Here is a 288,358-nt window from a genome sequence, read left to right on the forward strand (position 1 = left end):
CCGACCACCTTACGGCCACAGCACCGATCGGCCGCTTCAACAATGGAGGCACGAAACATAGTCCACTCGGACTCAATGTCCCCTGCCTCCCCCGGTACATGGTCGAAGTTCTCCCGGAGGTGGGAGTTAAAACTCCTTCTGATAGGAGATTCTGCCAGACGTTCCCAACAGACCCTCACAATACGTTTGGGCCTGCCAGGTCTGTCCGGCATCCTCCCCCACCATCGGAGTTGGCTCACCACCAGGTGATGGTCGGTTGACAGCTCCGCCCCTCTCTTCACCCGAGTGTCCAAGACATGCGGCCGCAAGTCCGGTGAGACGACTACAAAGTCGATCATCGAACTGCGGCCTAGGGTGTCCTGGTGCCAAGTGCACATATGGACACCCTTATGCTTGAACATGGTGTTTGTTATGGACAATCTGTGACGAGCACAGAAGTCCAATAACAAAACACCACTCGGATTCCGATCAGGGGGGCCATTCCTCCCAATCACACCCCTCCAGGTCTCACTTTCATTGCCAACATGGGCGTTGAAGTCCCCCAATAGAACGAGGGAATCCCCAGAAGGAGCACTCTCCAGTACCCCCTCCAGGGACTCCAAAAAGGGTGGATACTCTGAACTGCTGTTTGGACCATAGGCACAAACAACAGTCAGGTTCCGTCCCCCCACCCGAAGGCGGAGGGAAGCTACCCTCTCATTTATTGGAGTAAACTCCAACATACAGGCACTGAGCCGGGGGGCAATAAGTATTGCCACCCCCGCCCGGCGCCTCTCACCAGTGGCAACTCCAGAGTGGAAGAGAGTCCAACCCCTCTCAAGAAGGGTGGTTCCGGAGCCCTTGCTGTGTGTCGAGGTGAGGCCAACTATATCCAGTCGGAACTTCTCAACCTCGCACACCAGCTCAGGCTCCTTCCCCGCCAGAGAGGTGACATTCCACGTCCCTAGAGCTAGTTTCTGGAGCCGAGGGTCGGACCGCCAAGGTCCCCGCCTTCGGCTGCCGCCCAGCTCACATTGCACCCGACCCCTCTGGTCCCTCCTATGGGTGGTGAGCCCAAGGGAGCCTCTATCTTACCACCAAATTTCATCCAGATGGACTAAATCTGGTACGCTTATTTTATCTTCTTATGATTGTGTGTATTTTCTAATAATTTTTATCTGTTAATCTTTTTTATTTTAATACACACTTCAGAAAGACAATGTTGCAGGATTATGTTTTGGCACTATTTAGGAATTCTCAGGTTCTTATTTATATTCGGATTTTACGTGTATTTTTACCTTTATGAACCCTCCCTGCATCAACCCAGCCTCTGCTATACAGCCATTTATAAGAAAAAAATATTGATAATATCAGAAAAACAGATCTGATCTGGATGAAATTTGGTGGTAAGATAGAGGCTGCCACCTTACATGATTAAGCTTAATTTACTGCAATATTAACAAAAACTTTCAAAATGATCCAGAATCCAGGATCTGTTCCTCATAACAGTCCCAACATTTTCTGAAAATTCCATCAAGATCCATCAGTAACCTTTTGAGTTATGTTGCTAACAGACATAAAAACACCGGCAAAATCATACCCTCCTTGGCGGAGGTAATAATCATTGCTGCCATTGTAGACTTCCATTTTTTTTCTCTTAGATTTTTTTCATCAATCCTTTCTATTTGTCAGTGCTATTTTTAGAAAGGTTATAATCTAGAACAACAGAAAATATCATTAATTGGTACGACATCGTGGGAATACCAAAACCTTCCAAGCGTATTGCTTTCTTCTCTCATCTGGCATCTTAAACCGTGGGCAGTGATGCAGTCACAGCCTTCATTACTCTGGGACGATCCTGCCCAGCATCTTAAAATCTGGCTGCAGGGGTTTGCTCCCATCATATGAGATTTAAGTATATTTGCAGTTAAGTCATGATTCACTCCAGGCTTGCCTGCATGGTTCTAATAATGCATTGCATCATTTATTTTCTTCAGACTGTGGCATTGTATTTGCAGTGCCTGTATAGCATTATTGTATCCTGGGGTAAAATGTACTGAAGGAGGCCAACAAGTCGAACGCCCAAAGTTAGGTGAAGTAGCTTTGCTTGTTATCCAGAGTGATAAGTATTGACTGAGAGTGGAAAACAGATAATAAAAAACCACCTCGGATGAGTTGTGTGATGAGGGAACAAAAAAGTCAAAAAAATTACAAAACCTTGATTAGCACCTTAATTAAAATGATATTTGTTTTTATAAACAGGCGTAAACTTCATGGGATTAAATTGCGCTCATTACAGTTACTTCTACTGTGATATGATTATTCATTTTGGAGAAGGTTTCAGATATGGAATACTTTACTACACCTACCTCAATTGACAGAAATGCAGTGCTAAACTCACATTGTTAGGGAGTCCAGTCCACAGAGTATTTTTTTTTTTATCCCTCATGATTTAGGACGTGCTTTTAGACCAGGCTTCACTGTCGACTTAGCCACATCAATTCTTACATGAGGTCTGTATCCTCTGGCGCTTCTCGCTCTGCTCATCTCTTATTCATGTATTCAAGGTGAGAGGAGCAGGTAGAAGCGAGAGCCCAGTTGGTCAAGATAAAAGGTAACAGGAGGCTCTGGTTGAGAGACGGAAGGAGCAAGGAGGAAGAAAACGGAAGGACAAAAGATTCGTCTCCCCTCTGATCCTTGGATGAACCTTCTATGGAGGAGGAGACAGGTTCAGGTTCCTGAGCGCCACACAGACCAGGATCCAAGGGAATCCCCATCTGACCCAAATGTATTTTGAATGTTCTATGTCTCCAAGTCATGCTATTTATACTTCAGTAAACTGATGTGAATTTGTTGTATTTGAGTCGTCAAGCACTTTCAATAGCATTGCCTCTTTAAATAACATAGGTTCTAACAGTTCCTTCTCGAGTGCACTTTTATTTAAATGGATCATAAAATACACATGAACCATTTTTTCATCTCGAGTCATTTTATTTATAAATAACTTACACGTGTTAAGAAATAAATAAGAGAATACATTTTCCAAATTCATGGGAACTGACAAAAAACTCTTAAAATGCATTATTGAGCTCGCCTCCAGCATTGGGATTATGTACCATGATGAAACACGCAGGTGCACCAGTGCAACCAGGCTAAAATGCTCTAGATCTCGTGTTGCATGATCAGGTCTTCAAAGCGGCGAGCTATCGCTGCTGAATTCTTCGACAGCTGCAGACGCTGCGCCAGTGATTTACATCCACAGAGAAGACAGCAAGCATTGAGTTGTGATGCATTCACACGCGTACACACACATACACACGGCTTGAGTGCACAGGGGGCAATTCATTTGGGACACTCCATGGTTGATTTATTTTTTATTTTTTATTCCAATTCATCGAGCATCATCCACATTCCTCAATCATTATTATTTGTCTCATTATTATTTAATTTATGTCTGTGTTCTCAGTCATCCAGGTTATAATAAATTACGAAGAGTAATATAAAAAAGAAATTTAAACACAGGGAGACACACAGTCACACAGGTCATGAAGAAAAAAAATGGTCATGTTTGTGAGTTCATTTTTTTTTATCTTTAAAGAGCTTTAGTAACTGTGGCATGTGAGCTATCATGATTGGAGTACACTTAGATTAAATGGAAAGCAATTTATTTTAGTATTGTAGTATTCATAACTGGAGAAATAATGGATGACTGTCTTCTCCATCTCCACGATGGAAGGGGATTTCTTTGTTTTTTTGTGGTTTTTCCAGTGACAGATCAGATTTGTTCTTCACTAAGACTTTGATCTGAAGGCTTTCTGACAGGCTTTAATCTGGGCAGGCCACACACTGACAGGCGTCTTTTCATTGAAGCCACAATACATGAAATGGACGTCATTTAATTTCAGCTGCCTGTTTGTGGCTTAGACAAAAGTCAGTGCAGTGAAAATGCTGAAGTGAACTCTTCCAGAGGACACAGTTTTATAAAAAAAAATAAAAAAAAGAGAGAGAGAGGACATTTATTTAAAGGGGGAAATAGAAAGTGAAAACCATTCTAAGCTCATCCGTTCTCCTACAATTTATGGTGAGTCATACTGCACTGCAACACTGGGACTCGCTGGACTCGCTGCTAGACCCATTGAATCTATTGTTACAAAGGTTGCTTTTATGGATGTGGCTGCTGCCGGTTATTATTCCCAAGGTTTATCTCCTCCAAAGAAACTATTGGTGAGGTGCAGAATGTGGAAAGAGAGGCATGTGAGCAACAAAGCAAAATGATAAAACATTGAAAGGAAGCTAATTTTATATCCTTGGTTGCATGATTTCAGCATGACAAAGACAAAAATGGCAGGAAAACAGCCTCGACTGAGAAGCAACTGATGAAAGTTCTTCAAGGAGCTGCAGACCTGCCAGGCAAGAATATATTCCATTCATTTCATCAATTATGAAATGGGAACAAATGAAGTTGTCATTTTACCCTTTGGAGACCAATAATTGTTCATCAGTCATTTAAAGTAAAGTAAAATACTACTACATGGTATACTGTATACTGAGGGCAGAAGGTGTCAAGTCATGCGGTATATGTGTATTTATATTGTGTTCGCTTGCTACAACAACGAAACCCTGTCAAGATTAAAAAGGATTGTTGGCTGGGAAGAGAGGTTATTTACCTTACATGGCTGGTAGCACTCGCCAGTGAAAAGGAAATAAATAGAGATGCTTTATGTGCAGGTTCACCCCAGACACTCCGCCGTATCTTTACCTCTGGGAATTAAATATATAACAACAAAGAACGCACAAATATTGTCTCGGATGCGGCTGCCCTGCAAGTACTGACATCGGTTAATAAGGTGCCACTGTGTATCTGTGACACGTAGTAAGTCCACACCAATTAGTGTCACACCAATACACGAGAACGCGGAGCAACACCGTTCTGTCTTAACGGCGCTCTTCTTTCAACTGCTCATAATGCAATTAATTATGAAGGCCTTCTTTAATTAGACAGCACACTGTGCCCTGATTAGAATTAGGGTGAGTCTGTCACATGACACGCACTCGCAGGCTGGGCCTGCATTCGTGTGAACACAACTCTATTGCAACAGCGTACCTAAAAGAGCAGAAGGCCTGTTTGATTGACAGGACTTTTTGAAAAGGTGAAAGTCAGGCGGATGTGAAATCTCTGCAGTGCGGCTTTCTGGTTTTAGCCGTGCGACCTCCAAACATTTTAGACAAGCATAGCCGCAGGCTACAGCAAGCTAATCAAAAAACAGCAAAGACCCAACAAGAATACCTCTCTCAGACTCTCCCAAAATAAAAGGATTGGAGTTTATCTCTGACTAGCAGTTACTCGATGCTGGTAGACTATAAATTACATTCCACGTGGAAACATACAACCAAACACAGAAAGAATTGTAATCCCAGGTCGGGTTTATGAAGCAGTAATATGCATTATTGCTACGGCATCATTGCCGAACAAGGGACGAGTATTTCCTTCTTCTGGGTCATAATGGTGAGACAGTACCAGGAGGCAGAGCGTTTCCCTTCCCTTCCCTCGCCTTGCCTTTTTAGCTGTGTTTTCCAGGGAAGCCTGCTCAGTCAACCGTCTAAGTAAATTGATTGGAGGTTGGGTGTTGTTTTAAAGAGCACACCAGCGACCCCTAAAAATTCCAGCATGAACCAAGTTACACGAGACAACACAGCATGGCGATCCATACCAAATGTTGTCTTCAGAATTGTCATTCACCTTTTTGCCATGATCACTGCGGAAAGATTTGACAGAGCTGTTGGGTCAATCTTATCAAATATCAGCAAATATTCGTCTGTCATAGCCTGAGTTTCACACACACTCGTGTTTATGTAGCAACGATCTAGTCACTGATGCAATGAAACAATGCAAATGGATTGAACTCAATCGAGCGTTCGATGTCTCCCAAACTCTCTGCAGAAAACCTTCCAGAATAACTCAATGCTGAATCATTCAATCAAGTCTAAATCACACATGGTAGAAAACACACACACAGACTCTGGGATTTATGGAGTTTTATTTGCAAGTAAAGTTGACAACATTTACCGTACTTGTCCTTGAACCATAGATGTCAATTCATTCATGAATATCTGTTCAATCTGGAAGAGTAGCACGTTCATAAATTGGGTTCATGCACCACATGTACTGTGGTGTTAAAACGTAGAGAAGGCATGCTTATTTATTTTTGTTTGCTTCAGATGCCATGTTTGAACTCTTCATTCCTTTTCACCCTCTTTGCTGTAACTAATGCAGATCAGGATGCACAGATGTTTGCCAGCAGCTGCTGACATGACATTGACTTCATGCATTTATGGATGTGGCCCAACCTCTAAATCACTGTTGTGTCTCATTCTGTATATTGGACATTGCCAGGCCTGTAACGTGTTTACCAGAAATCTTATGTCTTGCTGCACAAAATTTTCAACAGTTTGCTTTAGTCTTGACCAGTATTTATGTGGTTTCTCTCTTATCCAATTGTAGCTTGGGTTCTGCCTACCTTTCTGCCTCAGTGTGTCAGTCTGGGCTCCACTTCTAAATGCAGGAAAAATTATCAACACTTCTTTTGTGGTGCCGACTGACTGAAGTCACCGTTTTGTGCTAATAATGTAATAATAACTTTAAAAGGAATACAAATTATCCTTCAATTAGCAAATCAAGGTACGATGAAGATTACTTAGTTTCTTTCTCCTTTGTTTGAGACCCGCAGTGCTGTAACGTATTTTGTGAAGAAGAAAAAAAAAGAAACATGTTTACCTTTCATCTCCTCTGTAAACATCTTTCTTCAAATTATTCAGTGGTTTCCTTTTTTCGGAAAACAGTCCTTATCAACCCCCGCGACAGTAAGTGTGAATACTAATGCAAACACATTTGAGCTTGCAGCTGTGTTTCACCCCAAAATGTTGTCTTTGTCCTCCTTTCTCGCTGTCGGTGTCTGGGGTTGCATCACACCCACACACACCTATGCGGAGACTTTCACGACCCACATCAATCTGTCTTCCCTGAGACGTCTGCAGCCCATCATCGTTCATGTGTCTGGGACTTTTCTCCCTCTCTGATGCCCAATGACAGATGGAACAAAGTGCCGGTTGATCTCCCTGCTGCCGATTTGATATTAATGCTGTCTCTCTGTCCCATCAGCGACAAAAACCAGTTTGTCTGCATTGTTCATTAATGGTGTGTCCGTCATGGCTGTGAGTAATGCAGCCCTAAAATGTGTAATTCACTGTTTTCATGTGGATTCTTTTTTCGGCACCTTGCTTTTTTATTCCTGATACTTTTGTTGAAAGATCTGGACAATTTATGGAAAAGGAAGGGTTGATTTTACGAGGGTAAAACGCTGTTATCAATAAGGTAACTGCTCATTTATTGATTGATTTTCCAGTCAAAGCAGGACTGTATTTTGCAAAAATGCTATCACCTATATCGTTCTGCATGCAAGAATAAGCAGACCCAGATTTACATGAGGGATGCATACTCAATTTACAGCCAAACTCAATAGGCCCCATCCTTCAGTTAACGCGAACCTTAAAGGTAAAACAACAACTACTCCAGCTCTTGAAATATTTGGGGCAAAATAAATTACTAACTATCCTGCTAAAAAAATCAATCAATCAATCAATGTGACCTATAACGTCCTATAAGAGAGTCATGTCTATGTTAACGTTCTTCCAGTCTGATGTAGGCAGCCCAGATATCATTCTCTCTCGGCATCAACTCCTGGGGGACCCTTAAGAATTTCCAAGGCCAGATGGGATAAGTAATCCCCCCCTGCATGCCCTCGGGTCTGCCTCAGGGCCTCGGCCCCTGCTGGACAGACCTCTAAAGAAACTTTGTCATGTTTCGTCAGTGTCCCATGTAGACTTCTGCCTGTATTATATTTTGGTGTTCTCTTCAATTACCTGTACCTGTTTTTGATTTTTCTGCCTGTTTTTTTTTAGAATATTTACTAAATTGCTGCTTTTGAGTCTCATACTCACCAAAACTCAAGTTACTGGAACTGCCTCATTTGGATGAAACTCATTTGGTCCAGGAGTTTATGCCAGTGTCATGCATCAGACATTAATGCATGGATGGTCCTCTGGATTTCACCCCAGCTGCCATCCCGTTGATGGCTTTACAGAGGTCAATGGATTCAGTCATCCGCAAAACGTAGAGATCTTATCATGAATGTTTCAGCTTCGCCTCATGGCTGGGCACTTTTATACATTCAAGCATTCAGCAAAAATGTAAAATTAGAAGAAAAGAAAATGGTAACAGATCTTTGATCGGTGTTGATCCATCCACGATACAAAAACAATGACTGATACTGACAATAATAAATAGTTGCAGTCATTGTAATGAGGGTGTAAAGATGATATCCTGGATGTCCGTCTGAACTGATTTGACATCATATAAAATCAAACAAGTCAATGCATGAATTTTTCATTGCCCTGATGGATAATCTGGGACACAGTATCCCACTGCTCTCATTTCAGGAACTTTCTTGTATGGAGCGGTTTATTCCACGCTGTCGTCTTTCCAAAACTGGGAACTGAGTCCTGGTGTCTGGGCACCAAATCAATCAAGGCAGCACTGAATCTTGTTGAGGAAACTGAGCCAGTTCACACCATTCGCCATTCACACCTCCTCCTTGATGAATTCAATGAGAATTCTTTCTTGTGTGTAATTTGTGTATACTACTGTACAATCCTTTCATAAAAATCAGTTTCATGGGAAATCGGTGGTTCGGGTTACCTGTTTGAGGGGTGTATGTTTCTGTTTTTTGCTCGCCACACAGCTGCGGAAGAGCTGATTGAACGGAGCGAGGCACACCTGAATCCAATTCCTCCAATCACCTGCTCGCTACTTATACCCTGTTCACCTGCCAGATTACGCTTTCAAGGTTACCAAGGAGTTTCATGTGCAAAACCTTTCAGCACTTAAACATGCATTTTTTAAGGAATCAATTGTGACTCAGTTTCTTTCAATATCTTCAAACACAGAAATGCATATTTGCCTTTCAGAAAGGGGCATAATAATTGGACAATACCATTGGAATCGTTAACCAATGGGGCATAACACTATTTCCATCCAAGATTAGAAAAAGGATAATAAACACTTTTCACTTCACATCATCTTTAATCATTAAATTGTCTGATGTCTACAATGTGCAGTAAGTTCCTCTGAGGGGGTTACAACCTTGCAGAGAGAGACTGAAATTAAACTCAGCCATCTATGACCTTTCTGTCATCAGCTGAATTAGCTTATTCCTGCCTGCTGAGCAAAGCCATCCGGGGCAGAGGGTGACAGAGCCAATGGCAGTAAAGCTGTCACAGAGGCTGCAAGTAACACTCTGTCACAACTGAGGGTTCATAATGCAGTGAAGACCCCTCACATCGATATAATAGCTGATAACCCGTTTCCACATCCTGCACTGTGATAGCTCCAACATTAGTTTACCGACAAAAACGTTTTTTTTCCTATATCTGCAGATTTGCCCATGATGGTCAGAGTTTTCTTTTCTTTTATTTAATTTCTCAAAGGGTTGTTAATCTGGCCTTTCATTTAGTCCTTCAAAATGTTTTAAGCTGAAAAGGGTTAAATTTATGAAGTCGTGAACAAAGCAAATAAAAAACAAACACCATCTCATTATCTCAAATCACATTCCTAACAACTGCGGTTCAGAAAACAGCATGGGCTTCTTCTTTAATTACTAACAGAAGAAAGTCCCTGGAGGCTTTCAGTTGTGGTATATCTAAAAAAATCTGCGATTAATCTCTTTGGGCTCCAGATATATAAACGCCGCCAGATGGACAGCCTTCATGCAGGTGATCTCAGCGCAGCGGGCTGCTTTCTGCATCCAGCGACCAATGAAATGTGAAAAAAAATATTTATCAATACTTTCTCAGTCTGCCCACTCAACATCTGCCTCTGGCGAAGACACAAACGGCCCACACAGTCAGCAAACGCAGACGTGCACTAAATGGTAGAAGCGGTAACAGCTGTGCACTACAAAGAAGAATGTAAAAGTTAGAAAGTCAGCGATAAAACTGTGGTTCCTTTTTTTGCCTTTCTGTGGCGCAGTTCTCAGTTATTCCCTGAGGAAAGTGTCTCTAGATTCATTTTGTCAAATATATTGGGGTTGCTGCACTAAAAAAAAAAAACATTTGCATTGACAAGGAAATAAATGATAATATGATAGTCGAAGATGTGGAAGGAGTTCATAATGATGAACTCACAGATAATGATTGGACAACTGATTGGTTTTATAGGCTCCATTTTGGTTCAATTTCCCTGCTCCCATCTCAGTTGTCCACCAAAAAATAGCTGACAAACTGCTCTGGATTTTGGAGCAACACTAAAAATGGATGGATGTTGTTGGACAACATCTAGAAAGAGAGTTAACGTTGGTGTTGATTTAGGCAAAAGGCGATGAGAGACAGTCATTAAAACCAAAACCCAGACAATATTTCCCATATTGGCTAATTCCAATAATGCAGTCACACAAACACCAAACCAACAGGTAGGCCTCAACCAGACACAGCCTTCCGTTGTTATACCGCCCTCTGAGTCGCCGTGCTTATTTGGCTCTTCTCGATAAACAAAGAGAGAGCCAGAGATATGTGGGTCTAAGAATCGCAAATATGCAGGATTAGGCTCCAAACATCACGGCTGAAGCAGCAGCACTCTGCAGGACCTAAAAGACGGGCTTTAAGCCTTGGCATGGTGCTCAGAGCCGCTGTGTTCACTGTTCATATGGACCGAAAAGAGATGCTTGAGGACACATCCAGTCAGTTTAGCTCTTAATATCATGATGACCAAACCGGCTCTGTTTTCATTTTAAAGAGAGGATCTGAGGAGGTTAATTTAGCCATGGTGAGTGTGTATCCAGTTTTGGGAGTTGGTTCATTACACAGGTTAATATACCATAAAATTGTAAAACATATATTTGCTAAATCTAAAAAAAAACTTTTTAAAATGAATGGAAAATTAAGTTGGATATCCATTCCCTGCATTAAAGGAAGAAAACGGGTCTCTCCCCAATGGTTAAAATCTATTTATAGCACCTCCTCCTTTTTGCACCACCCCTTCTCATAAATAACAAACAGTCCCTGACGTAACATTAATATTTCTGTTTGTTGCCAACACTGAATGTGTTCTGTCTGTAAAAGCTACAGACCAACTGAATGCTATGTCCCATTGATTTAGTTACCGTCCTCCAGTCCAGACTATCTATGTGTGAGATTCTAAGTGACAGTTTGATTCATATTCTATCCAAACCACGGGGGCGGCATCCTGGATTCCAGACCACCGGGGGCTTTGGTTTGTTCTGCATTGATTATTGCATTTCAAGAACACGTATTGATACTCTTTCAAACACATTAAGTTTCGCTTACAACGGTACTAGGATGAAAAGACAGTGATGAAAGCCAGATAAGTTGACTACGGAGACTGGTGTATCCATGGTGACACTGTATCCCATGGTGACAGGTATTTGTTAAAATTGTTGTTGAGGCGCTTTTCGGCCATTTCCATAGAAATATGAAAAACAGCAAATCAGATGTCTGTCAACTCTTTGTCGCACACACCCACGCACGCCACACACACACACACACACACACACACACACACTTTCATAAGTTTCATAAGAGATGCACAGATGTTCTCATGCACAGATGTACACGCAAAAAGATGCAAACACACACAAGTTGACACAGACAGTGTGACACAGCTGGTATTGCATGCAACAGTGAACCAGCTACATTTTCCACTGCATCAAATCAACAGTATAACCGAGACAGTGGAACCACTCAGCCTGCTGTGAGAACCGTTTGATAGCATTCTTGTACAAAGAGGCCTGTACCAGATTTTATGGCATCAATGCATTTATTGAGACAGCAGAAGCTGTGTGAATGAGATTGCTGGTGTGAGACTGCCTCATTTGCACAGCTTTAGTGGAGGTAAAGAGTGGCGAGGGATCTATAAAACATTGAAAAGGCTTCTGATCTCATTGTTATTATGGCAGAGAGCCTATACCCACTATGGTATGCAATGGAGATATCGAACCCCCCCCCAAAAACAGGGTAAAAACTCCAAACCTAAAACAAACAGAAACGAGACATTACATTGCCTATGAATGATGCAAACTGAAAATAGATGTTTAATGTTTTACGATCCAAAACCACAAATGGAATTGTCATGAATGTTTTATGAGCTAATGAAGAAAATGCAGACTGCTAAAAAAAAAAAGGTTTCAGGATTGGGAAAAGAGGGTGGCATTTAAATACGCTTTGAAAGAAAATATTGCTGTGTCCTTTTTAGAGCAAATAATTTAAACTTTTGGCATTACGTAAGTAAGCAAAAAAAATAAAAATCAAACAAGTCGTAGCCTATCCCCGCTGACATTTATCTCTATCTCTGTTATATTCACCATGACCACATGCAGTTTCTCCACATCGTTGACATCATTCTTTTGCTCTGGACTCACTGCATTCATGATTCATCCTCGAGAGCAATCTCATGATTTTTAATTGCAGCATAAATAGATCCTGAAAAGGTTAGATTGGCTTTTCTATGAAAAATAAAAAGAATATGTAGGCAACCATGACTGCATATGATTAAATCTGATTGATATCGCTAACATGCTACGTTTTCATAAATATATCAAGACAAGATCAATGCATCCGAGCCAGAATCATGTCATCAGTGTGCATTGCAAAGGGGACAAGGAGACCATTCTGTTCCAGCTCCTTTTAACATACCCAGAGACCTCAGAGAATCTACTAAAGGTTGATTTATTTAAATCTTCCATCCATTTAACCGTCCTAATAAATCTTTAGTTTGCCCTGTAATCTGTTTTCTACTGTCAAAGCCCCCCCCCCCCCCCCCCCCACCTCCCCTCTTCAGCTGTGTTTTTCATGCATGTTTGTAAGTGTGCACGCCAAGCTAACACAGCAACAGATGAGGTCATAAGCAGATGTCTTGTTTGTGTGTGAGCTTACACATACATGTTCAACTGCACGGATATCTTACCTTTAAACGTTGCAAAAAATATGGCTTAATAGTGGGTCCAATAAAAGCAAGGGCCGTCTTAGAAGCCCGCGTTGCCCCGGAGTCCTAAAGGTCCTGTTAAGTTTAAACCTGCACAAACTTTTACTTCTGTCATCTCATGTTTTATTCCATAATAAAGAATCTGGCCATACCTCTCTGGTCATGATAGCATCCATTAGTCTGAGGTACAAGGGGAGCCTTGGCTGTATGGACAGGCACTGTATCATTATTACGGCTTGTCATGTCACCATTACACAGATGTCGTTAGGATAATGGACGTTAAAGGGCTCAGCTGTTGGGTTAGCAGAGGGTTAGTTGCATTATGTTTGAAAGGACAGCCCAGTTCTGTTATTGCGTTTTTGTTTTTGCATTTAAACGCTTTTTGCTATCTCCCAAGGATCACGGCACCATGAAAGAAGGTCATTTAATTCCACTGATACACAATTGGTGGTGGAAATGTGGCAAAAAAAATGAAGCAATCCGTCAATGCTTCCAATGTATTTTCAGACTGCAGTATTTCAAATTTTACACGAGTGTAGCGTACTGCATGAGTGACAAGCCATGCCTGAATCTCCACAACATGTACCTGCATTTTATCTGAACTGGACTCATCTGGAAATGCTGCTGCTGGGATAATGGTTCTCCACTGTTTGTTTTGGATCAGTCAGCTGTCGAAGCCACTTTCTCAGAGCAGCAATATAAAGTGGAGACAGATGTCGGAATCACTTCATGATGGGGATCTTAAATGAACCACAGGTGTCCTAATGAATTAGCAGAAAATGGACCTCCAAGTGCTGCGTATATACAGTTCTTTTAAGCTTTTTAAATAAATATTGTTATTTTTTTAATACAAAGTACTAATCCTCTTCTCTGGCATCAGCTTTCCTTCCCTGGACCCTTCATGGGATTCCTCGTCAATCAAGCAGGACGCGGAAAATTGTCTTAGGTTCTTTTTTCCATAGGAGCGTGATGAATACGTGTGATGCAATCTGAATCGGAATGAATTGAAACCCTTGAGTGATGACACAAGGGAGAGCTTTATTGCCAAAAGCCTGCTTTCAAAAGAAGAGGGTTTCTTCTTTAAAGCTCTTCCAGCACGGAGTTAGAGGAAAGGCCTGGAGAGAAGGATCGCCATATGTCGACTATCATTCCCTGAGTCGATTAGCTTTCAGATGTGCAAAGCTATCGTATTTCAAAATCCAAGGGTTTATTTTACTGCCCTGCTAGACATTACACTTTGACAACTCATCATATCGTGACTTTGAGTGGTGTTTCAAAAAACATGTCCCATCCATCACGCAATACCTTCGGGGCCCCAAGCAGAATTTGATTTGGACGCACTCCACCACTATGATCATTGACACACTGTAGATCTAACACAGCCATTGTGTATTTCAGTTATGTCTGTGTTGCTTACGTCAGCCAGGCATTTCATCACAGCTTCATGGCACTAAATGGATTTAGTCAGTGAGTCATCTCATGAAAAGAAGAGCAGAAGGCAGATGGAATCATTAGTAAAGTAGGGAAATAAACCGTGGCATTTCCTAGAGCGCCTCTTGTTTTATTTGTCGGTGCGAGACAGACAGATGGCTGCCTTCCTGAACTTTGGCATCAGATTTTTAACATTCATCTTCGTAACCGGTTTGTCCGTTACCGGGTCGCGGGTCGTGCTGGAGCCTATCCCAGCAGTCAACAGGCGAGAGGCGGGGTACACCCCGGACAAGCTGCCAGTTCATCACAGGGCAACACACACAGACAGACAATCTTTCACACTCACACCTGTGTGCAATTTAGAGTAACCGCTTTGCCTAAGATGCATGTTTTTAGAGGTGGCAGGAAGCTGGAGAACCCACTCAGACATGGGGACAACTTGCAAACTCCTCACAGACAGGCCACAAATAGGATTCCTGCAGCCTTCTTGCTGTGAGGCAACAGCGCTAACCACTGCGCTCACATAAAAACAGATGATGATTTTTGATTTTTGACTCCCATTAGCTTCATTTCACAATCTTCTCCTTCAGAGTGAAGTGGATGCATCATCTGCTCTCCCTCATTTCCTCCGCTTGACATTTTGACCTGTTGGAAGAAAGGTATGGCACACATGCTGTATGGTTGTTCCAAAAAAGCACCTGTTGAGACCACTTTAATCTGGAATTTTAAACTGTCGGCTGAATGTCTTTCTTGTTGTGAATGAAGATGAAGGAGTGCAAGTGGAAAGATTAAAAAAAGATCTCGCTGTTGAAAGGTATTACAATTTCACCCCAAGCCAGACAAATGGCATTTTAATTGTTGCCACATCGGCGGGATGATACGAAGAGTATCGGCTGTTCCAAACACAGTAATACCGCTGGAGGAAAACCTGCATTACCATAGATTACAATTTAACTGCTGACGAATAATCAATGAAGGCACATATTATGAAGAAAACACTGCAAATGCCCAGCAGCGATCACTATTCTGAACCTTTAACACCACATATATAAAGTCATGGCTCAGGAGTTTAATCTTCATGTTATGTCCCCAATGTGGTGAGGGATTTCCTGTGCAAACATTAGACAGCACGTAAACAATTAACCAATGCTCCAAATAGCAACGATGCCGCAATGCTGGGACGATGCGCATCAGTGCAACGCAACTAATTTGTGAGGGCATTGCAGAGAGATTAGCAAGAACCTTTCATCACGAGGAACTGACCCTCCTGACACGCAGACATGTTCTGCTTTCTAAATGCGGTACCCCACAGCCCTCCTTCTAAACAGCAGCTGGCAAATACCCTGGGCTATTTCTGTGGGCTGACCTGCAGGAGACCCTTCACCCCACATCGCAAGTCCAACCGCCTCGATGCTGTTGCTGATTCAGCAATATTAGAAATATTGGGACTGAAAATGCTCACCGTGGAATTATAGTCAATTGTAACAGACGAGAGACAAAGAGATGCAGTGACCTTAAGTACTAAATAGAATAGTCCATAGAAACATTCACCAGTACCAGAAACTGCAAGAAGTAAAGGATTGGACTCTTTCTCTGGAATAAAGTTATTCAAACAGGGAGGGGGAGTTTAGTTTATTAATTAATGTGAAGATGTTTCAAGTGCAAACAAATGAGAAAAAAAAACATTTCAGAGGCTTTCAAAGGGTGCTTGTGCATTACAATGCATTTGGTCTGTATATCAGGGCCAGATAAACACATGCACTGAAAGGAAATTAAGCAGAGAACGGCTGCGATATTAATGGGAGAGCAAGGAATAGCCTTCATTACTCAGGATGCCTGCTGAGTATGGAAAATGCATGTTATTATGTTGTTGTTGTTGAAAAATGGTTCATGGGCCGCCAATAAGCAGAACAGAAAAATGAAAGAACAAGAACTGTTGATACATACATGATAACAAAGCGCGTCCTGAGTAGAGAGCAGACACGTGATTGCAATGTGCATCGTGTGTTCTGCTCAGAGAGGAAGATGAAAGTGTTGCAGTTCAAACACCATGCATCCTGTCATATCATCTCCCACAAAAATGGGCCTCCCTTTGTGTGCATGAGCCAACGTTTTAAGCGTAAAAATGTCCAATCCTCAGTTATCTTATTGGTAAATCCAGTTAATCATCATTACTGTTATTATAATTAGTGATCCACGTGTGGAATAACATGAGGCCAGTGGCTGCAGCAGCACTAAAACCAAAAGTACAGCAGCAACAACAAGAAGAATGACTTTAATAGAGGTGATATTGACAGAGACTGAATCCATCTTGTAATAACTGAATACTCCACCTGTGATATTGTCACGCATTCAATTGACAGGTTTAATAAAATAAAAAAAACAACAACAACAGCTCAAACCCAATAAAGACAACCAGAGATATTGTTGTTTTTTATATAGAATGCATTCATCTTTGCTGACAAAAGTCGATGCCATCAATACCCACAACTTGAATTCTGACGTCAACTGCTAGTAGTGGCTAATATAGCCCTGAAATTATTATTATTATTATGTTTTTTTTTATTTTAAGCACTATTATTATTTATTTTCACTCATGTACATTTCTACAGCTCTCTTGTCACATGCAGTATTATTACCTCAAGTCTGGACACCGACTACCATGCGTAAATCACATTCCCTTTTAATCAGTTAATATCAGCACTTTGAAAAACTAGTGTAGCTATATTTTTATCATGATTAATCCTTTGAATGCCCCTGAATTAGAAGGGATATTCACTGGACTAAACGAAAGCATTCCAAAAATCTTTGGATCTAATCCTCACGATGCAGACAGAGGCATTTCTTGCTATGAATACAATTTGGCATTTGTACAGGATTCAGAGGGAAAATACTGCACTTGGCTTCATGAAAGTCACACTACTTCGACACAGGAATCTGAGCTGTGCAGTTTTAATTATTCTCGGGATTACTCCAGGCCTGCATCTTATCCAAACTATAATAACAGTGTTGATATAAAAAGACGGATTAAGCAGCTTAACCTCTTTCACTCAGGAAAGATCACCCAGGGACATGTGAATCATGAAAGCTGATTATTTGAGAAAGAACTGAATTAAAAGTCTGAATATTTTTTGGCTTACAGAAAAAAAATGACAACACGGTTTTAAAAAAAAAGTGTATTTCAAGAAAAGCCAGAGCCACACATTTATATTCCTGGAGGGTTCTTCAGCAGGGAATCGATCCCATTGACTGTAACATAAAAACCTCTTCCAGCTCATTCCCCGTAGCAAAGCTTGGAAATGGCCCGGTAAGGTCAATGCAAATGAAAGTAGCGGTGATTCATGGGAAAGCCCTCCATTGGTGCCCTCTGTGCCATTTTATGGCTGTTATAAACTATACCTTCATCCAATTTCAAGCCGTACACCTTTATAAGACAGAACTCGATGTAGACTAGAGAAATACCAATGAGCCAAAAAAAACGGGGTAGTAAAATAAATGTGTCGGGAAGAGCCGGACAGTCCAGCAGTCGTAAAGCTACATAGGATTTTGCTGATTACCCCTCTGCTACCCGATCAGCACCATCACACCCCTGTATAGAGGACAGCACCACTTTCTTTTCAGTCATAGGAGAAGTGAATGTTCCACTGTTGTTTTTCTGCACTGATTTTCTGCCACTAATCTGACGTAGGTGGCAAAAAAGCAATAAAAAATGCTGGAAGCGAAACCAAATGTTTTCATGTACTTAATGTTTTCAATATAAAAGCAAACAGTGAAACATAGACGCATAGGAGCTCTGCCAAAAGGCATGGCGAAGAGCCGGTAGGAAACCTTCCACGCTGACACAGCAAGTGTTGTGAAATGTATTGTACCAATGAGGAAAAAAAAAAGTGTTTGCTTAATATTGGATTAAGAGATCTTGTTGTTTCAGTGTCTTGAAGGCAGGCATTGTGCATTGACCTGTTTTTCTCTTAAATGTGTTCCTCTGAGTAACTATGATGGAGGAGAAACGGTTATGGGCCCTGCAGGCAAAAAGTAGAATCACAGCAGTTGGCATCAAACCGCCGCTTCTCTATTTTTTGCAGTATTGCTGCCAAAAAATAACACGATTACCAATTATTATCTAAATCGGGGCGAGATGTAGGATGTATGACACCCCCCCGCCCCCTTCGTAAGGTATCGCCGTGAGTAAACGCTAGGATTGCCTGAGGATTGGTAAGAGTGCGCTGCAAGGCACAGGCCACAGCAAGACAGGAAATTCAGTGTCTATATTTATCAGTTGGTTGAAAATCTGAATTCCACTTGACATGTCAAAGGAAATAATAGCCTGCAGCAGAAAACCCAGGAAGCTCTTTAAGAGGCTACAAAAGTTTTTACATTTTGCTTCTTACAGATTTTGTACTGAAATATGTCCAGATTCTTCTACTTTGCAAAGTTTGTCAAAAACTAATAGTCATCGAGACAAGAGAAGTTTTCCTCTATATGTTTTTAACCATCTGATCTGCAAAGACCAGCTGGACAATACATCCTACATGATGGATATTCCTGACAGGTCGATCTTCAAAACTAGTTGAATACACGGAGATAATACTTGACGCACAAATTCAAAATTTACACATGAGTAGAGGGATCACTAGAGAAGAAACGAGACCTGAACACAAAAGTATTTTCTCTTTTTTTTTCATGGATGGAGATTTGCCAAAATAATATCATCACTTTGATCAAAATAGGAATTTGCCATTTAACATCTATTAAACCAAATATGAATGCCAGACCTGAGAGCATCTAAATACTTTTCCATTTGCACAATTAACCAAGATATTTCTATTTTCTGTACCAGTTGCTCATTTTCCATGCTGCTAGCTTCTGTACAACTCACATTGCATTATTTACAAACCGACGAAGTGCGACTCATTTCTTGGATCCCCGGCTGGGAACAGTCTAATTGGGCAAATGCATTTTGTAGAAGGGAATGAGATGGCGTCTGGCATTTTGTAATGTATTTTAAGAGCTGGTGGTGAAAAATATGGAGGGCACTTTACATTTTCTCCTTGTTTTTTGTCTCTTTATTGCTTGGTCCTGAAGCACGATGTGAGTGAATTTCAGATGGTTGAACAAATTTGCCCTTTTGCCTTTTGGTACAGACAACACTGAATCGCAAAAAACCCTGGCAGACATTTGGGGTTTTCAAACAGCTGATTTCTTTTTATTTTATGTTTTCATAAAGTGCATAAGATTAAATTGTAATAGAAAGTAAAATTTTAAATCACTAATGAAATTGTATAAAAATCCATTTCACCCAGCATCACCATGCACTTTCCCTGCCAAAACTTGCATTGTGTTTGATCGGGGATCAGCGCTTTGCAGAGGACCAGGATGAACAAAGAAGCATTGATTTAAAAGAGAAAGACGCATCAGAGGAGAAAGCTGGGGAGGACACAACCTGCTGCATCATGAAAAGAATTCCTCCAAGCGATGAAAGCAAGTTTTTTTCAGCATATGTAACCTCCTCGCCATATGACAACCCATGCAGGACGGCAGCACAAAATGTCATAGAAACCCCCCAGGGCCTACAATGTATCCAGTTTCCCATGCACATGACATCACCTCAGCATGTTCTGTACATTGACAATAAAAAAGAAGACAAATGATGGCAAATTCGGGTGCATTTTCATAAATATGAAAGTAATTGAGAATTGATGGATGAGGCTGACCTTTGTGCTGCATGTGGCTGCTGATCCTACTGGGAGCCATCTACACAATGAGAGAAGAGATTGTCCTCGCCACAAAGACACTGAATGTGTGTTGCATTACTTTGTCTTGTACTATTCTTGTACTATGTTTTGTCTTTGTACTATTTTTATGGGGTCAACGACCATTCATGCATCGTGCATATATTTTTTGTTCACCATGGTAAACAATAGTCCATCTGCACCATGCCAATTATGGACAAATTAAATGCCTCAAAAATGCTTCTGCCATTGCTCTACAATATCTGGCCAATACAGTGCAGCCCAGCTGCATTCATTTATACTTCAGGATAATTATTCCTCTCCAGGGACCCTTTCGTTATCTACAATCGCTCCTGATTGATGCCACAGTCTCAAATGTGTGATAACCATGGCGATGGCCTTGTACACATCCTCATTAAGAAAATGCGAGACAAGGAGCAAGTTTGGTAAACAAGCTGAATCCATGCCATGTCCGTAAGCCCTCCTCCCACCAGCGATAATTATCTCGTCTTACAGAGAGATTAGATGCGAGAAAACAAGAAGCCGTGTGCCGCATGCACTGCCGTGAGGTCTCCTGGCTTTTAGTTAGGCATTCCTCAGGATGCTGCGTCATGACGACGCTCCAGTGCAGTGACGGACGCAGCGACTTGCACAATGTGGTGACCAAACAACCGCCCCACAAACGTATGGCTCAACACAGGAGAGACAACTCAGGACAAGACTCAGCCATCCACCTGCAACTGAAAGACACAGGACAGTCCTTTGAGGACAGTGATGTCCAGGTTTTAGCCAGCGAAGACAGGAGTTCAGGAAGCCATTTTCATTCAACTGGAGAAACCATCCCTGAACAGGGGAGGAGGATTCAATTCAAATTTCAAAATGGTGGTTAATCCGTCAACAAAGGCTGAAAATGGTTTAAAGTTTCAAATTCCAAGTTTTCAGACATTACATTATAAGTATTCCACTGTTATTAAATGCATACATAACAAAACGTTATTGTTTATATGGTTGTAAAACACAAGAACAAAGGACTGAAAAGTCAGACGTCAGCAATAAAAAAAATGAAGTGCAGAGATGAATCTGGGTAAAGTGTACACAAGCGTAAATGGAAAGGGTTGCTGCTGCCTTTCAGGCATACTACCACAGCGTTTAGTCACCATAGGCACTTTCTATTAATACATTAGAGTGTGATCACGTCCAGGCTGTGAAAAGATCTACAGAGCCATCTCATCTCTCCTCAGGCCAGTGAGGACTCGCTGCGGCACCTTGAGTTGCATCAATCGCTGTCAGAAATGATATGAAATACTCTCAGCACATTTAATGAAGCAGAAATTACGCTTCATTGTTGACAATTCTAATAAATATAAGCTGCATCATATTTGTTATGAGTGAGCAAATCACACAAAAACTCGGAAAGCATGTTTTCATATATACTGTAAATGCGAAATATATATATACTGCATAGTATATGCAGTAATTTGTCTGGAAAAAAAAGCTTATTTCCACGCATTCATATTTTCCAAAGAACGGGGTTGACTTTAGGCTCGAATGCTCATTTTGAATACTAATAATTTTGTGCCTAAAAGGAAATGCGAGGTCAGCCAGGTCCTCACTACTGTAGGAATGAATGTTGAATGCTGGGTGTAATGCTGCTAATTTTAGCACAGAACGCTCAAACAGCCCATCCTGGGGCATAGTTAGGAAGGGCACTGATGTATTTCAAGTATGTTTTCTCCTAAATCCAGTTTTAGTTTCCAGACAATTGCTTGTCTTTATGAGCATCAGCAAAAAATGAACATGAGAGAGAGAGAGAGAGAGAGCAGTCTAATGGGAATGCAACAATTTGCTGCTACATGGAGGTTTGACATATTAGGAAATAAATGTAATTGATTTTTGCTGATGTGAAAACACTGATCCGGGTGTATTAAATATGATATTTAATAATAAAACAAATTATGTTTGCACAATAACTACAGAGTCTCATTGAAACCAGCTACTATCCAAATTGCTATTTTGTTTTTTAATATAACCAGTTTGACTTTAAACAAATAGTTTGGTCTCTCGTCTTAAAGCAGATGGACCATCGTTTTCTCACATACAACTAGTGATGCGTGTTTTAAGAGAAGCTCCCGATATACAATGCAATCACCAATCTAATTGGCTGTAGCAAGCAGCCAGTGCCAATGTCTGGAATTCTATCTTGCATTAGTACAGAGCCGTAACCAAGCCTTTCCTGCAAAATCAAATTATCCTTCAATAAATGGCTTCTGCTTATGTGGCGTCCTATTACACTCATTTATCGTCTGGTTCTCTGTGGAGGCTGCCGCTGCTGGAAAGAATAATTTCAAATGAACAACAGTCATCTTTTCTGAGCTGCGGTCTCCAAACACCGGAGCCGGTTGGTGTTTATCAAACACAGTCCATCATTTGCATTTCACTCTCCCTTGTCCTGCAGTAGGTCAAAGGCGGAGCAGCAGAGCAACAGAGCTGTTACACAAAGTTAGAGACCATCGATCATTTTCTATTATGGGAAGAATTCAAACTAATTAGAGTTTGGCAGTAGATGTGCTTCATCGGAAACAGTGCCAAGGCTGTGTGACCTCAGTAAAGCACACACTTGTCTCGCACAGCCAGACTTATTTCCACAGCTGATTTTATTGCTGGACAAAGAAGCATGCTGGAGTTCATTTTTCCAGCCAGCGCTATTTCAGTTGCCACTAAAAAAATAGAAGTGAGCCACAGAAAGTAGATTTATCTAATAATCGTCATTCATTCATCACCATTCAGTATTTCACAGATTTATTTTTTTGGTGATGAAGCGCCCAGAAACGGTTATAGGTTGAACTAGAAAAGCACTCAGAGAGCGCGGACCTCCGCCGAGTAGCTCATTCCCCTCCTAATTGGATTTACACCATCCCCATGGTGATCTGGATCATCATCACAAGGTTCGAAATTGTTCTTCATACACCAACCATGAAAAGTAAAAGTGAGTCAAACTTGAAGTGTATTTTTAACAGATTTTTGAATCCGTAAATTTGGCTTTCTGCATCTGTACACAGGATCTCTTCTGTATTATCACCATATTTTTACTTGAGTACAAATCCTCCGGAGGCAGGCATTTGTTTACTGTATCCTGCTGGATTTGCATCAGCATCGCCCAATCAGACCATCCTGTGTGCACCTACAGTGACATCACCCGCTCCATATCTGCCAGTGGCAAAGGCAGATATTATTTTCCACCCGATCAGTTGCAAAGTCCAGAATTCACATTCTGTTCTGTCTTTCATAAATCAACCAGGAAAAACGCATATATTCCTGTGGCCCCCCCAGAAAGGGAATTTATCATTCAGCTGTTGACTGAATTTGGCACAGCTGGAGAGGTTACACCTACACTGTTGATTTATTGACATTATATACAAGGCAAAGTAAAATAAAATATGCTCCATGGGATGTGAGCCATTTATCTTTGAGCCGTCAAACAAAGCAATCGTCACCACAAGGACAAGCAGAAACTGTAACAAAAAAAAAAGAAAAAAAGGAAACGCAGTTGACCGAGTAAGCAAAGTGTCGTTAAAGCTCAGCTACATTCAAGCTGAAATTGTATCTCTTCATTCAATGCATCTGAAATGTCACAATGAGACACCAGTAGTCTAATGTCTTGAAGATGAACAATGTGCAGCGTCTTCCAAAGAGGTTATGAGATTGGTTTGGCCTTTTTATTTAATAAAGGCAAAATTACCCTAAAAATAGTGCTTAAAAGTATTCTCGTCATTGTTACCTTATAACTTTAGAACTATTCAAAGCGCTGACAGATGGCGCTGGTACAGCCGGAATAACAATTATGTGGAGGATTATTGAGCCTTGGTGGAGGTTTGCGCTCCCTGAGCCCTCATGTCTGGAGCACTGAAGGTTCCATTAAACAAAGTGGGTAGCAGAAATTCTGGGTTTGGATGCTTGTTCTGTTTGGAGGCCAGTCACAGTCTCCTGCTGTGGAACTCTTTTTCTGCTCACAGTACAGGCCAACATGCTGAAACCAGTGTGTCAGGACAAAAGGGATACATTTCTCTCAGAATAAGGATTCTCGGTGGGGGCTCAATAAAACAGACCGCTGGTATTTTCCTCTGTATCATAAAAAAACAGAAGAAAAAGACTTAATCCTCACTCCCTCTGGCCTCGGTGGATCTGGCTCGGACCCATGCCAGCAGAACAAAGAGAGGAACGTATGAGACAAATCTGAAAAGATGCAGGAAACCCCTGATACTCATATCATGGAATGCATTTCTTCTGAGGAACATGAGAAGCAGTACCGGCCGCAGCTTTTATCAAATAAAAAACTAGTTTTAAAGGCGCCAAAGAGGATTATCTTTCAACTCCCCAACTCAAACCGTGCCGGCTACGGAAACGCGTTACAAGAAAAGATTGATCATCTGTAACACAGTTATCAATTGTTTTAATTCATGTTTTTAGAAAGCATTAATTCCACAGAAATGGTTTTCATTTATGACAAGAAGTCGAAGGTTTAACCGCTTTGAAAGGCATGTGTCATTCCTGCCAACAATGCAGAACACAGTTCTTCAGGGTTGAGCGGCAACAAAGCGACTCGTCTCTCATGGGTGATTTCTGCTCAGTAAAAGTGCCACAGAATGGAAGACATGAATGCTGATGATCCCATGGGGCCCTCTTTCTTTCGCCAGTTCCTCATTACCTACAAACTACCTCTGCCAAACAGCATCTGACGTATTACCAACGCACCCCAGTGCTGCTGTAAAACCAAAGCTGCCAGCTGATTTATGAATCCAATTAGCCTCCACTCTGTAATTGGTGATGTTCAGTGACACGATGTTAGTCCGATGCCATCGGCGTCTCTCAGCAAAGAATTCCAGACTCACACTCCTGTGGATTTGCATTGGATTTCTTACTTACTGCACTTTTATGAAAGCTATGTGTGCAAACAGCACCTGGCAAATCGCCTCATCTATGAACTCTTCTGTTGCAGAACACATCCATTCAATTACGAGGTCTTTAAAGACACATCCCGCATTCCGGCGTTCACGGCCGTGACATTGTGATGCAGCAAACTTTGCTAAAAATCTCAGGGGAGAAATAATGGTGAGAGGAGCCTCTGCTGACAGTACTCTGGGTGTAGAAAGGGTACACAACAGTTGGCATCCGTTGACATCTGGGAAACACACAGGCTTGCTGATGGGAGATTATCACAGCTGGAGCTGCTGCACAGTTGGAGCTGTCCACTGGAGCTGCAATGCTCCTTAGGGAGCAAGAACTCCGAGGTCTGCTCGGAGAGGCTTTCACAGAAATGCTGAAAGCCAAGCAGCAAACGGTATTTTTGTATGCCACTGAATCGCACTTGAAGCCATGGAAAGCTCGATGCCACATCCACCAAAGGACTGTTAAAAATGTTCAGAAATGCATGAGTCAGATCCCGTGGGGATCTTTCTACTGCAGGAGGCTGTGGTCAGAGCCGGTTTGATGTGTGCTGAAATAAAAGAAGAAGAAACAGGCAACGAGTCATCTTTATTCCTTTCATCCAATAGCAAGGTCCAACAAGCTGTGTGTTTTATTGGTTTGTTGGCTTAATAAAAGCAGCACATTGGTGACTTGACTTCAGGACTTTGGTGTCACTGTTTTCTCCATCCTACTTCCTGCTGGGCTGGTGAAGGTTTCCTCCTAAAGGCCAAGTGCATCAAGAAAGATGTTGACACATTTATCCACATACAGTAAAATAGTAATCCCCCCCCCCCCCCCCCCACTGGTTATCTCACTGTTTATATTTCCTCAGGCTCAGAAAATAATCAGAGGGGCCGACTGAACTGTTTGCGACCTGCAGCCTTTAGAGGGACTCAGATTGGACTAACCTAGGTGGAGGTCTAATCAGCTCGCAGACAAGACCCAATCAATGAGGGATATAGAGAAATGCAGACAGCAGACTCCATCGGAAAGGTGGTTGATGCAGAACCGCAGGCGGAGGAGAGGCGCGAAGGTTGATGAGAATTCACAAGACGAGTGCAAGGACACGAATAAGCATAAAAGTTGCACAAATGAGGCCAGGCAGGAACCATAGCAGCTGATACCAACACTGGACTTTCGTTGCTTGCTATTTTATTTAGTATACTATAATTTAAAAAATATGAAGCTAGAATGTAGTTAATAATTAAAATGCTAGTGTTTATGTTTATGATGAAGCACAATGGAGGCACCCAGCCACACCAGAAATAAAAGGCACGTCTATTATTATTATTATTATTATTGTTTCTATATCATTGGTATAATGGTATTATATTTTATACCATTTAAAGTGCACTGTTAGGATTATTGAGCAATGGAGAAAATGTGCATCGTGATTTTCTTTTTCTGAGGTCGGCAGTATGATTACATACCTCTGTAGTCCACTTTGCCTTGAGAAGCCTTGTAGTACTAGACATGTGGATGGCATATCGAAGGAAAGTGCTCATTGTGTGTTATATATCGATATTCTTTATGTTATATATTCAAAGAGAAAAAATAGAAATAGAATAAATATGCGACCTCCAGGAAAGCAGGCAACTGAAGAGGTCCTTATGTCAGCGCCTTTGATAGATCACAAAATACTATTGAGTGTAAGAAATAGTGTCAAGTGAAAATTCTTACATAAAGAAGAAAAGCCTTGTGATGAAAGGGAACGCCTGTGCCACTGAAGTACGGACATACCAGTGGGTCGAATGAATGTTGCTTTGCTTTCCTCTTGGAATCTTGAACCAATGATGTGTCACTTCTTTGTACATGTTGGCCATAATCCTTTCCACAAGAAGACCCGAAAAAGAAAACCAAACAGCTGTTGGTCAGTGAGATGTGCTGAGTACACTAAATCCACAAAGTTATCCAAACAGTTGGAGTCTGACTCCGGCCGGCGGTAAACACTCAGGTACAGGGCTCCTCTTTGAGCTCACACAGTGAATCCTTCATTGCAGCTCCATATGACACATTAGATCGAGCTTTTTCTGTAACTTATGAGGGAGTCTGCACAGTGGGGGTCTTTCAGAGTGAGAATGTTTACAGCAAACAGCAAGAAATTCCCCAAAAAAAGCCCCTCAGGTAAAAGGAAAGTTACCGAGCTGACATGAGGTTCCTCCGCTTCTATCTGGAATAGCGATAGTTCCACCAGCAATCCTCGCTAAAGCATATAAGCATGCTGTGTGTATCCTCTTCAGCTTTCCTTTTGTGGTCAAGCTGCCTTCAACCATTTAGGACTCCTACGTGTGTTATGCTGGACACATGGCTGCCTAGCAGACGAGCAATCTCAGTGGATGCAGCTTTTTCCTGGGTCGAACTAGTGAACCGCAACTTCAGTATGTCACCTGAAGTGAAGTGTCCGTGTGGAAAACGCACCGATTTCCTTAGAAATAGAATTCCAAGAAATTTCCATCTGTTGTAAAATTGTAAATATGATGTTCTTCTTTTGTATTTTGTTTTGATTGGACTGATTTACTTTATAGTGTCGCTGTTGGACTCAAGAAATGCCCCAAATTATTCGCACTGCATTCAGATGTCAATAAAAAAAGCTTTGCCTTACAGATTTAACGAACAGAATTTGGTTTGCATAGATGCTTATGTCTAACGGCCAGACTGCAGCACTGTGAACACACTGCCGCAGCCTTAGCGCTGAGTGTTTTTGTGTGTGTTCTGCCATGCCCCTGCAGGCTACGCTTCCTCTGCTCTCCACAGGTCTGCTGCAGAGCACCCGCAGCTGAAGCCAGTTAGCCAGCAGTGCCTGGCCTTGTAAAGCCCTGTCTGCCAGTGGTGTGGTGCCAGTGGGCCAGTGGGCCAGTGGGAAGCTTTTGTGTGGAGTGGACTCTGGCAGTCAGTGACAGCTGTACATTTTGCAGAAGAAGGTATATTAGCAGTGTTTGTTTTGAGGTCTACTTTTTTTTTCTTACCTTGTGCTGCTGACCATCCTTAGAAGGAATCACCTTCAGTATGTCCTTGGTGATTTATATCATTTGTGCTTGTTAAAAGAGAAGCACACTCAAAATACAGATGAATGCATTTTGTCAGTATCATTTTAGGTATTTTCTTGGCGTACGCATTACGAAAGGTCACGGTTGCACCTGTGAGACACAGATGGATGCGACTGAAGTCTTTATATAAATCACAAGTGACCCACAGGTGTTTGGATCTCCCTCTCCACTTGCATGAATAAATGAACACATGTGTGTGAGCCAATGTTGATAAGACAGCAACACAGTGGCACAGTGGTTAGTGCTGTTGCCTCACACAAAACCCACCGTGGCTCATTTAGAACCTCAGCTGAGGAAATACAAAAACTAGCAGTAGGTACGGGGTACCAGGCGACCCTGTGATGAGCTGCGGCATGTCCAGGGTCCACCCAACTCCCATCCAAAACTCAGCTGGGATAGGCTCCTTGAATATAAAGTGAAATGAAATAAAATAAGCAACATAAAAACAAGACACATTCTGGAATAGTGTGATCCATAATCCTGCATTGTCCTATTTCCAATTGCTTATGTGAGAAAGAGAGAAATGCCTGAGTCACTGACCAATCTCAACATCACCTTGTTGTCTGGCTTCTGTAGTGCAGGTAGCTGTCAGAATAATGGTGCCTCAAGTGTCTCCTTTTGATTTTGTCTTTTGTCCGGCGGGAACAAGGTAACGAGGGTGTCGTTCTTTTTACTTTCGGTTGCCAAATTCGAATAGCGATGGAAGTTGGGACGCAGCTCCTGTATATTCTTTATCCATCTCCTATCATCCTTTGTGGGCTTGGCGCCAATCCCAGATGGCATTGATTGTCAGTTCATCGCAAAGCAGGCACTAAAGAGGGATGCTCCATTCATCAGGGACGAACTATTCCCATCCACAATTATTGGTATTTATAAGCCCGTGCAGCTGGGGCAGAACTCATGCAAACCTGGGGAGAACATGAAAGCATGCGAATGTTCCCCAGATTAAAACCTACAACAACAATTTCTACTTTTCTGTTCCATCTTTCTCAGTGTTTCCAGTCTGATGCTTTGAATTATCCGCATGCACATCACTGCATACACAATCCTTCCTTATATTGGTTCACTAAAAGGGTTCTAAATAATCTAGCTGCTGAATTATAGACGTTAACCAAATATATTAATACTTAAAATCTGGTGTGGCTCCTGTCTTCAGAGTTTAGACCAACTTGCAATGTTCAGTGAATTGCACTTTATCTCTGAGGAGATGAGGAGCAAACAGTGCTCTCTCTCTCTCTCTCTCTCTCTCTCTGTCGCTCAGGTGGCAGAGACCCACAGAGTGCCGAAGCTGATCCAGAAACGCTTTGAAGCTGTTGAGTTGTTGCTGATTCTGCTCATAGTCAGAGTCTACCGCAAAAAAACATTTTTTTTGCAGCACTTTTGTATTTAACTGATTCTGACACAAACATTCTGCTTACCTGCCAAAGTACCACCTCGATGACAATGATGGCAAACAAGAAATGTAAGGGCTAAAAATAGACTAGAGAAAGAAGAGAAGAAAAAACGACAACCACAACCAGGAGATAGCAAGGAAGGCTTGCAAGCCTGACTGTGAGAGTCTGGGTTCAAGACTGTCAGCAACTAACTAACTAGAGTACTAGACTGAAGAGAAAAATCACCTCATGTTTAAAATCAATCAAAGTTGGAAGGATTCCAGACTGCAGTGGGAGTATTATAATAGGGTTTTAACTGAAATATCAACCTTTGGCTTGGAAACATAACAGCTCAATTTGACGTGCTTTGAAGTAATGAAAAATTAAGTTGTGGGGTAGAGCTGAAGAAAGAGGTAATGCTTCAGCAACATCTAATGTTCCCATCAAGTTTGGGCTTTCTAATTAAGAACAAAGAGCTTAACGGGTTTTGGAAATTAAACTGGGAAGAAGAAAAGTTTTTGACTTTGTCACAAAAACTAAAAATTAGGTTATACTTACATTTATATTATGTAAATCCTAATGTTAGGAAAGGGGCAAAGGTTCCTTTTAATTTGGGAAAAGGTTGGTTGTAGCATGGAATGAAGCCTGGTGTTAACTGGAAAGCTGAATCAGTGCCTCAAAGACATTGTGGATCGAATGTTATTGGAATACTACCGTTACTTGAATTACGGAATGGATATATAATGGATATTTTAAAATATATATATAGGGAATATAGCATAACATTGGGATCTACAATGAAAGTGTATTTATATGTTTGAAATTCATGTTTCATTGTCTCTTCTTATATGAGAGACAATAAACTGGTATAGAAATGACTGACCCCTCGGCTATTCTAATAAATGAGGTTTTTATTACTTCTGTCATAATTAAAAAACAACAACTATATTGTTCACTTGTTTCTTGAAGTTGCCAGACTATAAAAGAGGACATGTAAAATGTCTGGGGAGCTGAACAATTCCCAGTTTGTCCAAATAAAATATATTCTAACATTTATTAAGGTTTCACAAGACTGCAGCACAATGTAGGACCCCTTAATTTACATATCGGCCTAATTTCCACCGAGAGCGTGACAATTGGCTAAACATAATTGTGTTATTGATATAAATAATGCGATTATAGCCTACTTACTAGACTTAGGTGGCTCAGGCGGCGTCTAATAAAGCTACAGCAGGAGCTTCCCCGAGGAATTGAATCTCGTTAAAACATATTCTGTCTTTGGCCCAGATTCTCTCTCGGGTACTGAAATGTGACAATTTGATATAACATGAAATGACACTTGGTAGGACCGCTATAATTCATTTGGAACCCTTAATAAAACCCTTTTGTTCAAGCTCAGTGAAAAAAGGATGAAACACACTTCAAGGTGCTGGCTGATCCAGAACCAGCTAAGCATTGGATTCTTTTAGTAATGCATCCCACCTGCATCTCTCTAGTCGCAGACAGTGATGAAGCTCCTCACATTGCTGGAACTTCCTCAAACTCTGAGTCATATTTTTAGGTGTTTAGTATGCTGCCTGTATTCCCCTTAGCATTTGTTGCAAGACTCTTATTGTAAGTCCAACTGAGTAGCTGTTTCTTACTTTTAAATTGGAGTTTGTTTTTTTTGTTTTTGTTTTTCAAACCTTCACACTCCACAGCATCTCACTCTTCATTCTGCTGGGCTCTAATTTGGCTAAACCAGTTATTTAGAAGTCGCTGTAAACTCACAAGACACCCAGTAATTTGTTACTATCGCTCTCTCTCTCTCTCCTCTCAATCTTTGTCTCTCTGTATTTCTGTCAACCCTCTGTGACAGCCTCTCCCTCCTGAAGGCAATCCAACAATGTCCCAGCTCATTGATCAGAGAGAGGATCGGTGCAATGTGGAGGTAAATGGCTGTCACAGGGAATGATAGACCTTAACTCAACCATGGCTACGCCACAGGCCACTCGACTTCCACTTACAGTGATGGATGCAATGATGGCACCCATCACATTCTGAAATTGAGAAAGTGAAATATTAATATAAGGCAGCATTTTTTTTAAATAACATTTTCTTTTTTGAAAATATAATGAATTGAATAGACATAAATAAGGAAGAAGACTTCAGGTACCTCGGGTCAACAGTGCAGAGTGATGGAGAATGTGGAAAGGAAGTGAAGAATCGTGTGCAGGCAGGCTGGAACAGGTGGAGGAAAGTATCAGGTGTGCTCTGTGATAGGAGAGTGTCAGTGAGGATGAAGGGAAAGGTCTACAAGACAGTGGTGAGGACAGCCATGATGGACGGCTTAGAGACGGTGTCTCTGAGGAAAAGACAGGAGGATAGAAGTGGAGGAGATGAAGATACTGAGGTTCTCCTTGGGAGTGACCAGGTTGGATAGGATTAGAAATGAGGCAATAAAAGGGACAATGAAGGTCAGACGTTTTGGAGACAAGGTCAGAGAGACCAGACTTTGATGGTTTGGACATGTCCAGAGGAGAGACAGGGACTATATTGGTAGAAAGATGCTGAGGATGGAACTGCCAGGGAACAGGACTAGAGGTCGACCCAGGATAAGATACATGGATGTAGTGAGGGAGGACAATAATGGAACCAGTAACTTCTTTATCACCTCAAAACTCCATAACCTCAATTTACAGGGTTTAGGATTAGTATTTTTTAAAACTTCAAGGTCAGATGACCCTGATCAAAAGTTGCAATAATCACTGCATTAATTCCTGAATTAATTTTATCCATTCATTCCTCTTATCACTCAAAAATAAATGAAATGGGTTCATTTTATCGCTGCCTCCAAGATGATGGACAAAAAATATTTAGATGTCTTTCTTTGTTTTTTAAAAAAAAGTTTAGTGCCCATTTCTGCAGTGTAAAACTATACAAGGCATCCTTCAATATTGTTTTCTATGGTGTTCACGCCCGCAGCAATGCAAACCCATTAGATCTCTCAGAGACTCTAATAAAGGTTATTTTGTTTGTCCCTATTCATTTCAACTCTTTTTCAACTCCACTCCCCAGGTTCCCCATCGCTCACAGGATGAGAAAAGAGATAAACGTCATTATAAAGACAAATGACAAAGATGAATTTAATTACAAGCAGATGAACACTAATCCTCTAATAAAGTTTTAGAGGGATATAAAGTTTTACATGTTGAGTAAATTTAAACACAACTTTAACTAGAGAGGAAACAAACAAGGCAAATTATTATAGAAGAGTAAAGCTGTCCTTATATAAATTATGGATTATTGTTATTTTCATGAATGAGTAGTATCGATTTATAACACACGGTCCACGCTCTTTTGAAATGTGACTGGGGTATTTTAGCGCACATAAAATGACATTACAGAGTACTGAGTTTAAATAATATACATGTAAACATCAAAGCAAGCAAAGCAAGGTTTCCCAGAAGAGCACAAAAACGAGATCCTGTAAAAAACATTTAAGACACTGTAAAGTCTGCATTAATATTAATTAATTCCATGAATATTTGTTATTTCTCTAAACTCTCCAGGGCAAATATTTCTTATTCTAGGATGAAGCAGTCCAACCAAAGACAAAAGCTCAGTCTGAAATAAATCCCTGAGGATAATTCCATCTCAGTGAAGCTAATCATCGTAGCAACAAATCGCCAAGCTGTCTTGATTTCTCCTTTACAGCAGTAAAGAGGAACACATCTGCATGTCACTCATTCCACCGGTGCAATGTGAGGCGACATGCGTAATGATAAGTATATTATTCATCAGCTGTTTCCGTCAATAAATCACACAGCTGGCATAAAAACAATAATACATTTTATTTATGTAGCGCTTTTCTGGAAACTCAGTCGCTTTATTCCTGTCATCGTTATGCATGTGGTGTCCCCACAGTCTAAAGAGAAACTGAAGAAATGCGTTCGAGTCATTGTTGTGTTCGTGTACTATTACTGGTTAACATAGTTCTATATTATTGCTGTGCTTTAAATTGTTTTAAAACTATCATGTCTATAGAATCAGAATCAGAAAAAGATTTGATTGCCATTATCAGTGAAAAGGTTCCACAAATTACGGATGTTTTTCAGGGCCAACGTGCAACATGAAACATTGAATCAATGTTGTATTTTTCAACTGACAGAGAGATATTGCTATTTTGAGGTTTGAAAGTATTTTCCATTAAGCCTTCAACATTTCATTAGATTAATATCCGAAGAATCTGATTTCAAAATTAAATGTCCAAACGTGAATAGAAATTACATAAACAGTTCTGAACAGATTTCAATGCGTTTTTTAGCAAGAATTCCAACAGAAAAATAAAACATTTGTATTTTACATGATGAATATCCGCTGTGCCCTTCCACCGAAAATGGCCCTGTGCCTCAGCGACGACGGCTGGCTGGCTGTTTGCCGAATATCGCTGGACCGTTCTCGACACTGGCAAGCTCTTCGTCTCTCAGCACCTGAGCAACACATGTTAACCAAATGTTTTATCTCCCGCAGTGAGTTTCACCTCGTCTGCCCTCAGCAGCTCGTTATTATTCTCCTAGGCTATTCTTGCACGTCTGCAGAGACGCTAACATTAAACAAACATCTCAGAACAAATGCCAGTCCATCGAATGTATCACAAATAACAAGCACAGCCGTGATTAAATCTAATTAGCGTCACATTTTTGGCAGTAAGTTTAGTTTTGGCTTGGTATGCATTTTCATACACTGAAAAAAATGATAAGGTAACTTTCCACATTGGAGATTTGAAATGGTTAGTCAGGTATATTGTCATGTTACGTGGACTATGTCAGTCAAAGCGACCATTATCTGACTGAGTGCAGCTAATTGGAAGCTAACAGGAGACGGAACAGCTACAACATGGTAATGGCTCTAGTACTTCCAGAAGACCAAATGCCTATTTCAAGAGTGAACGATAGACGTGCAGTTCACTGAGTAAATTTCTCAGAAACTGTCACGGTGTCATGTTTCTGGTCCTGTTTATGTTTTGCTTGTAGTGTGGGCGTGACTGTGATCTGGTTGGCAGAACACAACGATGCACACCCGTCTCTCATTCACCTTCATTACTGCCCTCCTACTTAAGTCCTGCCCTGCTGATGCCCCAGCACCAGATTGTGCATTTTATTGGTTGCTTGTATTCCTGACTACTGTGTTATTAACTTCAAGAAGTAAATTGTTGAAACCTTTTCCCCGAGTCTCAGTCGCTGCTTCCACACTCGGCTCGTGCGGCGCGACACTTAGCAAGTGCAAAAAGACAGAATGCTTTCATTAAAATGCGAGTGTGCTGCAACACGATGCTGCAGAAGAAGAAAAATGTCAGGCCAATTGTCCACTCTCGAGGATATCTGTCTAGATTTGTTTTTGTTTTTTTTATCAGAATTCTGGTTGCATATTTGTGAAGCTGTTGCATCACCTGTCATTAAGCATTCCCTGAACCTGCATGTGTCCATTATTTATTTTTCTTATTATTATTTTGCCATCTGGGATGTTCCTTGGCATCAGCGTTTGCATACTGGGTTTCTCACCCCGATGAGCGGTCAGGATAGCTAAGGAGACTGACAGCAAGGCATTGCTGTCAGTTGTTTTGACGTAACTTACGGGGTGCAGGAGATCTTCTAAGGCTTCTGTAGATAGCGCTGCGCATTAACAGCAGTTCTCATTGGCAACGTGAACAGAAGGCCTGGAAAGTGAAGGTGCAATGAATCAAGATGATTCCTGCAAGAACATTTCTACTTCCTTTATTTATGAATGAAGCGATCATTCCTGGAAGCACCATAGAGCCACATTTGAACTGTTTCCATAGAAACACCCTTGCGGTCCAGCCCAGGGTCTTATACATTGTAACTTAAAAAGCTTCCTAGTGTGCTCCCAGCTTTGTTAAAACCCTCCAGCATGAAAACTACCCTGATGTTGAAAATGGAAATGTGCACATAATAAAATAGTTGAAAATCTTTGATTCCGAGTTATTCTCTGAATGTTGTGTAGATCAAATACTCCCAACTGAGTTAACTGCTTTAACTCACAGTTGGGTTCAAATTCTTGCATAAAGTCTCCATATCCATTTCAGATCACCCTCGTAGGAGAAAGTTCTCCGTATTTGTCTCCTGTTTTCATTCTGTGCTTCTGCATTTAGCAGGAAATGTGTGACGCCCCACATACAGCTGCATCTAGCGGATTATGTTCTTTATAATCAAATTAGAGGCTTCAATACGGCCCACAGAAGCTGTGGTATTCTCAACATTGCCATGTTTTCTTAAATATGAGCAGTTTTATTATGCTTAAAATACTTAATTTAAAAGAAAAAACATCTTTATTATATATTTTCAGCCTAAATAGTCCCATTGCAATGCATAGCACATTGCCTTCTATCACGATGTGTTTTATGTAATGAATACTCCAATTTTATTTAAGAAGTTCCCCTAACTTTACATTTAATTAAAGAATAAACACATAATGCATATAATTGCAGCAATATATGGTCTTTCTATTTACTGTTGAAATAAAGCATTTCATTTAATGTGACCCTTTGCGGTTAACTTAACCAAATGTTTCCAGGCTAAGCTAAATGTCTCAGCCTCCATTTTTAAGTCAGGGAATGCTTCTTAGTAGCTTAGACACGATTTAGAAATGTCACCAGCGTTAGTTGCTCATATTTCAGTCGTGCCGCTGGTCTGAGTTGAACAGGGAGCATATGCTTGTGACAGCTACGCACTTATCATTCTGGTTTTCACCCCCCTCTCATGTCACTCTGGGGTCTTTGTGATTACCATTTCTCACCCCTTTTTCTCTCACTCACTATCTATCCCATGTGTACTCTTCATCCTATATAGTCATTAATTGTCGTCGTCTGTTACATGACTCTTCCCGCAGCTGCTCATTCATTAGTGTCACCATCCACACTGCGATATGATGGCATTCATCACTTTGAGTGATGCAACATAAATAAAGTATGGCTGAGGTGTTTCATGCTACAAGAACCTGGCCTTGAGGTCACTTATATTCTCGGGGGAGAGGAAGGAGAATGGCATTCTGTCATTGGTAGCTTTCAGTAAATTAGATTAAATTCACGGAGGCCAACCAGTGTCTACAGGGTCACCAGGTAGCATGAATATTGATGCAGGATTTAATGGTGGGCAATGAGAGCTCTCAACCTCTCTAATGCCACATCCCTTTCATCAGCAAGGCCTCAGACCATTCTCTTGAGTCTGCCGGCCTTTTGGAAATAAAACATCATCAATGCAGGAAAGAGAATAGGCCAAATTATTTATTTACATTTCAAGAGAGTCCAAAATTCCCATTAAAATGCCACAAGGCTAAAGTTGCACAACAAAACAGGTCTGTGACAGTGAATGGGCACTCGGATGCATTTGGGCAGCTGTGTTGTGCTGATAGCTAGTCATGAAATCTGGCACCAAATGTGCTGTCTGTGCAGATAAGCATCACACACAGAGGCTGTTGGACGACATTAAAACGAGCCTGACAGATATGGTGTCTATAACACTGCGAAAAAGAATGAGATGAAGCACGATGTTAGCAGACAAAATCAGGTTTTAAAATGTAATTCTGAAGCAAAAGAATTATGAAAGCATTTTAACACATCCAAGTTTAGCCACAAGGACACAGATAAGAGGTTTCCTTTCCCAAAGGTTCACATAGTAGGTCATAAAGCCCAACTTTGTGATTTAAGAATTTTAAGGTGGGTTTTTTTTCCCCACATTTGGCTAATATGTTGTCATCTCGAGCATTTCCAATTATAGCTTTGTATTAAATCAAACTTAAATTAAAAAAAAACAGGTAGAATCAAATTTAATTGGCTCGCAACATTATGGAACCAGCCCTGTCATTGTATTCTAATACAATTCTTGCCCAAGCACATTTCATATAACTTTGATAGAACAAAATTACAATTAAGAGCCTGTCATTAAAAAAATATATATTTTTGTGCTTGATTTTCTCAGCCCTGTTTCTAGCTCCATTTTCTACCACAGTAAAACTGTCAGAGTGAGAATGGAGCACTCACTAATTGCACTCTCAGAGGATAAAGATATAAAAGCTAAAGCTGAGACATCACATTGAAAAATTGAAAATGCACATCCCTTTCAACATAAAAAAAAACACACACGTATATCAGCAGTGGATGTTCTCTTTCTCCCTGCTGCTAATCTGATGTTCACTCTCCCTTCTGCTCCCTCCCTGATATATTCAGGTGTACCTGGGTGAATATAGAGTTTGGATGATCATGTCCAGAAGGTGAGATCCGCCTTTCTTCACACGTTTGAGAGTGGACATAGCTACCACAAAAAAGGTCTGCCATTATTATACCATTATAGATTTTGGACCCATCCGTGAGAATTTTGCTTTAAAAGGCGATGCTTTCCAGTCGAGGAGCAATAAAGGAGCAACATTCCTGCCTTGTCTCCATACGAGAGAGACGTGGAGGCTAAAGAATTTAAATAAAGCACAAGTTTTTATTCTTCATAGTTGCACAATTATCCCTGGATGATATATGTTATTTAAACCCACATCACCTCTTTACTTATGGCTCAGCATGCACGTTCTCAGGTAATTATGCATCGCCCACACTCCAGGTTCATTACCATCACTTTCTGATGAAGAAAAGCACCAACACTTCCGACTATGACCGAACCTTACGCCATGCCCTCCACCTCTAGCTATCACCAATTAAGAGGGTGTGGTTAGCAGTCCTGAACACGACACGTCCTGTGTCTATCCTTTAATTATGTCTGAGTCTTTGAAAGCCACAGGAAAAAGGCAGGATCCAATTAGCCGGTGGAGGCAGAGGGCTACTGGTGACATCACGCACAGTCGGGAATAGTTCAGCTGTGAATGCGAAGGAAGAATTTAATCTCAAATAAGATGATGATGAGCGGGGTGGAGGATTGAGGAGATCAGAGCTGATGAAGAGGAGATGGGCTAAAAGTAGTAGAAAAAAATGAATAAAGATACTCATCATCGGGTATGTGCTCTAATCACGCCCATGAATTCTCCCTTAATCTACACATGTTTTTATCACCACTTCACATTTGGTCTGTATTACAACCGCCTCTTTCACATCCTCAGTCTCATCCTTTCCATCCTCGTCAGCCTCTCTCTGCCTCTCATCATCTTCCCCTCTCATCTTCTCTCTAAATCTATGCTGCGCCCACGCGTGTGAGTCTGATATTGTTCTGGAACACGCCATATGTTTTCAGCCTGAATGAAAAACATCCAGTCAGTTTCCATATACTTTGGTACCCCTGTAGTTGCAGGGCCGTAAAATAAAGGCAGTACCAGCTTGGGCTCCCTCCGTTTTATCACGGCCCTACTTGCCTCAAAGGTCTATATTGTTTGTATTTGTATCGACGGCGTCTTTAGCAAAATGACAGTGCTCACACATTCGTGCGATTGGTGCCACGGAAGAGAGGCGCATGTGATTTTATTGTTTATTTATCTGGCGCCACAGTCTGGTGAATTTCAATAAACCCACAGCAGCAGCTTGTTTAGGGTGAAAACAGCAGGCGGTGGCTTCAGAAGAACTGATTAAAGCCCTCAGTGATGCTGTCAAGGAAGTGCAGGGATACTGATAAAAGATGGAGCTTCTGGGGAACTCTTCACAGATCTAAGAGAAGACCTCGTCAATGGGGGTGAAGAGACCGCTATCAGGTGTGAAGCAGAAATCACTTTTGCTGAGGATTGTTGGGTCTCTGTAAAATAAGTACCGCCTAAGCCTGCTCTTCTCGGAGAACGCTTTGATGTAAGTTCCGTTGCGCATTGGTGCTGTATAGATAACACTGACTTGACTCGTGCTGCAAAATCTGATCAATCAACATGTCTTCGTTGAACTCACCTCTTGCGAGGTGAAACCAGACGTCCCAAGCCGTGTATTTCTCAGGCTGTCTCTTGAACCCCATCCACATCCAGCATGAACTCCCCGAAACTCCAATTTATCCACATGTCAACAGTTCAAGGACACTGAGACAACTGTTAACAAGGGTTACGGTTTTGTCTTTGCAAAAAAGAAAAAAAAAGAGGCTTTTTTTCTTCAATTTCATCTGCTGCAACCAACAACCTTCTTACTGATTGTTGCAGAACCAGGACAGGTATGCACCAGAGAAAGCTCCGAGGCTTTGGAGGGACGCTGCAAATTTATAATTTGCAATCAATCTGGAAAAATAGCAGAGAAGAAATGCTAATGGGGGGAAAAAAAGCAAAGACAGAAAGAAAACCGCAACAAGCCGAGAAAGATTTTTTTTTAAATGGAGTATGATGAGCAAATGGAGCCTGCGGGTTTTGTGATGACCAGAATTAATAGATTTCTACAGGTAGAATCTGCAGCATTAATTTGCCGCTAAAGTATTCTGTCAGCACTCAAGGTATGATCATAGGCTCCACAAAGCTTCCTCCACTAAATCCCAACATAGATCATTTTCTACTGTTTGAATGAAAGCTGCCTCTGTGAATTCAACAGCCCAAGAAGATTGCTGTCTCATTAAAAGTGCTTTTTGGTGCTCAGTAAAGTTTAGTGTATAGAGAGTTGTTGCCGTCAATCATGCGCCTCTGAAAGACAATGCCGAATTTTGGGATTGATAAATAACATTTAGTTTGTTTTCCGTCTCCTACTGTAAATCTGTTAAGTTTCTTGCCTGTACATGAAGGCATAATACAAAAGAAATGACATAGATCTCCTTCGTTTAAAGGAGCAATATGCATCTGAGCCTTACTCAAAGACATCCAGAGACGTCAATGCCAGCTAGTTCATTCCATGAGATTAGTCCTTACTAAAATATCCCAACTATTAGATGGATTACCGTAGATTTCATGATTCCAATTCCAAGCGGGTCAAGTTTATATTTAGTATTTCAGTTTATAAAGAAATGCCTACCAAACTAGGGTCCGTCCGATTATTCTCGGTTGGATTTTGGATTGAGGAATAATTAAATTAAACATAAATGAATATGGTGAACGAGGAAAAACTCATTTATACATTTCAGGTGATGGGCATTTTTGAGGAGATGCTTTATCATACTTTAAACAGTATTTAAGCGTTAATAATTTACCGTCATTATTATCTATAATTACACACATAGTTCTATTTAACAGATACTTTTGAGTGGATCTTTGAGCCCGCCAACAGATTGCCTCTCTCACCTCCTCACAGATCTCCAGTCCATGCAAACATTAAATTCACCTCCTAACTGCACTGCTTGTTTCTGAATTTATTCCAGGGTTGAAACCAAAGAGCTTGATGTTAAAAGGTTTTAAGTAGAAAAATAAAATATGTTAGGAATTCAGCAGTGAAACTTTTACCAGATCTGCAGGAGCTCTGAGGTTTGTTTTTTTCCAGATAATAAAAGCTCAAAACTGTTTATTATAATTTTTAGTTCAGAGACAGGAAGCTGTCCTTTCCCAGATGGCCTGAAGGCTCTGGGTGGTTCTACAGATACAAACTAACAGATTTTTATTAAAAATAAGTTTTAAAGTGAAATTCAAGTTTTCTGTGCCAGAAGGTTCAATCCAGTTTTCTCAATTGATTTTTAGTGGGCACAGCAACAACATATGGCCTGGAGGGGCGGGTGCTTGATTTTTACAGGGAAGAAGACAGATTCTTTGCAGGCCTTTGTTTGGTAGCGTTTCCGAGGCTGCTGACGCAGGATGGTTTGTCAGCCTTGCTTTTCTCAGTTCCAATTTGCGCAGTAGATGTGAGGACTCACTTTATAGGTTTCATAATGAGCCTGGAGTGATATTTTCCTCCCTGAGCACACATTTATTTCATTGAATTCTGTCTGGAGAATGAACCGCAACCCTTTCTATAATGTTGATTTGGAACACAACCATCTTAACTATGTGAATGCTTCACTTCTCACTTCTGCTGACCAGCACACCTGTCCTATTTATCCACATCCTTCTTGTTCCCTCTGCTTTGCAACAGATGTGACTGATTTGTTTTCAACCTATTTGTTGCATAGAAATCCAGAAATCCAGGCAGAGAGCTAATGGTCGAGGACTGCTGATCAATAACCTTTATCTCACATTAGGACAGGCCTGTTGCTTCAGCTCCAGCGCGAGGCCAAGTTGTTCATTGCATGTTGCGTAGTTGTCAGACTGAATAATGGCCAACAGGACAGGAACACAAGCAGCATTGTCAAGGTCCCGACTCCAAACCAGTTGATTGTAAATACATGGACAAAAGTAAAATTCCTGTGGGTCCTGAAAAACATATTTATTAATGAAATAAAAGAAAAAAGCATTAAGGAAAAAATTAGATCATCATGGGAGAAGTGAGTTACTCTCAGTTAAGTGGAGGACAGAGCTTTTAATTATAATTGAAAAACATGTAAATCACTTCTCTTGAATCAAATTATTTCTTGTATAATCATTTGATTAAAAAAAAAAAAAAAGAAACACAGGGCTCTTAGAAAGGTGGATTTTCAGGCAGCTGCATAATCACTTCAGAAAGATAAAACCATGACTCCCCCGTTTGATAGCTGCTGCTTAGAATATCTATTAGTTTTGTAATTTTAATTCTAAATATCACCTTTCGGGACCTTTGACATGCACAGATGCTTGCTGAAGAAACAAATCCAAATTAGGCAGAGCGCAGTTGCTAACTGGGCTCATAAATGCTAATAAAGGCCAGAGATCGGACCAGAATGCACATCAGCCAATAATGGCTCATTACTGGGAAGCCTTGCAATATAATACAAATATTTTGCCTCCTCTGAACTCCTTTTGGCAGCTTCTACAAGGTAGTCTGTGATATCGGTCCAAAAGCATTTGACTATCTACATCTGTGATTCGTTTGTATGAATGCTATATCTACAAAACCTTATTTCTATGGACCGAAAGTGAAGATCTCCCTTATAGCAGAAGAAAGATGACCCCTTCTAGGTTAATTACCGTCAATCAAATAATCATGGGTTGTGGGGGAAACAAATTCTAATAGGCAGGACTTGGCAGGCACACAAAGATTATTCATCATAATAATTGCATAGCCGTAGATTTAATAGTCTCACTGAAAAGGCCATGGGGAGAAAAATAATGACATTTATAAGTTAGTGGACTTCATCTCAACTCAACCATCAATGAGGATGGTTCTTCTTCAAAGGGCCAGATGCCGTTGGAAGTCGAGTGTTTTGACAAAGTGCAGTCAGGTCAAGCAGATGAGCTTTCCGAAGTGTAGAAACCCTTTTGGTTGTGCAACCCAACAAATGAGTCTGCTGCACATTCAGGCGGTTGGTCACAGGCGATCGTGCAGATGAAGAAGCCGGACGTGACCATCCTGGGCTACATGGCTGTCTTGGATCGGATCAGTTGGAGATTCAGCCACATTCTCTGACATTATATTGGAGGCGGTAGTGGAGTGCATTCGGTTCTAATGCGACAGTGGGTATCCCTGAAGTAAACATGTCAGCTGTATTCCCTCTAAACAATGGCATGATTAAACTTTACATATTAGTGTGGCCTTTATTTGTGACCAATCAAAAGCATACCTGTGTAATATTTATGAATTTAATCTGCACTGTAATTCCCCAGAACTGTTAGGTGGATGGTTTATCCTGTGCACGCCAACAGATGTGAACATCTTTGTGTGTAAAATGCGTATAATTTATCCTTGTATGTGCCGGAGGTACGGTTCCTGTATTGGTCTATTCACAAATCAGACTCTTCAAAGTGCAGTGGTTTCTATTTAAAGGCGTATTATCTTCACACACACCTGTTTGGAGCTCTTTCAACTATTCGGGGAAGGATTAGGGAACAACGTCATGTCATGCAGTAAAGAAAATCCTCTGAGAATCACAGGATTCCACATTTCATTTCAAATCTAGCAAATGTATAGTCATTATTCACGGCATGGGATATACGAAGACAACGTTCCGGCATGGTTATGTGTGGCTGTAATCTGTCGCTGACTGGAGAGAACATGCTTAGATTAAGGTGTATATGAAAGTGGGGCAAATGAGCAGTGCAGCTCGTGATGTTACTTTCTTCTCCAAATGTTGAGATATTACATTTACCCTATACTTTGAAACTGGAACCCCATTTAAGACTAGCAGGATATGGGCAAATTGGCAGCTTGTGTATTCGTAACATCTCATTCCATGTCTTAACGCTGCAGAGCATGCCGACACATGAGTTGAGTTTTACAGCATATATATATATACTGATGGAAAGTTTGTGTTCAGAACAAAACGCACCGTCGCACTTTTAAGTTAAAGTTGTAAGAGGTACCACATGCACAAATCAAGAAAAAATAAAACGAGAGGAAGAGCTGCATATTATTAAACTATCCTCCGTGACTCTTTAATCGTTTCATATAATGAGCAATCAGAAGGTGTCAGATCAGAACTGAATATTAGGTGCAGAGGCCATGAAATCCGCTTCAGGCACTGATCGACCCCCCTCCATGTACACAAAATTAGAGGTGAAAGCCAATGTGCACACGCTGTAATGGAAGCGGTAGATTCAACACCACGACGTGACTGAGTCCATCCATCTCGCCGGGGCACACAGCAGCCCGGCGAGACACGGAGCAGATGACGCCCCACCATCTCCACAGCCTTGGATTAATCAAACTAACTTTACCAGAAATAATCCACACCTCACAAGCTCGACTCAGGTTCTTCTTTCCCTCCCGTACCAGAGCTCAGTCTGCATTCTTATCTATGTGATGAAATACCTCATTCCTTTCCCCTCGGAGGTGAGAAGGAACTTCTTGTTTACTCCCTATTGCGAGTAGAAGATGAATTTTGCGAGTCTAAATACATGCGAGGACACAGCGTTCATCTCTGGGTCTTCTCTCCTCAACGTATTGTCTTGTATATGGAGTAGAACCAAAAGTTCAACAAGAGAAAACCAGCAGAAAACCTGCTCTAGGACGGATACCTGCTTATGCATGACCTTTTTAGGTTTGGCATACTAATGCCCAAACAATGTAAAACAGTTTCTGTCTACTCTCAGTTCTTAGTTTTGTGTTTCCATTATGAGCTGGGCCCGTCTCATGAAAAATAGAAGTTGTGCGATGATTGATGGCAGCAGGGAAAGGCTTTCTGACTCTAATCTGTTTTCAGTTCTCAAACTTTTATCTTTGTTTCTTTTCTTTTGTAAAATACAGAATAATTGAAACAGCAATTTAAATGAAACCATGAGTCTGGAAATATTTTGTATCCTAAACATCTTTAACAATGTAGTTGTTCTTGATTTTCTTCTTTTTTTAAAATGTAGGCTTAATGATTAGTCGGATGAATTCATTCATTTAGAAAGGAACCAAACAATACGTTGCTGTTATTCTTTGCGGACTCACAAATGTCCTGTTTCAGGTTTATTTAACTGGCTTGTAAGACCAGTCGGCCATTTGTTTGCTATTCCTCCCCGTCACTGAGGCTGGAACTCGGCGGCCTGCAGGGTGATGGCACAGATTTGTTTAGTTAATGAGTCCCCACTGACACATTTAAGACATGACAGGCACTGTCAGCCTTTCATTCGATCAAGGAACCAACAAACCAGTGCCAGAAGCAGGCATCTGCCTGAAAGCTGGCAGGGGCTCCACCGTGCAAAGCAGATGCCCAGACATAACAAATGGATCCCATCAAAAGGGAAAATAACAAAGGCTGAAATGGTCTGAGGTACAAAATCTGGATCTGAAAACAAGTCAAGCGATTCCGGTACTTAATAGACAGAAGTCTAATTGTTTGTGACCAGACGACCATTGAAAATTAAAGAATGGCTCCTCATTTCTGTGCTAAAGAAAATAAAATAAATACAGAATCTCAACAGAAATGTGTGAAGTGTTGGGTTAACTTTGCAAGATGAATGAATCTCAAACTGAAAATCATTTTAATGTCAGCTCTGGAACAGGATGTTTCTCTATATTTGGTTATTTATGTGAGTGTTTGTGAACCTTGTTTAACAGCCTATAGTCACATATTTTCTTTGCATCCATCCATTTAGCACGATGTGGAAATCATTGCAAGACCTTTGCCTTTTTTTACACACGTGCACATAAACACATCAGACGGTGAGGAAGAAGGGATGCAATACGGCAGCGCCTGCCTGCATTTCGATGCAAAGAGAAATATCACCAACTTAGAAAGAAAAGGAAACTTTAGAAAATCTATAAATCCTTCCCAAAAACAAAGTTGACGTTATAAGGGAGAATGACAGAAGAGTATAACAAGGGGTACTGAAAATGAAAAGTACCTTAAAGCTTTATTTCCAGATGTATCCAAGGTGCTGGATTCCTCTGAGACAATGAGACATTGACATTTATTGTATTTAGATTTCAGATGCTTCCCTGCAAACATCTTTTGCACATGACTGAGAAAAGAAAAGAGATAATTAATTTCAGATCCTTGACATGGAATCCCTGGATGTGTATGATCATTAGTAACAATTTATTGTCAGCACTTTTAATCAGGCAGCGACACCATCTTCTCATTTACCTGGGCCACAAAGAGATTACAACAAAAGAGAACATCCATGCTTCTTTCAACGTGGGCAACATGTCAGTTATTTTAAATGCATTGAATATATGTTTGCCATTTAACCTCATTTGGATTGGCTTTTGCATTCTTTAAATGTGTTTTTTCATGCACAGAGAGCCGTCAAAGGAGATCCTGGGAAATTCAGAAAATGGTTCAAGCCAGTTCGACCATAAAAAGACGACATCTAAAGAGTCAAGTGTTAATGAGAATAACCGATTTTGTTCCATGCTTAAGTTGCACCCGTTGCTTCCAGCAGAGCTACAGTATATGTTTAGATACTAAAGTGAGAAGGAAGAGAGGTTAGGTTTAGCAAATCAAGCTCCTTTTCGACCTCCTGGGGTTTTCAGACAAAGCGTGATTTGTTCTACAGTCAAAGCTGAAAATGGCGAGGGAGCCACTGAAGGATTACAAGGAAGACATACGCCAGTTTGTCTATTTCTAAGATTGAATAAGAAGCCCCAAAGGAGGGCTTGTTAGAAGTGAGGTTTGTGGAAGTTATTGTATGTTTCCAGAGGCTTAATTGTCTCAGTGTAGAAAATAAAAAATAAAAATAAATTGATTTTACAGATTATCTATTTTTCATCTCCTTAATCTTGTCATGTACGAGGCCCCGGGTTCAATCCCTGGCATCTGCACATTAGACTTGGAGCAACAGTAGCTCAGTCTGGAAGGCCTTGGCTCGGCGACCGGAGGGAGGCCAGCTCAAGACGACGACACACCATTTGTAAACAGTGGCCGAGCTGAAGGGCTACATGTATGTAACGTGTGTACGTGAGTGAAAAAAGATATGTCCCCAAGAAGGATTAATAAAGGAATATTTCTTCTTACGTATATTTAGGTTGTGCACCAAGGTTTTCCTCTTCAAGGCCTGTGCTCTTACAAAGTTCTATCTAATCCTGCTGTTAATGTATTATGAAATCCTGACTTTTCTATTTTCTGTGAAAAAAAAGGGTCAACAGTTTCTTAAATCACCTGGTTCAGTCTGCAGCATTGATTTTCTAGATATTGAGCATCATCATTTCTCAGGTCAAGAATAACTGGCTTTCTTGCATATTAATAAAAATAATAAATGCATAGATATTACATAATAAAGAGTTGAGTTGGGTGAGATCTGATGTAAATTTGCTACGATCAAAAAAATAAAAAAAGAATTTGATGAGAGTCCGGAGTCATTGAGCACTACTTAAACTCAATAACAACATAAATATAATTATATGGTAGCTTTAATACATGAACATTAATTATAATAAGAGGGTCACATGATTTTGAAATTACAGCTGTGATTCCCTTTATTGAAAAAGTGTATATAGTAAAAACGAGTAAATCAGACAAGAAGCAAGAATTGAAATGTAAGTATCGTGTACATTTCTACTTGCCAGTGGTGATGTAGTTTTAGATTCAGAGTCCCTGTGCATGTTTCCACTCTGACCTGGCCAACATCTGTGATCAGTAATAGAGACGACCCATCGCCATGAAAGGCTGCGCAGGTGTTTCACCATCACCATAAAAACTACATTACAAGCCTCTCATTCACCTTTTACATGCTTGTGTTTCTCTTCTTTCCCATCTACATTCCTTCGTCTTCACTAAACAGACCAGCAGCAGCTTCGATTATTCACCGATTGAAATGGACACAATGAATACCAATCCTCTTATACTGTCCGGTAGCCTCATCGAGGCGGGTTGTTCAACCTATAAGGTCATTAACATTATTGTCGAAAAGATGACACCAATTATAAGCAGTCAATTTGCCGTTGATACCCACGTTAGCCAGAAAGCACCTCTTACTGCAGAACACTGGCGCAGTTGTGGGTTACATGATGAATCAATCATTGCAGACTTGATTTTTTTCTGTCTGCCTGCCTGCTGACTGGCAAGCCAAACATATGACTCTAGCATAGTAAGAAAGTATTTGCTGATGTTTACATTTTTAAACTGCAGCCTTGCAGCCAGAAGTGAATATGAGATCAGTGACAAGCTTGGCCTCAAACAAGCACAAGCGTTGACTTCCCTTTGTGCAAGGACAGCCATATGCGCTCAATCATTGTGTGTGGTTTCCACTGGAAAACCCAAAGAATGTATTTCCAATATTCTCTCTCATATGAGCTCTGCTTTGGATTTCCACTAACTCCAAAGGGAAATATGTGGCTCTTCAGCAGCGCCATTATGTTCACAAACCACAAGCAAGTCACTGGATACAGCTGTGGGGGGGAAAACCTCATAAAAAAGCCAATTGTACGGCTTTTAAAGGGATCAAACACAGTTAATGAGCTGCTAGAGGTGGTTTGTGTTATCTGGCGTGAAAACAATATTCATAAGTTTGTGGAATATTTATTTCCATTTTTTTATGGAACATTTCACAGGTAACCAGGTTCATTAATTACAGGTAACAGAATCATGACCGGGAATTAATTAATTAATCAGTCACAAGCAAGTAATACTTGTAGTGATGCTGTATTTCACAGCCATGTTGACTCCACTGTAACAGTATTCTGCATTGACTTTTACATTCTATCGCATTTAATTTGGAGTTTCATTGAAAACTGCACAGAAGAAGAAGCTCTTCATGACTGGGAGCAGATAGAATAGCATTTCATTCCTTATTCACAAACAGAAAAAAGAAAAAGAAAACATCTAAATGCATGCAAGTAGATTGGCAGGTTACAAGACACAGCATGAATTATAACTGATTCCTGTCAACTGAAAGAGGAAAAGCCAAACGTCAGATGCTTTCAAGACTGAGCCCGAATTGTGACTGCTTCCTGCTGGTTTGCTGCTGATGACATTTGCAAAATGCCTCAGAGTGGAATAGTAATGGACTATTTTGTTTTTAATTTACTCTGTAAATATGTGCGTCTTCCAGTTTCTGCTGTCGAGCTGATTTTCTTCAGTATGGTTTAGAGGACGCATTTCTAATCATAATTAGAGAAACCCTACTGCAGCAAGTCGTGGAAGACAATAATTGCTTTATATTCCTGACGGATTTTGGTTTCCCAGTTTTTCTTGTCTGCTGTATCCTGACATGATGATAGCCTATATTTGTAACTGGTTGACATAACAGGGTGCTCAGACATTATTCAATACAAGCAGGATACAACACATCTTGCTCTCCTGACTGCAATATGAACTACTTCTTGCATCAGCCCAAAAATAAAACTCAGAAGCAGACAGGAAGAGACACACAAACACACAATATGCAGCAGTTCTTTCAGCAAAGAGGACAACAGTTGCCATTGAGCCGGTGCTGCATTGATTTTAGTGCGCCTGGGGGTTTATGTAGCAGGTCAGAGCATCATGTGACTTTTTAAGGTATTGCAAAATCTATAAATATAAATTTCCCCTGATGGAGATTTCAGGACCCAGTTTGAGTTCAACCAAGAATTTCCAAATGTCCTAAAATAACAAATGCTGAATGTGCACATAAGGCATGGGGAGGCCTATCCCTGAGCTGGTCCTTGTGTTGCGTCCTCACATCACGGCTACCCTCCAACTTGATTTCCAGATGAGTTGCAGCATTCGCTGTCTTCAACGTCTCTTCCTCCACTGCATTCCACCGTCATCTCCTCCTTTCCTCCACCGGATGCTACCCATGTCATAGAGGTTGTCTCCAAGGCTGATGTCTTCACCTGTCCTCTGGGTTCCATTATCCAAAGCTTGGCCTTCTAAGTTTGACTTGGTACCCTCCTGTCTCAGTCCCTCCAATAACAGTATAAACTATGCCTATTGTAAAAACTCTACTGCAGCCGGTTGTTGTTTCTTCTGCATTTTACAGAGCGGTCTTTATACTTAATGATCTGAGCCCATGATGAGGACCGGTGCATTATTTCCTCGCCCATTGGCTGTTTAGCCTAACGGTCCTTTATCTCAGTCTGGCCAAGTTGACTGATGGTTTTCTAAGCTCAGCAGCGTCCAAAGCTATTGAGTGGCTTGCTGGAGCCAAATGGCTTTGCCGTTGCTCAGGTGCTTCAGTTGAGTCAGGAATGCCTCCTATTGTATTAGTGACTAAGTTACTTTCTTGCCAGACAAGCACAAACAGGTATATGCTGACACACACAACAAATACCAATGAAGAGTAATACAGCGTATTACGTTTCCCCTCATTATCGCCACACAAATGGAAACGGATGACACCAAACGAATGAATTATCTTCAGACAACCTTTTTCTCGTTGGCTCCGTTTCACGTCCTGTAGAACTTCTTTTTAATTATGAATCTGTTGCAGGCCTCATCCATCACTTGTTTGAAATCTCCAAGCTCATGATGGTTTTCTTGATTTTTGCTTATTGTTTTCCACTCTCAATTTGAGATAGCATTAAATAAGATGTGATTATTCACTGGCATTGTGTCACGGACTTAATTTCAGAAGAGGAGTGGAAAATATAACACGCCTCTGATCTGTCTTCAACACTTGCTCTACCTGCTTTTACATTATTCATGGACACGTTTAAGTCTCGGGAGATATAGAAGCCCAGTCTAAGCACTGACGGCCCTCTGGGATTTAGTGCCTGACATGGTTGTCCAAACAGGACTGGATTTCCAAGTACAAAAAGCAACAGAAAGTATATATTTCCCATAAGGCCATTCACAGATGCAAGGGACCTCTACCAACAGTCATGAGACAAATGAAAAGGAAAGAGACATTTTCTTTTTTTGTCTTTGAAATGCAGCATGTTTAGCAATGACCCTTTGAAAGAATGCGTGTTGAAGGATGCTCTACACGCCGCTACAGGATTTCCTTCAAACAAGCAGCTGGAGGCAACGTACAAAAAGGTACTGCAGTTTATCCAAAACAATGAGCTGAAAGACAATAAATGCTTCACACGATTGAGAAACAGTCAATTCTTGTATGTAATTCTAATCTACAACTTTACTGTTACACCAAAAAACGCCTGTCACATTATATGCAGTTATTTTGTAATTGTTGACATAAAAATATTCATCTCTGCTGCTTCTAAATGTCTTCACACGTATTCATATTTCATTTACAGGATGGCACATCAAGTTTAATGTTCTCTCCCTCTTGACCGTTATGTGCTGAACAGGTAAACACATTAGGTAATGTTCACATTGCCCGGTGGGATCATCTGGCGGCAAAAAAACAAGTTTATGTCTTTGTTATTTAGAAAAATAAGAAATATCATTTGCATCTGTATTTGCTGGCTTCCGTGTTTCATCTTGATCTCTAGAACCGTGTGACATCACATGTGACAGAGGGAGGGAGAGATTTCCAAACTGGTCTGTCCCATCAATTGAGTGGGGTCACATTGCATTGCAATGCTGTTCTGTCTGTGGGTCTTATCTGGCTGTGGAGCACTGTGTGCACTGCTGCTGCCTTTATTGCCATGGTGATAGGAGGAAGGCTTGCCTTCCTAGATAAACCCTCCCTCTGTTCTCCCGGTAGCCCATCAGGCATCCTGTACGCTGGAAGCATTGTAAAAAAATAATAATAATCCGACAACACACATAAACCTGTCTGCTGGGGACAAGTGAGAACACCTTAATTGGGAAAGTTAAATGATGGAGTGGGAGGAGAATGGGGGGGTAGCTGGTAAACAGGTATACAGAAGGCAGGGCAACAAGGGAAATTGGAATTGATTGAGGCATAAGAGATATTGGCATTTTGCCATGTAATTAAGTTTGGCATTGGCTGTAAAAAATATTTTTGTCAAACATCAGCTATCTGTTATGGACCGATGCGAGAGGACCCCAAGGAACAGAGGACAGAGACGGTGCGAAGGTGACTTGATATTAAACTTTCTAAAAACGTTTCAGCACATACATCCGATTATGGTGTTATGTAACGTGTTCTTCTAAATAAGCAACCAAAATGCGTAATTAAGGAATGATTAATAATTCATGCATAATTAATGACTTGATATATTAAGTCCATTTCATTTTTTGTGCGTACATTGGAATGTTTGTCTCACTGACCAAGAAAACAACACAAATCCATTTGCAACCGTTATCAAAAAAACAACTTTATAAACCCTAAAAATATTAATATCCCCGTTTGCATGCTTGAATACGTTTTTTTCCCAGTCATTTTAATGAAAGTTCTTCCTGTTGTTCTTGGCAAAGTTGCTGCAGCCTTTAATTACATGGGAAAATAAGATTTGCACTGTATTCACATTTATTCATTTCAAATCATAGAAATAGATCTAGCAACATTCTGTGCCCTGTTTCAACAGATAACACTCCACTACACACACACACTCTCTCACACACACACACACACACAAACAAAAACACACAAACAACTGTATCAAACTTATGTTTATGTGAAAAGCAAAAATAATTGGACTGAAGTCGATGATTCTGTGGACTAAAATAGAAAGAACCAGATGGCGGGAGCTCATGTGCGGCTTACCATTAAATGAGCATTGGTGGTTCAATTCCCATCTTCCTCAGTCTTCTTGTCAAGTATACATGAGAATACATGAGTCAGTGAACCACACATTTATATGTGGGGAATAATGACTCATCTTCCATGGAAACGCTCCCAAATGAATGTAACACAGGAAGAATTGTGAAAACAAGCACATTACAAACGAGTGAATCCATCCTCACTGCTTTTTGTCTCTCACGAATGGGTTTCAAAAGCTCATCCTGATAAATATGTTACCAGATATTCCTATAATTGCCAAGAGAATTTGTATCTCCTCTGATATACGATTCAGAATAAAACATCAACAAGAAGCCGCCTTTTTTTAATTATTATTAAAAATGGCCCAACAGTTATAATTGCCTATAAACAAGCTAATCATTTAAAATCTCACAAGCAAATTTAATGTTCGATATTACATTATCTACAGATTGTAAATGCTAACATAGAGTTTCTCACACCGGTGTGTTTATTCTCTCAGAAACACATTTCTGAGAGCAAAGTAATTAGCTCAGAAGTCATCCATTCATCAAAAGAGCTGCGTCGTGACAGTTTGCCAGGGAACTGTACCATCTGTGGACAGTCTGTGGTCACTGTGAATGTTGGGGGGGGACACACACATTCAATTCAGTTCCACAGCCTGGCGCCAGATAGCCAGGACACCGAGCGGGCAGATCAAACAAACCGACTCTGCCAGGCTGTCAGCTTACTCATATCAGGGCAATAATTTGCACCCGGGCTGTTCGGATCCACTGATGAGGAGATCCAACGGGGGCAGACGGTGTAAAGTTACCCTCGTAAAAAAAAAGAACGTTGTAATATAGATTCAAATGACCTGCAGTGTTTTCCCAGAGGAGCCAGCTAGTCACAGCATTTTTCTCATGGGCTTGCTGTCACCTTCCTACCAGAGCCATAGAGGACGCATTAATGATATCGACACAGGACTCCTCACCAAGGTTACTGCTGGTGTGTTTGTCTGAATTTTATTCATGTAATTTGATTACCATTTTTGGAGACCCTATCAAAATGTTTGATGACAATCCGCAAAGTCTTTATTGAAATGTTGCTCCAAATTCTATGGTCAAAGAATCGTATTATAAAGGTCAAATTATTTTTGACATAAAAGGGAACCTGAGCTGCCTTGGCACAGGTTTGCTTTCGCTGAGTGCTCTCTATTTTTTGTAATTTGATAGATAGATCTGATCTGATTTAAAGAAACATGTAGAGACCTACAAATGTGCACACATATTCAGTGACATATTAGTGAATACACATACCTGACAGTTTTTCTTGTGATATAATGATCCACTTTACAGATTATATCATGTACTGGAAATGTTTCATGCTCGGCCACAAGAATGTTGTGAATTTAAACATCTCTGATCAATGATAGCATCAGAGTAGAATCTGGAAAAATCTCTGCAGGTAAGGGACAAGGTTTAGAACCAAAGTTTAAACCTCAGGCATCACTGTGTTGAGAACAGACGTGATTCTACCAAACACATGTGCGATGGAACACTTTGCCCTCAAGAATGAAAAAGTCTGGTGTGACCACATTTCCAATTTTCTTTTGAAAATCATGACTGTCCTGTCCGCAAGGCTGGCAGGGAAGAGAAGGAAAGACATCATCTGCCTTCCAGATGATGTCTTTACCAGGGATGTCCTTCCTTAACAATGCCAAGCTGCATTAACAAGGTCACAACACATCAACATTTCCTGTTGGTTTCAGAGAACACATTGGATAAAAAAAACTTGTGTTTTTTTGACCAGTCAACCCTTTCAGCCTCCGCCGTGTGCACCTAAAACAACACGACAAAGACTTCACATGGACAACTTATGAGATACGGTGCGTGGAAAAGCAACAGCATTTAAGTCACCGGCTTGTGATTGATCAAGTCGTCTCCTAAGATCAGCCTGCAGTTACGCATTGCTGCATGTAGGTTTGATGTTTCGATTCATTTCAGTTCCTTATCGTGTCACAATGAGAGAGTGTAGACGAGAGTATTTGCTAGAAATACAATAAGTTAGACTTTTTAATTAACAGGTGTCCTGTCCTCGGGGTCTTATTTGAAAAGAGGAGCGTCTGGAGGTAAAGAGGAGGCAGGCTAAATACATTGTAATTAGTTATTGAGTGGGGTTGACTGGACAATGTCAGCGAATGGAACGTGGGAGATCCACTGGGTGACTGACATCAGTCTATTTGCTTTCTGTCACCTCTGGACACACGTTTGAGATAGTGCCTGATTGTCTGGATCGAACCGTCTATCAGCAACGATATCAGGTCAACTGCTCAAACTTGGGATCAATAACACACAGAACATTTGTGATAGCATTTCAATAGTTTCCTTCTGCTGTAAAAATATTTTTTTGTTTTCACAGACCTGACAAGGAGGCAATAATTTCAATGTTTAGCATGCAGAGCCTCGACAAATAAAATGTCCATTTAAAGTTCTTTAAAAGGCTACAAAAAAGTGTTGTAATGACTGTAGATCCAGCAAAACAGCAGCATAAAACTAAAATAAAGCAAATACCATGAACATTGCATATAGTAAGATGTGAATGTTCTCATATGCCGGTGGGACTGTATATGTAGTCACATCTCTGGTGCAGAAATAGGGAAAGGAGTTGAGTATTACTGAGCGGTGAGAGGAGATGGAAGGCCTGTGCATTTGCATGCATATGAACATGTGCACAAGTGCAGCATAAAGATATGTGTTCAGGTTTTGTATGCTTGTGTATGTAGATTCATTTGTCTAAAGGTGTTCGTGGAACAAATGCTGAAATATCCCAATGCCAGCAGAATGAACGTGGCTAATGCCTGATGCTGGGACCGTTTCTGGCTCGGTGCTGGACGGGGATCACAGGAAGGAACAATGGCTTTTAAAAATGGTGAAAAGTAAGATTTCTGGGGTGAAACAGCATCAGGTCCTGTGACTGCCTGGAGTCGGATAAGGCAGTCCTGTCACATCCCTCGACGTCTCATCCGGGGCACAGAAGGTATCCTTTAGCGTCTGCAAGAAACACATCAGGCTTTAGGCTGGCTCCTTTGTAATCCCGTCTGTGTCACTATGAGACGATTAGGCTGCACAACGTGACCCGAGTCCTGTGGTGAAAAGTCGCCTATCTTTTCCAAAGCTTAACCGAGTGCTACCCGAACTACCTGAATCACAGATCCAATCTCCTTATCGGGTTCCAACGGCTCCATCTTTGGCATATGTGCCACTCTTCCACGCAATGTCATGGCAATTTGTCAAGTAGTTAATGTGTCGTTGCAAAATCGGAGTGTAAAAGAGAAGAGGATAAAAATGGAAGGATGAATGGTTCTCTCTCTTTCTTGCCAAACCCTCCCACCGACTTTCGGGAAAATCCATCAGAAAGTTTTTCTTTAATCCTCCTAACAGATGAGCAAACAAACACACAAAACAGCACTGGCGAAAGCATTCCTTCTTTGGAGGAGGTAATAAAATTCCCGTGACTGTCATAGTTCCTCAGACGCTCCATTACTCACTTGTCTGCGGTTTATCCATAAATTACATCATTACCACTGTCTGTCTCGCTGCTGTTGAGCTTCAGGAAAGACACAGTGGGGCTGAAATGCTGCTGGACATGTGACAGTTTATTTTGCTTTCATACATTATACATACATCATTACTCTTAAAGGAAATTCAACCTCGTAGATTTAACAAGGAAGAGATTGTTTGCAGAACCCATCATGAGATCTGTCAGTTGCTTTTACGGAAAGAGGGATTTTGAGGAAAGAATACAGAAAATCCTGAGCAAGTAAGGAGATAATATTATTAAGCAAGGCACTCCTGTTTATTAACTTATTAAGATAAATGCTCAGATTATTGTGTAATCTTTTTTCTTTCTACAATATCAGACATGTGTCTAACCTTCTGACTGTGTGGTACTTCCACGCGAGAGCGTGACACAGCAGAGGTTACCATTAATCTCGGTCGGCAAACCCTCACCCACGATGAAAGGCATGTTGGCTCGGACTCGCGGCAAGAAATCAAATCCAAGATCAAACCGAGGAACTCTAATTGAAACAGACTGGGCAGGAGAGAAGTGTCATGTTATTAACTGATCTGTAGATAGACTTATTGTGTTGTAAATTGAGAGGGAAAGGAGCAGACCTGATGCTAGATAATCCATTGTTCCCTTTTGGTCACCTCTTTGGCTTCATCTGTGGCTTGAACACAGCCAGCAGGCCTGGTATCACCAATCTGAATCAGATAAGAGGTGGAAATAAGAGCTGAGAAATTCTCCCAGAGACAGCTCAAAGTATTCACCAATAAATAATCTGACAGCTTTAACAGCTAAAAGATGGGCAGTGGCTCTTTCAGGGTCCTAAGGAAGAAAACCCCACTGATAATTTAACAATAAATAATATTAACTCTGTTGCTCTGCATGCAGTGTGTGTGCGTGCATTAGACAGACTGCATCGACTTGTGATGATACATGAGAAAAAGAGGCAGACCGGGAGGGAGTGTTGAGCTGAGGTCGGCACAGATGGGACTCCAGTTCATTTGACGGAAGGCCTTTTTCACCATGAAATGTTTCCCGGCAGAAGAAAACCAGGAAATCGCTGCAAGAAAACGCGCACAGGGAAATCGTGTGTTATATTTTAGCAAGAATGTTAATTTCGTTCCTTGTGAAGCGACGCATTTCAGGGCATCGCAGTTACGTCAGGATAATATTGAAATGTATCCAGGTTGAAATTAGAGTGCAAAATTAATCAGTAACAAGCCAATCGCCAAGCACCTCATTCTATTTTCCATATAACATAAATCATTGCGATTTTCATTAAAGGCCCAGCAAGCTCAAAGTAATTTCCCCCGGAAGGTTTCATGGCACAAATCTACCAAATCCACATGACTGCCTCGGGTCTCGGCAGGACCTGACAACGCACAGAGCAAGAGCGATGGACAGAATCAGATGTAAAGGAGGGCGCGATGCTTTAATGTGCCTTGAATGATGAGCTCTCTTCTGACTTACTTTAACCACTGATAGCGGCTGAGGGGAGCGGCGGGGCCTGCCGTGATCACGCCCTGCTCCCGACACATCCTTTATAATGAGCACTTCCTGTTTTCACGCTGTCATCAGAGGGCTTTAGTCTACTTTGGAACACAGATCATAGTCTTAAAGCAAATGGATGGGTGTAACAGGTTATCAAAACAAGGCTATTTCTTTGATTGTGGTGAGAAATGTATTTGCACCTGCCAAAGGGATTCTCTGTCATATTAGTAGTACCATATGGTCAAGCTGGGTCATGAATGTCACCCGAAAGAGAGCAAATAGGAAAAAGGGGAGGAGCCTGAGAAAGGCAAGAATTTCTTGGTGCCATCTTGTTCGATATGATCACCAGGACCACAAGTAATCATTTGTGAGAAAGGCTTCCTGGGAAAAAAGTAAACGAGAAAAGAATTGTACTCAAACAAGAATAAAAAAGTACGCATTCATTGATTAGGCGATAGCGAGAATTAAGATATCTACACAGTTTCACAAGATAGAGACTGTGCTGTTATTGACTTTGACGTGCCAAAAGCTTTGGAATAAATCTATAATCCTGATTTTCATCATGGTGCAAATCTTGATTTGTGCTGCACTGTTTTTAATCTTAAATTATTATTATTTTCATTCCTAAATCCTCTTCCCCTCCTCTACTGCTTCAAAGTGGAATGTGTGTTTTTTGCTCCGGGCTATGCCTGAATGACACGCATTCAGTAATAAAACAAGTTTTCCAGGGTTTTGTTTTTTCACTTAAAATAATCCTTTTGTTCCACAGTTTACAACCTGTGGTGAATATATCACCAGAGGATACAGCAGCGGCTGCAAAATGGCATCATCCTTTCAGTTTGTCGCAAAAATTGCCGTTAAAAGGAATTCAAAGAAAAGACTGGTTGTTTACAGTTTACAGCACAATATGAAATAGCCTTTGGAAATCATATGAATGGATGTTTCCATGTCGTAATCACTCAAGCAAGACCCCCATTCTGTTTCTTTAACCTGCAGCCTCTGTGATTCATCATTAAACTCCTGGCAGCCCACTCTCACTGGAGACACGGGTCAGCCTTCACCCACGGAGAGACAGAGAGTTCACTGCTTCCTGCTTTCACTTATGCAGATTTGTTTTTACTACTTGCAAGTAGTTCAACTCTTGTGTCGCACGTCCTTTCTTTCCGTGCCGTTTATTCCAATGCATTTCTAGTCCATAAAGGCATTACCGGCATTTAGTCTTAAGATGAATACCAGCGCTTCACATGCACAATTAATACATCAAAACTGTTTTAACCGAGCCATACAAGTAGACGGCAATAATACATCACCGAATGCTGAGACCATTACAAATTCATCATGGCCTCGTCAAAAGAAGATTCGCAGCCAGGCTCATTCAATATCTCATTCCTTGACTAATATGGCACAAGGTTAGTCCATGACCCTTGGTGTGTGTGTGTGTGTGTGTGTGTGTGTGTGTGTGAAATATAAAGTATGTGATGTAATATGAATGGGCTTCATGCACCTTAGATTCAATCCCCTTGTCCGTTCTAGTTTCCTCATGTAATCCAAGACTGTACAGTAAACAAGTATATTTTATAAAATGTTGATCTTCTCATTTCATTTGTCATCTTTACAGTCCATTATTAATTTTCTGGATGTAATTTAGCTCCTCTACAATCAAGAGGATGCCACAAATGACAGTCTTGAAAAAGGTAGATTTTAGCATGATCGTGTACAAATTAGAAACTTCAGGGTATAAGCGCAAGACTTTTTTTGGGGCGAAGCATCTGCCAGTTAAGTCTCTTTTGAGTCTCATGCATAATTAATTATTTTATAGATCCAGGTGTAACTTTCAAGTTCTTTGTTTTTGTATATCTGAGGCAAATCAACTCTAAATTGTTTTGTTGTGACCAACCACAGAGGAATAACTCGGCCCTGCTGGCTGCACTGAGATTGAATCCCAAATGCTCACAGCATGTCCGCCCAGAGCTGTTGCAGCATTTTGCACCCTGCTGAGACTAGAACTGGCCTTTCTATATCCTCTCATCCCAGAGCGGTCCTCTCATCTGTGCCACCTCAGTAGAAGCATCAGATAGCTGGGACAGAGGAGGAATGGATGAGGAAGCTGCAAGGGTCGGCTTTTGGGAACAGTCTCCAAACAACAACCACCCCATAAAGTTCTGATTTCTGACTCAGATCTTTCTTCCCATCTCTGATTGAGAATAGAGCCTCATTAATGCGTTGCATGCCTCTACATAACTTTAATGATTTTGGCATGTAAGCTAAACATTAAATCATGGGCTCACGCATTCACTGTTCTTTCTAGTGACCACTGATCATTTGAATGTCGGCACAATATTTTTCACCGAAACCATAATTGAATCAGGATAACTCTGGAGAGGACTCTCTGGATGAATACATCGATGGTTCCAGAGTGAGAGAAACAAACATAAATATAGAATCAATTTCATTACAACTTTAATACGAGACACCTGATCTTATCCAGGAGTTACAGGATGGCCTCAAGACTAATCAGAACAAGCAAAACAGACCATTTATAAGCCATGTAAAATACTCTGATATTTACATCATGCAACCATTCTCAAATATTAAGATTAAACAGCAAATATTTTTGAACTGAATGATAACTGGTCCTAATTAAGGTTGTATATATATATTCCACTCTGGTTACAGTTACAATAATGAACACTGCACTGATTTCCAATAGGTTAAAGGTGAGTAAAAGTGATTAATAAAGACATCAGCACTTATCAAGGACAAAGATTGAATTAACTTATTGATGATGGTTCAGTGTAATGAGCACAGGTCATTGTGGGAGACTGAGTACCCAAACACTGCAATGCGATAGGGTGGCAATATGAAAGAGACATAGGATTAAAAGCCCCAATATGTGAGGGCATCAAATGCTAATTGTTACAGGAGTACAGTTAGCATAACATCTATTAACATTAGGGAGATGGGAAATAAATATATAAACATGTTTTTAGTGAAAGGAAGAAAGGTAATGCAGATTTTAATAACGCTATCCAGCATTGCCGGCATCAGTCGCAGTGTGGTTCACGAGCACAGGGGAAATTAGAGGGGATAGTGCTGCCAGAGCTTCCACCTGTTTCAAGGGGAAAACACTTTCCAGTTGCACTGGCCTGAGAGGTAATCGCATTAACTTGATGATATCCTGCCGGGCTTGCAGCAGTAGAATTTGGGATGTTGCCTAGATCCACAGCGAAGCGCACAGCGAAGCTTGAATTTGACCTCAGTAAAACGCTGTGACATTTTAATCTATACCGTTCAGGTCTCTCATCTTTGTTTGTTGCTGCTCTTTCAGCTTTGAATGTACAATAAATAGACTATAAAGAAAGCACAAGACGTATACATTCGGTGGCTCAAGGGGCAGGCAAGGCCAGACTGAACTTGTCTCTATAAATTGCTGTATATCTTGCAACAAGGTTTAGATTCTTTGCACAAATACTGTCTGGATCTAATAAGTTTCCCATGAAACATCTTCTGTTAGACATTTCTGATAAATGCCAACATTCTTCAAACCCATTGCCCTCATTTATAGCAGATTAAGCTAAATAGTTGTAGTCTGTGGAACCTGATGGCCTCATAAAGATCGCTTTCTCTCAGTTTAGACAGCTCCCAACAGAGCGACCACACTAATTTGGCAATAGTGGTGATGACAAGTTAATACTGGAAAAAGCATTTTGTGCTGCTCCCTCTGGTTTAATGATGACAGCAGCAGTTTGCTCTTTGTTGGCAGTTTATTGTTCAGGGGGTTTCTTTCTTCACAGTGCATTTATGCTATGAGAGGGAAAATAAGATATACAGTATAACAACATTAATTCAGGCACAATTCAAATGGCATGCATCAGAAAAATAATAATACAATATCTATACTGGCCTTAATGGAAGCTGTGGCAGTGGGTTAGAACTCAGTGACAGGAAGGTGAAGAGTGGAGGCGGTTCGGGCAACGGTGTCAGGGAGAGCGAAATAATTACTCCAGGTGTGTTGAGCCGATCTCGACCTCATGCTGCAGTGTGCTGGACGTGGACAGGAGGCTGCAGAGGGGCCCGCTGTTTGAAGGGGTTGCACAAGTCAAAGGAAGCTGCAGAGCTTTGATTTCGTGTGTAATAAAACGCGTGTTAGCCGTAGTCAGTGGTGTCCTCATTAAGGAACCCAACCCCAGTGGTAGCAGAGAGCCTTCCTATCGCACTGGAACCCATCATCCGACATGGGCCTTATTGCTGATTATAGGTTGTGAGTGGCCAGCAGTGGAATGAGATATACAGTACCCCCCCTGCCTCTTTGCGTCGCCCTCGCTTCCCAGCTCAACTCTCAGCTCTTCCCCACATAAATCCCCCCCCTCGGTTTAAACCATGAGTGCTGGAGGTGCAAACAGCCCAGACACTTGTACTGACAGCATCGGATGATTGAGGATGGCCTTTTTGCTGCTCGCCATCCAGTGCCTTTCCCCAATTACAGTGAGACACACAGCATTGTGGTAAATGTCCAAAGGAGTGTATACCAGGCTTTGGTGCTCCCAGCAAAAATCACCGTCTCAGTTCCATTTGGTTTAGACCATGCTGGTTGGGTTTGCTGATGCAAAATAACAATAAATTAAAAGACACATAACATGTACAACGTAGGTGGACAAAAAACGGGGGGGGGGGGGGGGGGATTGATCCGGAGAGAGTCGTGATGCCAATCTCTGTTTCTGCCCCCCTGCTGTTGGTTGTTCTGTTTCACTCTTGGGAGTGGCAGGAATCCTTTCAAGGAATTAGGTGGTATTCCTTACTATGGCAACAACACCACCATAGTGGGTGTTATGACAACAACCTGGGTGTGTGGCAGGCCTACCTGCGTTATGCAACAGCAGCATTTCATACACATGCTATCGTGCAAAAGGGCAGCGGTGCATCCCGATTCCTGGAACTGCAATAGAAGGGAAACGCATAATGCTTTCCATCACACGTCGCCAGGCTGTTATAAAAGAAAGAGCAGCACCCTGTCAGCAAATACATTAGTATATTGCATTGAGGCCTCACTGAACAACACTGCCTTGACCATTAATTATGCATGTGAGCAGAGAACAAAGAAGCGAAGCCTTGTAATGATACAGCCGACTGTGAATTATGCTTCCTAAAAACAGCGGCGGAAGAACAATATGCCCCCAAACAACTGTGTTCTACTCTCAGCTAGTCACTAATTACAACCAAAGGGGAGAATTTAACACTCAGTTCCACTCAGCCCAGTGGAATAGCCACAACTATTTATTACAGTAGGAGAGAGGCAGAACAACTGTTTATTACAAATCACTGTAGGGGAGAATACTTTCAATGGAGCGTAAATGAGGGTGGCGCTCATATTCGCATGGTGAGGGATTTGTTTGGATAATCCTACAAATATGCACAAATCCAGGCTGCGTCTTCATTATGTCAGCATGATATCTGCTGGCACATGCTTGGCTTATTTTCTCAAGGCTCCTAGGAGAATGGCCTTCTGAATTACGTTACATAAAGGCCAACAGATGAGCGGGTTTAACAGGTCAGATGTGCGGGTTTAACAGGTCAGCCCCTCTCCAAACCTCAGTTTGAAGCCCTCCGACAAATCTCAGCTGCGCAAAACCAGTAGGTTAAACCAAACTCCTGAAGCGGCGAGAAGAATTATTGTGGGCGTGAGAGTTGTCGTACGTAGTACAGCCCAGACGCACGCCCCCCCCCCCCCCCCCCCCCCCTGTTCCCGTGAACGGAGCACAACGCTTGGCAGCGCATTGATCAGAAGGTCAGACCAGGCTGGAGTTTTCCTCTCATTTATATGCACAGTGTCACTCCATGTTTTATCTCTAGCGTGTGTCAATTGTGCTGCTGGAATGCCACTCGGAACCAAAGAACAATCAAGAGCATTGATTGCAGTTCACTGGTGATTCAAGAAGGACACGGAGAGAATGGCCAGACGTGGAAAGCACTGCTGATATTTAAAAAGAGAAATGTATAAAGTAATAATGAATGAATCTGAATATACAGCAAGTTGTACAGTTATACTACATTTATGAAGGAATAATACAATTTGAAATTTCTTTAAATGGTCACATTTCTACCTGATGACTCCGACCTGGGATTCTGGGATACGTACCAACATGCTGAAGCTAAAGCTACATAAGCTAAAGCTTGAGACCAAAAACATAAGGTAAATAATCATCTTTTTTAAATACATTAAAATTATAAACATTTGCATCCATTCACTTTGTAAACATCCCGTCTCTGAGCTCCACTTTGAAAGGACAGAAGTGTTATTACACTTGGATGTATAGTTTTAGGAACTATGACTGGCTCTAATTACCACCCAACCATAATTTACCCTACACATTAAAGCCTCAGCCATTTTACATATCTATTTTTTATTACAGAAAGAGAAATGTATCTCATTTCTATTCAATTTATAAATCAAAATGTGCCTTTTTGGTACATAAAAGCTGATTCTTAAAAAGCCGAAACAGATTATACTGATTATGCTGTCTTGAAAATATAACGAATACTACATCCTCTTAAATGATACACGTAAAAATGTCGACTTCATCAATATAAGCAAACACACATAAAGGAGATCTATATCGTCGTAGCATATGCAACCATATCCTGTCATTTTAAAGCAGGCCTCAACATCTGACTAGATTTCAGACAAGCGGGGCTTCTTGCACGGAACCATTATACACTCCCCGGGCCCGGTGACAGATGCCAGCCGTGGGTGATGATGCAAGAAGGCGAGCAGAAATAAACTTCCTTATCTTTGGCAGCATGAAACATCTGAAGTGATTCAGCTGAAACAACGCTGACTTCCCCCATGCCCCGGTGATTGCAGCCAGTCAAACACATTACAATAATAGATGTCAAAATGAAAGGCTTATTGTTGATCTTCCACCTGCACTACCGGCAACAGTGCCGACATTCTTCGCTGACAGCAAACCCTTTGCCTTTACTCATAGATAGCTAGACGCTGATTTGCATGGCTGTTTGGTCGGAGGTAAGCACTCAAGAGGCATGAAAACACAGTAGTGACGCTGTTCAGGGGTTTAATCAAAAATACACAAGGGTCAAATCAGGAGAGCAGTTAATGCGAGACGCAAATACCACACCAGAGGATGAACAGGAAGAGTGAGGAAACAGGGTTAGGGTTCAGTAAACGAGTAGACAGCTCAAGCAAACAATGGAAATCAGTGGGGCAGAGGCAAAATCCAAGAATGAGGCAGAGTAGGAGGATTTGATACGACAATACTAAATATGTACACCCCAGTAATAATATACGAAAGCTGTGTCTCCATTCAGGAATGTTGAATGGAGACACATTTTCTTTAGAAAGTCATTTTATGGCTTTTATCTCAGTGGTTTGATCAGATTGCTGGTGCAAATAAAGATAAAAAAAGAAAGTTCAATGACATGACGCACAAGGGCTTTCTTTTTCCTAGTAATCTATGACAAATAGTTAATTCAGCCAGCAACTCTTCAGATAAAGCATTAAAACTGTCTGTTCATGGAACTCAGTTAATGTTTGCCACCAACAAACGTCTCTAATGTACCTGTCAATGTGACCCCAAGGCAGTAATCTCCTCTTCTCATTAAAGCGCAATGCAGATGATGTGTAATTAAAACATACTCACCAGGACCGAGACAATTTGAGTGGTCATGCCTCCAGGTGCGGGAAGCGAAATATGCAGTCCTGCAAAATGAAAATGAGTGGAGTGGTGTTGTTCACAACAGCTGCAAGACTCGTATGAAAACTGTCTCTAATGGGTGGGTGGGGAGAGGGGGGGGGGGGGATTTGTGTTATCTTTCTGTTTGAACCCATCAGACAGTTTAACAGGTAGGGCTGTGAAAAGTGCAACATCAATTTCTACCTTGCTGTCTTGCTTTAATAGAACAGCATGCTAACGTGCAATATTTTTCTTTTGGTTTTATTTTGTACACTTTAAAACGAAAAAACAGCAGAAAGCACACTTGAGATCAATAGAGTTGATCTTGATCGACTTTTGTATTGCACGGGTCTGCTACGAACAAATAACTTTGTTTGTCATTACTAGCTTTATAGTGGGTTGATAGCTCCCCTAATTAAGCCCATTCTCTGTTTATTGAATCCATTGGTTATGTTTCCTGTGAGAGGACATCTCACTGCTGATTCTGATCTGCTCAGTTCATGCAGATCTTCTGGAGAGAACTCGAAAGCATCTCACTGGGGCATTTTGAACATGCAAATTTGTAGATTGTAGCCATTTAAAGTTTTAGAAATATGTTTTGTTTAAAAAAAAAACGGTGCTATCAATATATATGACAGAGAAAGCTGCAGTGCGACGCCCTAATGGAAGAGTTTACAAAGAAGTTGGCTGGGAGAGATGAACAACACCTGCTTGAACCTTCCCCGAGACGAAAGAGCTCAAAGAAGCAACTATCCGATCTAGCAGCGAGCATGATGAAGGAGCTGATGAAGACGAACATAAGCTTTGAAGAATTGCTTTCTGACAGAAAGCAGGTGTCTGAGTGTCGGGTGAAATGGGAGGCAAAAGTAGAGGAGCAGGGAAACTAAAAAGCTGGAGGACGTTTACAAGAGAGCAGAGATCGTCTGGAACGCCACGGAAGATGCAGGTGATAGATGAGGTCCAATGAGGACAAAAGCCTGCTGCAGGTGAAACCGTTATAAATATAGTAAAGTATATAGTAAATATAGTAAAAGAGAAAATATAATGTCAGTTTAAAAAATATCTTCAAGCTTTTCCTTACAAGCCCAGTTAAGTTTTTTCAACGCAGAGATCTCGCACGAACGAGTTCCTATTCAAAGCAGAACCATGAGCTGGGAACCAGAAGTACCATGCAGCATTTAAACATCAAGACAGGCCATTAAAAGAGTTTGTCTACATCACTACCCGACAGAAGGGGAATGGAATTCCCGGTCGACCAAACAACAGTGAAAATGACTATAGATAGAAAATAATACTTAGATAAGTGACCTCTGAGGAACGTCAGTACCAATGCCGCCTATTGTGCGAGCAACACAATCAGCAGTCTGCAGTAGATCATGTGTAATGCTGTCTAGAGCTGTTTCAGCGCTGTGATGGAAACAAAAGAGTAAATGTTTAATATTTCTAACATTTTAGATAGTAAAAGAAGCTTAGAATTGGAGCACCACGTGAATTCTTTTTCAGGAAAGGTCAAACTGCTGCAATTTTAAAGCTTGACGGGGGCAGATCCGGCTGAAAATGAGGATTTAATAATAGAGAGGATTTTAGGGCCAACTGCAGGAAACACGTCTTTCATAAATCTAGTGGGGATAATGTCTAATTGACAGGGGGAGGGATTTAAGAGGGGGAGGAGTTTGTCCAACTTGAGCACTGAGATCTCCTTGAAGTAAGAATTCAGATAGCGGGTTATGTACAGATGAGATTTCTTGCCATAGGCATGACATGGAGTGTAATGTAATCTATGAATTTATAAATTCATTGGGTTGCCAGGAAAATGACCAAGCATTGATCTGATTGCCTGAAATAAGATCCTGCAATTATAGTTGCTACTTGCAGTTAAGTTTGAAAAGTAGGAATAATTTTGCTTCATTAAAAGGTGAGCCGATTAGGCAGCGTCAAGCTTTTTAGGAAATCTGGAGAGACCTTACGTTTGTCTTTTATTTCATTTACGCTGTGCTCATCCAAATTTTCTGGAGCCTGTTCTATCAAAATGATTTAGCAGCCACTTGTCCGCTGCATAGTACCACCTCTCGTCAGCGCTGACTCTTGGTATTGGGTCATCTTCTGCGGGTTCAGATGCAAAAAGTAGAGATTAATACGATCAAGAAGTGGGAGCAACTATAGAAAATAACAGCTTTGCCTACAGAGACAGTGAAAAATCAGGCAATTCAAGCGTTAAACCTTTGCATTTAGTTGATAATGCAACTAAATTTATTAATATACACTTAAGTTAAAGAAGGTGTCGAACCATTGGGGCTAGACGGAAATTAACTGCATCAACCTACCTAAAAGTGCTCAAGGAACCTAAATCTAATTTAATGATGACATAATAAAACTGTCGTCTGTGACAATTCCTTTACTGTGCTAAAAGTGACAATCTAATCTTGTTTGAAGAATGCACAACCTTTCGTATCTCGCATATATATCTAACTCCCATTAGCCTGAACTGAAAAGATGTCCTTCAGGTTATTTATGACTGCCTGAGATTTACCAGAGTAAGAACCAGCAATATAACAAATATCACATGCTTCATCACCACCATCGCTGGTGGCTCAATTCCTGCAGCAAAAATACAATCAGTGCCACCATTGACCAGCTGTGTGAAAAATGTGGTGTTTGTGAGGGTGAGGCCAGTAAATTCCAGGAATAGACTGAGTAGTGACAGTTAATGAACTCGCAGCATGTAGGTCAACCACTGATGATTGGCAAAAGGGGGGGGGGGGGGGGCACAATGTCTCAATTCATGAGCATCCCTGTTCAGTGAATTCCGGCATGTATGGGTGTGCGTAAAGCCACGCTGTGCCTTTTTTTGCTCTGCGGGATTAGCATGGAGCATTTACCCACGTCAACCTCAATCAGGGCGACTGCTCGGTCACAACTGAGTTTTCAGGCTTACTGGTGTATGAAATTCATTTACTTCACACCTCTTCTCCGACTTCCTTTTAAATCAGAGCCCATTCAGCTCTGATGGGAGGACTCGTGGCATGTGGCTGCCTGCATCAATTTCATCAGTAAACTTTGCACCCCAGAAGGAAATATCGACAGAACTATTTGTAAGGTTGATAGAATCGGAACAGTGTCATCTTAGGAAGAGCAAAGAATGATGCCACTGGTGTGAGTGCCATGTTGATGCAGCAGGGAGCAGGGGATTAAAATTAAACTCTGACATTAGGCTTGTATTTGCATAGAAAAGCATTTATTTATATATAAATATATATATATAATTTAATTTCAATGTTCATTACCCTGTGTGGTCTGAAAGAGGTTAAAATATGACTAACAGTAGTATTGACGACAACATCAGAGTCCATCATAAGTCCTATTTCACTACCACCAGTCACTTCTGAGTTCTTGTAACCGTGACTACAATCATTCCCATGTGGGAAACGTTGCCATCTCTGTACCAGTTAAAGAAATACAATTATAATTTTTGTCTAAGTACAAGACAATTTTTAAGAAACTACTGAACACATTGGTTTGGGTTGCTTGACTGACTTTTGTCAGTATCTTCACATCTGACGCTATTTCTTGAGAAACAGCCACAATGCTTTGTCAAACTCATCCCAAAAGATCAGTCCCTCGTTAAATAAACAAACCCGTCTGACAAATGTGAAGATTGGGCCAAAAATGAAGAATGTCACAGCTGATATGATACAATAAGGATCATAATGATGGCAGCTCTAGAGAAGTGGAATGTCTGGGGATGATCCCTGAACTTAAGCCCGGAATGGACAGAGATGATCCCTGACCTTAAGCCCATTGAAAACCTTTGGGTTTTGGTTAAATGACTCAGACTGGTTTTTTTTTTCCTGTGAACAGCTGTTCTCTCTTAGTTGCTGCTACTGCTCCGCAAGGCACTGAGACAACTAACAGAAAACATCAATCAAACAAGTGTAACAGCTATGCATGCATCATTGATTGCCCTTAATTGTGGCACTTTTCCATTCTTTGAACACCGTGACTCACATCCCTCCTCTAAATTGTACCATTGAGTCACAACATGGCCCAAGCTTTGTTAGATGATTGTGAGGCAAGAACAGAAGAAGCTGCTGCCATTAGAAGCTAAGCTATATATATCTTAGCATTTTCTTAGATGTGATCTCCAGCATTGTCCTTTAGGTGACATAAGTGTGCTTTATCTTTTTGTTATCATCACATATATTAACCTTATTACAATATCAGACTCAAGTTAAATCTTATGTGATATATCCTGAAACTATTTTGAGACGCAGTGGGTTCATTTGTCCTTTTTAAAGAGTTATTTTCCTCTTTTCGGAGGTGTTGTTTACTGGATTGCAGGGATCTAGGTGTTTCCCGCTGTCGCTTTATTAATGTGACCTGTAATCTGTTGGTTTTGGGGCTGATATTATCACCTCTAAAGCCCTGCTAAGAATGTCTGCAGGGCTGATTGCAGACATGGTAATCCCTTATGAGATGGTGCACAATCATTTTTCCTCAGGCAGTGTCCCTCTGGTTCCTGCAGAGGCTGTTACTATTGACAAAGGCTTTTCAATCATTCAGGTGTGGAACATTTTGGAATGAGGACCCTGGGCAGTCTTCTTCATTTTAAAAATATGTTCTATTTTATCAACTTGCTTTAAATAGGGTGTGATTCTCATTGCCTCTTTTTGAGTTTGTTTGGCCTATTTAGGTTTTCATTAACAAAGACTGAAGTAGCGTCATTATCTAATATTAATAGTTCATTTTATTTGCTGTGATTAGAAATGAGGCAATACAAGGGACGATGAAGGTTAGATGTTAAATATAAAGTCAGAGAGGCCAGAATTTGATGGTATTTGATGCCACAAATCTTTTAATGTCATCCAATCACACAAGCATCTATCACCATGCTTTAGACCAATTCCTTCAATGCAATTACTTTGTCAATGCGCCCTCGGCCAATTAGAAGACATCCATAGAAACCAGTGGGATACCAATTAGATTGAGGTTGCTCATATGTGAAACAGGTTTCCATTACACAAAGAGAGGTCTATAAATACAGTTGAGGCACTGTTACACACCAGTATCAAGGACTTTCAATGATCTACTACAGACAAGACTGTTAATCCTCATACAATCCTTGTGTGAAGTTCAAAATCAAGTATGTGGTCGTCTTCATAGTGCACACATGGAAAACAGACTTATAAGACAGCATGTGCGCTTATAGGTGTAAATATGCAGTGCATGTAATTTCAGCATCCTGTGGTTTGCTGCCGTGGAGTGCAACAACTTGATCTTTCAACGGAAACAAGACCGCAAGGGCTTTTTTGAAATGCTCCTCTTAGACAGGATGTTTGACTTTATTTGTACTGTAATACATGCTACTGTGTGACTGTACTTGTACTCTAACATTCTATCTAATAAATATATTCATCATCATCATCTGTCGTATTTTTGTGGAGACAGCAAGCAGTCATTCGATCAGGTTGCAAATGTTGAGAAAGAGGATTCTGCAGTTCCAGAAATGGAATCCTGGTGCTACGTCCACAAACATATGTCAGTGCTGAAAGAAGGTGCTGTGCTCTGATCCACATGCATCACGTCATGATTCAGCCCGCGTCACTGATGTTTTGCAGAAGATAAAGATAGTCCTGTTCCTCTGACAGACAAACACAGCCTCTAAAAAGTATATTGATTGTACAGAGTGGAACCTCCTCATAGCCACATCTTTTCTCATCTTTCCAAGACCCTCAAGGGTCAACACAGAGTCTTTGGTAATTGGAAATGCTGTGAAGGACAAAAACTATTTTCCCTGGGATGGATAATAAATGGGACTAATGTCTCCGCTGTTCAGATCCTGTCTGCAGGCTTGAGTTCTGCTTATGCAGCCTACGGCAGAGGAATTGTTGCTCTCCTGAGGTCAGCTTTGACGAATTTCCAAACCCAGCCTTATATAAACCTGGAGGAAAATATTCCAGCGGGAACCAATACTAGGAACCAGTCTTGAAAATAATCACAATGACTCACGCACGAAATAGACTTCATTTATACAGTTTGTGGTGGATTTCAAGAACAGTATTGAATAGATCATCAAATAAAGCATTACATTATGAAACTCTCTGCGAAGCCAGGTAGATTATATGGATACTGATTTAATTGCCTGCAACCAATGAGAAAAAACAAAGCGAATGAAAACCAGTACAATTCTGACTTTTTTTTATTTAACCCAGTCTTTACAGAAGGTGGGCTTATCATAGACAGCAGTAAAAAAAAAAAAGACTGAGAATATTTTCCTCTACATCCTTTATCAATCCCCGTTCGAGGTATTTACTACCCTTGTCAGGGGTACAGCTGCAGCCTCGAAAGAAGAACAGGCCTTCTTTGCTCCACCAGTCTCCCTCCAGGGAACCTCAAATGGAGCCTTAACCCCTCCAGTATGTCCTGGTCTGCCCCCCAAGCCTCCTACATGGCTGGTCTATTCCCATTAATTTGTGCTTGAAACACATCCAGAGGCAGGTGCCCGGGGGAATGCTAACCAGGTGTCTGAACTGCCTCAGATCCCCTTCTCTCTTGTTCCGTGTCCAATATGACCCTGATGGTGTTGCACAAAGCTGCCGTTATTATCTCGTATCCATTCCCAGACTCAAAGTGGATCAAATAAAGGCCACATTTTCTGTGCACTAAACATGAGGACACTAGCAGGTTACCCACAAGCAAAGTTTTTTCAAATTGGTAGATTAGTTAATTCTGAAATATAGGCAGGTGGAGGTAGTTCAGGAGTTGTCTCAAGTAATCATGGGTTTCAGTCATGGGTTGGGTTGCTTCAAGCACCAAAAAAAAGCTTATTGTCTTTCGGGAAGAAAATTAGAAAGCATGGTGGCTCTGCTGTTAGTGCTGTTGCCTCACACCAAGAAGGTCACAGGTTCAATCAAGATTTTTATATTCAGACATGATGGTGTCTGATTGTCTCATCTCAGTCTGTACAAAAAATTAGGTATTCCCCAAAATTACAGCCTCTTCTCTGATATTAAGCGTTGCATAGGAAATGTAAAGTTTGTATTTGCAGAAATATATTATTTCTATGCAAAAATGAGTCATGTATACCATATTTTACTGATCTCATGTATCATAATAAATTCAATTTCAGAGTACTGCACAAATGACTTTCTATTGCACAAATAACCAACACTGATTTCTCGAAGGACCTGCACCATGACGCCGATGCCCTCCTTGAAGCCTCACTCCGCTGCCGAGCTGCAATTACAGGACAAAACGAAGCAGCTGAATGATATCTCTTATTCAGAAAACTTGCTTTGAGAAAAATAGTAAAATGATCATGTTGTTGATTTCCCGTGCTCTGCCTTTTATTCTAATGTGGGACCGGAATGATGATACAGTGTGATAAATGCGAGAGGAGTTTATCTGCAACCCAAAGGCAAAGATTGTGAGATTAGATTGTTTATTCGGTTTTGCAGCATTTCTTTATATTCTGGGTTTGCAGCGATTACTTTGAAGGGACTTTGGGGGTGAATAGATGTTAACGGCTTCTTGTTTCTGCCGATACACTAACTATACAGGCAGCTGTTTATTTCTGCTGGTATACTTCAGCAGGTACAAAGCTACCTAAAGAATGAAACCTACATTTTGATTTGATTTGAATTGAATTCTATATCATACATTATTGTGAAAGGAAAAGACAATCTCACTCCCTCGCTCTCTTTGATAAGGATCATGTGAATTGCTGATGAAACGAAACACCAATGCTCCCTCATACATTTACAACACTAGAATTGGGTTTTCCCCCCAGAATACATTGTATGCCTTTTATAGCCTTAAGAGACTGTCATAACTTAGTTGCTGCAGGTAACTTTTGTATTGGGAAAGCAGTAAATGTAGGAAAACGAAGGACATGCACTATAAATAAGATTTGCATGTGTTGAGAAAAAACATATTTTGACTTGACAGTAACCTTTAGTAAGATTTATTCCATGTAAATTGCTGTTGTGAATCAAGATCTTCTGTATCTATCTTGGAGACAGCATTAAGCAAAGAGAACAATGCTCAGAAAGATGTTTTCTCGCTGGGGTGATCCTACTCTAAATTATTACAGCCCCAGAAAATCAGTTTCTGAGAATTGTTTTCTTCCAGACGCAGCAAGCTCTTATCTGTTTGTCCTGTCTGTCAGGAATGATAACACTTCTTTTTGTGTTTTTCAAACCCTTAATGTGGAAAACAGTATTTATGATACTGCCTGCTTTTCTACTGGCTCATACTTATGATGGATACAGTTCAAAACTGTATCCATTTGTTTTCCTATCTCAGTTAATACAATAATGTTCACCTTCTATTGGGAATCAAATTAAATGGATTGTAATAAAGTCAGTGTCTTTACAAGCACATTCATTCATCTAATTATTCATTATTTTAATATATTGTTACATACAGTGTAAATCAATAGTCCCAATAACTCAATAGGCTTAATACAAGAATACCAGAGAGATCACTGGGAGAAGAGATTTAATTGGCTGCTTAATTTCTGCTCTTTAGAGGTGAACATGAATGGATCTTTATATCAAACACCAGAACACTTGTCTTGCCCTAGAAATACTGTAACGCTATTATTTCAGTAAGAAAACTGCAGACAATGTAGAACTGGCTTTATCACATAACACACCTTGAACTGACTGTGGCTGTGCCATGATTTTCACTGTCCATGTTATCACATCACAAATGAAGTGTTATGCATGTAAGCAAATGGTAATATGTGAATTCATTTCCCTCGGCGTCTGAGACTGACAGAGTCCGTCAAGATTTTCAGTTCGGTGTCACAGAGTGGGAACAGGGTGTGATAAATCCACCAAGCACTTTGCATACAGTGTGCCGTTAAATCATTCTCACACTGAACACTGGCAATCAATGCACAATCAGAAGCAGTGATGAGCAGTGAAACATATCCATGGACGTGCACCTCCACGATGAATAAGGCCCGCATGGTTTAATTTAGCTCTCGCCGCTCAACTCAGCTCGCTGATTGGGTCCATTTTGCCTGCATAGACAATGCAACTGTTTTGCCAAGAACAGATTACATGCACTTGAGCTCTTGTTCAACCTTTACTGCAAGCTGTTGAGAATGATTAAAACACACTATGATTCCTTAAAAACACTTCTGAAAGTGAGGTAGCCCCATTGACTCTTAAGTTCCAACGGCCACAGGCAACACTCGTTCAAAGCCAGCTTCTTTTCTTCTTTTTTTTTAGCCGTTGCCTGGATACCAATCTTCTCCCTATTTGAATCACCCCGGACATGATGAGATTTTTGTCAGGCTTGACACTTGAATGCATTGCATCATACCACGCACTATGCACTTCAAAAATACTTGGGATGCATAAGAGTGGGCGATCTAATGAGAAAAGTTGTTCAGAATGGTGCAGGTACCGCAGACAGCAGCTTGGAAGGAGATTGGGAGCCTGCAGGAGGGATGATATTGAATTGAATGCTTACACACACTGTTGATGAGAAATAACATGTTTTCTTTGGTAAACACCAACTTATATTGTGGGGGGGGAATCTCTTTTATGTCTTTGCAGGGATAATTTGTCATTGTGAGGGAGACATGTTACATTATAACATATTACCAATATTATCATTTAAAATGTTCAAACTGAGTCGCAGTGTAAAAGCTAATAAATGTCCTTAATGAAAAAGAAATAATATTCCTAGTCATAGATTTGCAGACCAGTTCGTCTTAATTGTTTCCATAGTAAAGCGGAAACGACGCCGTCATAACGTCTCCGCATTCGGGGGGCGCTAGAAACGTCAACAAAAGGCACGTGTTCGCCTCCCGCTTGCCGTACATGGTTCCGCCGAGACGTCTGACAGGTCTCATCGCTCAAGATTTCCTGGATTACTCAACGAGAACAACAAAGAAGGAGCTTCCAAGTTCAGTGAGGATTTAAACGACGCTTTCCTGTTTCTCCGCGTGCACTGAAGTGGACCTACGTTCCGGCCAGGTACCGTTCTGCGTCCCATCAGCGGTCCTCTTTCACTTCACAGGGGGCTAATCCTTGGTTAGCGTTAGCTTCTTTCAGTGTAGCAAAAAACGGCAAGTTATTCACGACGCAGTAAATGGAAACACAAAGTTAACGTTCTATAAATATTCCGATTTTATTTGTATTTTTTTTTTTTTTATCACATACAAATTACTTTTGTTCTATCAGCCGATGTGTTGAAGCACGTTTGCTCAGATTGAGGACTTTATCTGAACGTGGATTGTTGTGTCCGCCAACTTCCTGTCGTATAACTTGCATATTATTTCATTAATTTAGTTCGTTTAACATGATTTGCCGAGTTTAAAATGTAATTTGACACATGCAATGAAAGTCCCCGCCGACATTATACTCGACGGCCTTTTGTATTTATGCATAAGTTATCAAACATATTATATAAAATGTTTTTGTTATAGCTAGTTTCACAATTCAAGACTCACCAAAGTACGTAGTATAGCTTAACTTTGTAAAACGCAACATTTGATAAGTGTTAAAGAAGGAAGCTCCAAGGATTATGTTTTCGTCGGACTCAATTTGGCCAAACCCACATGGCATAACGCTGCCAAATAGTGAGCATTTGGTGCTCACTATTTGGCAGCTTTGTCCCATCACCAGATCGCAAATGTCAAGTAGCTTCTGTGAGCGAGTTTGTCATTGCTCCTCTGCTTCATTACATGAGCGAGCATGCGTCACTGTGCAATGATAACCGCCCTGACATGCCCTCATCACACCAGTAGCGTGTTCCAGGTCATGCATGTTCCAGGTCATGCATGTTCCAGGTCATGCTACCCAGTAGACTAGAGCATTCTTGCAGTTGTCATTTTCCCCTTAACCTTTTTTATTTGTTCGAGATATCAAATGGATAAGGACCTTTTTTAGAGTTCAGTTTTTAAGTCCACTTAAAGTGAAATTAGTTGGGGATACATAGCATGTCTATGGCTCCAATAGTCTAAATCCCAAACATATTAAAAATATGAGCAAATCATAGCCAGCTAATTTGTTTATTTTTATTTATTTATTTTATTTTTACATTTGGTCAGGGATAAATGGTTCTTTTAACGTTTGCTTTTCTCCCTTCCCTTCTAATGCGTTTTTTGTTTCTCTCTGAACCTGAAACACTTTGATTCAGCAGCTTTTGTTTTCGTATGAATAAAGATGAGTTCAGTCGAGTCAAATGATTATCAAGCTTGTTTTCAATTCATTGGTTGATTCTTCGGTACTACCAACGTGTGGGAATGGTTTATAAAAAATAGTTTATGTCATATCATTGTGTTTTGCTGTTAAAAGTGGAGGCGTCTTATGAGGGCTGATCAGACGAGACGCCTCAGAACGCTTCACGGTGAGGTGCATTTCTTTGGGGAGATTTGATGGATTACTTGGTCATTAGTCGCAACCTAATGCTGGCGATATATTTAGTGTCATAGAGGTTTGAACATCTAATAATGAGCTAAACCATCTTTTCATAGCTATAATCCTAAATCTTGACTTTTCATTTTGCTAGGAAAGGTTAGGGTAGGGGAGGTTAATCCTGCTATTGATTAAAAATGGAGCATGAAATTTGTCCCTGTTGTCAGAAATAATACCAAAATCTGTGCAGGAATGATGTTTGAAGTTCTAATGGTATGGATTCAACTGGCTCAATCAAGTCGAAACGACAGCATATATATATATATATGTGTGTGTGTCTAATATCTGCACATGCCCTGCTCCATGCTTCACACAGAAACACCCAGCAATGCAGACACAGGTTGAGTGGCAGTAAACTGAGCTTAGTATGAAGCTGGTACGTTTCATGCAATAAAAACTTTCCCAAAACTGCCGATAATAGTTTCTCCTCACATGAGGGGATTGAAGTTCACCCTGACCCCCCCTCTGTTTGTCAATTATTATTCATTCATTCATTTTCCAACCGCTTTGTCGGTTATCGAGTCGCGGGCAAAGCTGGAGCCCATCTCAACAGTCAATGGGCGAGAGGCGGGGTACACCCTGGACAAGCCGCCAGTTCATCGCAGGGCAACACAGAGACAGACTATGGGCTACGGGCAATTTAGCGTCACCAATCCACCTAAGCTGCATGTTTTTGGTGGTTGAGGTGGTGGGAGGAAGCCAGAGAACCCAGAGAGAACCCACGCAGACACTGGGAGAACATGCAAACTCCTCACAGAAAGCCTGCGACCTCCTCGCTGTGAGGCAACAGCACTTACCACTGCGCCACCGGGCCGCCCCCTTGTTTATTATTATGAAGAAAATTTCTTGCATCGCTGAAATTGACTGCAGCCGTGAGCTTTTAGAATAATGTTTAACTCTGGGACATTTTGCAGTGAAGTATTTCCACCCCCCCCCCCCCCACTCCATTATATTACAGCTCTTCTTGCATTCTGTTTATGATCTGAAGGATTAGGTTCAGGCTGCCTCCCTCGTCTTGTATTTGATTTATTCCAGCGACGTTCAGGACTGCTGAACCGAGATGTAATAGGGGTGTCAATATTCGTCATGTCAGCAAGTTGCACTTCATTTGTCTGTCTGACGGATCAGGTGCATATGGGGGGGGGGGGGGTTCTCTGACCTTGCTTTGAACAAATAAGAGCTGCACCAATGTCAGTGCTCCCTGATCTATTGCTTCATTGATGTATTTTAACTTTACGTATCAGACGTACGTGACAGAGACATATGAACGCCCAAGCTGAGGCTGCAGAAGGGATTCTACAAGTAACAGTCTCAGGTCTATTTACATTTCACGATTGTATGAAGTCACGATTGGGCAACACATCTAAGTGATTTTGCTCGTTGCTTTGTCTGACCAAATTGGAAAAATAAATAGTTATAATTATGTATAGATGCCATTTTAATGGAACCCGCTACCTATTTTAATGATGCATTAATTTACAATAAATTAAGATGATGATTAATATGTAAAACAGCAACTCCGAATGTGTTCGACTTGCTTGCAAACTGACTGAAAGGGCAATGGCAAAAGTAGAATGGCGCTGAATTAAAGACGCATTATTTTAGAGATGACTATTATAAAAAGTTCAAATCATTTAGTTCTGGGTTGTTCTGATGAATCAACATGGAATCAACTCAGCAAGTTCTTCTGAACTGATTGTTTTCCTACAATTTAAATGAGTTGTTCTTCATTGTTGTTGTTTTGTCTTGTGAAGGAGGTTATTGCAAAATTTGAATTCTGAATAATTTAATAGACATTCTTAAAATAAAAAGAGGTTTGGAAACATTGTTTTGTGAAGATTTTTTTTTTCTTTGCTGCATTTCTGATCTGACGGCTCAATTAGATCTTGATGTTGGGTAAGGTGACCCTTTCCACTTGAAACAGAATGAAATAAAAATCCAATAACCTTCCATTTGAATAGAAAACCTGCCCAGCATGCAAATTTATGGTAGACGTTGCGGATCATAGTTAAGCAAGCTGGTTCATGTAATGATCTTGCTTTGTGATGTGCTTTAGTATATTCGAGAATAACCTTATGTTTGCTTGTGATTTGAGGTAGCATCTTCTCAGAATCACAAACGTTCTACGACCTTTGGTTGATTGATATCAGTAAGTATACGTATTTGCATGGATGTGCCTGTTTGTGTATATTGCGATGGACAAGACAAATTTAATTTTTTTCATTAAGGCCAATCAGTAGAGTTATCAATGTTTTTAAAATAATCATTCCTCTAAATTGTCCATCTTTGCTGACACAAACAAACATAAAACTCCTTCTCTCAAACCTAATTCAATTGATTAGAATGCATTACCATCGGCACCCCCACTTTTCCATCAATATGGTCAATATTTGTGTTTTGCTTGATGCGAGTGTTGGGCGGGCTGCCTGCTTTAAAAGCCCACATGTGAAATGTCCTGCCTTTTAATTATCCATTTGTGATATTAGAGTGTCTGAAAGCTAGTCTAGGAGCATGAAGTAGGTACACAGCTTTAGATGCATCTAAGTTGTTTCTGTTCTTTTCTTTTTTTGTTATTGCAGTGGTCTGTTAGTGCTGGTTTACTTTTACTTTTTATGCCTCTTGCTCTGCATTGATAAAAAAAAAATGAATGCATGTCTCTTGCAGAGACAATCATCATGTTTTTATCTGGTTTGCAGGAAAATCTCAGCGGAGCAACAACTTTGCCCGCTGTACTGTATATACGTTCGGAGGGGAAGCTCGGAGCGCTTGTATATTTTTCAGCAACCTTTCAGAGCAGAGAGAATTAAACCTGTTTGTTCTGCCTCTAGGCAAGTAGATCTGAGTATGAATCAAGGTCTTCCACCTACAGATGCCTTGCTAGTTCAAAGTCCTCAGTTCCCTTGGAGTGGTCTTTTTATTTGTTTTTCTGAACACATTTGCAAGATAATGTTTTGGGGATTAGAATTTGCACTAGCACCTCTACCTCCAGCCATTGACGCCTGCATGGCACCATCTTGGGCACTGACACGAACTCCTCCAGGAATGCACGGGTTGCGCTTTTTAAAAGCCTGGAGTAGGATGATTAATTTTAAGAGGCTGCGTGAGATTTGACATTTTGCACATGCAATTTTATCCATTCAGCACAGCCTCATCCAGGTTTGGCGATTGCTGATTTAGGCCACCATTGTCTACATTGCATTGTGTCTCTGTAGAAAATAGTAAAGGGCTCTTATCTTGGCGATAACAGTGTGGGGTTTTCCAAATGTTTGATAGATGGCGGCGATTGGGGATTCTCTTTTCCACATTCTTTGTGCCGCACATGTAGTTAAAAGATAACTCTGACGATCACATGGTCCCATACTGTGAGACATTGCTCACCTCATTGTTACTAAGCTTTTATTTTCTGAGAGTGGGTCCAAATAATTAAAGTAGATTTGGTGAGATGATATGATGGGAATTGCATTGCCTTTGTCAAATTAGGGAGGTTTCCCAATGTTCGATGGTGAGCATCGTGGAGGCAGCATTCGTTTCTCCACAAGGCCTTGAACATAGAATAGAAGGCATGAATGACTAACCGTTGATTACTGTGCTTCTATTCCATATTGCACACCGCACGCACTGCTGCACCTTTCACCAGCAAAAGAGAAACGCCCACGAATGAGTGCGATAATGGCAGAACTGAGCTCCATGGCAGGCTTCACATGACCACAGTATGGCAGTAATAGTTAAAATAGTAAAAAGATTTGCAATTTAATGTCCACATTTTATTCCAGTGTGAAATTCTAAACCAGCAGAATATTGCTTTGCCCTTAACAGATACTATAGAAAGTACTATTCATTGAAATCTGTGATACAAGTTATGTTGCATCAAGCTATTGAGCTACTCAGCAGCAGGCGTCGTAAAGGTGGTTGACATGACCATTCCCCACAGATGAAGCAGATGTATAGTGTTGATTTGACAAAGCAAGCGGTGAAAAGCATTTTCTCATAATTTTGCTGTTTAAATAGATTTTTAGATGACCCCAGCTCATCTCCATCATGACTATGAATGTTAACACGTCCACTGTAATCAGTTAAAGATCATCGCTGACCTTTTGCCTCCGAATATTAGTGTGATTTATTTCAGTGTCATGTGTAAAAGTGCTCTATCAGTGTGTTGTTTTTAACCATTCTGTCTGACTGCCTGAGGTCATTCTGCTGAACTTGACTTGTTAGACGGCACAATGTCAAGAACATTTCTCGTGCCCTAAACCAAATTGTTTTTGTCCTACCTCGGGTGAAGAATGGTGACATGTCTCATTACAGGATGCTCTATTGACCCTCCAGAGAAATCTGGACTGGGGTAAAAAGAGGCAGGCAGTGAGAGGGGAGGCCATCTAAGCAAATCCATAATCTCGTGTGTATTTTTTGGGTCTTCGAACAGCTTCAAACATGATGTGAAAACTACAATATATGGCCATGAAAGTTGTGTGATTGAGAGCAACTGGAGGAGGTGGTTTTTAGAATATTTTTCCAGCTCCTCCTGGCTTGAAAACAAATTGCCAAGGCACAGCAATCCTCCAGATAATTGTTAATCCAGTGTTACCAGTCTGATTTATGTTTCTGGTACAGTCTAATCATTGTATGCCGTAAAACATCTTCATCTCTGTCTACAATAGAAATAACACCTTAACATTTGTTAGAGTGTGTATAGTTCTAAAGTTGTAAGCCAAAACAATGAAAACTTCCTTTTTCTGACAGGGTTAAAGAGTTTTCAAAATAAATGACTGATAGAAAATATCATGAGCCTCTTAAATTGTTTGTTTGTGGCAGAAATATTTGCTTCAGATACAAGTATCTGCCAACAGAGCATGATTAAACTGGCAATGTGTCATTAAACTGATGAAGGTTAAAAAGATTAAAGTCTTTTTTTTCTTTCAATGGCAAAGACAGATTATGCCAGCCAGCCAGGAAATACTTGGATTTTTATCAGAAATAATTTTATGCCACTTCACACCAACCAAATTTAGTGCCGGTATTTCTTTTTCTGAATTTATAGTACGACATGTATGGCAGCGAATAGAAACCAACACAGTAGGAATGAGCAGTTAAATACATTTATTTGGCATAGTAACTTAATTATAGTCGTCTCCCGCTCAGAAATCTTACTTTGCCTCCTGCTCCGCTTCAGTCAAATGTCTGTTAAAAATAAATCTTTCATAAGTTTTAACATTGCCTCCCTTTCAGTACAAAAATAAACCAGTTTAAATGACAGTATTGGAGCATACACTGTACGCTTCCCAGGAGGCTTAAAAATAGAGCAATGGATTCACTCGCGCTCAAAGCACCACATGTGATACGCAGGGCTTCCTATGTGAGAGAAAATCAATTACAATTTTACATTGACCTTGCCATCAAAGGTGCCCTGCTTGTTTTCCTTGTCGAGACTGATTTGCTGTTGAATTGGCACATCCTCCTTACAATTGTTAAATCCTTTATCACTCCCTGTGGTCCATTTATGCAATCTGGTTTTCAGCTTTAGGGTAAATCTTCTAATCAGATGTGATTTAGCATTCATCTTGTGAAATATCACCATACCTGAATTCTGGTGTCTGAAAAGCGGTGGCTGTACTTGGATTCTAATCCAGTGCAGAAAAGGTCCTTTATTCATCACATCTAAACAGTCACATGTCAACTGTGAGGGCGTTTTAAAATTGGTCTCACACTAATTACCCTGTCATTTGAGGGTGATCTCAGTGCTTAAAGGCTTTCGGACGGGGCAATTGCTTTCTCAGAAGCTTTGTTTTTCATAAAGATTAAATCCACCCGTTTAATCAGGCAGTGCTGAAAATGGTTTCATACCAGTAGTTTTGGCGATTGAACTAAATCCTCAGTTTTAGTGACGGGCTGCGAGTAGATTGACAAAGGTTGGTCACAACATTCCTCCCTGTACCCTTGGCTATTGTCCCATTCATGAATGACATTCACATATTTAAAGCTAATGGGGACTAGAATTGGATTCCCTTGTCCTTGTGCCACGGGCTATGTGGGATTTGGTTTGTTGGCATTTATTTGTTATATTTTTTTCATTTTCATCAGAATAGGATTCCGTGCTAGGAATAGTGTAAAAAATAAATAACATTTATTTACCCATGTTACATCCATAAAAAGACGGTAGCAGGCATATTCCACACTCTGGATTAGTCCATGTTGATCTAAAAAAAAGAATCTGAAGTTTCATAATCTTTTCAGCCAGCGCATGATTCTGACAGATCTGTGTCTAAAGCAGCTGGAGATTTGGATTAATGTGTGAACGGATTTGACCTGTTTTCCTTCCAACACAGCAATTGCTATCCTTTTAAGGCTCTGCAGGTATTTCAAAAGGTTTTGCCTTTCCTGTGATGTTTGCCCAGTGAAATTGAAGTGACTTTTCACAACAGCAAACTAATGAAACTTTTTAGTCAAATCTGTGACTAAATGATAGTTGGATGCTTTTCCCACACAAGCAATAATTTATTTTAGTATATAAGTTTGGTTTATGCAAATGCACAGAGGTAAAATCTAGTTAGAGAGGAACTGGTGGCACTAGTGTCTATGTACAATTGTTCTACTGTCTGTAAGGTTTTAGCATTTCTTTTTTAAATGTCCTGTCCAACAACTCTAAATGCAATATGAAGGTCTCTAGATCCTTACAGTGCCAAGTTTTTAAATATGCAAATTAGATTCATAGAATGGCAAGGCACTTTTTGTTATTATCTATAAGGCATTAGAGACTATAAGAAATTTGCATTATGCTGAGGAAGGGACATTCTTTGTCAGACATAAGTTGAGAAAATCACAAGGCAGATGCAACAGCGAGCAGATTAACATGTTTGCATACTTCTTTAAGATAAATTAGATGTGTGTGCCATTTCTTATTTGCCCTCAAAGATGAAGATGAACAGGGCGACAAATCAAATCATCCTTCTGGAGTGTCTTCTCCTCTGTCCGAGGCTTCGCCCACCTCGGTATGAACTGCCATGTGTGTTGACGGCTTTGTTTTTACCCCAGAGACAACTGACAGCCGCTGGAATGGCGCAGACAATTAAAGGGGTGGGATTCAGCCTGGTCTGACCTTCTGATCAATGCACTCCTATTTAGAGCTGGCAGGCTAGAGAGCAGCACTCCCTTTTCCAGACTAATAAAGACGGCACAGAGGGCAGTTCCTGGGCATGGCTGCCAATACTTTTAAAACCTCTATCGATTCTCATTACTTTTAATGGTTTCTTTGCTCGTGTGAGTCGGATATTGAGGAGGATGTGGGTGGGCATGGGTGTAGCCGATAATTTGGCAAGGGGGCGGTGGAATGGCTCAGATACTGTCAGTCTTCAGCGTATTGACCATGCTCTGCGATACCATCTCTTAAATCACTAAGATAATTTCCCCCTAATCTTAATCAACCTTGCTCCTGACCTCTACCAATCCGTGCTGCCAACATTTCCGATCTATTCAACATTTAAATGGGCCAGTTGTTCCGTTCATTAACAGCTGTTTCGATCAGCCACATCTTAGTACCGGTAGATGATTTACAATGATAACTGGCTGCATAGTTACACTTGACAAAAAATTCCTTAAACCTGGATGCGGTGTCAGAGCTGTAGAAGCTGTGCTTCGTCCATATATGCAGAAATAACTATTAAATCATCATATTTTTAGGATTAATGCAAGACATTCAGCATGTGCGTGGATTGTAAAGGATTTGTTAATACGTATCAAATGGAGCAAATAACATAACAAAGTTTCAAGCTACTAGCATAAAGTCAAATTAAATGGCAATTCAGTCAGGTGATATCTTTACCAGGCCAGAAGATGACCTTTCACTTTTTTTTTCTTTCTTATTATTTGCGTGTTCTTCTGCTGTAGTAACACATTAGTGGCCTATAGAGGTGTTACTTACATTATTTTTTGGACTGACTTAGTGAGGCGCATGTATAGCGATGTCTCTTTAGGGGTATGTAACTTTAATTTTACAGTCAAGTCAAAGCTGATAGGCAGCCTTTGAATTTCTCTGCCTCACTCAGATGTTATGGGACTACTGGAACATTGACTGCTCATCATTTCAGTCTCCAGTACCGCACCAACACACTCTTCACACCTGGCAAGTGCGCCATAGAAAATCAGTGTATATGTAATGTATATGTTTGGGTATTTCCAAAAGGAGGCGCAAACTGATAAAGAAAGTTAAATGCAAATGATCAAGGGCAGGGTCAGTTGTGATACACACATATGCACACACACGTTTTGCTTTTTCTTTCTTGTTAGCAGTGCAAGGCTTTATTTCCATATTTGTGTTTGGTAGGCTCAAAGATGCTTCCCCGAGTGAGGTAGCCTGACGCCCAAGGGAAAATGGCCTATACCTGCGACCACACAGGTAGGACCTAGATGACATCCATCCAATGAGTCAGTGACATGCTTGATTGCCATGAGATTCTCATTAGACCGTAAAATGCCTTAGTTTAATACTTTGCATGGAAATAAAGAAAAAACACTTTTTTTTTTTTTTGCTGTGCTCAGAAGAATATCACTGAGAACTGTTGTGCCATCATTCTAGTTGAAAGACTGAATGCAGAGGCATTCTTAATGCTTCAGGGTTTTTTTTATTCTTCTGTACTTTAGGTTACAAAATGAATACTTTTGTCAGTGCATGATATATTTTGCAATTCCGGTCATCCTGTCCCTAAAATGACAAACTTGTGCCAGCTGTAAGGTACGATAAGAGCTTTTTCTGTTCTCTGTCATCTAAATCATATTCAAAATACTGAAACTGTTGTCTTTGCTGAGAGCAGCGTGCTGGACTCAGCAATACAGAAGCTTAACACACGCGCGTGCGCGCACACACACACACACACACACACTCATACTCATACTCATACTTGCCAGAGGTTTGTTCGTAAAGCTCTTACTGGTTATTACTGATAACGGCTTTTTGACATTTTAGAACAACCCTCCTTCTGACATAGAGAGGATATTCACTTATACAATTGCAAGTGCAGACATTTTACAGACCAGGACAAACTGCTCTCAGGTTCCAGTTGAATGTAATGATGTAGCCATTTTCTTTTGAGGGCTATGTCAACTTTTTTTTTTGGCTGATTTCCAAAGTGAACTGAATTTTTTTATGGGAATTATTTTTTAATGTTTCCTGCAATTTGGTGCATAAATGAAACTCAAAATAAACAAATGAATTGATAATGAAAATAATAGATTCAACCCTAAAATCTTTTCCAGGCTCAGTACTAAACTTCCTTTCACCTCTTTGCCTACAGAGAGTGGAACAGATGTGACTTCCAAAATACCCATCTCCTTTTCACACCAGCTAATTGTTGTGTTTTCTTGACTATGTTTAGTTAAAATGCAAACACAACTCCTGTTAACATAAATATTTTTCTTTCAGCATTAAATTCCTATTTTCAATCCTGCATGGTGAATAGCACCAGCTTCCTACCGAGTTCCATTCTTGGTTTCATTTTGATGCATGCCTAAATAACAATATGACAAGTAAGTGGGTGAGATTGCAACAAAAGTATGAAGCACAAACTACTGCTGTCACCGAAGTGGCTCAATGAGCACATCATGAGAATTTCTGATGTGCTTTTCCCTGGCATATTTCACAGCATCAATTTTCTGTTGGTAACTAATTGCTGTTCTTTCAAACCATGGCTGCCTCCTTCACTCAGTAATTCCAAAAAGGAAAGCTTTGGATACCTTGTTAGTTGAAATGGCTCAGAGAAGCTTCTGCACATACTCATTGATGTGATTTCATTTGATTGAATCAGTATTTGTAACAAAGAGTGAGATTCTCTGAAAGCTTTTATCAAGGGAGGCGTTGTGGAGCTGAAAGGGTTGTGAATGTGATGACGGGCTCTAAAGCCGACGCAGTGCTACCCAAAATCCCAGATGTTACCTGGATGAGCTGTGTGTGTCAACACAGATGTACCAGTCAGTTTGCATGGGATTTACCTGTCAACTCTCAAATACAAAGTCTGTGTAATCTGAGATTATGTGTGACTACAGCAGGCAATTGTCTTGAGAACTCCCAAACAATAAGTGGATGTGCAGCTATACACAGTGTTGCTGCTTCATACTGTTTTTCTGCTTGCTTATAGTTACTGCTGACCATGGTATTGGATCAGTCTGAATACCTCTAGCATTGATTACGATGCAGTTATTTCGATGAGTCTCCCTCCTCCTCTCGCATGCTGTCCACACTGTTCCCTGAAGACGATAACTCATCTGACACGGACATTATTTTGTTGTGTGTTATGTATGTGAAATAGCAATGCTTGCAAAGTCCAGACCTAATTCTCAAAGTGAGAGAATTTGTAAATGAAAATGTCAAAAGTAATTGGTGCAAATTGCAAAAGGAAGTTCAGTTCAATTCTTTATATAGTGCCAGATCACAACAGAACGTCATCTCAAGGCTACAGGATCACTCCAAATTGTCCATAGTGTATGAGTGTGTGCATGAGCGGTTGTGTCTGTGTGGCCCTGTGATGCACTGGCGACGCATTTGGGGTGTGCCCCACCTCTCACCAATAGTCATCTGGGATAGTCTCCAGAAACACCCGTGACCCATAGAGAAAATAAAGCGGCTCTCATCTACGGGAAAATGGATGGTTGGATGAATCTGTTCTCGGAGTTTGTACCTCTATATTGATTGGTTTTATATGTCATGTAAGTAAAAGATTCCCCATATTATAGAACTATGCCTTTTCAAAAACTATCCATAAGTTACATATGGTTTGGTGATTTTCATAAAATACCCATATCATAATGGAGATTGGCATTTTTATTGCAATATGTCTGCGTTATATCTTCAAAAAAAATAGAAAGTTGACCGCAATAATGGATCAGCAATCATGCCTTTTAATATGATTTAGTATGAAGTACCTGAGGCACAATGTGTTACTGAGGCAGCTGCTAAGGTTCTGCACAACAGAGAAAACTCGAATCTCAAGACGGCCTATGTTTTAAATGTATCCTGCATTTGTGTCTTTCCTTTTCAGAGTTGCTTTTCTGGGTTTTCCAGTCAGTCTCCAATTATAATATCCGAGCCACACCTGACAACTGTCATTTTGGCCGGATTGAAATATATTAATATTTCAAGTCAGACATATTTGTACCACACTAAGATGGGCTGAGAGAACAATACATCACAATTCACTAGAATTTTGACTGAACCGTGATCATTAGGAGGATATGTAATTTATGAGTGTTTTCAGTTCTTTTCTATTATTGGATGTGTTAAAAACATTGACTCATTAGTTTGCTTGCTGACATGTTCATTACTGTGCGAAACACTCAAATGAAATATTGGAGACATCAAACTGCACAAGCAGGGCCACTAATGGGAAAACGTCAGCTGTGGCAGGAGCAAAGAAATTAGAGCTCTTTGGCTGCTTTGAGTTTAAATAACTCATTGCCTGTTTTAATTGCTGTGTGGTTAACTACAAAACTGTAGGATTATTAATTAAAAAAATTTGGCAGTTTGCAGAGCAGACACAAAGCACATTTCACGTCCTGCCCGTGCATTCTCATAAGCAATAAATCAAGGATGATGCTTCTTGCTGTATGTGGCTTTCAGTTGATCTTGTGAAAGGTTATGTTAAAAAGAGTAAAGCCACCTATAACGACAGAATAAGACATTGTTAGCTGGTCCCTCCTATGGGAAAGCGTAACGGCGAATAATAAGATGGAGTGCCATTACTGTGGTTTTTTTTAATTGTATTTTTATTTTGCACTGGAGCATCACACACAACATCCACTTTGGGGCTGATGTCTACTGGGTATGAATTGATAGTCTGACAGGTTCTAATCTACCACTCCGGTGTTTTTTTGTGCCCAACCTGACGAGGTGGCTTTGGGATTGTTGTTTGTCCACACGTTGACGGTAGCCTCAATAGATGACTTGTTTTTTCAATCTTTGATAAAATATGGCCTCTTGCGTTATGATCTTTTTATACATGAGGAAATAAACATTTTCCACACACAAACAGCCCAACCTATTTTAGCACTTATATTTGCTGGACATGTAAAACACCACTTGTTAAGCTAAAAGGATGCTGTAGCATTTAAGTTTGTATTTTACAACAATTTATTGGAAAAAGAGAAAAAAGAATGTTTCACGCCCTGCTCACCCTAACTTTTCCTCTCCGCTTTGCCTTCTCCCAATGCTGTCTTTCTTCCTCTCCCCAGTCATCACTTTCCCTCATCTTCACTCATTGCCCATCAACATGTCACCGGCGGCGCTTAAGTCTAATAGCAAGGGGAACATTTTCTCTGACACCTGCAGCAAACGTGAAGACTGCTGGGCTGCAGGGAGGACAGAGGGAGGTTTATCTTTGATGGCAGGCCTCGCCTCCATCGCCTTGCCAATAGAGAAACCAGCACAGAGCTTGGTGTATCGCAGCCAGATAAGGCCCCCAGACAATGAAGCGCCACAGCTACACCCAGAGTCATGACAATAGAGCGGAGCAAACAAGATATGTTTATAATAACCGTTAACAGGGTTGAAGAGTTTTAAGAATATTTAACTATATTCTTACCCCGTTTCTTTTTTGTATGTGTTACATGCAAGTTACAGCGGTGCAACCTAAATATGATGATCCGTGATGCAAACCTGACTCCTGTTTAAATTAGCATGCGTTAACCATGTCCAGGACATGCATTGCATGTGACTAAACATTGTGCTGTCAGGAACCAAGGTAAAATAAAACTGAAAACATGATCACTACCTGTTAATGTTGGCAATGACCAAATCAGGACTTTGGTTCAAGTTAAAGTCCACATTTGAAGATGGATGGAAGAAGACCATGGAAGTGGATAAAGTGTATTTTTTGTGGTAATGTTTTAGTGAAAATTGGCAAAAAAATGTTTGTGTGCTAAAAACGCTACACGGTAGCGTGCATGCGCGTGTGCTTGCTATGAACGCACTTTTGCTTCCGGGTTTATAGTGTTTCTGGCAGAGCGGTTTGAGGCAGAAATGACGGGTGCTGTCCTGCAGCATCTGTTTGCTATTTTGACCAAAGACTGGCACAGATATTTCACATAAGTGTCTGGGAACTGCGTTAACTTGTGGAAAAAGGGTATAATATGGGACCTTTAAGTCCTTATTATTACTTTATGAGTCTCTAAGCATGAAAAGAACAAACCATTCAGCCAGATGTTTTGAAAGTAGAGGGGTATTCTCTGTGAACAAAGTATTTACCAAAATGAAAAGTAGGAAATAGAGACCTTCAGATCATTCCTTTTTTTTCTTCCAGTTTTCGTTTGTGTATTATTATTGTGTGTATCAGTAAAGTGTTGGTGCTTGTCTTGCAAGAAATTAACTTTGTCATAGCGGCCCCAGACAATAGTAGGCAGGAATTGCTGAGCTTGGCGTTGCATTCTGGGACCAGCAAAGTCATTACGCTCCGGCGGACCACTTAATAGCTTTGGCCAATGCAGAGTTTGGAAATCCATCATTTTGGCCAGGCAAAGATGAGTGGCCTCCTGAGTGCCAATATACTGAGAATGTGAGGAAATAGTTAAAAGGACAATGAAGATACTCTCATTATGGGATTAAGGCATTAACGTACAACTTATTGATTTATGAAAATTTACGAAAGCGGGCAATAATGTGATCTGGCATCACAAACTAGCACATTAAGAATGGCATTAAGTTGCTTAATTCTGTGTAGCGTGCCGTTTAGGGATGCCAGTGTTGATTAATTTTGGTCAATTTTAAGAACCCCCCCCATTACATTACATGAAGTACAATAGGCATTTCACTTTTAGCCTCCCTGGACGGACAGATTAAATATGTCCGTGCTAATTGGATGTTTCTTTGACAATGCTCATCTAATGATTTCAATCTAATTGCTGTCAACACTGCCATAGCTGTATATATGAAATTGGTGAATTGAATTGTTCAAACAGTTTAAAAGACATCGTCAGCTTGCTGGTGAAAAGGAAATTGTGTGGCTGTGAGTGAATCGATGGATCTTCAAATGTTTTCCGCTTTTCATTTATTTATTTCAGGAAAAATGAGAAATCACTTGCAAATTGCGATTGGGATTTTTCCACTACATTCTTACATTTTCTAGGCTAAACTGTAATCATGATTACAGTTATCATCATTTTGAAATGTATATTTAGTCTCTTACTTTCTACAAGAACAGTACGTAGTAGTAAGTGTGGGACTCTACAGATTATCAACAAATGGAGATTTACAACGGTAGCGGACCTTCCCACAAGCTTGGGCGGCTGTGCCTTAGGTGGCAAGAGCATCACTCACTTATCAGAAGGTCAGTGGTTCAAGCACCAGTCTCCAAAGTCTACATGCTGATGTATCCTTGAGCAAGATGCTTAACCCCAACATGCTCCCTGTGTGCCATAAGGGCAGCCCACTGCTCCTCAGCGATGGGTCAAATTCAGGGAAGAGTTTCTCCTCCAGGGATAAATTAAATATTCCAAATAAATATCCATCCATACCAAAATTAGTCTACACGCATGGTCAAGGCTCTTTAATATATATATATTTTTTTTAATCATGAGGGTGGCTATTTTTGGAGTCTTATGTGGAGATTGTGCCTCCCGATTTTCAAATCATCATCGTCGCACCAAAAATCAAAGATGGATCATCCTTTAACAGACATCTGAATTTACTGAAAAACAATATATGGTACGTATAACGTATAGTAATCCAGGTCATGATGGATCTCTGTGTTGATTAAATTAGATTTATAGGAAGAGTTTAAAGATGTTTCGCCTCTCATCCTACATCATTAAAGCATGGGAGTAGATGGAAATTACTGTTAACAAAGTAGATCTCGGACCCAGATTATTCATGTTATCGTATAGGTTTCTACACGAATGTAGAAACCTTCAAAGCTTCTGTTAGTTGCCACTGTGTTTGAGATGACCCTTTAATCACAGAGATAAGCCCACTGGCTGAGGGACAGCTACAGGAAGGAAAAGGCTCCCCAGAGCTGCTTGTGAAGTGCCAGTCAGTTGCTGTGAGGTTTGTATGATAAATACAACACAGCAAATTGTTACAGAAGGCTATATGGTTTGTGACTTCCTTTCAGTGGAAACAAAGGATGAGTTGACAGTGCTATCATAAGGTATCTCCTTTCTCTGAGACTACTGGGCCAGTTGCCGAAGAATGTCCTCTCCAGGGTGGTTTGGAAATATTCAGGATATTTTATAGTCCATGCTAGAAAAAGGTATATAACATATCTGGTAAATTGTACATTTTTGCCTTTGTGTGGATTAAATTACAAGACTCATGCAAAAACATTGATTCTAACATTTTTGTTGGTGAAATACAGCAAATCAAGTCCCTGACCTGAAGGTAATAGAATGCAGAACACATATCCCTGCCTGTGTGGTCTTCTAATGGGAATTCAGAGGCTGTTACTAGCTGAGAAGAGCAAGGTTTGGGGATCACTGTGACCTTCTCAGTGGCCTGAGAGTGTGTTGGCATGGCATGACTGATGCAGATTATCATAGCTGGAGAAAGCCAATTCCTCTGGTTATCATGGCACCCTCAGGGTGGAATGAAATGCATTACAGGATACTCTGAATCCTTCTGGCAGTGCTGCTTGTTTCCTCTGTGCTGATCCCCTCAGTTTGAGTGCTAATAGTGCAGTCAATGGGACCCTCCCGTGCCTCAGAGCCCTCTTTGGCTCTGATGAGCTTCACAAAGCAGGGAGGTCGTGCCTTTTGGAGTAGCGGATGAATTCCATTCTCCTCTGTTTGTCTTTTCTCGCTATTGAAGACAAAGCTCTTTTAACGTGCTTTTTCTTAACTGCTTTCACTCAATGTCCTTGAAGGACTGAGGGTGGGGGGCGCATGTTCGCATGTTTAGGTTTAGCGAAACCCTTCGGTTGCAATTTTGCTTTCCGAAACAGATTTACAACAAGACTGGAGATGTTAAGATCATCAGTGATTAAAATGGATGTTTAGGATGTACAAAGACATCAGATCAAGCAGAATCACAGGTAAGAGTGTGTTGGTTCCAATCCGTTGATTGCTGTAATTACCACGGTTTTCCATCACAGAGTATTTGCTGCCACAGATCTTTGCTTCACAGTCTAATTACATGGTCTGTGCACCTTTTTAAGGTCATTTCTAATTATTTTAGAGGACATCAATTTTTCATTTCTTTAAAATCTCTATACCTGCCTCACTCTTGTGATTTTAAAATTATTCTCCTTTTAACCATTTCATCCTTTGCTGCAAGCTTGTCAGTGTTTGCAACGTGAGACTGATGTTTGCAGTTTTGAAGGAAATGTCTTGGTAAATACAATCTGGTTTCCCGTGTCAGTAAGAAGGTTTTTTATCTCGTGCCATCACCATGTCAACAAAACTCTCTCCAGTACTTCATGGCCAAGTGTCTGTAAAGAGAATGGCATGCACCTCATGCACTTCCTCTTTTGCACACCCTAAGCTGCGCTCCGTTTGCATGCGACCACTCTTCCAATACAGTGAACATCATGCCTGCTTAACATCAGCATTGTTATTGACATGCCTCGGTCTTTAGGTCGAGCACACAGTGTGTCTTTGTAAGATGTTATATTTTGAAAAAGGAAAAGAATCCTGCAGTACGGTGTCTAAGAATTGAAATTGAATAGGAAAGAAGCTGACGGATTGCTTAAGAGATAGGAACGAGAGGGTGAATGAAAAGCGCCTTTCTTGCTAGGTTTTGGCAAATAAGTATGTCCTTTCCCATTACCCTCACCCGATGCAAAATGCAGGTCAGAAGATAGAGGTCAAAGATGATTTAACAAGATCCAAAAAGACAGAGATCCACCCCATCCTCAAGACACATTTCTGTGCTGGCTGGCTCCCTCCATAGAGGACAGTGGAGTTACTGACTTTTTTTTTTTTCTTTCTTAATATTGCCTGGGCTGCAAACGTGCCATTCATTGATCTCAGTACGTAAGTCACAGAATCCACTGCAGGTAATAGAAACTGGTAAACCCCATGCTTTACAGAGCCTTTTTAGATATAATCCTCCCTCTCTCTCTCTCTCTCTGAAGCCCTGATGGAGTAGCTCTCTGAAACCTGTAGTTGGATCGGAAAGGGCATATTGATAAGGCCATGGTAGCAGTGAAAAGGGGTGATTTGGCAAATGGCAAATAGTGAATGGCAGACAAACAGTGCGAACACTTCACTTAACAAGAGGCCATAAATGCTATTGATTAAGAATGAATTGTGGCAAAGAAGAAAGCGGTATCCTCTTAAAGGCCTCGTTTTTAGTGATGAGGAACAGCCTCCATTTAATATGCAGTGATTGAATTTGAATAATTCATCAAATGAAAGATTTCCCCATTAACTGAACAAATGTATTGAGCAGGAAACTGGATCGAACTGGGTCAACCATTCTATATGTTTCTTCTCCAATACGTTCAACAAGGATGAACTGAATGATACATACTTGTGATTTATTTAACAGTGAAATCTTATTTTAAGAAATGGGGAAATCATTCTGCCACAATTCCCGATTCTATCTAGCACTCAAGGCAGGCAGTCCATTTAACTTAAGAGGGGTGTAATGTCCCCCCCCCCCCCACACACGCACATGCACAGAGTCAAATTAGTGTTTGACTTGATTGTTTTGCTACACTAAACAGGTTATTGTTAAAAAAATAAATAAATAAATAAAATCAAGATATCAGGCAAGCATCAGTCCCTAGGGACAGCAAGTGCCTGCTCCCAAATTGAATGAGAGCATGCACTTGCTGTTACTCATTACTGCTGGCTGACAGGGGTAATTGAATTCTGCCCAGAAAGAAATTCAGTTTATTTATGACGAATCTTTTCTGGTGAAAATATAGACAAGGTAAAAGCTGGCTGTCAATTTGTTGCTTTGCCTTCTTTCTTTTTTTTTTTTAATATCAATAAATGCATAAGTAATATTGTGTTTGCTGTTGCATGCTGTCTTGTACTTGATCAATGTATGTTCATGTGCAATGTATTTTTCTTTTCTAATGAACCTGCTTCACAGAGAAAGAAGTGATGCATGCAGGCTTGTCCGTTCAGTGTTGTTCCAAGGCTGGGCTGCAGTACGAGAAAAAGATCGGTCCCTGTTTTGTATGATGCTGATAAAGTATCTTCCCACATGCCGCTCCTCATTGAAACATCGAGTACTCATCAGTATATAAGTACTACAGTTGTAAATATAATGGAAGTTGCCAGCTGGTATAATCTTTTAAGTCTCCTATTTTTTTTACACTTAGGATACATATTTCATCATCATAGTTATTCTTTTCACTTTTCCCAAGATATAATGGTGCATGTTTAAGAATAATAATATCTTTATTATTATTATAAGATGCCGGATTAAAAAGCATCAGAATAAATGCTTTCGGTGCTCGGTTGGTTAAAATGTTGTGCTAACGCTCCTCCTGAAAGTTGGCTGCTTCGTTTGAGCTGTTCTGGAGCTCTTCAGGGAGTCACATGGTCCTCATTAGCCTACATGTGCTCAGGATCATGGCGGCGTTTCAGCATGGACAGCTTCAGACAACGGTTATCTTACCGGCTGAAGACTGTGGTGCTGTTCAGTTGTAGTAGGAGATATTATGATGCATAAATGTTGGATTCATTAGAGGGCTACAGCATAGATTGCATTAGTTGTATGAAGGTATCTGTAATAAACTCACAACCATGTCTATGCGTAATCTACCGATAATGGGAACCATCACTCTGGGAAATATCGTCCTCTTTTCATTATTCCAAAATGAGCACACCTAAATAAAAGGTTAACCCCCCCCCCCCCCCCCCCCAGCTGTTACAATTAGAAAGCTGCCTAAATACTAAACATTGAAAGGGTGATGTTTGATTCTCCTTAAGGGAACGTGTGAGATCAGGAAAACTCGTTTGATCAGTGAAGTGAAGTAAAGTAAAGTCCATGTTATTCTCATTCCCGTTCTCCGTGTCTCTGTTCACAGCTTGCATCTAATTACAGAAGTATAATGGCGTTTGTTCTGCTGTTTTCCTCGTGTAATTAAACGTTTGGGTGTGTCTTGATCAACACCGTCCTCAATCTCATGAAGCTCGAGTCGTTTGGAAACTTGATTAAAGTTCTTGTTGACTTGTTATAGTCCAAGACAACATAAATGTCCGGGTGGAGTCTGAACCTTGATGCGGCTCTTACTCTCTTCGGTTGGAAGCTGCATGTATGTAATAATGTCTTCATCATCTCCAGCCACGACGCTCTTTCTGCATGTCGATGGGAACGCATGGCACGCATGGCACGCATGGCACGCATTGCGCCCCCCCCCCGACACGCATCAGCCGATGAACGATGATCTCTCGGCTTCTCCTCCTCCAGCAGGCAAACTGCAGAATCACACCTTTAAAGCCACAGCTGCCAAAAGTTTGTGTCTTGTGCGCCGTGTTATCGCTCGCCTGCGCCCTAAAAGACGTTCCCAAAAAAAATCTTTTTTGTGTGTTTTGTGATTCATTTCGGATTCACCTCTTGAGTGGGCGAGCGCGTGGAAAGACACGCTCGCCTTTGTTCCCCACGCAGCTCTCCTCCTGACAGTTCTAAGCAGCGCCGCGCGAGTTTCGGACCGACAAAAAGGATGAGCGCTGAAGCGGACTAGTATTCCTGCCTCGAACCGAACCGGACAGAACCGAACCCAACAGAACCGGACGCGTCGCGTCGCGGGGGCGGGCTCGCCTGCCGCATCTAAAAGGTCCCGCGTGGACTCAGGCGCCTCTCATTGCAGTCCAGCCTGCCGAGCGGAGCCGAGCGGAGCCGAGCGGAGCCGAGCCGAGCCGAGCGGACGGACCGAAGGGCAAAGCCTCCCCGTCTCCATTCAAGGATTTTTACTTGGTGCGCTTCGTCCTGCTACGGAGGACCGACCGGAATCGCACCTCGCACTGTGTGGACAATGTTCCTCTTGCAGTACACAGGTACACGATCTCCCTCTTCTTGCACTCATCTCGTTTTTTTTTTTGGTTTTTTTTGCTGACAGCAGAGGTGTTTGTTTTTATGGCCGTACACGCAGCGTTGCTGCAGGGAACCCGCTGGAGGTCCGCGAAGCTCCGGGCGCATTTCAGCCAGTCGCCTCCGCGTCGGTTGATTCCGAAGTTGCAGCAGCAGAGCGCGCATCTCGCTGTTTTAGTCCGTCATCGTCGGGCGTCCACCAGCTGTTGAGACCGCAGAAGAAGAAGGAGAGCCGGGCCGATTCTCCGGCGTGATAGCGGTGGTTTTCTTCTTCCTCTCCGCTGCGCGCTACTGTGCGTAATGGTGCCGGACGCTAAACAATAGTCGCCCGTTCTCATTCTACACTTGCGTGTTAACGCGTCGTGGCTCTTATCTCTACCGACACACGCCTTATTGCAGCTGTTTGTGGATGAAGTTTTTGGAATAGATTTCATCCACGCGCACGCCCGATCACCGCTGAGCCGTTGCAATCTGTATTTATTTTAATTGCGTTAAGTCCGAAAGCTGGTTGAAAAAATAAGATGTATAATTTGGCACGGTGACTCGGTGATATAGGCCTGTCTTACCGGGGCTTGTTTATCGGAACAAGTTGCTCTTACTATTAAGATTTCCATTTCGTTTATTCCCGAATGGCCATAACGCATGAATACTCCAGCTCCAGTTGCACGGGGCAATTGCTCAGGACTTGCCGCATCAAATTAAGGGAGGATTCTCCTTGGAGTTAACCGGTTTACCGTGCATTCTGTTCACAAGCTTCCTCTCTATATAGACAATTTAATTCGGATTAACTACAGCTTTGATGTGTGTGTGTGTGTGTTCATACTCTAATTGCTGCGTTCTTTTAAGCTCATGAAAACAATGACTTGTCAAATATTCCTGCAGGTAGCAGCTCAGTAATGCAGAGAGCCTCATCGCCAAGAGATTTACCTACAAATGAACCGCAACCAGTTTGTTTTCTCATCCCCAGTTTGAGCTTTATGAAGCCATAACAGACTTTACATTGTTTTATTGGAGTAAGGTTTCATCACGGCAATGAAGCATACAGATGTTTAGTTGAGTAAATTGAATGACTTCACAAATCAGAACCATTAATAAAGTAAATTATAGCATGTAATTACTAAAATATGGAATTTGATTCAGAAATCTTTCAGAAACACTTTTGGGGAAAGAGGCATCAGCTCTAAAGCTTTCCTTTACACTATTTGAAAGGTTTTCATTCTACATGTTTGGCTGAATGTGTTTAGAATAGAATAGAAAGCCTTTATTGTCATTGCTTAGTGGCTACACAGTGATTGATTTGTTGATTCATCTGTGTGTTTTAAACACACTCATCCTGCCCGTCAGTTTAAGGCAGTCTGACAGGCGGGTAGGAACATCTTCAGATTACCGGTACTGTCGAGGCAGTTTTCTTTTCATCACCGCAAGTGTGTATTCCGCTTCTATTCATGACGGTGTGTTTATTAAACTGTATTTCTCTCAGTAGGGAATAGGAGATGGAAGAGAGACCTGTTTGTCATCCTGTTTGAGAGAAATTTGAATGCTCCAGATGGGCGAACGCCCTGCGAACGGACTCCAATCAAGACTGAACTCCCTTGGTGAAATGAATTGTCCCGGGTTTCTACTCGGATGCATTTATATAAAATCGCCAATAGTCAACCTAACTGTGACGTCATTATGTTCCTTCTGGCCGTTAGTCGTCACCACAACTCATGATCAGAATGTGAACTTGTGACCAAATGTCTTATTTGTTGTTTCCTGAATTGGTGAAACTGTGGTGATTGGAGGGATCTTCTGCGTGTTAGTGTGTGTGTTTAAATAATCCACACTTTAGTGTTGGTAGTTCATTTTCTGTACTGTGGTCCATTAGATACTTGTATTTGATTTGCTGATACTGGGTTTCAGCTGATTGTTGCTGCTCTGATGAAGTAATTTATTATTTCTGGCTTGGACAAGCTTGGATGGAATCAGAATATTGACAGGTGTGTGGAGGCATTTAGATGTAAGGTGGTAGCTCGAGTGTGGCAGCAGGTATTCCTGCAATGAATGGCCTCCACTGTCAAGAAAAATGTGTCAAAAACGAAATGCTTAAATGTAAAGATTGCAGATTACATTTTCATGATAAAGGTATGATGCGCGTTTATCTCAGTGTGTCCATCAGAAATCAAGAACTATTCATTACAAATCAGTTACAAAGCAAACGGTGTGGTTTCTTCCAAAAATCTCTTGTGCTTGGTTTGCTTCAGTGGAGCTGATGCTTAAGAGTCTTGCTGTATTAACCTGATCGTTTTAATGCTTCACCGCTCATCTCAGATCTCTACAGCAGACTACTGTAATCATTGTTGTTTATTCACATGCCAAATGTTCTCTCCTGTGTGCCTTCGAGACATGCCATTTGACTGTGTCCAAGTCGTTAAGCATTTGGAATACAACAGCAGTCCGAAATGATTCTAAAATGCCTTCGGATTGAAGCATTTGAACTACCGGTACTCGTGTGGAGGATCCCTGTGAGGATCAGCAATGTTGACAGCAGCAACAGTTCAACGTGCCACCACTTCAGGGACTTCAGCCATATGTCTGACAGAGCTCGTCATTTATAATCACTTTCAAGATAAGCAACCATGTAGGGATACTTTAAAATTGGAGTTAAGGACTCTGCAGTAGGCTCAGGATCGACATGAAAGATGAAGTCAGCCGTCGGGCCTTATTTTACATTTCTGAGCAATGTAAAAGGAGGGATCGGGGTAGCATTGGCTGTGCGCTAAACCCGGATGACAGATCGTTTGAGTCGTGGAGGATAGAGAAGCAGTTTCAAGAAGATGGATTATGCTGTTTACCAGGGAGTTGCTTGACAAACTTTTCTGCATTTTCAGTTCTGCTCTCAAAATGACTTGGTGAAAATGTCCGTCCTCTACATTGGCCTCAGTGTTATGTATGATCTGGAATCCCATGTAAGAGGACAGAGCAAATATTGGAGGCATGCGATCTAGATTTGATATGGACTATTTGTCATGCTTCGGATTTGTATGCACTCATTTATCCATCATTTATTCCAGCCGCATATTCTCATGTTGAATTGTATTCTAGTCCACTTTGCTTTGGTATACGTTAATCTAGTCTGACTCTTTTATATTGCATGCTTTCTTCACATGTTTCTCAAGAAGCCCCACTAAGAAATGAAGGGCTTTCATCACTGAGAAATGAAGGGCTTCCGATTTTGAAATCGATACAGGAAGTGATTGTATTAACAGTGTAGTGCACTAAGAAGAGAAGGAAATGTGAGGAAACCCAATCCTGCTTCATACTAAAATATGACCAGTTGTGCAGTACTTATTAATCGGCGGGGGGGGGGGGGGGGGGGGGGGTTGGAGCTAAAGGCCTTCATGTCATAATCACTGCCATTAATTTACCAGTCACTTTAATGAAAATGGTAAACATCTGATTAACAAAATGGTTTCTGTTTCATTTTCTCATCAATGAACTGCTCATTTAGCTAAAGTGGAAGCAGTAACTCATGACTGCACAATGGATGCTTTTTTCCCTTAGATTTAAGACTCATTTTGTTGAACTAACTATAAATTATCATTGGCGAGTTAACAATCACTCAGACCGTTGGGATTTTTCTGATTATCGAAGCTTAACAACTCAACTCTCTGGCTAACACAGAGGACTTGTGTTTGCGTCTGTGCTTTTCCATTGCAGGATTCCATAGCTGTACATTTTGTGTGTGGATACTCATGTTGCTTCATCGTGACCGTCTGCTAGCGGGCAGAGGAGGACAACTCTCTGGTTAAAACGGTTAGACCGGAAAAATCACACCTTCCAGGCAATGTTTCACTCCCTAGAGACAGAGCGAACCAGAGTTTCTGTTTTTACGGTTTTCTGAGAAGCAATTGGAAGTAGCACAACATGAAAAGTGATGGATCACCCGCAGGATGTAGGACACTACGGCTGTACGTCTCTGGAGTTACCTGTGTACACGGCTGCTTTGGAGACCGTGTTGCAGACTTAAAACTGGATGATGGATTGATCCAGTAATTCAGAAGTTTATGTGAGAGCTGCTTTGTGTATGGATCTTGATGTTTTCCCCTTTAAACATAATTATATATATATATATGCATTTGCATAAGTCACACAGCAAATGTGTGTTTGTTTCAGGAAATCTCATGACATCTTTACACATGTGCAGCTGTCCTGTGAATATATGGCTTTTCAGGATGTAAGTATCTTGGTTAAAGTCTGACTTTTCCAAACGCTCATTCTTTTAGCATGTTCCCAATGGAGAGAAACCAGAGCTTGTGGTTCAGTGGTTTGCTCCGGAGGACAGGGCTGTCTACAGAGATTGCTTGTCTGGAAAGCTGCCATGGCTTTATGGTCATAGAGACCAGGAGCCTAGATTTACATTGCTCTTCCTTTGGGAAGAAGGAATGGCTTAAGGGAGGAAGAGGGGCGGCACTGGGTGAACAGAATGTATCTGTAAATGCATTATTAATAGAGTAGAAGAGGATCTCCGTATGCTGTTTGTCTAATGTGGGCATTTTGTCTCTCACTTAAAGAAAGTGCTGTCATGGGTCAGGGCAGATGCTTGAGCAAGACTTTTAAGACTTTAAGGTCGTAGTACAGGAGACTCAAACTTATTTCATCCAAACTTGCATCTCCCTGCAATTAAAGTAGGAAAGTCTTTGAGAAACTCTTCTGTTAATATGAAATATCTAATGTGTGAGCTTGGCCTTAGCTCTCTGTGGAAAATAAAAGAAAGAGTTTGGATAACCCAGAAAAGTTTCCTTTTGTTTTTGGTAAATTTCATTTGTGCTCTTCCTTTCAATTTTTATATCTACGAACTTACCCTCATAGACCCCAATTCGGATGAACCATTTCATGGCACTATAAATATATAAATCGGGCAATCAGAGTAAAGGGTACGGAAACACACCAAGAGCTATAGGTGAAATGTCACTGTACCAAACGGCTGTTCTTTCAGTTTATGTATTTCACTTATAAAGTGTTCTATGAACTGTTGGAAAACCTTGACTCTACTTGAGCAAAAAAAACAAAAAAACGTTTTGTAGAAATCACAGTATTTACTATGCAGGTAATTTCACAGAAAAGGAAAACTGACTTGCGCTCTCAAACCCGCACCATTCATGGCATACTTCAACATGACTCCATCTACAGACGTATCTCAAGAATAAATATTGTAAATGTTTCCCAGATTGATTGAAATGCACGTCCCTAGTTTCCTGACCTGCATTAAATTTTTCTTTTCTTTTTTTTTTTATTGCAGCACCGCTAGCAAAATGTATCAATCAATAAAGCATCTACATGCTGTTTGACCTCTGTGTTTGCACTGGCAAACTAATTTTTTATTTACGTTTTGCCCCTCATAGTCCAGCCGACTTCCTCTACTGCTGTTTGTCAGGAAGGTTATTTAGATGATCTGTCTGAGATGTTTAATGTCGTTTAATGTTCTTGCAGGCTGCGACCTTAGGGGCAAATGCTGACAACAGCTGACTTAACATCATGGCTCTGAACACAGCCATTACAGACAGCGGGGTAATTGGATTCACAAATCAGCTATGGATCTGGGTTTATAGTGGCACCGGACTTTATGGGTCATATTTCAGTGAGTGCTGGGCAGTTTGTCAAAGACGGGAATTGGTAACGAGAGCCTGGTGTAGGATGGAGCCTCAGAGGAATCATCCAAGCTCCTCGGATGAAGGAGAGAAACTAGAGAGTTTGTAAAGGCGCGTGTGTAACTTGAAACCTGTGCCCATGCAAGCTAACTGATAGCTCTTGGGTTTAATTGACTGAAATATTAGCAGCGTCTCTTTGTCTTTACCGTCTTGTATTATACAGCGTTTTTACAGCGTTTATACAGCGTTTATACAGAGTACAGTTGTTGTGGTTCATAAAAAACATAAGGCTGACTTAATCACCTTACGATGGATCACACACTTATCCTCAAATAGGAATCAGAACAATGGCCTGTCATTGGAAGCTAAGAACGGCTACCAACTGGAAATAGCTGTTGTAGAAAGTCCTTTATTTTTCAGTGTAAATATTTCAGAGCCACATATGTGTTCATTGCCAGTAAAATAATTTCAAATACAAATAGTTCAATGCTAATGTGTAATATTTCAGTCCATGTTTTTGTTTCAATGCCAACCTTTTATTTTAATGCCAAAAATTCACTCACTCTTCTGGCCCAATCTGCTGGCTCTCGATGTAAAGGCCCAGCTGGCGGTGCCAGATAATGACATATAAGCTTGATGGGCTGTGGCCCTGTTCCATTATTTTTGTAGTAATTGTTTGAGATTTCAAGAATTCATTTTATAAGTTGTTGTTTTTTAAACTTCATGCACATTACACAGATTGTACCAGTCGTTACATCATTTTTTTGACAATACTATATTGTTTCTTCCTTAATGTTATTTCACTTAATCCAAGCTGGAGCTAACCCATAAGCATGTCGAGGGTGAGGTATACAGTAGCTAGAAAAATATAAATAAATCCAGGAAGTGCTGCACTAATAACCTTACTTCAGACATTGGTCCCTGCCCTGGCATGTGTCTAATGTATTACATTTCTTCATGGATATTTGCTTGAAATGAAAATATGGTTCTTTGTTCATTACATTGGTTTAATGGCCTCTGCTGGGCTTGGTTGCCTTCTCTATAACTGAATAAGTGTGATCTATAAACTGGCTAATTGCCTTTGTCCTGATTGCTTCCGTGACCTGGCAAATGGCCTGACTGGAAGGGTCATTTCCTGTCCCATTTCTCTGACATGTCATCTGGGAGACTCTGCAACAAAGAGAAAATATGATATTATTGCAGTAGTATTTTTTTCTTTCTAAAGATTATTTCTCAAATTATTGCAGCTACTCCCTTGAGAGGAGCACATGGACTGTGCAAGCTGCTCTATGTAAAATGATTTCAAAAGCAGCCTGCAGATGGTTATTTGAGCACTTAGGAACGTCATGCGATCTCTATTTGTGACACGGTCCACTAAATCCGTACGAGAAGAGAGTTCAACTGTTTTCATAGCCTTGGCTTATGTGGCATTATAGCTCTAGAACAAAACGGTAAGAAGGACTCTTATTGAAGTTTAGACTTCATTCATTGACATAATCGTCTGCTCTCAGAATAAACTGATTCATAATGTTGATATTTTTCATGCTCCAGTTTTGATATATTGCCAAATGGATGACAGGAAGCAAGATTAATTAATTAATAGTCTGTTTTTTGTTTTTTTCATACCACAGTACTCGGACAGCACTGTCAGCCGAAAGCTGTGGTCACAGCTAGGCAGCAGTAGAGGGTGTTTCACCCGTTGAATGTCCAAAAGTGGTCAAACCTAGTCATTGGCAGGCTGCGATAGACAGCAGTGATTATCAGCTGGCCCCTGGGCCACATCTGGTCTATAGAAAGTTGTGAATTAATTAAATAAATTGGATTCATCAATTTAATTCAGAAAATGTGCACGTCCAATGCCAAAAAAGTGCTGGCATTAATCTTGCATCTCCCGATATGTTGCTGCACCTCCTTCAGCACGGTTGGCTTCTCACTACGCATTAAGAGTTTGATGCATTACTGTTCTTCCTACAGTGACACGCTTTGTTCGTGAAGTTTCCACCAGGGATCACATTAAAAGATGATTCACTTTACCATTTGTCACTATTTTTCTGTCTTTTAAATGAGTCGTCGCTTAGCTTTAGCACGCACCAGTGGAAACCGAAGACATCTGGATAAATCAAACAGATCGTTGCGTTTCTGGGTGGGTGTTTACCTGACTGAGTGCAACCTGGTGTGACTCCCAACTGTTCGACTGAAACAACTGTTTCCCAAAGGAAAACAAATATGTTATTTTGAATTCTTGCACCCCTTGTTTTGGGATATTTGCTGTATCTAAGCCTTAAATTTCAGCGTGCCAGTTTTTCCTGATGTTTTCTCTGGTCATTAAAGGCTGGCGTGTCTTTTGGTTCACTAGATAATTCCTTCAGTTTGAAGGGCAGGATCTCACTCTGTCGTCTTATGACTTGTACCTTTTTTTTTAACTCGCAAGGTCCATCATGTGTTGATTATGCTGATACACTCGGGACAATTGCAATGCTTCTAGTCAAAGGGACAGTGCATCAACAAATGCAAACGAGACACACTGACTGTTAACTCTGATCCAAACCACTTATTTTAAGGCTCAAACATCAAGTGCCAGTAAAATTACACAATTCAGCCATATCTATATACGCATCACGATCTTTGCCTGCACTTTATGAGTCCACTGTTACTGTGAACAATTACTGGATGTACAAAATCAAGTCCAATTGATGTTCCCCTCAACATTTGAACAGGAAATCAGATTTTACTAAATGTTTTTTAAACGACACATGCATATTAATAAGCAGTTATAACAAGACAGCATGCGTGTCCCTCACGGCAGTGAAGATTGACAACAAACTTCCTAATAAGGACTTTGTTTAGCATTCTGGACTAAAATTGAGAGTTCCAGCAGATTGGGAGTGACAAATAGCCACCTGGTAGTTAGTTATTTTATTAAGGCTTGTATGGTAGGTAACAGAATTCTGCTGTCTTTGTAGAATTGTCACTCAGGGGTTGTGATCGCCATTCACTCAGTCATTGCGATGAGGAGGAGAGAGGAAGCGGAACAAGCAAACAATACAGACAACTAGGGATCATTTTTGTTTCATGTTTTAATTGACCTCGGGAGGAATATGGTCTCGTATCTACTCGTTGAAAGTCAATCTAACAACTATCTAAAAACTACAAACGTTGGGGTAAAATGAAATAGTGCTTTATTGACAATCATACAGGAAACAAAATTGCCATTTAAATTAGGAGTGACTTTTGCCTTCTTCTAAAGGAGAAATCTTTGCATTTATAATGGTGTCATTGGATCGAGCGGTTTAGTAAGCATCACTTCAGCTACTTACTGGAGACGCACACTTGGTCAGCCAAAGTGTGCGTCTCCAGCCTCATAGAGACTCTACTTTGCATATCAGCAGTCATAGCAACTAATGTTTGGCGTGCGAAGAGTGGACTTACACTTGGGCCAGTCGTCGTTTAAAGAAGTTCATTCATTCATTCCCAGCCAGCCGTGGCTGTACAAAGCTCACAAGCCATGCTATGGTTGAAATACATCAGAGCCAGTCGTCGTTCTTTAACCATTCCTCTGGAATGCAATAACACAATGATATTGGCTTGATTTTTCCCTAACAGGCTGCAAAGGGAGTCGTGAGCGTGACTGAAGTCTTCAACGTAAGCTTGTTTCTACCAATCGTGACACATGCATTTGCTATGTAAATGGTACTATGAGTGCTCATGAAGCCAAGGTATTCTTGTCTTCTCTGACCAAACACCTTATGAATCACATTAGGCTGCCTTTCAAAGGAGAGGACAGGTGGTGACTTGGACTTTCTGGTGCCTTGGCGACCATAGAAGGGAACATTTCTCTTGGGAGCGTCCTAGATTTTAACTTGATTGCCTGCTAATGTGAGCTTCTTGTTGACTCAATTCTCCAACGTTAAGCATTGCTTTCAGAACAATGTCCGTGCTTAAGCTAACACATGATGTCGGCAACTTCCGTGTTGTCTCAACACATACTCGTGCTTTCTCACACACTGAAAAATGCATACAGGATTTTGAGAGGGAAAGTGAATTAGACGGCCAAGCAAAAATTCCTTGCAAGTTTAATGGAAATGAGATGAGTGGTATGAGTGATTAAAATAAATCAACCCTCAGTAAATTCCTTGAGGCTTGATGGAATAACAGATGGGACCTGAGGAGAAATTTCTTCCTCATCACTGATGTCATGAACAGTCATGACATAATTATAGGAGGCACAGGCTCGTAGGCACGCTTGCAAACCTGAGCTTGCAGTTAAAGCACAGCTGGAAATACTGACGAACAAAATGCAGAAAATAAGTACCGATGTTTTGCACTTTGTATGTCGTATTCTATTGATTTAGATAAGATTTATATTTTTGGTGGAACATGCACAATAAGATGTCAGTGCAACATCATTGAAGCGATTCAACATGTTTTTGTTTCTCTGAAGCAAACATTTATTTATTTTTTTACATTTTGAGCAGCCTGGAAAAATAAGAGTCCTTTCTTTTTAACAAATAGCTGTAAAATGGCATCATCTTTTAATATTACCCTTAACTGAATTTATATTTGTAATATATGAATATCTGCTATCAGATTGGTATGCAAATATAGTTCATATGTTATATGATGTTATCTGCTTTGTGAATACAACACAAAGGACTGAGATAAATGATTTGCACCTCAAGATTCACACGTGATGTCAAATGGCTCAGATCACTTCATGACATTTTTGATTCCACAACAACAACAAAAAGACAAGCCACTCTGAAACTCCCACAGAATGATTACTGGCCACGGCTTGCATTGGTGATCGCTCATTAAGCCAGGCCTGAAATATCAAAGTGAGAAACAAAGCAGGATTTTCATGGTCCACAATTTGGTTTTTGTTAAAGCCTAACAAATTGCGCACCTGTTCAAGGAATGGTATTGCCCATCCATTTCTTGTTTGAACTGCTTTTGCCATTGCTATTAATACGGAGGAGGTGAAAAGCTTGGCTAATAGCCTTATGAGAATGCCACAGCTGCTTGGCAGGCCTTTCCATCCACTGCTAAGACACACCAGTTAGACACCTACTTTATCCATCTGCTAAGGGCCCTCGTCGGATGACAGGAAAATGCCTGTTTGCATTTGTGTCCCTGTTATTGTAAGTTGGACTGTTTTGATTGACACTCCAGCCTAAGAATAGCTTAATATCTCAATTAAATTTTGGTGACTGATCTGTCTAGAGATGCATAGCTTTACCATGCCTCAGAGCTGTTACTGTTGCACTAATCACCATTGCATCATGGTTTTGAATGTTACATTAATGTTACTTTTAATTGTATTAGAATAAATATAATGCTCTCGAGACCACTGAATGAATTACAAGTGCTATAGCAAGAACTTGAGTGAATGTCAAAATGCTTTTATTGAACCAAAGTTAAACTGACCCTGGAATAATGTGCAGCACCGCCAGGAGCCTCTCAGAGGCACAAAAAAGTGATGGAATATTTTTTCCCCCCAATTGACTTCATGAACAGTTTTGGTGACTCATGATTTCTTTAACTTCGTTTTGTAAGGTCATCATTTGCTTCCTTCGCATCCTAAAATATTTGTAGAATTTCAGTATGAGGACAAGCCCCTTAAGATGAACCTTCTCATTTTCATGAGGTGGGTTCTTCTTATTATTATTAATATTATTAATCTGATTATTTATTATCAGGAGTTGCTCTTGCTTGTTCTGTTTCAAAATTTAGCAATTTTATATTGTATAATCAAACATAAATGAGATTGCTGGTTAGCAGTCTAATTGCAACAGGGTAGCAAGTGGAACTTGAGTGAAATGCCAACTCTTTTCCACTAATACAATATTTCTGTGCCATTTATAGACATAACTGTCTACACTAACAAAAAAGTAGCAATGGGATTTTGAAATCTCAAATAACAAACTTCAGTATGCCACAGACTCTTATGGGAAATGTGGGCGGTGTGCACAGCTCCAGTTTTACACACACTTGGTGCACAAGGTGTGTGTGTGTGTGTGTGTGTGTGTGTTTACTGTCCAGACAACAGCATAAATAAATACTTGAGGCTACGGTAACGCCCGTGAGACAATGCCAGGCACAGCTGAGTCCAGTGCAGACAGCTGAATATATTTAAAGGGAGCATGCAATATCGCTATTGAACTCATACACATTACAATACCTAATACGAAAGAGATTCCCTTTGGCAATGCCTCAAACGTCTCAGTTATTGTTTGATTCACATTCTTCACATGACCTTTTTTATGTCGGTGCAATCTGCTTATTCTGTAATTTCGATGGTGTTTTAAGAGCAATTAAGTAAAACTAACTTTTAAGACCATCCCCAGGTGTGAGCTTGTTCATGTCAGTTTCAGTTTATGCACTTGTACTGTCCTTCAGAAATATGTCAATTATAGGCATATGGCTTTTGCCCCGTCTATGTGGCTTTAGGATCTTAAAGATGGCGTACTCAAAGTGGCCTGGATGACTTTGACCAACAGTACCCGCATATCCAGGATCGTTTCCCTGTGATGCTCCGTGCTGAGTTTGGATATGTTACTGATTAATTACTAACTCCCAGGACCAGACATGCGCTTGGCTCAGTTCAAGACATTCATGGCAGATGGCTTGGCAGTCAACATGATGCAGAAGATGGATCTACAGCTTGAGCCACGGCCCTAACGGCTACTATTTTCACTGTTGACACGAACCCAACTGTAGGAGATTTCCTGTGACAATACACAGAACTCTCACATGGACAAATCAGAAATGTTCCATTGCGTTGATGAGCTTGGAACACCTTCTTGAATAGTTTCTTTGCAGCAGTAAATTATGTTTTAAGAGAAAAATGAATTTAAACTGTCATAAAATGTTTTAGCTTTCATTGAGGCTTGCAGAATTTATCCGTGTGAGATGGAAATGTTGAATCCTTTTCTCAGCATTTTGAATTGTTTTTACTTATTCTCATGGATTATGCATTATTATATCATTAAAATATATTGTTTTACATGGAAACCACACCCATCTAAATGAAAGTATTCCTAAAATTGAAGCGTTTAAATATAAGATGAAGAAAATGGATCTTACAGAACACAGATAAAAGTGAAACTCCTTAATTGTGATGTCGGCATTTATAGTACTCGGAAACTAGAGATGAACTCTAACTGATTAGAGTTTCATCAACCTCTGAGCGAGCCACATTAGTTCTGATCTGTTGTACGATAGAGGGAAAACAGATCTTTGCATGAAGAAGTGTCATAAATGTTTCATGAATATAGACCAAATCTCCGCGGGACCCTGCTCTGCGCTTGTATACAAATACGTAATTCTTGGACGAGGAGAATAGCAGATATAATAAGCAGAAAACGCAAGTCAAGTCATTTATTGTGACTCCAGAGCCATCTCAAATGTATTTTTGTTTTCACTTGTTATGGATGGACATGAACGTTATCGTTGAGATAACAGCGGGCAAAATAGAAATGCTAGAGAGAGAGCTTATCTCATTTGAAGCGGTCTGATATATGGGTTTCATTTTACAGAATGTCCGCAGCTCAATTTTTCATGTCGTGCTAAAACTACCTTTTCACAAATGCGTTGATGTTTTTGTTGAAAAGTTTTTTTTTTGTGGTGCACTAAATTTCTCTACATTCAGAGCATTTATTTTTATAGTTTATGCTCCCTGATTTTTCAAATTGCCATATATTCACTTATTGTTTTGACCCTGTTAATTCAGATGTTTTTTAAGGTAGCATCTCAGTGTCTGGCCAAAATATTTGTCTGATTTCTCAATATTTAACTTCTTAAAATATTACATGAGTATTGCATAAAGAGCCTATTTGGCTCTTTTTTATTTCTTTACAGATTAATCTGACAATTGTGTTCTGCATAAACGATTGGTGATTTGGGAATAAAAACATCATAATTACAGTAAGTGGGGGAATGTCTGATTCAATTTCCCAGAGACTGACGTCTTTAAATTTCAGTCCAAAACCGCAAACTTCTCCCATTAGAGAAGCTTGAAGCGTTAAGTTCTCAAAATGACAATTAACTTGAATTGATTTTTAAAGTCTTATATATATATATATATTTAAGGTTAAATTTAGTTTTTTGTGTAAATTTATTCTGTAAGAGAGAACAAGCAAACCTTGAGGTCAGTCTAGCAGAACATATACAGATTTTTGTTCATAGCACATGATCTTCAGTAACACATGAAAGCCGCCTAGTTTTAATGGAACTGTAAAAAAAATAAAATTACAAGTTAGAGTCCAACGGAGAAGATGGAAAATGTTTTTAATTAATGTCATGTGATCTTCAGAGGTTTGAATTACTTAACAGAATCCTATTTCATCCTTTCGAATTTGATTTGAATAAAGTATTTTCCATTGTTCCACTGGTACCATTGTCATGAACATCATAAAACTGTGAAGTCTCAAAGGGTTTTGTACCTGGAAGGCAAAATAGCACTAGAGCCTTGCGTCAGTCTTTTCCGTGCATCCATCCAGTGGCTGTACTCTTCGGTCAGGAGCCATTGCTTTGGACAGTGTGTGCTATAATAAGGCCTTTCATGTGTGTGTCTTCCAGGACTCAACGCTCTCTCCTTTGATCCAGCAACCAACAACGACCCTCTCCAGTTCAACGGTTCCAGTGGGCCTCTGGTGAGTGAGTGTCCTCTGGAAAGCGCGGCTGAGAATAGCAAGAAGAGGAAGAGAGCCAGCCTGCCTCCAGGTACTAACAGCTGACTTGCACCGGCGCTGCAGAATTACTCTGTGCTCTCAAAGCTTTAGTTTCGCCCTCATCCATGTCAAATTTCCAAATGCAGGTGTCGCTGAGATTCCTTTTCCCCCATTTGCTTTCGGAACATCGCATCATAAGCTGGAATGGGAATTGTTGGATAATCCTATCATTTGGTGGCAGGACAGTGAAAGAACATAGCTTAGTTCAGTCTTTGTGGGTTTTTGATTACCTTGCCATGTCCTGAGGCTGTGGGTGTCTGGCCTGTTTGGAGGTCAGGCAGCTGCAGCGGGAATCTGCTCTGCTGAGATTGTGTGCCGGGGCGTCTGTTATGCCGCTATCGCTACCTGCCAATCAGCGCCTTCAGCTTTCCTCCACACAAACACACCAGTCTGGCACTTAAAGAGACACACGCTCGGAGGAAGTGTCTGTCTACATTTGTGTTTTCGCACTGAACCCCGTGCCTTTAATTAATTCCAGTCAGCAGTTGATTTTCTGGTGATTTGTTAAATTAAAGGAAGATTTTCTAATTGAAGAATTAGAGGAAGTGCTGACTAATTAATTGGTTTGTATGTAATAGAAAGAAGAGGGCCTTGAAGACAGATGGGTTATTCCATGTTCTCTGTGTTTTCATCAGTGCAAATTGAACTGAAGTTATATTCCACATTAAAAATGGCTTTATTCAGCATTTTATCCTAAATTCATCTTCACATGGATGAGTTCACGTCGTGAGAAAGTTAATTGACCATGTCAAACTGTAATTGGATAATATGTCAATGATTTTTGTCCAACAAATAACCGGCATCTGTCCAAATGCTTGTTTTTAATGTTGTTGACCACTCACTGCTTCTGCCATTCCATGGCTATTCATTTATATCAGGCTAAATACTGTACTACAAATATTGCTGCATTTATTGTAATCAAATCTCGACTAAATATGTCATGATTCTACTATATTAAAGTGTGCCACTCGGTGCTGGTTTTGGAGCACTTCTCGACTATCATGTTCCATGCTTTGCAATATACCTTGGGCCAATAAGTGGGCAAACATTAATCCAAAGCCGATCATCCTAACATATACAGTATCCTATCTGACCCAGTTGGGTTCAAACCTGCTCACATTTTAGTCTTCACATTTGCAAATGGCTCCATTTCCTCCTGTTTTACGTGACTCTCCGTTAAAGTTTTCAGCCAACTGCGCCAGGAGTAATCAGTGGAGTTAAAACGCTGCAGACTTCTAATTAGTGAGAGAGCATCACCACTTCTGTGGCAAAGAGGAACCTCTCTACTCTGATGTATACCCCCCCCCCCCCCAAAAGAAAAAACCTCCTGTTTCATTTGGGTTTTCTGAACAAAGTCTTGCTGTCTGAAGCCATATACACAAAGAGTGTGAATCACAGGCAATAGTGCAAAATAGCAACAGCAAAGCGTCCCAGATCGCTACAAGGGAACGACTGCTTTCACAGCCCGGGGGAAGAAGCTGTTCCTGAGCCTCGCAGTGCTGCTCCTTATAGTCCTGAACCGCTTCCCTGATGGAAGTGGGACAAACAGTTTGTGGCCCGGGTGGGTGGGGTCTGTGGCGATGCGTCTGGCCTGCCTCTGGACTCTGGAGGTGTAAACAGAGTCCAAATCAGGCAGACGGTGACCCACAATCCCCTGAGCTGTCCTCACCACCTGGGATAGGTCCTTCCTGTCCTGCGCCGTGCAGCTGCCGTACCACACGGTCGCACTGAGACACAGGATGCTCTCTATCGTGGCCTGGTAAAAGTGTGCAAGCAGCACAGAGGAGAGTCCAGCCCGCTTCATCAGAGGAGAGTCCAGCCCGCTTCAGCCTCGAGGGAGCAGCTGCATACTTCAGCAGAACTGTACATCAGCACACTGAATAGTGATTGACATGCATGACGAGCTGCAAAGGGCCTTGCCTCACTTTATTCATCTGGGATGCTTCTGCTTCACTCAGACATAACAGGGCACTTGTCTGTACTGCTGCGCTGAGAGATGTAAAATATATATATATATATATATATAAGCATCAGCATGAAGAATTTGTTTGTGCTATACAGTAGAGCCGTTTCCTGCCCTCTTCCCCAGCAATTCCGTTCATCTATATTTATCTATAATGTCTATTTAATCCTTCTATAATTAAAATGTTGGTCAGCTCCCATTAACTTCAAATTGAGCATGTAGACTTTAGATTTGGAAACAAGCCAAGTATTAAGTTCAATATTAAAGAAACCAAAGAAATCAAGTAAATTAAAGAGGCTTAAAATGCAAAAAGTTGCACATTAACTCAGCCCTTGATATAGATCAGAGGTGTTATTGGTAGTGTGATATGTTGTTTAATTGAAGATGTCAGTCCTACCGATCATTACCGAACAGTAACATGAATAAAGTCTTTTTCCTTTTTTCATTCTTAACGTCCATCAATTTTGATTGTGCTCTCTTGCCGGTCGGGGATTTCGTGCCACTTCACCCCATCCTGCAAAGACTACATGTGCGATCTAAATAATTCACGGTGCCAGAAGGCACTCTGCTATGCTCTCGCTGTAAACCCATGCTAAGGCTAATAGCAAAGCCTTGAGGCAAGACTCAGGCTCTGAAAAGATTGTAGTACATGAACAGCAAAAACAAAAAAAAATCTTCCAGTTTCAGTTTTTGACGTGATTCAAGCACGATTCAAGTTGTTTTTTGCACATCCCATTCTTACCAATACATTGCAATATAAAGTAAAACTTTGTGTAAAATATCCAAAATATTGGATATTTTGGATATCCAAATCCTTTAGCCTGAGAGATGGAGAGGCCCAAGAAAACCCCTAGACAAATGAAATCTGTTCGAGCAGTACGAAATTAATTCCCTGATCCGTTTGTGGCTACTACCCCATTTCTGATTGGGATATGAGCTAATTTCTAATCACATGCAGCATGACTTTCAGGCTACGGTTTTATAATTTGCCAGTATTTCATCATGTTAAAGAAGCGTGCCGTCTTTCTGCTTTGCATGAATACTAAATATTCTATATGTGCGTCTACATGTTTTTTTAGGTTTTATAATGCTTGTTTTCTTAACTTTTCATCTTTTTTTTAAAGTTAATATTTTGGATATTTTACACAAAGTTTTCACTTGGACTGAGCTCGAAATGTGTGAGTTCCAATCTGCATGTCAGCCCCCTTATTCATAGTTTACCTGGTCTCCGAAGGCCTGCATGGATTTCCTCCAGATGCTCTGGCTTCCTTCCACAGTCAACATCCCAAAAATTTGCAAGTCAGGTTAAATTGGTGACTCTAAATTGCCTACAGTTGTGAATTTGTGAGTGAATATTTTTTTATCCGTGCTGTGCGTCTCCACCTCTCACCAACACCTGGGACAGCTTTGAACCATCCGCTAGGCTAAGTGTATTGAATTATTATTTTGATAAAGGGTGGAATCGATGCCAGGAGTACTTGCTGCACTTAGGATTAGTGTTAGTTTTTGTTCAAAACTCCCTCTTCATGTTTTTTTATTTTTTATTTGAACGTGAATATTAGAAAGAGACTCTTTGATAATTTGTCCACACGCAGCTGAAGAACGGCTAGAATCTACACAGCAGTTCCTCTGTACCCTTAGTCAACCCCAACACCTCTGCGTTTTAGTTGAAATACAATCTGTCACTTCCTCTCCATCAGGACATGTTCTCTAATGGAGAAGGCTGGCACTAGGCTTAGGGGCTCTGAGCATTCAATTAAGAATGCAAAGGCTGTTGAAAGGTATTACCTAAAGCGTTTTAATAATACTACCAGCGAACGTCAGATTTTTGCATTTAGAAGACAGCCCAAAAACTACTTTCTCAGATCAAATTACTTTATGAATTATTTATATTTTTATAGGTGAGTGTATTTTGCGTCATGCCTTAAATTAAGCAAAAATGAAAAATCAAGTGGTGTGTTTGGACTACTGGGGGGGGGGTGTATTGCACCCAAATTAGATTCTATCAATGGAGATGTTGACAAAGCATATCATACGGGTTTTAACATGTTCAGTTGTGACTTGAACACAGACTCGAGTAGCCGTTTGTTTTTATTTAAAAGAAAGTCTCAGGGTGAGCAGTTTATGAAATCTCTGTGCTCACAGCAGCATGTCCATTACAGATAGCCTACAAGTCGTCTCTGCTTTCAGTGCCTCTTCCTGCCTCCTCCACTCTTATCCTTCTGCCTTCCTTCTCAGCACCCCCAACCAGTTAAGTGATCCAGCTGCTTCTTATTGCCTGACAATATTACTCTAAACCAGATGCTTAACATGTCTTCTCCCTCTTCTGTCGCTCATTATCCTGCCACATTTCTCTAACACTTCCTGTCACATGACTGCGCGTTTGCCACAAGAAGAAGGGTAGATCATATTGGGGGGGACAAGTAACTCGCCAAGTTTAAACCTTTCCCATTCTTATGTCTGAGTTTCAGGCTGATGGGGACATGGATGCATCACATTGATCGTTATATGATTCAGAATACCTACAAATACACTTCTGGTATCCAGATTTTTGTGTAACAGACACTCTTGATTTTCAGATTAAAATGAAGGTCAACGTCACTGCCACAACCCAGAAGGGTGATGATGGTTATGCACCTGGAGCTCTTTAGTAATTTGAAAGAGCAATCTCCACAAATTAGCAGTTTAGTTTCAACGATAACACAAGGTGTTGTTCCCTTAAATCTTAGCCATTATAGCGATTAATGGTAGGAGAGGGGTGCTGTTACAGATTGGACTCTGCGGACCTTAGGTGGAAGTTGAAGGGGTCTGTCGAATATAACCAAAAAAAACCCAGATGTACATCCTCGAAGCTCATTGGCCGTCAAGAGGCCAGTTTAGGAATATTTGTAGGGTGGCACCCCACCTTACATCATTCTCCAAACCAGAGAGAATGTAGAAAATGGAATTACATGGAGAATATAGTACAAATGTACATTTTGGTATGTTGCAGCAAAGACGGGCATGTTGTACTGCATCGTATGTCCTGACTGGAGAAACAGATAACGTGCATGCGTCTGTTTCTTTGTGCATATTTAACGTGGAAGCACATAAATAATTGTGTTTTCTTTCAACGGAAATGGACTTCTAATGGGCTGCAGACAGACACAAATTGTAGGCGAGTGTTTGTGTGTTTGTTCCAAGATGTTGTATGAAAGACACACTCATGGAGACTTGGCACGATGCCCAGTCATCATTTCTTTAAAATTTTATTTTTGTGTTTGTGGCTATAATCAGTCTGAAACTTCCGTGTTACAGCTGCTCACTGAAGGATCCCTCTGTCAGTCTTCTCTTCTCTTAGATTGAAGATTAAGCTCCATTTAATAACTTATAGCAGAAAAGATAGCGATTGCAATTTTCCATTGGCCTACTACCTCTAGTGTCTTCTTTATTTGTTTGGGTCTGAAAAAGCATCCACAATTCCAATATATTCTGTTTCAGAGTAACAATAAATATTTCACATAACCAAAGATAGAACCAGTGAATAGTTGATTGAAAAATAATAGCAGGCTTTATATATATATTTATATTCCTGACGATTAACTTTTTCCATTCCTTAAATTATTCATCTTCTTCATATGCATACTTTATATCCAACGTTTGTTGTTTTGGAAAAGGTCGTGCAGTGTTTCTGTAAAGTTTGTTGCTCTTCTCTGTGGATCTTGATATTCTCATTTGATTCAGTTCCCGACTGCACTCATCCTGACAAGACTTTATTCATAGATGCAAACATCTCACCGCTCTCTTGCTCCTATGAGGACAAAGTCAAACTAACATCATACAGGTGCCTTTTGTCTGGGACTTGAAGAGCCGGATGGATCAAAAGAACCTCTTTTTTTCTGCAACAGTTCTGCATATTTTGTGCTTTCAAAGTGTAATTACCGGTATATGCTAAGCAAGACCTTTTCTATGACTTATGCTGTTCTGGATCTGCCTAATGCTGTTTCTGTTTTTTAGATACTTCATATCCTTCCTTCTGACAGAGGATATTGTCCTCATGATTCACTTATGATATACTTGCTAATCATAAATTATCAAGTAACCAATTACTTACATCATCTCTACCCTACTCTGTGCTTAAGTAACAGCTTTCATTACATGATATTACAATTGTTATACACACTGTTATGTACACTGTCTTCAGCGGTGTGTTTCATAAAGTCGGCCCCAAAGAAACACTATTTTCCTTTTGAGTTTTTCACCCGTTGCTCCAGTCTCATCAACAGGTTTATTTGTGACTCACTGAAAGTTGTGAAAAGCAGTCGCTGTTAAACGCTTACTTGGAGAACAAGACTTCTGGCAGATCGGTATCCTTTTAGCGCAGGACAAGATAAACTGTCGCATAACGAGGACTATTAAAGAGGGCTTCTGCCATGTATTTTCATCGTTTACAAGGAGCTGCTCGACATGTTTGTAATATGTCACAATAGAAGCAGATGGCTTGTTAAACGACGTGCGATTCCAGCTAGAACGCCATTGTTGGGGTTCCGCTGCTGTTTTGTGCACTGTAAATAAACAAAGGTTGCTCCGAGAAGGGTATTCGTTGCAGTGCCGTGGTCTGATCTTTGACTTAAAAGAGCTTCTGTTTTTCCCACGCCGTTTGTACAAACGTCTATAAATGGGAGGAGTTTAGAGCGAGAGAAGCTGGACCACAAACGTCCTTCAGATGTAAGAAATATCAATTAATCCGTGCACGATCAAAACAACCCGATCAGTACTGTACAACTATACTGTAAGCCAAAACCCTCTGACTGTTTTTTAAGAGATGCAGAAGCCTGTCATTGATTCCTTATAAAATTGATGAACAGATATTTATAAGCAGAAATCCTGCATCCTAATAATCATTCATGTGACGTTGCCCCGAAACGGGAAAAACTAATCTGCACTTCTTCAACTGTAATGACTTTGAGAAACCTGTCTTTTGAAGAAGCATTGCTTCCATTGTTCTCAGTTGCGTGAAGAAAAATGTAATAGCTATTGTCAGCATTTGCATTTACATAGAACACACACCCACACTGGGCCGGTGTGTGTGATGGAAGAAGAAGAAAAAAATCTCATTTTATAGTCGCAAGTGTGACATCTTTCTTTGAGACGTGCTCTTTTTATATCCTGCAGTACCTCCTGCCCTTCTTGTCACCACATCACGGAGTCGGTCGTTATTGTGACAGAAGATTAAAAGAAAGCTCCGTGGATGAAGAGGCGTGGCTTGATAATGGCTTTGGCGACTTCACTGAGCCGTTGACGTTTCCTCACAGCGACTCCCCTGCTTCTAATTGGCTTACGGCTTTACTGATAAGATGCTGTCAGCTGCCGCAGCAGTCGGCGGCAACACCTCGAGAGTTGGCGGGCGGACGAGGCTAAATCCAGAGCGTGAACCTTTGTTTTTCATAGATGGAATTCCGGTCAAAGAATGGCATGCTGGGTATGACAAATGTTTCGTTTGAGAAAATGCTGCATTAAGATGTTAAAAACATGTCTGTTTTTCTCTAACATTCTTGAATTACATCTAGAGTACAGTAAAACATGATTGACAAATTCAGTAAAAAAGTAAACTAAAAGAAACCATGTATTATCGGGTGCATCATAAATGAAAGGATCACATGCGGAAGTGCGTGACCCTAACTGACCCGAGGCCCGAGGGCCCTCAGCAATACCACTGCCAAGAATCTTAAGGATTTCAATTCTGCTTTCAACGGAGATAACTGGCTGTTAATGCTCTGGCATTGGGTTAAAAAGTCGCAATAGAAATGTAGTCTGGTTATGCTGAAAAGAAAGCTCATGGACTGGGGAAAATGGATATGGTGTCTCATATAGGTGTGTCACAAGGTGTGTGTGTGTGTGCTATAATTAACCCATTCATTAATTAACTACTAGCATCTTCTGTCTAAGGCAGCTATGGGGACACGAGTGCTAGTCATGTTGCCAAAAAAAATATTTTCAACAGCTGACTGATAAAACGGAGATGCTTTTTCATTTTAGGGCTTTAGGTCATGTTTCAGGCCATGCAAATATATTTAGCAGATGTTTGTCCTGGCAGAATTAGCCTGAAGTCTCTCGGGCTGAAGCTGGAATTGCTGATAAAAGGTTTTTGTGCTATTGTGTCCTTAGCCTAGATCTCTGGGCAATTAATATACTTGGAGTCCCTACTTCTATCTCTGCACTGCAGTCCAGTTTTTCTTATTTCTTGTATCATGCTAAAAGAGCATACGTGAATATCATGCTTATGTTCTGAGTTAAGGGAATACACAAGAAGAAATTTCCTTCAGCTACAATCATTCAATCTCAAGATAAACAACTTCAGTAGTTTTTCCTGTTATAGAAAGTAGTCTGGCTTGGACTATGAAATTGGGTTTGCCATTTGTCATATATTTTTTTTACACGGCAAGCAGTTAAATAGATTGTTGTAGAGGTTTTGCATGTTTTAATAGGTGGAGAGATATTGAAGAAAATTGGAACTCCTCCCTCTATTCAGATATCACCCACCACTGTTACACAGACTAATGTATGGAGATGAAGGAACAATTCTGTTCTGAAGGGGTGATTTGAGAGATTGTTTTATTTTTTGCACCTAAAGCATTCATTCTTTCATTTTCTGTAACCTCTTATCCTTCGGAGGGTGACGGGACTGGACCTATCCCAGCTGACATTGGGTGTGCACTCTGGACAAACAACCAAATCACCCTTGCATGTGCACCTACTATTTAAAAATGACCAATTCACCTACACGGCATGCTTTTGGTGGTGGAATGACGCTGGAGAGAATCCACACACAGACTCGATGTGATGTGAGAAAGATTGTGTGCTTCAAGAACTTTGTAATTACTATTCAACTTTATACACCGGACTTGGACTTTACTTTTAGAAGCCTGAAATGTATAAAAATATATCTGCCATAGGCTTTTACTTTTTTTTTTTATAGCTTGCTTCGGGACTTCTCCAGCTGTTATTAACCATGACCATCAAAGATGTTTTGTCTCCAAGCAGTGCATAATATAACAAGCTATGAGAACGTTCGGCACCGTTATTCCCTTCGCCACAACAAAGAATGACAGTCCCATGGCTTTTTTTTTTACATTTAATTTTATTTCCTGAGGTCCTGGTCTCTTGTTCTGACAGTTTAAACTTCAAATAAGAGACAAAAACAGACTTAATGAAGCTCTCCAGCTTGTTTTTCCTCCGAGAGGGTGTCAGGCTGTCTGTTAAGCATCAGTAGACTTACTCAATTTGTGTCTCTTTGGCTAAACTAGAGTTTGACTGTTTAATGATGACATGTTAGCCAACAAACTCCTGCAAGGCTGCAAGTTCGTTATATGCTGCATGGATTCCAGCGAGTCCTGGAAATGGTGAGTTTCATTATTCATATATAGGTTGGTACCGAATGCAGTTTCCATGTTCTTTTGGTGTCAGTGAAGGCTCCTTCTGGACAACATGTCCTTCCTGTCACCACCCTAAATGTGCACTATAGGTGAAGTGGTGACTCTAAATTGCCTGTAGTTGTGAATATGTGTGATGGTTACTTGTCTTTCTATGTGCTGGCCCCATGATCAACTCATGATTTGTCACTGGTGTGATGGGGTCCGGTCCCCCCCCCCTGCTACGCTGCAGAGGAAAAGCAGCAACGGAAAATGGAATGTTCACCTCTCATAGCGCCTTTTGCCAAGTTAGGTTCTGTGCAGTTATCTTTGTCTTGACGTGCTCTCGTTGCCAGATATGTTCATACATTTCTTTAGATTAAAAAAAGATATGTTTGAACTATGAAAGATACCCCCCCCCCCCCCCCCCCCCTCTGTCTTCTATGCAATTATGTCCTGACCGCATTAAGGAACAAATTAATTAGAGCCTCAGGACATCCCACTTAAACACTGTGCAGATTTCTTTCTGGGGTCCTGTGTCTGAAGCCTGAAGGTTATGTTGTAATGACATTTCTTTGAGTGAAGAGATGCTATCTTCATATTGAGGTTGGCCAGAGTCACGTTTCTATCTAAGCAAATCAGAGCGATGAGACACAGGCACCGTTGTTCCAGCGCGTCTCACCAAATGGTCCACATTACTGGCCAGCTGAGGATATTCCCATACGCGTGGAATGCACGAGTTGGTGGACGCATAGTTTTCATAATCACTTTCATGTTTTAGTAATGACATTAGCTTTGAAAATGATCAACCCCCCCCCCCCCCCCAAAAAAAAAGAAGTACATTTCAAATCCTAAATTAACCTGAAAATGTATCATCAGTCTCATGTCGTCGCTCTAAATTGTCCGGAGAGGAATCCCCTCGTGCATATAAATTTGAGAGCAGCGTGATTTTCAGTCTAAACGGCCTGCGTTCTCGCCGTCACATGCTGGATGAATTATGGCGCACTACTCTTGCCTTTTCCCATTTAACTGACTGAACCATAAACTTTTGTACAGTTGGGGTACACCCAAATCTTTTTGCTTTGCATCTAAGTCACAGTTTGATCCATCTTCAGCTGGCAGGCGACGCTTTAAGAATGTTTCTGATCATCTGTCATTGTTTTCTCATGGTTTGGCTTTGTGTTTTGGGTATGTGACAGTTTCGGATAAGTTATCAGGGACAATCCAACCAAGAAATGACCCCAGATGACCCGTTGCAGTCGGTCGTACAGCAGTACTGGGCCTTAAATATGGCAAGACAAAGAAATACAGCATTCCTCCTTCAGATAAAAAAAAGGGAACTTGTTTTGCACAGCATGCCTTATTTGCATTTATTTATAGAGTGCACATTATCTGCCAGCTCGGTTGAAAAAAAGACAAATGCATCAAAGGACCCTGGAAACCCTGCTGAGAATGAGTCAAACACAAATCATCTGCAGCATTAAAAGCTACACAGCAGCAGTATTCCTGTATATGCATGGCTTAACATAGTTCTTTTGTCATTTGCAGATTATTATTTTTTTAACAATACTAAGCATTTTCTAGGAAGCAGCAAACGGGACACTGAGTTTTTAGTACACGTTTATTGCTATTGAATGAAGGAGATATAGAACATAAGAAAGCGCAAACCCTTTCAAGGAGAAGATGCTCTCATTATACTTAAGAAAAGGACACAACAAATAATATTGAAAACACATCATGTGCTCGCAGGCACCACTTTTTCCTCTCTCCACCCATTGACAGACTGAAGCTCCTAATTGGCTATTAAGCCAGTCGGATGAGATCATTGTCATTCACAAGTACAGTGGAAAAGATGGTGTGCCTCATTTTAGCATTACGTTGAGAAGCAGTTTTTGTAATAACATCTGCGGGACTTTTTTTTTGCTATGGGTATTTATAATTAATTGCACAAACCAAAGATTGCTTATGACATGGAAGCATGTGTTGTGTAACGCTGTATACAGTTGTACACTGATTCATTTTGCATGTTTGCATCCAAGTACCAGCAAGTGACAGTACAATTGTGTATAATATTTAAATAAAATGCCACAAATCAAAAACAGATGAATTGGCATATTCCCATTTTTAGTTTTCATTGTCGCAGTTTTCCAGCCTGCATGCTTTCCACAAACACATGACAAAAATCAGTGTCTATCGCTGAGCGAACGTTCATTACTGGATATTTGGACCGGAGTACGTCAACGTCATTCTTACAGATCGATGCAACAGTCAGCGTGCCACAAGCCTCCTGTCAATCATGGAGGAATTGTAGCTGTCACTGCTGTCTGTCTTCAAAATGCTTTCTGTATTAATGATTATTTGAGATTAACCTTCGTGTTTAACGATAGTAAACAGACAACAACCAAAATGTTTATCTGCAAATTCATGGCACTTTGCAGGCATGCCCTTTATGGTTTCATTTTAGACTCACCAGACAAACTCGCATCATAGGATTTTTTTTAACACTCGAATAACATTTCAGCTCTGTTTGAGAGCTTCCTCTTTTTCATGGGCTTTATCGCCCATTCTTCTTTAGCCTCACCTAGATATCGGATGAATCTATTCTTGCCCGCCACCACTCTCAGCCCGATAAGAAAGGAGAAGGAGTCATGCTGCTGTCCAGAAACATCTGTTCCTCCTGGGCAACATTGACACAAACGCAAGCACCTGTGCCGTAGCTCCTGATAAGGCATTAGAAGTCATTTGCCTGCTGCCCATCGAAGAACTCGCTAACAAGTGCTCATGTTGAACGTGCCACTTATTCTTTTTATTTTAATTATCTGTTAAAGACTGTAAATTCATCTTTCATGAAAACAGTTGTCCTATCTGGGGGTTAAATGGCTCTTCAGTTTGATTGATAAAGGATTGCATCAGTCTCGGCTCCTAACCATGCAGTCACTTTAAGGAATGGCATCTTCAGCATTTGTTCATTTCAAATGTGACGATACTCATTTAGGGAATTGTAATTTGGCAATTAGCCTAGCGCAGATTATCAGAGTCAAGGGAGCAACTGCAATTTGTGATTTATGATGTCGGCAGCATCACTCAATCCCTCTCAATGCCAGTCGTCTGTTGGGCTAAATGAACATAAGGATGGATTTCTCATGTTTATTTAATAACTTAGCAACAAGGGCATCATTTTTTTTTATTCCAGGGCTTTGCCATGGGTGGCAAATTTAAAGGTCTATATCTTATTTACACGCTTGACTTTTTGTTGTTGTTGTTGTTATTGTTGGCATTAATTGCATAACATTTTAACATTGTTGATTTGATCAGCTAAAGGCTAATTTGTCCTCTCCAGTGCTGCACAATAGGTATGCTTCATGTGATGAAACGGATTTATTAATCAGGTGGAACAAGTAAAGAGTTGAGTTAATTATATTCTGATGGGGAGGGGGGGCTTCTTTGGGTCAAATGAGCAGGTTGATGAATAACTTTAGTCCTGTGGAGGAAGTAGGATTTGGTGCCCTTTGACTCCCGGGACTTAATCGTGAGCATCACAATTTGAGCGCGAGGACCTGATTGCACTTTAATATTGGTTGGATTTCTCTTTAAGTATTTTGTTGGAGCTGGAGTTTTCGACATCTCTGCTGTAGTCTAGGTTCAGATTAGTTTTTCCAATTCAATTTCCATGGAAATAATTTGATTTGACAACCTCCTCTGCTGCCACGACTAAAGCCACAGTCACCGGGCACAAAGGCAACATCAATTCACATTGGATTTATTTGCAATGGATGCTCTAGTCTCTGGATGCACCTTATTATTATTAATTTTTTTTTAGAAGGTCTTTCTGGAGCATTATGATCACATTTTTAAGGCAACACAGACTGGGAACAAAGCACTTTAACCTTGGAATTCTCAACCCTCTTGTTGAATCTCACCTAGTTTCAGATTACTTTACTCCAGAACAAAAGAAAGCCATCGCTAGTCTTTTTTCAGTAGTCAAATTAGAGGCACCATCAGATGGTTATTTTGTTTTACAATGGACCTCCTCTGTGACCTATTAGACTCGCACCGACCCAAAGATGTCCTGTGTAATTCTCTGTTTCCGTTCAATGGTGCGCAGATGTTACACAGGCACACACACACAAAGCACATGTTGACAATAGAATATTTAAAAAACAAAGCTGTCCTGATGATTTAAGTCCTGCTTTGTGTACAGAGACTCTGATTGTGTCAGGCTTTTTAAACGTGCAAATTGTCCTCTGAACAAGATTCATGTTTTGTGATTCTCACATTATGATTACCTATTTTTCCAAAATTTTGAACTAACTTCCTGCTCAGAAACACACACACGCAGACACGCACACACACGCACGCACAGACCTGCATTCAGGAGAAGATTAAGGTCAAAGAGACATCCGCTCTCAGAAGGCAATTGTGCTCTGAAGGCATTTTTCACTATGTGCTTTCCATGCATAAGTATGGACACTTCACACATCCTTCCAAATGGGAAATGGCAGGCATATCCTCCAACATTTTGTCTTTGATGAGGGTTTTAGAAAGTATGCTGCCCCCCCCCCCCCCCCCCCCGCCCCAAAATAAAAATCATGGCTGCGCTACAACTTTGTTTTCAGCAATGAAATTACAACAAAACACATAAATTGTGGTTATTTTTTGTTGAGGCTTTGTGCTTTATTTATTCCAACGTTCAAAATGTAATTTTATACAGACTTCCATTTTTTCTTACACTTTGCTCTGGTTATTTTGTAATGTCAGCGGCATATCTGTGTTTTAAGAGCGACCTTTTCTTCCTCTTTTTGGCTGCCTATTCAATTAGCTTTCTGGAAACTGTAACAAAGCTGTGGTTAGATGTTAAAACCATGTGCATTTTAGCCTAAATGGCCCCAAGCAGCTCTCCGCGCGCTATTGGGGCTTACGGCCAATGGGTTTTTAAATGACCTAATTTGCTATCTGCCTCCTGGGGGAGCTTTTAAGGAAGCTGAAAGCTGGTCAGAGCCTACAGAGACTGAGTGTCGGGAACACTACGGACCGGGGCGGCCCTGAATCAAAACTGCTATCACTTTGATTGTGATATATCATGGCCATAACAAGGCAGTCATTTGCAGGGTGGTCTTTTAGCAGCTTTTCGATGAGTATTTGGTACATTTTTATGCCTCTGCACCGGTGATGATCCTGACTAGAGGCATAACAAACCTGCTCTTCATTTTCTGTCCACCCATTCCCATAAACGATATAACTCAGAAATGCCTGGAGAGAATTTTATTGCAAAACGCAAAAAAAAATCCATCAATAATAAATAATTCATATGGAAATTATGACATAAAATCACACAACTTGTTGAATAGGATAAAATGATGATGTCATTTACATCTGACGGACGGCGTCACACGCTGTCACAATGCTTGCCTATATTTCACAGAGTCGTTTCATCGATGAAACGACTCGTGAATGCTCCCCGGAGATCAACTGATTAATCACTTTCCAATTTCTGCTGTCCAATTTGGACTTTTCACAAGCCATAGTTATTTGTCAGCCTCCTTGTAGGCCTGTAGGCTTCGTACATGCACATTGAAGTAATATGATTGTGTAACATTATCTTAAAGACGGCATCAAATCAGTGATTCTAAAACATAAGGGAAAGCTGACTATTAACAAAAAGATAATCCATGGCAGGCAAACAAGCTACTTTATCGTGGAGCACTTGAAATGTGACAACAGAGATTTATTCAGAAAGCTTAGAAAAGATTGAATCAATCAGATGAGCTCGTTACCTGGAGGAAGCGCAGGAAGAGAGAAAAACAGCTCGTTATCTACGCGAACTGTCAGATTGTTGTTTTCTGTCTACATTTAAATTGAAACCATCATTGAAGTCTCCATCTATAATACACCCATTTATAGAAATGCAAATTGCTGTAGCAATTTACCTCATATCCTGATATTCTCTATTTTCTGAAAATTGCATTTAGAGGGCATCTATGGGTGAACTTCTGTTACTTAACAACACATGAATCCAAATCCTGGACCATGTTTCAAATAACGACATCAACAACATATGGCGTTTTTTGCACACGTCTAAATTTCCTCGCTTTTATTAGCTAAACACAAGGCTAGTCATTTAAGACTGAGGACATCATCTGTCAAGCCCTGAGTACGTGTATCCATCTGAAGCGCTGTGACAGCAGTTAATGTGCTGTAACCTGCTATAAAACTGCCATTAAATAAATCCACCACCAGCCCCTCTCCTCCGTCATTTTAAGTCCTTGAATGCGTCCCCAGCTAAATGGGGTTGTGTTCGTTAACAAGCTCTGTCAAGGACCCGTCTGCAGCATTATCACAGTAATACGCGGACACGGGCCTCTTCTGTGTCGGGGGGGGCAGCAAACAACCTGGAAAATAGTTGCTCAGAAAGGGGCAAATAGCGATATTACACATTACTAGTTGTGTCTGATGAACATGCCAGGATGGTGGTTGGCGCGGTGGCGTCCTGCCTCCATAGAGGGCTACACAGCAGACCTTCTGAGGTGTGAAGTGTGCTACTTGGCTGCCTTGGCTTGGCTTGTTACGAGAAGAGACGAGACGAGAGCCGGCCACCTTGTTTCAGCCAGCAGTCGCAGCAGTTTGCAGGTCTGCCACAGAGGAAGAGGCGGAGCGGCGGCGAGAATTATAGCACACGACGCTGTGAAACAGAGTGCAGATGGGAAGAAGGAGCCCGCTGGTGGATCTGTTCATGTTGATTTTACTTCAGGGTTCTTTATTGTGAGGCTCTGAATGCGTTTGGTTTATGATGCAACACTTGGCAGAGAAACCCAGTCTGGAGTTGTGATTTTGAGATAATGTGTTTGTTTTGTTTTTGTGCTAAGTTGGACATTTTTTTTAAAGGTTTAGTAGAAGAGCTCCTGGCAAATGGCTGATAGCATCAGGATTTGTGCTTAGCCTTAGCGCTATGTTAATCTTTTTTCACACTTACTTATTTTCTGACTCCGACTTCCAGAAGAAACTCGTGTAGATTCTCTGTTCACAGACTGTTTTTATGTGTGTGTGTGTGTGTGTGTGTGTGTATTAGCTTGTCCCTCTACAAATTAGATGGTACATTTGTGGGACAGTTTATTCAATCCTACAGCAACATTTCCAGTGGATTGTCAGTACAGGACACTGAGAAGGGGGAGTATCCAGGGGCAGGTGTTCAACGAACCCCAGTGGAGAAACTGAAAAAAAGCATCAACCTAAATGACAGTTTTTGAAATCGCGACAGTCTTTTGCTGCCCGCAGGGTCACAGTGTCCTCCCGCTTCTCTCCCTTCGGACACAACCCAGAATTAAAGGAGAAGTTTAGCGATCGCTTAGTTCAAAAAAGGCTGGCGCTTTGCTGCGGCAGGACTCCTCTTCTGGAGCAGCCCTGAATCAGAAAGATTTAGAGGTCACATAAATTAATAAACTGACTCTTCTCTTCCTCTTTTCACCCTGCAGAGGGGATCTGTAGCATGACAATGGACTCCAACTCGATAACGATGCCCATGTCGGATCCGAATGCTTGGGCCACAGCCATGAACAACCTGGGGATGCCTCCCATTGGAATGACTGGACAGCAACTCATCCCAGGTACCACACTGCCCAAACCAGAGCAACAGACTCTTTTGTGTTCAAAACATATATCTGCTGCCAATGTCTGTGTGTTACGGCTGATAAAGCTCACCATGAAGGGACATGGTAAGGTCCTCCGCATTTGATTGGTTGCCTAAAGACAGGTATTGATGACCCCTGGCACCTCTCTGGAAAATTCTAATCATTTGACACAAACAACTCGTTGGCCTTTGTCTTCAGCGTGAACTTTAACCCTTAAACCGTAACCTGCGCTTGCCCTCGTACGAGCCGGTAATATCAAATTAAGGTCAGGGTTCAAGCAATTATCCAGCTTTGTCAAACAAAAAATATATAGGCACAGATAAAAAGCCAATCTTAGGAAGCTCACACGGGGGTAAAGTCGTGGTGTGATTGGTTTAAAGATCTATTTAGCAGTTTGAAACAGAAAAAATAATTTAACTTTATTTATTTCAATACTTTTCAGTGTTCAAAGCATCTTGTCAGCAATTACGGTTGAACTGCTGTACTCAGACAAAGCGTAATAACGTCTGGCCCTACTATCTAGTATACTGTATACAGCGTCCTCACTCTCCTCTATGAAGACTTATTCCTCCGTGTCTTTTGTCTCTCCTCAGTCGAAAACCTTTCCCGAAAGCTTTTTATATGTCATGTCCCACTTCTTAACTGAAATGCACTTTCATATTTGAAATATGTCAGGCTTGCGTGTGTGTGTGTGTGTGTGTATGTGTATGTATATGTGCGTCAGCACTCAGGGACGAACAGTCTTCCAAATGCAGTCACTGACAAGTATTAAGATTCAAATGAATGGAAGGAAGGACGGGACGAACTGGTGCAAATGTCAAAGATGAAGACAGGATGGACAGACGCATTCATTCAGTCGTGTGTGTTCTTCTAGTGAAGCGCGCATTGAGTTTCCTTACCCTGAACTTAAATTTCAAGATGCTGTTAGAGTTTTATTTTTATTTTTCCCACAAAGTGCATGGCCGGAAAAGCAAAGGTGGAACTAGTAGCGTCGATGATGGCTCTGTTCAAGGCCTGTAAGCCATATGAACTGGACAGAATCCATCTATTAGTGATGTCATCATGCTGCAGCTATTTATATCATGATAGACGAAAGGTTAATGAAACTGCTGTTGCACGAATGTAATCAAATACCCGCCAGTTTTTCCAGGATAGTCGCACTTAAAGATGAGATTAAAATGCTCTTTGAGTTTTGATTGTTTTGGTGTAATGGGAAGGGGTTTGTTTCGCTGACAGGGCACAGCTCAATCAAGTCTCCCAGTAAGCCTGCCGGCATAATGAGGACTCTGGAACAACCTCACCTACACGGACTGCTGTCGCTCTACAGCTGTACACAAACACCATATTAGATGGTTGAGTTTAATTACCCCCCAACAACAACATTTTATTCATGTCAAGCGTTTGGTATTTTGTTTTCTCAGGAAATTCTGTTATATTTAGTTCTATGTCACGTTTATTGTATTGTATTTATTTTTTCCATCCGGTGCAACAAACAGTGAGGCGGATTATCAGTCAGGCAAAGTCTGTACACACCCACGCAATCCTGAGAAAAAGATCTAATCTCACAAAATAATAATGAAACTAAAAATCCCCTGTGTGTTTTACCACGCATGTGCAGGGCTTTAAGTCTCACCTGGGGTAATACATCAGAGGCCCCGATGGAGAGGGGGGTAGATTCAGGTAATGTGGCTGCTGTGTGTGTCCCCTGGTTGGGTCACCTGGACAGCTGGTGTTTCCCTCCCTTTTCCTCTCCTTGCTGCTTCCCTTTCACTTCCTCTCCAGCCTAAACTTCCCAACATCTTCTTTATATCTCATTACAGCTGAGTCAACCATTTCAGCCTGCGAGCCCCACCAGAATGCACGCATACAGTTTGTTTGCAGGCCTGAGCTCGTTTACATCACACATTGAACCTTATTGAATTACCATCCGCACTCAAACAGCCTGTGCAGTTACCCGAAGGTGACGACAATCCAAAGGTTTGGAAGTAATTGCATAATGTTTCAATAATATAACTGTTAACACAATCAGAACCAATCTTTCTCTCCCGTATGAACTCCCGTAAAACTACTTGCATTTTCCCAATGTGCTGCTCTGTGACGGTCTCACTAAGCACAAGGAGTTTTGTCAGTGCATTTCTTATTACTCATAGGCATCTATTCCCCACCCAAGCATTTCTCTCTCCAGTCCAGCCAACAGAACTTTCCTTGTCGAATCCCAAGAGGAAGGTGTGTGAGGAAACGGATCCACCTCAGCACTCTCCTCTGCTTCTTTATGAACTCTTCAGCTTTATATTGGATGGGCTGTCTGCTAAACACGGGTTTGGCTTCCTCGCGCTTTCTGTAGTCCAGCCCAGTTTTCTCATGAATTCTTTTATGACATATATATATTCTATAAGGATCTGGTTGCACACTTAAGAAAGAGAGTTCTCTCACCATCCGTGTTCACTCCCATTTGATCTTTCAGTGTGATCAAGTACTGTATATATTCTTTCATGTGTTTATTTTGGGCTCATTCATTGCAAGACACTGGCTGTGTCAGAGTTCTTTCATTATACATTAAGTTTGCCTCCGTTTAATCCTCTTTGAGCCCCAGATCATTTTTTTCTGCCACTGAGCTCTTCCTCTCCTCCAACCAAGTGTATTTATCCAGAAAGACAAAGATTGGTAGAGTGGCTTCAGTGATGATGCTTTTATTTCTATAGAGGGACTGAGTAGTAGTTTAAAAGTTTGTTTGTTGGATGCATCCACATTTTAATGTGTAAATTCTACCAGTGCATAGAGTATTGTCATTCCAGGCCCAAGTGTTGCAGGTTTTCTTGCCGGTATTTCTTTCTATTCTGAATGAATGACATCTATTGTGCGTCTGCCCTTCCAATCTTTGGTTCTAATTTGGCACAGTGTTGTTTATGTGGACAGGTTTTCTCTAAAGGCTGTCAAAGATAGAAAAAGGAATGATTTTTGTTGTAGATTGAGTTCAAACATTTCATTTCAGTAGTGAAGCCAGAAGTCCCTCTTCTGCTATTTCAGTCTTACAGTGACCCTTTCAGTGGGGTCACTGTGACTCTGAGTAACAAGAAAGGTTGAGACGGCCCACCTCCAACGAACAGGTCGAGGAAGAAAAGCTAAACCAAAGCCTGGGAACAAATGAGAACCAGCTTTTAGAGGCAAGAGCTATATTTCAGGCCACAGCTGAATCGAAGGAAACATTGCATGACTTATTGGGCTGGGACATTCTGTCGTGTGCCTTAAGGGCCATTCTTGCTTATTAATTGCATATTCCACACATTTAATAGTTGCAGCTGCAGTTGGGGGCAGCACGGCAGCCCAGTGGTAGGCGCTGTTGCCTCACAGCAATAAGGTCACAGGTTCAAATCTGACTTGCCGCCTTTCTGCGAATAACTGGCGGCTTGTCGAGGGTGTGCCCAGCCTCTCACCCTTTGACTGCTGGGATAGGCTCCAGCATGACCCGGTAACGGACAAAGCTATGCCGCTGACTTTGAGCAGCATCAATTAACTCCAGTGAGGAACATAAAATACCTTTTTTTCATGCAAAAATGTCAATGACAAAAGCCTGTGTTATTGTTTGAACTCTAGTTCAAAGAAACCTCAGAGTTTATAGAAAACTTGAAACATTCCAGAATGCCCTTATTTTTCCTCCATTCAGACAGTCACAGTGACGGATTAAGGTTTTGTAAATTCCAAACCAAAAGGTAAACATTGAGTCTCCTTTCAAGTGGACATAGATATTATTTATTTAAAATCACCAAGAGCAACATCGTGTGTCATGCGAGTCCATGGAGCCAACGCTCTGTCAGACCACGGGGGTTATAAAAAAAACAAAAGAGAAATGGCTCTGCAGATGCTCATAATGTGGTTATATTTCATGAACACAACACATGGCTAGGCCATGCCTTGCAGTTCGCAGTCAGCCTGCGTGGGGAATAAAAATCCCAGTAAACTTACGGGCTGTGAGAACGAAGCAGAAACTGCGACGTTAACAGCAAGAATCAACATCTGGTTTTAACATTTTTGATATTTGACAGTCGGCGGAGAGAGTATACCCTTTTCCAGGAGTGTCCACCGTGTGATTTCCCTACATTCATCAGTATTCTCTCCAGCATGTCCAGACCATAAGTAGAAGCAGATGGGGAAGCTGTAGAGTTTCTCCGCAATATTTCTTTCAAATTACAGGCCCCCTAAGATGGCCGATTACGTTTTCAAAAATCAAATCATCTTTAAAAAACCCGCAATATGTGTTTACAAGGGGTCACAGCTGTACATGTGTGTTGCTGTTCTAAAAGTGATTTGTATTTTCTGGATGATTTTATTTGAACGTATTTGGACAAGTGGTTAAAATATAACACTCTGCAGGTTGGTAAATTATTTTGTGATCACTTTAATAATCTTGCGGCCAATCAAATTTATTCCATCTTAACTCCCAAATTAAGATCTCGCATCGTTCCAGCTTGTCTGTGAGTAGCAGATAGGCTTGTTTTATTCTGTTAGCAAACTTCTCGTCTTTCTGTTCGCCTGACCTTGAAAGCTTGGTTTTCTCTGCCTCACCAACAACTATCTTTGAGCCTAGCTCCTGCACTGCTTTATATTTTCAGAGCAACGAGCCACTCTGATGAACATTTTAGATTTGAGGCAAAGGTCTCCTTTTGACAACAATCGTTTCTTGTCAAATCTGTGAAGCGAACAAAAATTTAGTGGCCACGCCCCCACAGAAATGCACGTAGCTTTCTTCAAACATATATTTTGAAAGTTTCCCACTCACAAAACTCACCCTGGAGGATAGATAAGCAGGCTCCAGGGAGAGGCATTGGCTCCCTGGATAAACAACCCCTCTTTTGTCTACTGCATCCCACTCGTTGCCAGGAACCCCTCCACCCGGTACACAAATCCACAAACAAACATGCAAACATAAACCTGGAGTGGAATATATGTAAACTTAATATCATGCCTCATAACCAACCATCTAAGCTGCATTTCCTCATATGAATATAAAGAGGACAAGAAGCCTCAAGTTATGAATAAGAGTCCTCACATTTTCACAAATTACCTCACCTGGATTAACATCGGAAATTACATGAGCTGACAGCCATCCCTTTGCCGTTAGCGCTTTCCGTACCCTGGACTGGATGCCATGTCCCTTTCTGCTGAATTGCTCAGGAGCTGCGCTGGTGTGATGCCAGAGATTTTTGGCTGTACGTGGGTGGACAGAGTGGATAGGCTTTACACGGTATGTCTGGGGTGAGGAAAAAAAGAGTGTTAGATGCAGAGCTACAGAAATGTGAAGTTCCAAGTTAACTTCTTCCTATTTCAACTAGATATTATTAAAACGTAATTTTGGTATGACTTGACTATTAAGGTCTCAGATAAAGTTTGCTTTTGAAAAATAATATTAGGAAGCAGATTCTTATCTGGATGCAGTGGACTACATTTTATAAATGGGGTAGTTTTTGTTTTTTTTCTTATTTGTATCTTGTAGGTGGGAGGAAGGTTTTTCGGAGGAGAAATGAAGTCGGACATGAAAATGTGAAAAGGCTGGCTCTTTGGCATGGATCGGCCGAGGCGGATTTCAGCTACTCGAAGGGTTTCAGGTGGTGCGGCTCGCTCGCCTCATTAGAGAATATTATACTGCATGCCTCATGGCAACCGCCTATGTCCCTCTCCCCCCCACACCCCCACCCCCCACCCACTGCTAACAGCCAGGAGGGACATTTACCCTAGAAATCAGAGTGGAGAAAGACGGCAATGGGAGAAGAGGATGACATTAATAGCCAGGAGCTTCACACAATCAAATGGCATCTTTTCTTTTTATATTCCTTTCTCCTGTGCCTTCTGCTTGATGGGCAGCTCCAAATGGAATTACCTTGAACAAAACCTGCAGGAAATAGATTGCTCAACATTAACGTGCTGCAATGGGGTAAAAAGGGGCAGAACAGAGGATATGTTTACAATAGCGATCATATGAAAGGATACAAATCACTTATTTTATGCTGTTGCTATTAGTGTTACTTCAATGCTGATTGAAATGTAAGCTTTTAATTTAATTGAAGCTGAAAATCATAATTAGTGTGCCACTTTTAATTTCAGACACTTCATTGACAGAGTTTCTGCCCTGAGGCTTAGTTTTCCTAATTTGAGTCCAAATGAATACAAGAATATTTGTCGTGCTTGAAATCCTGATTTCTAGGGATGGCTCGTGTTTTTCTCTGATCTGTTGCTGCATTTTGGGTCAGATGGATGTGGAGGACAGGATTCCTTTTGTAGTGTTGTCTCAACAACTGTGGTGTAGGTGTCCTGAGGACCTACTCACCCACTTGTGCCTGGAGCATTATAGATTAGTGTTTTTTAAATTGAGCTGCATGACTCTGCCTTTTTTATATTTAGAAAAGTGTATCCCAGCACGCAGTAGCAGCAACTGCTGATATAGCTTTGTTCTAGATTTTTCTAATCAGCTATAAATGTAAATTAATGGGGGTCATCTTTCTTCTTTCCGTGTGAAACGGTTGGATGGTCACGGCGACCTCAACACGTTACTGGGCCAAGGACCTCAGAATTCTAACAGCATAATAATGTTTTCTTGCAGGTTGTTGGGTCACTCACGCCAGACTACCGGTACATTGTAATGCAAAGGATAACAGAGTAAATAACGGCATTGGATGCAAAACGTCCTTGAGGTACATTGTTTAAACTCGAGATGAGAGAAGAGATGAGCGTGAAATGGAGCTGGAAAATAGTCATACATAAATAATGGCAATAAATCTCCTTTATTACATATAGACCTCCAAGCTGCTCACTTCAGGCATCACACTCCTAATGGAAGAGAATAAATACACTGGCGGGCATTCACATGATCCGCCAACGTCCAACCCGGGGAGAACGAACTGAGCCACACCCTGATGTAACCAGATGATTCCCTTCATTTAAGTTGAATTCTAGTTTGCTCTGCATTAACATAAATATATAAATCTTCCACTGGAACAGAAGAACATTACATATGACTTTCAGAAATAACATTCCTTATTTTCCTTTTTAAAACGACCTGCCACAACACTGAATCATTCTCTGTTTTGTTTCCTTCATTTTCCCCCCCCCCCCCCCCCATCTTTTGCATTCTGTGTTTTTAACGGCACCATCCTACATTCACCCTTTCTTATATTCACTTCCGCTCTGTCTTCTTTTCTTTCACCTTAATGTGCATCAAGCAATTGACTGACTACTAGGGCCCATCTTATCACCCTTTCCCTCATTTTAAAACCTTATTATAAACTGATGGTGAGGTTATGAGTAGATCTTTGGTTTGTCTCTGTTTTTCTTGTCTGTATTGTGTTAATGATGCGTTATTTGCTGTGGTCTCCATTTCTACTCCTTCATTTTTGTCCTTAGTTGGTATTATCAGCCTTAACATCTTTGTTACAGCCTCCAGGGACCTATTCTGAGTCTTCTCTAACGTGCACATTTTGTTATTCCGCTTCACTGAATTTCATTCAATTTATCTAGTTTGCCCGTTACAGCAGATTTGGAGAAGAAACTGATGTGGAAATGTAGTATCCATTTCCAGTTAATGCTGCAGACTGAACACTAAATAAGGCGAAAATCTTCAACTAAATTTAAATTGTCATTCTAAAATGTAATTTCAGCAATGTATCAGGACTTATTTTAAAACGGGGCTCTAATTTCAGTGCAGGTGTTGCAGGTAATATCATCAATTCCCACAAATCTAACATTTTTAGCATGTGAAATTCCAGTACAAATTTCTGACCGTCTCTTATAATGTTCAGCCTGTATTACACTGACTGATTTCTGCCCTTGACAGTGCGCCGACTGGGTTGCTTCTCCATCTCTCAGCAGCAACGAGTTAAGAAAGCAGTCCAATGGCAATTTTAATGCCAACTGGCTCAGAATAAATGTACGGCTTAAGCTCAACGATTCAAACATCACCAAACCGGCGCCTGTTACAGGGCTCGGCCCTCGTCATTAGTCAGATTTAATGCACTTGTTACTAAGTGAACAGAGATGAAGAGGAGGAGACAGGGGAGGGAAGAGCGCAGCTTTTTACGGTGACAGGAGACAAGGGAGCCACAAAAGAGGAGCAATATATACACAGATGCAGCTCAAGCAGACGAGCGACAACAGGAGGAGAAATTTGACGAGTCACACTATATAGTTAAGAAAATTCCTTCAGATGGAGGAGAGCAACGGAATGCAGTCTGAGATAGGAATATATCCAGTAGACTTGTAGTAATCTCATTTAAAGAGGGAATTCCACTTATCCCGCAAAATGAAACAACATGTATATACATATATATTTTTTATTTTATTTTTTTATTTTTTTGTGCACAACATCAGTTCATTGGTAGGTCATATTTGCTTTACTAGCATAATTCTTTCCTAATTGGCTTAATCTGGTCTTGTTCGTTTAGTGTGTGTGTGTGTGTGTGTGTGTGTGTGTGTGAATGGCGAGAGGAAGGCAACACATGACCATAATGGAAACATGTTATTATGGAATAAAACCTGTCTTTGGAGAAACATTCCATTCTTATGCCCTCACTATGCTTGAAGGTGTGCAGAGAGCTCGAAGTGCTTCCAGTCAAAGTCAAAGACGTCAGACTGCCTTGGGCATGTTTTCTAAGTTAGAGGATTCTGAACATTTGGGAACAGATTTGAACATCATATATTCATCTGCGGTGATCACAAGCAAAAGATGTGAGATTCCAGACGCAAGTACTCAAAGATAAATTTAGAATGATTTTAAAACACAAACTCTTGCATTAGCAGGACTCAACACCAAATCAACTTAAAAAAATATATATGTAGTTGTAATAAAAGCATAATCTACAGGTAATATCCCAACGAGGCCATTTGGGTAGAAAATTAGGTTTGAAATATAAAAGAAACATTAAATGTACTTTTTCTGGCAACTTAACCTCCGAAACAGCTGCACCACTTATTCTTCCTTTATGAAGCCCATAAAATAAACTTTCCGAGTTGTGTTTATTCAGCGGAATGTTTAGTGCTGAGGTATGTGATGGTGTTGTATCAGACTGCCGTGTCTCAGTAGTAAACCATCCGTTTGGCAATGAGCATGAGGAACAGTGTGATAAGATGCAGTCCAGGTCAACGCCACTGCAAAATAAAAACTTAATAGCATAATTAACATTCAGGGACAGTGTAAATGTGTAAACAGTGCAACCTCACACAGATTGTTCTTGTGGTTTGCAGTCAGATTGTAAAATATTGCTTCCGCTTCATCTTCTACTATACAGTATTTGTATAGTATTTGTGTGTATAATCTCTGGTGAACCATTTACTTTACGCAAAGGTACACATGCACAGGTGCATAAACATTGCTTGTATACTTGTAAGCTCCAGATCCTGCGACGATAATATTATGACACGTACTGCATGGCGACATCATTTCCATTTCTAAAAGCTCCATACTGGGGAAATGCGCAGAAGAGCGCTTGTGTAGGCTGTGGGAACCAGCGCTGTTGTGTAAATCTATAATGTAAATACAACCCCTCTGAACAAGGTCTTAGACGACTGAGTACAATGTATGAAGCCATCAATTAACAGCAGGAGTGGCAGAGAGAGTGGCTCAGTAAAAACTTCTTAAAATATGCATGTTTACAAGATGATTTATTCATGAATGGCTTTGTATTCCAATGTGTGTATCACTAGGGTTGATGGAAGATTCACTTAGGGAATAAGCAAATATCTTGAAATTATGGGTTTAAGGGAAGACCTGATCAAGAGGTTAGCAGAACAATTCTGTGTTTAGGTGTTGCTTCGTTCCCAGAAAAGATCTGCTCTGTGATTTCATTCATGTTTGACTTTACTCCCTCCCCTCCAGACTTTGATCCTAACCTTGGGTTGATGGCTGGAATTCCACCTCTGAATCCTATGATGACCGGCCTTGGTATGGTTCCGGCACCCCTTTCTCAGGATGTGCCACTTGTTAAGGAGATCATCCACTGCAAGAGCTGCACCCTGTTTCCCGCCAACCCCAGTAAGTCATAATATAGCATTCACAAAAGAATCGCAACACACAAAGGACGGCTTCTACCTTTTTTAGTAGGATCTTGGTGACACATTCAGGAGACAACTTTATGGTTTCATTTCATTTCATTGCAGTGGCATTTAAATACATTTAGAAATTAATATAGAAAATGTAATTAAATGGTGAAAATAATAATTTGCATAGAGCCCAAGGTGATGTCTTCAAAATCCAAATGTAGATGAAGAAAATCAGCTTTATCGACACACGTTTTGGCATCTGAGCTTGGAAAAAAGTCTTTAAAATGTTCATGATAACATTTCACTTTCGTCATTTGAAGTCTAGACATTTTAAAACTTCAGTCAGTCTGCATATATATTGCCTCTAATCGGATGGACTACTGTACCGTGCATTGAGAGTGCATGCAGCGTGAGCTAGGTGGGCATAAATGATCATTGCACCCACCAAGTTGAGACTGAAAATGAGTTAAAGGCATCAGGAAATCAGTCGCTGCCAGCCTTGGCCCCCACATCATCACACTTAGTAGAAAGACGTGGATTGTCCTCAGCTCGGTGGTTTGGGTTTGAAATGTGGACGTTTGGTCAGAAGACAGTCATCTGCAAACTTATTGTGAAATCCGTTGCTATTAGGCAGCTCTTCAAATATCATGCTTCACCGTTTTTGTTCAGCTGTCGACGACAATCCCAAACCGACCATTTTACCAGCATGAACACACTCTGCACACGTTGGCAGAATATTTCAGCAAAAAGGTGACTTGAAACAAGACGTGCAAAAGATGGCAAGTCCGAGCACATGCTGGCACAAGTATTTCACACAAAACATGGTGCCAAATCAGAAGGAATTTTGAGAGATTTCTAGTATAATTAACTCATTGAGTGCCAGCCATTGTCAGCTCAGCTATATGCTGAGTGCCCCAGGTCATTTTGCCTGATTTTCCAAGCCCCACCGAATATACTTTCCTATAACTATGCAAACACCGAACCTCCCAAATGAAAGATTGAAGTGTCTTCATTTCATGAAGAAAAAAAGTCTGTTACAACCACGTTTCGTTCCGGAGTTATTGGCTATTGAAGAAAGGCAGATTTCAATGTCAGGGTTGGCAGTGAACGTTTGGGTTATAAAAACACATCTTTAGTCGTCAATGGCACAGAATGAGTTAAGAGCAAGCAAGTTCATAAATGCATTTTATAGACACGTTTTCAACCATTCAAAATGCAGCCAAATTGCCTTTGTCAGTCAAATCCTAGAAAATATGTAGATATATATATATTTTTTTTGTGAACATGGCATACACCAAATTGCAAAATAGGACACAATAGTTTGTCCTCTGTGCTGTTCATTTTTAAGTTGTTTATTTTCTGCCTGCCCTATTACCATTATTACCTGCATTTATATCTTGCACTCCGAATTTCAAGGCAAGTCACTTTGTGTAATCTGACTCGAGGTGTGCTTGTTTATATTTATCTCACCTCCACCCTCCAATTATCCAGAGTGAGAAGCGGGATTGTGGGCTGGTAGGGGGGGTTGCTTTGTTTGATTGATTCCCATTTTTTTGCTTTTAACTTTTCATGCTGCAGAAAAGTGTCTGCCTGAGGAGTTGATTCAAACAAGACTCGTATGTCATCTTCAAGGTAAAACAAAACAAAAGCTTCCGCACCGCTGAAGGATTTGAGTGTTTGCTATTCTCTTCCACATCATATATTCTCTTAGGCAAATATAACAACATAAGAGCAACATAGCGTAGCAGGTTTATGTAATATGCTTGTATGTCAGTGGTGTGGGTCACAGCTCAGAACACTGTCACCACATGTCGAAAGAGGGACGCTAATAGTTTCAGTTCATTTTTTCTAGCGAGTCGTTATTGATGGAAGACGAAGTGTACTCTGTTTACACGCGGAGCCTGACGCTGTGTGAAGAAATTAGCCTCGCAAGAAATTACCAAACAGCGTTAAAGCCTGTCACAAAAGTTCCACTTTTTCTGTTATTTGTGCATTTGTGATAGCAAAATTTACATCTCGACATCCTTCAGTTATTTTGATTTAATTTTTGATCCGCAGCTTGAGTTAAAGGTCCTCTCGTCTGATGTGCATCTCATTGCCACGAAAAATAAGCTAATATCCAAGTCAATTGTTTTGAATAAGCAGACATTTGAAAAAATGTGCCTGGCCTTGTTTTACCTCATGCAAGTCAAATTCCTCTGTAATATGCAGCTCTACATCGGACCCTTAGGCCACTAAACCCTGGGAGTTGTGCTGTTGGGTCCTGGTAGCATCTTTAAATGACAAATTGGTCCAGAGGAAGCGCTCACACAAAAACCTATTGTACAGATTTCGGTTTTCTGACAAGGCTGCTGTTTTGCATAGACAGCATATAATTTAAGGAAACCAGAGTATTTTCATATTGTAGAACTTGTGTTTTTCCCTCATTATTTAATAAAATTGACTTTTAAGGCTCCATAAAGTGTATTTAATGTAGATAAAAGGTCATCAGTATCCTCTTATTAGGTGAAATATTTTGGCAAAAATATTTAGAGTAATACAGCAGCCCTATTCATTTGAAAGAAATGCATGACACAAGCATGGATCCATTTAGTGGTCTCATGTTAAAATCACAGGGGAAGTGCTGTCTCTGAAGCACAAGGCTACGTATTGTGTCGATCACAGGCAGTTAATAGCCTCTAACTACACACACTCAACCTGACAACGTCCACCGCATCCCCTCTCGCTGACCTGTAATTGAGCAGCAACAACCCCGGCTGCTGTGCTCTTTAGCTCTTCTTCCAGCTGCCTTCAGCATCGGTGTGCTCCCTCATTAAGCTCTTTGCTTTTTGCTACATTCTTCCCACGTTTCTTTTCCGAATTCAGCCTTAACAATTCTTTCACCTTGTCCGCTATCACATTTTCCTCCCCGAGGTGAATTTTATTTTATTTTTTTCATTCTATATGGTCTTTGTAATAAGTTAAATCAATATTTTGACATTCAGACTTTTTTCGTTGTTATAAAACCATCTGTTCCGCAGTCTGGCAAAAAGTCATGTTGGGTTTTGGCAGCATGATCTGAAATTTATATCATATTACATGTCTCTGCAATGACGACAGCTGTGGTCCAAGACATGATGTTATTAGCCTGTTGTAAGCCTTTGTATTGTTAAGGCTACAGTATTATGTATATAGGGAAGCATGACTTAGAACATGAGTCTATCTCTCTTCATGCTATTCTATTCAATGTAACAAATGAAAATAAAAAATGATGTTTTGGTTCTAAATAGAAATGAAAATGAGGCTTCCATGTGTTGTGGGAGGAGTAGCCCGATCCATAATGGGTACGATGAGGCATGTCATCAGCATTTATTTGAAAGAAGATCCAAAGTATATTATACTCGTACAATACTCGGTGTACTATGTAACATGTCTGTTACTGCATTTGCATTCAACAACAGCAAACATGCATAAAGAGAAGGGCCACAGGACTGAGGATGCTTTCATCTTTACAACAAGCCCAGAGCTATGCTGAAGTATTAGATCTAACAAAAGACGATATGAATAAACAGTTTCCCCACATCACATCTTTGTTTATCGCATTGGCTTCATTTGACTCTTGACATTCATGACTTTGCCTTTGTTCTTTCTCTGCTTGGGAAGCCAATACAAAGTCAAATATGCATCAGGGGTTTTTTTTTGTTTTTGTTTTTTAGATTTCCCTCAAAAAGAAAGTTTTATTTTAGAATCTGACTCGACTATTATTGTGATGCGTCTTTGTTTATTTTAAGTATTAACTAAGGCTTTGAGAAGTCAGTTTCTGCAAAAAAAAAATCCTAAAAAGCTTAAATAAAAATCTCAATTCATCAATGAACTAGATAGAAAAACTAGCTAAATGTTTGGAGGTCCAAGCCATCTGTTTATATGTGGCATAAATTAGCTAAATATGTTTACTTGGTTGTGTTTAAATGTACTGTCCTCTCAATAACAGTCGTTCCAACGTCCTCCTTGTGGCAGTCCCTCAGGCCATACAAGGACATTTACCCAGTCCAAGTGATGGATGGTGATGGTGTCAGTGTAGCAGACCAGTGGGTGGCTATACAGGCAGCAAGTCGGTGAGATGGAGCTGGACTGAGAATCAGTATCACTATTTACTTCAGAGCAGCATTCATATTTATCTGCCGTATCTATTTAGATACAAACACGTCACCCTGCTCCTTAGTCAGCTAAATAATTCAGAATGTCTCCAAAGTATCTGTCATTTCACATATTGCAGTGCCTACAAGAAAGAGTGCAAAGAAATAGTCAATCCTCAATATATGCAAAATGAAGTTTAACAAAGTACATTAAAGAATGAAAACCTTTAGACTATAAGGTGGTTTTCAAAACTTTCTAAGTTGTCAGTTTCTGTTCTGTCATCCTTTGTTCTTGTTTTCTATCCGGGATACTGAGTCTACCTCTCTGCTCAGTTTCTGTATTTTGAGATTAAAGTGTGTGTCGCAATTATTTAAACTGATGCACAAATCAATATAGAATTTGGAAAGAAAAATAAAAAAACGTCTGCCAGGCTTTTCACAGTGAACATTGCCTCTCTATCTATCCTCTCCCCAGTCTTTGTCTGCCTCAGGTTCGCCTGATTCGTATTTGCATAATAAATTCAGGCTTCATATTGAGTGATATCATGTATTTATTGTAATTCAATCAGGAAATCAGGAATAGCTCATGTGAATCATGAGCACTTGCATAAAACGTCCTCTCAGCAGGTAGCTGAGAGGGGTAGCACATTTCTCTCTCTGCTGCACATTGTTAGCTCCCGCCCACCTGAGCCCAAATGTGAAACAACTTAAACTACAGAACAAAACTTTTCATTTCGTATTATGATCAACCATTGGATTTGAAAGCATGACACACTGGCTGGCATGGCGCATACACACCCCGTCCTCGCTGCTCTTTCCACCATCGTATCGCCACCATCAGCCACTTGTGGGCCAGAAAGGTCAGTCGTTGTGGAACTCCGTCTCACAGCTGTCAGCCGAGCTGTTTCTTTCCCACCTTTTATTGTATCTCAACTCAAAGTGAATTTGATCTGGCAGCTCTGGAGGTCAAGCAGTAAAACATCAGTCACACTTTTCCTTAGGGTGTGCTGCTTTTAAGGAGGGAGAGACCGTTCACATGAATTTGTGTTTGTTCGGACTTGAGGACTGAAAGCTTTCTTGCAACTTCTCTGGGTGCTGAATGAGATGACGGCGGGTTCTGTGAGCTGCTAAAGCGTTAAACTCTAACTTTTGGATCAAATGTTTGACATCCCATGAATATTTATTTTTCCATTTGTGAAATATGTATTCCAGTTGGTTTATTACCGTCGTACTATAAAGACACATCTTTAACAAGAGCCATGATCCTGGCTCAGGACAGATGTTTTCCCAAACGGCAGAGTTTTCCCAAACGGCTGAGTCAGGTTTTCCCAAACCTGACTCAGGTTGAATGAAAACGACGCGCAAATTGTTTTCGATAAAGAATTTTGGCTCTCCTTTGATTGCCATGTGGCTTCGAGTAGTAATTGGTTTTTTGTGTGTTTAATTTGGCTGACAGGAGTCTGAAAAAAGGAAGCAGACAATCTGCTCAACAACTGGCGTGGCACAGAGCAGGCGTCTCCTGTCGACCAGTGGTTTCAGCAAATTTGATCAACTCTGTGAATCTTATGTTGGTTTGAGAATCTTGAAATGTCCTCTCGCACACTTAAGACCCTGCAATACTTGATTCTTCCCGCTTGGTGCCAATCAGCCAGGCCGTGATGATGCATCCCTAGCAATCCAATCTGTTTGACCGCAGTATTGGTACATTCAGTATAGATGTGGTATGGGAATATCAGTAGCTGATTACAAGGCCTGTCTAGCAGACGCATGAAAGGAAGCGCTGCATTCTCAGTGTTGTGCTGATGAGCCGGTTCACTCCTCATACACCCAGCTAATCGCATTCATCATGGATGAGAAGCCTGATCCATTGGTGATTAGATCAGTCAACACCCATCTGTGTTAAATAAATTATTCCTGCAATACAAGAGACCTTCCACACGAGAGGCTTTGCAATCCGTTTGTAGCCAAAAAGGATTTCATTTTTATGCATGGAGCAGTTTAAAACAACTTTGTGTCTAACAAAAAACAGTCTGCGCATATTGTTCCAAGTTATAATAATTCATGCATAAATCTTTATAATTTTGTAGTTCTTTTGAACAATCTGACGATAAAACAAGGAATCTCTGTCTCCCCTCCAAATAGCTAGTGAACCGTTCATTCACTCAGCTTCCCAATTGGCAGGTGTATCGCTGGAGTCCAAGTGTGTGTGTGTGTGTGTGTGTGTGTGTGTGTGTGTGTGCCAAGTCACACGTTCAAATTTAGGCATAGAACACGTTTAATATTACCTTATGAATAATCAAGTGGACAATAGTAGGCAGGACTCTGAGTCTCAAATCATCCATTGAGAATGATTAAGTCAAGTGAAGTCATTCACATGATGTACTCTAAAAAAAGAGAATAACAGGCAGCCGGTGTGAATTATGATTGTAGATAGTGGTCAGCAGCGGTAATTGTGTCACAAAGTCCAATAGAGATAGAAATAAATAAGGTCATGATTTGCATAAAGTTGGGAAAGAAGAGTCAGAAAATGTCAAGTAAGTTGTAACGTCATTCATTCATCAGAAATTCATACATTGCTTGCAGAGCTTTGCATACATTTTGTAAAAAATCTCAGGAAGGACTGATTATTTCCTTGAATTTGCAGTCGGGACCCGACCGACAACATCAAACGAGTCAACTCCAAAACTGAACAGCATAAATCATGAGAGTACGCTATCAAAGCCCTCGGAGTCGGATAACTCCCTTTTACCCTGTTGGCGACAGACGAGTTCGCTTAGAAGTAAATTATAATGAACATTTTCTTTAATGTAAAATTTATTAGACACATGAATCCTGAAGACCTGCCCTAATTTTGACTATAACTCCATACATGTATGGTTAGTTATCTTCACAATGGCCTCATTGATCATGCTTGTTGTTTCCTTTAATCATTCGAGATCTCATTTATGTTCGAAAACTTTTGGAAAGAAAGAAAGAAAAACACACAGAAGATGTCAAGATTCTAGTGATTCAATTACACATACAAATTTTCATTTCTGCCCAATAAAACCATATCTTGGGGATAAATCCACAAATCTTTATTTTTTACATCTGCGTGTGTTTGATAAATCAGTCCACCAGATTCCGTGTACAGTTTCAGCATCCAAGCTTTTAATTGAACTACAAAAAAAGTGTTATTTGAGGTAAGGGAGCAGCTGCTTCCATCTGTTTTCTGTTCAAATATATGTAAGCAATTTTAACATTTGTATTCTTTTAATGAAAACCAAACACAGGGAGTCAGACCTGCTCCAATCTTCCACCTAAGTGGTTTTTAGCAGCAATTTACTCAGGAAAGGAGGTTCTTGCCATTGGGCATACTGTTTCCAGTATCTCAAAGAACTTACTTCATATTCAACAGTGACTTTGTTTTGGCCCGGTTTGTACAAGCTTTGCACTAATACGATCACACAGTAATACAGTATTTCCACCAAGTGGAGGTGAACATGACATGTTCTCTCTTTTATTTACTACTTCTGAACAGACCTCCCGCCTCCAGCCACAAGAGATCGGCCTCCAGGGTGTAAGACGGTTTTTGTCGGCGGCCTGCCGGAGAACGCCACAGAGCAGCTCATCATGGAGGTCTTCGGACAGTGTGGCGACATCACTGCCATACGCAAAAGCAAGAAAAACTTTTGCCATATCAGATTTGCTGAAGAGTTCACTGTTGACAAGGCTCTCTTCCTCTCCGGTGAGCTCTCACAGCTCTTCACCTTATTTATAGCTTACGTAGTTATTTGTGTACTATTTCGGAATATTTCACTGTCGGTGTCGGGTGGATAAATGTCCGTCTAGCATACAAAGTGTTCCAATGTTTGCCACCACGTATTTGCATGTAGACAACGTTATGACTCATAATTGGAGTACCTTCCTCGTATTTTGCATTTTAGCATCAAAGTGAAATTTTAATGCGTGCCCTGCTGACATTGTGAGCTGTAAAAGCTCACGCTACAGAGGAATGTGCCTACTGGTATGTATTCTCTGGCACATGCACATTAAAAAATTTGGATTTAGGGGAAATAAGGAACACTGATGATGAGGTGTTGGATTGAAGCCCGATTGATTCCTGATGCCTGTAAAACATTTAATTTAATATTTCATGTTAACTATAGTTCGTCATTGTCATAAAAGTTCTACCTCCACAGTGATAGATGTGATCGAAGCACCAGATGTTGCTAAAAAAAATATTTGGAATCAAATAATAAACAATTGTGGGAAAATGGCTACCTTGTAGTGAACGTGGCTGCACTGTCAGGCCTGCTCTCTCCAGTCACCTCACATGACACATCTTCTCCACGTGCCCAGATTATGATGCAACATCTGGAAATAATGCTAATGACAACTCTCACTCATGCTCCATATTTGTATGATGAGTTGTAATCAGAATGCAGGCCAGGTTCACCAGAGCAATACTTAAAAGTTGTGTTCAGCAATCAAATTTCCATTTTCAAATGATCTCAAAGAGCAGAATGCCACTGATTGTTTCAGCCATTTTTGGCGAGGTGCGAAGCCGTCTGATTGTTATAAAAGAAATAATTGGCACACACTGTCCAAGCATTGCCGGAAAACCATGTGACTGGAATAATAAATTGTGCATGCTTTCTCACCTCCACCTCACCCGCAAGCACCTCTACTAATGTGTCAAAAAACGTTGTTTTTTTTTGTGTTTTTTTTTTTAACTCATCCTTTCCTCTTTGTTGTTGCCATGATTCATCGTAAGGAACCAACGATCAGCAGGCTCATTTCTTTGCATCAACATTCATGAGGCATAGTGCGTTGTCCATTTATGGTAGATTGAAGATGATGACAGAATGCAAGACTGATCCTGCAAGCTGTTATTTATAAAGGAAAGATTTCCGGTTGCAGTGCACGTGTGTGGATTTATAAATTACCGTACCACACCATTTTCAGCTTTAATGCGCATACACACAAGTATGAATGCTAGGTTATATTTCATGTGAGGCCCCTGGTCCATGTCCTCTTCACAAGAGCAATGGACACCATGTGGGTGTTTGGTGTCAAAATACTAAAACTGATAAAATAATAATGGTTTGTGTGTCTGAGAAATAGTTTTAATGAAAAGATTCTGTAATTTTATCGGCCTCTATTCTTACACTTCATGACATGCGAGCTGAGGCTCATATGTTACCCAGATGACAGAGCTGTGTGGTTGCCTCATAAATATTGCACACAAACACACACACTGCGCAAAGACAGTGCTCGGTAGCCCCAGCACACAGAGATGTCCTCGTATGAAATTGAAGTAGAGTTAGACTGGAAGGCTGAAGCCTCGAGAGAGGACTGATTTAGAAACCCCCGAACTCGCACACATTTAGTGTGCGCAGTTTGCGCTGGCATCTACCACTGCCCCTCCTTTTTTTTCCTGTGACGAGTGTGCGTTGGGCCTCAGAGAGAATTGCACCAGGCATCATTACTGTATCTGGCTTGAGTATTCGCGCACATATACCCAAACACTTTCTGATCATTTCAACCAATTAAATCACAAAACGGCCAGGATTTCACTTCAACCTCTGCAACCAGCTATTTATGAATATTGAGTAAGGAGGAAGAGCGTGAGGATAAGAAGATGTCGCCGAGTAATGAGGGATACTGTGCACTCTTAGTGCCACTTGGGAGGTAATTGGCCTCCCTAAGTCTCTCTCAAGTATTGACAAGCGATGCAGGCACTCTGTACTCCACGGAACCCAGCAGCGACCGTGTATTGGAAAGGACAGCGGAAGAGCTAATGGCAATTTTAAAGAGAGGTGGTAGATTGATGGGCTCCAATAAAGAGTGTGCCTCGTGCTTTTTTTTTTCTATTTAAGGATTCTTAATTAATTTTGTTGATGATGGAAGGTAACTGATGGAGGGCCCGTAAAGAAGCCCTGCAACATATAGAAGAAAGCTTTCACAGTCCTAGCCCTTTGTTTTTGTCAGAAACTCCTGCCCCCAGGCATCTTATTTTCTTTTGCATTCAAAAGATGCACAGTCCAAGTAATTCAACTACTGTTTTGTTTTGTTTTCTTCAATTGCTTCAGGAAGATGCAAGACTTCACTCATTATCACGAACTGCAGACACATATTTTTTATTTTATTTAAAGGTTTCCTCTAACCCGAGCATAATTAATCCTTATTCGGCTTCTCGCCTTTGCTATCGGTTTTAACACTTTCGTGCCTTTGCACCCCATAGGTTATCGTGTCCGCTTGGGCTCCAGCACTGACAAAAAAGACACTGGCCGTCTCCACGTGGACTTTGCTCAGGCCAGAGACGACCTCTACGAGTGGGAGTGTCACCAGCGAATGTTGGCCAGGGAGGAGCGGCACCGACGCAAGATAGAGGAGGATCGTCTCCGGCCACCCTCCCCTCCTCCCATTGTTCACTACTCCGAGCACGAATGCAGCCAGTTGGGAGACCAGATCAAAGGTTGTTATTCATGACAATATGTTTAAAACATATAGTAAAGTATGTGCTTTACCAAAGCGGAGCTTTGGAAAGATGTACAACCTTGACGTGAAGGAGGAAGGTGACTCCTTTCGTAAATATAGGTTATTCTAACTGGTACAAATGCTCACTCTCTTCATTAAGTCCCTTCATTGTACTTTTATTCTTCATATAAACCAGTAAAAAATTAAGGGAAGGTTGTGTGTCGTGCTTGGAGAGGCCGTCCAATGCAAGCCAAGGCATTACGGGAATGGTCTGAGACGGCAGCCGGTTGAACTGACTAAAGACTTGACACAATGGCTGTTAAACATGACGTATCAGTTTACTCTCCCTGCAGAGCATGCTCCTCATTCTTATCTCGTCCTTTCTCCTCTGCTGAACTCGCTGCTCATTCTTTGCATTTTCTGCTCGGCATTCCTTTCCCTTCCTTCTCAGATTTCTTTCAGGTCTTTGGCTGAATACATTTGTTCTGCTAATGAGCAATGACACTTCCAGGTCTCTGTCACAGTTGCTCAATAACAAAATGCTGTGACTTTTTTGCCTTTCTACCATCTGCTTGTCTTTTTCAGCTCGGTCTTCACTGGCTCCGGCACAAAGAACTCTTAACACGGCGCGTTTATAGCTGGGGATTTGTTTCCGATTACTTTGGGTTCATGTCAGGAAAACACAAATACTTACTATTTGCTATTTGCTACAGATTTAGGTTTACTCTTTCCCAAATCTCTTGCCCAATGGAAAAAGGGGATCTTTAGCACTTTTCTGTCCGTCATCTTCCTGTACTCCAAAATGTAATTGGAGTATCCCTCTGACTTTTTACACAGGTCACCTTTAAATGGATTCCTTCCCCTATCCCTTTTGCTTTCTTCATGAACTAAGGTTTCCATTGTGCTCTGTGAAATGTTTTTGTCATTAGGAGCATGAACTTCCGTCAAATATACACTTTTTTTCTTTCATCCTAAAGCACAGTCAGTCCTGTTCTCATGTCCTATGTAGTATCTATAGAAAACCGGTCCTATCTGGTACGCTATGCATTCTGAATTCTACAAACTTTAAATGTATTTTTGTAATATTTCGTGCTTTTAGCTTTCAATAGTTTGAATTACGTATATACAAATTTTATTTTGTTAGTTTCCATGGAAACATTGTTTTAAGTGGTTTTGAAGACTTTTAAACATCAGTTAACCATGTTAAGTAGTTGTGCCTTTTAAACAATTTTTTTCTACATTTCTTGTTTTATTTGTTTATTTTATTTTTTTGCATTTAAACAATTACAAATATCTCTTGTCTACCAGAATACAGGACTGTTTCATGTGATTGTCCACTATTATTTTTATAATTCAGATATTGCTTTTAGCACCTCTGTGCAGAATGCAGTAGTAATCATTTTGTTTGGACGTTTCAGTCCCAAATCTCACTTTCATTGTGTCTTCCTTGATTGACCAGATGATGGCAAGTTTCGTGAAGCAGTGCGTGTTCTCCTGACCTGGTTGGAACGAGGTGAGGTCAACCGCAGGAACGCCAACAACTTCTACTCCATGATCCAGTCGTCCAATGGCCACATCCGTCGCCTGACGGGAGAGAAGAGCCAACACGAGAAGGAGATGGAGGAGGCCAAAGACAAATTCAAGATTGCGTTGGCCGGCATAGTGGTTCAATGTGAGTCTGGTGTTCCCCACACAGAATTTCATGTATAATAGAGTTCATTTTATTGATACAGTAAGTGTATGTAATTAATTATATAGAAGTACTGATAAGTAAAGGAATCCACCCCCTACTGACCACGTTACATACTGTAGGTTGTCAATTTACACAATAGACACAAACCCAGACTTGGGAGTACTCGGTGCTGCAAATAAGTAAGTATAATATTTTTTCACAGCCCTTCAGTAGCGTGCATGTGATGCACAGAGTACGTGTCTACAATATGGAGCCTTTGAGTTCAGTTCCATCATAGTAGCCATAGCGTTTCATGCTACTTTGTTATTGGGGAGCTTTGCTCACAGGTAAGTTGAATTTCTTTTCTAACAGCGCCTGTTCTGTCACTCCGAATCAATAGGTATTCAATGCCATGCTCGTTTGTGTCCAATCTTACAAGGAAAAGCAATACTGCACTGGAATATTATTTAGATTGCCTTCAGCTCAAACTAGTAAGTGGCCCAATTATTTCATTGTATAGTTAAAAACTGATAAAGTAAAATGCTCATTTCAGTTGATCAGCATCCAAAGGCAACGTACACTGCTCTTTCCCACCTTTGACAGCTTTGGCTGTGCAGCCGATGGCAGCCTGCGGCTCTTTTTCTCCACATATTGCACCACATATATCTTAAATTTAAGCTGTAAGCATCCTTAAACCCAAAGTGAAGTTCCCAGTTTTTCCTTTTCTGTTCTGTTTTAGGTCCATAGTGTGCTTAGAAGATAAAATGCCGTGTGTGTGCGTGTATGTGTATTTGAGCAAAAGAGATTTCATATCGCATGAGCTCACAGGGTTGGAAGTCTGCCTATACCCTTTCCTCTCTGCTCTGACTTCACTATTGATCCACTTCAAATTGCAGGGTGCTGGGAAGATGCTATTGATCCCTGCACTGTTCTCTCACCACTCTGCAGGCACATACACACTACTTAGCTTTTTGTCCTCAGACCACCCATATACTCCTCCATGACTACCCACATTAGAGCAGATCGCGAGCGCTAAGTGGAATGACTACGCACACGCCGCAGAAGATGGGGTCTGTTCCTGATTGTGCAGAGCCAGAGCTGTCGTTGTACTCGTCACGTGTTGGAACAGTTGAAACCTTGGAATTAAAGGTCTGATTATGAGACTCGTTTAATCTCGCCCAACCTACGACTGTGCAAAGCATTCACTGCAGTGGCTGAAACCCGGAACTGTTTCATATCAAAATGAAGAATTCTGCATTGGAAAAGATACGAGCGCTGTGCTTCTTCAACAAGGTGTCCACTGCAGCTGGCTGCTGCTGCTGCTGCTGCTGCTGCTGCACAGTGGCCAAGAGTGTCACACTTCATTCTTATCAGCTGCAAGTTGCTTTGCAAACTTTCCCTTATTAAGCAAATGTTAAACAAGAGCCTACAGTGGCGCTATCAGCACCTGCTTGTGTCAACATGCTCATGTCTGTAAATGGGCTCTGCAAATTAGGTCTATAAATGAGGTGTTGCCTGGCATTTGTTCTTGCTACAAATGGATGCCTATACAAGTAATAGTGTAATAATACGTAATATTTCCCAACTTCATTAAGCACCTTAGTGTGACGAGTCGAGTGCAACAGAGGCTGATGGGAATGACGTAGCTTCTGCAGAATTTAAATGCAGGAGCTCACGAAGGCTGTTGCTGTTTAACCTTTCGGACCCTGGTGTTCATGGCGACTAGCCAGTAGTTATTGAGATATTCCAGTCATCCTTAGTGGAACCACTAGGTAATAAAATAAATTATGTAGCCAACTATCCACAAGAGGTCAAACTGGCATCCGCTGGTAAGTAGGTCATGTGTTCACACACACACACATGCACACACACTATAGGGTGGGCAAGGGGTGCTCAGAACTCAAATCTAAATATTTCAGGGTATTTCTGTGGTAATGCGGAAATACTGAAAATGATGCGTCATTTAGATCTCACACAGCTGCAGAGGTTTCCTCGGTGGCGTTCTGGCTGTCAATCAGCCAGCTGCCTCGACTTGAGAGGCTGAAATCAGTTTTCTATGGCCCCTTTTTGATATATGCTGCAGTCATCTGATCATTTGTAACCAAGCCACTTCCACGCTACTGAAGTGGCTTCCCTTTTTAAACTAGCTCCTATGCACTGGAGCTGGTATAAGTGCCCCTGTCATTTTCAGGCCCACTTACTGTTACCCTGCATAACAGTGACAATGGTACTCGAAAATATATTTTATTTTATTTTAAAAATGATGTCTCTTATTTTGAATATGATATGGTACACCCCGAACACAAACACACACACACACACACACACCGTTCTTTACACCCTTAGTTGACACTCTCTTACTCCTCTGCTCCTTCCCACCTGCCCTCTGTCTTTCTTTCTCTCTGTGTCTCTGGATGACTTCTGGTCCTTCCCTGCATCCTGCCACAGTTGAACAGATTGTGTCTGTATTCCAAGCTGCTTCCAAACAAAAGGCATGGGACCATTTCTCCAAAGCTCAGCGCAAGAACCTGGACATGTGGCGCAAACAAGCAGAGGTTAGTACACTTTGATTTCATTCTACCTGTTAAAATGATTACATAAAATTAGACTCCATCCAGTTTTGTTTAACTCCTGTTTTCTTTTTTCTTTTTTTGTAGAATTGTTTTTACTATTTATAGTTAGAATGCTCTAAATACTTTTGAAATTACGAATAAATTCCAGAAAATGAAATCTGAAGTCAAAAGAGCAGATTCCTTGTGACAGTAAGTACCTTCAAGGAAGCCATATTGCGGACCAGGTGACTGCTCGCCCCTGCTAGTTTGAGATGTAAACACATTCACATCCAGGTGTTCGCCCCTTCCTCCATCATTCCCCTCCACCCCTGCCTTCCTCTGTGTTACAAGCTGCTGGGTGAGTTCTTCCATCTCTCAGGGTTACAAAGACGCAGGTAAAACTGTACAAGTCTTTAAGCTCTGCCCCAACAAATGTTATAATTTTTTTATGTATAATTAAAGAGGAGCAACTTTTCTTCATTCGTTACCTGCTAACCACTTTTTTTTTTTTTTTTTTCACTAAATGAAATGTTATGATGATTGGTATATGTAAGGATCTTGAGTGTGGTGCGGCCCTGGGCCTAATGGACCAGATATGACCATACCAATTGGTAAGTTTTGCTTAACCTTAGTGTAACCACAGACAATTTAAGGCGTAGAGTACACATTTTATACTGCATACACATGCGCAGGAACTCAAACAGCAGGATCAGCAAAGCAACTTGTTCAAACACGTCTCTTTTAAGGTAGGTCCTCTAAAGTAAAATTGTCTAATGTTCAGATTTGCTGCAGAACTGTGTAAACGATAATGCAATTAATGATCATGAGGGTTTTACAATGTTAAATAGGAACCTGTATGGTGCGTGTTCAGATTCAGATGTTTGAATACATGCCTGCCTGTGTGTCGTAATTTTCCTTAGGAGTCCTGTCTTTTGGAACTCCTCTCTCTCTCTAGTGTGGAACAGGCCTCAGGGTACTGTCCATTCTTTCTCAGATCACCTTTATAGGTCGTACACCAAGGAATAGAACATGACCTTAGATGCAAATGAAAGCACCGCTGTGTGTGGACGGTCCACCACTGAATTTGTCCGTTATTCAAAGGACATTTTTAGGAATAATTCCATTTAAAGGTGCCCTGGTGAAAACGTGCTTTATGTTTTATTTGTGTTTTAATACTTTACACTATTATATCTAGTCATCTATTCTAACATAGAGCGTGTGTTGAATGTGTGTGTGTGAAGGATAGAGTGGTACAGCTTGAAGTTTGGAAATACGTCTGGCCCAAGTTATGAAGTTCATTTTTAACTGGCAATAAATATATTTGGATGAGATGAGAGAATACATTGCTGCACCTCCTTGATTTGGATCCAGAGTTCCAGACACACCATATTAGCAACTTCTTCAAAAGGTAGCCAGTCCTCGAAGCACGCATCGATTGGTCTTCAAGTTTCCTCTAATAAATATAGTGAATTTGCAAAAATCAGCTTCATGCTGTATTGACAACTTAAAACCTGGCAGTGAGGTAATGAATGAAGTGATAAGGTCATTGGTGAAACCAGTGAAGGTTCCGTCATGTAAATATGGCGTAGAACTGTACCATTGGTGGATGGTACGCGGCATCCATAATGTTAATGTGAGTTTTAACTTCTTATAGTGTAAAATACATGGAGCGATGTGATTTAAAACCAAATATATAGTTGAATTCAAGTTTATTTTCACTTTGGTTGGTCAGGCCTGTTTTAGAGCCATATTAAAGGCATCTTCTGGCCATTTTAAAGAGCGTAGGTAAGTGCTTTTGATCAGGGGTAGATTCTCACCGAATGGGTTTCACTCTGTCATTGTATATTCAGCATGATCCTCCGGCCTGAAGGTGGAACGTGTTGAAACGGCCGGCTGCGTTGAGTAGCTGCAGCTTCCTGGCACAATCAGACAACAGCTGCCTCCCTCTATCAGTGTTTTTTATGTGGCGTGTGTGCAATTGTGTGGAAATTGAGAATGTGTGTGCGTGCACAATGTGCCCCACACGCACCAGATGGTTATGTGTCTGCATGTAGGAGTGTGTGGAGTACCTGCTTGACCTCTGCCTTGGGCTCAGGCTGATAATGTCAGCTGACAGATGGTTGTAAGTCTATTTACTCTTGGGCAGCGTTTTGCTCACTTTGGCTTTTAGTAATATTTTCAGCCTGTAGTCTTGACTTTGTCATCGATGGAGAACTCATGTCTTTGTCTTCTTTCTGTTTTAATGTCCATGTCACTACATTCTTGCCAATTGTAATGTGAAAAAGCTTTTCCCTGTGTTCTGTTTAAATGCGGTAATGTGTTTCATGATTAATGTCCAGATATTCTTAGGTCTATACTGATGTGTCAGAAGTGGCTTTTTTTTATTTTTTTTACAGGAAATCCCATAACATAACACACAAGACTCACATTGGATGATTTAAGCCAGTATTAAACTGCATAAAGAAATGTCTGTCTGATCTGTCTGGAGTCGATTTGAGCCTTTGTAGGTACTAGGAGGTACTAAGCACCGTACTTTTGATCTTTGTGTATCTCCACTCCTCAACTCGCTGCTGCTCTTTTAACTGTTCTTCAGAGCCACCATTAACAGTGAAATCAAAGCGCTGCCTCTCTGATGATCCCGCTCCTATACTTGCGCCTGCTAAAATATGTATCACCCACTGGATTTTTGCAGTTCTGACCGATCCTCCTTTGACTGTGCTTTGCAGGAGATTAGAGACATGCACAGCGAGCAGCTGATGGGCATCAGGCGAGAGGAGGAGATGGAGATGTCTGATGATGACATGGAGGATGCCCCCGACAGCAAGGACTCTGAGGACTCGGGTATGCACAACTCCTGACAATGTGATAGGCCCGTTCTCCAGAGCATGAGCACCGAGAGTGTTCTGACTGAGACAGTTGGTTTTAACTGAACTGACGGTAATCACCCCCCCCCAAGCTTCTGAAAACTGTGAATGAAAAAACTCATTCACAGTGTATTAAGTTGCTGACGCCACATGTGTTTGGCCTCGTCGACGTTGAGTGCCTCCACTAAATGACACCCCAGTCCACCCTTGTGCGTGTAGACAATTGGATGCGAGTGTGGGGAAAATGTCCATTCCTGCCAGCTGCCATCTAATCTCTGATCGGCATCCCGCTGAAGTGCCATTATGGTCTGTTTTTTCCTCAAAGGAATCTCTTGCCGTTTGCTGGAGCAACAAAACTTAACAGCTTTGCTAATTCCTCTGCCCCTCCCGTCTCAACAGCCCAGAAGTCTAGAGTGGTCGCCAGGGCAACATGAGTGTAAACCCTAACCACTGCATGTAAAGCTATGTCGCCTGTTGTATTTGTCTCTCTCTGCTCTTTTCTTCTTGAGGTTTAATCATTCTGACCTCTAACATTTACTAATAAGACAGATTCTTTTCTCCTTACGCCTGGCAGAAATCTTCGTTAATGTGACGTCACATTGTTGGAATGTGCACAAGATGTGTGTGCACATGCATGCACGTTCATTGCTGACTAAGTTCATCTGTTTGCTATTTTGACCAAAGACTGTCACAGATATTTCATATAAGTGTCTGGAAACTGCATTACCTTGTGGGGAAAAGAGTATAATATGTGGCCTTTAAGATGGGTGCATGATGACACATCACTCAGCCCTGGTAATAGCACCTATGTTGTGACTGTGGTCTCTTCAATAGTGAATCGGTCCTCTGCATCCAACTCATGTACGGAATACAAAACAACACCCTTACCTGTAGGCGTGTGCATGCATGTATACACTCTATATCGCTGCCCGTTATATAACAGAAAGGGAATTGCTCAGAGTGGTTGACATCGCCTCGCATCAAGTTGATAAGACTGAGATCAATACTTTCTCACCTCAAGCCCTCGTTTTGCGAGGAGAGTGCAAGCAAAGCCAGCATGGACACGTCGGCTTTAACCAGCGGGAGCTCATTACCACTGCCAGCGGTCATCCATCGTTGCCTGGAGGCATCACTCATATGCACCCCACGGAGCCCAGCCAGATACACGTTCATGGACACACAGACGTGCACATGATGGCGCTTCTCTTCCCAGTCTACTCGGTGTATTACAGTTTTCCAATGAGCTTTCACTCAAGGCCAACAGGAGGAGAGCCGGGCTGATAACAAACAGTCATCACAGCTTCCAGTAGTCTTTACAAGTATGCTGTAGATGTTCGATTACCAGAAAGATCAATGGATTTTCGTAGAAGTAAGCAGTATTAAGACTTGAAAGCAATTGTTGCTCCCCTTCCTCAGATACAAACCAGATCTTTTCCTGAAATAATTCTGCATAAATTATTCATCAACAAACATCTATCTGGAGGATATTTTCCATTAGCCACTGAAACTTTCCTCAAAATTAGAATTGGGTCTACTTTATCTGCCTCATGATTGATATAACAGCCAGCAAATCCTGCTCAATATTCCTGCCCTCACTCGAGTGAATTAGCGATCCAATCATGATTGCAAAAAGTCAGACGTGTGATATTTCAATGTTTTTATTTACTTCTTTTCTCTTGTCTTTGAAGCGTTTGTTTCCATAAAAGCGGCACATCGGGAGTAATTAGATGTCAATATGTTGTATTGAAGGGTGCAATTTAATGAATTTTATTCTTCAGTATAATAAAGTCCAGACTGTTCTCTGTGCCTGATGCTGTAGGTGTTTCCCAAGCAGAAGCCTTAAAGGAGGAGAATGACTCGCTGCGTTGTCAGCTGGACGCCTACAGGAATGAGGTGGAGCTGCTAAAACAGGAACAGGGCAAGAACCTACCAATCAGGAGTGAAGAAGACAATACACACTCTCAACAACTCAGTTTCCTGCAGCAGGCTCTGCAAGGCATGCAGAAGGTAGCTCTCACCCTTTTGTTTTCCTCTGCCCAACAAGAGGTTTCATCTGGTACTTAAAAAGAGTACCTGTAGACGGGTACAACTGTCAAGAGCAGCTGTCTTCTTTTGTGAAGCGCTGCTATAAACCTTTTTTAAGGCATTAAATCAAAAAGATTTTACAGTTGCAATGGGATTCAGTTCTGGATTGGAAGGTTGTGCGCTGAGATTTGAAAAACAACCCTGACTATTAAAATGGCTTCAACCTTTTAATTCAGAAAAATAGAATGAAAAGGACTGGATGTACTCTCTTTTTTGAAATAATGCAATTATTCAATATTTCCAAACAACGCCATCCATCCATCAGTGTTTTGCCGGTTTGGATTATTGACAAGGTTTTTATGTATATTCATGAATTTCTGCGCTTCAGGCTTAATGAGGGACATAATGGTGATTTATTTCATTTGTTGCCTCTGGTCTTCTTTCAGTGTCAGTCCAAGAGTTATCAAGACAGGTGGGATTTCAGTCTCTGTCATTAATTAGAAAATAGGAACTATAATACAAGAAAACTGAGATTCATTATTTAAAAAATATATTTTATTGGGGGGGATTTGAGAGTTGTGATAGACTAACAACTACCAAATAAAGCGTTTTAAGTTTACATACCACATCTGCATGACAGGATGGAATTTATGACTTGTGAACGAATACCATATTTTATCCTTACTTTGGGGCATTCTAAAGTCATCCATCTTAACTGGCTGCGTGACAGGGTGTCAAACAGATGGAGTCGTCTCTGAATGACTGAGGAGCGCTGTGATGAAATCAGCCCATATGATCCAGCCGGTTTGGGTTCCTGTGCACATCCAAATTTGCATCTGGACATACAGTTCATACAGTTTTCTGTTTTTTGCTAAGTAATCTCTGTGTGGCCCCGTGGCGACGCATCCGGGGTGTACCCCACCTCTTGCCCATAGTCAGCAGGGATAGGCTGCAGCAACACCTGTGGCCCGCCAGGTGGACAAGCGGCTGTAGACGAGATGTTTGAGGTCATCTCATATACAAGAAAGTGGATGGATGATGATCTTTATGTCATCGTCCTAATCATCGTGTTTACTGCACACAGAGATTGCCTTTAATTCGCTTAATCTGAAAGCTCATCACTTGATCCATTTAGAATCTTCAGTCATACAGCATCATCTTCATCAAATTATTAAATAAACATTACCTGTGAGTCAAGTAGTGAGAAAGAAAGCTGAAATAAATAAATGTTAATAAAAAACAAGATCTTTTCAGGATTGTTCAAATTAACCCTTAGAACAGGGCTGGGCAAACTTTTTGACTCGCGGGCCACAATAGGTTCTAAAATTTGGCAGAGGGGCCGGACCAAGAACAGATGGATGGAGTATTTGTGTGAGCTAATATAAATGACACATGAAAGCTATTGCATTAAAGGATTTGGCCTTTTACAGGTAGCATTACAGGAAAAAGGTCAAATGACTGAGGTTTAATTATTATACAATTTTATTTAATAATATAATTTGGACAAGTTTGGCGGGCCGGATTAAAGAGACCAACGGGCCGCATATGGCCCCCGGGCCTGGGTTTGCCCATGTCTGCCTTAGAAGGTCGAAAGCCCTTACGTTTACTAAAGTACTTACTAAGTTGATTCTGCCATTTTTCTCTTTCATTTTGTCCTTGCTTATCTAGCTGTTACAGGTAACATAAATATTATGAGTCACTGCTAGCAGAGACTAATGGCCTCGCCTTCTCTTTTGTGTTCGTGGAATGAATGAGGAAACCGAACATTGATGCAACATATGGACCTTGGTACGGGTTGATTGTACACACAAACTGCATTAGAATAATACCAGCAAGTACTGGCAGCATCTTGCTTTTTTTAATTGGAGTGACTGTAGTCGAAAAGCCTTTAATGTGAACCTTGCAAATGAAAACTGTGGCTCTAAAAAGAGAAGAAGAAAACACCCTGCCTGTTGCAAACTATGTTGTTTGAAGCAGCGCGGCAGGACATGAGTCACCGAGCAGAAAACTGCAGGCGATAAATTGAGGTGGGACGATGAGGATAGTTGTTAGGGATCAAAACTTTTTCAAATGCCAGTTTTTGTGTCATCCAAAGGAACTTTTCACCTACATGTAATTTATTTTTTTTTTTTAAGTGTTTACATTCAAAGGCTTTGGCAAATTACTCCTCTTGTACGCAAAACAAAATAGAATAGGAGAGAATATGATAATGCAATTGTTTTTTTCTTTCAAACAATGTTTTTGGACTATTTTTTGTCGGTCTCTAATTTCTTTTTTTCAATTAAGATGAAGGATTACATGCTAAAGATGAATAAAAGAAATGGATGGATGGTTATCTGCTGTCAGTGCAGTTTCAGGGTGGGTCAACATCATTAATGCTACAGGCGCATTAGTGACGCACTGTTTTTCTTTTTGCAGCAATTGATAAAAATGAGGGAAGAATTAAAACAACGTGAGACAGAGCTGGAGAATTGTTTGGAGGACAAAGAGCAGCTGAAGAACCAGGTCCAGAGCCTAAAGGAAGGACTCCAGAATCTACAAAACACGCATGCAACGCAGGTTAGTTTGGCAGACGACACACATTTTTGTCTGAAACGGGGAGAACCTGCAATATTTCCTTGGGGTGTTTTATGAGAAAGTTGATTTCTGGAATGTTTGCTTTGTGTGAAAGTAAGAAGCATCTGATTTGCACTTTAATAGTGAAGAAGAAAGTTCAAGATGAGTCCCAATATGTGAAAGATATTGAAGAAATAAATCATCACTTAACAAATGACAGACTGAGCGTATAGAGGGAATGCAATATGTGTTTTTTGTATGAAGAAAAAGACTTCTTTATAATATCAACGCTGTAGGAAAACCCTTCATAGACAGTTGATATTTGTAAAAATACACCTCAGACAGCTGGGATAGGCTCCAGCAAAACTTCAGAAAGCGCAATCGAGAAATTGAGTGAATGAGCTAATAAACGACAACCTGATGCCATGGTGTCCGCATCTGTTCCAGGTAACAGTCACACCGCTGACTTCCTGGTGTTGCATATCAGTGTCATCAGAAATGCAAACGGATGCCGTCAGCCACTGGGGCTCCAGATTCGGATTTAGAAAAAGCAGTTTTCCTCCGGCTCTTTTAGCAGTATGGCTTGCCGTGTTTATCAGTCCCACCCGCTCAAAGCGTGATGAAATGTCACAAAAATGTGTTGCTGGATAATTACAAAAGGATGATATTTTATATCCAAAAGGTCAAAAGTCAAGTCCATTGTGACATCAACAATAGTCTGTAAGAACGCATCTCTGGCCAATATTTATATTAAAAAAAAAATGTGATGACCGGTCTGACTTATGTTGCCTCGCCTCTGTAATTGCATGGCCTTCCCGCAACCTCATAGAACCCAGAAGAAATACAATTCCTAAGTAGAACCATATTGCGCATGTATCACCGCAGTGCAATTCTTTCCTTATTTGTCTGCAGCTGAAAGTTTTTAAGGACCACCAGCACAAAAATCCCATACTCTCGTTTCAGAACGTTTTGTCCTTTGAGCGTTTGCATCGACTGAAAAGTTGTAATCGAGATGTGTGTTTAATAACGGTGTGTTCACACAGCAATAGTGTGTGGTCCAGATGGGGAGATATTACCTGAAGAAGACAATGTACCGCTGTCAGCTGCTGGGGCCGTTTCCGAGCTGTTATTCCAGGCTACATCATCATTCAGAGTCGCTCCCGTTCCATTATTCATCCCAACGTCACATTTGTGTGATTTAAAGCGTTGCTTGAATTGAGGCATAATCTTGGAAAAAATAAAATCCATTTTATAGCATGGTGGCGAGCTCCTGCTACAAAAGCACACACACACACACACACACACACCTAAACGCTGCATATAATGAGCTCATTAAACAATTTCAAGTTCCGTGGGTCATTTTTCTCTGTTAAACATGTCATGTTTACTAATGTATCAGGTGTTGTACCATATTCCCAGTATTCAAGTCCTAATGTTTGTTAATGTTCCTTCTGGCTCGGCATACAGTAATTAGAGTAAGAGCTGTCATTAAAATGAGCCTCTGGTTCAATCACCTATTAAATTGGACAGTGATACAAAACGAGAAGCTCTCAATCCACGCGGGGAAGCGTTCGCTCTGAGATTCAAATAGCGCAGAGGTGAATTAGTAACTTCTCTTCTTTCAGATGAGCCAGAGTTGTCAATAGTGTATTAATGGTGATGCGTTTGATTACAAGTGTGGCACCACAACTATGAGCCCTGGGAAATGTGCTAATTAAATCCCTGCATGTGGAACAACATGAATCATGAGAGGCAGTTTCATTAAAGGGAGAAGGGGAAATCAATTTTGGGTGTTCGTTGCTCTGAAGATTAGCAGTTGCTGTCACCTCCTCTTAATGGATTGGCTGTAGTGCAGGTCAGTCAGGTTATTGACTATTTCTATTGTGATCACAACATAGGCCTAAAGTTTTAGAAATTCTATTTGTGATTATTTACATTACTGATTGAGAGATTGATTTTGCTGATGCTCCAGCGATGCTGTATTGTATTTCTTATTTTTTTTAACCTTCCAGCTACCATCGGTCACATACATGTACATGCGTGTGGATCCATTTTAGCATCTTAATTTCAGGTTTCAAATAGATTCCATGTTTAAAAGCTAGTTGGCAAGTAAGACTTGGCAAAGCGTTGCATTTTAACTATAACTTAAACCATGAAGCTTCTCCCTCACTTGGTGAAAGCTGTACAAAGCTAACAGAAAGACACTGTTTTCTAAGGCAAGGTGCTAAAAGCTGACGTTAGACATGCTTCATTGAAGAGGTGCAAAAACCTACCAATATGGGATTATAAGTGTGTCGAAACAAAGAAGTAGAGAACCACTAGTCAAATCAGGCAACTATCACTCGGCTGATGTATTTACGGGAAGTCAGAGCTCACAACATTGTTAGAAATTCAAAAGCTGATGGTGTCGGTTTTAACTCAGAAAGAGTTCAGTGATTCCATACAGAGCTCCAACGTCTTCGCTTTCCTCCTGTGATCAAATCATCTGTTTTCTGGATCCTGCTGCAAAAATAAAGAATGCTTTTATTTGTCTCTTTTTTTTTGCACGCTATGATATGCATGGTTGTGTTCTCCTGTTTGAGTATGCTTGGATGTAACCGGTTTCCTGACATATTTCTAATGTGTTGCAGCTGGAGATGTCAAAGCAAGATGACAGAGGCAGCGAGGACGGCGCTACTCAAACCAGTGTAAGTGGAAAAGAACCTTCCCGCTCCTCTCCAGATATTGTTTGTCTGACCTCATTCTTCCTATTCTCATCTGACTTTCCTCGCTAACCTCTCCCAGTGACATGACAGATCATTGCAGGCCAATCCAATTCACTACGACTGCACTTGTCATTGAATAAATCACCAAGACACAACTTGGCTCGGAAATAAAGGAGCCATAAAATCAAAATGGCCCCACATGTGCATACGTCTTCGCACTGACACACACTCGCAGGGTGATGTGAGATGGATTAACAACAGAAAAAGGCCACCGGGCATCACACACACACACTCCCATGCAACTGGAAGTAGGAGCACACATTGCCATGTAGAAAAGCAAGCACAAGAAAATATGATATTGTTCCTCTGCCATTTGTCTTCCACCTGGCAGAAAACCATTTGTTCATTGGCCTTCCAAGTCTTTCCCTCTATTTGTTTGGCTTAGACTTGCCTCTTTTTTTTGTGTGTGTCAGTGTGTGTGTGTTTGACAAACATTTCATCCCTCTTTTAGAAATATAGCTGCTGGCTGGAAAGTCTCCCTCGCCTGATTATCCTCATCCTCATTGTCACGCTGTGTTTCTGTTTCGGTGGCGAAGCTGTCTGGGATCTTTGCATTTTGTAAACCACTCATCATCTTAAGATTACCTTGTTTACTTGAAATCGGGCACAACCCAACAGCTTGTGTATTCACTTAAAGTAACCTTGTGTTTGTGTGTGTGTGTAGGAATCCACAGCAACAACACTGGTGTCCTGTAGTCAGGAGAGAGAAGGTCCCACAGAGAAGAGTCCTCCCAGTCCCATCCAGTCCGAGAGGGAAGCTGTGCTCGTTGGTACGCTGAAACCAGTCTTCCATTATCCACATCACTCACTCAGAAAGTCTGTGTGTTGTTATTTACCCAGCAGTCATAGGACTCGCACACAATGAACACACATGTACTTGTTGTTACTGTACTTTCCTATGGATAAACGATTTCAGGACATTTTTGCAGCATGTGTTGAGTCATCTAACTGTAATTCAGTCCGTGTGTGCGTAGCCAGATGTGTATATGATGGCTTGTCTGTATTTGTAAGCTTTTAGCGATTCTTTTACACATTTGAAATCCGGATCAGAAGCACACGTGGGCCGAGAGATGCCGGTTACACAACCTTCAGCACACATTTGCGAGCAGTTTAGCTGCAATAACGGCCCCATTGTTTCAACCGGGTTTGTAGTAAGCTGATCATTATGCACCTTTTTCATGAAATATGCTCCATGAAAGGATGAGATGAAATGGAAATGGTTGGCACTTCTAAGGAATTGGTGTGCTTCCGACAAGCAACGTAGTACAACTGATCATTCAATGACCTTATCTGAAGGCAGAAGTGTTCATGTGATTTCCAGATGACTGCGCTGATATTGTGACTCGCCTCGAGGCTGCACGCCACCGCCTCCCTCATCGCTGCCGCAGAATTAAAGTGCTTTCAAGCGCAGCACCGGCAACGTTTTATTTTCTACTTTTTGCAGCCTAAAAGAGAGGAAATACAAACCGTGACATGATGATACTGCGAGTTAATTTCAACTCGTGTGACTGTTTATTGTACAAAAGCAAATCAGACTGAGACAATGCAAACTCCCTTTTTTGAGGGGATGGCTGTATTTTCTGCTGGAAGAATGGTGTAAAATTCAGGATGCTCGAGATAAATCCCCTCCTGCATAGTTCACCTCATGGTTGTTTCCATGGCAGGACAGCAAAGCCGCATTTGAGAAGCTGAACCATCATAAACTCCAGAGGTTGAGTTAGGTTCAACTTCAGTGGCATCACGCGTGTAGAGGTAAACAGAAATATGCAGGATAAAATGATTTTTGATGCACATACTATACATGGAAAAATGCAGCGGAGGTGTGGAGTCAGCAGAAAGAGCCATATCTACCGGTCCACTCCTCGCCATAGTGTTCGGAGCAGCCGTGTCCAAACTCCAGCCCGCGGGCCAATCATGCCCCCCCGAGCATAGATTTTATATGTGCGTTCCAGTTTTGCCCTGGGCACGCCAGCAGGTTACCATAGCAATGTTGAAAACTGGGAGTAAAAGTTCCCAAACTCCAACATCGCACGTATACAGGATGACGCAGAGTCTGTTGAAATGCTCTGTCGCTGGTGCCATTTTAACTTTTAAGTTCAAATTGTACAAAACTGTGAAACGATCGTGATCGGGATAGATACATCACAGTGTGCATAATCCATCAATCAACCCACCAATCATTCAAATTGTATTTAACACCTTATTAACACAAGCCGATATCACGCAAGTGCAACAACTCGGTGTACGTCAGCAAGCCACCTGATATTAGTTCACCAGGAGGTCCTGCATTTTATTTCCCAAAGCTCTCACAACTAAAAGACGGACTGAGTTCGGCCACTCTCTCTTGTTCCCCTCTGCCTTGCAAAGCTCTTTGGACTTTTAATGGCGGGTAAAATGCAGCATCTCAAAGCGGAACGCTGATATCCTACCACATGCAGACACAAGTGGATAGGGAGGCAGAGTGGCTGAGAAAGAGACACCATTCACCCCACGACAAGTCAGTCTGCCATCAAAATGAGTTCAGGGTGTTAATCCAAGGTAAAAGATCACCTTTCATCTTTAAGACAATTAAACACCGACGCTGTAACTGCTTCAGTGGACCATCTCTTGCAAATGGCTTGAAATTAACTCATACTTGGCTTTGTCTCTCAATGCACCGTTAGTTGCACGGTCATTATCTTATTCCTTGCCGGCAGAGCGGCTCGAGGCGAGTCAGAGTCGTGTTTCCTCCTTAAATATTCTCATGTGATTGTCACATTGTTGCTGTAGAGATGGAAGTGGAAAGCTTTGTGCCTTAAACACTGCTTGTGTTTGTTTCAATCGTTGGTCCCTCAGTGCTCTATTACTGGTTTACTAAGCAGGTAAGGGGGGAGGGGGGGGGGGGGGATTATCTCTCTGCTGGCCCTGCCTCTGCACCGATAGCAGATGGTTTGTTTGAGCGGCGGGGGGGGGTATGGCTTTGATGAGAAACAACGGCATCAGAGCTGTCATTAAACACTCCCTCTAATCTGCAGCCACAACGTACACGGGGTTCTAACAGCACCGGGACCCCGGGAAGAGCCGCTTGCATCTCGTGTTTTACTCAGCCAGAGGAGAGGCGAAGGAGCGCGTCCTCTGGCTGGGTGTCAGTATTTGACAGACGACAGACACTGAAGGCATTGTGACTCGTTTTTTTTTTTTTCCTCCCCAGGAATCATTTCGACCTTTCTGCACGTCCATCCGTTTGGAGCCAGCATCGAGTACATCTGTTCCTATCTGCAGCGTTTGGACACAAAGGTAACAGACTTCCGCCGTAGAGTAAGATCAGCAGTGTCAGACTGATGGGCTGGGCTATATGGCGTCTCCTCATTACCAGCGTCCTCCTTAATGCGTTTACCGCCTCCATCGTCCAAATTAACGGAGGCTATAAACTTTAAACGGCGGTTTGTCGCACAAATTCTGACAAACTGCCCAATCAGGAGTTACGATACCGTGATTTTAATGTGTTTTAATTTTCTTCTTTGAGATAAAGATTTGTTTGTCTAATCATTTTCCATCTTTTGCAAAGAGCAATGGAGAAACGCGACGGGCACGCCGTTGTTTTAATTGATCCGCCACTGTTGCTTCGTGGTGGCAGATTAGATTAGATCTGCTGTAGATAATTACATTGATTCTTTAACAGCTAAGCTAAAGGCTTTGGTTGTTATCTGGTCAACGTGCTCTCTGTAACCGTTGCCTCCGATCTGCCTTTTTTTTTTTTTGCCGTTCTAATCTGATTAGCTAATGGTTATTCATGAGCCTCCTTCATTTTCAACACAAAGATTCATGCCACGCATTTCGTGGTTTTATTATCACTGACCAAACAAGACACTGAATCAGACCTCATTACTGAAGAGAATTAATTTACCATCTGCAAAAACTTTGTCCCGACGTCAGCAAGAGTTCTCTCAAATGTTCTCTGTCGCAACTCTGAATGTTCTCATCGCCCTCCTGAATCATCCTCACACATACAAATAATGGCGTGTGATCGTCCGCGTGCCTCTTGTTTTATCTTTCTGTTTAGGTGAGTGTTCGCACGCCCACCACTCTTGTCTGTGTCTGTATGAATTTGCCTTATCTGGGTGTTATTCCCACACTGACACTGTGCTGAACGCATCCAAACAGCCCACAGGGGTTTGTCAATATCACTGGCTAGACTCCCCAACAGCAAGCCCAAGCAGCTCTGCTTATCTCGTGGCTCCCACACATGGCTCTATTGTCCATAATGACGCTCCAGTCCCGTCTCCATGATGGACCCTAACGTATCCTGACATCAGCACAGACGGCCGGAACAACGTATTTACTAATGCGAGACACCGTGGGTTGTCCACAGAAGCTCCTACGGGGAGTTTTGGCAGTTTCAATTGACTAATGTTCCTCAACCCACCCGAGTGATGTGCGAGCCAGAATACGATTAGTCAGGTGGCTGCTATTCCGTCACAAGCTCGCTATGAATTTACTCAGACTACGATCCTCAAGGCGTGAGGGCAAATGTGTGGAGGTTTTGTTGGAGTGTGTAAAACAATAGGTTCCTTGATGTTCTCTGAAAGACCATGTGTATTTAAAAAAAAAAAAAAAAGAAAATTATGAGTAATGGCTTCACACCGATGGGTAAGAAACTCCGAAATAGTTTGTCATATTGAACACGAACATTAAAAGTTGTCAGCAGCCACTCCAGACCAGAATGGAGCCAGAATCTTTCAGTGAATTTATTTATTTTTCAGATGAAATTGCAGCAAAAATGATTCTGCTGTCTGTTTTTGCACATGTGGGCTTTCCTTTTTTTCTTTGTCCAATCCTCTTTTGTTTCCTGTGCATCTGCAGATTAACCCCAGTGAGGTGGAGGCTCTTCTCTCTCGGCTGCCCTGCACCTTCAGGCAGGAGATGACTGGTGTCGGAGCCAGTCTGGAAAAGCGCTGGAATTTCTGCGGCTTCCAGGGAATCAAGAGCACGTAGGCCGTGCCAGTAATATTTCCGAGGCGTGGGAAGAGGACGACGGGCCGCTGAGGCAGAGGCAACATGGGGGCGGGGGGACACGTGAAAGACACAATTATAAAGCCCCACAAGTATCAAAGACTGTGAACTCGATGCAATTCTTCAAGGACACAGAAGACTGAGAACAAATCAGGAAGGAGTGTTTCTTGAGAATTTTAGGGACTTTGTGGAGATGACTGGGATTGTCACAGAAATCCTGTTGACAAACCAACGGACGCTAAATCAAAGTGTCTGAGAAATATTTTAAGTCTCTGGGAGTCACAGAAGAGCACCAGTTCTACAATCGCTCCGTAATTATTGCCCACACGGGGCGGGGCATTGTGCTTTTGGGGTCCTGTCGTCGTGTCAGAATGGTTCGGGACCGGGTTAGCAAGGAGGCTCATCAGGGTCCAATTGAACACTCTAGAGCTCCGGGTCTTTGTCTTTTTTGCCGTCCCTGGTTTGTAACATAGATCAAAAATTGCTATATTTCTTCATTCTCTGTAAAGACTGTCAACAGTTGCATAGAATCATTTGTTGTACTACACTGTAAATGCTTGGATGATATTTTTGGAGTATAAAAGACAACATTTTGAGTACATAAATATGTTTGTACTTCATTTCTATACATACCTGACACTTGGAGAGGAGGTGTCTGTGGGTGATTCCGGAGGGAGACACTAATGCTCTGCTTCAGGGTGTGTTCGCCGTCTGGCTTGAGCAGTGCTGTACGTTTTCTAACGTCTGCCTTTCCCTCAGTACACGATGCTGTTTTCACGACCTCCAAGAAGCACTGTTTTGTCTTTCCAACGCTGATTAACCAGGCTGGGAGCCAGACTTAAAGACGGCGCACAAGCATCACACTTACCTTGGAAACACACCGAGGGGATGGTGTTAATGACGTTTAACTGGCGATGCGGTTAGTGTGCTGCCGCTGCTTTTGGTGCACACACTAAATATTTGTGCGTACGTGTGTGAGTGTGTGCGCTACTCGCCTGCATCCATATATTCAGGTTATTCAACGCTCTACCAAGAGGAGGTTTTTCCTCCGTCTTTGCCAGAGAGAGGCAGCTCTTGCAGCCAAGACTGAAGGTTCCTCCCGAATGCCCAGTGAAGCATGTTAAATGTCCCCCCCCCCAGTTGCTCAAAAAAACAATACTTTAATATTACACATGATTTGCTCTCATCTGCCTCCACGATCTCCACATTTCAATCTATTGCGCTGAGCTGTTTAAAATCTTCCTGTGTGGTTTGATGTTGCAAAGGATCAGTCCTGCTTTTCTCTCATCTCGCGAGACATTTTCTCGTTACTTGTTCTGTGAATGATATTACTGACAGATGAAGAACTGAAGTTCATCCTGCCTGTTGGTGCACTTGGGCTGATGAGAGACGTTGCTGGCGAAAGCTTTTGCGCATCTCTTTGCGCATCTCTCTATCCAAGCCGAACATCCCCGCTGGAAGAACTCCAGCAGCGTGTCGCCTCTCACGCGTCACTTTCTCTCTCTTGCACATCATCAACACATCAATACGGTGCATCGTTTTTCTTTCATCGGTCTCACGCTCCTTCCCCGCTGATTTACCAATCCCTGTGCGCCGACTCGACTCGAGGCGCTCGCGATTTATCTCGTCTTCAGCTGTGTGTGTGCACAAACCTTTCTTGTGATGGCGCTTCAGGTTCAAGGAAGCAGACGCACACTAATTAAATCCAACAGCAGTCCCCGCCCGGCGAGCGTCGCCCTCTGCACGCCGGTGCTCCCCCCACGCTCCCGGGACGCAACACGGGGTCGCCTCATTAATTCAATTCAAGGGGTATGCGAGCAAATGCTGCTGCTGGAAAGACGAGCCCTCTCATGTGACGTTCCTGAGAGGCGCTTTTAAAGCGTCCTTGGGCAACCAGCAGAGGTCAAGCGTCAGCAAACAGCGGAGGTCGCGTTTTAACGTTGAGGGCGTCCTTGTCTCTCTTTCTTTAAAATGACTCCCTAAGTCCATTCCTACAGCCTCACGTCACGTTTTATGATGAGTGTAATTTGACTTGAGGAGATAAGCGGGTTCTTCTGGGCGAAAGCACGACGCTTGAGAGAGATACCCTTAATTACCTTTTTCCTCTCGCGGCCTCCCTTGAGCGGGCAGGTGAGATATAGATACACATGCAATCGGTCCAGAATAAGATTCAACAATTAATCACGGGAATGGATTGGAACACAGAAGGACATCGCCTTTAAGATGGTCCGAAGCAGACCTGGACCAACAGGTGGCCAAGATCTGGGTCTGGTTTGCATTAACAGAAGGTGGATTCCCACAGGTTCCTGTGGGTTCCTCTTTTAATGAAAGCTCCAAGGTCCTCATTAATTTCTGTGTGCATAAAAGCCCTAAAATGTGAGATATCCAAGGTGCCAGAGCTTTGGTGCAAAGATTCTCTGGAAACGGTTTGCTGCAGGCAAAGACGATTAATTCATAAAAGTAGAACTGGAGAGATTTTATTTTTTTGAGGATTAGTTGTTTGGCAGTCAGCAAATCATATCTTGTCCAATGTTTTACATGTTTTTTTCTTCTTCTTTTTTGTCTCCAATGTTTTGGCGTGCACTTTTTGCCTGAATGACTGGCAAGTGTTGGAATAATTGCTTGGCGCTGCTCTCTGGGGGTGTCTGGGCACAGGACATTAAGCTGTGGCTTTCGCTAGAGGATGACACACAATGCTTCTCGCTGTTTCCAGCCAATCTCGTCCTCTCTCCTCCAAACTTAGATCTTCAAACCAAATTGGGGGGCTCAGCAGTGGAATGCCCATAAGGTGTTTGCAACCCACCAACATCAAATACCCAGAGCAGTCAGGTGAGGGGAAGCCTCTCTGTGTACTTTAGGAAATGAATTAATGGCATTATTCTATAAATCCGTCCGTTTTAATGCTGCTGTTTGGCCCATTGCGTTGTGAACCGAGTGGACACGATCAGTGGGTTTGATCAGAAATGAGACTGTAGTGAGGCTATTACCAGGTTAGATGGGATAATGAAACCATCTCCTAATGAGCGATGGCCCCTCTTCATGCTGTTATGAATCAAGTGACCTTTACCAAAGAAGAATCGCCTTGCACCCTCAGCAATTATCTGCACAGTGGAAACTTATGGGAGTAACGCTTATTTTTAGACATGAGAGGTGATTTACAGAACCAGTTCTTTAATGGTTTTGCAGTGTTCCATCCTGATTAAAAACTGATGTTAAGAATTGCTGCCAAAATATTCCCCCCTTACTGTAAATTGTTGTATGACTTCCATTAAGCCCACATGGATGCCTGGTTCCAGGATGCTGGGACGGCCTCCTGGAGCCAAATGGACGGCACATTCACACTCACAGGATTGGTTTCATGTCCACACAGCAAATGCAGCATGCAGAGTGTACGAGTGGAGAATCTGAATAATGGGCAGGTGATTACGGTATATAAACTGAAGCCAGAGAAGAAATAGAAGATCTGGAAATGACTTGGTTTCCAATGAAACATCTCCCAGGAGGAGATGGATGGGTGAGATAGAGCGACCAGAATATCTGATGAGCCCGATGCATCTGGACCCTAAGTCACGGGCAGAGGCTGGATGTAACAAACATGGAGGGGGGGGGGGGGGGGGAACAATCACAGCTGAAAGCATCCAAGAAATGAATGGCGGAATCAGATTAGTGAACAGCGACAATCAGCCGACCATGGGTGGAATGCAAATTAATTTTGTTGGCCTCTGTCTCACGCCGAATGGCGTCTTCAAACAAGGCGTGAGTATTTTTATTAAATACAGGAAGACGGTTTCCAATATTTGAATAACCAGCAGGGAAATTTATTTACACCCTAAGAAAAAACATCCAAAGGGCATTTAAACAGCATTTTAATACGTAATTATGGTCAAACTTTCAATCTAAAAAAAAGAAAAGTCTTTGTGTTGGCGTTCCATTGTCATTCAGGTGTATCCTGCAATCAACTTCCTCATGGTGAAGCTACTTCATGTTTGTTCAGACTGTCTGTGTCTTTGTGGAGAAACAGGTTTGGCTGTAAACTCCTGCTGCCCAAAGCGTCAACATGAAATAGGAAGATGCTTGAACAAACCACATAATTGAATGTGTCAGCGTTATTAACTTCAGTTAATGCCTTTGGGTTCACTGCTGCACGGCTTGATCGTGATCCCAGGGATGAGTTGTATTGGACTCAACAGCCTCTTAGCTTATTCTCAATGCTTGATTAACTGGTTCATAAACCCAACTGTTAACCCATGAGCTCCACGATTCTTCAAAGAAGCAGTACTGGAGGTATCAAAATGCTCAAATGGATGAGAGAACATGTGTAGGACTAGTTTCTATGAGATATTTGTGGTTTATCATAATATTTTATTAATCTCGTGTGACAAAAAAAAAAAATATTTAGTGGTGTGATTGTTGGACAGCCATGATGAGCAGTATTTTAACATTTTATTGCCCAAATTATTGGGCAATACCAGGATTGACCACTAGATGGACATACAACACATTTACCCTTAATCTAAGTACTGTACTGTGGGCTTTATAGGACCGGTGTATGATCCATGGGTGGTTTGTAAATTGCTGCATGAATGAAATAATTGTAGCTTTTAGAATCCACTCAGCTCAACGGGTCAGTTGTCATTTGTTTGCGACAGAAATCAACCTGAAGAGAGACTTTCTTTATATTAATAAATCAAATGAAAAACAAAATCTGATCCAGTAATCATCACGTTACATGTTATTCTGTGTTGGTGTACATATAGAACAATTATTTTGTAGCTGGCTGTGTTCAGATGAAAGAGTAGAATGAGGAGAAGACGTTATTCTCCAAATGCAATTTATGAGAATAAACGTCGAAAGGCGCCGAGATTAGTTTAAAATTCGACATCTGCCAGAATTCCACAGCTGAGGCAACATGGCTGCCATTGTGCCAATGGCACGGTGGATACGCACCGTTCCACAGTAGTGTGTCTACGCCCTGTAGCCGGAGGAACGACATCGGACCACCTGTTCCCGAGTTATAATGTGCGACAACCCAGAACCAGTATCAACATATCCATCTGTTGCGTGTCGGAAACAGGTTCCAACCAAACCATTGCTCCAGCGGCAGAGGGCTTAACAGGCCTGTAATAACCATTGCTCTTTTAGCAGTTCACAGTAAAAGGACCCGATTGTTGACACGAGAGATGGTGCAGCTCTGGGTTTGAATCATGCAAGTCACCGGCAGGCAAATCGCATTCATGAGCAGGTTGTAGAAAAAGTCCCAAGACAGGTTTTTAACCACAGCTGGGTGAGAACGCAAAACATGCAATCCAAATCGGGAGGTGACAGCAGGATACAAGCCTAACCAAACTACTGGCATGTGAAACAGCAGCACACAGTTCACTCTGGAAGATAGAATAATGAGACCCTGAACTCATCACGGTTGGGTATAGACGATCACAGCGGAGGGAAAAAAAAACCCACAGGAAGTCTAACAGGAGGCTGCCGGCTAAACACCTGGAACAGGAAACAAGCAACAGGTAATGAAAAAAGAGAGCGAAACAGAACACTTAATGAGGGCCTGTGAAAGAGATGGGAAAGGACAGGAAGTGTCAAAATACAGCTACGTCATCTCAGGCGGCAGCTATCGCTGCACTGTGGAGTCATCCAATCTCTTCTTGCTCCTCACGCGTCAGATGTTGAGAATCATCCGATCAGACGCTTGTCTACGTTTCTCACAGCTTCCCAGTCTCTGGAATTGCAGCTGCCGCCCTATTAATGACTATACCTGGCAATAATTATCGTTCTCCAACGAGGTGACGACTTTATTCAGATATCGCAGGCAGCTTGCATTCTAATGCTCGAGTCATATAGACTGTGAAGCGCGTCTTCACACGGGAGCCAACAAGGTCAGCGAGGAGAGAATGAATTTGCAAAGAGCAGCGGCTGATGGTGAGATCGTTCCTGGAAACGTTGGGCCACGTCCACACCTCATCGGACCCGAGGCCTTTCTGGACCCAGCTGGAAGAGTCGACTGTGGCTCACACTTCTTTCTTCAATTCAAAGCGTTGTATTACATGTTTGGAACTTCACCCATCATTCACCCATCATTCACCCGCATTGAGCAGCACGCTCCACTGCACGTGTAGATGATCACTCTGGGTAGAAAGGATCAACTCTTGTCAGTTATTATCATGAATGCCCCCCCAGCAGGATGATTCGGAGCACCGGCTGCAGAGAATGTGAACATTCCCATCTCTGATATCGCAGCAAGATTGCAGGGAGATTGCATCACGGTATATGAAGTCGAATGGAATTCAGATACTGAAACAAAAAAAAAGTGTCTAAAGGCTGTTCAGCACATCAGCTCTGCACTAAATAATGGAGAGAACTTTTTTTTTTTTTTTTTTTTTAATCATTATAGTCCAGCATGTAAATGAAGTAACAAATTCGTGTCACAAACACAAATAATCTCATGAAACATTTTTCTCATCAATAGGAACCGCCGCGTCCTCCACTTCCTCATCGCTCCCGGCGGAGGTTACCGGGAACTCCTCCCTCTGCCGGTGCCGCAGGGAGGGACGCGCCAGTCGGCAGACGTCAGCTGGCCCGTGCGCGTGTTTCTACGGAGAGGAGCGAAGTTTAGTTTTAAACCAAAAGAAAACGAGAACAAACAAACAAACAAACAAAAAAAAAGCGACAACATGATCCTCCTCATCTTCATCAGCCGCTTCTCCTGCTCATAAACACCGAATCCTGCGACCGGAGGTCCGACTGACGTGTAAGTTACCGCCGTGATGAAGGCTCTCCTACTTCCTGTTGCGCTGCCGGACACGCGGCGTGGGGGTCGATCGGGGGCTTCGTTCTGTCAGCCGCGTTCGCGTCCACCGCGCGTGACGTCACCCCCCCGTCGGTTTATGACTTTTGTGAAATTGGTGGAAACGTCACCGGAAGTTTGAGTAACGTTGTAATCTGATTTGTCTGGTTAATAAATAATAATAAATAAAAATAAGATGGAGAAAAAGTTCTGAGAAGTTCACAGTCATATGAGAAACTTCACATGATACAAACGCAAAACCTCTTTTCTCTGCCTCTTTCTTTAGTGGAGATTGTATGTTTGTTGTTTTTTATTGATCCCATATCTGTTTCTGCTTCTTATGCCCTCATCTGTATTGAATTCCATAATTGATCATTGGTCTCCGGACTGGCGGTCTGCACCCCTCCCCGTGTCTGGCTGACCTTGTCCTGGATCCGCGACGCTCCACGGGGGGTGCAGTCGGCTCGGATGTCTGCCCCTGAGGCCTCGGGACCGGCCGGCAGGCCGTCTTTAAATAGTTAAGCACTTTGCCTGTGAGGCGCTGCAACCTCGGGTCATTTCTCCAGTCTGTCTGTGTCTCGTGATGATTCAGCAAAACACATGGCTCCTCCATAATCGCTCTCTAGGCTAAAAATATAAAGATGGAACAGGAGAGGCCGCGTGTTTAAGTTTATACATCTCCCAATGAGGATTGACCGAAAACCGTGGAGATGTTTGGTCCAATGAGGATGTCTCTTCAAGCATTCTGGTAATAGAATGATCTTTTCGTTTGCGTAAAAGTGTCAAAACGCAAAGGTTTACTGGATTTTATTTTATTTTTTTGGACTGTACAGTTCACGTAGTCGACTTTTGGATTGTTGGTTTGACTACAGCGAGCTATTTCGAGTTCCTTGGAAATGAAAAGGTATTTATTTACTTGCATATCAATTCAGGGACTGATTATTGACACATTAATAAACAGATTGATCAGTAATTAGCTGCAGTCCTTGTCTTCAGTGAATGGATCTGTTGGATCCAGGCCTGTCTTTACTCGAGCTTTACATCGCATGCATATCGGCTCATTAACGCTCGTGCGTGACTCGATGCCAAATTTATATTCTTTAAAATCCACAATTTCTGTTTGTGTTTGTGAAGTCTTCGTCTTCTTCGTATAATAATAAATAATAAAAAAACAGGACACAACGCATGTGCCTGCATGAACGTGCACCGGTAATGTCATTTCAATGACGGCTGAATTGAGGATATCTGCAGGCTGCTGTCACACTTCCGAAATGTATTTCTGATGAATGTTGCTTTGCCGTTCTGTCCCCAGAGGGTCTGCCATGTTTCCAGATGCCCTGGAAGCAGCCGGCCGGGTGGAGGGCCTGCCGTTGTCCTCGCCCCAACCGCTGCCGGAGCCGGGGGAAGACAAAGCGGAGGCGTCGGTGGAGAGAGGCCCAAAGAGGCGAGGCCGCTACCGGCAAAGCCTGCAGCTTTTAAAGCCCTTCAGGATAACTCAGAGGTAAACGTGTTCCTATTTACATTCATCATGTGACCTGGTTGGATCCGGGCCTGAGGCGTTTGGATGCAGCTCAGAGAGGCAGATAACGGTTTAAAGACGTCGACGTGAACGCAGACGTTCACACGTGGTCTTTTGGGCTGCCCGGTGGCCTGCCTGTGAGCAGGAGGCCGAGATAAGGGCCCGGGAACTTATCCTACACCAACAGCCAAACGCTGCGACGCTGACTGATAAACTGCTGCTTCACCTTTATTTCGCCGCTCTCTCACATTTTCATGAAGACCATGTCGATTACTGTTCAAACGCTGCAGGCACGAATCAAATGTTGTCAGTCTCACCGAGTAAAAGGCGCCGCTACTTTCCCAGCGGCCTACGAGGGCTCCGCGAACGTAGCACTTTTGTGTATGCGTGCGCTTTAGGACATCTCACTAACCTTCACCTCCCCCCCCTATTCCAGGCACCAACACCCAGTCGATAACGCCGGCCTGCTCTCGTCCATGACTCTGAACTGGCTCTCCCCGCTGGCGCTGAAAGCCTACAAGAAGTCCAGTTTGTCCATAGATGATGTGTGGGGACTGTCTTGCCACGAAGCCTCTGGAATTAACTGCCAAAGGTGAGGTAACCGTGGCGCTGCGGACTTTCGTTGCATGAAAGTGCAGAAAACGAATAGAAGCCCCATCGCGGTATCGCCACACGACTGCGGTCGGGTTGGGACGTGACGTGAAACGATGAGGTTATTTACCGCGTAGGAGGGATTTCTGGGAGTTCCCGGTCGCTTCATTCATTTGTTCCTGCCCTCTTGCTTGGACTGTAGGACAGACCAAACCGATGACTCCACTGTAGTTTCCTACAAGGTAGTGTTTGATTCATAAGGTCAGGGAACACGGAAGACAATGGCTGACTATCCCGACGTAGCCCTGAAGCAACTGTCTCTCCGTTGCTGCTGGAGTCACCTCGCGGGAAGCTATTTCTAGCTGAGCTAGCATGAGAGACTCCGTTTTGGGTTTTGCGTGGGGCTGTCAGCGTCGAGCTGTTTTTTTTCCTGTAACTTAGACGCGTATTGTGATACAAGGAATGATTCATTAAGATAACAAAAACAGATGCTTTTGTTTCAAGTCCCCTGGGCAGTTTGTGCGAGAGCTTCTTGCACCGGGTGAGCAGGCCTGCCATGCTGGGGTGCATGTTGGCTCGTTCTTGAGAAACCGCCCTTGCTTTTCTTGCTTTTACACACGCGAGCGAAACGCAATGCTGTTGTGACAGCGAGATGATAGCGTGCGCGAGCCTGAAGTTGTATGGACTATAATCACTATATGTATTAGGCAATATGTATCCTTTGTGCGGTTGGTCTGTGCAGCACAAAGCTCAGTGCTGAGCACCCAGCAAGTCTTTGCCCACACTGGAACATTGTGCTGGGAGGCTGAAGGGAGGATTAGAGATTACAGCGAGTTAGTGCCTGGTTTGCATGGTTATGTCATTAGCTCACCTTTATCGGCGTCATTGACTGGCACCAAGGAGGGAGCCGACTGCGAGATTAAAGTTGCTGTTTGCCTGCTAAGACACAACTTGAGTAAGGATTTTTACACTAATGCACTCGTGTTGTGACGTCACGGTGCCGTGACTCAACAAACAGAGCGGGTTTACTGTTGGGGGGGGGGGGGGACTATCTAGAGGCAACCTTGGGTTGAAGGTTTAGTCTGCTTTGTTTGCTTCCCGGAGCGAATAGAACGCAAAGCAGTCTCTATTTTGTGTTTACATACTGAGAACAGTTTATGTAACCCCAATGGAAAGCAGTGATAATGGCAGGAGGGGGAATGGGAAGAAGAAGAAAAATGCACCCTGGGAGAGTTGACACTTGTTGGTGCTCAGCAAGGTGCACAACCTTGACTGCGATACTGCAGCCAACACAAACATGAGCTTTGCTTGCCATCTGGCAAACAGAGACGAAGAGCATTTCATCCACGTTTGAAAGCAAATGATTCCTCCTCCAACACATCCCGCACTGATGCCTTGCTGTTTGCATTTCCATATATTGTTTGTGACTAAGTACACACTTAGCTGCAATCTCGGACCAGCTGCTAATTATGATGACCGAGACTATAAATACACATAAAAAGACTTTGGATGCATAGGCAATTACGATTTACGCTCATGTCTGTTAACGCCAATTAAGAATTCACTTTTCTTCGTCTTGCACTTAATTGTTCAGTGATCCTTGCTTCCATTGATGGGATGTAGCGACAGAAAAAAAGTATTAATCACATCTCAGTCTTATTTCCAGTTACTGGAGACGCGCTCTGTGCAATTATTGGCTTACATTTAATGGTAATTTCGTCGCTTTGACACCATTTGACTTCTGGTTGTAAGTGTCCGTCCGTGTGAGAGTCGAGTTGCTTTGATGGTTGGTCTTTATCTGATACATTTTTAATTAAGTCATTTGGGCGTAAATTACTTTCTGCAGCTGCTCTGCTGCTGCTTTATAGAGTAATTAGCAAGGATGCATTTGGCCAACAAGATATTTTACGTTTTCTAGGCAATAAAAGTACATCGGCACGTCTGATATTACTTTTCTCAATCTAATTATGTGATGAATCATGAATGATTATATATCGTAGGTCACCTTTGCATTATTATCAGCCCAGTTGCCTTATCTCTTTGTCTGTGGTTTCCAGCTGCCATGATCGGATGTCCCACATTTAGTTTTTGGGCAGTCTGATGGAGCAATTTATTATTATTTTTTATCAACTTAAATTAAAGGGAAATAATAATATGCTAATAATTCTTTTCTCTTGTGACCATTTTGCCCTTTAAAATAGTTTTGCGTTTCTTTAATGACACTTTAACTGAATGAGTTAATGTGACTAATTATGAAGACTCACCGTTCAGTTAATTGACTTCATTACAATATTTGTCTTTTGAGATGGGGCTTCTTATAGCATTGTTTTCATTTTGTTTTCCTGGTTTCTGTTTCCCAGACTTGAGACTTTATGGCACGACGAGCTGAAGAGGCGAGGGCGAGAGGCGGCGTCCCTGACGAGAGTCTTCTGGAGATTCTGCCAAACCCGCATGCTGGCGGCCGCCGTTTCCCTCCTCCTCACAATGGTGGCGTCCTTCGTTGGGCCGGTGAATAGCGTCCAAATCCTCCTTTCCCTTAATGTTTTGCTGATTCAACTAATATGCCTCGCAGCTCGGCCGCTGGCTACGAGTCCTAAGTCCATGTATTTTATGAAAATCGCTTTATCCTGTTTCACGCTGGTCTGGCAATTGAAATGGAAACATACTGGGAGATTACAAAGCCTTAGATGGTGAAACCATCTTAATACCATTCCTCAGCTGGTTGCCACATTTTTACCCTTATATTTCTCTCCAACAACATTCCTGGCCAGAAATCATCTGAGAGTGTAATTGTATTTGCAGTTCCTGGTATATGACGTTACTGATCCTATCGTGCTCCACACTTGCTTTGTGTAAACTGTGTGCTTCCGAATAGCTCTAACTGGATTTTACTCATATACTGTACCATCACATGTGTCTCATACTCCCTGACTAATGTTTGCACTACACAAAGCTGTGTTTCATATGTCAATATGTCGAGATGTTGTTGTCCATCAATAAACCCCTTCAGATCTTTGCATGTTATCGTGTTCTCGCTCTTCCTGTTCATCGCCAGGCTCTCCTGATTCGAGCTCTGCTGGAGTATTCCCAGACCTCGGAGAGCTCCGTGCCGTATGGCCTGTGTCTGGTTGCTGGGATCGTTCTCATGGAGCTGATGCGGTCCTGGTCTTTGGGTCTCATGTGGTCTGTCAACTACCGCACTGCAACACGTCTCCGTGGGGCAGCTCTTACCTTTGCCTTCAACAAGATCCTCTGCCTACGCAGCACTAAAGACATCAGCCCAGGAGAGGTAGGCGATAAAACCCTGGAAGGGACGCATCTCCAAATGAACGTAATCGTCCCTCTCTGCGGGGAACCACGAGCAGATCATTCAGATGGATTTCATTTCTGCTCTTACACCATTCCTGCTTGGATCGCTACAAATCCCATAGCCTGAGGGAGGAAAGGCTGTCTGAGCTTAGTCACTACACGGCTTTAGTGGAATCATTGTCCGACAAGTAAACATGGGAGTAAAGACGGTTCATTTGCAATCAAAACCACCCTGTCTTTACTCAGCTGATCAACATTTGCTCCAGTGACGGACAGCGCTTGTTTGAAGCAGTGTCCGTGGCCTGCTTGCTGGTCAGCGGGCCCATCGTGGGGGGACTGGGTGTGTCCTTTGTTGCATACATCCTGGGCCCCACGTCTCTGCTTGGATCAGCTATTTTCATCCTCTTCTACCCCGCCATGGTAAGACTTCAGCCAGAACATCTGCGATCGCGAGACAGGAGGGCGAAATGCTTGTTCAGTAAATTTGTGTGGCTTTCGTGCAATGCTGCTGCTGCTGCTGCAAAGCCAAAGACAAAATGCATTTATTACTCGCACCCTGATAAGCAGCGATTAGTACGTACTGATGCCCTTTAAATATCGCTGTCAACAGCATAATGTCGTTTCATTACAGACCTTCATAAAATTTAGATCAGGTAATGTTCTCACTCATTAGAGACGTGACAAGAAATTTCATTACAACAGTTTCTCCTTCGGTTAATTACCTTCGTCATTGGTTTATTGACTCCGTGCTATGTGCATTAGAACTTTCTCCAATGTGGTTAGTAGCAGACATGGGCACTCATCACTGGAGAAGCTGTTGAAAACTACAACATACACCTTTTTAAAGCATCCTTACTCTCCACCTATCCATCTCCTGTCAACTTTGAAGCTGTTATTTTCAAATTAAACTCAGTCTAAGCCAGATCCTGACAGCCAGAGACCCTGGTGTTGATGTGAAAGGCATTTATCACTTTGCCCCCCCCCCCAGATATCCCTGAAGCAGAGCTAATGTGATTGTGTCTGCTTTCATTTCCTCCCCTGCCACTTATTTCTCTTGTCAACACTTCCTCCATTCCCTTCTGGGCAGATGTTTGCATCCAAACTGACGGCGTACTTCCGTAAGAAGTGTGTGTCGGTGACTGACCGGCGCGTTCGGCTCATGAACGAGATCCTGGGCTGCATAAAGTTCATCAAGATGTATTGTTGGGAAGATGCCTTCTCGGAAAATATTCACAGTGAGTGGCTGCTGCGTTCCCGATGACTCAGCAATGGTGCACCAATCGTTTGTGTTCTGGACTGGGTCATTTTCTAAAGATGTAAACTTCTTTCAGGATTTTTATTCCCAAATCTGTCATTGTTGCTAATTATCAGCTAATTGGTCAGTTTATCACCTACAATTAGCCCTATCCGCTCACTGACTTGACAAGATAACCCTCATCATTAATCCATTTTTATGAGCTACCTCTATTAAGTCGTACTCTGTGCCGTCTTCCACAATCATGGCTAGTTTGAATCCCTCCTCTTCGAGGTTAATTTGCAAGCCGTCTGGCGTCTCAAATGACTGTCAATCTGCTTACCCATGAATTAGTCATGGCCTTTCGTCAAGCCGCCCCGTCGGTTGTACATGAGGATCGTTTTCCTCTTTTAATCGCGCTGCAGATTAGCCAGGTGGGGCTGGATTTCCCTGCTATCTGTTCATTGCCCATTCTAATCATATTTAATTGGCATTCAACCTATGGGCCATTGAATCTGCAGGGTTTGAGTGTCTCTTCAATTACTGTTGATCGCAATGTTTTTTTTTTACGGTGTGTATTTTTGTGTTTGTGTGATTTTTTCTTTTCAATCCACACATAACATGCAAAGAGAATCCCACAGAGAATCCCGTGGACCTTGAAGAATTGGTTATTTCATTTTGCTGCTGTGGTTCAATTAAAGATGTACAAGCATTTTTGTTCCATTGTTTGCAATAAACTGGGCAAACAAAGAATAGCTCGCATTGTGCTTTGGCTGATACAAACATGGAAATGGAGGGGGGGCGGGATTTGGACATTACACTTGGACCGTATTTAGGGGGGGGGTGCTTCTCTGGTAGAATTTAATTTTTATTATAACCCTCCTCTTTCTCTGACTGCTGGTAAAATGCGACCATCTCTCTACAGCTACGCTATATAACCGTATCTTTCAGCGTGTCGGACATCGGTAGGCCTACTGGTACTAATCTCCATATGTGGTCATTATGGCGTAAGAAGTGGAACTGCAAGGTTGAGGGAGTCCACTGAAGAAACATCAGAAGAACATGCATTTTGAAGAGCACTATTTTATTTTACAGGCCCAAAAAATCCGAATTCCTAAATCCGAATCAAAAATTCAAAAACTCTCTCAGATTGAAAAAATCAAGGAAAAGAAAAGAAAAAATCTGTTGGGAATTGCTCAACACTTTCGTCACCTCTCTCTTATTTCCATAACAGAGGTGCGATCAGAAGAGAGGGAGACACTGGAGAGAGCTGGGGTTGTCCAGAGCATGACGTTGGGCATGGCGCCTATTGTTGTGGTGATAGCGTGCGTTTGCACTTTCACCCTCCACATGGCTTTGGGCTATGACCTCACAGCAGCTGAGGTATCTCAATGTGGTACCCTGTGCTGGCATTTTAATTTGACTTCGTACTTATTTGAAAGCACGCTCATGCTGGTCATCGGATTCTCTTGAAATTTAAAATCACCAATTCTCCAAATAACCGCCTTTGTCTCTTCTCAGGCGTTCACTGTGGTTGCGGTTTTCAACTCCATGACCTTCGCCCTTAAAATCACGCCACTGGCTGTGAGGTCGCTGTCGGAGGGTGCTGTCGCAGCCAAAAGATTTCAGGCGAGGAAAAGTATAAATACAGTGGACTTACTGGCAGGAAAGCGTCCCAATGGAAGCACAGAGGGTGCGTGTCGGACTGCAGCTCTGTCTCCTGGCCTGAACTCTGGGTTGTCAGGGTTTGGAAGCTGGAGATGAGAGCTGCACCACCCAACGTGGGGTGAATGCCGCCGCTCCTAATTAGACCAGGTCTACCCCCAGAAAGTCTGCCAATTATCTACAAAGTCCACTCCGTTGGTTGGACACCACCTCGACAGCACGCGATTAAGTGAAGGCACGCGGTTAAACATATCGTCATAATGGGAAGGTGTGCAGAGGAAATCATGGAGTCCGACATTGTTTTGGCATAATTACACACAGACGCAATGTTAATTGTAATCGGGTGTCATTAACACCGACACTAATTGGGATCTTATCAAAACTACTTTTACTCTCTGCTAGCAGTTTCACATTTGATTAGACGCCCCAGGGATGCATTTAACGTAAGTGTTGCATCATGTAGCCCGTTCTGTCTCCACAGAGGCTCTTTATGATGGAGAACAGAGAAGTTGTTCTGGCCAAAATGGAGGATCCCAGCAATGCAGTTGAATTTCAGAATGCCACGCTAGCGTGGGAAAAGGCTAAACCCAACATGCGTCCCAGGAGGCGAAGAGGGATGAGACACGTCCTGCGCAGGGAGAAGCTCAGCCTTTACAGTTCCACAAATAACAGCAAAGAAGAGAACGAAGGTCCAAATGCACAAGATCTCCTCACAAATATGGAGCAGGAAAGTCCACAAAGCACCATTTCTGCAACCCGATGCACGCGCCCCCCGCTGCACAAGACCCTGCACAGAATTAATCTTCGCATTAAGACGGTAACAACACAAAGTCATGCAATTGAGTCGATTTTGGTCAATGTGATTGAAGGAGTCGGACCAACCTTTGCAGACTGTTCTCTTTTTGTAGGGTTCGCTGGTTGGAATCTGCGGTGGTGTCGGCAGTGGAAAGAGCTCTCTCCTCTCGGCTCTACTGGGAAAGGTGAGTTTCACCTCGACGTTCAGTTCCCTCGTCCAGCGGCATGAATGACAGCTGTCAACGATATACAACTATGAAAAGAGATTTTTCTCTATTCGATTCCGCTGTTTTTATGCATTTGACTTTATTTGTCATTGCAGATGACTCTGGTGGAAGGCCATGTAGCGTCCAGTGGTGGTTTCTCTTATGTGTCACAACAGGCCTGGATCCTCAATGACACTCTGAGGGAGAACATCCTGTTTGGAAACGAGTACAACCAACACAAGTAAGATCAACTCCTACAGAAGCAATAAGATGTCAGATTCGTTCCTGATGCGGCGTTCGTCATCATGTCTTCATCAGATATGATGCCGTTCTGGAAGCTTGCTGTCTCCTCTCAGATCTTGCAGAAGTCCCATATGGAGACATGACTGAGGTATCTGTCAGATGATTTATTAAAAATAAAATAACAAATACCTTCCTTTATTGTCGCTCAGTGGTGAAATGTGCAGTAGTATTTGTGTAACTGCAGTTCAGGGGAGAGGAGAATTTCATCAAGCAATTCTTTCCAACCTCTTTTTTTCTAGATTGGAGAGCGGGGCGTCAACCTGAGTGGAGGGCAGCGTCAGAGACTAAGTGTAGCTCGTGCCCTCTACAGCGAACGGCCCATCCTCCTCCTGGATGACCCACTCAGTGCTGTCGATGCTTGTGTGGGATCTCATGTCTTCCGTAAAGCCATCAGGGGCATCGCCAAAGGAAAAACGGTGCTCTTTGTAACCCACCAGCTGCAGGTGGGTGTATTTTCTAATGACATTTTCCCTTCAGAATGTGTAACTTTTTAACACACATATAATTTAACTTCAGCATCATAAATATATTCTGCATCTCTTTGTCCTCCTTGGCCATTTTCCATCCTTTAATAACCTGAGTTTGTTCCATGGAGCTCCTCTGTTATTTGATTGAAGTCTAGAGCTCAAAGTGCCTGTTTTTTTTAACTTTCTATTTTTAGTACCTGGCTGAATGCGACCACATTGTTCTGATGAAGGATGGGCAGATTGCCGAGCATGGCACCCATGCTCAGCTGATGTGCAAAGAGCGTGACTTTGCCAACCTATTCAAAAGCATGCAACAGGAGGTGAGGCATGCGGCACGAGTCACCAAGAAGCTCTTTTTGAATAAGGCTTCTTTGCCCACAATAACATGGAACATTGCATAGTGAATTATTCATTAGCCCAGAATGGCAAGCCCCATAGCTGGGAAATGTTAATGCATACACGGCAGCTTGTCATTATTTATGCTCGCATTTAGTTACTGGTGAGTCACGTAGTTTAAATGACTTGCAGGGTGCTGTTGTGGCGCTATGACTTGTGGCGATGGCATGTCTTCATGTTCTTCGCTTTGTTTCACTGCTTTTTCGTTTCTTAGAATCTGGTGAAAGAGAATCTAAAACATAAAGAGAAGAAGGCAGGTCTGGCAAAGGATGACCGCTCTGTTAATGTCGCCAAGGTCGCACCAAAGTCTGACAACAAGGCAGGAGGTAACAGTCTCTGACGCTTTTAATCCTCCACATGTGAAATTAATCCCTCATGGTTAATCCCATCACACTCTCTGAAACAGTTGGCATGTCGGAACAATATCACCAGGATGAAATTGTGTAATTGAAAAATATTTCACAATCTGAAGCATTATTATCTCTTTCATTTATGTGCAGCACGTCAGCGTTTAACACTTTAGTCACAGGAAGATCCGATCGATCAGAACGCAACCGGACTGCTTGCATGAAAAGCTCGACGCATTGCCCCGTCACTGATCGCTTTAATCAGCAATTTCTCTAATCTCTTAAATCACGGATCAAGAAAATATATATCGCTTTATGCCGCTGAATTTTAGAAACGCACAGCAGCCGTTTCTGTTCAGGAAACAAATGATTCTCTTTAATCGCCATTCTGGGCCCCACCATCGACGGGAAACGGTTCAGCCTCAGAACTGAACTACATAAATCATGCGATGCAAATCAATCGATCTATCAAAGCGCTCGAAATCGCTTGACTTCCTTTCACTCCTCTTTCACAACAGACGTTCACTCAGAGGTACGGGAGGCCATACTGAACCGTTTCTTGACTGTTCAGTTCAATTTAAAGCAAATGTAGAAGAACAGTCCCATTCGGGATCAGCCTATCAATAATGCTGCGATTCGGCACTAGATAAATGAAATTGACTTGACTTGCTTTCCGGGAAAATGTGTTATTCCAGTTCGTTTTTCCCTCGGAACTTGTTTTTATCCTGTTATTGCCGTCTCTCTTGCCTGGAAATTACATTCCCTGACCTCTTCTTCTTGGTCGGGTGTGAAACTCTGAGGTCTGGAACAAACTGCCTGCTGATCCGAGATCCATAAAAGCCGTGTTAAATAAATAAATAATAATCCCGGTTCTATGTATGTGCTGCCATTCAGTTAAAAACAATGACATGTTATTTAAAATGGTTCACAACTAGTTCATTTCTTTCTTTATCTTTCTAGAACAACTGATGAAAGCTGAGGAGAAAGGCTCCGGTGCGGTCAGCTGGGCCGTGTACGGCGAATACGTCAAAGCAGCAGGAGGCCCGATAGTCTTCATCATAAACATCGTCCTCTTCGTCTCCACCACAGGCAGCATATCTTTCAGTAACTGGTGGCTGAGCTACTGGATCAAGCAAGGCAGTGGGGTGAGTTTAGATATCCCGTTTCACTGTAATAAACAACACGTTTTATTCCGTGCTTCGGCCCCAAATGAAAAAATATCTACTATTCTTTGGGGAATCGACAGAAAATTAATCTGAATGTGCATGATTAAAAAAAATAATTAAAAAAAAGGTAGTGGCACCACGGTAAACTTAATTAAAAACAAAACAAATGCAAGCAGTGGAGAACAGATGTGAAGCAAAGCGGGCTGTGGGGGCCGTTGAGAAACGTGCTCGCAATAGAAAACACCATTTAGGATACGTACATTCGGGCTTCATGTGATCCTCTCAATTTCATTAGAGACTAAATTCATACGTGGGAGAAAAAAAAAAAGATTTATTTTCTATTTTTGTCTAATTTGTTGCTCCATCTGCCCGCAGAACACATCATTAATCTTGGAGAATGAAACAATGGCGGGAAACAGCATGAGACTCAACCCTCACGTTCAGTATTATTCAACTGTTTACGTCGCCTCAATGGGAGCTGTGTTGCTTCTGAAGATGATGAGAGGGTTGGTGTTCGTGAAGGTAAGCTCCTCCCACTGGTTTTTCAAAGTTCTTTTCTGCTGAGTCACTGATGAACTTTATCAAGCAACAATAGGAGTTTGAAAGGAGCATTAAAAACTTTGTTATTCGTGCTTGACAGTTAAGATGATTGCTATTTGTTTGAGGGCTGCCCATTCCTGCAGCCCATTCCTGCAGGCTGAATCCATTCGTCTATCCGCCGCCGTGTCTCCCTGCTTGGCGTCGCTGTGCGTTTGTGTGTGCAGGAGAAAGGAAGGATGTGTGTGTGTGCGTGTTGTCGGTCCCCCTTTGGGTGTGCATTCCCTTTCAAGCTAACCCGTCCTGACACTGCATCGCAGAGGTTAGGTCTCCACATTAATGTGTGCCACTTGAAATTGCTAATTTTTCAAAGATGGCCAATTTTTTTTTTTTTACCCCCAGCTGTGATGAGATCTGTGGGACGGTTGAATATTCCATTTATAGAATTAATTTGTTCTCCGCCGCCACATGTAATTCCTGTCCAAGCGGTGCAATGTCTTTTGCTCATTAGGTCATGACCTTTATGTCAACCTTCCTGAAGCTAATTATAAAGGATGAGTTGACAGCTTCCCAAAAAACCCTCCACCATTGTGCTCATTGTGGCTTTTGTCACTCTGCAGGATATTCATTGTGTGTTTGACACGGGACGCATTGACAGACAACTCCCTTCCGACTGTCTGTTTGTCTGAGCTGTGACTCTTTACATCTGCTTCTTAAAGTTGTTTTTTTTTCTCTCGTGTGTCGGGTCTCATGTTGGAACGGCGCTGTCGTTTGTGTTGACAGTGCACAGTGAAGGCTGCCTCTGTTCTCCACGACAAGCTGTTCCGCCGGCTCCTCCTCAGCCCCATGCACTTCTTTGATACTACACCTCTGGGTCGCATCCTGACCCGCTTCTCCAGAGACATGGATGAGGGTGAGACTTGATTTGTCTTGACTGGGAACCTCTCCCCCAAGAGAATGTTCAGTCACTGAAGTCGCACTGGGTGACAATGTGGAGTGCAGAGTTTTGTTGTTTTATTTATTTTGTGACTGAGAGAATTCTGACACGTTGATTTGTAGATTTTTTTTTTTTCCTTCTTGTTGTTGTATGGTTAGATTTGTTTTCCTTGTTTATATTTATGCTGGCCATATTGTGTCTCCACCCCTTTTTCATAACCCCCCTCAACTTACTTCAAATACAAACAACATCGCATAGTGTGTTTGATATGTAATTTGCGTCTTCTTCAAAGTTGACGTGCGTCTCGCCATGCAAGCCGAAATGCTGCTGCAGAGCATGATGCTGGTGCTCTTCTGCTTGGGGATGGTGGCCGTTGTATTTCCCTGGTTCCTGATCTCCATCTTGCCCCTGGGAGCCTTCCTCTTCATCATTAACCGTGTCTCCAGGTTAGAATCTCATCACTCTTGTTACCTCCGACGAGGCAGGGGTTAATGTGATCGCCGTCTGTTAAATAGATAACTCAAAACGTTCTGGACGGATCTTGATGAAATTGTCGGGAAACGTTGGGAATGTTACCAGAAATAGATGATTCCAAAGAGACTAATAGCAGCCCAACGGCTTATAGAGTTTGTCTAATGTGCCAGCAATATTTGTATCATCTATGCTGCATTTAACTGTAAACTGTAAAAAAAAAAAACAGTCAGAGAATATTACATCTAGTGACTAAAAGTCGATGGATGAATAGTTATAATCGAGAGGAAGACTGACCACACATATTGGCCTGTACTCACCTCCTTGTAAAGTAGAGTTTTAATTGATGAATGGAAATAATCTACACTTAAATTACTGGTTTTAAGTAGTGCGATTTCTCGTCATTTATTATCCATAATCATTCGTGAAAGGTGTTGACGCTGCATGGACTACTGCACCAGGAGTCTTCACTACAGTTAACTGTGTTTGGAAGAATAAAAGGCGTTTTCTAATTGATAAATCAGTCAGGAGCATCCATGAAATGCTTGAAATTAATATCCATTAAATGCCACATTTATAAAGTTTTATGATCCAGTGCATCAGAGAGCATTTTGTGTGTTTCTGTTAGTGTCGCCAGAAGTCATCAATTCACTGTGAAGATGATGCCTTGTTACCAAAATTAGACACGCTTATTTTAAATTAACATCTTTGAGGAGGATGCTGAAATGGAAAACACAAATACAAGGCAGTTCCCATGGAGGAACCTTTGCCTTTCAAATGCCTGTTTGTTGTTTTTATTTGTATGTACTTATTGTAACAGGCTTCAGCCAGTGAATTATGATTATGATGGGGTCAATCTAATTACAAAATGCCCTCATTGATCTTTTAACAGACTGCAATTTGTGAGCACTTCAAGTGGACTTAATGTTGGATCTTGATGGAATGTTTAAAATAGGGTACACATAGATGCATACCCTCGGAATGTATAGCTGCTCACACCTATGGCTCTCCTATTGAAAGAAACCTTTATTGAATTTCCTGATGAGATGGCCCAGGGCATAAACACGTTTGTCTTGATCGCGGGCTCGATGCGAGGAAATGACGTGTTCATACTCGCTTTAAATGACTCACTGGAGACTTACGAGTCTGATCCATTCTGCCTTCGTGCCTTAAAGTAAGACAACTCAGCTTTGTCAACTTGCTCCTCCACGTCACGGCGTTCCCTGCGTCTATGTGGCTGCTTGTTCACGGCGCTCATGGCGTGAAGTTGGAAACAGACTCATCTCCATTTTTCTATTCAGATGTCTTGGTTTTTTTGGGGTTTTTTTTGCTATTTTAAAGACCAAAGAAAGATACAAAGTTAATATGCTGGGAAGGGCAGCAATGTTTGACTGAAATGTGAAATGCATGCTTCAGATCAGTTTGTTTTTTGTAGGAGTACAATGTTCTTTTTCATGTTTTCTAGTTAAATACAATTAAAACGTAAGTTTTCCTCCTCTATTTTTACACGGTGACATCACAACCATTGTTGTGTGTTTTACACACCAATAACCTTCAGGTTGTTTTTATTTTTTATTTTTTTTCTGCAGGTAGATTTTGTCTTTATACTGTATATATGTTCAGACAGTATACTGAATTGCAAAGATTACAGCATAGGTTTCCAATCAAATAAGTTCCCTTTTAATGGAAACTTTCCTTCCCTAAGATCTAAAATATTGATTTTACATTTAAAAAAAAAGGAATCTGAAAAGTGCAGCATTTTAACTGCAGTTTCTCCCCATTGTGATTTAGTTGGCAAGCATTCTTCCGATGAGGAAGTGCTGATTTGTTTTATTGTTATTTTCGTGAACACCTACTTACACCAGCCAGACAGGAGAACAATGCCCATTGGAGAGACTTACCATAACAGAAACCACTATCAGGTTAAACTGGTATATGTTTTAGAACACAACTAAATGCATTTAATTTGCGCTTGTGGCTTCCACACCTTGTCTTAAGACATGATGAACAATAAGTACGTTTGTCAACAGCAAACAAACAGGATGCAGTTCTGCGGTCACCAGTGTGCACTTCACGAATTTGAAGATATCGGTAACACAAAATTATTTCCAGAATATACCAAGTTTTCATACATCGTTAACTAATTAGACTCAGGTTGATAGATTTTTTTCATGTCACATTTTAGTTTTTATTATTACTGATAGTGAATGAATATGAGGAAAAACGCGTGAGAAAACCTTTAATAAATCACTATTGTTGATGTATTTCCAGTGAAATATTGATACTATAACCTCCGTCTGAAAGTTAAATGAAAAATATTATTTATTTATTTTCATGTTTTAAGGGTTCTGATCCGTGAGCTGAAGCGCCTGGAGAATATCAGCCAATCCCCTTTCACCTCCCACATCACCAGCAGTCTTCAGGGACTCTGCACGATCCACGCTTATGGGAGAGGGCACGATTTCCTCCAAAGGTGAGTGTAATGGTCTGAGATGAAGTCATTAAACTTTAATTTCATATTTTCTCTCGTATAAACCTCAGACCAGAAAACAATTCCCCACGGAAAAACCTGGAGACCTACTTGGTTTTCCTGTGGCTGAAATTAATTTGCCTCTCTGTCTTCAGATATCGGGAATTACTGGACACCAACCAGGCCTCCAACTACCTCTTCAGTTGTGCTGTGCGTTGGTTGGCTGTTCGCTTGGACTTCATTAGTATCTGTCTTATCACTGCTGTGGGACTTCTCATAGTCCTCATGCACAATCAGATACCTCCAGCCTATGCGGGCCTGGCCATATCATACGCAGTGCAGGTGTGAAACAAGGATGTAGTAACTAAAGTATTAGTGTAGTAGTAGTAGTAGTAGTAGTAGTCTGTAGGACCTGGATCTCATCATTGCACATGACCAAAATGTCATCAAACTCCATTACATTTTATAACGGATATGTTGCGGACACACACTGTAGCAGGGGATCACAACGCCCCGGGTGGCCACATGTACAATAGCCCAAAATCTTAGCTTCCAAATTAGCGTTTTAACATTCAGCTAACGATTCGACTGTCTGTCCATTGTGGAGAGGCAAAGGAGGCTCTTGCATCCTGTCTTTGTTCTGTCATTGCTAAACTGTCTCGTATTTTATTGTGTTTTAAATACTCGTAGCTTTGCTGCATGTAGTAATCACAGTAGCCTCAGCCATGAACCCTTTATTAGTCTGTATTTATATTTATATAATTTATTTTTGCTGCATTTCTTAAAGTAGAGCAGCACGTGAATACCGACCCTTTCATGGTAATTTTCGCGACGTTGCTAACCGTTAGCGTTTCTTTCACCTACAGCTGACTGGCTTGTTTCAGTTCACGGTGCGTCTGCTGTCAGAGACTGAAGCTCGATTTACATCAGTGGAGAGGATCAATCATTATATAAAGGTAAAAAACGTTGATTGGCACGGTATCAAAGTTGGATGGCGTTCAAACGAACGGGAACGCCGTCTACATCACACTATCAGATGTCGTCTAACAGTTTGAATTTGGGGTTTTAAACATGGACATGTCTTTGTAATGTGCAAACGAGATAAGCGGCACGGCAGGAAGTGGATAGAAAGTCACACCAGAGGACATTCCTTGCTCTTTTTTTTTTTTGACGACATAACGCTTCAAAGATACGCACAGCATCATCAATTTCTTCTCCTCAAGTGTAAAGAAAAGCTCCCAGACTAAAAACCACTCCGTATAAATCAGGGGGCTTGAGCCTCCTTTGAGATTTGGAGATAATCTCGACATACCATCAACCCTTCCTTTTCTCAGCATCTTGAGAGTGAGGCACCCCGGCGAAGTCCTGAGGCAACTGCTCCTGCCCCCTCGTGGCCTCAGCAGGGAAAGCTCACCTTCCAGGATGTGGAGATGCGTTATCGTGAGGACCTGCCACTGGTGCTTAAGAATCTGTCCTTCATCATCAGGCCTGAGGAGACCGTCGGCATCGTGGGCCGCACAGGATCAGGTATGCATGAACCTTGTTTAGAGCCGGCCCGGGGCATTTTCGGCATTTTCGGCTTGCGCACGTTTCATCCCGTAGCATCGTTTATGTATGTGCTTACAGGAAAGTCCTCTCTGGGCGTGGCTCTGTTCAGACTGGTGGAGCTGACTAGAGGCTCTATCATCATTGACGGGATCAATATTGCGCAGATTGGACTGGATGACCTGCGACGCAAGCTCGCCATCATTCCCCAAGAGCCAGTGCTCTTCATTGGGACAGTCAGGTAATCCAAATGATAATTACTTTTATTAATGAGCTTTGTAATTCATGCATGGCTGCGCCCTCGCATAGTTTAAGAAGCATGGACAGCGAATGAATGAGAAACACCTGCCTCTCAGCTGTAAATCTGCGACACTCATCTAAAATCTCCGATCAAATGTCAGTGCGATCTCTGTGAATAATGATTGCTGTCACGTTTAAACGAGGTAATGAATATCTTGTCTGTCTTTTTTTTTTTTTTATTCCAACAGGACCAATTTAGACCGGTGGAATCAGTACTCTGATTCTCAGATATGGGATGCACTCGAGAAGACCCATATTAAAGATATGGTAAGTCACCAGAATATACCAAATGATGCAATTCTCCCTCGGATTTGTCCTCACACCCCTGCGTGACGTTCCTCAGGTCAGCCAGTTGCCTCATTCGCTCCAATCGGATGTTGCAGAGAATGGAGAGAACTTCTCAGTGGGAGAACGGCAGCTACTCTGTGTGGCCAGAGCTCTGCTGCGAAACAGCAAGGTGCATGTAGCGACAAACTGTTTATATGACGTGGGACTTTGACACAGTAACGATATCACTTCAGCATAAGCTTGTCTCTTCATGGGTTAACAGTGTCACCTAGTGGTATGCATTGGAAGTGCAGCTCATATGCTTGTTACGCATGAGTGTATTCATTGTGATGTTTTTTTCCTAATTTAGTGGTAATAACATTGACATTTCCACATCTGCTGTTTGTATTTATCGGCTTATCATCGTCATTTAGATTTATTTCTGTCACATTTTCTGTCTTTTTTACTTAGATTCTTATTTTAGACGAAGCGACAGCAGCCATCGACACTGAGACGGACCGTCTCATCCAGGAGACCATTCGTTGTGCGTTCACCAGATGCACTACCCTCATCATCGCTCACCGTCTCAACACAGTGATGAGCTGCAGCAGGGTCATGGTCCTGGACAATGGCCAGGTGTGTATAAAGGAAAAGTAACTAGATAGTGCAGTTATACAGTTCATCATCTTTGTTGGATTAGATAAGGACCATGCTGAAGCTGAGATTTGATACAAACAGTGAACATGAGACATATATACTGTAAATGCCACTGTGTCAGTGGTGCATTTGTGTGCTGTAAAAGACAAGGCAGTCTGAGGACAACATATTCCAGACAGTTAAATAATTTTCGTATGCTCCCCATGGGAAATCACAGGTTTCAGTATTCTCAGACAAAATAAAATGCCTGAGCATTTCTCTTGTCTTCACACAGCTTCACAGAATTAGCAAGTAGGAGCTGATTTTTATATGCTGGCGCTGATCACCGTTTCATTTCTTTCATTCTCATAGATATTGGAGTTTGACAGTCCTGCTGCTTTGCTGGCAGATGAAAACTCAAGATTCAGAGCAATGATGGAAGCATCTGAAAAGCAAAGTAGATAAAAGAAGCCGGGGCTCAACATTGGATGTGAGCTCTGGAAAAAAAACTGAATACCCGAATTTCACAAAAAGCCTTATCCTGTCGTGCTGTGAAAGTGACATTTCAGGAATTACACACACTCTTATAATGGTTGAAATGTGTAACTTTTACTTTCCTCCCCCCCCAAAACCAAAGAAATGCATTTCTGATGTGTACATCAAACCTCATTGAGCAAAGACATACAATAAGAGCGTCCTTGTCTTTAAATGAAAGAGGCCAAATAATTGACTGAGTCAAATAGAGCAATGACTCTGCTATACTCGTTTCACTTTATATTTTATGCAGACACGTGAAAGTACATGTAGTCCTTCTTTTCCCTCTGGAGGCCAGCTAATCATAATTTAGTTTTAGTTATTTTTATTTCTCATCTTCACATTGCTGGTGGTTTAGGCATTTTTTTTTTTTTAGCACTTATTCAAGGAATTCATTCATTCATACATTTTCTTAACTGCTTAATCCGGGTCGCAGGATCTACTGGAGCCGATCCAAGCAGTCTAAGGGCGAGAGGCGGGGTACACCCCAAGTGTGTCGCCAGTTCATCGCAGGGCCACACATAGACAGACAATCATTGACACACACTCTCACACCTACGGGCAATTTAGTGTGATCAATCCAGCTAATTTGCATGTTTTTGGTGGTGGGAGGAACCCGGAACTCACGCAAGCACAGGGAGAACATGCAACCTCCTCACAGAAAGACCCCAAGTGTGATTTGAACCTGCGACTTTCTTGCTGTGAGGCAACAGCGCTACCCACTGTGCCGCCGACCTATGCAATGCAGTATATTTCAAAGAATACAACTCCATAAGCCATTAGGCAGTTTATCTCCATTAAATGTGTTTTTAATGCATTTTGTTAATGTTAAAGTGACTGCAAAATATTACAAAAATGCCTAGAGCATAGTTTCAGGTCAGCCATGTTTATTTAAATTTCTGTGCAAGTACTGTATTTTGGAATAAGCTAAATTCAAATGCTGAAGTTTATACTTCATACACTGCATTTTCTACACAGATGGATATATTTGAATTAATATTCTACCAGCAAGGTAGTTCCAGTGTTGAATAAGCCATAATATTATGTTGTTATACATTTGCAATTAAGGATATTAGCCATGATGCAAGTATATATTATATAGACGTGGTGCATCAAAGATGGTGTCTTGAAACTTTGGCCTTTATAGAAGAACATCCAGTAGATTTGTTGAGCAATCATGATGTACTTTATATCTTTCTATTGCATTGAAATATTCACAAGACTGCCTTTATACACTTGAGATTGTAATGTGGCAAATATCTTTTTTTCTGGTTTTTTTTTTTTTTTTTGGTCATTAAGGGTTGTGTATTTAAATAAAATGTTTTTAATATGATAATGTTTATCTGAGATAATTCACCTGCAGTATGTCAGGAGGTCTGAGAGAGTACGAGTGCATATGTTAAAAGTTGTGTAGGGGATTTTGTGTCTCAAGGCACTTCATTTGCAGCATGCACCTGTTCCACAACAGAAAATGTGCCATTACGAGCACCGTAGAGCAACTGGTCAGCTGTCAGCTAACAACATAAACTCCTTAACAAGGCCGGAACATAGTTAGAATTTGCAAAGCTGCTCAGTGAAAGTGGATTGTTGTTTACACGTGTTCACAAACCTTGCAGAAGACTATGGGACAAACGGTGCAGCAACGGGAAGAGTGGATTGATTTGAGTCCCGGGAAGATGACAGGCATGTGAATAATCCCAAAAGAAAAGCTCACATTTTAGGCTGCTGAGGTAAAACGAGCCAGAGGGTGTGATTGAGAACTGGTATTTTAGTGGACATGGCAAATATTGACAATTTCATTTTGCTTTCAAAGCATCTTTTGAAAGTTTTCAAAAGATGCTTTGACAGAAAAAGCAAAGGCATTGGAATACAATATAAAGGCCAGAAACCAATGGAGGCTAACAAAGAGTAGACATCGATCAATAGCTGAGAGAAAGTACCATACATGAATAAATACAATGAAAAGAACATTAAAATGATATCACATAAAAGCGAGTCTGTAGAATTTATTTATTTATTTATTTGTATTTAAAGGGATTTGGTGAGGGGCTCTTTAGATTAAACCCTCAATTTAGGAACAACCAGAAGGGCTCCGCCGGAGGATTTTAAGCCTGGCTTGAGTGGGGTCACCATTTCTGTTATGTAAACCCAAGCATGCTTTAAATACAATCATTAAATCAGCTCTTACCGTGCGGGGAGCCAGTGGAGAAGATTGGGGTGATGTGACATCCGAAAAAGCCACAGGTAAAAACGGTTTCCCTAAAAGTACCAAACTGTGTGTTTAATTTGAGATTGTACCTTTAACTTGTTATTTAAATCTGATAAACTGAAAATAAATGATGAATGATAGATAAAATAAAGATCCCCAATAGCCTAATCAACTTATAGCCATGTCTGGGACAACCAAAATGGAGCTTTATTCCCAGCAGGATAGACAAATGGGTTGTTGAGAAGTTCTTCACAAGGACTTATGATGTTTAACCTCCTTTTGAATTTCATTTTGTTCTGTCTCTTGAAGAAATGTTCCTTTCAAAGCCTATCTTGTCTGTTTTAGCATTATGAATATGAGAACACTATTGAATTCTGGATATTGTAGCAAATATGATTAAGCACATTAGAAACAGGCCTGATGATGAAGGACATTAGAAATGAGACACAACTCTGCTGTTTGTTACAGGGAAAATGAGCTGCTAGGTTAATTGAACAAATTTTTATTTGCGGATATATTTATTTAGGTAGATGAATCAAACGGATACATAAAAGCTCCAAAATTGTAACACTGACGTAAGCAAGTTTCTCAAAATAGGGTGTGGAGAAGAGCGAGGTGGGGATTTCTTTGCCGTCCACACCTACACAAAATGTAATTAAAATCCGTCCTACTAGTTTTTATATATATATTGAGAATCATTTGAATACATTTCTGATTTTCTGTTAACTGGGGGGATAACAATTTGTGAAAAGGCCGGACGTTTGTAACGGACTCTTATTTTGAAGTGTCGGGATCGAGCCCTCACCGGAAGCTCGTTTCGAGGTTGAAGCTCGCTTCAGGGCTGCTGGAGGAGGAAAGACCTGGCTGTGATGCCGCTTTGATGATGGCTGCTTTCGGGATCCTAAGTTACGAACACCGGCCATTAAAGCGGCCCAGGCTCGGCCCTCCGGACGTCTATCCCCAAGATCCAAAGCAGAAAGAGGTAATATCTTGCAGTGTTCAATCTGGAATATTAGGAATAGTGATTTCGGAGAGGAATCCTTCAGCTAAGAGCCCGTGCAAGCTAATATTAGCTAGCCCGTCAAGACGATTTGGGCCTAGCAATAACAATGAACAGCACCTAGTTGTCAGATTGTTGGCTAGCTCGCCTGCTTACTTGGGGAAACAACCGGCTCGCCACATACCGGAGTTTGCTGAGCTAGCTCACCTGCTAGCAGATGCTATCCCGTTTGATAGAAACTACAAGCCGTTGTTTGCTTTGCGATGGAAAAGAATATACGTCGCCTTTTATGATTGCGTTTAACTAAAAAAAATGTTAGCTTAATGTTTTGGTTGACCGAGTTAACGTTAGCTAAACCTGCGCGTCTCACCTCCGGGATGCTGAGAAAGAAAGAAAAAATATCCTCACTTGAAATTTGATCCGGTTTGGGCTTTTGTTCTCAATGATAGAACAGACTGATCTTCCTCAGTGATTTAAATGTTTTAATTTATCTCACGACCGAGCTTACTGCGCTTGTTTCAGGATGAGTTGACGGCATTAAACGTGAAGCAAGGATTCAATAACCAACCAGCGGTGTCTGGTGATGAGCATGGCAGTGCTAAAAATGTCAACTTCAACCCTTCAAAGGTAACAAATCTGTCAAACTCCACAAGGCACGTTGCTCGTCGTGTGTTTGTGTAACCATTCAGCTATCGGGTGCTCCCTTCTTTGCTTTGCAGATCAGTTCGAACTTCAGCAGCATAATTGCAGAAAAGCTGCGCTACAACACATTTCCAGATACGGGGAAACGTAAGCCACAGGTCAACCAAAAGGATAACTTCTGGCTCGTCACGGCAAGGTCACAGAGCTCCATCAATAATTGGTTCACAGATTTAGCTGGGACTAAACCTCTAACGCAGCTGGCCAAAAAGGTAAGACGCTATTCTGAGTCTCTGAGTCTCTGCACACTCGCTTAACGTACCTCCTCGTCCGCACTGCGGTCGTATTGGCTGGTTTATCAGTGGAATTCTTTGGATGTCAGCCTGTGGTGTAGGTTTATTGTTTTATTTCATTGCTTACAGTTCTAACACACTAGTTTTGATTTTTGAGCTGTCCATTGTTTGCTTTCTAGCCGTGTCTCAGAGAAAAGCAGTTAATTCCCAAAACGTTAAATTTACTTTGCTTTGTTAACATGCACATTTGAAAGAAAAGTCTGGGAGATGCAATATTCTGTATATTATTGCAATGTCAACGTGGATAATTGCCTCTGCTGCCAGGAGTGGGAGGATATGTCAGACTCTGAACACTGACGACTACAATTCTATTGGTCGGAAGAGCCAAACAAACTCATTAAAAGTAGCACACGCATCAGAGGCAGTAAACTTTGACATTTGATAAGGATGACAAAAATGAGTCACTCTAAATAGCAGCACCCCCTAAGAAATTTCAGAGATGAGGCCACTGCTGTGAGATTAGTCTAGAAGTATAACGTTATGCGATCTGTTTCTGATAACTGGTTTTAGTGTACAAATATAGTTATTTGTACATCCTCCCCTTTCCATGCATTTTATTAGAAGACAAGCTCCGATTTGAGATCTGGTCTGTACAGTTTCAACACCGTAATGATGTGGACTGACAATTACAGACTGCTTTGTGGTTGAAAAAGAATAGAACGCTAAAAACAAACGCATGAATAAATAAGCGGCTAGCGCTGTTGCCTCACAGCAGGAAGGTCTCAAGTTCTCAAGGTCTCAGGTTCAAATCCAACTGAGGGCTTGGGGCCTTTCTGTGAGGAGCTTGCACGTTCTCCTCATGTCTGCGAGTGGGTGGGTTCTCCCCGGGGTTCTCCGGCTTCCTCCCGCCACCAAAAACCTGCAACATAGATTCATTGGAAATTCTAAATTGCTTGTAGGTTAGGGATTACAGGTGGAGATTAGCATCTCTAGCTAAATGCCTCTCTCCCTAGTGGTGAATGTTAATTGTATACTGTTCCTGTTTAAAATTAACTAACTCACTCACTCAAATGGCGGGTATGGATTAAACATTAGCATCTGTTGGGTGAAACCCTCCAAGTAAGGTGCATGATATAAACGCCTGCTTTACTGCACTATTCAGGAAAAACCGACCAACTTCGGGATATGCACTATTCTGAAATGAGGTTGCTGTTGTTTTTTCCTCATAAAGCTGTTTACTCATTGGTTCTGCGAGCTTTTCTTCTGGCTCAGCCATTTCCCTAATATGCCATGATTATTTGTAAGGATCCTAGTTTATCTTTTAGTCCCATTTCTTCCTAAGAGTATTGGAAGAGCGAAGATGTTGCTCCGTTTTCATTCAGAATATTTATCAATATTTACATTGTAGATTCTTAAAGAGCTGATGTTTGATGCCGACGTATAAGTAAGGAGCTGACATTTATTATGTCTCTCAGTTGTATACTGAACACAAGGTTTGTTGGCACTTTCATATATGCACTTCGACTCATCTGACAATTTCAGTAATAGTCACTGAGCTGTGTTGCTGCCTCCCGTCCCAGTTCAGTGAACTGGTTAAGGTGGTGGATCCTTAGAGGTCTCCTTATATCGATGGAATGAGCGGTTGCTACCTTTTTTGCAGCACCAAATCCGCTTCTCCAATCTAGCTTGTTACTAAACGATCCATGATGTTCTCATCAATAGATACTCATTGGAAAGTTAAGCAGCTCATTCAAGCCTCCACTCGTAATAGAGCGAGCGCAGCCAAATGATGTCGTTAATGAACGGCAGCGGAGCCGACGATGGCGCAGAAAGGGTGAAGGAAACGAATGATTCTGTCTCATCGCGAAGCAGACGAGGGCAAATAACTTTAAAGCTCATGATGGTTATTTCAAATCAGATGCGATGAAATGATTTTGTCCGTGTTTGTTTTAACTGTTCCAAGTAACACTTCATTGTTTTACTGCGCCAGCACAGAGTATGCTTCACTTAACCCAGCGAGGTTTAATAGACTTTGGCTGCCTACTTTTAGCAGATAACACACTACGTGCAGAGTATCTTAAATGTTTGTGTCACCGCTTGGATAAATTTACTCTCCTATTCTGTGAAAACCATTATTACATTATTTGTTGTAGCAATCCTTCTTTCTAAAGCAGAAATTTAGAATACATAAAGATTAATGTAATGCCAGCTTTCTATTCGTGAGTGTGAAAGCCCCTAATAGTTTACAACCATGTATTTGAGGTGTTCTCGTGTTCCTGCCGGCTGGCACAGACGGAATGAGTTGTTTTCTCACTGCGATGAACAATGATGTCCGACCGTTTAATCCCTTTTCCAGATGTACGAACATTCCAGGTCTCACCTCGTCCCCTCATTTGGACTGCAGGAGAACTATAAGTGCAGATGCGTCTAATTTAACGTGTTGACTTAAAGCAGGTGCTTCATCTCGTTTATTTATTTCCAAAACGGAACAGGCACTGTTGGTGACGTCTTCCAGCTGAAATGTTGCAGCCGGGGATCAAGCCTGCAGTTTAGAAATAATCCAAGCAACCGATGTGTTGTGCTGTCTAAATGATTCTAACATGCTTTAATGCTTTTAGTCTTGTGTATCTACCTTGGTTGGAAAACACTTTGTGCACTTTATACTACCCATCATACTGAGAAAAATATCTTAAACTACTTAAACTACTCTTTTTTTTTTTTAACCATTTGTGTGTGTGTGTGTGTGTGTGAATGTGTTTTTCCATTCCACATTATTAACATACATACAATTGTATTCATCACAGGTTCCTATCTTTAGCAAAAAGGAGGAGGTTTTTGGATACCTGGCCAAGTACTCGGTCCCTGTCATGCGTTCAGCGTGGATGATTAAGATGACATGTGCGTATCACGCAGCGATCACAGAAACGAAAGTCAAGAAGAGGCATGTGATTGATCCTTGTATAGGTAAGCATATGATGGTAATAGTTATTGTGGGCTTTTGATTTATATTAATTAATAATGCAGAAGGACACCAGATCCTAAGAGATCACAAGGGTGATTTCACCGAGCGCAGTTTTTCATTTCAATCATTTCTTCATTTCCTTTTTCTTCACGGTTTGTGTTTGCAGAATGGACTCAGATTATTACAAAGTACCTGTGGGAGCAGCTTCAGAAGGTGGCCGAGTTTTACAGGCAGGTTCCGAGTCAAGGCTGCAGCTCCCCCCTGCCAGCCACCCCTGCTGAAGTAGAGACGGCAATGAAGCAGTGGGAATACAACGAGAAGCTTGCCATGTTTATGTTTCAGGTCAGTTCCCCTCATGTCCAACGATACATTCATGCTGTGAACATTCGGCATCAGCTTCTCCTTCCCTACGTCACTGGTCATTCTGTTTTCCATTTTGCTGCTTGGCCTTTTCCCTCTACAAGCGACAAACACATTGCATCCGAGATGTGTTTTAGAAATGGGATAACCGATTCGTCTAGCCAATACTTTGCTTATCTGATTCCTCGAGGGGAAGCTGGAGAGTTCTGCTTATTTCATTAATTGAATCCATGAATTCTCGGTCTCCGTATTGAACACATGGTCTTGATATTAATGTTAACGTTTGGTTTTCTGTGTTAAGGATGGAATGCTGGACAGACACGAGTTCCTGACTTGGGTACTGGAGTGTTTTGAGAAGGTCCGACCCGGCGAAGACGAGCTCCTTAGACTTCTCCTGCCGCTTTTATTGCAGGTACACCCTTTTATCAGTTAACAAATAGATTGCAAATGGATAACATGCTGTGACACACTATCTTGCCATTCTATTCTTTGTCACGCGTCAGTTCTTCATCTTGGCCTGCAGCACATTGGTCGTGCTGATGTTATGCCGGCCCTCTGGATCCCACAGCCTCTCATTATGTTTCTGTTTCTGAAGCTGAGCGCTGTTTATTGACACAGAGCGCTGTGGGGGTCATGCTGTGAATCTCTCTTGTCCTTCAGTACTCGGGGGAATTTGTGCAGTCGGCTTACTTGTCACGGAGACTTGCTTATTTCTGCACGCGCCGCCTCAACCTGTTGCTAAGCGACGGGAGCCTGGGCCCTGCAACGGGAGGTCACCCAGCACATGGTATCTTGGCGCAGCAAGGTAATGCCCTGCCCCCCACCCCTACCTCACAGCCTGCAGGAGGGAACCAGCCCCAGACGCCCTTTACAGACTTCTACATCTGCCCTCAGCACAGGCCTCTGGTGTTCGGGCTCAGCTGCATGCTGCAGGTGTGGTGTTTATTTTGACCGTTGTAGTGTACATGGACTATACCAGACTTTTTACATTTAAGTCATAACATTGTGCACATCCTAATATTTTTTTACTTTTCTCTCTTGTGGCATCTTGTCTTGTCAAATCAGAGCATAGTGTTGTGTTGTCCCAGCGCTCTGGTGTGGCATTACTCCCTAACAGACAGCAGAAACAAAACTGGTTCTCCTCTGGATCTCCTGCCCATTGCCCCATCTAGCTTGCCCATGCCCGGGGGAAATACTGCCTTTACACAGCAGGTAAATCCATCAGTGTCAAAACAAGACAGGTTATTACTATCCTGGCAAAATGTGTTTCTTTTCTATTTTATTTTGAAATGCTGTACATGTACACATGAAATACAGAAAAAAAGTCCTATGTTTATTTGTAGAGAAACATATATCCATATATGCATGTATCCATATGGTTTCTTTCTCTCCAGGTCCGTACAAAGTTGAGGGAAATCGAGGAGCAGGTGAAGGAACGAGGTCAGGCAGTGGAGTTCAGGTGGTCATTCGATAAGTGTCAGGAAACCACAGCAGGTGAGAGAACCGGGCCTTTGTCTCACCGTTGTTTAAGCTTTGTTGCCAGGACAACATTGGGTTTTGAGATGATTTCTGGAATCTGTTTTTTTTTTTGCCAGGCTTCACCATTGGGAGAGTTCTCCACACCTTAGAGGTTTTAGATAACCACAGCTTTGAGAAGTCTGACTTTAACAACTCGCTGGATTCACTTTACAACCGAATATTTGGGTCGGGGCAGAGTAAAGATGGCCATGAGGTAAATGTTGACTCCTCTCCTCTAACAAATAACAAAGCAATGTTGCAGAATGTATTCATTCTAATCACTGTGAACTGAGAAAGAGGGTCAACTTCTACATGAACGCTGATCCTGAGAATCTGAAGTGTGACTAATGCTTCTGTTTTTTTAGCTGTGTTTCTTCATAGCAAGTGTTTTCTTCCAGATGTCACCAGACGATGACGCGGTGGTGACCTTGCTTTGTGAATGGGCGGTGTGTTGCAAGCGTTCCGGCAGACACAGGGCCATGGTGGTGGCCAAGCTGCTGGAAAAGAGACAGGCGGAAATAGAAGCAGAGGTGAGAGACTCGCCGCCGCTGTCACGGCTCCGAACTGTTTCATTCGTGTCTCCGCTGCTCTTGAGCCTGATTGGGCGAGTCAGTACCTGAGCTGTCATGTCTGACGATGACCTCCAGAGGTATGGTACGGACCCTGAAAGCAAAAATTGGGTTTCTTTTTTTGTATCGGTCTAACGAGCGTCATCAGATTGTCAAAACGAACTTTCTTTTTATTCTTTACCCAAGTTTTTGATCTGTCTGATTGGCTTGCAGAGGTGTGGCGAGTCGGAGGTGGTGGATGAGAAGGGGTCCGTTTCATCCGGCTCTCTCTCAGCCGCCACACTACCAGTCTTCCAGGATGTGCTGCTCCAGTTCCTCGACACTCAGGCCCCCACACTGAGTGAGTCTGTTCTTTTAATAAATGATTGAATCTGAGTCGTATTGAAATGACTTTCCATCATTTTTTCATTGCCTCTCCTTTCATTACCCAGTGCATATTTTTTTTTAAAATGTTTTGACAAGGGAATGCTAGTGTTAAATTATTCAAATCCCCCCCCCCCATCTCCTCTGCAGCGGAGCCTGGGAATGAAAGCGAACGAGTGGAGTTCTCTAACCTGGTCTTGCTCTTCTGCGAGCTCATCCGTCACGACGTCTTTTCCCATAACATCTACATGTGCACGCTCATTTCCCGTGGTGACCTGGCTTCAGACTCCCACCTGCCACGCCCACGCTCCCCCAGCGACGAGCCCTCTGACGAATCGGACCGCAAAGAGCAGGAGACGGGCATCAGTTGCAAGAATGAGGCACGTTGCAGGCGTCTGCTGTTGGTGCTTGTGCTGTAATGACTCATTTGTGCAGCTGCTCAAAGTCTGAGTGGTGGAAAAGGGTTGACATGAGTTTGCTGTTTGTTCCATAGGATACCGGTCTGTCGGAGTCTATGGAAATCGATCACAACTCCAGTGCGAACTTTGATGAGGTACATTGAAGTTTTATATTTCTTTTCCTTGGGGGGGGGGGGGGGAGTTTTTTTATCATTTCTACTCACCACTGTCACACCCTTCTGCTCTCCCTTTTTAATTTGGGACTCTTCATGTGCCTTGGCAGATGTTCTCTCCTCCGATGCACTGCGAGTCCAAGGGGAGTCCCTCTCCTGAGAAGCCGACTCCAGAGCAGGACAGCAAGGCCAGCTGCAAGGACAAGGGCATGGACCCTACCTTCCCTCAGCTGTACGAGCAACCTCGCCACATTCAGTATGCCACTCACTTCCCCATTCCGCAGGTAAGGCAAAACAGTTTGGCACCGAAAATCTTTTCATGCTGATGGAAAAAGTATATAAAATCTGAATTTGTCTTATGGCAAATTAAATAATTTCGTTGTTTGGTGCTGATGAACAAGAAAACACTTTAAAGACACCAGTTTGGGCTTCTGGGAATATTGTTGGCCATTGCAGCATTTTGTAGACATCTTTATTTAATTATTTCACAAAGTGTTACTTTGCATTCACAATTCTGTTAAATGTACTCTTCAAACCTTGTCACATATTTCCTGTCCAAATGATTTTTAATCGTGCGTATCCACTTTATGAGCAACATTTCTTAATCTTTGTCATCTCTTGTTAGGAGGAGAGCGCCAGCCACGAATGCAATCAGCGGTTAGTGGTCCTGTACGGTGTGGGCAAGCTGAGGGACGAGGCACGACACGCAATCAAGAAAATCACCAAAGACATCTTGAAAGTGCTCAACCGCAAAAGCACAGCAGAAACAGGTAAGCGGTTCGTCACTTTAATCAACATCCACTGATTGGTTAATGGCCCGTGTTTCCATTTTACCGAGGTTTGACTTCACTTCAGCTTGAAGGCTTCAACCTGCTTTTTAAGTTTGTATCTTTGTTTAATGTTGTCTGCCTTTCCAGTCGAGCGATTACAATGGAATCAGTGAAATCTTTATTTTTAGTGAATTTTCTTGTTTTCCCTGCAGAGCGGTGTGAAACACAAGAGCTTCATCATACCTGTCTGTTAAAATAAAAACAAAAGAATCATCATTCCCATACAGGCTGGGTGCTTGGTTCCTCAACGTGGTCATCATCCCAATAACTCTTCCCCGTTAGATGCATTTCACACATATTCCCTTCCTTCTGTTCTTAAGCGAACCCCTTATCTTTATTGGCCCGAGGGGTGTTGTGTCACTCCATCTTTTCACCATGCAATATGTATGCTAATAGCTCTCTTATGTTCACAGCCACTTAATCTCAGATACACGTGACCTTATTAAGGTGATTTAAGGGTTTCGGCATTATAATTATCTGTGTTCCGTATCACTTTATCTTATTCCTGTGAGCTGATGACCTTCAGCTCGCAAATGTGTTTCTCTTAAAATGTCCTTTCCGAAAAGAGCCCTGATAGCGGTGTATTTTGCTCCGAAGCTTTAAATCGAAAGAGGCGGGGGGGCAATAGACAGCAGACCCTTGGCTTAACTCGATTTCATGGCTGGCCAGTTCGACTGACTGGAGAGAATACAGATGACCAGTTGTGACTTGCCACTCCCGCGCTGAATTTTTTTTCTGCCCTCTCCCCTCTTTCCCGTGTATGCAGGAGGGGAGGAAGGACAGAAGAGGAAGAGGAGCAAGCCAGAGGCCTTTCCCACTGCAGAAGATATCTTCTCCAAATTCCAACACCTCTCCCACTTTGACCAGCATCAGGTTACCTCCCAGGTTAGAGCAGGAGACTTTGTGTGTCCCATATGTTTTATTTTCACTATATTAGACAGTCTAAAAGAAAAAGGCCCATCAAGGTGATTCGATCCTGATGGAGAGGCTTGGATACACTTTGAATGGGGAATGCGCTGGATTTGTGAATGAATGCGTTGTGTTTTCACTTTGTTTGTGTGCAGGTGTCCAGAAATGTGCTGGAGCAGATCACCAGCTTTGCCTTAGGGATGTCTTATCACCTGCCCCTCGTCCAACACATTCAGTTCATCTTTGACCTTATGGAGTACTCCCTCAATATCAGTGGCCTCATAGACTTTGCCATTCAGGTAACGCTATATTGATCACATCTGCCTTTCAACCTGGGTAAATATTTTTTTAAAGATGACTGTACACAAATCTGTTTGTTTTGTAGCTTCTGAATGAGTTGAGTCTGGTGGAAGCTGAGCTGCTGCTGAAGTCGTCCAGCCTGGTGGGCAGCTACACCACCAGCCTCTGTCTGTGTATTGTCGCTGTGCTGAGGAGGTACCACTCCTGTCTCATTCTGAATCTCGAACAGACAGCACAAGTTTTTGATGGGTATGACATTTAATATCTTAGATTTTTTATTTTTATTTTTTGCTTGCTTGATTTGATTTTGAAATAATTTCTGTCTTTCTAATCCTAGAGGGTCAAAAAATTGGTTAACCTCACAATTAAAATTGGAAACATAATGTTTGATTTGTATTTAAATGCAAATTAAGAACACTTTTATGATTTGTTTCATCGTGATATTCTGCTATTTGTTAGCACATATTATATATAATCTAACATCCAAGAAGTAGTCCAGCATATAAACCTGAATAATCTATAAATTGTGATTAATTTAATTTTCTTGATCAGACATCGGTTATGTATAAAATAAGCATTTTAACCTGCGTTCTCAGGTTGCGCATCGTGGTGAAGCCCGGCGTGAACCCAGCAGACTGTTCCTCTGCTGAGCGCTGCATCTTGGCTTATCTTTATGACCTCTACACCTCCTGCAGTCACCTCAAGAATAAGTTTGGTGAAATCTTCAGGTAAGTTCGTTCTAACTGTAAGATCCAGTTCAGTCAGCGATCACCAAATATTTTTCTGCCTCTCGTTCTTTGTCTAATGGGATGTTGCGTTCGGCTAGCAGCACAAACACAACCCCTCCTTATCCTCTCTTTTCCCCTCTCTCTCTCAGTGAGTTCTGCTCTAAAGTGAAAAACTCCATTTACTGCAATATTGACCCGTCGGATTCCAACATGCTTTGGGACCCTGCGTTCATGATGGACGCCGTCACAAACCCCTCGGCCCACGACTTCAACCACTCCATGGTTGGCAAGATCCTCAACGACATCCCTGCCAACCTCTACAGCTTCGTCTGTAACGTGCTCATGGATGTATGTGTGGACCACAGAGACCCCGAGAGGTGCGTTCCCTCTGCCGTGATATTTGCTGCTTGTGTCTGTGATTGTTGGCTCTGTATCATATAGCGTGATGTCCCTTCAGGGTGAATGATATCGGGATCCTGTGTGCGGAGCTGACGGCATATTGTCCCTCCTTGAGCGCGGAGTGGCTTGGCATCCTCAAGGCGCTCTGCTGCTCCTCTAACAATGGCAACTGTGGCTTCAACGATTTATTGTGCAATGTGGATGTAAGTAGTGCTTTCATTTCTCTTCAAGTGGATGTGTAGTTGGGATAAGGGATTGGTGCGCTTGCTGTAGGTGTCTAAGACTGGAGTGATGTGTATTATAGCACTGTAGCTATGGAAACGCACCTTAAAATATTATATAAATCCATGTTTAGTCCTGCTTAAGCTGCACCTCCCTTGTCTTAAAGGGGTATTAGTAATTAATTTTATTCTGTTGATTACTAGGTTGTGATTTCTAGTTTCCAGCGGTTTTGCCAACCACACTTAAAATCGCACATCTCTACCATTTGAATATTGCTGCAATTGCAATAGATTTCCCTATTGAACAGCATTGATTGTAAAATCGCCACTCTGCTCACCCTGCAGGTTAGTGATTTGTCCTTCCATGATTCCCTGGCAACCTTCGTAGCCATTCTCATTGCTCGGCAATGCCTACTCCTCGAAGACCTGGTTCGCTGTGTGGCAATTCCTTCCCTGCTTAATGCAGGTAAGGATTATTCGGTCATCAATGTTCAGCCGCACAAGAACATGTAATGCCAAATCAGCAAAGGCACCTTCCGCTCCACCGGTTGTCTTTGTTTCTTCTAGCTCGGAGACCAGTTCCCTTTCAGCTGTGATGTTTGGTTGACTTTGGCACATTTTCTAAAGCTGTTACACATGCCAAAATCCAGGAGCCTTTGCTTGTAGTAAATGCTTTGTTCTCACCCCCTCTTCCGTCCTAAAATTCCTAAAAAGGTCCCTCTCGGGATAATGGGAAAATTGTGATTTAATGTCTGAGATTGTACAGCCAATTCTAGAAAGACATTCACAAACCTCAGTTTGGCGATGTGAAGAAACGGAGCAATAAGGATCTGAACTTGCTTTCAGCCTGCAGTGAGCAAGATTCTGAGCCGGGAGCTCGACTCACCTGCAGGATTCTGCTGCACCTTTTCAAGACTCCACAGCGAAACCCTGTTCCCCAAGATGGTGTGAAGTCAGGTGCCAAACAGAATTCTAATGCCAGGTTTTTTTTTGGTTTTTTTTAGCAGTGCACCGGCTTATTGTGACTTTCTGCTTCTCCTTTCCCGTCTTTGCAGATAAATGCCCAGTTGGAATCCGGTCATCTTGTGATCGCCATCTTCTTGCTGCCTCTCAGAACAGCATAGTGGTTGGGGCCGTGTTTGCAGTCCTAAAAGCTGTTTTCATGCTTGGTAAGAGTATTTTTGTTCCTGTTTTGTCATGTAAGAATTGGGTTTCATGGTTTGTTTATTTTCAATAATACAAATATTTGCTTGGTCTCTTTTGTCCCTGTTGTTTCAGGTGACGCTGAGCTTAGAGGATCAGGACTGTCGCACCCTGCTGGCCTTGATGACATATCTGAAGGGCGTAATGTCTCCATAGAAACAGCCAGCCTGGATGTATATGCAAAGTACATTTTGAAGACGATCTGCCAGCAGGTGAGGATATGAGCTGAAATGGCGTGTCTGATATGAGGGGATCAGTCCAGTGGGAAATGGAAGGTACTGAGATGACAAATAGTTTATATCTGAATTAAACAGTTTGCTATAAGCCAAAGCTGCACATTTCTTTTTCTTCCTGTCCAACATTATGATCAGCTTTGTTATTCTATCTGAAGTCAGTCATGTTTCGCACATGAAAGCTTTCTCTCTTGTAAACTTTGAATGACTTGTGGGTTTGTGAAACAAGTTCGGGAATCACTAAATGTCTCTCAGTCTGACCCTTTGTTTCTTCGTTCCTTTCTCCCGCTCTTCTCTCCTGCAGGAGTGGGTTGGAGAGCGGTGCTTGAAGTCTCTATCTGAGGACAGCAGTGCCCTCCAAGACCCGGTTCTTGTAAACATTCAGGCCCAACGACTGCTGCAGCTAATCTGCTATCCGCATCGGCAGCTGGACAGCGATGATGGCGACAACCCTCAGAGGCAGCGCATCAAGCGCATCCTCCAGGTTAAGAATGCACGGGCTTACTTTTATTTCTTTGAAGATTGTCATGCTTATTGGGACTGGTAGAGCGTGCCCATTAGAACTTTGCTATATCTCTGCAATCACGTCGTCCCTCTGGAGTCAGCACTGCAGAGATTTGCTGCCCTCTTCTGGCGGGAATTGGGAATTGAGAAAATGTCTGCGATCGATAAATAATGCATCCTCACGAGCGAGAGACATGTAAGACTAAAAGGTATCGTCTCTTTCGTAGAACATGGACCAATGGACGATGAGACAATCGTCCCTGGAGCTGCAGCTGATGATCAAGCAAAGTACAAACAATGTAAGTTACTGTTTTCAGTGCAGCAACAATTTGGTTTTAGCTGTGTAGTTTTTAAACGAACAAATCTGAGTAGTCTTCATTTACCTTCCAACAGGAGCTTTACTCGCTCTTGGAGAATATAGCCAAAGCTACCATAGAGGTGTTTCAGAAATCGGCTGAGATGAACTCCAGTAACCCCTCAGGGAACGGCGCAGCGGCCCAAGGGGGCTCTGCATCCAACAACAGCAGCACCACTAGCAAGATGAAGCCGGTTTTGAGGTTTATTTCACACAGCTTTCTTTGCTTTTGAATTTTGTAGAACGCAAAGTGCAATATTTCTTCATCTTTAGGGTCAATCAGTGACTCCATAACCTTTTTAGATAATAATTATTGACCCTATACTTTCTTTTGGTGTGGATTTAAAATGGTGATTGTTAAAATCGAACGTGTTATTTGTATTCTTTGCTGCAGCTCATCAGAGCGATCTGGTGTGTGGCTAGTGGCTCCATTGATAGCCAAGCTACCCACTTCAGTTCAGGGCCATGTGCTGAAAGCAGCAGGAGAGGAGCTGGAGAAGGGGCAACACCTGGGCTCCTCCTCGCGTAAAGAGAGGGACAGGCAGAAACAGAAAAGGCAAGTGGCAAACAAACATTTATTCAATATTGCATTCAATGAGAAAACCAGCCAGGCATTTGTGCACGTGTTTCTGTTCATTCAGTTTCTTCTTCTTTTCCTCCTTCAGTATGTCGCTGTTGAGCCAGCAGCCCTTCTTGTCGTTGGTGCTGACCTGCCTGAAGGGGCAGGATGAGCAGAGGGAAGGCCTCCTCACCTCCCTTTACAGCCAGTTGCAGCAGATTGTTTCAAACTGGAGAGAAGATCAGTTTCAGGATGACTGCAAGGCAAAGCAAATGATGCACGAGGCTCTGAAGCTGCGTCTGAATCTCGTAAGAATAAATTTTCTACCTTTTGAAGATAATTAGTTGTGCATAGTGACTTTAAGGTGCTTAAATTCAACATCGGTGTGATTTAACTTGTGTTCTTTCTCTGCTCTATGAGGTGGGCGGCATGTTTGACACGGTGCAACGCAGCACCCAGCAGACCACCGAGTGGGCCGTACTGCTTCTTGACATCATCAGCAGCGGCACAGTTGACATGCAGTCCAACAAGTGAGTGTTGTTTAAAGTGAAAACACTGTTCCTAAGTGCAATCCACTCATAATTCCTGTAATTGGATACTTCAGCTGTACAAATTCTCGTTTCCAGCGCAATTATTGGCCACTTAATCTTACGTTTCCCTCTCTCCAACAGCGAGCTCTTTACAACAGTGTTGGACATGTTGAGTGTTCTGATTAATGGCACGCTGGCTGCCGACATGTCCAGTATCTCTCAGGGCAGCATGGAGGAGAATAAGAGAGCCTACATGAACCTGGTCAAGAAGCTCAGGGTAAGAGCAGCTCACCCAACCACAGCAAGGCCATTTAGTCTGACCCAAATCTAATTTATGGAACCTACCAACTCTGCTTCCACAGAAAGAGCTCGGCGATCGACAGTCAGAAAGTTTGGAAAAGGTTCGCCAGCTTCTTCCACTACCCAAGCAGACCCGGGACGTCATCACCTGTGAACCGCAGGGTTCACTAATAGACACCAAGGGTAACAAGATCGCTGGATTTGAGAAGGAGGTATGTGGCTTTGCCCACCAGCTGAAATGACATCAACCCACCCAAGTTACAAGTGCATCTTTTTCCGTTTAATTCAAGAGGTTTTTAATAATCAGCGACATCGGTAACAAGTTAACAGGAAGTGATATAGTTGGGTAGGAAAAAAAAAACAGCAACTGTTAAGGAAATACAAATATGCTGATGTGTCTTTCTACATCAGGGGCTTCAAGTATCGACCAAACAGAAGATTTCTCCATGGGATGTCTTTGAGGGCCTCAAACACTCTGCCCCTCTGTCCTGGGGCTGGTTTGGTACAGTCCGCGTGGATCGGAAGGTTACCAAATTTGAAGAGCAGCAGCGCTTCCTGCTTTACCACACCCACCTGAAGCCCAAACCTCGTAGCTATTACCTGGAGCCCCTGCCCCTGCCCCCAGAAGAAGAGGAGCCCCTGACACCCGTCTCCCAGGAACCAGAGAAGAAGATGATGGAGGCGGTGAAGCCAGAGAAGAGTGTGCCCGCCGTGCCCTCTGACTCCAACAAGAAGAAATCCAGTAAAAAGAAGAAAACTTCAGCCGCCAAGACAGAGGTTTGATTTTTACCGGCTGGTATTTGTGATGTTTGTTTCCAACTACCACTATATCGCTCCCTTATTTTTATTTTTATTAGGACTTTGTGAACCGAACACCAGGTGGTGTGAGCTACGCGTCCAGCATGCCGCCTGAGCTTTTGCAGAACCACCCATACGGTAGGCTGCCCTACGTCCAGCAGACCATGGGCATGTACACACAGAACCAGCCTCTACCTCCAGGTCAGTTCACTGAGTATTCTCTCCTCCTTTTCACCTCCTTCACCAAGTACCATCAAGGATTGTGGTTACATCATCTCTTTTGACAGGAGGTCCGGGATTAGAACCTCCATACAGACCCGCTCGCAACCCGCAACCCAAAATGATGCCTACTCGACCCAGTTACCCTGCCATGATGCCGGGCATGCAAGGAAGCATGCCCGGCATGATGGGACTGGACAAGCAATACCCAATGGGTTATAAACCCCAGCCGACCATTCCGCAGGGCCAGATACTAAGACAGCAGTTACAGGTCAGATTGGTAAGTCAGTCCACTGTGACTGATCAAGTAACTCCTTTTAGTCGAGCAGAGTTGACCAGAAGCAGTAACTCGTATGATGGGTCAGCAATAGGAGAGTTGATTCTCTGATTTCTGCTTGTTTGTACAAGGAAAACAAAGTTGCTCTCGAATCAGCACCGAGTAGTTGCTTTTTTTTATTACTCCTGATGGATGACATTGAAACTTTGCTATTTGCTAACTTGTTTGTCTTTTCAGAATCAAAGCATGATAGGGCAGCAGATTAGACAAATAACACCCAACCAACCATATACATCAATGCAGGCATCTCAGGTAAGTCCACTTTTTAAAAAGGGATCTTTTCAGCAAATGCCACAATACTTTTATTTGTGGACACGAATGGTGAACAGAGAATCTGTTTCCTATTTTTAACCTCGATTGCTTTCCTCCTGCCGGCTTTGTCGGGTCATTTGCTACATTTATGTCATCCAAACAGGAATATCTGCAGTTGTGTATGTTCAAATGCACATGCTGTGCTCTCAGGTGGTCTTGTTTTACTTGGCTGTGTTTATCTTTGTAACAGAATATATCTCAGGGCTATACCTCGTACGGATCGCACGTGGGAATGCAGCAGCATCCGTCCCAAGGTGGCGGTATAGTTCCTTCCTCCTATGGAAACCAAAACTTCCAAGGCACCCATCCTGGAGCCAACCAAGCAGTGGTGGATCCTTTGAGACAAATCCAACAGCGGCCCAGCGGCTACGTTCACCAGCAGGCTCCGGGCTACGCACACAATATGCAGAACACACCGAGGTCTGTATTGCGTTTTCCAGAGCAACGTTTTTACTCTTGATTGTAACGTAATTGTCGCCTGCCTCATGCGTCCATAGGTTCTCCCACCAGCCCATCCAACAGAATGCCATCATGCATGGTCTCAGTCATATGGGAGGCCAGGGCGTCCATCCTGGCTTGAGGCCCAATCAGATGCTGGCAGAACAACAACAAGCAGCACAGCAACAACAAGCAGCACAGCAACAGCAGCAGTACCTCAGACAACAACAAGCACTCAGAGTACGTCAGTTACAATAAAAAAAAAAACGTCCGACACAGAAGAATTAGTCTTAATGCTTTGAGAGACTGTGAAGTCTGACGGTTCAATAGATCATATTCTTCTGTCTGTGAACTACGTCTTTTTCTAAGACGGACCGATTAGCTAGGATCATGTGCCGGAAGATCTGATTTAATGTATTCATCGTCTTGACCAGAAATAAGTGAAAAATTAATTACAGCTATAATAAATGGACTAAAATGCCATTCGGAAGAAGGACCAGGCAACAGGAAGACGATCTCCTGCTAATCGGGTAGATGCTAAGAAGTGGCCATTTTAAATGAGGAAATACTTCACATTTAACACCGAACCAAAATTAATTAATTATGGATTTGTACATGAAGTATAGGCCGTAATTTCCTGTTTCTCCGCTAATGCAGCAGGCCCAACAAGCTCAACAACAACAACAGCAGCAACAACAACAACAACAACAGCAGCAGCAGCCACAACCGGTCCAGCCCCAGCAGGTTCCGCCTCAACAGCAAGTTCCGCAGCAGCAGCAGCAACAACAACAACAACAACAACAGCAACAGCAGCAGCAGCAGCAGGTGTCGGCGGTGCCGCCGCCAGGCCAGACACAGAACCAAGGCCTGGGCATGCAGCCGCTTCCTCCCCAGCAACCCATGGTAAGTCTGGCCTGAGTGACACTGGGCCATTCGTGGGTTATATACTTTGTATACTATTTGTTTCCACTGTCTTGGTTCACTAGCGATGTGTTCACATGCAAAGGGATAATTTAGCGAAACATAGCTTGGGCACCGTGCGGCAGAGCAATACGGTGAAAATGCTCTCATAGCACGGGAAGATAAATCCCAACTCCATAAAAAGACAAAGACAACAAAGCCCGGTGTGAAGGCAGCTTTAAATGCAGTCATCTGTGTAATGAGGGCCAGTAGACTACCTCTACTGGCCCTTAAATGCCCCCACTCGATGTTACTGATCGCTTCAGATCACTTTCAAGACCACGAATGGACGTTTTTTGCCGCCCTAAAATATCAGGGATCCATCTAAAAGCTGTGTATGCAGAACATAAAAACGTTTCGATTTGCTGTGACGATGACATGCGTGTCTCCGTTTTAGTTTCCACGGCAGGGGATGCAGCAGACTCAGCAGCAGCAGCAGACTGCAGCTCTGGTCAGACAGCTGCAACAGCAACTTTCAAGTAAGTCAGAAACCTTCAGACATACTTTGTATGTCGTAGTTGTCATCATCTGTTGTGGTGATGCGCGACAGAAATCACGTCTGTAATAAAAATGTTCCTTCTTTTCAGATACACAGCCAGGACAGGGAACCAACTCATATTACTGATCATGCTTGTTGGTATTAGTGTGTGTGTGGAGTGTCTATGTAAAAATAGTACCAGAAAATATAAGAATGCATTTCTTTTTTTTCTTCTCAATTTGTACAATTTCGTGTACTTCTCATTAAAAAAAAAATAATGTCTGTTTTTTTTATGTCTTGCACTTGTTTTGGCTTCCCTGTATATTGTATTTTAAAACCTGTGAATGAAACCTCTTGAAATTGGCATCAAATGGTTTGTTGTGTAAAATAAGGCGGCTGTCGCACAAACATGTTCCCAATGTCGAATTCTGAATGTTCTTTTGAGATTTGATTGGTTGTAGATTAAGTTCTTAGAGGGGGGGGTAAAGGAGAACGTTTCAGCAGCTGCATTATCAGTTTTGAATCCTTAGATGGCTGGACTTGACTAGAGCCATCACTACGCTGCTGCAGGAGAAGACAAGAGTGAAGGAAAAAGTGGAAACGGCAAGAGGAGTTTGATTTCTTTATTGACTGAATCAGTGTACAGAGAACCGAATACAATTCCCTTTTGTCAGTGTAGCTTTTTTGGTTTCGTGGGTCTTTGCTGATTCACATTCTGACCCTCCAAGCGACTAAAAAGCACTCCAGTGTCCAATCCCAGTGTTCTTCCTTCGAAAGGACAGTCCATTCCCCGTTGCCTTGGCAGGAAGTTCAGGTGTGCCCAGCTTCTCTCATCTGGTTGCACCCCGAGTCTGGACAGCAGCTTGTCAGAAATCTCTGGAACAACCGGCTGGAGAAGTGTGCCATAAATTCTCAGGCATTCAAAAGACACATGGGTAATGGTGTCGAGCCAGCGGCGGTCCTCGCTGACCCTTTTATCCAGCTTCCACGGTGCGTGGCGGTGAACGAACCCATTGGTCTGCCTCACGCAGACACTGATGGCCTCCAAAGCTTTGAATATATGCATGTCCTCGTAATGCTGCTCCACCACGGCAGGGAGCCGTTTCACGGCACGCAACATGCGGTAATCTTCCACCGAGGCCCGGCCTCCTGGATCGCTCGGGAAGGACTCGGGGCAGAAAGGAGGATAGATCTGAGCCGCGTTTAGAGCTGGAGCGGTGCAGCGGTTTAGCAGACCACCCAGAGAGTCGGCGAGCTCTGCGTTGAGCAGCTTCAGGGCTTTGTCATCCGTGTAATCGCAATCGGAGTCCGGGACGCCTTGACGGAGAAGAAAGTACCTCATGCCGTCAGTTGTGAAAAAGCTTGAGCGTTCCAGAGGATCCACCACGTTACCGAGACTTTTAGACATCTTCTTTCCTCCCACGGTCCAGTGAGAGTGCACGTGTATTACCTGTGGCAATGGCAGTCCAGCCCCGAGGAGGAAGGACGGCCAGTATATGGCATGAAATTTGAGGATGTCCTTTCCAACAACGTGGCGGGCCACACTCCACCACCGGTCGTGTTTGTCTGGATAGCCGGCTACCGTCAGGTAGTTCACCAGAGCATCCAGCCACACGTAGATGGTTTGTTCGGCGTCGCCGGGGACCGGGATGCCCCACTGAAGGCGGCTTCGCTGGCGGGAGATCGAGAGGTCGGGAAGGTCCTCCTGCAGCCACTGGAGAACAGCCTGGTGGAATCTCTCAGGCTGTATTGCTCGGGGGTTTGCTCTGAGCCAATCAAGCAGTTGAGATCGAAACGTGGACAAACGGAACATGTAATTCTCCTCTTTCATCCACTCGACCTGCAATAGTGGCGAGAAGAAGAAAGGGTTGCATGATTTGATACGGCAAGATGACATTACACAACTTTCTGTTGTTGATAAACTGATTGGAAAGTGTACATTCAGTCGAGTGGCCCTTTTAAGTCGGCACTTAAAATCTTCACAAAAACAACGTGGAGATCCCAGCAGCTCTCTTATTACCTTGTGACCACTCTCCAGCGACACCTTGATCTCCTTCCCCGACGAGTCCAAAGCATCGCCCACCTGTAATGACGCCAGGAAGCTTTCGTCCTGCGTCGAGTACCAGCCTTCGTAGCTCCCCTTGTAGATGAGCCCTTTGTTCCAAAGCGCCGACCAGAAATGCTTCACGGCGCGCCGGTGTCTCCGTTCAGTCGTTCTTATGTAGTCTGTGAAGGAGATGTTGCAGCTGCTGAAGAGATGTCGAAATCTCTCCGACACATCGGTGCAGAACGTGAGGGGATCTTTTCCTGCAGCTTCGGCAGCTTGCTGGATTTTCAAGCCGTGTTCATCTGTGCCTGAATGCAAAAACAAGAGGATGTATTATTAGCTCGAGTACATTTTCTAAGACAAACAGTAAATTCTCACGCTTGAAAGCCGGGAAGACAATTTATCAACATGGGTTCATAATCTAGTTTTCTATGCATAGACCCCTAGAATACGCTTTACTACGAATAAAATATAAAAAATAGTGGCGTAAAAAAATTTATTCTAGATCGTGGACACCAAATCCAAATAGCAAAAATGCTTATATATTGGTTTAGATTTTGTTGAGTGCAATATTTACCTGTCGCAAACTTTGACTTGTAACCCTGAAGCAGCTTGTACCTGTGGAAGCAGTCCGCTATAACAGCCGAGTACAGGTGTCCTAGATGAGGGGACGCGTTGACATAGAAGATGGGAGTGGTAACGTAGTAACTCCGGTCGCCCTCGGCCGATCGCGTACTTGAACGCCTCAAAACAAGGATCCTCTGACATCTCAGCGGAGCTGAGGCGGATGGGCTGCGCGCAACAGCCCAACAGCTTCTGGTGACAAAAAGAAACGTCGCCCTCATGACTGGAAACACACGCGAAGTCCAACTCACGACATTCGCTCCAGGAACTGGTAATGATTCGATGCGTTCTTCCCATGCGTGCTAGCCGTTCATTCTGCTAGCAACAATACCGGCGGATGAACACAAGCTAACCATTGTCGGAAAAACAACAGGAAGATTTCGCGGACGTATAATTACACGAAACGGACAGAATTAATTAAAGGTTTCCTTAACTTGCAGCACATGTACTGTCCTTGCATGCCAAGGTTAGCTGAATTTCCGGTTTGCTAAAAGTTGAATCGTACTACGGTGAAGGTAGTGCTCGCCCTACTCTGCCTTTGATTCGCTAGGCGAAGATATTTAGCCATGAGAAGAAATGGTTGGTCAGGATTGTAGGAAGACGAGACCAAGTAAGCCAATCACGAGTAACGTAGGGCGGGGCCATAGCGTTGTCATAGTAGAATTGTCATTTGACGTGTTGTTTGCTGAACAACAAGGAAGTGTCGCGCTAATAACCAACCAATCAGTCTCGCGTAGGTTCTCAGTCAGCCAATCAGCTGTTCCAGTCGACGAATTCGGCAGCTGAAGGCGAATGGGGCTGACGCGACAGCTGAGGTAAAATATTTGAGAAACTATCAAATGGCTGCTAAACGGAGTATTTGACGTGTCTATATCCAATAACAAGTTAGAGAAGTCGGTATTTGGCCATTAAAGGGCATCTCCAGCCGCCCCTTGGAAGTTATTTCCCATTCGCCGCTGGAGGGCGAGTCAGCCTATCATGTGATTTAAACACAACGCGTCTGTCAGATTCTTCAACAGTCCTTTGCTTCACATCGGAGTTTTTTTTAAACTTTCCTGGGTACGTTTGGTTTTATTCTTTCTTTCAGATGGAAACGAACCGTTTGGATTTCTACATCGGACTCTCCCTGGCTGTGAGTTCGAGCGCTTTCATCGGCACAAGTTTCATTCTGAAAAAGAAAGGCTTGCTGCGATTGGCTAGCAAGGGCTCAACGCGTGCAGGTACCGTAAACTCAAACCACCTATGACGAAAGTGTAGCCGTGGATGATCAAAAATAGATGCCTGTGATTGATTATATCTATATATATAATGACCGATAAACACGTTTGGATTAATTCTCAAATCATCACAGCTTTGTTTGTCACTATTTGTGCTCTCTCAAGCAGTGTTTGTTTGTATTTCACAGGCCAAGGAGGATACGCTTACCTGAAGGAGTGGCTGTGGTGGGCGGGACTGATTTCAAGCAAGTTAATTATTTGCATGTCACTCTGGTGGCATTGCCAGTTGTTTGTGTTTTCTTTGTGGGCTGCAGAAACATTGCAGCCTTTGTCTCCGCGGCAGAAATCAGATCCTTGTGGGTTTGCTATTCTGCTGGTGATGTTGACGCGACGCCCCCGTTAGACCACATTCATCCAAAGGGCACATTTGCATTTGTTCTCCCAAAGAGAATAGTGTTTGACACGTTTTAACCAGATGCAACTTTTGTTGTGTGTTCTAGTGGGAGCTGGAGAGGCCGCTAACTTCGCTGCTTATGCTTTTGCACCGGCCACACTGGTGACTCCTCTTGGAGCACTGAGTGTACTTGTGAGGTAATCGTCTTAATAACATGCATGTTATCATGTATTAGTTTGTTTACTCCTATCTTTCTCCTATCTCTCTTAAGGATAAATCTGTTGATATTATTGTTTTTGTCAGTAAAACCCAAAGCCAAGAATGAATTGATCCCACAAACAATTATTGTCCGTCCTGTTTTTCCTTCCTTCCAGTGCCGTGCTCTCCTCTTACTTTCTAAACGAGAGGCTGAACGTTCACGGCAAGATCGGTTGCTTGCTGTGCGTGCTGGGATCCACCGTGATGGTGATACACGCTCCGCAGGAAGAAGAGGTCGCGTCTCTCAGTGGCATGGCTGAGAAGCTCAGAGACCCAGGTGGGACCACGCCTTCATCATGGTCATGTGATTAACCAATGGCGTGTAAAGTCAATCCCAGATGAGGCTGGGGTGGATTCTCTCGGGGTACTAACTCACTCTTGAATGCACTCCCACTAGGTTTCATTGTGTTTGCTGTGTGCATTGTGGGAAGCAGCCTGGCGCTTGTCTTTGCCGTGGCTCCGAGGTTTGGACAGAAGAATGTGCTGGTCTACATCCTGATCTGCTCTGTGATTGGCTCCCTGTCTGTGTCTTGTGTCAAGGGCCTGGGCATTGGCATTAAGGAGCTGATTGCTGGGACAGCAGTGCTGAAGGAACCCCTTTTCTGGTTGTTAGTCATCGCCCTGATAATGTGTGTCAGCATTCAGATCAGCTATCTGAACAAAGCCCTGGACATCTTTAACACCTCTCTAGTCACGCCCATCTACTATGTCTTCTTCACCACCTCTGTCATGGTCTGCTCAGCCATCCTTTTCAAAGAATGGCTGCGTATGACCACTGATGGAGCAGTGGGAACCATTAGTGGGTTCCTCACCATCATCTTGGGCATCTTTCTCCTCCATGCTTTCAAGGACGTTACATTTAACAGGGATTCCCTCCCGCTCTACTTGAGGAAGGGTCCTCATGGCCTTCCGGGGGGGTCCCAGCCTTACGTGACTCTTCTTAGTCAGGACACACAAGCAGAGGACAAGATGAAGCTGCCTGGAGACGCAGGATCAAAGGGGTGTGGTGTACGCACCGGAGAGCTTCATAAGGAGGAACAGTAGTACTTCTAGAGAGCCCCTATTTTAATCCTGAAGCCCGAATGCACATGAGCTGACAGACTAGGGTACTAAAATCGAATGTTGTCATCTATTGCTTTCATATCACACTGGAATTTTTCATATTCCATTCTTTGTTCCTTCCGATTATCATCTTTTTTTGCTTTGGTTTTGAAAGACAAAATTATACTTGCTATCAGTGTTTCACATTGATGGGAAGAATTCATTCTAAACAAGCTTACGCTGGCAATTGGACCAAAGTACACCAAAAGGGTACATTTAGGACAATGTATAATTTTAAGGTTACATATTACACAATGTTATTTACATGTAATGTTGGTACTGACAAATGTGTACAGATTTAGTAACATGCAGGCTTCTCGTAACTTTAAATTCACACAAGACTGCTTTTGTTGAACTTATACTGTTTTATGCATCTCGCCTTCATTTGCTCTTCCCAATTTTTTTCGTTACTGCTGAAAATAACTTTCTTAGCCTTGCAATAATAACCTGAGCATATTGTAGTATACAAATACTTCAGAAGCAGTGTGACGGCAGATATTATATTTGAATGTGTGTCAATTGTTGAACCTACCTCTGTATTATGTACTGCACCAAAGAATGCTTTGTTTTTTTGGAGTATGAAGTGCTAATTAAATTACAATATGACTGTTGTCCGAAAGGCTGAGGTTTTTATTACATAGTCCTTAACCACTCTTCAGTCAGAACACGTTTAGTGCTCTTAATATACAGAAGTGTGCTCAGAAACCGCTCTGGAGCTCAACATCTCAGATGCATCCTTTCAAAGTCTGCACACTTGACACTTTAATTACAGGACTGACTTGAATTCCATGTCTTGATGAAGATTAACATGTTTCACAACACTCATCCCGCTACATGGAGAAACAAATTAAACTCCTGCAGATCTCTATCCATGGCGTTCATCTCAGGCACTTGTATCAAGAGTAACACTTTCTTTTTTTCCCAGCTGAGGAGACACTTAAGCTGCATAAAGTCGGCAGCCTACTCACAGAGTAGGGGCTGTGTGGAAGCGTCTTGCCAGTCCATTCAATTTTTAATCTAACATGTTCTCAGAGAATGAGCCCTTGCTCTTTTGAGTCTGTTCCAGTCTGTTCAAAATAAACTGGCTGGTGTCAATAAATCGTTCCACACAGTTACTGAAGCAAGTTTCTGTCCTTGAATCCAGCTTCGGCCCGGGTTTATCCATGCATTTTTCCTGTAGACAGAGACAGACCCGTACAGGTGAGTTATCTATTAAAGCGTGATCAAAACAAAAATAAGGTTACAGTTGAATACGGTTTTTATTGGTCAAGAAAAAAGATCACACTCAAACTCAAATTAGAATTTGTTTAGAAAAAAAATCCCACGGTGGTGGATTTTTTTTTTTTACATTTATCAAGATTACATATTTATGCTGTTTAATCCTTGACTCAATTCGTGAGTCATTGTTTGAAGTGGTAGATTCACTTTCATATAGTTTTCCTGTGGAATGCAAAAGAATAAAAATATTCTTGTGTTAACAATATAGTTGTTATTTTGTTTATATGTGTATTAATCTTTACACCAAAAACACACGATGACAATGTTCTTAAATTAGATACTGTGATCAAATTTATTATTTCTACATGTTTCCCCATGCAGCAGTTACTGTGCTGTAAGGCAGAGGTAGGTTCCAATATTAAAATGTTAATTTTACAAACATTTTTGCCACAGGAAAAAACCTGTCTGGAGATATGAAGACAATCAGAGATACAATAGTGAAATGGAAATAGATAAAGATAAGCTTGGCCAGGCGAAGTTACGTCAGTGATTCTATGCTAAGATAATAAAACACTAAAATCGGGAACTGTAACTTCAGAATGATGCTAAATAAGCTAGCCGTCAACCGTATGTTAACATTGCGTTGCTAGCTCCATGCTGATCTTACCCAGCACACCTCCGTCATTTGATGCACCAGCTGCTGGAATCGATGTTTTTGAGACTCCATCTCGATGAACTGCTGAAGCCGCGGGTCATCTGTCGCTCCCTGGCCGTCCATATCTTCAGATAATTAAGTCGTAAGGACAATATTGTTCAAATTCTGCAAACCTCAACCGTTTTTATTGACCTTCACGTGAACGTTTGGCCGACAGGAAACAGGAAGTAATTCCACCAATAGGAAGCAGGAGGTATTCCAACCAATTACAGAGCACGTTCTTCTGACGTCATTGCGCATCAGACATTTCGTTAGCCTCGTAGCATAATCGTCCAACATCCATAGGCGTTGCCTAAAATTTAGGCAATGATGCTATTTGTCAAACTATAAGTAATTTAATTAATCCTATAAACGAAAAGTTAATTCCAAAATCAGTAAAAAAATATAGTTTCAGAAAGAACAGTTCATATTTAATAGTGAGACTCGATAGATAGATAACTCTATCAGAGGTTTTTACCATTGTCCCATTTTCTTGCGATACTTGCTAAGAAAATATATAACATTCTGATCATTCAATTGTTTAATTTTATTCAACAAAACACGCAATACACATAGAAAAGAAATTAAGAAAGCATATCATTTCACCAAAACCCAACAGCTTTATAAAAAGCTAAATAAAATCCTTGTCCAAATTCAAACAAGACATGTAGTCCATCAAAATAGTACCAGTAATAGGATTCTAGTAAAGTATCTATAGGTTCGATCACAAAAATCAGTGATTCTATTTTTTGTTTGTGTCTCAAACTTTTGCCAGGTTTCAGGAGAAATGCATGATTGGGAAAAAAAAAGGCTGAAACAAATTGACAGAAATTCATAGATTTATCCGTGTATGCATTTCAAAATGTGATGATTTCTTCAATGGCACTTGCTTCCCTCTGTCACCCAGTTTCACTCAAATTTGTGAAGTAGTTAATGGATAGTTCACCTAAAATTTGAAAAGCCATATACTGTATTACTGTAGAAAATCTCAGTTTCCCAATTATGGAACAGCATCCCCCATGATAGGTTGACATACAGAATAATATGATTCCTTGTTCGTACAAAAATTATTACTATCACTGTGACATCTCATAATACTAAAACTATGCATTACAAGATTTCTGAATCCAGATCATCATCTGGACATCTGGACACACAATATTTGTAATGCTATAATTTTCAGCATCTTATGTGCATTTAAATGACATGCTGTAAGACAGAACTTCCATTACAGAGGAATATTATTATACGGGGAAGATAATTGCAATCGGAGAGTTTGCATTTAGGAGTGGCTATGACCACATTCAAGCCGTTTTACTCATGTGTAGCTTTCCAGGGACAGATGGGGTTCATGTGAACTGTTTCTGCATGGATGCTGGTGCGGATTTTCTTGAGATCTACTGAAGCTCATACAACAAATCCTGGACAGTCAGTACTAACTCCTCAAATGTGGGTCTCTCCTCTGCTTTCTGCAAATAAAGCAAAGAAAAGCCGTGATAATAGCTTGAAGAAAATATTTACAAATGCCACCATCACTGTACAGTACTTGGCTGTTTAACATCCACTGACTTACAACAATCTAAAATCCACTTACTTCATTCCAACAGCTTGTCATAATGCTGTAGATCCTTTCATTGGCCAACTGGGGGCGGTAGAGGCGAAGGCCCCCGGACACCTGATCCACGATTTCCGTGTTGTTGAGGCGTTCATAAGGAAGTTGTCCAAACGTGTACATCTCCCACATAAGAACCCCTGGGTATTTAGAGAGATAACTAGTGGGGCATAATAGATATGAACATTTTCTACTAAACAAAATTCACACAAGAAATACAGATGGCTGTTGAATTATGACACCGTTACAACAACCTGACTTTTGTCTTTACTCACCATATGCCCATATGTCAGATTTGCTGCTGAATCTGCAATACAGGAGTACTTCAGGAGGAGACCAGCGGACAGGAAACTTGGATCCTGCTGAGCTTGTGTACTCATCATCTAAGACATACCTAAGATATAGGTGGAAGATGTAACCAGATCCTTTTGTACACCATGATGTAAACACTAAAGCACAACTTGAAAGTAAAAAAGCAGCATCTGTAAAATAATAGCAGCAAAACAGTTCCCTGAAAAATATAGTGGATAAAAGTGTAAACTAACATAAAACTGAAAAACTCAAAATACCCACCTATCATTTTAGTATTGTATTTTACTGGGCTGAAATGTGCCTGAATGTGTTCTGTTATTAATATGAGAGCGTGTACCTTGATAATCCGAAGTCTGTCACTTTGACGGTGCCGTTGCTGTCTACCAAACAGTTCCTGGCAGCCTGAGGACCAAATAAGAATTGTGGCTTAAGTGTAATCATTAAGCACTTACTCTAAGTGTGTAATGTCTAGAAATGCACTGGGAATAATAAATAATAATAATTTAAAACTTAAAAACTTGTTTTTACATTCACACTCCTATTCTCTAGAAAATGTACTGTATAACATATAAACTCGTGAAACACCTTTAACAAACTTCGTCTCATGGCCACACTGAAAGACTTACACTCACATTCACACCTACAGTCGATTTACAGTAACCAATCAATCCACCAATAGTGCCTGTTTCTGGTGTTGGGAGGAAGCCAGAGAACCCGGACGGAACCGCCCAAACACAGGGATAACAAGTTAGTAACATCGATACGTGTCGCTCACCAGGTCTCTGTGAATGTACTGCTTGGACTCAAGGTAGGCCATGCCTTCAGACACGTCCTTACACATCTCGAGGAGCTGGACAGTAGTCAGGGCCTGCTTCAGGCCCTCCCTGAGGTACACCAGCAGGCAGCCGTTGGAGAGGTACTCGGTCACTATATAAATGGGTCTTTGTTTAGTGCACACGCCGTACAACTGGACCAGGTTCTCATGGCAAAGCTTCCTGGTTTGTGCAAGAGGAGATTAAATCAGTTAGCGCTTTGGATAAACATTTGCAGCTCAATGACCACAGAAGGGGATCAGACTAATTCATTTATGCTTACATCATGATTTTAGCTTCTTCTATGAAGTCATCTTCAGACATGCAGCCCTCTTTAATCATCTTAATGGCAACATCACGCTGGCCCCCCCACTTTCCATACTTCACCACTCCAAACTGACCATTGCCCAGCTCCTTGATGAAAGTGAGGGCACGGGGGTCAATCTCCCACATATCTGGAACACCCAAGAGAGAATGGAGGTACGCTTTCAAACTTGAAGACTCCAGAATAAAAGGATCATTTAGCATTTTGTAAAATTATTTATTTTCCACTTTCTTTTCATGGAGATGAGAAGACATTACTATCATGTACATATGAAGCTATTACCATCAGCTTTGCTTAGTTTTCACCCTGTAAGCAGAAGGAAACAGCAGCAGCTTCACTGTGTCCAAAGTAACTAAATACACTTATCAGAACTTACAAATCAACACGCCAGTTAACAGTTTCCTCCTCTGTTATCTTTTTTTGCAAATCCACTCTGACTGTCGGCTCTGTCTTCATGAGAATTTGATCAATCTTCTCATCTAACTCTTTGCACCAAAGCACATTTAAAACATACTGGCTCCTCAAAATGATTCCAAATCAGGATCATGAGGATTTTATACAGCGAGATTGCGCACGCACACACACACACACACGCACACGCACACACACACACGCACGCACACACACACACACACACACACACAGAGGAGTTTGGAAATTGGTCACCAATCAACAGATATTGTCACAAACAAGATAATGTATTTACTCTTACCGTAGCCAAGCCCTGCTGTGGATGGAGGACGAGGCCGGTTAGATGCTATGTATTTCAGCCTGCTAACCATACCTGGTGAGGAACATAAGTTAAAGTCATTTTAGACATTGTGTCTATACGCCTGTTAAATCATTTCCCCTTTCCTGAGAAGCTTCGTTTGTTTGTGGTTCGCCTTTTCAAATGTGTATAGATGCAATATACCGGTAAATTGTTTCACTTTCCCATTCAATGAATAAAAATGTGTTCATAAATTAAGTAAAATTTTTGCCAAATGTACTCACAGTAAAAAGAAAAACTGTACAAAAACTATAACAAATGCCATAGGATTACAATCTGAGTTTTTCTCTCGACGAACTGCCACTGCACTAACCTGCTGCATTGTGTTGGTGGTAGTTGATGAGCTCTGGGATGCTGCTGAAATTATGCTTCTCAGCCAGGTAAAACTGGCTCTGCGAGGACGTGCAGATGTTATAATGTCTGCAGCTTCCTCCAGGTTCCCTGTAGAGAGATAATGACTCAATTTAGTCCACAGAATTTCATTATCATGCCATTGGACATGATCATGTATGCATGAGAAGGTAATATGTTCAGATATGCATAACAGAGTGCAGACTATGAGCCCTGTGATGGAAATAGTCTGCAGGCCGATTGGTTTTGCATGCATCATTTACATCTGTCTTCCTGTGGCCCACAGTTTCCACTTTTGTTAAAAACAGTTCTTCTTTTGCTAAAGTCAGAGGGTACACAATAAAAATGGTGCACTCTGCACCAGAATTTAACACTACTGAGAGTACACACCCGCCACTTTTGGTGAATAAAGACACTGTGTATTTCCCGGTTTTGCTTGAGTCCCGTACCAAAAAGCTTCCATCTTTGTTCTGAAAAAACACAAACACACAAAAAAAGTTTATATTATATGTTTGAAAAGAATTAGTCCATCAAGTTATTTTAGTCTAGTTGTTAGTTTTACCTCAGTCTTTAACAGTTTTTCAGCCTGGCTTCGGTTTATATTCTTGCAATACCATCTGTGACCACAAATGTGAAAAGATTGTCTTGAATGCCGGTACTGTTTTAGCATCATTTATTCAACAATCAAATATACTTTTACATGTGGAAAAGAACAGCAACATTTAAGCATTACTCTGCTACTAACAAAAGGCATACTCACTCAAATCTTTCTAGTCCTTCTTCAGCTTTCATGACAAAAGTACCAGGTATATATCCTTCCTTACTGCAAAAGAAATCACAACATTGCATTTGTAATCTCAGCATGGAATTTAGTCCTTAGACCCTGAGTTATATCTTTTTTTATCTCACCCATATTTGTCTCTTGCTCTCCACCAATTTGCATCAGACTTGTCCAGGATTGTGTACTCTTCCTCCTTCCTCAGCTCCAGATCCTGGAGAGCCATCGGTGTGTAATTATACTGTGCAATGACAGTTATGCTGACAGACGTTCCAGGTGGCTCAGGAGGCTGTGGAGGTAAAGGCCGACCAGGAGTCTCCTGAAGCAGCATAAGTTTGTGGATATATTGTCAAAAGAAATTACAGTCAGCTCAAGTATTACTCCAGAAAGAACATATACCTCTGTTGGGGTAGGAGGAAGAGGCTTCCTGGGTCCCCTTCGTCTAGATGGCTTATAGCAAAAGCCTAAGAATTATAACATTTTAATTATATCACATTTAGCTGAGCTTTTCTGCAGATTTAAAATCAAATGGAATGTCATCCTCACCGTTTTTACTATCCAGCACCTTGCATCCCATGGCTTGCTTAACTTCTTGCTGGCAACACAGCCACACGCCATCCATCCAGGAACAAGGATGGTACTTCTGCGTGAGATCCTTGTTGAAGCGCACCACTGTGCACAAGTATGGACACTCACAAGAATACTTACACGGGATGTTTACACAGAATGAACATTTTCATTTGCATTCGCATCTATTTTGTTGCACAGCCAAAGATCAGAAACTGTAACTGACGAGAAACACAGTCAACGCGTAAATCTTTACACTTATATGCATGCACTGACTTTCTTTCAGCTTTTTTATCCATTGAGTCCGAACCTCCTCAGACTTCGCAAAAATGTACAGTGGCCCCTCGTCATAAATGATCTGTGAAAACATAGTATAAACAGAAATACTGATAGGTGTTTTTTTATTTTTAATGTTTTCTATTATTTCAACCTTGAGATTATGAAATGATTGTGTATACGAGATGTTAAAAATCTGTTTTAATAACTGAAGGGAAAGTTGAAGATGTTTGAATACAAACTCTTGTCACTTGTGTGCTTTCTTTCTCGCATGTAAGACATAGAGAAGTTCATTTTCATGGTACTTTCTTACGAGAGTTAACGTGAGCAAAAGCAGCACCTGCACAGTCAACAAAAGTTCCCGGGTCATTTGAGTAAAAGACAGTTTCACTTCCCAACAATGGCCTTTCACATTTAGGATTGGGTACTACTCTGTCCTCAAAGGAGATAAACTTGGTCTTATGTTCTAAACCCCACATCGCTCTGTGTAGCCCCTCAGTGGATCTGGACTGGTGCACTTTTGGAATCATTGTCAATTTAGAAAGCGAGTAGGAGAGGACTCTCAGCACTACCGGCATTTATTTATTGTTAGTCAGGACATAGTTTTCAGAATAGGCCATGAAACAAGTTTAAATTAAATATACTTTTATGACATATCATCAGTAAATAATAAATTGAGGTTTTTACCTGGAATGCATGTATGCGCTCCTGCGGGGCATTGGGCTCTGGCTGGACTGTCTCGACACACTTGATCATCTCAAGGTCGACTGAGCCTTTCAAACCTTTTCGCTTCTAATTAAAAGTTGGAAAAACAAATGACGCTACAAAAGGTTGCCAGCAAAGTGTAATCTGAAACAACTGTGATAACATCAAAAATAAGTTACGCATGCTGTTTTATCTACGCACCCTTTTTTCTGGATCAAAATCATAGTAGGCTAATCTCTCCTGGGTGAGAATGAACCATCGCTCCTTGTAGTTCAAAGGGGAGGTCTTCCTCTTCTGTTGAGATCGCTTGATGAAGATTTCTTCCAGAACATATTCTGACATGATTCAAACAGGAGTAATCTATTTGAGAGAGAGAAAATGAGCAATTCATAATTTTATAATACATAATAGAAAGCGGATTTATTATTTATTTAAACCAAACCGCATGTTCGCACCTTGACATAGTTTAACAGTTTGCAGCCTCACTCTTAATAATCTGTGTGATTAGGCTTTCGTATTTTGTTACACTTTATACTTAATTACCTCCACCAACCATGTTCTGCTGCTGTGATGTTAGCGGGATGACACAAAACTGTGAGGGATTTTAATTACGGTACATTTGGAGGGACGTTTGAGAATTTAATCCAATCTTTCACTCTTTGCGAAAGCACACACTTTTCTGAGTGCCAATATACTAATACGTATATATACTGTCTTCAAGTGCTGTTAATAAAAATGTATTAAAAGATATTCCTCATACCTGGACCTGCTGATAAGCAGTGGTATGGTGAGGTGCTGTTCTCTAGACCAAGTGAAACAGTCACTATCTGACGCTCAGACTCACTCTTCTCACTTATCGAGTCTCTGTCAGATGTGTTTGCACTGTGGCTCAGCCTATTTTCAGCTTGCGAGTTTCGGTACGTCCTTCTGTCATTCTAAACAGTGACGGCCAGTTTAGCATTCTCTCTGCAAGTCAGGGGCGAGACATTTCTGCCTCTTTTCAATTTAAACTATCCACCTAAATACTGCTTTATCACGGCCACAAAGAAGAGGTATTTTTTAAAGATCCTTTTTAAAGAGAGTTGACTCACAGTGGCTGACACAGACAAACTCATGGGGAAGTTGCATCAGTGTTCAGTACTGCAACATGAAGGGAGAAATGAACCAGATGCACTCTACCACAACATTTTGTCTCTTACACTCTGACACATTTTAAATATATTTAGACTCAACTGACAACTACTTACAATACTCATATGTTAGGATGTGCAGAATGCACTAGCTATCTAACCCATGCATCACCCCTCAACCAAGTTTTCCTGAAATCAAAATAAGGAGAAATGTTTGAAGTTGTCCGATCACAGTGTGAAAATTCCATGTCAATATAATGTTGCCAAGTCTTTCATTAATGTCAGAGTCACGGTTAACAATTCGCTCTATCCTGCAAATATTACCAGCTTTTCACCACCTTGTGCAGTTCAGCATATTTTTAAATGAAAGTTCAATTCAAATAAGTTATAGAGAGTAAAGACCGGGTGCATTAGTATGGAACAGATTACACAGCAAAAATAACCATATCATGAAAAGCTTTGTTTTACAGGAACTCGTCACGATGTTCCCTTTCATGTTTCCTGACAGATAAGTGGTGTTTAGAAGAAACTGTATTTCTTTCATAATGTGTCGCAGGGATGTTCTGGACAAGCCAGGAGAATTCAATCGAACCATAAATAACTGCATTATCAAACAAATTAAGATATGGGTGCTATTCCACAAAACAAAACTTCTGTTTTGCTTTGTGGAAGTCAATTTTCAAAGTCGGGAACAGCACCCAGGAAAGGATTAGAGATAACACGATCATTTTAGGGGAAAGCTTTCCACTTTGAAGTATTGGAGCGCTCACTGATCCACAGGATGCACATAACCTTACAGAGATTATTAAGGTGACATAAGTCACTACTTTGTAGCACCAACCTCACAAAGTCACCCAGTACATCTTCGTAGACCAGACTTTCAGCACATAATGTCAGTAGGACTTTTGACTCGTGTATCTGTATATTTGTAGTGAGCACATTTCATTAAGCGTATAAATACCAAGCAAATATGTGGCTTTCAATTTCAGCACTTGCTCCGATCTACAAAATACGCTTATATTTGTGCTTTCAAATGAAACACATAACTTCTGTTATCATCTCTCTCTACTCAAGTGCACAAATGGCAAAAAAAAAAAAAAAAGAGCCAACATTGAAAGAGGTTTGTCACTCACCCAAAAGTCAAGCATGAGACGGATAACTATAGATCCTGCAGCACGATGCTCTGACATGAACCTTTGCCTCAGTCACTTGCTGGCCATAAAATGTGCGTTAGGTTGTGTTGCAACAACTTTTAAACCCACCCAGATAGAGGAATCAACCTCACTTACTTCCTCTTTTTCTTCCTGCTCATTTTCATATCAGACCTCTGGACAGTTTGGGTGATAGGAGAAGCAAGCTAAACATTAACGCCGTATTTGTGCACCACATAGTTTTCATTTAAGGGGATTTCTTAGTCTTTTGACTACTTATTTGTGGAGTGCCGGGACAAGAGGTGAAAAAACCTGAAACTGATAACTTCTATTTGCATTAAAAAATCTGATCCTTTAATTTTACAAAGATGTACGGATGTACTGACATTCCTTAACAGTTTGAACTCTTCTTGGCATCTTTACAACTGACAGAAAGATGTTATGTTATGTGATCACCCACCCTCATTATTTTTGTTTGCAAGATACTTGAAAACAATTGTCCACAGATCGTATTTTAAACGTATTCTTAAATAAAGCGATAACAAATAGTCACAGCCTTTTTACAGCATTTACTGTATTTTTTATTTTTATTTTTTTAGTACCTTTAGTACCACATTCAATATTACTCAGGGAGCTGCATAACTTTAAATATTAAAGATCTGTGTCAGCTCCGGTTCAGGTGCTTTCCAGTCGTTTACACTTTTATCCCCCGAGAGAGGGCCGCCGCTAGGGGGCAGACTGCGCAGCTTGCTCATGACTGAGGACTACACGAGGGGCTCCTTCCGGTGCGGACTTCCTCTTTTCCTCTGCGTTGGGTCGCAGCCATGGTAAGAAATTATTACACGGATGCGCTTTATGGAATCAAACTGAATCCTGCAGATTTAAAAGTCGTCGTTGCGTGTAGTTAGCGATGATATGTCGCCAATATCCTCTTTCACGCAACGATGGCAGTATTAACCTCTTTTACGCACATTACGGACTATTATCGCCCTCCAGTGATACCGGATGGGGGTTATGGCGATTAGCCGGTGGTAGATGTCTTTACATTCCTTACTAGTCTTTACCTTCATGGGATTTAAATTTACTAGTGACCGTTAAGGTGAATGACAACGCTGTGATATTTTCATGCGTATTTTGCACTGCGTTTAAGGAGCTACGACGCTAACATGTTAGCTAGCACGATAGCTTGCTAGCTAACATGTTAGCTAGCACGATAGCTTGCTAGCAGACGTCACTTAACACAGCGATGTGTTCGCGATGAAAACGAGCTCACCTGGTTTCCTTTTCTAAAAGCGTCCGGGAGTTTTCTTGCGATGACAGCCTCGTCGAGCTAGCTCTGCTAGCGTGCGGAACTGACGCGAGTATTTGACACTTTGACGATAATTTTCGCGCACTAGCATTGTGTATTTTGTTTTCTTCCTGAACTCGTCTGCGGCTTTCCTCACTGGTGTATCGTATTTGTTTTCCAGGTGAACGTCCCAAAGACCCGCAGGACTTACTGCAGGAAGTGCAAGAAGCACCAACCGCACAAAGTCACCCAGTACAAGAAGGGAAAGGATTCCCTCTTTGCGCAGGGTAAATAATAAATAGTTATCTTTGAGTATAAAGCGAGCTGCAGACTAACTGTCCATGTCCTGCAGGTAAGAGGAGATACGACAGGAAGCAGAGCGGGTACGGGGGTCAGACGAAGCCCATTTTCCGAAAGAAGGTAGGGTTAGATTTTTAATGCGACTTCAACTGTCCGGCAGTGAATTTGATTTAATGTGTGCGATTCGTACTAATGTTCTTTCCATCTTCTCAGGCTAAGACTACCAAGAAAATTGTGTTGAGACTCGAGTGTGTGGAGCACAACTGCAGGTCCAAGAGAATGCTGGCCATCAAGAGATGCAAGCACTTTGAGTTGGGCGGTGACAAGAAGAGAAAGGTGGGCGTTATTCAGCAATGTTTGCTTCACTTCTCTTATAATGCGCGACGTGTTTTATACTTCTCAGAGTGCTTAATATCGTGTCGAGTATTGGAGTTTGTCTCATTATTGGATGCCCTGTAACTAACTATTGGGTCGTACTCGCAGGAAGTAATTGTATATTAAATGTGAATAGAACTGCGGTGTGTAGAAAATTCCATCTAGTTAATAAGTAGGCCCCGTGTAGAAATACGTGGCTGGAAACGGCAAATATGACTTCATTTAGCCACATTAAATGGATGCTTTCAAGGTGTTAATATGTCTTATCTGGAGTGGATGTCTGGTTTCAGCAGCTAAATTATAAATTGTAGCTTTTCCTTGAGTAGCAATTTTCTTTGACTTTAGCAAAGAAACTCACTATTTTAGTAGCTTTTTCATGCTAAACGGCGAGAACAAATTGTGAGATGTTTGACAATGAGTTTCAAAGGTAGAACATTTTTTTTAATGAAACGAGTCAGAAGAATCATTGTTCAACAACTATCTAGTTCCAGCAGACTGGAGAACAAGCTCGGCTTCATTAATGCGCAATTTCAGGGAGGCGCTCTTGTGGCGGATCCTGAACTTGTGACATTATTGGATGAATAGAGCAAATACACAATATGCATGTGTAGTATTTTTTCCCATCAGCATTTCTTCCTCTTCATTCACGCAATGCTGCAACATTTACCCAGAAATCAGAACGACGCTCCTCGTTAATTGAACTTTGCTGGCGTTACTCCAAACAAGCTAATGAAATAAAACTGCTCAAAAACACGGCCATTTGAATACAATATAATTTATTATAGCCGTTTGATTCAACACTTGGTGGTTATTGATGCAAATGAATAAACCCTGAATGTGATTCGTAACTCAAAGTCTTTATCTGTTCTCTTTCAGGGCCAGGTCATCCAGTTCTAAGCTGTGGTGCAGTTTTCTGGAGGAAGTCATAACAATTTTCAATAAATGTGTTAAACATACGTTGGTCTGACTCTTCATTTACTGCACACGGATTTCTCTGGAGACAGTTAATAAGGTAAAAGGAGCAGGGCTACAAAATGGTGCGACTGTGTTTGCTAGTGTCCTCGGTGTGCAGCTTCTTAAACCTCTCAGAGTTGCCGATGGGACTGAGGATGACGAGAGCCGTGCCTGAAGGATTGACGGATACCTTTGTGTTTCGTTGAGTCTGGACGTCGGTTTTCTTGTGCTGAGGCAGGATCTTTGGCACCATACATTGAGGGTGACAGAGCTTCCACCCAGGAGCCTCTTTGATGTCGAACTCCCTGGGACCGCCGATCTCCCTCGTGTTCATTATGGCGATGGCCAGTCTTCCACCTGACAGGGGCCTCTCCCACACTTCAAACTCATCCACCTGTAAAGGAGCATTCTTTTAACAATGTGCCGTCCTAAATTCTAGCTGTTTCTGCTCATTTTCATACAAAGCATTTTGAAAACAAGTCCAGTAAAAGAAAAAATGTTTCCATCTGTGACCTACCTTAGCTGTGAGAGATCCTTGCTTGCCCAGTGGATCTTGGCTGATTGCTATGATCTCTCTGTTCTGCAATAGGGCCTTGGAACGAGGACAAATGTCCCTCAGATCATTTGACATGAGCAGAGGGGCGGCCATGATGGCCCATAATGCCATCTGAGACTCCTGCTGGTCGTGACTCAGGCCAAAGTTCCCGATTATGAGCTGAAGGCATGAACAATTTTCAGTACCGTTACAATAAAGTTGGGACTCCAGTAAAAAAACAAAAACATGTGGAGGCTTCGATGCTCCGTCGGAGGTCAAAGAGAGGAGGGTACCATATCGGGATCATTCCAGCCTCCAGGCCCAGCTGAGGGGACGATGATGTCCTGATGAGAGGCAGTCCAGTCCAAGACGGACTTGACAGAGCTCCACGAGTCGTACACGTCGTTGAAATTACGCCAGTGGTTGCATGTCTCACGAATGGCCGTGTAGTTGGGCTGCAGGCAAAGAAGTGCTTGTTTGTTGTACAATGTGTTGCCATCATGCAGCTGATTAGCATGAGAATTATTAGTGGTTTACTAGCAGTGCAATGTTAACAGCGTCATGATGTATGTCTACCGGTTATTTTATTGAATAATTAAATACAAGTTTTGCACAGAGACTCAAGTGATACATTTTCCAAAGGAAAAATGTTAATGTGATGACAAAGAAACACGAAATCTTGGAAAGGTGGCTCCATTTTTTTTCTGCATAAAAATGATGAAATCAATCTATTAAATTCGCCTCTTTTATTTCAAACAAAAACAAGTAATTTGAGCCTCACCTGTCGGAGAGGCCACTCGTACAAAGGCCACTCACAGGAGTACAGGATGCTCCTTCCTGTTTCGTTCAGTGCTTTTGACATGTTCATGTAGCCTTGAGAATAAAATCATAAATCAGTGACATTATAAGACACATATCAACTTGATGGTGGAGATTCAGTTGTCAAATATTCTTAAAAAAAAAAAAAAACCTTCTCCCAGTAAGCTTCTGTCCATGAAGCAACCATCAAATTTCAGCAGGTCCACGTCCCAGTCGGCAAATGTCTGAGCATCCGTCTCATAATGACCAAGGCTGCCAGGGTATCCAGCGCAGGTCTGTTTGCCCACATCTGCATAAATACCCAGCTTCAGTCCTTTGGAATGGACCTTTAAAAGAGAACAATACAATCATTTATGATTTACAAGCACTGGCTGCTGCTTTGCTTTTGGCAGCAGGTTGTAGGTGTCTACCAGTAGGGGGCGATGTTTCACAGCTATTAAAAAAAAAAAAAAAGGTTGACGTCTCGCCTACGGAACTCAGCTTTGCCTCAGAAATATGTTTCGGTGAAGATCACATTTTCGCTACCTGAATAGGATCCGGACCGTCTCAGTCTCACAGTCCAGAATGCTCCTCTGGAGTGAAGAGGATGAAGGACAGCATGTCTACATCGCTACCTGCAAATGCCAATTGTTTGTCTCGAAATTTGATTCTTGCAAGTGGATATCGTTCATTCAGTAAATAAATGCAACATTATTCTAAATGAATACATGTCATTTTGATTATTATCTGATTATATTCCAAACACCTGAAACGGTTACTCTGACTTTTGGAAAATAAATTGTTTTAAAGATCTCTTAAATCACCATCGTATCTATTCTGAGCGTCGAAATTTCCATTGGTGAAAAACGAAATTCCTGCTGGTCAGCCCGACTGATGAAATATTAAGCAGCTTGTCATATTCTCAAATACTTCTTTCCTTTCTTGCGTCTACCCGATCTCTACTCTATTTGATGTCTCAGGAGGGTTATGACGTCTAATGGCCTTTAAATTTGACGTCTAATAGTCTTTGTGCATCTTTTATTTCCTCCCACTCACATAATCAGCCAGCTTCTTGATGCCTCCAGGGAATCTTGCGGGGTGTGCCTGCAGGTGGCCCCGGGCGTCGCGCTGGTGGGAAGGCCAGCAGTCATCGATGCAGACGTACTCGTAACCGGCCTCTTTCCAGCCCTCCTTCACCATCACATCCGCCATCTGCATGTAGAGACGCTCACTGCCAGAGAAACGGGAGGAGAAAGGAACGACTGATACTAGATAATATCATTTATTTACGTTATTACATTACTCCTTGTCATTAATACCTCCCACCTTCCAGGGCGGGCTGTCAAATAAGACCACAGTTTGTTCTCATTTTGATCTCATTTTCTTTCATTCCTGGAAAGTTTCTCAATTTATTAAAATTAAAATCTCAGAATTTCACAATGGGCAGAACAATTATTGGATAGTAATTAAAAATAATAATAATGGAATTCATGTGTAAAATAATTGTTACACATGTCCTTCTTATTCGTTTGAGATAGTAATTATAAGATAAGTCATAACTCCAACATAGACTGGTTTTTTTTCTGCTAATAATAATAATAAAAAATGACAGTGAGAGAATGTTGCAGCTTTAAAAAAAATGTAATCTCTGAGGCACACAGTTTGTAGTCCGGGTTCAACAATGCACACTTGTGTTTGCACAGCAGTGAGAACGTTGTAGCAGCAGATTATTTTAGACATTGCTAACACATTTGGCGGTATAGAAAATGTAAAAAGCCTGACAGATCATTTGGATTTGCAGGTTACACACTCTGGATTGATGTGCTGTGAATGTCACAGCATTGCACATTTCATAAAACAGCTGGAAAATACGAAATACAAATACATAAAGTGTGTAATGGTTCACCAGGAGTGTATATGGAACATAAATGGAAACGAGCTGTGCGTCATTGTGCTTTATCTGACAACAGTGTCAGAACTGCTGGATCACAGCCACCTGACAGACAGACTCACCTGATGCAGGTATCCGGCTCCTCGACACAGTCGGTGTTACAGGTGAATCTCTCCCAGTGCAACCAGCCCATTGTGGGTTTCAGCGCCAGTCCATTGTCCAACGCTTCAGCAGCAGGACCGATTAAACCGATAATGCCAAGGAGAAACACAATCCCGCACATTATTTAGCTGCTAAACTCAACACTTCTCATAGAAAGTGACAATAAACCGCGGTGTTTATATTTGGGCTCATTTCCTCGTCCAACACGCCGTCGGCCCGCCCCCTTGGACGAGTCGTGTAAATCTGGACCAATAAAAGCAGGATGCGTCTGCATCTGTCCAATGGTATCGCCCCTCGCGGAGATACGTCACGAGAAACAAGGAAGCGCGAGTTTTATGGGAAGTCAGCGGACAGTTATGATTTCACGAACAATATTTATCCTGCAAATTAATTTATGAAAAGTAGATTTAAATTTGTAGTGGATAACTGCTATATTTGTAATTCAAATCTAGAAACAACAGAACAGAATTTGTTTTATGAATATGAGATTGTCCAAAAGTTATGGAAATCTTTCTATTATTTAATATCATCCAGATCCAGAGACATTGATTTCAAATATTCTATTAGGAGTAATCCTCAAAAACAAAAATAATGATTTTTTTTTTTAGTGAATAATCTCATTATTATTACAAAATACTATATACACAAATCTTGGTATGCGAAATCACCCCCATCATGGCCTGCTCTTATAATGAGCTGTCCCTGTTACAGAAAATTCTGTTCTGTCAAAGATGGAAAAAAATAATCCCAGGTTAGCATATAATAGTTTTCTTCTTTGTTAGAACACTTAGGGTTAAATTGAAGAGGTAAATCATGACCTAACGTCCAAAATAAAGTCTTGTTTTCAGGTGCGATCATTAACCATAGGTGCAAAACCAGCAGGGAACATAGAGATATATTTTCACTGTTGTAAAGGGAGAAAGAAAATGGCCCAATTTATCTCATTGTTCCCTGAGGTGCTCTAAAATCAAAAACGCCAGCAATAACACCATTTGTAATTGAGTATGCACATATCAGTGACACTTCAAGCTATTTATTAGCACCTGATCAAAGAAAACTAATTTGTCTAGTACAGACTTTAAATTAATGACAGCCAAGTTTCTTAATTCAGCAGGAAATGGACACCCTGCTATAGAGTTAAATTATTCCTGGATGATTTTTCTTGTAAAATTGTCAGAGCTTCTCACTCACGCAGAGCGAGTAATGAGTTTTGTATTCAACTCTGCTAGTTTGTTGATTTTACAAATAAAATCAGATATTCATGAGTTTCTACAGGAGCCCCGAACCGCTGAAACATCACAGGGATGACTCCAGGAGACAGCTTCAGTCACGCCCTGTTGTGATCCCGGTCTTGGCAGTTCGTTTTTTTCCTGATATTGAGAGGAATTCAAACAAATGAGGAAGAACCCATAAAATAGCACAACACTAGTTTATGATAATAATCAAGCTTCTCTCTGTCTCAAGTAAAAAGGGGAGCATTAATGAACAAAAAACCTGACCTTTCAGCAAAATATCAAGGGTGTCTAACTTGAACCCTAAACATTGTCAGAGGCTTCACCCGGGGGAGGGTTTGATCCAAACTATTTGTCACCTGCTATAGCTCACATCAATGCCAGCGAGCAAAGGCTTCGCATAAGGAGTTCCATTATTGCATTGATCTATAGGGACAGGTGACTGCACAAATGTGATACAGCAGTCTAGACTTTATGATGCACTTGCCTCCAGTAGAAAAAAACATTTAATGTCTTGTAATTAGCTGCTTAAGTTGTTTATGTGGACGTCACATGGGACTTCATCTTGGGCTACATGTGCTGATGGTGCTACTTTAATTAGCCTCTTGTTAAACTGAGAAATTGCTTTCGGTAATAGGCTTACCAGACCTGTAAAAAACATTTTAAATCAATGGTATGTTTTAGTTTGGTTGATTTTTTTTTTTGCAAGCATATGGTTTTAGTAACGAGTTTAATGTTATTCTAAATTCTCTGAATGCTTTTTCTCAGTAAAATTAGGTTTTCAATTCCATGTAATTGACATGTTGTGCATATCTTTGTGCGACTGCCCTGTCTGACCCATTTGCTGCCGTTCCAGACACAGTGACCTTTGGGTGTTTTCTTTATTATAGACGCATTAATATCTGCAGGATGTTTGTGGTCACAGGACATTACAGAAAATACAACAGCTGCTGTATTAAACAAGAGCCCTCTTACATGAAGTGCATAAACAAACTTTGTATTACGTCCTCTCATCTTTCAAAGCATCACATGTTGCATGTGATGCTTTGAAAAGTCAAATCAACAAATCAATCAAATCCAAGCTGTTTCTGATCTTACATGTTTTCCAAAAGAGGAAGTGTACGCAGTAGATTTGACCTGAAACTGAAAATCTTCAAGGTTTCACACGTTCCCATTTGCAGCTGAGTGCTTTCTAATCACTCTGAATCATTTTTTATTTTTTTTGGGGGTGCACTTTCTGCTTAATTTTTCATTTTAGGTTGAAACAATGGCTGTATATTTTCTTTGTGGCCATCTCAATTTTACCTGAAGAAATTATTCTGTGTCTGAGTTCAATAAACCTCAGGTTACCACAAACCTGCAAATTGATTTCTCAGAGTGGGTTTGAAGCCTTGAGCACATTTGTTATTATCTTTTCTGTGAAAGGTAAAACAAATAATTTTTCATAAAGTATTCTACCTTTCTGTTATGACACCAAATGTGTTGTTATGTTGCTGTATTTGCAGATGGAAATAAGCAATAGTAGGCTATCAAGTCATACATTCTACTGCAGAATGCAGTTGAGTCAAGGAAATGTTTTAAAAGATGGTGGGGTTGTATTTTCCCTTCTTAGTTAAACTAGTACAATCCTCCTTTATGACAGCAAAATACCAGACATGTCACTCTAATGGACAGGAACAGAGAAGCAGCAATATGTAGGTGCTCTGTGACCCCCCCACCCCACCACATTGTTTACCAACCTGTGAAATCTCTAACATGCTAAAAGGGGGGCTCCAGCTCATTATCCCGGTTCCACTTGGCTGGTAAGCTTTTCAACACTTGAATTAAATGGCAGGGGCTTAATTGGACTCAAATGGAATTTTAACCTATTAGAATAAATGTCTTTGCTGGAAGATGCTACAATTGTAGCAACCCCCCCCCCCCCCCCCCCCCACACACACACACACACACACTCATATGTTTTTACTAGCAGACAGTGATGCATTGCCAGCGGTGTGTGAAGTAGGATGGGATGGACCATTGCTCAACAGGAAATCAGCAGTGTGGTAACACCTGCGGAGCTGTTCCTGCTGAGTTGTGTCTTTCCTGTTTCTACTCCATCTCAAGTGTTGTGAGCCTCCATGCAGAGGAAACAAAGAAAGATGCAATGTTTATTTTCACTCCTGCAGAGAAGGCTCAAACTGGCGCTCCAGTATGAGCATGTGCATTGTGCATCATGTGAGCTCACACGCACATTGGTTGTCTTCCTCCAATACCTTTCTTACATCTCACAAAAGTATTCACTCTGGACTTCTTAGCAGGCCTTTTGGTTCCTCGGCAACAAGACTTAGGTAATGTTTTGGTTTTGACCTAAAATTTAATCTATTTATTTTTTTACATGTCAACGTTTCGAAACTACACAGCACACAGTTTTTATTATTGCATTAATAGTTATTATGGATTTTTTTCAGTCCCACTATAAAGATTTTGGCACACTGAAGTTTTCATGTGCATGTTCAGAATAATCAGAGCAAAACCTTTTATTACTATGGCGGGCTCCTCTCTCTGAAAAGACTTGAGATGAGGATTGATAATTCAACTTGTGTGTGATACTGACACACCAATGAAATGAAAGTTGGAGAAGCCACCAGCATGTCAACTTTGTTTGTTGTATCAAAATGAGAATGTAAAAACATATTGGAAGAACACAAGGTAACCTTCTTGGCAGTTGCATATTTGGTAATACAAGAGTTCTGAAGAGGGAACAGATCAGATGCTGGTGAAGGCAATCCAGTTTCATTCAGCAAAATAAACATTATTTGTGCACAGGCAGTGATTGTGTTTCCTTTATAACACCTTTGCACTGGTTTAAAATTGTTGTGTATTAAAGCAGTCTGGAAGAGACAGGGTTGAAATTACTGGTTACAGAAATCCCCAGTGCTACTCTCCTCTTGATTCTTGACTCACCAAAAAGACCCGCTGAGATGCTTTACAATGGTTCACACAGGGGGGGGGGGGATGTTATGCTAATCCTCGAGTGAATATTTCCAGGAGGATTTTGAATAAGTTAAACATTACATACACAGTTTCATGAATCTCATTATCTTTGCGGGGCCTGCAGCATTTGTACGCACATACACTTTAAATATGGATCCTTTCCACTGTTTTATAAATGAAGTAAGAGGTCAAACTCTTTTCCTGCATACTAATTTAGATCAAATAGGATAAACAGGAATTAGCAGACTGACAGGGTCCTGCAGGCCCAATCATGCTTTTGACCCACAACTGAAAACGATCTAGATGAAGATTGAGCGCCTAACCTTAAGAGGCATCACAGGCACTCATTATCATGCGGACTGGCATCCTGTGGGACACATGATATTTAACAAAGGGACTTTTCTTGCCCCACTTTTAATTAGCACGGCGGAAGATGACCTTTTGTAATTGTCACCTTCCGAGAAGAGGCTTCATCTCTTTATGGCATTAAATCTCCAATATAAGGTCTTCATATTGCAGTATTTGAATTAATAGATGTACCCGAATGAGTAAATAACACCAGAATCAGTCACATTTCCAGTTTGTTTTTATTTCACACTCGAGTAGTTTAAGTGATTTTGAAAGATACTGCAAGTTTATCAGTTTCTGAAAAGGCTCCTTGAAGCCCTTGAAGGCAACCATCTGGTGCCTGCAATTCATCCAAGCTCAGAGTTTTAGCTCAATTAAGCAAAGACGAATAAATGCAGGTCTGATGCATTCCCATATTAGGATGCTTCAGGAGGATAAATAAACAGACAAATAGTCTCCAGTATGGTGGCTCCTCCTCTTCCTGTTTTTAAAAGAGCAGACCACCAGTCTTCGCCTGGACAATTAACGCAATTGCTCAAGGTGAATATAAAGGGCAGCTCACGCAATAACTCATGTGGCAGAAGAGGAAGCTGCAAACCAAACAGGATACACTGGTTTGGAATATTCTATTAAGATGTTATCAGGTGAGACGGGCAAACGACTTGGGTAGCTTGATAAGCTGTGTGGGACTTGTGTTTGCCTGTCTAGAATAAACCTCCCTCATCCCATTATGATAGGGAAAAAAGTCACACAAGCCCCAGACAGCACAACGGTCCAAAGCTCCTTATCACCCTCATCATCAGTGGACAAAATAATCTATTGTGGGTTTTCTTTTTTCATTTTAATACATCGCATACAAGGAGCTGCTCGACACACAAGTTGGACGTCATTTTAGACGCCAATGTTGCTGTGATAAACATCGCGCCCCCCTCCCTTGCTTGCGGAACCCCAGCACACAATTGGAAATGTTGAAATGGTGCTGAAGTGCGACTGCAGCCTTTTGGCAACTGAGTTTTGAAAACTTCTGAGAATGAATCCACTACTGAGATCAGAGTGTTTTTGGATCAAAGATGTGTTGCATCTCCTGAGTTCAGACTGCAAGAGAAAAGTGCCCTGAGGGGAAGGGTTTGTTTTCTGCTTATTATGATTATTCTGTTCCTTTAGCAACGTAAATGTGCAGCATTAGTGTAATAAGCAACAAACCGAACTCTTGTCTCAGTGCACATTAATGCAATGAAAGAATCGACATGTCTTTTTAAGGATTGTCTGCAAGCCAGAGAGTTGAAAGTGGAAGAAAAGACTAGACTTTCAAAGTAGAGGTAAGAAAAGAAAGGAATAGACGTCTATTTGTTCTCTTTGGAGAGAGGTAAAGGAGAAATTTAGCTGCCACAACTGTAAGCATATGCGTCACACTTGCATTGTTTCCCAGTGAAATAATTGTTTTCTATCTTGGCTCACCGCTTCCAGTCAGCCTTCAGCACTGAATCAGTGTCAAGTGCAGCGGAGGAAAGAGGCTGTGAGCTGTCGCCCTCGTTTGCTCTCCTGGGCATTAACCACATGTCTGACGGACGGGCAAGAAAATGTGGTCGAGAAAATCCTCTGTTTACCATTCTGGTTAAATAGCAGTGAAAGTAGAGGAACGGGGTGAAAGAAGGAAGGCAACAAACATGCCCACCCCACGCAGACACATTATCTTCTCTTCCATGCTTCAGTCGTTTGTCTCATGGCTTCTTACCTGCAGGATTCTGAGCTGCAGTTAGTCTGGACAAAGACAAACAATGAGATCATTTTTAGTCAACAAACAAACAAACAAAAAAGATAGAGTCTAGAGCAAATAAAATACTGGCAAAACCATCAATTTAAAAAGGCTTGCATATAGAAAGTACCTCGTGCTTTGGTATCCCGCTGGAGACCAAAGCAATACAACAAGACTGCTGCATGTATGTAGCACATGGATTTTGTTTTGTTGAGCATTGAATTTGCAGGACATGTTCATTTAATTTCTATGCCATCCATGCATTAGAAAATAGTGTAACTAGACTGATGGCACATTCTGGGCGCCACTCTCCAGGTTTGCATCTATAATTCTGTGTGAATTAACCATTTCTGGTTATTTCCATATATTAAAAATGAACTTTATCTATCAGTCATCAAAATAGGTTTAAGTGATTCCAAGAAATGCAGGGGTGATTGAACCGTCAATGTTATTATGAGTGAAAATTGGTCACGTATTATTTTTGTGTCTGTGTGCTCTGTCTTCACGGGCATGTAATGATAAGAAAATGCTGCTCTAAGCGACATAAGTATCGATTGCAGGTCTTTTGGTGCTTTTTCAAGCTTACGCATCAGTTTTAGCTGCGGCACCAGCTGAAACGTGTTGATTACTCCCCAGGGAGACAGCAAGCACTCGCCTTGGACATGATGACAACAGCTCCATCAAAGGTGCACCCCTTTCTCCTGCTCAACCCACTTTCATTTAGACAAAATCGTATGACTTGAACATACTGAATATGTGCTATTCAGCAACATAGAATTCCTTCATAGGTGCTCTTCAATCAAGCAGATGCATACAACACAGATTTAAACCCTCTGGTGCAACGAAGCATCTTCTGTTCCCTTTTCAGTCCATCCATCCATTGGAGGACTTCATCAATATAATATACAGTTTGATCCAAACTGTATATTAGGCTCCGTGATTGCTTTGTCTTGACAGACACCTGTCTCCACCACAACATCCTGTGTGGCTGAACCGTATCCCAAGCGGACAGCACTCTGGCAGGCTGAAGATATGGGGATTCCATGCTTATGTCACTCTGTCTGACACTATAATCTAATTAAAATTGACAGACAATGTCAACCAGAAAGCTACATGTATCAATTATATTTCTTTCTTTCATGAGTGCATATTTACCTGTATATTTATATTCTAAATGCTTTTACCGGTGTATATGCCCCCTTTAGCATAAGAAAAACGACACACGTTGGACTACTGATGTTCATTCATGTACAGGGACGGCAATATGGATGGAGCCACTCCCTGTCGTGGAAATCATCATCTGTATGTGGCAATAGCTGCGATCCTCTAGTTAATGTTTATGATGCTACAATGTATGCATCTTCAATTTTGGCTGTGCCAGGAAAAAAACATTTTAAACATCTAAAAACAGTAAAAACAGGATAAAGGCATGCTTGAACACACAAACTATCTTTTTTTTTCACTACCCGGGGAAGCATCCAATACTGGGGAGTTGATTAGGACAGCAGACAAAAGGACAGTAGGTTCCAGCTGTGTCTCTGAACTGATTTTCATTAGCAGTGGAACACCGAGTGCTTTTCAAACTCATTAGTCGATAAATCACCCCTCTGATTTCCCATTTTTAAACCCCCCATTTGTCCTCACTCTGTGGCGACGACCCCCTTCCACCACACATTCAAAAGCTTCTGTCACTGGGAAAGGAATGGCAGCATTCGCATTTTTCTCTAAATGTGTGATCGGATTTATTATGCAATGGCTTCTAAACTGAATCAGCATGTGAAAGAACAACACATATCAACTACGGTAGTTTATTTGCACTTATTTTGCATCTATAGTACAATTTGTAGATTGTTCCTTTCACTCTTGGGATTTAATGCTGATTGGTTCTATTAAAAAAGACTGGAAAAAATAAAATAAAACAGAAACGGGTCACATTTCTTATTTTTTTAGTAAAATCATTCCTCTGCATGAACCCGTGAACCGGAACCAATGGATTATTTTGTCTAAAAAGGAGCATTCATTCTGTGTTTCCCGGCAGAGTAACAATTTATTTAAATTTAGACAAGAAATACATTTTTGTGCTTTGTGCAGTTGAATCAACAGCTTGTATCATATACACTTTATACAATTCAAACTTAAAACTATTCAATATCAATAAATACCAACCCCCCCCCCCCCCCCCCCCCCCCCGTCTAAAGGAAAAAAAGATAATTCCCAAAAACATTCGTTCAAAGCTAAGCAGTGCCTAAAGTTAGTACGTCTCATCCGGCCAGAACCGTCATGATGGCAAACAAAGGCCATGAACACACAAGTATCAGCAGTGTTTTGTCTCCATGTAATCTGAATGCATCAACCTCGTATTCCACCTTGAGCTCTCTTCATCCGAGATCCAGAAGACACCTGAGCACAATTTTTAATAATGATTATAAGAAGCAGAGATGCCTCTTGATGCATTACCGCCTCATAACTGGCAGGTTTTGTTCAGAGAGAAAAAAAAAAAACCCCACAGGCAAAGAGCCTTTTACAAATTTGCGTGGATGTCCTCGTGTCTCAGCACTTTGTAGGTGAGCCAGTAGAAGACGTTGAATACGAGAAAGCTCAAGGGAAAGAATGCTCTGGATATGGTATCAATGCGCTTGGCCCGGTCCAGGAAGCGCTTGTGAAGCACCTCGCCGTCATACATCATAACTGGAGGAGGACGGGTGAACACGGTGGCCCCCTCCACGGTGGTGCCATCCTTGGTCTGCAAGCAGTGACCCAGTCCGTAACCCCGGAAGTAAAAACCACGGCTGTCTCTCACCAATTCCTCCTCCTGCGGAGTCAAGCATAAGGAGAGCAGATTGGCCTTTTGCTGTCAACAAAAATTGTCTTATGTTTTTTTTTTTTTTTTTTTTTTTACACATTTACATTTAGCTTCCAGAATGTAGCCGTGCAAAAAGGGTAGCAACCTGAATATGTTTTTAAACATCTTGGCTGATTGAGAACCTCAGGTTAATTTAATGTGTCTAAATTATTTGTTTATTCTCTGTCTGCTTACCTCTGGGATTGTATACTGGTATACTGGGCTGAAACAGACTCATGCAGTTGCTCTTAATCAAGTGAGATGTTTAAAGTTTGTATTTCATGTGATAGAAGGACATGGTTATGATGAAGAAAGGAAACTAATGAAATTTAAATCCGATTTTTTATTTCATTACCGTACTCTTTTCCCATTCTCCTTAAAGTTGCTGAATGACAGCTCTTTCAAGATGTCTATTAATATAAAGTCATCATCTCAACCTCGCCGAAAACCTTGACTTGGCATTTTGCTTTGATGAATGGTGAATGATGGATGGTCTTTTTTTTTTTCCTCCTTACAGTGAATGAGAAACGATTTCAGTCCTCTGGAGAGAATATTAATAGGCATGCAGCTTAACTCTGACAGCCCACTGAAGATGTGGGTTTTGAATTGAATGATTAATTTAGCAGTCAGTGAAAAGTTCCTTAAACTCTCTCTCCCATGACTCTCCCTCTCATTGAACCTAGCAGGTCTCAAGTCGACCAAATCCGCATCTCTGTCCTGGACAGACTTGGTGGAGAGACCTTTACCAGCTGCCTTTAAATGCTGGTAAAGGTCTAATGCTGCCAATATACGTCGCATCTGTCTCACTGTTCAATCTCTCTTCCCTTAGTCCTTTAAAAACAGCCCCCTCCCTCTAATACCTACCAGCTGCTATTAACTTGCACCATTATTGTTTAGCTGAAGACTAAGCCGCTAACTTAATTACTTTAAACTTCCTCCCTCGTATTGACTTTATGGTTACTCAATACGCTTTGCCCCAGCGGAAAATTGCACCACACCTCTACTAGCACAGCTTACGGTAATTACCCCTGCTGCACCACCCTAAACGATACAGTACACCCTGTGCTAAAGTCTAAAGGTGCATTTCTCTAAAGATAATAGGTACACACTTTGTTTCCTGTTGGGGTATGATGATCACTAGAGACTGCTCTGATTGTGATGACACTCGGCTCCTTAGACGATACATTTACACTGGTTGCTTTAATGGCATGTTCAACGACGGGTTTTACTACCGAGCAGCGATAGAAGAAATATCGCTTGAAGATATTTTGCCGACTATAAGTGAGCAACTGGTAAAACTAAAATATCAGAAAATAGAGGAATAAAGTGTGCAACATTTGGTTCTGAAAAATATTAAGTAAATGTACCTGTATTCCATGATTGCAATACAGATACTCAAAAAATTAAACTACTACAAGCGTAATGAAACAAAAAACGTGTGTTTGACAGCAATATGGAATACACACATATTTAAAATAAGTTTGTGCATAATTTTCTGTTAAAAAGAAAAGCATTGAAAGAAGAAACACTAAAAAATTAAGCTATGGGAAAAGATTCCATGTCACAATTAATAAAATCATCATCACCAATCAAGGAGAGAACAAGGAAGGAAGGGGTGTATTCAATTTAAAAACCAGCCTTAAAACAGGTGACACATCGGGAAACAATAAAGGGCAGTAATCCCAATACAATGGTGTTGGTGTAAAGGAGGTGAAGGTAAGAAACAGAGGGCTGGAGCCAAACTTGCACGACACCATAAACAATTAGGGTATGGATAAAAATGAGGTTTAAAGGTCAAGGTTGACACAGGGTTCATTTTTATTTTATTTTTTTACCCTGGCACAGGTGCTGCAGTGCTGATTCAAATCTTTGTAGGTCGAGCTGTTAGCAGGGGTGTCATTTACTTTCCGGAAAGACTCAACATTCCCAGGCAGACTGGCAAACACCTCCATTGAAAGGACAAAAAAAAAAAAACAAGTTAAAGAGTTGTTACTGCTCTTTATTTTCTCCGGACATTGTAAAACAAACATTGGCTGTGTCTTTCAAGAGAAGTTCATTAGCTTGCAACTAGTTAATATTTCCTCAGGAATACGTTATCCCCCTGCTTATTTAAAAATGAAAAAACCTCCCTTTGCCATGCCAAATATAGTAGTAGTAGTATTGTAGAAGAATTTGTAGCCATACTTGCTGACAAAGCCCAAGTATAATGCATACGAAGCTGTGAAAGTGTATTGATTAGAGCTGGTCAATCAGGCATTTGATTAGTCCCGGTTTTCCCAGGTTAACAGTTAATGCTTCACTACCTCTTCCTTCGTAGACCATAATTTTCCTTGACCTTATGACCCACGTCACCTTAAAAGCCATTTGGATCCAATTAAGTCCAAGTGTTGATGGATCGATGACGAAACAGAAATGATCGTACTGGAGATGTCAAGGATACACATTGATGTCACCTCGACCCCTATTAGATTCGACTCATAACGCGATGATGAAACGAGGCAGCAACTTTAACCTTGTTTATCGTCTCTATGGAGACTAAATGGAAACATAATAATAAAAATAAAAACAACAACACACTGTCCTTAAACTAGCAAATGCGACCATGGATGCAATGAACTATTAGGAACCTATTTACTGAGGTAATAAATCAAGCAGTAGCAGTACTCGTAGCAATGGTAACAATTTCCTACAACTGGCCTTTTCAGCAGCATGGAAACAGAAGGTTATTGAAGGTCCAATCAATGTCATAGAAATTTGTTCGGTTACTTGAAATAATACATTCCTTGGGATTTCCATTCTATCTCAGGGTAACGAAGCAAGACATGCTGCTGCTCAAAAACAAAACTTTTCATTTGTAAACTGTTGAGCATTTGTTTCCAACAGTGAAAAGCACTTCCCAAAACAAGGAAGGATGTTATTGTCAAGAATACATTTTTGTGTTTTGACTGACTTGGATAGGTAGCTGCATCAATTCAGGTAGGAGAAGAGTGTGTCGGGTCAAAAATGTTATGATAGCACCGAAGAGTGAAATTTCACAGGCTGCATGACTGATGCCTTTTGAGGTTCTTGCCTTGGTAATGAGATCCTATATCACTATATAGAATGGATTTAGCGATTGTACGTGACAGATTTCCAACTGTGCTCTTTCGTCTTTGCTTTTCTCTTTAGTTTAAAGTGGACGGGACTGTAAAAAGGGTTGTCATGCATATGCTTCAGTGCACCAGTCAATCAAACGGTGATGCGTTGTGTGGTTATTCCACGGGCATTCTGGTGCCAGAGGGTTGGCTGTTGCTCCGTTTCAAATTGTAGTGACGGAGGGAAAGGATCATAAAATCTCTTCACAGGTCAGTGCACACCATAGAAAATCGCTGAACTGGAATCTTCATCATGCAATATGACAACCAGCTGTAGCGCCTTTATGTTGCCAGTTCCTGAAAATATAGCATCCCACAATAATAAGAGGCATAAATCAAGGCCGACGAGGCATAAATCAAGGCCGGCGAGGTCTGGAGCACATGTGTGCTTCTTGTTTTTACAGTATACAATCTACTACAAAGCGTGACATGGTGAGTGAGCATGCTTTAGCCTTGGCGTGTGCGTGATGTACACTTACTATCCTCTGCTGCCGCTGCTTTTTCCTTAGCCTGATGAACTCCTTGTGTTGCCTAGAGACAAAGTTAACAGCTGCATACTCCAGCAGGGCGGCAAACACGAACAGGAGACACACCGCCATCCAAATGTCAATGGCCTTCACGTAGGACACCTAGAAACAGATGAGGTTTAAAGAGTAATCGACACCCAATCAGTGAGGCTCATCAGATAATCTGAGGTTTTCAAAATCAACTCACTCCTCAAGTTCCTCTGGAATACAACAACACTCGTTTTTGGGAGTCAGTGGGATGTGAGCATTTGGCCCATAGCCAGGAGACAGGTCCTGGTTTAGACTTAGAGGAGAGCCCTGGTCGGGCTATTCTTTTTTACTTTGTCTCATCAAATACCAACTGATACAGTTTGTAACATCCCAGCCAATTAAATGAGACTTAGTTTGAGAGCTTCAACTGTAAACCTCATCAATGACTCTCATGAGTGGATAGTGATTATTGACCGATTGATTGAAGGCTCTGCCAGGCCAGCAGACCGTTTGCTGGATGGTCAGCGATTGTAGCTTTTGCAGCGTCTTCGACACCGTTTTTGCAGAGCATTATTTTATCCCATTAGACATTTGTGTGAGAGTTTAATTACTGAGTTATGGGCTAAAATATGTCTCGTGGAGTTGTAGTGTCCTTAACCTTTCAAGCTGCCGAACATGACACATCTCGATCACTAGTCTCCAGACTCACCTTGGGCAGAGAAGCTCTCGAACCAGAGCTCTGCGTGGTCATCGTCAGGACGGTGGTGATGCCCAGACCCACTCTGGCTGGTGCAGCATCCATGTTTATCCAGAACGACACCCATGACAGGATGACGATGAGGAGGGAAGGGATGTACATCTGGATCAAGTAGTAGCCCATTTGACGCTCAAGGTGGAACTTCACCTCAATGCAGGTGAATTTACCTGCAGACGCACAACACTGAAATATTCAAACAACATAATGGATATGGAATGCTTGATTTGAATATAACTCTGGAGAATAATTCAGATAAAGCATTTTAAAATAATGTGGATTTTTAGCCTTTGGCCTTGAATTTAAAATCATTTGTACCTGTATTGTAATACTTGGTGCAGTAGCCCAAATCCTTTTCCTCTTTTAGCACAAACTGGGGGAGGGTGAGGTCATCAGCCACCTGAACGGGGTTCTCAGTCAGCCACTCAAAGATCAAGTCATTCATGGTGTAACCAACTGTGAACAGAGAACAGAGGAGATGAAGAGAAGAAGCAGGACATTCGAAAACTGATAGATTCTTGAGACATTAGCTCATGCTGTATTAAATAAAATATATGTCATATGAACCCCCCCCCTTCTTGTTTCCATCAACATAATCCAAGTGCACCAATGCATCTGTTAAATATTCTTGTCTTGTTATTGCTATGATCCAAATCCCATTCCTCCCCCTTAACCTATTTTCTTTCCTGCACCACAGCTCCAACTGGAATCTTTTTTAACTCTAGTACAGAATCTGTGCAAGAGAAATCACGAGAAACCTTGCCTACCAAGAGGGAGAGTGACATTTGAGAATTCGAGAAAGTAACATTGCTAATCTGCCCAGCTACCAGCTGCCATCAGAAAGGTCACTCAGAATAGCCATCATCATCACGTTGGAGTTTGTTGAAGGTTACGAAATAAGGGAGGACATGAGGAGCACATCCTTCTGGAGGGAGAGACACACTGAGCTGATTATCGTATGGATTCCATGTAAACCAGTACCTCTAGGTCCAAATTCTAACAGAATGGAATATATAGTAACTTATTTCTGGTGAATATAGTCTAGTAAAGTCCTGGAACACTCAAGATGAGCATAATTATTTTGCTTCCACACACAGTTTGCTCCTCTTGAGGATTGCCTTCTCACAGTCGCCCGATCGTCGGTTCATGAAAGATTCATGCCACGTGCAAAAACAACGCATGCATTCCACACACACCTGAATGATGCTGGTGTCTTCCGGGACCCTTTAAGGCTTACGTTACAAATATATCAATTATTCAAGATGTTATGATGTTATAACCTATTCCGAATGGCATGCCTGAGAAACAGTGCTGCCGAAACACACGCAACTTGTTCAAGGGGCAAATTCAAGGTCATTCACATATCCTTCTGTAACCAGCAAGGGGAATAGCAATGCTTTCAGCGGGTGAAATTTTATTCTGCTTGCTATACAGCCAAGATGAGTCTAACTATAATTGAAAACGCATTTACAGGTGCAATAAAACAAGTGGAATTCAAGAGGCAGACTGATTGTAGTATCTTAGGACTGACTCACCTTCCCTTCCTTATGATGCTAAAAAAGTGGTTCAACTGATAAAAAAAAAAAAGAAAAAAGCTTGATGCCGCAGCAGCTATACTTTAGATTTGCCGTCTTAACCTTACTTTATATTTACAGTATATATTACAAAGCAGATTTGGCAAAGTGAAGTGGTTTAAGCTGCATATATGGGTCTTTGATGTGCCAGTGCAAGGCAGAATTCGTCTGGCTGCTTCTATGTATATGTCTATATTAGCCGGTGACATGAAAGGCCAGAAAAGGCCTTGGTGCTCTCAAACCACAAAGATAACCCTTCTCGTTCTTATCCCATCACACGCCTTTCACTCACTTTCTCTTGTTGAGCAGATGGTGCTTTCACAGCTCAAGTGGCGCCAGTAAAACGTATGATGTCATTTCAGCATCGTGCTCGAGCCAAGGTGATCACACCCTTGGGTGCTTTGCTAGTCCTTGTCAACACAAGGCCAAGCATCTCAACAGGTCTTTAATCAGAAATGATTACATCTAATGGCAGCATAATGGGATGCATTTATTCAAACACAAATGGGACCAACACACACGGCTGCTTTAAGCATACATCTCTTTGTCCTCTCACTTACACTTACACTTTGTGCTAGTTCGTAAATTCTCTACTAATTTTATTAATTTTTTTTCATTTGCTCCTTCAAAAATTTGTAAAAAAAAATAAAAAATTCAGCCTCCTCTACAAAGACGGGACAGCAGCTCGGACAAACCGTTTCCTCCTGGACTTGGTGAATCAGTTAAGGATATGGATAGAGATACCATCATTCAGACTTCTTTATCTCTTTCTGAGGAATGCTTCTGAAAAGGTGCAGTGACTTCAGGGAACGAACGCTCCTTCTGCTTCCTCACTTCTGCTTCACAACTTAAATTATTTGTGCCTGAACAGAAAAATGCAGTCACCTCTAGGCAAGCGGGGTGGGTCATCTATGATAAAAGGAACACAAAATTAAAGTTTTTATTTTATTTATATCGCTGAAATTGGTTTCATGATGTCAAAAAGCCAACCGTTTCTGCTAAAGGCAAAAGAAGACTGAATATTTTTTTTAAATATCAGCATATTTTTGCCTTCTACACCCCCTGTATGACTGTTTCAGGCAGAAAATTCAACAACTGCTATTTTACCATTTAGGAAATGGTATGTTGTGCCTTTTCTGCCCCTTGGCAGCACCATGGTACATGGGGACTGCTGACGAGCTAAATTTGTATCAATGGTATGCCAAATTTCTTCGATTATTGAATCTACATGGACCAAGTCGCTGTAAAGAGGCAAATTTGTAGTTCTGATACGGTTTCCAAAAGCCAAGAATCAGAAGGAGCGGTGTGATAAAGGAGAGGAAAGCAGAACACAAGGAAGAGGAGGAAAAGAGAGGAAGACTTACAGCTTTCAAGCTGCATGGTACAGGTCTGAATGTCCATTGGGAAATTCTTCAAGTCCATAGGACAGGACAAGGTAAGAGTCAGCCTGATAGAAAAACAGTTTGGAAGAGCGAAGAGGAGCAAAAGGGGTTGAAAGAACAGTGAAATAAGATGTTGTGTCTCGCATATTAGGAAGCAGGAATACATCAAGTATACGATTAAACAAAACTGGAGATGAAAATAGCATGCCAGATTTTCTTGGAAAACAGCTTACGCTGGAATTTGATGATAATAGTTAGGGGAATGACTTTGACGCAAGCATGTCTACTTTTATTCGTTGTGGTATTGATACATTAAGGCTTGAAGAATCCTCAAAGACAAAAGAAAGAGCCGTTTGGGAGGAAGGCTGTGTCATCGTCTGCTATAATGCATACCGACAGCAGAGCCGCTGGCAGCATCCACACAGGCACCCATTTTCTGTCGTCTCATAATGACAATATCTCTTTTAAGAGCTGAAGAACAAACTATAAACAACCGAATGATTGACTCCCCTGACATTGTCTAAAAATTGTTATGTGTCTGCAGCACACAAAGATGCTTAATCCGCAATTACAAGCATGGTTAGGAAGACACTGTAAATCAGTGGAACGAGGTGCAGATTATTGGTAATTATAAAACTGGTGAGTCTGGGTACACCACAGGATTTGTGATGCTTCTTTCAGCAACAGTCTGCATTCAAACTCGGAGGGGGGTGGGGGGCATCAAATGATAAGACGAGCTCCAGGGGGAAATTGAGTTCGAAGAGAGATTTCTTCAGATACTTTGAAATCAGAGATTAGTTTGTAAAAAACACGGCGATAGAAATCCTTGAGGAGTAAGAAACGGAAAAATACTGAATCTATGCAAAAGGAGTTTTGACAAAAGAGACAGAAATAGACAGACAGAAATATCACACAAGGATTGTTTTCATCTGGTGAACACAATACTTCCATAAGCTCAGGAAAGTAGGGCAAGTTAGGGTTTATTTCTTGCTCATGTTAAAATTCAACCATTCAGCCAAAACAGTGCAGGAGATCACGCGATCACATGTTAATGTCTTTTAAAAATGTTTTTAAAAAAGTACATATATTTTGATGATTTTTTGCATATGAAATCCTAAATCATGTTCATCTCTTGGTGTAAATATAAAATGCTGCATTGCCAGAGACCAGTTTGGATTCAAGACACCATGTTGTGCTAAGACAGCAACAATGTGATGAGCGCAACAGCTGGATGAAACAACATATATTTTTACACATGTAACATATAATGAAAATATATTAATCTTCAAGTCCAGGGAATATTGAATTTAGTTACCTGATGCTGTACAGAACGCTGCCATCTAGGAAAATCCGTAGCAGCTTATTATCAGTGGTAACCTCGTGGAAATTTGCTCCTTTCTCATTTGCAAAGAACAAATCGGGCTTCCAGATCGAGTCCAACATGGATGGGTCCAAATCAAGGGAGTCGTCTGGGTATTCGCTGTACGCCAAACGAGGGTCGTTCCATTTTTGCCGTAGAAAAACATTCAGTCTGTAGTCCTGAAAGATATTTAATGAAAACCACAGATGTTTACTTTTGTACAATTACTACATGCAACAAAAAGTACTTCTAAAAACAAACTGCACAAAAGCATAATGTTTTGCTGAAATGCCACTAGTCCACCAAAGCAACTCATTTGATATGTGCCATTTGTTCGGCTGCTGTAGGCACGTCCTGCTGTTGAACAGAGGGTTTGCTATTCAACCAAGGCAAAGAACGAAACATAATCACTCCAGCCTGCAGCCGGCAAACACGAGTAATTAAATTAGAATTCTAATCTGTGCAATTAATTCAGAATTCATCTTTGGGCCTTGTTGATTCTTCCCATTGCTTGCTCATTCACAGCATTTATCAGAATGCAAAATGCAAACACTACCAGTGCGTACAATGACATCATTAGTCCTGTTGTTCTCTGGGCCTCCCTGAGATGCTTTTAAACAATTCGCTGCTTTATCGTGCCGAGCCGGCCGCTATAGCCCTTTAAATGCAGAATACAGGACAGACGTTTGTTTTTAAGTCAATAAATATGCCTATCCAGAATGGGAACCATTTAAAAAATATCTTACCATTGTGGTTTCAGTGATGGATCCAAAGCTGTTGATGAAAATATTACAGGTGACATTCACAGGTGGACCTGAGGTGAGAATAAAACAGACAATCGACATATCTTTTACCTCAGATGGTATTAATCAGGCCAAACTGCTGTCCACAATAATAATAATTTTAAAAAAGCAATTATATAGGGAGATGTAATAAATCTCTAGTGGCTTTAAACTAGTTTGTTCGTGACTTTTCATCCTGAAACAGTCATTGAGGATGACAGTGTTATTACTCAAGTTATGCCAACTTCAACGCCGCTGTGAAGCCCCAATTATAAAAGTGTTCTTGGGTTTTTATTTGAACTGAAAATCATTAGCACGGAAAGATCAAATGCGCTAAGAATCCCATTTGTACTGCGTGCACCAGTAATCTATAAATGTAATTAAATTTGCAGCACCTGGTTTGTGATCTCCCTTCTTGTAATGGCAGTACAAATGAGCCAAAAGAGTCAATCAAACATTTTGGAAGACAAGATCTCAGCAGTGGTAGAGAAGACAGAAACCAGGCAACGGAGATTATTGGGAGAGCTATATAATGGGTGTCGGACATGCAACTTTACTGCTGCAGTGAATGAGCTGGCTAGAAAGAGCAGCAGCCGATATTAAAAGTAAAAACGAGGTGAACTCACACATTTAAATGATAATTCTCATCACATCTCCACAGACCGTGATGCATACAGTAGACCTCCCAAAATGGAACATCCCATCATAATCAGGAAAAACAGTCACTTTAAGGATTTTCATAAGGATAAGGTCATTTTCATGTCAACACAACTTTGAATTGAAATAACATGTGATGATTAAAAAGCATAGTGAGGCATTACCTGTGATATATATCAACATATCACACAACCATAAAAAAACTACATTTTAATTCCCCCATTTTATTTGTTCTTCTTGAGTAGAAAGGAAGCTGCTCTTTCAAGAAAACCTTTGCAAGGCAAAATCTTTTGTGTTTGTTTTTTCTCCTACAGGAGAACACAGTTACACTATTGAGCAAAAATTGAGATTGAAGAACTACTGATAATTATAAATATTGTAATTTGAAGCAGTTAAACAGCGAGAAATGATACGGCCCATGGATGCTGTTGAGGTAGTGGAGATAGACTATCTGGCTGGCACTTAATGATCAAGCATAAATGTCAATAAACTCAATTAGAAATCGAGAAGAAGATTCCTGTAGCTTAAAAATCACATTCAAGTTTGTGACAGAACAACAGACGTCATGTACTTATGAGAATGGTCAGTTTTCACAGCAGAGGTACACTGGCGTGTATTTTGTCTTGTCCTTTCCACTTGATTTTCTCTAGGGGGCTACCGCTGCGGTCTGCCTTTGCACATGCCGTACCTTTGAAGTTGGGCCTGATGCGGGCATCATATCCAGACGTCTTTCCCATGAGCTTGTCCAGGAAGTCAGAAGGTGATAGCTGTGGTCCTGCCCTGCCGGGGGGCTTTATCTCCTCCTTACAGGAGCTCAATCTGAGGGCGGGTGGTAGAACATGAACAAATACAAAGACAAAAAAGAGAGAGAGGGGAAAAAAATTAACAGCAGAGGAGGAGGAGTGGGCATGTGTGTGAGGGTTAGCAGAGGGACCGGTGGGGGAAAAATAATGAGAAGAACTGAATAAGAAGACAACAGCGATCACCAAGTCAGTCATCAGCAAAACGATTCTCAGCGGTAGATGGGAAATGAGGGTGAAAAATGATGATGGAATGGCTCGCCTCAGCTGGCGACCATTAGATGATGCTTTTTCACATCATGCCTGAGACGTATTGTAATTGTTAGAACTTAAATGCTGAACTACAGAGAAGCGGAACAGACTCAGAGGAAAACCTGCAGCACTTTTGTGCTTCCACGGCTTGTGAGTTTAGCAGGGGGAAGGCTTGACAGATAGATGGCTCAATAGCAATGCTATGAATGTCACACCGGGGAGAGGAAGCTGTTGGTGCAAGTGACGCTCAGGCAACCGTGAGCTGGAATAACCATGAGGCCAGTGTGAAAGTAAAGGAAGTAAGCGAGGGAGATCAAATCTTAAAAGGAAACGCAAAGAAAGAAAGAAGGAAATGAGGCTGCAAGCCTGGAGACACTGGTTCATAATGGATTTGATTTCTGGCCATGCTGTGGTGCAGCTGATTGCACCGCCTTGCTTTTGATACGATTGTTAACAGTTCACGATCTGTCATGATGTGGGGTCACTCCACTCCAAGGCACAGCTCTTCTGATAGCCTGTGTTCTCACTCGGGCGGGTAGCCACCAATCTCACAGCAGCTTGGCTGGATTCAGTGCCACAGAAGCTACATCGCAAGGGGCTACAGGATCAGGGAATTAGTAGAGGATATTTTTAAGACTGATTATGCTATCAGTGGAGAAATAAATTAGCTTTTAGATTTACTTGTACAATAATTATTAATAATTACATTTCATGTCATGGAGACAACAAAAACCATCTAACAGTTTGCATCTATGGAAGCATGCTGCTGGAATCTTATATTTAATCCTGCTTTCTGACATCATCAAGCTTTACTCCGGCTAAATACATACAGTAGGCTACATGACCATACATCATTTACACATACAAACAAAATGATCAATTACTCGGTCAGCTCTCACGTGTGAGTTGTCTGACAGGTAGTTTAGAGACTGCGGTAAAAAAAAAAGGCTTTCAAGAAATATTGCGGAAAAATGAATGGAAACACAAAAAGGCTTCACCACAGTCAAAGTCTTCTGTCTTGCGAAGACAGTCTGGCCCATATCACAGGGTTAATTTCTTTCCCTTAAACTGTATATTCTGACGCCCCCCAAACTATTAACCTGCATGGGCACTTTGTCATTTTTGATTCTTCATGTTTATAAATTGTGAAAAAAAAATCCTCAGCTATAAGAAGTCATTTTCGTTTGGGTCTATATATATTTCAGTACATCATTGTAGATGTCAGTAGCTTCATGGCATTGTGATTTTTGTGCAGCACTGAGGTCTGCAGCCCTTAAATGGGTTTACTGGGATATGTCCATAAGCGAATTACACTAACAAACAACAAAATGTAGTTGATACTCCGTATCCAAAACAAACAAAATAAAATGGATATGGTACGCGAAAGAGACCAACATCTCTTTGTCTCAAATTACCATCCCCTTCCTGTTTCATACAACATTAGTTCTTGGTGTATTCGACAAATATGGTGATATAAATGCTGAATTATTGCCTCTAGATTCGTGTAATACGAGCATTAACGGCTTAATGTGTTTTCACTTAGAAACACCAGGAAACATTTTGTCTGCAAGTCATCTCTTAATGCATATGAGAAGAATAACTGATCAAAACGATGTCTCATGGAATGGGATGGGGTTCTTCCCATGGAGCGCAAACATATTCTGTTAATTGCTTTTTCCTTAAGAAGCTGGTGATCAGAAAAGCACATCTTGTCACAGTAGGACTGTTTCCTGATTTGGGAGTTCAACGTCTTGCCCAAGGACACTTTGACACGTGGACAGTCAGAGGGATTGAAACGCTGGCAGTGGACGACCCGCTCTACCAACGGAGCCACAGCCGCCCCCGTTGTCTACCTTCATCAGTGCAATGGTCTTGGATTTACAGTCTGGTGCTGAACTAATCCATGCCATCGTGAGTAAATTGAAGCTCTGTGCCATGATCGCTGCTTTGTAATGCAATGTTTATTCTTGACATCTCCGGATTAACTGGCAGAAGAGATGCTTCCAGGCTCGTATGCCACACTAATGATGAGGGCGCAAAGAGCCACTGCTTGCTGACAGATTTATGTTCATGACGGGCTGTTCTGACTAAACTGAACTCCAACTGCCACCCCAAGATTTTCCCCTTAACTTAACTTAACTCATAGATTCTCGTCTAGTGACTTAAACAGTAAATCATAGTTTTGTGGAATGTGATATCCTTCTCTGTGATTTTATAATTTTATCTACTGGCGTTCTTAACACAGCATGATTGAAAAACAGCAGAAAACACTTGCATTTACAACTTCTAATTGGTACATCTCCTGTCAAAATGTCATGGCAGAACGGATTGTTCAGCCCACACACACACACACACACACACACCACCTACCAAGTATTCTTTTTTAAGCTCATCCCAGAAATAGTTTTACATTTGGAACTTGGTGAGTGTGAGGATTTGAAATTCAGTTTCCCAGAAACATACATAGAAATGTCAGACAAGTTCAGGATCTAAAATTGTGTCTGTCCTTACTCCTGTTCTTTATTTTTGCATTAAAATTGAGCAAATCGTAATTCCGTGAAGAGACTAAATAAACATGACTGAAAATATAAATCCCTTAGCGAGGGTGCAGAGATGTAAATGCTCTGCATTTACCTCGTGTCAGCCCTCCCCAAAGCAAAATCAAAAATTAGGAATTGACCTTTCTCCCCATGGGCGATGGATAAAACACAAAGCACCAGCAGCCTTGCACATTCTCTAGCTGTCTCTAAAGGCCTCTGCATTCTGGCCATATTTTTCATGTCAGAGATCTGATATCAGCATGGATTGCCTCCTGTCAGTCAGTGACACGAGGCGAGGAGGATTCTTGATAGAGAGAAGTGGGTGAAACTGACTGCAAAAGATGGCTTTGATGTTTCTGCATGGAGGCTTGAGATGGACTGTAGCTTTATCCTCATACAGTAGTCAGCGCCTCACAACCTAAGCTCCACATTTGTTTTGCAAAATTTCTTGCATATATATATATATACATACATACATACAGACACACAAACAATGCAGGCACAAGACCAAATACTGGGTACCATCCAACCCTTGGCAGTAGGTGAGGGGTACATGAACAGCTTATGAATGGTGTTTCTCTCAGAAAAAACAACAAACAACTACACACAAAAAGGCTTTCCAAACTTCCAATGTCGGAGGGCATAATCCTTCTGTAGTAGCATTTAATTACACTTAATTAAATTCTGATAGTAGTTCCAGCAGGTCAACAAATATCAGCAACAGCGAAGAAATATCTGCAGGCAAGTAAACAGTCTACGGATAACTAAGCAACAGAGAGAAAAGGAACATCCACTGATGATTAAAGTTTCACTTCTCGCAGACAGCAGTGTGAGAGCAACTCAGCATCAACTAATGTTACTGCGATTTCACCTCGAGTGAGATTGATCGAGACACTTTGGGGCTCTCTTATCCTCTCCAAAGTCACAGGAAATCCCAACATACTTGGCTGATACCCAGACTTGTGCGGTGAGGACTGCTGATGAAAAGAAAGCACGAAGAAAGGACAGATGGGACGTTTACATGAGTTAATGACTGAAAAATGAGAGTGAACCTGGATACACACGAGTCGAACAGACGGTTCGCTCCCCACTGCTACTCTTATCAGTAGTGGTGAACTGTGAAATACAAAGAATAAAGATACCAAGACATTTCCCTTTAATTATTTTTAATGTATTATTATTTAGTTCCTTTTCGCACCGTTATGATTTCCAATGAGGAGATGCTGAAGATTTACCTGACTGACCATGCGATTGTCTCAACACATAATAAACAAACAAACAGAAAAATACTTCAAATTAAGTATTTATTCATTCTACGTCTTACATTTACAACATCAAATTTGCATTAATTTAAACTGCAAGCAAATTTGGGATGCTGATAAGAGTCACCGAAAGACTCACTTCATGCAAGGTGTAGAAATGTCCCGTAAGTAACTTCAAATGACAAAGGGAACTGCTGAACACACATACGAGACAGTTTAAAAGAAAGATGCAGCATAGACACAGCCCTGTTATTGCCTCTGTAGGCTTTAACCTTGTTTTTGATTATGTGGTGGGGACGGCAGGTTACTGATGGTCCCTTCCAGGAAGCCAGTGCCTTCAGTATTAGGCCGACATCCCACAGAAACGCGGCTGATGGTTGTTCAGCCCATTTTCATCAAACCAGCCATAACTTCCCTCTCTTTCTCTTCACACCTTCAATGCAGAAAGTGTGTTCCTTCTCACAACACCAATATTTAGCATTCCGCCCTGAAAGATAAAATAGCGTCCATCTCCTGCTCTTCCTTTGCCATTCTCTTGCTGTTGCCAACCAAACTCAAAGTCCTCAAGCCATGGAATAATAAATGGATCAAGAAGTGTGGCTGATGTGCATCAACTCAGGATAAACTTTTAATCTCTGTAAAAATGTAGTCCTGCTGATGCTAAAATGGTATTGAAAAGAAATAATGCCCACCACGGTGCAACAACCAAAACCTTCCAGGCTGACATTCACACCCAGGATAAACAGGCAAAGGAAATAGAAAGTATTTACTTTGGTTAATAACCTCAGGGATGAAAACCAATGTAGCCTGTGATACAAGTAGGTTTGCTGCAAGGGAAACCAATTAGCTTTAGGAAATTGGAAATTAGGAAAAACTCACCACATTAAATCGACACTAATCAGCATTTTAAACCTGTCTTTTTACGTCTTATCAATAAGATGTTTACCTTTGTGTTCATTTACGCTATTGTTTTAGTTTTACTCAGTGCTGGGCAGTATTCTAAAGTGACGGGGAACTGTAGCAGTGAAAATCCCAGTACAAGCTACATTACTGTGTGAGGCTCCAAGGCAGACCTCCGGGCCAAAGGGATGCAAGGATGCAAATCTAATTCTTCTCCCGTTTCCTCAAAGAGAGTTGAAAGTGAAAACTGAAGATACTTTGAGCAGACAAAAGATGTCACCAAAACAACATAAATAAATAATCTTGTCAAAATAATATATATATTAAAAAAAAGTACTTTTGCCATTTTAGCATATCATGCAACATTTCCTTTGTGGTTGGTTTCAGTATATTGAAGCGTCAATAACATAAGGCAACTGCTAGGCTACCTCATTACTTCTATAAGCTTCTCTCTCTTCCACAACATGACTTAACTTCCCTGTCAGAAAGAACTAAAAGGAAGACCGAAGCTCAATTGAGTTTGTAAATCAATCAAAATCACATTTGCTAAACCATTAAATATGACTGTGCTGCAATCAATCAGTAATTACGGAGACCTATAATTTATTAGCCAAGTACTGCCGGCTGAAGCCGTCAATGGTAGAGCACACACACATTCATTACCCTTCAACCGAACCCATCGGTTTACATTTTGGACGCGTTGCCTATAATTGCCTGCGACTAATGCTATGCTAACGTATCGGACGCACCCTGATCTTTGAATATACTCCCAGACTGATCAGATAGGTGGAACATTGCGGACCCACAGACTCATACCTGCAGGGAGTCACATAATGTAAAGGACCGGTTGTTTTTAACTTCCACTGTCTCCTATCAGACAAGCGAGTATACACTGATGAGTAGTTCCCTGACTTCCCTCCAGTTACTGTCTCTCAGTCTTTCCCTATAAATACAGAATATTTCCAGACACCATTAACCAAATCATTCTTTGCTAAGCCATTATCATCATCAACTTTTTAATAAAACTCTCAAACAGACAAACACCACAACCTGCATCTTTTGGGATGGGCCATCGGAAATTGAAATACTTATTTCTACTTTTTATTATTCCAAACTTCATGATTGATTTGAACAGAAACACGAATGGATTTGTTTCACTGTTGTACTGATAGAAGGCACCATTTTAGTATTTTACTTCTTTTTACCAGTATTATGTAGAGTACAATACTGAGAACCTGACCACAATCACCTTAAAAAGTCTCATCTTTCATTTCATATATTGTGTGTTTGTATTGCTGCTGCTTCTAATAGTGCAATTCTGCTCGCACTCCAAATAACGTTCCCAAGGGGCATGTTTCATCATACAATTAACCCTGTGACTCCTACACACAATGTGATCCACTGAGAGATGACACATATTAACAGATGGGTCACTCTGAAAAGAAAAGCGTGGCCTCGCTGCAGAGAAAATAACACCAAAAACAACAAGCAAATTGTTCCTCTTCATCGGTTTCCCTCTGAGGTCATACACAACCAGCGAAACAGACTTTGTCAGGTGGTAAATGGTTTGTGCTGTTCCGTGCAGGGCGGTTAGAGCTGTGCTTTTAAACACAAGTCTCTCCTCTCCAAAGCGATGCAGGGGTCTGTGTAATTCCTCCATACAATGGATGAATTTAAAGCACGGGAAGTGGAACTGAATCCCCAAAACCTGATCCATCAGTGAATAAGTGCAATAATGTGCGTGGGCTGCTTCCATGTGAGGCAGAGCAGCTATACAATCACATGGTCAACTTATTAACATGCAGATTTCTATCCAACAGGGTCCTCGATCATCAGTTTCCATAGAAATAGCTCTGCATCCACTGTAACACACAGCTCTTCTCCCTATATCAGACACTTGGTGATACAAGTAGGTTGCATGCGGCGAGATGTCTGCGGGTCTCTATTATACACAATACAAAAGATGTTTCAAGGGTGAATCACCTCAGGTCATACATATCTAATCCCATATACTCTGACCTGCAGATCGCGGGCAGACGGTCTCCCCACATTAGTTGGATGAGTAGTCGCCCTTGACAGGTGACGTGCAGCATCAATAATATAATGCTGCGTTCAAGTTGAACAGGAAAAAAACAACACTTTGTGCTTCGGACGATGTCGTCGCTACATCCAAGGATACTTTGGCTCAATATGACAGGGAGGATCATTTTTCAAAGGACGCAGCTTTGGCAATAATGCTTCCGAGAGACATGCTCTCATAATCATTGTCTGCAGGCTTAATCAGCTGCAGCGCTGTAAATGACTATTATAGCAATAACAGCCATGAGATCCCAGCTTCTCATATTCTCCACCATCATGCCGTACCCTCAGACTGACAAAGACGCACTCAAAATGTCAAAGGAAGCGCTGCTGATCAAATCGGAAGCACGGTCCTGCCCCATTGTTTATCAAACGGAAACACAGGATTTGTTCACTGACAGCTGCCATTTTATTTTCCTTTTCAAAATGGCCAAGATCAAGCAGTGCATTGAAGTATGTCAGAGACTAATGTGGTTATTGGGTTTTGGTACAGGAAGTGTAATGCATTCTGGTTGCTGTAGATTGTATATTATCTGATGAAAAGGGAGTGCCAGCAGTTTCTTTTTTCTCTGATCAATATTTCAAAAACATGTGTTTTTTTTTAATGAATGGATATTCCAGTTCTATGAAAAGGTAATCTTTCCAGGGCCTAAACACTTCTTCCTTGCTGTTGTGTGTGATATTAAGAAGCCTGAAAGGATGAAAACATGATCAAATGTCAGGACCAAAATGATACACCTTTCTTTGGCACCTCTTATAATTAAGTAGAATGAAACACAGTACCAGCCTGACAGGCTTTGTACGAGTTGAAACGTATTTCTATAAAAGTAATGGAGTGAATAAGATTCTGACCAGAGTCTTAAATGAACTCTTCACCCAATCAGTGGCCTGGCAGGCATTTGACTTGCACCCAGAGGGCGGATTCTAAGTTGTTAGTTGCTGTAATCATGTTAGCGGGGCTATAATTTTATAAACAGTATCACTTAATGTTCAAGTACTTAAGGGTTGCCTGCGGCTCAGAGTAGTGAGGGCTGCCTTCTAACAGTAAGGTTGGTATAGTTTGAGCCCCCTGCCCGCATTTTGACGTGCCAAACCATAGACCCGTCCCAATGAGTCTTACGTTGATGTTCAATAACATCAGCAAAATCCCTCGCAGTTCAACAGTAGTGCCATTTATGCATTTTAGTTTTTCAAGGGTACCTTATGCGAGTTGCCTTTGTTCCTCCCTGTGGGGAAGCCAAATAACAAGCGAGGTCTCAGTGGTGTCTAGTGTGCTGTAATTGCAGTAAAATTATAAAGTGTAGCCTTTGCTAGGGTAAAGAGCTGAAACGATCATTTCAAGGTAATGCAGCTAATATTTCAATGCTCTAATCTTAATCACATCAATTATTGAAGTCACGGTGACTTTGGGTGAAAGTTGTCGTCAAGCAGAATGTGCTCTGGCATTTTACCACGGCTCTTTGGAGGACACAGTTCTGTCGTCTGGCTCGATGCTACGAAGACTTGAATACGTTTGCTGCTGGTGCGAGACGAGTTTGAGTCATGCATGACCACACTTTGTTCCTTGTCACCTCAGGCCGCTCACTGGTCTAACAGCTCCCTAACAATTTGTAACGGGGCCGGAGACGCATGTCTTTATCGCGTTGAACTGACACTCACTTTGGTGCGGAACCACTGAGGCTGCTTCCATTTGCCTTGCACAAGACACCCACATTGTGTCCTCAGAGTGGGTCAAATCATGTGGTTGCAAAAACTTGCTTGTCAAATGATGGGTGATGAACAGGCACAACAATCTGCAAATGTATGCTGAAATTTACACCTGAGATTGTTTTAGATGTGCAACTCATTAATACTCGGCATAAATTGGAATTTTACTAATGAGATTAACAACTATGTTTGAGCTGGAAAAACAGGGTTCATCTCATTTCCATCTCAAGTACGCCTCTTAATGTGTGGTTGTTGTTTTTTTTTTAGACAAGACGTTTAATTCCAAATGTAAAAATATGTCTGGGAAGATTTCTGTAATCTCAGCTTTCTTTCCACAGAGCAATGCCCAAACGACGACAGGGTGCAAAGGAGCTGGAACCGTCATTCCACTGATCCTAACACGCATCACCAGGTACAAAATCACAATGTTTCATCTGACAATTGAGTGGAAGCAATTTATCTTTACTTACAAATGCAACAGAGACACTTCTGTCAGCGACAGATGGAGCAACACTGTGTGATTTTTTCTCTCTTTAAACATTGCAGTAAAAATGTTGCAAGTTACTTTCCAGTCATTTCGACTTAATTTGTCTATGAATAGCAAATAACTTATTTTGGATAAAATGAGTTTAATGCCACTTTTTTTAAGCTGACCACCTTCATGATGACTACATAATTTGGTCGTTTGACAACCGCCCATGCAGATGGAAACAACCCATAATAGATCACTTTTTCAAATTATATCACATCTTTCCACACAAAAAATGCATTCAACTTAGACGGAACATCTGTTGTCAGACTGCGAGTGTCATCCTCATCTCTACACCTTCTAACATTAAACAAAGTTTTACTGTTAGACAAAGTGAAACGCGACATGAGCAGCATTGTCGGGCTGAATTCCTCGAGGATGCAGACCCAGCACCGCGGTGTCTCTGTCATGATGCTGTTGGTTCCAGTCAGCAGCTTGACTGAGTGAAAGGCCGGCAGCTACGCCTACAACTTCCTTCGCCTTCACCGTTTTGTCCAAAATATGGGTCACGCAGAGTGCAGTGGTAATCTCTGCGTGCCTGTGTGTCTTTTTTGGAAACCAATTTCCTTTGATCACATACTTGACTTTTGCTGGGCTGAAAACTCTCCCATGTTCAGTGCAACAGCTAAAGGTAGCTTCTATTCTTTGGTTTAAAGGCACAGCTGGACTGTTTCTGGGGCAAAGCCTGCACTGACTAACCTGCTGGCACTCAGCTTTCTCCAGTCGGGGTACACCCCCTGAGGCCAAATGAGAGCGCAATCCCCGCCATATTGTCTCCAACAGCAACACCCATTTACAACTAATAACCATGAGGATGTAGCCGCAGGAAAGTTAGCCATGCACGACAAACCAAGGGCCGATACTATATAATTGAACACCATTAAAATGCCCCTCAAATTCAAACCATTCAGCATATGGATAATAGAATGGAAATATCATGGTCGCTACAAATGACCTGCGAGTAGCAGGAAAACATGTAGGTGCTTATTGCAAATGGGAGACAGCAGTCATCGGTTTCTAATTACATCCGCTCTGTTCAAATGGTTGTCTGCCTCTGTCGGAACACAGCTGGAGAGATTCCCCAATGGTCTTATAAAGTATAGAATGATGGGAGGTTAAGCCTGAGACACACACACACACACGGTCTGTAATGGACATGATCAGCTCCGCCAGCCAAGTAGCAGCCGCAGCACGGTGCATCCATCCACGGTGGAACGATGCACTTAGCAAGGCACATCATTCTCACCAACAGACATCGAAAATAAGGCAGCAAAAGTTTGTTTACAGCTTCCCACTCCAAGCGAAGCTGTGCTCACTGGAGTTCGGAGTTAACTGGGATGTGAAACTGAAAATAATGAGCTCTCAGGTTCAGGCAGAGATTTCTAGAGATCAGAAGTCCGGAGGGGCTTTGCTCTTTGATTCCAAGAATTGATCTTTCCAAGCTAATATTTTCGTTAGAGCTGAACATTTTTCATCTAATGAACAAAACTGCGCTACGCTAAAAGAATCTCAGTGACATGCGGTACACCATCATCTTAATTGGGCTTCCATTGGGATCCAGGAAACCTGATATGAGATAACAAAAAAAGATCCCGAAAAGATAATCAAGTAGTTTTTATACTTTCAGGTCAGGTTTCTCTGTGAGCCCGGTAACATCACATTAAAGCAAATCCAGCTGTGCCTCAGGAGTAACACTAAAAGTCTCTCAATTAAGTTGAAAAGGACTTTCTTATATCCTAACTGGGTTTACTAGAGATTCAAACACTTGAATCACTTTAGGTTTTTTCCGTAACCCGACTGACAGCGACTTCAGGTGACACAATTACATTTGAATGAGAACATTACAGTTAAGATGAATAGTCTGGAGGCTGGAGTCCACCCCCAAATATACCTTATGATACACAAACACCATCATGTGGACACACAATGCACTGGCTTTATGGGGACCCAGTTGGATTGGACAGTGGGACAGATAATCTGATCAATGACTGACATAAGATCTCACTGACCAGAGGCAAGGACATCATGCACCCTTGGTGTGGTTCTCTGTCCACTGCATGAATGCATTTCACTATTCTTTACTATAATTTTGCCAGCAAACAGGTGCACACATCAACTGCCCAGACAACATGGGTACACTCACACAATTTGCGCGTCCGCTGTTGCAATCTTCACATTGCTGCAAAATCTCTGCGTGTAATAATTTTGAGATGGACAGAACACACCATAATAGAGTGAGCAGAAGCGTCTCAATGTAGCAATGTACCAGAAAGAAAATGAAATGAGAGATGCAATATGGCCATCATATTTCAATGGAGAAATCACTCCTCGGCCCCATCCAATTTCTTCACATAAGTGGGAAAACAGTAAGTTTTCTTTTCAAAACTCCGCTCCTACAATTGGATGAGCTGGTATTGACATTCCAAACATATCCTTTAACGTACTCAACCGCATGTCATTGCAGATTTTAAAACTATCACATCAGGCAGTCAAAATCTGAAATTCTAATTCTCTCTTGTTTCTCCTCCATTGAAAGGCAATTTAATTAAGCACACATTCCTCTAAACTGGGTGCCATAAAAGCTTCAGGAAACCAGACTATAGATTTCCTGTCAAGATCTGAAGGGTTACAACAATGCCGGATGTAATGCTGTCTCTCTTTTACACACGACTGATGATGATCCAGAAGAGATCCTGGATTCTGGATGACTTGGACATTTTCATTAACATTGCAGTCAATGGAGCTCCAAAAGTTGTTCCTCAATATCTCGGTTGATTATCGACCAATGCTTATGGAATTTGGCACTATCTTAACACCGAATTTCATCCGGATCAGATCCAGAATGGAATCATTAAAAAATATTTCATTTCAACATTAAAACGACATTTACGGATTCAAAAGTCTGTTACAAATTCACATCAACTCCGATTCAATTTGACTTTTCATGGTTGGTGTATAAAGATACCAAGAACAATTTAGAGCCTTTTGATGATGATGATCCAGATCACCATGTGGACGGTGTAGGAGGGGGACAAGCTGATCGGCGGAGGTCTGCGCTCTCCGAGTGCTTTTCTAGTTATGACTTTCATTCCCATTTCTCATTTCCTCTTGCCGACAAACGCCCAGTCCATAATCCATATCATGCTTGTGAGCTATTTTACACAACAATCTTCTTTTCAAATCTTTCCACCGACATTTCCACTGTCCTCGCTCACTCTCCATTTCATCTACTTCTCCTATCTGAAACATTTTTCTCCCATCTTCCACTTCCATCCTCCACTATATTAATCTCCACCCGCTGCCTGCAGCTAAATGAATCAGCCTATCAATTTCTTGTTCCCAATTCCCCTCACCCAAATTTGTTCCATTCCCAACTTCTGTCTGTTCCACCTCCTTGATTCTGTCTTGTCCCTCTTTTGCACCCTCCCCACATATGAGGAGAGACGCTGGCTGCAGAGCATATAATTTCTCAGAGGAGGTGCTGTCATTTGACTGCCCTCCAGGAAAAGAGCTCCTCTCCTAACCCCTGGGTTCAAGGAGTCACAGCTCTTTCTACTCCAGGATTATACAGATGCTAATTCCCTTCTGCTCTCACACCTGAGGTTGGCAGGGCATGAGATAAGGAAAGTGTTCCAGCAAAGAAAGGTTGTTGCCAACAAGAAGGAGAGATGGGGGGGGGGGGGGGGGGGAGAAAACAGAGTTTGTGAGAATCTACTTTACATCATTTATTCACCAGGCGTTTAATTTTGATCCCAAACGGCAATTCTTGTCTTCAGGAAAGACTGGGATGTTTGTCAGCGAGGCCTTGGTTGGTCAATTATCAATCCCCTCATTAATATCGTATCACACGGCCTTAATATTATACCAACACCTCCTTGACTGCCATCCTGTGATATGCGCAACGATTCCACAGGTAGTTTTCGCAACGCGCAGCGCCACTTCAGAAAAGGGTTTGAGATCTGATGTCGTTTTTCAGGTCTGCATTCTTATTTGCCTTCCCTGACTTTATATAGAGAGAATACGTAAAATAAAATTGTGATCTACGCCGACGGACCCCAGTTTGTTCCGTGCGTAAAAATGATTCAGTTCGTCTCCACTGGCGGAAACACGCGATAAACCGGTGGTTAATTGCAGGTATCTTAAACTCGGTCATTCTCCACAGTAATAAGTTAATCAAAAACAATAATAATAATAATAAATAAGAGCGCTTTAAAGTCAGAGAGTGCATGAAACGGGAGACGCGACGTGGGCAGCAAAAGCCAGCATGAAGAATAACGATGACTTCAGTGGTGGAAAAGTTCACGTCAGGCAGTAAATAAAAGAAAAGAAGTCGCGCAAACACGCGGAGAATAATCACACGCCAGCGCGCCTCACCTGATAAAGCCTCCTTGGAAAAAGCAGAAAGACAAGACATACAGAATCCGAATGACCTGTGGGAGCATCCTCTGGTTCAGAATATCTCCTCAGTCCCGTTGAATAACTTGCAAGAAATAATTACGGAAGTCAGCAAATCCACTGAGCAGCTGGTGAGAGTCGGTATGAGGAAAAAGGCATCGTCTCTCTCACTGATCCACGTTTGTCTTCAGGGAAACTTCTCCCCCCCCCTCCAAGTCCAGAGGACATCCACACAGCAGGCTCCCCGCGTCGCACAGAATCATTCAGTCAGAAAAAGGGAGTGTCGGGCTGTGTCGAGTTTATTTAACATTTTATTCTTTATTTATTTTAACTGACAATCTGGATTCGCCTGCTATTTCTTTTTTTTTCCTTTTTTTTGCACATCATGTGTTTCTCCCAGCTTCAAAAATAAAAAATGAGCCAGAATTTAAAGGAACAGTAGCTTCTGTTTTCATGGTTACCTCGCGCGTAATTAGGGTAGTCTTCATTCCTCCTCATTAAGTGATTTTTTGTATGGAGTTTGCATGATCTCCCATGTGAATGTAGAGAGTGAGGATTAACAGAATCATCATCGCCCTCTGGCTATAATTAGGTTCCATCCTCCCCATCGGAGAATGACACACCTCCCAGGTGTCTTTCAGATTTGTGTCTCAGGTTACAGATCAGCGTAGCCGCACATTATGGATCCATTAAAGTCTGTGTTTATTAGAGATCTCACGGCAGTCTCACAACGTGATGCACTAATCCCTGTGTCTGACCAACAAGTTGCCTCTATTGCAGTCATCCATCTCGCAGAGACATTTCACTCAGCAGATCCAGTGTTTCCAAAGCAAGCGGAAGTGTCACTCTGTTGTCTTTATGTGGCGAAACTGCCGATTAACTCATCGAATGAGGTAACGGCTAACCTCCTTGTTCTTCCCTCGCTGAGGCAGGAGTGTTAAGGATGCATTGAATTTCTCTGTTCTTTTGAAGGACTGCAAAAAATAGCATAAGCCTCTTAGGCTTTGTGGTTTGATAATGCATTTAAACCAGTTGTTATTAACATGATGCGTCTTTTTGTTATGTACTCTAGCTGGTAAGCTTTCGTCCCCGCAGTCGACGTCGAGTCATTCAAAATATTATACATACTGACAGAGATTATGAGCCATGCCTGCTTAGGTTTCTGGTGTGAAAAACCTACTCTGACACTGGTGTAACCTTCCACTTCATCTCTGCTGTCACACATTTCGTCTTTAATACCTACAAAGCTGCAGACATCTGAGAAGCTGACTGGAAGAGTGTAACGAGCATGTGAAGGTGAGGAAGGGGGAGGTGGTCATGGAGAGGGAGGATAGCGTTGGACTTTAAGAAGAGGACCTTTGTTCTTGGGACCTCCTCTGCCACCGTCTTAAACAGTTTGCTTACGTTGAAGCTTCAAGATGTGTGCTGACACTCTGTCTGAGGTGTGTACTTCAGCTGTCATGCACACCACCCATTTGATCTACTTCAAGGTTGGCATGCGAGTTGCTGGGGGGGGGGGGGGGGGGGGTCATGGGAAGACATCTCTCGTGCAGTTCTGTTTGTGCAGTTTGCTGTTTTGTAATATTGACACATTATAGAAACAGCTTCTACACCTTGACCTTTTACTCGCGCCGTTACTTTTGATGCTGTATATGGAATATGACTTGACTGTTGTGTGTTGAGGGACACGCTATGTTAAACTAGGTACCGGCACGACCATTATTGCCTCCAATCAATGTAAAGGAGCAGATGCAGCTACAATCTTATTATTTCAGCCACTACCAAGGGAACATAATCCTGCACATGGGCGTTACCTTCGGCTATTACATAGTGCGACTGGTGCCATTTGTGCTACGTTGCATCCCCACTGTCATGGTTGGTAAACAAGGATTGAGCTGGCATAGCTTCGGCTATTCCTTAAAGCTCCTGCCAATTCTGCAAAGAATTTCAGTCTGGGTAAATATAAAACTAATCCTCACAGCAGCCCCATGCGGCCGTAATTGCCTTAAGAGGTAGTTATTCTCAAAAGCTATGGAGAAACTTACACTAAGCTAAAGTAAGAGTCTGGATTTGACCTTTACAATATCTAAATATCCTCCTACATCAATGCTTTTCACAGATTTCTTCTTGTTACTGGACAATATTGAACACTATAAATAATTTTGTACGAATGACAGCTGACAATTTCATTTTGAGTTGCGTATCACCGTGGACGACAACGGATTCTGCATGTGGGACTCTTCGTAACAGAAAGACGAAGGTGTCGGAATCTTTTTTCCTTCCGTGATGAGTTCCAAACATTTACCAAATAGGAGCGCCGGCCACTCAGGAGAACACAGTTGTAAACATGGCAAAATAAAAGATGAATGATGTTATCGGTGCTGCTGTGTGAAACAGCGGAAACTGCTTCCGATGGCAATGTTTATATACTTTCTTGCTCCCGCAGGTAGTTTCCTAGCAGCTGCTTTCCAATGACAAAAGGCAGGCCATAAAAGATGACAAGTTGCTACTGACATGTAATCTGTCATGTCTTTGAGCCGAGTCCCAGTAAGTATGGCTTTATAATAATCTAACCTGACAACAACAAGGAGATTGGAGTCTGAATCCAGCACAAAATGTGAGTGGAAAAATTACATCTGTAGAATTTATAACTTCAACAATCATAAATCTTACATCAAATTTTGGTGCAGTGTCATTTTGTCAATACAAAAATGTTTCGTGGTGTCATTTAGTCAAAGTCATGAAATACAGCTGACAGTAGAACTTTAACAAAGACATCTGAGGAAAAAAGGAGCATGAAAAGAATAATGTGGAGGGTTAAAATCAAAGCTGTCCCAGTGGTGATGGGAGGGTTAGGGGCTGTGACCCCCAAACTGGAAGAGTGACTCCAGCAGATTCAAGGTACAAAATCTGAAGTCTCTGTGCAGAACCCCCCCAAAAATCCCAGGACTCTGGTAGGACTCAAGTTCGAACGTGCTTGGCTATATCTATCCTCCTCACACATAAATATGTATGAGCTCAGTTCAACCCGATCCTCATGGTCTTTACTGTTTGCTCAATCACCTTTTCAAGTCCAAAAACTTTACCTCAGACTCAAACGTCATCTAAAAAGAGGGACACATTGTCACATTGTGTACAGATTACATGCATCAAAATCAAAGACTAATCCAGAAATGACTCATGAGTCAGGATGCATAATGTGTGCTTGCAATTCGTACGATGAACGTAGTCAGCCAACGCTTTTGCAGATGATCCTGATTGACATGAAGGAAATGACAAGTTAATGCAGACCCAGCCAAAGTTAGTCAACTGAATTATTGGACGATTACAATGTCAAAGCAAGTTTAATACAACATATGCTCTATTCATTTTAGCGGTGGTTCAGGTCTTTTATGAATCAAAACTCACTGCAGCCCTGCAGCTTTTCATCTTGATAGAAAATGTGCAGATTGACGGATTTTCCATTTTTGCCCAGATTTTCCACAAATCCAGAATACTGGTTCTTTGCGATCGTCTCGTCTACAAGAAAAAGAATAGATGCATGATAACAATTTGACGTCTTAAACCACACGTAAGCAAGTCCAGTTGATTCTTCCTTTTTGCTCTTCGTGAACGCCCTTATGTTTATTCCATACACACAACTCGCCCACAATTATTCTCCACAGATGAATTGTAATGATCTGCACAGTGAGCAGATTCGTAATGGGAGCGCTTTCACTCATGTTATTCCTTCTATGATGCACAAACCGCTGCATGAAGGAGTTGTAAACAAAACACAATTCTGTTGACTGGAATGTGCAGCTATGTGCAGTTTCATGAGACAAGCAGCACTAAATAAATCAGGTATTCTGAGACAATTAGCTTAATTGTCTCTGAAACCATTTCTCGGGAAAATGTGTGTAGATTCTTTTAGTCAATTCCAAAGACATCTTTGAAGATTGTGGTTTTGAACATCGTCTTTGTTTGATCACGGCTGCCCTATTTTCCGCGATCCGCAACGCTCACAATACCAGAAACGGTGAACGGCAACAATACTGTGCCCTGTGGCTTCTTATATGTTGCTCTTGTGAGTGTGTAATGAAACAAACACAATGCATTAAATTTTAACGAGCTAGCTGAAGCATGGAAGAGTTATGAAATCTGCCTCTTGGTTGTAGCTTTCCTTCACAGTGAGGAATCTACAGCACTGACATTTTCTCTGTGTATATTCTTTACAGTTGTGTTGTTGCCTTGAATGCTTTTGAACTTATAATCAATCACAAATGCCCTGAAATTGTCATATTGTCTCAATAATGACTCGTTTGAACTGAACTCATTTGGTGATTGATTCAGGTTCAGTTTAAAATTTTCATTTAGTGCAGGATTTAAAAAAAAATCTGGTTATATATCAACAAAACACTCTGACAGTCTGATTCAGTAGCTGTCTTTGCAAGGAAGTGAGCTGTAATGTCTGAAAATGAGCAATCGTCCTGCATGGCTGAGGAAAACCTGCCCAGATATTATAAGACCCTTTTTTTTTTATGTCTGAGCAAATGCAGCTGAAATTGGTTCAAATACAAAGACGTATGAGTGCTATTCAGGAGAGATGCCTTTCATTCAGTGCGCAGTGCGGCCGGAGCAGAGTAACAAGCTAACGGGGGGCCATTTATCTTGAACATGACTGTTTGAATCTAAATTATTACTTGAAATTCACATAGAGTGGGCTCTTTTTGTTCATTTACTGCCATGGTTGAAAGTGCATTTAAGTGAATACATTCTGAAAATGTTTGCATAATTAATCAGCTGCAATGTAAATTAGGCACAGAATTAGTGAAAATGGAGCCAAATAAGGCCAAAGCACGAACCTCTGTCAAGGCCAATAGCCCCTTTTCTATGATATTCATAAAGCTATGGATCATTTTCCAAAATAATTGCTATAATGGGATGTTAAAATAAGGCTGTGTGCAGCTGAAGCCGCACCATAACCTCTCAGCCCTCACTTATGACTCACTAGAGGTGTGTAGTCTGCAAACAAACCAGGCTGATACTGTAACCTCCTGGGCAGAGGTGAAAAACATTTACTGTTCATTGATCCCTTCATGATCAAGTCCTTTGAATCTTAACAATCTAATTTGTCTTTCCTCAATTCTTGTTGATATAAACAGCACCTGGAAATGTTTCTCTGAGTTAATGGTGCAAGGAGGGATTTCAGTTTTTGGACTAGGTGGCCCTTACCTGCAGGGTTCAATCAGAATCTTGTCTGACATGAGGCATGATGAAATCTGAAGCAACAGGGTTGCCATCTCCCAGAAAGCCCCTGATTTGCAAGATTGACCTGTCACTTAAGGGCAATTCTGATTTCAGGGGGCAAATGCTGTAATGCTGGGTATTTTAGAACAAAAAGGCAACAACTGCACTTGCACCAAGCGAACAAGAAACCTTGCACAGCAAGCATGAAGAGAATGATTCATTCTGCGGTATCAGGAAAGTGCTTATGCGAGGTGACACTGGATATTCCAGGTCCTCTCTGAAGGTTGTAGAAAAGGTGTTTTAAATCAGATGATTCATTGTGTTTTATTTGTTAACCTGTGGGGTAATTTCACTTCCAAAAAAAACAACTCAACAATTTTTTTTCTTCTAAGTGGATGCATCCTAAGGTCAAACTAATCCCATCCGTTTGATCCCTATTTACAGTGTAGGCCTATTGAGGATATTTTTCATGGCAAGCTAAGGGTTGCTGGAACCATTTATTTATTCTGTATCAGTGTTTTTCCCAAAGCAGAAGAACGATTAGGTCAACTGATGCTGATAAAAAGAAAAACGTTTGCATTTTATATAGCAAACCCTTGAGATAAGTAAAAAATCTCAGAGAAACAAAAATAAAAATTCAGTGTGATAAAGTACCTGATTGCTCCGTAAGAAGTCCAACAGACAACAGTTGCACCACATTTATTGTGTTTTCGGTCAATTCGTTTTGCAATTAATTACGAATTTAGAGGCAACAAATCTCTTTCTTACACATGAGCCTCGATTCGGCATTGGCAATGAGCCGACGAATAACTGCCTCTGTTGAATACACGTCTTAAATCTTCTTAAAATATTTTAGGCCCCAAACTTCATCGGCGTAAGCTGCGTAACGCTGATGGCACACTGGCATCCAAATGAGCCCCCAGCTGGAGAACAGCAGGAACAGCACGGTAAACAACACAAGTCTGACGTCTTTTATTCTCATGACCTGTGATATTTTAACAAAATGAAAGGAAACCTAGAGAATAACAGCTCAGAGAGGAGCTGCTGCAGATTCAGGCGGAGTATGTGCTCGTATCAGCAAGTATACTTTCATTGTTTTACCATAGTAGGGCTCACTGAAGCAGAATCATATGCTTCATTGCACCACAGATAGTAACTTGATTGTATTTTTAAATGTTATACAGCAATAGCCGTGGGGGGGGAAACATAACTATTAAACTCTACTGTTATCTATGAAAGCTTTCTCTATCTGGATCAGCTAACTTTTACCATCCATCCATCCATCCACTTATCTGGGGCCGTGTCATCGAGGGAACCGTCTCAGCAGGGATTTCCATACTTCCCTGTCCCCAGACACCTCCAGGTTTTCTGTGAGAATCTTGAGGTGTTCCCAGGCCAGCCGAGAGACATAATAGTCTCTTCAGCGTGTCCGAGGTCTTTCCTGAGGCCTCGTCCTGGCGGGACACGCCTGTAACACCTCCTCAGAGAGGCATCCAGGAGGCATCTGAAACCGATGCCGCAGCCACCTCAGCTGACTCCTCTCGATGTGGAGGAGCAGTTGCTCTCCTGCGAGTTCCTCCCTGGTGACTTAGCTGCTCACCCTGTCATCAGCCACCCTGCGTAGGAAACTCATTTCGACCGCTTGTATCCTGGATATTGTCCTTTTGGTTATGACCCAGAGCTCGTGACCACTGGTGAGAGTTGGAACGTCGATTGACTGGTAAATCGAGAGCTTCGCCTTTCGGCTCAGCTCCTTCTTCACCACGACAGACCGATACAACGACTGCATTATTGAGGCCGCTGCACCGATCCGCCTCTCAATGCCATGTTCCATCCTTCCCTCAGTCATGAACAAGACCCCAAGATACGTCAGCTGTGTAATCAATGATGGTCATGCTCACCTGGAGAAACTGAAAAATATTAAATCACCCTCTTGGCAATATATCAATGTTTTATTTTTATTTTTTTGCAGTTATATTCCTCCAAAAATCATTATTATTTACTGCACAATAATACACTCCTGGAGTTCTGGTATATCTGTGTTTGATTCTTTGCTCTCCTCATCAGTTTCCTCCTCTCCCTGCTGATGAATATTTCAGAGGGTTTCAGACCAGGAGCTCAGGGCAAAGGAGAAAGCTGGGGGGTGGGGGGGTGTTGAAGTAGGTTGAGAAACAGCGCACTGGTGATGATGTGAACTTATGTTACTGCCAGCCTCACATGTTCTAGCTTCTGTTGATATTTTATCCTCGTTATCTTGCCTTTCTTTCAATCGAACACGATGAGAGGATAAAGAGGAATTCATGAGCAATTGATTCGTGGCGTTTTCCCTGAAGTCAAAGGCAGAAAAAGAGTCAATAATAACGAGTTTGACTTTAATATGAAGTAACTCATAACCAGATATAAGCTAGTAAATTGAGACAGCAGTACTTTGTTATGTTGTGTCTTTTTAGAGAGTTCAGATAGAAGGAATATAGATGGGCGTGCATCGAGTCAGTAGGCGTTCAATTGAATGTTGCTTACTTTTAAAGATGGTAGAAATCTGGCCTAATACAGGAAGCAACCAGCCGGCATGTATGTCATCGTTCGAGCCTCAAATGCTCGCTTCTTTTTCTCAACAGAAACTGGAAAGCGCTGTCTGTCATGAATTTAACTCAGCGGCTTTGACTGCAACAACCCCAGAATATTGTGAGCAGCCACTTTCCTCTCACACGGCGCTCATGAGCTGGAGGGGTATGGGTGGTAATTGGTTTGACTCGATCAGTCAGTGGAGGGAGGGGCTTTTCCAGATGTGCTCGCTGCATCGCTCTCTCTTTCTCTCTCTCTCTCTTGCAAATCTGTCTTCATACATCCTTGAGTAAAATTTGAATAATTCATCACCATGTTGTGGGTTTATTTTGACAAAGCATCAGCAGGCATGATGGAGAGCATGTAGGGTTCGGATGTGGGAGGAAATCAAAATGGCAAACTCTCCGGGAATGATCAACATAAGTTAAGTTAAGATAAGTCTAAAATCAAGCATGTGTAATTAGGTTAATGTCATGCAAAAAGCACAATATCTTATTTTGAATTCTCTGTTTAAGGCTTTGCTGCCCTGCAGGCTTCTCCTTTTGCCTTCTGACATGAGTTTCTTTGTTAATGAATATCACACCCAAAAGCGCTTACGTGTTTTGTCTGTATCTTCATCATAATTACCACCTTCCTTCTTTCCGATCCTCAAATCCTTGATTTCATGACTAAAATAATCCTTTTTAGATGATATTTAAATGAGTGTTTCATGTAATTTAAAGACACATATCAGCATGGCCTGAAGTGGTTTCAAATAAATAAAAAACATCACCATTGCTCATTTTATTTTCAGTTTTATAGCTTACAGTGACTCTTCTGTACCTTTCAGAATGCACAGTTGCAAGATAATCTACCTAGCCATGGCAGGCTTGTACTGTCTGGGAGTTATTTAAGCAATGTGTGCTGAGACACCTTCTGGGATCATAATCTCAAACAGGATGACTCAGATGCGTCTCCCAGGCTAATGGCTAACTTTTTGCGGAAGCTGACAAAATAAAAGTCCAATGTGGCATGGGTCCTGATAAAAACCAGCTGCAGCAGATTGGCTCTGACGTCCCTGCTGAGATACACTGAAAAGGCCATGGAGCAAACAGTATCTTCTTTCTTTCAGGCGAAGTGTGAAACGTCCTCATTGTTTCTCAATCTCTGTTGTTGGAAATAATAAAAAAGAATTTTAGAGATGCTTGTGTTCCTGCGCTTAGATGGGGAGGATTGAATGACCAATGTCTACATTTCTTTTGGACAATTAGTAATTTGAGGTGATGACACAGCATTTTCGCACTGATTTATTCAGGTTCTGAAAGCTCAAACAGGTCTGAACATCTGAAATCTGGATACAATTTCCATTTCCTGTTAAAAAGAAAAAAACATAAATATGCAAAGTATTTTTCTTTTTTGTGGTTACAACAATCCCTGGTCTGTTTAAAGATGCTCTGACATGGGGAAAACGATCATCTCATTCACTTCCGTCTAGCCAGGAGTAAAAGCCGGAATGCACTCGAGATTTCTGGCACTTCCCTGTTGGCTTCATTTTACATCCCTGTAAAATGAAGTTCTGTTGGTTTGACTGTACAGGAGTTCCTATTGATGGGCCCGACTGTTCAAATCTGTAATCGTGAGTGAGTGATGAACGGACATGTATTTACCTCGTGACTTGTGTCTGCTGATCTGATCCACAGCATATCATTATTTCTCAGTCCTTTCTGAAACTCTGACAAAACACTAGGGCAGAAATGAAAGTGCAATTATAAATTTCCGTCTATTATTAAAGCTAGAGTTAGTTTGCATCTCAATTCAAGTAATGAGTACAGTACTTGATTGTGGTTGGTTGAGCCATACTCATCCATGGGGCTTTAAATAAATCAAGTCATCACCAAAGATGACTCACAAATCCCTCAGTTACTTTTGTTTTTGTTTTACAAGATGGCTCATTCTCTTTTAACCTTCAGCTGATGCAGGTTGTATTACAAATGAATGATCAGGGATATTTACATGCTACATGAACCCAAGTCTGGATTACTAACATACTGTCTCTGATGGAAGAAGAGTCGAGGCCATTTAGATGGTAATGAACATAAATACTTTCCGATCAATGCTCAGGCTGAAACTCTGAATGGTTTAGTCTTGGGCGGCTGCTGATTTTCTCTGTTGTGCAGTAATGAATATAAACTGCAGTGTAAAATTGAATAAAACAAAACAACACAACAGAAAATTCAATAAGGAGGAATAAATGAGGCATTTCTACTAGAATAGGGAAGTTTATATCATCCCTTAATTGGACAAAATGTCCACGTAGTGTTTTGTTTTGTGATGGCCATATGAATGTAAGGAAACGAGCAGATTGGCGTAAAGGGGATTATTAATTTAAAAGTGAATAAGGTGGGGCTGACATTGGACATTCTGATTAGGAACTTTAGAGTAAGAACTAAGCTAAATTCCGAGATAACATTTTAAAGCGTCGTTGCTGCTGAAAGACAATGCCCAGAGTTTCCTTTCCTTTTTTTTTTAACATCACGCTGATTCAGGATAGCACAAATTAAACCTACCGTAACACTGCAGCACAGAGCATTCCATCTTAAATCACATTTTCCTGAAGACTTTGAGAGGAGAGATGGGAGGGTGTAAATGGGAGGAGGGTCGCAGAAAGAGTCCATGTTTACTCCCTGGTATTGCATTACACTGAAACCAGCAGACTCTAATGTGTAATTTGACAGCAAATGACATCAGGGATCGCAATATTGCTCTGCCTGTCTTAAGTGTGAGGAATTACACCAATAAATATGCTTAATGGGGACACAAGTCAGAGCGAATAAAAGGTTCTATGACAACAGAATGCTAAACTGTGTAGCAGAAGATCTGCGAAAGGAGTTTGGGGAAGTGCCGGACATACATAGAGGTCATTTCTGACTCAGAAGACGCTGGAACAGTAAGACAATGAAGGAGGGGAGGGTAACATAATGGAACAACGGCTACACAAACACCAATGATGTCTCCCTCAGCGCCTGTTCCACCCCTAATTCTCAATGCTTGTCTCTATGGCAACCGTTAACTTTTGAAGTCCACCTCAACACAGACACAAGCACCATGCACAGACGAACTCCATGCTGTAGTGTACACGGCAATAGAAAGCCATGTTGCGTTATTATTTATGTATAATATTATAAAATATATAATATTTTCATGTGCATCAAATATTATTTTTGTGAAAACTGTCCACCAGTAAAATTTAGTGGTCAAAGTGCTTAAATATTTTTATAGTAGTATACTTTTGATAGAAAACAGCTTTTCGCTGATCTTTTGTGTTTAATGATCCCCTTTGGATATTGGCAAATTATCCTCTTGACATCTTTTTTTTAATTTCTGCCATAATTTCACTATGAAGGTGTTTCTTCTAAACTGGTGCTCAGCATTGAGAGCTAAGCACTCAGGCGTCGTCAGTCAGACAGCTTGACTGTATATTTACATTTATAATTGATCTCCATTAACTCTTTTTATTTTTTGCACCATAAATCTGCGCTGCTTTACCGTTTTTACAGCTCGGTGAGCTGCTATCCAGCCATTTTAGTGCGTTGTAAAACCTAGTAGAAGGTTCAAAACCTCTGCTTTAAGTGCTAGTGGTGGATTTCATACACTACATGCAACATTCATCAGGAATCAGACAGGTCTCTAATAAATAATATATAAACTGTATGTGTTTGAAGGAAGGGTGGAAATATTTTCAAAGGAGGCCTTTTAAAAAATGTTGAAGGAAAAGCTCAAGGTTGTTTGTCTATTGATGTAAAGGATTATACTGTATCTTTGTGTATTCTTTTGTGCGACATATTTAGCAAATAAAATATATATATATAAATATTACTCTCACAGTTATTGATCAACTTTATTGTGCAAAAATTATGTTTTGATGGATGAATGATGAACAAATAATAAGCAGGGAGATTTTGTTGTTTTGGTTTTGTTTGTTTGCTTCTCTGACAGATACAAAGTGAGCAGTAACCTTTGACAAAATAGTTTTAATTGTAAAATAGTCATTAGAGAGGTAGAGACTGCATTTTAAATATGAGAGATGTTATGTAAATCTATTTTGTCTAGCCAAGCAACAAAAACCGCACAGGAAAAGGCAGCGTCCCAAAAATAATAGCTTAAACGATTTCATTAAATCCATCCCACACAATAAGCAAGGAATCCATCTTGAAATAACCCTGACCTGTAACAGAGGCATCATCACGTCCCTCAAGCGTTAGATACTCACGCCTAAGGCAAAAGCGATGATGAAGATTTTCGTTTTTAAGGCCTACCTGAACTCTGTTGTCCAAAAACACAAAAAGTGTGGCTGCTCTTTTCAAGAAGCATTTAGCGTAATTCCACTATATTTAAGTTCTACCTAGAAGGGCCTGGGATCCAGCGGTGGAACAGCAGGGAAACAAGAGGTTGCTTGGGGCAGACAGTGATGGATGGGGGTCCTCACCTTGTCGGTTGGTGCGTTTGTTATGTACAACAGAAAGAGAAAGTCGGTGCTGCCGCTCATATCTTATTACCCGTTGAGGTCTATTAGAGCACGAAGACATGAAGGAACTCCCCAAGTAAAGAAGTCACTGAATGGCCAACGAGGACCAATGGCCAACTGAACCTGGGGGGTAATCATCCAAGAAATGTTTCATCAGCGTGTGCGCTTCTCCTCCTGTTCGCCTCATCTTTCCAACTTTCCCTCTCACGCCATCAAATGATGGATGACCCCGAACAGCTGCCAGCGTAGCGACATTTAATGGTTTCTACAATCACTGTGCCATACACAGACAACTCTTTGTGCCCCTCTATCATACAGAGAAAGACAAGATGCTAAAATGAGAATAAAATATATGATAATTTTAATAAGACTGAGCTCAGGGACCATTGCCATTAAAGTTTGTTTGGGGAAATAAACATGCACTCTATATTTATGCTTGAAGAACTTTCCAACTTTATTACAGCTAAACTTCTGTTAAATAACATTTTTTTTTCTATTTCTGCTCCAGACCTGTTTATGACTAATAATGTTATTATTCAATACTGAGGGAAGATTCAGGTCATACTGGAAAAAGAGTATTTTGCACTGATGCGGTTGATGATGAAAGCCAAGGGCTGAAAAATGTTTGCTTCTTTGGCTGCTGCTCTGCATTAAATTAAGCATTAAATATTTGGAGGGCACAGATCGGTCTGTTGTGATTGTGTTTTAATCCAAACAGCATTAGTGCTGAAACCTATAAGCAATGCCTAGAGTAGTCTCAGGTTGTAATGGAGCTCTGAATTCTTACTGCTCTTAACCTTTCTAATCATGTCGTGTCAACTACTAATAATGTCAATGTTTGTTACTCTAAAATGCTAAAATATATATATACAGTATATATAATCTAATAATTTATGTGAACTGTTGCATTATTTGCTGCTCCAAGGAAATGCTGCTGAAGTGTCTGGCTTCTCTGCTAGGGAGGGGGGGAAAAAATCAATGCGTGCCTCACAAAATATGATGAAATTACAACAGCACATATAGATCTATTCAGTACCTCAGGGCTTTCCGCACAGCGAATACAATTCTTTTTCATTTGAGTACTGTTATTACCATGTACTGTATTTCTCTTCAGCGGAGATGTATTTTCGTAGTGAGTTCTGACCTTGTGTATGAGCACGTTATAAAGCACCAGTTCTATTGATAGAAGAATATGCACGTTATCAGCTTTGTGTACCTCACTTCTTTTTTTATATCTTGTCTTCCTTGTGTTTTCTTGACACATTTTGGCTGTTAAATAAATGTTACTTCTTAGTAGATCTTAAAATAAATATTACAAATATTAACAACAACAACAAACATCCTCCAGAGATGGAGCCAAATAGCAGCTGATTCCTTAATGTCACTGCATTTTCTCTCCTGCTTGATTGACTTTTAGCCTCGACTGCTTCAATTATATTGCATTTAGCTGTAAGCAGTGAAAGCTCACAGGTTCAGTTTATAATACCTGTGTCCGCTGGTCACAGGTGATGAATTGAGCAGTGACATCTGTCAAGGAATTTTGCTATGCCACCTTGTCCCTGAGCAACCGCCTCATTACTCAGTTGAGATGCGGAGTCTGGATAGGCAGCGGGGAATGGCACCATCTGAAGCTAACAGGTCTCAGGGGCATAGGGGGGTGGGTGGGGGACGGGGGGGGGGGGGTGTTCTGTTTGGGGCACATCTGGGGCAGCTGACTGTCCCCCATCCAATCATTCTAAGAGCCAGACTCAGCTGAAAGTCCAGCTGTCTCCCTTGCTGCATTCATTGTTGGCTTCCCTTGCTCAAATAAGTTATTCACAACTCCAGAAATACTGTACATCGGAACCATGTCTATGAGTATAAACTTCATGTCTGAATATGATTCATTAAAAGCTTTCTTTGTCATTGCACTCCTGAGTGACCCCCATGAGTCACCCCTATTGACAGGATGTCACAGTTTGTCAAGCTCTTTCTACGTCGTAATGGAAGGCAAGACAAGTTTATTCTTACTCTTCCATTTCAAAGTGTTTCACAAACATTAGACATCAAGAAACAGGGCTAAATTTGCCTTTAAAAGATGATATTACAGGAGCTCTGTTTTGTGTTTTTTGTTGTTGTTTAGTTGCCATTACAATAAATTGTACCAACAATGTCGATAATGGTGACTTTCATTTGATCCCCTGTTTCTCTGACTGCCAGAAGATGAAGGAGAAGAGAAACCAATAAATAGGACTTCATTTAACATGAATGAAAAGTGAGAATATGAGAATCTGTCAAGCCAGACGGATTCTCGTCAGCAGTATCATTGTTGTATAAAAATGAAGACAATAACAACGCTAATGTCTTGGGTCTGTTTGTTGAGCGACAGGAACCATGTTGCTTGTGCTTAAATTTGCTTCATCAGACCTCAGATAATAAATTAGCTTCTTCCAAAAGGGGAACACAGACACTAAAAGCTCACTTTGCTTGGTTGGCACCTTCAGTTTTCATGTCAGACAGATGCAGTTGTAGTGTCTGGACATTGCTTGCTGATTTTGTTGAAACTATATTTATTTTCTGTTGTCTGGCGTTGTCAACCTGGTGTTGACTGATGGTGTTGCCTGAATTATTGATAATTTATAGAACCACAGAATTCAGGACCAAGGCCGTTTTACTTTGTTTCCCAGCTGCTGTTGCTCATTTAGCATGCAGCTAGCATCATTGGTTCTATTGAACAGGTGCCAAAGCAAACATGGTGAGTAAACCACCTTGGACTGTACTTCCTGTCCTCAAGTTCTCAGTTGTTATAAAAAAAATTTTTTTATTTTTTTTTATATATATATAATTGAGGCACTGTGAGTGAATTTCATTTAATGAAATATGACTCAAACAAATCAGGCATTTTCTTGCATTATTCAAAGCTTTTTGTGATTCATTCAGTTTCAAAAACTAAGGATATTTGTGGAGCCAATTGTGGAGCGAATTGCCCCCAGAGAGACGCTGACAGCCAATTCAGCCAAGGCCCTGGTACAAACAAGAATTTCCACATTTGCCACTAACTTTGCCTTCCAAAGCCTTCACACCCCCCACAGGACCTTGGGTCCAGAGTTCCAATCGAACAATCCACTTTCTTCTTCGCTGGTTCTATGTGGCGAGATGGGAACCTCGACTCAGGAGATCTGTAGAAGTGACAGAATAATGCTACCTTAGCTCCAGGGACAAACAAATGGAAATGTGACAGTAAGAAGCTTTATCCTCCCCGATATCATTTGACTGGATCTGATCTGTGGAGGCAATCCCGTTAGAATGCACAAGATCTCTACATTTCCCTGTGTTTCAACTGGATGTAGAGACATCTTGAAATAGTATTTTTGACTCTGATAGAGAGTGAAATTCTGCCATTCTGTCATAGCTTATATTCAGTCAGCCATTACTGAAGGAAAATTATTGATTTAGTGAACAAATTTAGGTAAACAAAATCTAATATGCTGCAAGAAAATATTGCAAAGAAACACTAGTGAACATGTAAATGAGCTGTTTAACCATAAAGATTGCATCGTGCTTCGTTTTTTCCCCTCCATGGTCATGGGGTAAGGGACAGGGAGAAAGACGATGTGCTTTGGTGAGAGAGGAAATCAATATCTCCCCATTTTAGGTCTCACTGGGCTTTTTTTTTGCAAATGCGTTAATCACTGAGTCAATTGTTTCATTAATCACGTGAAAATGCCCTGAAGGTGGAGAAAAAACACCTCCATCCCCCCCTTCCATCTCTCTCTCTCTCTCTCTCTGTCTCCGTCCCGTCCTTGTCCTGAAACAGAACAGAGATAGAGGTGACTGTTTTACAGCGGAGCCGAATCTCACTAGGTCATCTTCTCCGGTGCCAAACAGTCTCCTCTCTGATCAACTGGCTGCGTGAAGCTAATAGGACACATTGTGTTTTGAGAGTTTCTGCCACGTCCCATTTTGCTGAAATCTGATAGAGCAGATGAGCAGACAGGAAGACGCACAAGACCCTGTGCAATACAGTGAATAATGTCTGTCCTCAGTTCACTGTATAAATCAATCATGGTAGATTTTTAAACAGAAACGCTTCCTTCAATGTTCTGCTTCTGCAAACGTATCAAACAGGTCAATAACCTGCAATTAGTTTGCTAAATTGTAGGAGCTTGTTC

General features: G+C 41.5%; 10 protein-coding genes across 12 annotated transcripts; 5 read left to right on the forward strand and 5 right to left on the reverse strand.

The window, feature by feature from the left end:
• The first annotated feature begins 75,140 nt into the window (after window positions 1–75,140).
• enox2 (ecto-NOX disulfide-thiol exchanger 2) lies at window positions 75,141–168,513 on the forward strand. The gene is made up of 16 exons (XM_068740354.1): window positions 75,141–75,155; window positions 84,916–84,987; window positions 110,763–110,906; window positions 127,738–127,869; window positions 137,756–137,911; window positions 145,555–145,761; window positions 148,261–148,494; window positions 149,956–150,168; window positions 152,617–152,723; window positions 155,447–155,561; window positions 157,404–157,591; window positions 160,028–160,168; window positions 162,796–162,852; window positions 163,595–163,700; window positions 166,121–166,206; window positions 167,773–168,513. Exons 2-16 carry the CDS (start codon window positions 84,963–84,965, stop codon window positions 167,902–167,904), a joined length of 2,043 nt encoding a protein of 680 aa, XP_068596455.1. The 5' UTR covers window positions 75,141–75,155; window positions 84,916–84,962; the 3' UTR covers window positions 167,905–168,513.
• Window positions 168,514–175,324: 6,811 nt separating this feature from the next.
• On the forward strand, window positions 175,325–195,740 carry wu:fb13g09 (ATP-binding cassette sub-family C member 5). Its single transcript, XM_068740353.1, has 30 exons — window positions 175,325–175,463; window positions 175,549–175,619; window positions 176,028–176,216; window positions 176,671–176,826; window positions 179,186–179,333; window positions 179,881–180,114; window positions 180,381–180,554; window positions 181,222–181,369; window positions 182,603–182,751; window positions 182,890–182,997; window positions 183,515–183,850; window positions 183,942–184,013; window positions 184,151–184,275; window positions 184,353–184,425; window positions 184,577–184,780; window positions 184,999–185,124; window positions 185,415–185,526; window positions 186,508–186,692; window positions 187,089–187,235; window positions 188,034–188,163; window positions 188,480–188,633; window positions 191,003–191,131; window positions 191,284–191,470; window positions 191,995–192,084; window positions 192,463–192,655; window positions 192,755–192,914; window positions 193,162–193,240; window positions 193,317–193,430; window positions 193,712–193,876; window positions 194,249–195,740. Exons 2-30 carry the CDS (start codon window positions 175,612–175,614, stop codon window positions 194,339–194,341), a joined length of 4,188 nt encoding a protein of 1,395 aa, XP_068596454.1. The 5' UTR covers window positions 175,325–175,463; window positions 175,549–175,611; the 3' UTR covers window positions 194,342–195,740.
• Window positions 195,741–197,499: 1,759 nt separating this feature from the next.
• Window positions 197,500–215,994, forward strand: med12 (mediator complex subunit 12). 3 transcript variants are annotated; one of them, XM_068740518.1, is made up of 43 exons: window positions 197,500–197,601; window positions 198,142–198,246; window positions 198,339–198,530; window positions 201,356–201,515; window positions 201,680–201,855; window positions 202,175–202,285; window positions 202,534–202,806; window positions 202,939–203,085; window positions 203,268–203,367; window positions 203,469–203,605; window positions 203,790–203,921; window positions 204,174–204,300; window positions 204,474–204,703; window positions 204,817–204,876; window positions 205,005–205,178; window positions 205,520–205,664; window positions 206,491–206,609; window positions 206,789–206,932; window positions 207,019–207,182; window positions 207,530–207,661; window positions 207,811–208,038; window positions 208,119–208,263; window positions 208,627–208,747; window positions 209,128–209,238; window positions 209,337–209,450; window positions 209,560–209,696; window positions 210,022–210,201; window positions 210,449–210,520; window positions 210,615–210,778; window positions 210,971–211,132; window positions 211,242–211,443; window positions 211,556–211,665; window positions 211,807–211,942; window positions 212,028–212,177; window positions 212,377–212,742; window positions 212,823–212,985; window positions 213,051–213,262; window positions 213,497–213,571; window positions 213,834–214,051; window positions 214,129–214,309; window positions 214,727–214,972; window positions 215,427–215,508; window positions 215,617–215,994. In XM_068740518.1, exons 1-43 carry the CDS (start codon window positions 197,500–197,502, stop codon window positions 215,652–215,654), a joined length of 6,543 nt encoding a protein of 2,180 aa, XP_068596619.1. In that variant the 3' UTR covers window positions 215,655–215,994. The 3 variants fall into 3 exon arrangements, with proteins under 3 accessions (XP_068596619.1, XP_068596620.1, XP_068596618.1); XM_068740519.1 differs by having other exon boundaries at window positions 212,823–212,977; window positions 213,022–213,262; window positions 214,129–214,300; XM_068740517.1 differs by having other exon boundaries at window positions 212,823–212,964; window positions 213,822–214,051.
• mars2 (methionyl-tRNA synthetase 2, mitochondrial) lies at window positions 215,994–218,534 on the reverse strand. Its single transcript, XM_068740673.1, has 4 exons — window positions 218,510–218,534; window positions 218,132–218,446; window positions 217,528–217,862; window positions 215,994–217,347 (listed from the first exon to the last, which is right to left on the reverse strand). The coding sequence occupies exons 1-4, from the start codon at window positions 218,532–218,534 to the stop codon at window positions 216,178–216,180; spliced, it is 1,845 nt and encodes a 614-aa protein (XP_068596774.1). The 3' UTR covers window positions 215,994–216,177.
• Window positions 218,535–218,956: 422 nt separating this feature from the next.
• Window positions 218,957–221,759, forward strand: zgc:101583 (uncharacterized protein LOC494104 homolog). Its single transcript, XM_068740520.1, has 6 exons — window positions 218,957–218,993; window positions 219,266–219,398; window positions 219,584–219,640; window positions 219,896–219,986; window positions 220,164–220,324; window positions 220,445–221,759. Exons 2-6 carry the CDS (start codon window positions 219,266–219,268, stop codon window positions 221,089–221,091), a joined length of 1,089 nt encoding a protein of 362 aa, XP_068596621.1. The 5' UTR covers window positions 218,957–218,993; the 3' UTR covers window positions 221,092–221,759.
• On the reverse strand, window positions 221,741–223,233 carry timm8a (translocase of inner mitochondrial membrane 8 homolog A (yeast)). The gene is made up of 2 exons (XM_068740521.1): window positions 223,034–223,233; window positions 221,741–222,322 (listed from the first exon to the last, which is right to left on the reverse strand). The coding sequence occupies exons 1-2, from the start codon at window positions 223,142–223,144 to the stop codon at window positions 222,161–222,163; spliced, it is 273 nt and encodes a 90-aa protein (XP_068596622.1). The 5' UTR covers window positions 223,145–223,233; the 3' UTR covers window positions 221,741–222,160.
• Window positions 223,234–224,457: 1,224 nt separating this feature from the next.
• Window positions 224,458–229,909, reverse strand: btk (Bruton agammaglobulinemia tyrosine kinase). Its single transcript, XM_068740203.1, has 17 exons — window positions 229,769–229,909; window positions 229,550–229,654; window positions 228,863–228,944; window positions 228,566–228,691; window positions 228,419–228,483; window positions 228,151–228,338; window positions 228,002–228,064; window positions 227,804–227,858; window positions 227,632–227,711; window positions 227,204–227,331; window positions 226,834–226,905; window positions 226,080–226,251; window positions 225,760–225,979; window positions 225,322–225,386; window positions 224,948–225,066; window positions 224,655–224,812; window positions 224,458–224,529 (listed from the first exon to the last, which is right to left on the reverse strand). The coding sequence occupies exons 1-17, from the start codon at window positions 229,907–229,909 to the stop codon at window positions 224,458–224,460; spliced, it is 1,911 nt and encodes a 636-aa protein (XP_068596304.1).
• Window positions 229,910–232,626: 2,717 nt separating this feature from the next.
• On the forward strand, window positions 232,627–234,767 carry rpl36a (ribosomal protein L36A). The gene is made up of 5 exons (XM_068740286.1): window positions 232,627–232,675; window positions 233,318–233,423; window positions 233,489–233,556; window positions 233,650–233,772; window positions 234,688–234,767. The coding sequence occupies exons 1-5, from the start codon at window positions 232,673–232,675 to the stop codon at window positions 234,706–234,708; spliced, it is 321 nt and encodes a 106-aa protein (XP_068596387.1). The 5' UTR covers window positions 232,627–232,672; the 3' UTR covers window positions 234,709–234,767.
• Window positions 234,768–234,838: 71 nt separating this feature from the next.
• Window positions 234,839–238,272, reverse strand: gla (galactosidase, alpha). The gene is made up of 7 exons (XM_068740449.1): window positions 238,112–238,272; window positions 237,155–237,329; window positions 236,271–236,445; window positions 236,082–236,173; window positions 235,594–235,755; window positions 235,283–235,480; window positions 234,839–235,159 (listed from the first exon to the last, which is right to left on the reverse strand). Exons 1-7 carry the CDS (start codon window positions 238,270–238,272, stop codon window positions 234,839–234,841), a joined length of 1,284 nt encoding a protein of 427 aa, XP_068596550.1.
• Window positions 238,273–246,984: 8,712 nt separating this feature from the next.
• On the reverse strand, window positions 246,985–272,108 carry glra4a (glycine receptor, alpha 4a). The gene is made up of 9 exons (XM_068740074.1): window positions 271,889–272,108; window positions 258,134–258,264; window positions 256,753–256,820; window positions 255,962–256,185; window positions 254,629–254,711; window positions 252,009–252,146; window positions 251,646–251,860; window positions 250,919–251,068; window positions 246,985–247,275 (listed from the first exon to the last, which is right to left on the reverse strand). Exons 1-9 carry the CDS (start codon window positions 271,954–271,956, stop codon window positions 246,985–246,987), a joined length of 1,368 nt encoding a protein of 455 aa, XP_068596175.1. The 5' UTR covers window positions 271,957–272,108.
• Window positions 272,109–288,358: the final 16,250 nt, after the last annotated feature.

Source organism: Brachionichthys hirsutus, chromosome 6, assembly GCF_040956055.1.
Source record: "Brachionichthys hirsutus isolate HB-005 chromosome 6, CSIRO-AGI_Bhir_v1, whole genome shotgun sequence".
In the NCBI taxonomy this organism is placed as follows: domain Eukaryota; kingdom Metazoa; phylum Chordata; class Actinopteri; order Lophiiformes; family Brachionichthyidae; genus Brachionichthys; species Brachionichthys hirsutus.

Excerpts from the sequence above, each read along its gene's own strand:
- enox2 (XM_068740354.1), top strand. The coding sequence starts at position 84,963 with ATGGCCTATACCTGCGACCACACAG. Across the intron at positions 137,912-145,554 it reads CCTGTTTCCCGCCAACCCCA|ACCTCCCGCCTCCAGCCACA; the intron begins GTAAGTCATAAT and ends ACTTCTGAACAG. Across the intron at positions 155,562-157,403 it reads CAAGGACTCTGAGGACTCGG|GTGTTTCCCAAGCAGAAGCC; the intron begins GTATGCACAACT and ends CTGATGCTGTAG.
- wu:fb13g09 (XM_068740353.1), top strand. Across the intron at positions 184,276-184,352 it reads AACGAGTACAACCAACACAA|ATATGATGCCGTTCTGGAAG; the intron begins GTAAGATCAACT and ends TGTCTTCATCAG. Across the intron at positions 193,431-193,711 it reads CTCTGCTGCGAAACAGCAAG|ATTCTTATTTTAGACGAAGC; the intron begins GTGCATGTAGCG and ends TTTTTTACTTAG.
- med12 (XM_068740519.1), top strand. The coding sequence starts at position 197,500 with ATGATGGCTGCTTTCGGGATCCTAAGTTACGAACACCGGCCATTAAAG. Across the intron at positions 207,662-207,810 it reads AAGTTTGGTGAAATCTTCAG|TGAGTTCTGCTCTAAAGTGA; the intron begins GTAAGTTCGTTC and ends TCTCTCTCTCAG. Across the intron at positions 212,743-212,822 it reads CTTCAGCCGCCAAGACAGAG|GACTTTGTGAACCGAACACC; the intron begins GTTTGATTTTTA and ends TATTTTTATTAG.
- mars2 (XM_068740673.1), bottom strand. The coding sequence starts at position 218,534 with ATGGTTAGCTTGTGTTCATCCGCCG. Across the intron at positions 218,447-218,509 it reads TAGCTTGTGTTCATCCGCCG|TTCCTGGAGCGAATGTCGTG; the intron begins GTATTGTTGCTA and ends AATCATTACCAG. Across the intron at positions 217,348-217,527 it reads CGCTGGAGAGTGGTCACAAG|GTCGAGTGGATGAAAGAGGA; the intron begins GTAATAAGAGAG and ends CCACTATTGCAG.
- zgc:101583 (XM_068740520.1), top strand. The coding sequence starts at position 219,266 with ATGGAAACGAACCGTTTGGATTTCTACATCGGACTCTCCCTGGCTGTG. Across the intron at positions 219,641-219,895 it reads GTGGGCGGGACTGATTTCAA|TGGGAGCTGGAGAGGCCGCT; the intron begins GCAAGTTAATTA and ends TGTGTGTTCTAG. Across the intron at positions 219,987-220,163 it reads GCACTGAGTGTACTTGTGAG|TGCCGTGCTCTCCTCTTACT; the intron begins GTAATCGTCTTA and ends CCTTCCTTCCAG.
- timm8a (XM_068740521.1), bottom strand. The coding sequence starts at position 223,144 with ATGGACGGCCAGGGAGCGACAGATGACCCGCGGCTTCAGCAGTTCATC. Across the intron at positions 222,323-223,033 it reads AAATGACGGAGGTGTGCTGG|GAAAAATGCATGGATAAACC; the intron begins GTAAGATCAGCA and ends CTCTGTCTACAG.
- btk (XM_068740203.1), bottom strand. The coding sequence starts at position 229,909 with ATGTCAGAATATGTTCTGGAAGAAATCTTCATCAAGCGATCTCAACAG. Across the intron at positions 227,332-227,631 it reads TTATTCACCAAAAGTGGCGG|GGAACCTGGAGGAAGCTGCA; the intron begins GTGTGTACTCTC and ends ATCTCTCTACAG. Across the intron at positions 226,906-227,203 it reads CCACCAACACAATGCAGCAG|GTATGGTTAGCAGGCTGAAA; the intron begins GTTAGTGCAGTG and ends GTTCCTCACCAG.
- rpl36a (XM_068740286.1), top strand. Across the intron at positions 233,424-233,488 it reads GGATTCCCTCTTTGCGCAGG|GTAAGAGGAGATACGACAGG; the intron begins GTAAATAATAAA and ends CATGTCCTGCAG. Across the intron at positions 233,773-234,687 it reads GCGGTGACAAGAAGAGAAAG|GGCCAGGTCATCCAGTTCTA; the intron begins GTGGGCGTTATT and ends GTTCTCTTTCAG.
- gla (XM_068740449.1), bottom strand. The coding sequence starts at position 238,272 with ATGTGCGGGATTGTGTTTCTCCTTGGCATTATCGGTTTAATCGGTCCT. Across the intron at positions 236,446-237,154 it reads TCAAGAAGCTGGCTGATTAT|GTCCATTCCAAAGGACTGAA; the intron begins GTGAGTGGGAGG and ends TCTCTTTTAAAG. Across the intron at positions 235,481-235,593 it reads GCTGGAATGATCCCGATATG|CTCATAATCGGGAACTTTGG; the intron begins GTACCCTCCTCT and ends TCATGCCTTCAG.
- glra4a (XM_068740074.1), bottom strand. The coding sequence starts at position 271,956 with ATGCTCCCACAGGTCATTCGGATTCTGTATGTCTTGTCTTTCTGCTTT. Across the intron at positions 258,265-271,888 it reads TTCCAAGGAGGCTTTATCAG|ATTGAGCTCCTGTAAGGAGG; the intron begins GTGAGGCGCGCT and ends ACCCGCCCTCAG. Across the intron at positions 254,712-255,961 it reads AGCGTTCTGTACAGCATCAG|GCTGACTCTTACCTTGTCCT; the intron begins GTAACTAAATTC and ends TTTTTCTATCAG.